Source organism: Ictalurus furcatus, chromosome 28, assembly GCF_023375685.1.
Source record: "Ictalurus furcatus strain D&B chromosome 28, Billie_1.0, whole genome shotgun sequence".
Taxonomy (NCBI): Eukaryota; Metazoa; Chordata; class Actinopteri; order Siluriformes; family Ictaluridae; genus Ictalurus; species Ictalurus furcatus.
This window is the reverse complement of record NC_071282.1, coordinates 15,282,850-15,561,427: the sequence shown is the minus strand read 5'-3', so window position 1 is coordinate 15,561,427 and position 278,578 is coordinate 15,282,850. Positions and strand designations below refer to the sequence as shown.

The 278,578-nt window shown below is 38.7% G+C and overlaps 16 protein-coding genes across 28 annotated transcripts; 9 read left to right on the top strand and 7 right to left on the bottom strand.

Moving 5' to 3' along the window:
• Positions 1–12,876: 12,876 nt before the first annotated feature.
• Positions 12,877–14,788, bottom strand: pmchl (pro-melanin-concentrating hormone, like). The gene has a single exon (XM_053618313.1). It carries the CDS (start codon positions 13,352–13,354, stop codon positions 12,995–12,997), a length of 360 nt encoding a protein of 119 aa, XP_053474288.1. The 5' UTR covers positions 13,355–14,788; the 3' UTR covers positions 12,877–12,994.
• Positions 14,789–30,857: 16,069 nt separating this feature from the next.
• On the top strand, positions 30,858–38,010 carry spag8 (sperm associated antigen 8). Of its 2 annotated transcripts, none has more exons than XM_053618723.1 (6): positions 30,858–31,091; positions 33,263–33,416; positions 33,663–33,708; positions 35,312–35,426; positions 35,584–35,646; positions 36,473–36,553. In XM_053618723.1, exons 1-6 carry the CDS (start codon positions 31,020–31,022, stop codon positions 36,518–36,520), a joined length of 498 nt encoding a protein of 165 aa, XP_053474698.1. In that variant the 5' UTR covers positions 30,858–31,019; the 3' UTR covers positions 36,521–36,553. The 2 variants fall into 2 exon arrangements, with proteins under 2 accessions (XP_053474698.1, XP_053474697.1); XM_053618722.1 differs by lacking the exon at positions 36,473–36,553 and adding an exon at positions 37,818–38,010 and having other exon boundaries at positions 30,859–31,091.
• Positions 38,011–41,501: 3,491 nt separating this feature from the next.
• On the bottom strand, positions 41,502–89,832 carry npr2 (natriuretic peptide receptor 2). Its single transcript, XM_053617777.1, has 22 exons — positions 88,770–89,832; positions 78,615–78,802; positions 77,259–77,372; positions 76,505–76,640; positions 75,426–75,517; positions 72,051–72,168; positions 70,718–70,802; positions 66,444–66,564; positions 64,179–64,253; positions 59,789–59,863; positions 58,306–58,410; positions 57,082–57,153; positions 56,142–56,301; positions 55,835–55,990; positions 54,895–55,063; positions 52,248–52,394; positions 51,351–51,474; positions 48,806–48,874; positions 48,454–48,628; positions 47,228–47,326; positions 44,151–44,242; positions 41,502–42,078 (listed from the first exon to the last, which is right to left on the bottom strand). The coding sequence occupies exons 1-22, from the start codon at positions 89,464–89,466 to the stop codon at positions 42,016–42,018; spliced, it is 3,132 nt and encodes a 1,043-aa protein (XP_053473752.1). The 5' UTR covers positions 89,467–89,832; the 3' UTR covers positions 41,502–42,015.
• Positions 89,833–91,829: 1,997 nt separating this feature from the next.
• On the bottom strand, positions 91,830–102,377 carry anapc2 (anaphase promoting complex subunit 2). Of its 2 annotated transcripts, none has more exons than XM_053618046.1 (14): positions 102,203–102,377; positions 99,908–100,163; positions 98,981–99,305; positions 98,698–98,830; positions 97,306–97,507; positions 97,026–97,145; positions 96,801–96,918; positions 95,744–95,922; positions 95,482–95,626; positions 95,258–95,333; positions 93,216–93,419; positions 92,855–92,987; positions 92,519–92,760; positions 91,830–92,109 (listed from the first exon to the last, which is right to left on the bottom strand). In XM_053618046.1, exons 1-14 carry the CDS (start codon positions 102,272–102,274, stop codon positions 91,897–91,899), a joined length of 2,418 nt encoding a protein of 805 aa, XP_053474021.1. In that variant the 5' UTR covers positions 102,275–102,377; the 3' UTR covers positions 91,830–91,896. The 2 variants fall into 2 exon arrangements, with proteins under 2 accessions (XP_053474021.1, XP_053474022.1); XM_053618047.1 differs by having other exon boundaries at positions 95,482–95,623.
• A 47-nt stretch (positions 102,378–102,424) lies between these two features.
• ssna1 (Sjogren syndrome nuclear autoantigen 1) lies at positions 102,425–106,973 on the top strand. Its single transcript, XM_053618048.1, has 3 exons — positions 102,425–102,687; positions 105,201–105,400; positions 106,719–106,973. The coding sequence occupies exons 1-3, from the start codon at positions 102,636–102,638 to the stop codon at positions 106,821–106,823; spliced, it is 357 nt and encodes a 118-aa protein (XP_053474023.1). The 5' UTR covers positions 102,425–102,635; the 3' UTR covers positions 106,824–106,973.
• A 2,950-nt stretch (positions 106,974–109,923) lies between these two features.
• On the bottom strand, positions 109,924–136,117 carry tprn (taperin). The gene is made up of 4 exons (XM_053618045.1): positions 133,931–136,117; positions 113,312–113,522; positions 112,349–112,473; positions 109,924–110,210 (listed from the first exon to the last, which is right to left on the bottom strand). The coding sequence occupies exons 1-4, from the start codon at positions 135,959–135,961 to the stop codon at positions 110,148–110,150; spliced, it is 2,430 nt and encodes an 809-aa protein (XP_053474020.1). The 5' UTR covers positions 135,962–136,117; the 3' UTR covers positions 109,924–110,147.
• A 2,231-nt stretch (positions 136,118–138,348) lies between these two features.
• tmem203 (transmembrane protein 203) lies at positions 138,349–141,353 on the bottom strand. Of its 3 annotated transcripts, XM_053617662.1 has the most exons (3): positions 141,201–141,353; positions 139,672–139,760; positions 138,349–139,235 (listed from the first exon to the last, which is right to left on the bottom strand). In XM_053617662.1, exon 3 carries the CDS (start codon positions 139,151–139,153, stop codon positions 138,746–138,748), a length of 408 nt encoding a protein of 135 aa, XP_053473637.1. In that variant the 5' UTR covers positions 139,154–139,235; positions 139,672–139,760; positions 141,201–141,353; the 3' UTR covers positions 138,349–138,745. The 3 variants fall into 3 exon arrangements, with proteins under 3 accessions (XP_053473637.1, XP_053473636.1, XP_053473638.1); XM_053617661.1 differs by lacking the exon at positions 139,672–139,760 and having other exon boundaries at positions 141,201–141,349; XM_053617663.1 differs by lacking the exons at positions 139,672–139,760; positions 141,201–141,353 and adding an exon at positions 141,055–141,112.
• A 61-nt stretch (positions 141,354–141,414) lies between these two features.
• Positions 141,415–150,039, top strand: alad (aminolevulinate dehydratase). The gene is made up of 12 exons (XM_053617654.1): positions 141,415–141,507; positions 142,596–142,718; positions 143,112–143,162; positions 145,118–145,214; positions 145,304–145,439; positions 145,537–145,620; positions 145,703–145,791; positions 146,538–146,593; positions 147,534–147,621; positions 147,732–147,818; positions 148,706–148,835; positions 149,596–150,039. Exons 2-12 carry the CDS (start codon positions 142,600–142,602, stop codon positions 149,652–149,654), a joined length of 996 nt encoding a protein of 331 aa, XP_053473629.1. The 5' UTR covers positions 141,415–141,507; positions 142,596–142,599; the 3' UTR covers positions 149,655–150,039.
• Positions 150,040–150,521: 482 nt separating this feature from the next.
• Positions 150,522–162,749, top strand: fbxw5 (F-box and WD repeat domain containing 5). 2 transcript variants are annotated; one of them, XM_053617648.1, is made up of 10 exons: positions 150,522–151,757; positions 154,185–154,534; positions 154,906–155,063; positions 155,832–156,015; positions 156,971–157,119; positions 157,724–158,062; positions 158,229–158,412; positions 158,582–158,729; positions 159,010–159,222; positions 160,577–162,749. In XM_053617648.1, the coding sequence occupies exons 2-10, from the start codon at positions 154,321–154,323 to the stop codon at positions 160,860–160,862; spliced, it is 1,875 nt and encodes a 624-aa protein (XP_053473623.1). In that variant the 5' UTR covers positions 150,522–151,757; positions 154,185–154,320; the 3' UTR covers positions 160,863–162,749. The 2 variants fall into 2 exon arrangements, with proteins under 2 accessions (XP_053473623.1, XP_053473624.1); XM_053617649.1 differs by having other exon boundaries at positions 150,523–151,757; positions 154,336–154,534.
• A 210-nt stretch (positions 162,750–162,959) lies between these two features.
• On the bottom strand, positions 162,960–182,517 carry traf2b (Tnf receptor-associated factor 2b). 3 transcript variants are annotated; one of them, XM_053617650.1, is made up of 12 exons: positions 182,431–182,504; positions 177,527–177,635; positions 177,164–177,375; positions 176,133–176,211; positions 175,834–175,932; positions 171,696–171,857; positions 171,278–171,352; positions 170,898–170,972; positions 169,672–170,013; positions 167,672–167,849; positions 166,885–167,033; positions 162,960–165,550 (listed from the first exon to the last, which is right to left on the bottom strand). In XM_053617650.1, the coding sequence occupies exons 3-12, from the start codon at positions 177,373–177,375 to the stop codon at positions 165,332–165,334; spliced, it is 1,590 nt and encodes a 529-aa protein (XP_053473625.1). In that variant the 5' UTR covers positions 177,527–177,635; positions 182,431–182,504; the 3' UTR covers positions 162,960–165,331. The 3 variants fall into 3 exon arrangements, with proteins under 3 accessions (XP_053473625.1, XP_053473627.1, XP_053473628.1); XM_053617652.1 differs by lacking the exon at positions 177,527–177,635 and having other exon boundaries at positions 182,431–182,517; XM_053617653.1 differs by lacking the exons at positions 177,527–177,635; positions 182,431–182,504 and having other exon boundaries at positions 177,164–177,468.
• Positions 175,945–190,746, top strand: coq4 (coenzyme Q4 homolog (S. cerevisiae)). 5 transcript variants are annotated; one of them, XM_053617657.1, is made up of 8 exons: positions 175,945–176,306; positions 177,094–177,166; positions 184,488–184,631; positions 185,643–185,739; positions 186,718–186,820; positions 186,913–187,042; positions 187,186–187,279; positions 189,753–190,746. In XM_053617657.1, the coding sequence occupies exons 1-8, from the start codon at positions 176,304–176,306 to the stop codon at positions 189,934–189,936; spliced, it is 828 nt and encodes a 275-aa protein (XP_053473632.1). In that variant the 5' UTR covers positions 175,945–176,303; the 3' UTR covers positions 189,937–190,746. The 5 variants fall into 5 exon arrangements, with proteins under 5 accessions (XP_053473632.1, XP_053473630.1, XP_053473633.1 ...); XM_053617655.1 differs by having other exon boundaries at positions 175,945–177,166; XM_053617658.1 differs by lacking the exons at positions 175,945–176,306; positions 177,094–177,166 and adding an exon at positions 182,397–182,527.
• A 6,218-nt stretch (positions 190,747–196,964) lies between these two features.
• On the bottom strand, positions 196,965–207,978 carry bspry (B-box and SPRY domain containing). The gene is made up of 6 exons (XM_053618630.1): positions 207,362–207,978; positions 204,898–204,996; positions 201,977–202,207; positions 200,644–200,669; positions 200,422–200,546; positions 196,965–199,104 (listed from the first exon to the last, which is right to left on the bottom strand). The coding sequence occupies exons 1-6, from the start codon at positions 207,710–207,712 to the stop codon at positions 198,572–198,574; spliced, it is 1,365 nt and encodes a 454-aa protein (XP_053474605.1). The 5' UTR covers positions 207,713–207,978; the 3' UTR covers positions 196,965–198,571.
• Positions 207,979–214,427: 6,449 nt separating this feature from the next.
• On the top strand, positions 214,428–226,853 carry zmynd19 (zinc finger, MYND-type containing 19). Of its 2 annotated transcripts, none has more exons than XM_053618539.1 (6): positions 214,428–214,912; positions 217,451–217,510; positions 219,641–219,747; positions 219,853–219,993; positions 220,127–220,307; positions 222,045–226,853. In XM_053618539.1, the coding sequence occupies exons 1-6, from the start codon at positions 214,862–214,864 to the stop codon at positions 222,186–222,188; spliced, it is 684 nt and encodes a 227-aa protein (XP_053474514.1). In that variant the 5' UTR covers positions 214,428–214,861; the 3' UTR covers positions 222,189–226,853. The 2 variants fall into 2 exon arrangements, with proteins under 2 accessions (XP_053474514.1, XP_053474515.1); XM_053618540.1 differs by lacking the exon at positions 214,428–214,912 and adding an exon at positions 215,189–215,668.
• Positions 226,854–236,625: 9,772 nt separating this feature from the next.
• tmem141 (transmembrane protein 141) lies at positions 236,626–240,240 on the top strand. The gene is made up of 5 exons (XM_053618241.1): positions 236,626–236,847; positions 236,953–237,019; positions 238,654–238,737; positions 239,276–239,383; positions 240,023–240,240. Exons 1-5 carry the CDS (start codon positions 236,794–236,796, stop codon positions 240,082–240,084), a joined length of 375 nt encoding a protein of 124 aa, XP_053474216.1. The 5' UTR covers positions 236,626–236,793; the 3' UTR covers positions 240,085–240,240.
• A 4,652-nt stretch (positions 240,241–244,892) lies between these two features.
• Positions 244,893–260,155, top strand: sapcd2 (suppressor APC domain containing 2). The gene is made up of 6 exons (XM_053618240.1): positions 244,893–246,591; positions 250,358–250,497; positions 254,157–254,303; positions 254,649–254,750; positions 255,093–255,206; positions 257,578–260,155. Exons 1-6 carry the CDS (start codon positions 245,808–245,810, stop codon positions 257,704–257,706), a joined length of 1,416 nt encoding a protein of 471 aa, XP_053474215.1. The 5' UTR covers positions 244,893–245,807; the 3' UTR covers positions 257,707–260,155.
• Positions 260,156–274,894: 14,739 nt separating this feature from the next.
• LOC128603311 (proteinase-activated receptor 3-like) lies at positions 274,895–275,779 on the top strand. Its single transcript, XM_053617617.1, has one exon. The coding sequence runs from the start codon at positions 274,928–274,930 to the stop codon at positions 275,777–275,779; it is 852 nt and encodes a 283-aa protein (XP_053473592.1). The 5' UTR covers positions 274,895–274,927.
• Positions 275,780–278,578: the final 2,799 nt, after the last annotated feature.

Genomic DNA, 278,578 nt, shown 5'->3' with positions numbered 1-278,578 from the left:
CTCTACAATAAATACATGATATATTAAGCCAGTCTCTCACCCCAGGATGTCCTCCATGTGAAAAGACTGATTTCAACATAGTCTCTGTTGGAAAGGGGTCAAATATGCAGGAGATGCTGGAAAAGCAAAGAATGTGCAGGACCTGGAGGGTTTTTCTGAAGAACAGTGGGCGGTTTAACCGCTCAGGACAAACAAGGGACTCATGAACAACTCTCACAAAACATAAACACAGTCGCTGATCATCCAGGTAACGACACACGGGATTAAGAATCGAACGTGTAAACTTTTGATCCGGTCCATTTGGGTAAATTCAGTTATTGTGTCTTCTGGACTATATGTAAATATCTGTTATGTGAAATAGCTTATTTGGGACTGTACTAAATGACAGCAATTTTTATAATCCCTCTTTTTTTTTTTTTTTTTTTTTGCATTCTGCAAGACCTATATGTAAATTTATGACCTCAACTGTAGTTGCTTAATTTTTTCCCCCCCAGGAAGACATGACATTGAATTCATTTCATCAGTTAAAAACATCACTTTTACTTTTTATTACTACAGAACATTTAAAAGAAGCATTCTTATTTATTTTACTTTCACTTGAGTACATTCTTTGGCTGGATAAAAGAAGCCAAATACTTCCTATACTTTCACTTAAGTAAAATTTTCTAGTAACTGCCAATACTTTTTTTTTTTTTTTTTTTTTTTTTTTTTTTTTTTTTTAATTAATTGTGGAGAGTACATAACTGAGTAATAATGGAAATTAAACTCTTAAACATAAATTATAGACAAAAAAAAATTGTTGCATTTTTTCCCAGGAACCTGAGTCATTTCCTGCATACCACATCTGGGATCAGTATTGTGTATTTAATTTAGTGTATCAGTTTATTTTGCCTCACGCAGATTTTTCTTGAGAACAGTTCTGTTGATGAAATATAAACCAGAAGTGGGTGGTTTAAATCTCATGCTGGTGGAAGGGGTGATTAGAACATGGCGGCTATGTTCATTAATATTTTACAATTCACTAATCTTCAGCAACTTTATCATGCTTCGTGTCTCTGCCTCATACATTACAATTAATTTTTTTATTTTTTTTTTACAAAAGTATTTGGGAATCTGAACCAAATAACTCTTTTATGGTTCTTATTTGGTTAATTTCCATTAACCATCCAACAGATGGCGCTCTAGTACCATTTTAATCTTTCTCACACTAGCCCTTGTTCTGTAAAAAAAAAAAAAAAAAAACCCAACTGCATTTCCAACTGGTTTATCAATATCAGAGTCATCTTTATTTTATAGCATTACCAACATTACATATACACTAAGTAAACAAGACTAAACAATGCAAAGCTGTCAAACCAAAAAATTTGCCCATGTTTACTGAGTCATTTAGTTCTTTATGCTTTCTATCAGTGAATAAATGTTTTGTTTCCTGATGTTACAACCTTGTTCAACATTGAATCTGAGCCAAGTAACCTCCCATTGTGTTTACCTGGAATTTTTCTGGTTAATTTGATGTGCTCTATTTGTCCCTCTAGTGCACATCACTTGATGTATTGCTCTGTCCCATTATTCTTAACCTTGTTGCTATATTTATAAATGTTGCGCAAACCAGGCCCAGGCTGTAACCTCTTAACCTTGTTTGCAACTATATTTATACATGTAGCATAAAGCAGACCTTTCTAATCTTGGCTCATAACCCAACGGTCACAGAGAGCAGACTATACGTCGCACTCATGAAAAACCTGGGCCTCTGCTTTAGTATTCACTATTTTAAGCATATGGCCAGATGTACCACCGGAAAAACGTAAGAACTGTAGTATTCCTGCTAGTTTTTCACACAAAATAGACAGGGGTTGGTTTCATATACCCAAAGCAAAGTCTGAACTAAACTGAAGTGCTTTAAGTAGTAAGAAAAAGTATTTTTTAGCTTTAATTAATGGTAAAGAATTATAAAGAAAGAGTCTAAAAATGATGTTTATAAGTGAATTGAATGTCTTGGCTTAAACTACTGTCACAAAGAAGGTTATTAGCATGAGTAGATGCTTAAATATCATCAGTAACATCCAAACCAACTCTTTAATACATGCTGTTTACACTTGCAGATATCATTATTTCAGGTGCTTTTTTTTAAAAAAAAAGAAAAAAAAGAGAAAAGAAATATAAGCTTCAAATCACCTCCAAAACCCTTAGTGGAGAATCATGAGTCCACCCAATCCCCTCCCCCAACTGTAATATAAACCAGAATCCTGATTTCTGTTGCTCCTTTGATTATTATTCCTCTCAGTCCAAGATGGCTGACAGTGACTCAAAAGCAGCATGTGCTTCAAGTACATCGGTCTGAACTTTCTACACAGGAAGGACTAATCAATAGGATAATTTAAACATGGACACGATTGGCTTATTTAAAAAGTAGATAGCCATTCAAGTTTGCTTGCTCCAAAACCAACTGTCCACCCATGTAGATGGTATCAAACTGCTTAAAATATGCTTTATATGCTGTATGCATGAGATTAAATGATGATATTTGTTTAAAAATGTTATTTTCTATAGTTTTAGTCAGCAAAGTTCAAATAAAGTACAATATGAGATTCTTTTCCAGTACATTATTGTTAAACTTTCTAAACCAGGCATAAATAAGCCATAGAGAGCACTTTATAATGGATTTTTGTGATTTCTTATAAAGGGTTTTTTTTGTATTACAGTTGTTAAAACTTGTTATTTAGTAAAGATAATAATAATAATAATAATAAGAAGAAGAAGAAGAAGAAGAAGAAGAAAAGCCACAACAACAATAATAATTATGATGATGATGATGATGATTATTATTAACACTTGTTCATATTTTCGGTCTAACTGTCTAAACATATTCAGAAACTAACTGCACATAATTTTAAATAAATTAAAAAAAAACCAACAATTTAAATAATGTTTTGCTTCACCAGCTTTACTATACTTTGGTGTTTTTCATGCAATAACTTGGTAAATGTGATATAAATAAGTTTGAATTCACATCACTGTTTCACATTTTCAGCAATACAGACATCTAAGATATATGTGTCTTAATAATTTATGCACATCTTCAGATAATAAATTCGGTCCATTCACAGTGTTCAAAGGTATGTCCGGGGAAAACATTTTTTTTTGTTTGTTCTCAGCTTGTGAAATTTATTTGTGCAGATTTAGTTGATGCTTTTCTGAACAAGTTTAAACCATTTACAGAGAGAAAACCCAACATTGCAAGACATGGTTTCTCCTGTAATGATTTCATGAATGTGGGCTTCTTGTAATGGGCGGCGCTTAGCTCCATATCTCCACCCCAGACAGCGGTGATAATGAAGCTCGGTTCTTCTGAAAGACCTGAACTGTCGAGAGTCTCTTTAATTCCTTCCGGCTGAGGTCACCGCTGGCCAGTGAGATCATCTTACACTGCCAGTGCTTTCCAGAAGAGGAAGAGCGAGCTGTGATTCTGGGTTCAAGTTTTTTATGGATGGCTATTGCCGGTTATACTGGTGGTGATGTGGGTGACTAACAGACTGTAAAGTGTTTATTATAGTAATAACATTACTAACTCACGTTGCTGGACTGTAAATGCAGTAAACAAGCAGTAAACAGTTCTTGTGTATAATGATTTCAAAACACATGAAACTTTTTATTACAGTTTGTTATCATGATATTGTCGTCTACTAGATCAATTTAACCCAAACCTGCCAACATTCATGGTGTGAAAAAGACCCCTAAATAAGACCTTATCCTGTCAGTTCAAAAGACAAAACATTGAAGAGGTTCTTTGAAGTATGTTTCTTCAACCTTTTCAGAGAGACACGTTCAAACATCCCTACAGTGGACATTCCTCAGTTCTTAACACTCCGCTAGGTTACATTCTGTACCGTATCTGTAAACTATTCTCCAGCCATTTCTGTTGAGAATTAGCTTCCCAGCTTAGTCGTGTAGATTAAGTGGAAATGTGTTAAATAGACTATGAATTTACTAATACGTGTAATTTAGGTAACTTGTGCCATGTCAGTTGAATATAGGATACCTGCAAACATTAGCTGGTTAACTTATCTTGCTACTGGCTATGGGTAGCTACTAATTTGTTAGCTAGTTACCTCAAGTGGGCTTGATCCCTCTTTTATTTGTAAATAAGCTAGTTTTGTGCTTGTTTAATGTCAATTTCTTACCACATCTATTACTGCCATTAGTAAACTATGTAAACTATGTAACATAGTATCAGTTCACTATGTATTTGTATTAGATGGTTAACTTATCTTGCTACTAGCTAGCCACTACGGGGATGGCTAGCTACCTCAAATGTGATTGATTTGTAGCTAAACTGCTTTTGTGTCTATTTTATGTCCAATTTTTTTCACATCTGTTTTTGCCATAGTAAAAGCACAACCACTTCTCAATGCACTAGGGTATTAGTTAGCTAAGGTTGATCCCTCCTTCATTTGTTAGCTAATTTTGTGCTCATTAAGCTCTTACTGTTTTATCTGTAAAACTCTTAAAATGTAAAAGTGTAGTGCTTCCTATTTGTAAGAGTTAGCTTGCTAGAATTGTACTAATTACAAAAGGGGAAGCATTCCTGATAGCTGGTTTACATATTAAACTCCATGACATGTAATTGTATCGTTTGCACTCTGCCCATATTACCGCACTATGCCTTTTTACACGCGTACTTGTGAGCATAGTCAAGCCACAGTTAAAACCCCATTAGTCAAGAATCTCTCCAGAACATGTGTTCCTCAGTTTGTTCAAATTGCCTTACACCAAACCTCCACATGGTGCTAAGGAGCGAAGCTGGCAGTCGGAGAGAACCTTCCTGCTGCCTGGAGCCCCCATGCATAAATAAATACAGAGGCCTTCGTTTTCAGAATTTATAGATTTTCAAATAAATGCTCAATGCGCTTGCTGAACTTTACAGACCTCGGCTGTTCAATGGCACATGAAGGAAAGAAAGGCCTCTATTGTGCCCCAGTGTGGTGTTGAGTTTCACCAGGTGTGAACAGGACCTTCAGAGAGGCTAATCAGTTCAGGCCTGAGGGAAATATAATCCGAGACTACCTGGATACCAAGTTTGGCGTACACTAGGGTTTAATTTATTTATAAATAAATATTTCTTATTGTTTGTTTATTCTGATACTGATACCAAAATGAGTAACCCTCTTAGTATTCATCAGTCGGGAGCATCATGGAGCATTTTCTTTAGCTTTGGTTATGTTGGTTGCTGCAGTGTGCTGCTAGCATCTAACTCCTTATGCTAAGTTTTATGTCAATGTTTAATCTGTTATGGTGTTAGTTTAATCTGGCATGGTGGCTTAGTGTTTAGCCTGTTTGCCTCGCACGTCCGGGGTTGGGGGTTTGATTCCTGCTTCCGCCTTGTGTTTGCAGAGCTTTCATGGTCATCCTGTGCTTCGGTGGTTTCCTCCGGTTACTCCGGTTTCCTCCCCGAGTCCAAAGACATGCGTTGTAGCTGATTGGCATCTCTAAATTGTTTGTAGTGTGTGATTGTACCCTGCGATGGGTTGGCATACCGTCCAGGGTGTCCCCCGCCTTGTGCCCCTAGTTCCCTGGGATAGGCTCCAAGCTCCCTGTAATACTGTGTAGGATAAGTGGTACAGAAAATGGATGGATGGATAGATGTTATGGTGTTAATCAGTGCCTTTAATTGAGAGTTCGTATTGTGTCACTGCTATATATCATGGCATATTTACAGCTCGCTTGTTTGGAGTCAGACTGTTGCCTCATTGTTTTGGCGGTTTTTTGGCGGGGGCGGGGGGTAAATCTGCTTTGTACACAACATGAACTCCATCGGTTTTGGCACCCATATGAAATCAATTAGGAGAAGGAACCAGATTTGGAGACGAGCACAAATCCAATTCAGATACCCCCCATTAACTTCATTTTCTACAAGGCTTCATCTCCCAAAGCCAGAAACGTATTGTGCGTATTGATTTGTCGGTAGTTTCCACCCAGCTTATCCTAATGCACTTATGGAGAAGGTCCCAGTCTGAACAGCTGCCCAGGTCACAATCTGCAGCATGCAAGGCTCCTAAATTATTCAGGACGTCTCCCCCTCCCCCAGCCAGATCTCCATTAATGATGTCACCCAGCCCTGCGGAGCCAGACGCTTTCCCATGGGATGGCAGGATGGAGACTGGGCGCTGCTTCACACTACAGACCACTCCATTGCTGTAATAATTTAGAGCTGTGCTGGTTCTAAAATACATTCACGTATAGTAGAGTGTCCTGAAGGCACACTTACACTGAAATGCATACGGTTGATTAAAATGTAGAGACCTAGATAGCAAATTAGAGCAAATGATATTGCTAGCTGTTCCCAAGTAGATTATTCATTATACGAAGTCTGTAGAATGACAGCAGGGTATACAATTCTATTGTAGGTAAATAGTGCTTTTATCACCTTATCACAGAGCAGCTTTACATACATCCCTAATGAGCAAGGCAGAGGTGATCCAGTGGTAAGGAAAAACCTCCTGAGAAGACATGAGGAAGAAAGCTCGAGAGACCCCTTCTTTTCAGGTTGATGGATAGTAGGATTATAAATCATTACACTATACAAGTGTAGAAGAGTAAAGAATAACAGTATTAAGTATGTTGTAAAGATGTTCAGGACAATCAGATTGTGAATAAGAGTCTTGGGATGAACATAAGACAGTCTTTATGATTACAGCAGCAGCTCTTAGAAGGTAACTCACTGTAGAAGTAGTGACACAAGTATTCAAATGAATGCACTCGAGTATTAAAAAAGTAAAGGATTTTAGCTAAAATGAGAAGACATTGTCTGAGAAGGTTAAGATTGCAAAAGGTTGCAAAGGTTAAGATTAAGGTTATGGGCAGGTTTAGGGTTCGTAACCTTTTCCAAACAAATCCAATTCATTTTATTTGTATAGCACTTTTTACAATAGACATTGTCACAAAGCAGCTTTACAGAAATATATAAAATTCCGCTTATAAATTTTAAAGTTATAGATTTTTCCATAATGAGCAAATATGAGGAAGAAACCTTGAGAGGAACCAGACTCAAAAAAAGGAACCTTATCTGGGTGACACCGGATAGTGCGATTGTAAATAATTCCCTTCTATAACTGTGTTAGTGCAATTGTGAAACCAGGAAATCCATTATAGTTTTCACATGAAGTCTATTTTGTTGAAGTTATCAGCTGTATCTTTAGGCTGTCCATATGGGGGCCATGCTCAGCAGCACTGAGTGGTTTCCAAGTGATGAGAACTTCAACCAGAGGTAGGGCATCAGGGTGGATCAGGCAGGTCCGGAGAGCAGAATGGGTCAGGATCGCTGGTATCTCAGGAGTAGCATGTGTAGCTCGACACAGAGAGAGAGAAAGAGAGAGCCTCAAAGATCATAGCCTTATGTAGCATTTGTGTAGCGATATAATGTCCATGTTACCACAATATTATTATAATTTAATAATTATAATATAAATGAAGTTTGTACATGTACATAGTTCTATTTAATGAGTTTAGCATAAACCTGCCATTATTGACCTATTTGCTTTTTTTGAATGTACATATATTTCTTTTGTACAGTTCTACTTTAAACATTTAAGGGTTTCTCCACAAGAACCGAATCGAAGAACCTTTAGACGGTTTAAATTTGAGAAGACTTACGACATTTCATTCTTGATTGTACATCATTCCATTATCTCTGTATGGAAATGGGACAGGATCGACGTAGTTATGATACTGAAGGAACTGTTGCTTTAATTTTGTGTATTCAGAAACCACGATCATGAACTCATAGCTTTAGATCTTAGTCTCCTTCACAGAGTCTCAATGTTCTGCCTTCAAACAATAATAAGAACCTGCACTATACTATATTTTCACTTATTGCTCGTGAAACATGAATCGCCAGAGTGTTCCCAGAGCAGACTTTTTACCCACTGCTGTGGAAAATGAGCATACCAACACTTTTCAGAAAATTCCAAGAAAACGGTGGAAGCGGAGCCAAGTTCTCTCGCTAGCTGGAAATATATTCAGCGTTCGATGTGTTTAAATTATTGGCTTCGGCTCAAATCGAAGAGCCGCATGGAAATCCTGGAAACCTTCCGGAGAATTTGGTTTCATGAGTTAGCCGTCATGTAAGGAGAGGTCTGTTTGTTATGAATTCTAATAACTTCTTCGCATGGATAGTAGAGAGATTGTGGAGCATGACGTAGACGTAGCGCGACGCCATATGCGAGCATGTGTTTGTTCATGATACTGGTTAATGGATTCTGAATGACACCAGCAGCGATGGTTATATTAATGATCGGATACTGTTACACACTAATTCGATACGAGGAAATGATGATCACATTGATTTTCGACTCAAATGCATGTGAATGGTCCCATTCAGTTGAGCAGTGAACACAAGGGCAATCCCTATAATGTAAAATTGTGTGGGTTATCCTTTAGATGGATTTTTTAAAAACTCTTTCAGTGGCTCAGATTGTAGCTTTTTAAAACTAAGATGTCGTTTATGTATTAATACTGCAACTGCAGTTACATTTTGTGAGTTGAAATTTTTATATACAATTTCCCTTGTGATCTGCGCACTACATGTACATTTACATTTACAAATCTCTCACGTCTTGTCCTTTAAAAAAAATAATAATGGCGTAAGAGATAAAAACATTGACCTCAGATATAAGCTTACTAACTAGCTAGCAAAGTAAATGGTACATTATGCAGAATTTCATTGCTTCTAAGAAACTTCTAAACTATTTAATTAGCCATTTGTTTCATAACTGGAAAAGCAGCAGATTGCAAGGATTTCTGGGTGATTTCTGCTCCTGAAGTCTACATCTAGAGTATTCTGACTTGTTCCCTCACCCTACCAAGATGACATCTAAGAAACTTTACTTGTGCTAATAGAGTAAAGATGACATCTGGGATTCTCCCAAGGGGAAATGGTGAGGACAAGTTAAAAAGATTATTGAAACGAGGTACTGGAAAGCAGGGCATTTTGGGGTGAAATGTGACGGAAGGTGTCTAATATTTCCACTTTAAACTGTGAAAAAAAAAAAAAAATCAATCATGTAATTACTTTGTGTAGCTTCTTTACCGGGGCAATTTTCATAAATTGTTTAAACAAGTAATGTTTAGATGATACAAACTGTATTTCCTGGTTGTATTTTTGTCTCTTTTTGAATTATAATAACAAAACTATTAATAATAATAATAATAATAATAATAATATAAGATTCAATTTTAAGGTGCACGGTGGCTTAGTGGTTAGCACGTTTGCCTCACACCTCCAGGGTCGGGGGTTCGATTCCCGCCGTGGCCCTGTGTGTGTGGAGTTTGCATGTTCTCCCCGTGCTGCGGGGGTTTCCTCCGGGTACTCCGGTTTCCTCCCCCAGTCCAAAGACATGCATGGTAGGCTGATTGGCGTGTCCGAAGTGTCCGTAGTGTATGAATGGGTGTGTGAATGTGTATGTGATTGTGCCCTGCGATGGACTGGCACCCTGTCCAGGGTGTACCCTGCCCTGTGCCCCATGCTCCCTGGGATAGGCTCCAGGTTTCCCCGTGACCCTGAAAAGGATAAAGCGGTATAGAAGATGGATGGACTCAATTTTACTGAACGTTTGCATAACAAAGCTTTGACGTCTTGCTTTCAGTATAATCTTTTCCCATTAAATCTGCTGTATGTATTAAACTGGTGTCTTGCAACAGAACTCCAACATTTCAATTTGAACTTTTTTAGTAATTTTTATTAGTAAACTGTATAGCAACGAAAAAAATACATTTTTTTCATTCACTTTTTCCTTCATGGGGGGATGCACACTTTTGCACTCACCTGATCCTTCAAGCTGTTCAATGATGTTGGACCATTATTGGTTTAATTGGTTTAATGCAATAAGAGAATTAGCCAGTACCGTTTCTAACTCTTCTAACATTTCCAACACAACCGTTTCTATGAGCTTTAATGATTAAAAAAGGAAAAGAAAAAAGGCAGAGCTTTGTTCAGAGGTCATTTTGTTCCAAGATGGATTTCCGAACTAGAAAAAAAATGCAAAGCTATATGAAGGAAAGCAACGACACACGTTGTGTTAGAAATGACATGGAAGGTGCTAAAAACTACACACTGCGTTTTTATTCTACACTGAACAGACGACACTGCAATTCCAATAGTAGTGAGACAGAAAAATTCCTCAGCTACTTCAATGGAATTAAAATTACGGCCACAAATCTTCCAATTATGTCAAAATGTTCACAAAATGACGAGAATGTTTTGGCAGATTTGCATTAAATATTTATCTAAAAGTGATATTGTGAATTTTCATTCTGATGTGGTTTGTTATTCAGAAATGAAGACGCCCACAATGCAAATTAAGATGGATGCGAGGGGAAAATATCTCATTTCGGTTCCACTAATGGGAGGACGGCACAGGCTGCGTCCTTGTTGTTTTCCTTTTGTGTTTCAGGCCCATGGATTTTCCCGTCTGCGGCAGTTTTGTAAGCTGTCCTGATTAAGAGCATCCTACAGATCAATAACAAACAGAAGTGCTCAGCGCCATGAGCGACCTCAAGAATGCTCATATAACGCTGACTTGGAGAACAGCAGTGTTCAATAAGAGCGCTTTGCATCTCATAGCTCGAGACTGAAATAATGATAGAAAATGTCATGCAAAAGGTTATGTCTTACATATTAGTTAATAATAACTCATTTAAATATATCCATCCATCCATCCATCTATACCGCTTATCCTCTTCAGGGTCATGGGGAACCTGGAGCCTATCCCAGGGAGCATGGGGCACAAGGCGGGGTACACCCTGGACAGGGTGCCAATCCATTGCAGGGCACAATCACATACACATTCACACACCCATTCATACACTACAGACACGCCAATCAGTCTACCATGCATGTCTTTGGACTGGGGGAGGAAACCGGAGTACCCGGAGGAAACCCCCGCAGCACAGGGAGAACATGCAAACTCCACACACACAGGGCCACGGCGGGAATCGAACCCCCGACCGTGGAGGTGTGAGGCGAACGTGCTAACCTTGACCAAACATACTGTATCTTTACCAATCATAATTTGGGTCACGTGCAACAGGTTTATGTGCGTCATCGACTATACTGTACTGTACTGTAAAGAATTTTATAAAACACTGCATATCTATTTGACATATGTATGGGCAATTAAAAGCAAAGACCTCTATTGGTTAAAGCCTTTTTTTAACACAAAAAAAATTATGTTAAATATAAGAGTGGAGGAAATAAATAGTCTCAAACGTGGTGTTCCTTTGCTGATGCAAGTCCCGAATGGCGGAAGGCAGCGCGTCGGCTCTTTTTTAATGTAAGTGCTATAGGTATTAAACGTTGTTCCTTGTGGTTAAACCCTACGTCTTTAACAACACCCTGAGTAAATTGTTAACAGTTGCGGTGCAGGTGCTCTAATCTAGTGGGCTCTTAGGCTCTGAACTCGTGGGTCACATGACAGTGCCAACATGGCAGATGTAGTATGTTCGGATTGTGTTAATGCTACACACATATACCGACCAGTACATTACATTACATTACAGCATTTGGCAGACGCCCTTATCCAGAGCGACTTACAACGATCTCATTTATACAACTGAGCAGTTGAGGGTTAAAGGCCTTGCTCCAGGGCCCAACAGTGGCAGCTTGGCAGTGCTGGGATTTAAACTCATGACCTTCTGATCAGTCCAACGTCTTAACCTCTGAGCTACCACTTTCCTAGTACATACCATATCACCGGCCGAGCAGCAAGTACTGAATCGAATGCAGTTGGTACTGAATCGAATGCAATAGGTACTGAATCGAATGCAGTAGGTAATCAATCGAATGCAGTAGGTAATGAATCGAATGCAGTAGATACTGAATCGAATGCAGTAGGTACTGAATCGAATGCAGTAGGTAATGAATCGAATGCAGTAGGTAATGAATCGAATGCACCTGAATCGAATGCAGTAGGTAATGAATCGAATGCAGTAGGTACTGAATCGAATGCAGTAGGTAATGAATTGAATGCAGTAGGTACTGAATCGAATGCAGTAGGTAATGAATCGAATGCAGTAGGTACTGAATCGAATGTAGTAGGTAATGAATCGAATGCAGTAGGTACTGCCACAGCACACGATTTCGGACGCACAGTATGACTATTATTAAAAAAGATTTTAAAACATTCTGTAATGAGGTGGTTATTTAACATTTTTGGAAGGAGTCTCCAGTGTCAGCTCTTTGTAACAGTCATAGGTAAAGTCAACATTGAGTTTTGCTGTTTCTCGGTAACAAGCTGCATTAAACAAAAAAAAAAAAGAAGTCTTATTCACTTCAGGAAAAAGTGATGGAGCAATGTTAATCGCTGTAATAGCGTAAGTGATAAGACGTTTATGTTTATAGAGTATATAACTTAAGATATAACAGGACTTAACTTGTTTTGAGGGCATTCTACAACAATACAAAAAATGTCATGTGTTGTTCTTTAATAAAAAAAAATTGTAATCATTGGTAAATCGTTGTGGTTTAAGAAAAAGAAAACACTCAGGGATGTGCTGTTATAGAAAAATAGTGGTGGGAACCCCATCACTGATTATTATTGTTTTCCTCTTACAGTCATGTTTTATTCCTTACGTATCGCATATGAAGAAGTGCCAACAACGGTAGAAGTAGTTTGAACTAGTCGCACAGTAAGAGAAGGTAGATGTGTCATTTACTTATAGATATAATTGTTGATATGAGTGATAAAGAGCTTTAAAGTTAAACGATATAAACCGGAATGTTCATCTTCTCCTCACAGATTTTTAGCTACACAAATGCAATCAGTTAGACTCTAAAGCAAGAATGACAGTTAATTAAATAAACATGAAAGACCCAAGACGAAATAGTATTTCTCTAATTTAATTGCAGATCTTATGATACAGATAAATAGCATGTACTGCACAGAATCAGAAGGTGCGAGCTGGATTTTCTCGCTGTCTTCACTGGACTCCTCCACAGGAACTAGACTTCCCAGCATGGTCGGTACACCCTTCCCACCATGCACCTCTTGGTTTCCCTCCTGATGATGGAGATGCTGTGGCCGAGGTCTGGGCTTCCATCTCTGCCTTCAGGACTCGGGATCCTTTCAGGCATGTTCCTTTCCAGAGCCTTCAGCATTCTCAGTAGGTCGACGTCTGCCACCATGATGATCTTAGAAACGCCTGGCCCGGAACCCACTTTGTTTTCAGTCAGTCTTTCTCCAGTAGAGTCTTGGAGAAGGTCTATGTCTTCGATGTTATCCAGTGGAAGGGCCTCTGATTTCACGTTGCCACCAGACAAGAAGGCGATGGCGATGAGCACGGAGAAGACGGCGAGCTTCATTCTGCGGATGCTCTTCGTTTTGGTCGTGGTTGTTCTGCTGCTTTCTGTTGATTCTCCAACAAATTGCTCCGGCTACGATAGCTTCCTTGAGTCTTTATATATATCCGCAAGTGCCACGTTATCCCAGGATGAAGTGATTCATCCTTTGCCTTTTGTTGTCTTTAAGGATAATGAACAAAATCTTTTAAGAGAAAGCTGACAAGACCACAAACGGTGTTGTGGTTTGTTTGGTGGCACATTAATTAAAGATTACCTGCAACATCGCAATATAATCCATTGGCAAACAGTAGGGTGGCATTGTAAGGGGAGATGTAATTCAAAAATCCCTGGTCTTAGAGAAACAATATGGGGGATTATGGACCTGTTGCTGTTTCAAATGATTCTAAAAAAAAAAAAAAAAAAAAAGTTTTGTCATTTTTAAATAGACTGGCTGGGTAAAATACATCTTAAATTACACAATATAGAACGATCATTACGGCGACTAAACTGGTATTGTAACTGTGTCTAGGTTTCAAGGACATGGATTTGACCAACTGATTTCTACATATTTCTACAAAGCTAAGCTTTTCTCTCCACCAGCCAGACAGATGCACTCAGGGTCGGACTTGAACCGTTTACAGATAAAAGGACGCATGCATTCATTGCTGAAAAATGACTACAACTTTGCTTGTGATCACTGAGTTGTCCATAATGAGAAAAAGGGCATCAAAAAATGAGCAGACTGATTATTCTATCTACGAAATTACCCTGTATCACAAACTTGGTAAAGCGACATCAGGCACAAACCTCGGCTTTACTCTCCAATTAAGACTCCAAGACACTGCTTCCTTAAGCATAATTGAATGTTTCACACAGCTTACACAATCAAAAACCAGTCTGCATTTAAGAAAAAAAAATGTACCAAAGAATAACAGAATTTAAAACTTGAAATTACTATGAACAGAAGGGTTATTCTTTTGATTATGTAACAGCCACTTTAACTGCATGTGATAGTTTCTTGGAAAAGATTTCTTTTAAAAACCCAGAGTGGATAGTTTGCATAAAGACATCCTTTTAAGGGATAGGAACAGGATGTGATACATATTTGATGCTTTTAACAGTCATTCTTGAATGGCGCAACTTGAATATAAACAATATTTAACTATAACAGGAAGAAGAAAATCAAAGGTTTAATGAATGGATGAACGAATGAATGGATGGATGAATAATATTAGATGTAGAGCACCTCTTTATGTAAATGTGATGCATGTTTGTGGCACCAAAAAAGGAACACCACACACCAATTCCTCCAATAATGCCAGTTATATTTACCCAAACATAAAAGCTTCTTTCCAGTACTTCACCATAAATCCAATTTCGCTTGCAATTACAGTAATCAGTATGCACGTTTTCTATCTAGCAAGGTGAATTCTTCTCACCGTATTCGAGATATCAAACATTTCTGCCTTTCATGTTCACTCTTTTTTTGGGGGGGAGGGAGAAAAGAAATGAAATGAAAAGAAAAAGGAAACAGAAAGACTTGAGAGATTGTGCTGTCTCTTGACTGCGAGTGGAAAAACTAATCAGGACAACAAACATCTGTGAGCGAGCGGAACCGACACGAGATGACAGAACCCTTACGGCATATGAAAGCTTCACCTAAATGAAATATTAAAGATGAGAACTAGGAAAATGAAATCTTCCTGCTTCTCATGCGGCTTACAAAGGCGTGTGTTCTGGGTTTAAAAAATGCTTGTATCGTAGTCCGCATCTTCAGACAGTGTAGCTGTGTATAACGAAAATGGAAGCAAGAGAACAGTGTTTTCAAAAGGAACATGTTTGGCTATTTTATAGCAGAATGTGCTGTGCTGAAGAAGAAGAAAAAAAGACGTCTTTCTGTCTGTATTTGTCTGTGGACGGATTCAGCTCCTAAGAGATCAGATTTGCAACAGCGTTACGTCATGTCTAATAGCAGGAGAAGTTACAGACTTGGACTTTCCTGTCGATGAGTAACCGATCACATCAATAATGTAGGCTGTCTGGCTTTTACCTGCAGAAAGAGAAGCAAGTGCCAAAGTCTGTAGAAGAACTGGGGCAGGGTTTGCAAGATTCCAGAAAAAAACTACCAGCTGATTTCATTATAAAACTACGCAAAAGTCGACCTGAGAGATCTGATACACATGTGGTCAGGTCAGATATTTATTTGGTTTAGTTTTTACAGTTGATGTGCCTTTTGCACAATACCGTAGCTGTCCATAAAGTTAGGAGCACGATGTTCTTGCAGATGTTCTTTAGTGGTAGATCCATAGTTTTGTAGCTCACAGAGCTTCTGAGACATTTTGTACACATGCCTACAACGCATGTCTTCGGACTGGAGGAGGAAACGGAAGTACCCGGAGAAAACCCTCAACCCTGGAGGTGTGAGGTAAACACGCTGACCACTAAGCCACCGTGCTCACTGAGATAAACAGCAATTTGCAAATGGACTAAAGTAGCAATACTTCACTAGTGACTCAGGATAGAAAAAATCCAATGACGCAAAAAGTAACGCATTGTAGCATTTAGTATAAAACCATTAAGGTTCCCTGAAACGTTTGTGCAAATTTTATTGACTGAACCATCAATCACAAGACTACTGGACTGTGTGACAAGTTCCTCTTCGGTAAAATATAGCACAAGCGCCAACGATGTGACCTCAAGCTAAGCATTATTTATTTTTCTATCTCGTTGTATATTTACCATTATCACTATTGACGTCACTCAACACTGGTTCCAATTCCATCCAAGTCCATTTATTCACAGGCTTTATACTCTTTGGTTGGAAGATATGGACTGGCTAAAGTAAAGACCTCCTTGTATGTCCAGTCCTGCTTTAGTTACCGTTGTCACAACAGCCCAGTGTGTTTGGATGTGTGTGTGGCTCGTGCATGACCGTCGGACAGGTGTCTGCAGCCAGCATTTGAAGGTGGAGGACAGCTGTTGGCCATATGCTCATAACGGTGCTGTTTCTACAACCATAAACCGGGAATGGGACGGTAAAGGAATCCGAACCATGCTTGCTTTGTCCTGCACCAAGTCTGTGTGGCTAGACGAAAGCAAAACACTCTTTTCTGCTGAACATATTATATTATACGTTCCTGGAAGTGACCGTATTATCCGCCCAGTCCTTTTCCAGTTAGGTAAAATTCTAAATCATTGAAAATATGCAACCAATTATCAGGTTTATTTTTTTTTATTATTATAAAGAACTGGTAATGTCTAGAGCTCTTTCTACAGGATATCAGCCGTGAAAAGCATGCTGATTAGAGATGAACCATGTCATCAGCACGTCATTAATGCTTCATCGTTGAGACCATCAAAGACCTGTGATGATAATATTAAGTAATCATAATCAGATGTATTATAAAGTGTAACTTTTTTTTTTATTATTCTGTAAACGTCTATTGCTGGTAGGTATGTTAAGTAACGAAGAAGAAGAAGTTGTCTCGTTAAAGCTGTGGAAAGCAATTTTCCAAAAGGACACTTCAGGTAAAATACTTGTGTCTACTGATGGCTATCATTAAATTGGATGCTCTGCAAAAAAAAAAAAATAATAAAAAATAATAATAATAAAAAAAATATATTTTGCTGTGATTGTCCTGGGCTCTGCAATCAATAACTAAAACATTCAACACATTCCAGTTGTTCCAGTAATGACAATTCAAGAAACTCTACAAGAGCATGGTCTTTTTCTGTGGCTTATCTGCCCATATAAGGGCAAGAAATGATGCTAGGATTATGGTGGAGTTGTTGATATTATATATTTTTGGAAAGGACAGAGAAGGCAAATGGTTGTGCCTTCTGAAAATGAAAAAAGAAACCTTAGCAAGCTTGGAGACAACAACATCTAGCATTATCAATTGCAGAAACATCACTCATTAGCTACAGTATATTAGGTGACTATATTCGTTGCTCACAGTTAATAATTATGATGAATTGACATATTTTTTACTGGATAGTGCCAATCTACATTCTGTGTTTCTCTTCCCTTATAAATGAATGCATTATTATTCTGATTAATCAGATCATTCTAAGTGGATACAAATACAGATATGACTAGGAAGCGCAGCATTGGTTTGTTTGTTTGAGAAAGCTTGCCAGAAAGGTTCTCTAAACATCTGGTTGAGAATAAAGGTAAGGGGAAGAGCAAGTTGTCAGATATGATGCTCAAATAAAGCCCGTGAACATGCAGCAATCCTTAGTAACCGCCGGATCAGGGTTACTGTGGTGTAAATTAAGCTATTAGTTTGTGCTTTGGGAAACAGAACCAATTGAATGGGATTAAAGAATGAGTGTGACACCCATGATGTAGCTGAAGTTGAGGAACTGTCAGAGCTAGAATTCACAGACGGTGCTGACATTTCAACATCTGTTTTTTTTCTTCATGTTTCCAGGGGCATATGCGTTGCTTACTTAGGGAAGAGACGTGCACCAGGATGTGCATATGGGAAAAAGGCAAGCCGGTGGAGGAAGTGTGATGCTGGGAAACGTTGGGTCCTGGCTTTCATGTGGATGTTAGTTTGACATGTACTACCTACTTAAAGCCTGTTGCAGACTGAGTACACCCCTTCATGGTAACAGTACTCCATAATGGCAGTGGTCTCTTTCAGCAGGATAATGCACCCTGCCACACTGCAAACATTGTTCAGGAACGGTTTGAGGAGTTCAAGATGTTGACTCGGCCTCCAAATTCCCCAGATCTCAATCCGATCAAGCATCTGTGGGATGTCCTGGACAAACTAGTCCGATCCATGGAGGCTCCACTTCGCAACTTACAGGACTTAAAGGATCTGTTGCTAACGTCTTGGTGCCAGCTACCACAGAACACCTTCAGAGGTCTTCTGGAGTCCGTGCCTCGACAGGTCAGAGCTGTTTTAGCAGCACAAGGTGGACCTACACAATATTAGGCAGGTGGTTTTAAAGTTATGACAGATCAGTGTAGTGGCATTGTGTAACACCCCAAATGCAAGTCTTCAGAGAGCGGGATTTTGGAGAGAAGTTTGGATGGAAAGCAGGGGATTGAGGAAAAAGCCAGTAATTCTACTCCTAGGTCTTGTGGAAATGAGCAAAACCTGATAACTTTACTCATGTATGAGCACTTTATTTAACATACTTGAAATTTACAGATACCAAAAATCATAATACATTATAGAAAAAAATATATCCAAATTATTTTATATATTTGATTTGGCATACAGCACAAATCTGTATGACGAGCAACACATTGGATGATGCTTTTATGTTTTCATTAAAAGGAAGGCCTCTTTCCCTGCTAAGTGCCAGCTACCGCTACAGCTAAAGGTGTTTGCGTGTTACAGTGTCCCACCCCATACAGCCCTCTTCCCTTAGGTGAAAAAAAAGAGCTTTAACACTGTTGACTCCACTTTCCAAAACATGCAGACCAGCTGACTACGCCCCCGGCTGCCAAGAAAAACACAAGGCCTTGGTTTGGGGGCTCAGCAGCCTCATCTATGTAGGAGACAGTGGCTCTCACATAACCCGAGCCTCCGCTCAAGCTGCGGCAGCAGACCTTGCTAAAACAACACACGGAGGTAGGCCACTTGGTTCAAGCTGTCCAGCTAGATAAATAGAGAAAGCCCCCCATCTCCCCCTGATGAATAGCACTTATTAACTGGCACAAATTGGATTATACTGTTAAGAAGGTAAAGTGCTCCTACACGACTCAAGTCTGTCCTCTTCGTCTTCTTGATATTCCACGGCATGAAAAGTAATGTCTTTTATATGAGTAGTATATTGAAACTCCTTTTGAATGAATGATTGCACTTTTATAGATTGGTGTCAAAACAATTTTTATTTAAAACAAAGATGTTCTCAGTAGTCCTGTATAAAAACTGATTGGTTTCAGGGTTTAACATGCCTTCAGTAAGTGACACAAGCAGAATGACTTTAGATATATCAGTCCGTACAGGATTTCAGTGAGGTTTTTTTTGTGATTGTCGCTGCCAAAATTGCTCGATTTTTTTTAGTTTTGTTTGTGCTTTTTTTTTTTTTTTTGCTGGAAACTACATGAATTGGATGAATTGGTGGAATTGCAATGGCACGAAATTGTTTTGCACGGTCTTTCACAGTGATGTTTGTTGGTAAATGAGACCTTTTAGCTGTACTCGTGTTCGATGCATGTGGATCGAAGAGGGCTTTGACTGAACGCGCGCTGTGATGATGTCACGCGACACGTCTTCGACCCAAATCTGTGGAAAATCTGTGGAATTTTGAAAAGTTGCACGCTCCTTCAAATATTGCGGAGTTTGCTTGATTTTTCACTAATTTCTGTGATCGTAAAAAAAAAAAAAAAAAAAAAAAGAAGAAGCTAAATACTGGACGGACTGAATTTTCATGTAGAAAGTTAGATGCCGTGATACTTGGATGAGCTTAGCTAAAGAATCCTGTGCTCTAAGCTACCTAGCTGACTTAGCTAATGTTAGCAACAACAACGTTTAATTGTTACGTTAATGTTTGTTGATTTTTGGCAATCCATATTGTCCATTTTTGCAATCCATATTGTCTAATTTGCTTTTAACAAATGGCTTATTTTAGACTTTTGTTGAACCAAGAATTTCTGTACCAGCAGTTGTAAAAAACAACAACAACAACAACAACAACAACAACAAAACATGTTACGTAGAGGACACTTTGCCTAATCAAAGTACCCAAAGGGACATATAACTAGAACTGTAAATTTTGTTATCTAATAGCAAGCACGACTTTTCTGTTTCCCATGCCTGCTATTCAGACACACAACATTATGGATTGAAACACTTTTGGACAATATGGATAGAAAATTGGCAACGCAAATGGTTCTGCCCATCTGTCTTTTAATAAATATGTGTTAATTTTATGACTACATTGAGACCCTGTGCTAAAAAGCTCAACCATAATGGTTTCCTAACAGTAATGCTGTCTTACTAGAATTTCAATATTCTGACCATCTGTCACTGTTAAATGAATAGATATGAACCTGAAGATTTCAAGTTCCAGAAGTTATACTTGGGTTTATCTGTGACAAATACAAGGCTAGTTTGCTAGCAGTTAGCTAGCTAGTTAGCTATTATGATGGCAGGAGGAAGAATATTAAATGCAAAAATATTACATTTCTTTAGTAAAATGGTTTTAAGGTTGCAACCGCACTTCAAATCCTTCCTTCATCAGAGCTAATGACCAGTTCCTGGCTCACCAGTTTGTCATGCTAAAGTCACAAAATTTTTTATATTTTTGCTCGTTCAGTCACTGATTCTGTTGTGGGGTTGTTGTTTTTTTCCTGTTATTAGTTCGACATGAATGCGGACATTGTTGTCTTATTTCAGAGTCTGTGAAGAAGAGCTCCATCTGCTATAAAAATCCATACGTTTTTTGTTTTTTTTTTTACGTAAATTATTCCGAATGTGATTTCCAACACCAGGTGTGTGGACTACACTTTTAAAAACCATCATTTCATGTTTATTCAAGACTGTCAGTGGCAAAGTTAAAGATCTAAAAAAAGGTACTCTGTAACACCTCATTTCTCTATATTCAGCAGGACCAAATAAACAGTTAAACATGCACAGCCACATTTGGGTTTTCAGAGCCATACATACCTCACAGGCCACAGAAAAGACGAGGCAAGCGATGAACGAGGAGCAGAAATACCTCCGAGCCTCAGACTCCTCTCTCCGGGAAGCCAGATGAAAATGAATTGAGGATGCAAAAAAATAAAAAAAATAAAAAATCAATTCCCCCTCCAAATGCACAGAGTAAACACGGAGAGGGGAAATGTTATTTCAAGCCGCTGGAGTAGCACACTTTAGGGATGGTGCATATTTAGAGCTAATGGAAGTAATGATATGCATAAAGTTTATAGTGCATGCATTGGTCTGAAGAAAGCTAATTAGCCTGAAAGGTCAGAAACAAGGCCGAATCTTGGGTCATCTAGAAAAATGAGACACTTCAGGCAAGATTTTTACAAAAATTCATCCATGAATGCTTGGGTTGCAAATACGTCTACTTTCTTCTACCAGTGACACATTAGCGTCAGATTTCCTGGTTTGGGGAAAAAACCCATCTGCGTTACTAGCTAATCCATTGTACAGAAAATTACTGTCAGGAAACTGACGTTGAAGAAAACTTTCTTCAACTAAACTGTTACTTTTGGTAAAACAACAACAAAAAAAACAATCTGTGTTGCGACACATTTTTTTCCCTGAATTTCACACCTCCATCCATCCATCCATTCTATACCGCTCATCCTACACAAGGTCATGTGGAGCCTGGAGCCTATACCTGTTAGGGAAATACCGGAAAGAAGGGGACTAGAGACTACATTTCCCATCCTGCACGGCGGCCTACAAACATGGCCGCCATGGACAGCAATTCTCAGAACACTCTCACCTTCAGTCTATCACGCACACCTGCATCCAATTCACAGCACAATCACAGCCACAGTTTAAAAGGACTTTCCATTCACTCACTCTTGGCAAAGTATATGCTCAGTTACCTTATGGTCTGTCGTTACCAAGCCTTGAATCGCTTGTGTTCGTCGAACCCGGTTTTTGAACCCTGTTTCTGCCCTTTGATTCTGTTTTGTACCTTGCCTAGTTTAGCCTGATTGTTCATCACCTGTTCTTTGTTTATAAGTCTGGATTGTTCTGCCTGGATTATTTAATTAACACTGCTTTTAGGACACACACCTGCATTTGCATCCATCTAGATCACCACCTGACAGAATACTTCAACTCTACAATGGATGCTGCAGGAGAGCGAGAGGAGCTTTACACCAGGATCACCATGCCGGTGTTTGATTCCGTTCACTTCCCCCAGTGGACTTTCGTGTATTCCTCAGACCTCTTCGATGGCTCGGAAGACCTGAAAGGATTCTTTCTTCAGAGCCAAATCTATTCTGAGAGTCTGTTAAACCCCAAGTCTGAAATGAAGCAGTGGTTGGGGTTCATGCTGTCCGGGTTCACGGGGGAGTGTGGCTGAGTTCATGTGCCTCATGAGGGGGATTTTTGATAACACAGACTCTTAGTTTGATTTGGAGGAATTTTTGGGGAGAGTCAGCCTGATGAACCTGCGAGGCTGTTTACCACCTACTATGAGGTAGGCTCTCCAGAGCTCCAGCCTGAGAACCTCAAGGTGGTCTCCCCCTGCCGAGCTCCAGCCAGAGGTCAATGTGGTGACCTCGTCTCCAGAGCTCCATCAGTGAGACTTGGGCACCCATGACCCTGTCACCACTTCACCGGTTATCCTTCCTTGGTCCACTTTTGGTAGGTATTACCCACTGCATACTGGGAACACTACACAAGACCTGCTGTTTTGGAGATGCTCTGACCCAGTCGTCTAGCCATCACAATTTGGTCATTGTAAAAAGTTGCTCAAATCCTTACACTTGTCCATTTTATAAAAACAAACAAACAAAAACCCTTTTTCCATGTTTCCAACACTTCAACTTTGAGAACAGAATGTTATTCACATCCCCTTTCAGTGGTTTTAATGTTATGGCTGATCAGTGTAGATGATCCATCCATCCATCTTCTATACCGCTTATCCTTGAGCCTGGAGCCTATACCAGGGAGCATGGGGCACAAGGCGGGGTACACCCTGGACAGGCTGCCAATAGTGTAGATGATTCAATGTTGAAATGGTGAGGTCTTCTGTAAGATGTTTATTTAACATTCATGGAAGGAGTCTCCACTGTCAGTACTTTATTAGGCTCAGTTTTTCATCATGGCCTTCTTCAGGACAGAGGAGCTGTTGCTGTTTTTGTTTTTTCCCCTTTTTTTTTTTTTTCTCTCCCCTTATACACCACCCCATCATGTTTTTATTCTTTATATAATACATGCTGGGTCTTGTTCTGTCAAAACACTGAGGTTGAGGATTCAGTACTGTACTACAGGTACTTCCTGTCGTTACAGTTCCCTTTAACGATCAATAGATTCATTAAAATGTGTATTAGTCTGGATATGGTTCTGACTAGATGGATGTTTTTAAAAGATTGGAGTTAAACAAAGATGGGCAGAAGGGACAAAGCATTAAGAGTCAAGATTATTGCAAGTCAAAATATTGTCCTGCATTTTTTTTTTTTGAGGCCAGAGACATATTTATTAAAAATCTTATTAAACAGTCGGTTGTTGGAAGAGCTGTTAAACACTAATGATAGGACTATACACATCTGATAACAAAGAAGATACCGAGTCACAGGGTTAATTTAAATGAGATAGATTAAAATGCAAATCGGTGTGGTTCAGGGAGCAATGTGTAGTTGATAGGATGGTGAGTCATATCGTTAAGTCTTGTATTGTATAAAGCTTGTCCATTTTTGAGTAATAGAGGAGAAGGAAGGAGAGACAGGGAGGCTTCAGGGAGGACTGGTTCATGTGTCTCCTGCTAGCTAAAGGTCAGCTGAGGCCATGCAGTGTTGTTGCGTTTTTTTTTTTTTTACTCCTGATAAGCAGAACAGAGAAAGAGAGCAGGTCTGAGAGAAAAGGTTTTAAATATTCTGAGGTATTTTTTTTTTAAAGCATTTTTGTGGATCAATGCATCATTAAAACTGACTCAAGTATGTACGAGTCATTCATACATTACATAAATTACATAAGTTCATGTGAATTTATATTTAAAGCTAGTACTAAAATAATGATTACATACTCTAAGTAAAGACTGATACACAACAAAGCATGGTGATGTATGAAAATCAACAATGGGATGGTGTGATGTGGCCTCATGCAAAGCGGAGTTGATTATTTTCCAGTAACAGCACATCCCGAAATGTTTTGTTTGCGTATGTTCTAGCAATTTGCCAATTCTCACAATATATTTTTCAAATTAAAAAAATGACACATTGTACTTTTTATCAGTGTAATCTGTTTTGCCCGTTATGTTTAACGTTGTAGAAACATCAGCAAAAGCACAAAGTGCTAAATCCTCCATCCATGGTGGAAAACTTCCAGCACTATCGCTGGAGAGTCCTTACAAAATACAAACAATGTGTTACTAATTCAATAGTTTATTATATAATTCAGGAAATAGTAATAGTTAATCAGTCTCTCCAGGCCTCTCGCAGAAATGAACACCAAATCAAGCAAACGCCGCAATATTTGGAGGAGCTTCAATTTTTCTAAATTACCGCAGATTTGCGCCGAGACGTGTCATGTGACGTCATCACAACGCGCATTCAGCCAACGCCCTCTTCGATTCACTCGTGTCGAACATGAGTACAGCTAAAAGGTCTCATTTAACGACAAACATCACTGTGAAAGAATGATTTGCAGCTGCAGCTGATTAATTGTCCTGATTGAAAATATCCACACACACGCCCATGTAGGAGCATTTTCAGAACCTATTCTTGAAACACTTGGTGTTAATATAAAAAAAAAAAACAACAACAATGGTGGCTTTGTGAGAATTTTTTTTTTTTTGTGTGTATCTTCTGTGGAAGGAGTGGGTTTGTTCATTCTACTATTATTTATAGCTATTTGACAAGATAGTGATATAAATGATTATAAATGGCTAATTCCGTCATGTTTGGCAAGAGAAACTCAGTCAATCTGTTACATCTGCTAAAACGCAACTCTGGCTTGCTTGGAGAGCATGTCAAGAATTTAACCACATTCATTACACGCTCATGGGAGACTTCTTTAAAAATGCACATGCTGAATTGCCTGGCGAAACACACATGCACAAGATTCAAGACAAACAAATTTCTCAACACAGGCACAAAAAGTCCTACTATCTATTCCTAACTGCACCTAGGGGAGAACATGGAGTTTTCAGCATTAAGTGCGCACAAACGTGGATTAAATCTTCATTTTTCATGTTTTTAAATAGGTTGAGGATTTGGGAATTTGCTAATGCTGCATTTCACGTGTTCTGCATGAATAATGAAGTATTGGTGGGCAAGAAAATCCCAGAAAATGCACAAGGAATATGATTTCCTCAGGCTGTTCTCAGTTTGTTAAATGGCTGCTTAATGCGCTATTCGAGTATTGTAAGACAGATTCGGGTAATGTGCCGAGACCAGAGGTAACGTCCTTATATTGTTAATGGATGTCTGATTTTTGTGGAAATATTGGACGTTCTGGTAACTTGATGAATATTAGAAACAAATCCTGTATATGTTTTTTTTTTTTTAAACAATTAATATCACAAGCAGTGTTTGCTAGTTGACTGATATTCTTCTTCTTCTTTTTTTTTTTTGTATTGGAACTTGTATAAATAAATGCTCATTTATTTCTGCCAATGAGGCTTTGTCTAAATAAATATGAGTAAATTGGTACACTTACTTAAAAAATAACAGTAATCTAGCCTTGTTTAAGAATTACAATGTTAATTTTACGGAGAAGATGCTCTCTAGAGAAAGCCTTTTACGGAAAGTTTCTTGTAAAATCTGTTCTTTATTGTTTAATCAAGAAAATACCATGCACTGTTATTCATTTCTTTCTGCATAAAATCTAACATAAATCCAACAATAATTAAGATATTATTGGAAATTTATTTGTAATATCCTTCTAATTAGGGATAGGGATGAATATGTAGAATTTCATGAATAGATAGCAACATTTTGTTTTTTTATTAAGTAGTGACACCATGTGATCAAAACTACATCAAGGAAGTGATGTCACTATTGAAGACGGAGCTGACCAAGAGCAAAATAAAATGGGACATATGACATCATAAAACATAGAAGTGTCCATCTGAGCATCGATAACCTGTAACCTGTAGATGAAGGTATGAATTTGGTCAGTCATGATGTTTCAGAGACTCTGTGCCAGATGTTCTTCACTGTTGGAAAACATCACCCACACCATCACACTTCCACCACTGACCTGCACCTTCACACCAAATACGAAGCTTCATGGATGTGTATTGTTTCTACCAAATGCTGATACTTCCACTAGCAAAATGATTCAGGTAGATTCGGCAGAACAGGAAACTTTTTTCCAGTTCTGAAATGTTCATTTTTGATGCTCCTGCTTGAGACACTTTCCTGTTCTTCGATGTCAAACTTGATGATGATTCTGTTTGGTTTGTCATTAAGAATTCCCAATATGTCCATGGCGACATGGTATGTAAATCTTAAATATGGATTGAATTAGCAGTAGGGCTGCACTGTGGTACACTGGGTAGTGTTCCTGCCTCACAGTTCCAAGATTTGATCCAGAGCTCAGCCTATGAGTAGCCACGCATGTTTTCCCACATGTCCTTGTGTGTTTCCTACAGATTCTCCATTTTCCTCCAAGCTCATGCTAAAAACATGCTAGGAGGTAGATTAGCTATACTAAATTGCCCATGTGTATGAATATGTATGTCCATGGTGTCCTGTAAAACACTGGCGTCTCATCTAGGGTATATTCCTGCCTTACGCCCAGTATTCTTGGCATAGGCTCCACATCCACCTGGAGCCTAACAAGAGACAAAGCTTTTTTCTTCCATTCTGGTGTGGCCATGGTATTTCGGCCTCCCAACTCCAACCCTGCACCCAGCATGGGCTTCGGTTTGGTAGCTCATAAGTGTTGCTTTCTGATACAAAATTCTGCACTGCGATGTTGCTGCCTGTCTGTTTTTTTGCACAGTTCTCTCCATTCTCCCTTCATCCCTCTGATCCACAAGCTGTTTTAATCCATGTAACTGGCAATCTCTGGCAGCTTTTTGGGTTTTACACTATTTTTTGTAAACAATTAGGTGTGAAATGTGCAGAATTTGTGAGATGGTAGAACTGGTATATCTAGTGCCAGGTATCAAGCTGTGGTAAATAAATATTAATTAAGACTGTTGGTTTTGTCCATTACAACACTAAATCTAATGCAAACTTATGCTCTAAACTCCATATGTATCACATATTGGAATGTGTAGTTTGTGTGAAAGTTGAGGGTGTAGCTAATAAACTGGCAACTTAGTGTAACTTTCTAATAAGTGTTATTTAAAAAGGAGTATATAGGTAAGCCCTGGAGAATGAATACAATGGACTTAAAAGATTAACATTACAATACGTACAATTTACATCTTAGGATCAAGATCATAAATAGACAAAGAAAACTAAGTATAAGCATGGTGCCTGAATGCAATCTCTACACCTTCACCTTCTCCTCCTCATGGGAATACACTTTCTTGCACTACCCAGGAACTACCCAGTGCTTGAAAACCTCTTCATCCTCATCACTCTCACGTTGGCACCCCAGAGTGAAATGTCATTTGGCTTCTCACGGGTGATTTGGGAGATCACCTACACATTCTATTGAGCAGGAACTGATAGGAAGCAAAGGTTCCATTTTTGTCCAATCCCCTGACAGTTTGTGTGGAGAGGCAGTTCTGTCCTCTGTGCCCATTCCCAATCATCTTAGAGTTCCCCAGGGAGAAACTTACAGAGCGGTTTCTTTGTATCTCCTCACTATACTGGGCTATACTGGGAAATGATCTTTCAAGTCCTTTTAGCAAATGGTTGGCTAAGACACACACAATTGTTGACATGGATTAAGGTCAATGAGTGTGGACAGGCAGACCTGACTAAAATGTTGTGGAAAAAAATGTTACATTACAACCAAGTATTACAACTGAGATGCTCTAAAAGCTGCTTACAAAATATGCAAGCAGTTATGCAAGCAAAGAGTGGGTTTGAAAGTCATTTATACCACAGTATTGTCGAATTCTCAATTCTGATTGGTCAGGAGGTGTGTTTTATAACATTAGCTCTGACAGTAGTTCTGGTTTTAATTCAAATCACAGGTTTATATAAACGTGCTCATTCTAATACGTTGCCATTTCTATAGCAACAGCTCATTCACAGTGACCCATAAGGTGGACGGTCCACATAATTACTTAATAATAATAATAAACGGATTTGAAATGATTTAATAAAGAATCATGTAGAATCGTTTATATTGTAAAGTTTTCTGCAAGGAGATGTTTATTTAACATTTATGGAAGGAGTCTGTGCAAGAACCGAGGACATGTGCTTTACAATTTCTTAGTAAGTAGCTATAATTTTTTTGTCTCGCTAACTGAAATAAGGAAACAACTCTATAGCTGCTATAACTTAACCGACAAAAAACATAACACAGTTGTTTCGTGGGCGTTCCACAACATTAAATGTAACTATGAATTGATTTTTAAAAGATTATGATGTGTAGCTCTTTAATTAATAAAACAATAATAATTCTTGGCAACATCTTGCTGTGGTATAATTATTTATAGCACATTCAGAAGACAGAAAGTGTTACCATTTAGTTTTTTTCCACACATAATTTATATCCTAACACAGATTATTTGAACATTTTTGTTACTAGAAACCACACTGAATCTCCATCCATCCCTCCATCCATCCATTTTCCATAACGCTTATCCTACACAGGGTGGCAGGGAGTTTAATCCAGAGGACTCGGGGCATAAGGGTGGTGACACCCTGGACAGGGTGCCAGCCCATCGCAGGACACAATCACACACACCCATTCAGACATCCATTCACACACTATGGACAATTTGGAAATGCCAGTCAGCCTACAACGCTTGTCTTTGGATTGCTGGAGGAAACCGGAGTACCCAGAGGAAACCCCTGAAGCACGGGGAGAACATGCTAACTCCGTGCACAAAGGCAGAATTCGAGCCCCCAACCCCAGAGGTGTGAGGCAAACGTGCCCCCCACTGACTATCCAGTTGATATGATTCGTCATTTTCTTCGAAGTGTTTGCAAACTTCTGCACTCGACTACATTTCCCAACAACATGTAAACTTCCCATTTTGTTGTAACTTATAAAAAACCTCAATGCTGGACTCAAATCCTTCAGTCATTGATTTCACACACAAACACACACAAAGAGCTCACACAGCAATTAATAACACAACCTATGTCTGATTACACAAAGAATCAATTGATATGTTTGGTGGAAAGGAAGCTCTGTGCCTGTTCCCAATCACCTCTCCATCCTCCAAGGAGAACCTTTCAGAGTGGTTTCTTATTTCTCTGTGATCCATCAAGTCCCTTTTGCAAATGCTAACATTACGTATGACTTGTTTAATAATATTAAATTAGCATCTTGTATAACCTAGATCTGCCGTTATGCTAGGCTAAAAACAACTATAAACATTGTTTGCTGAGGAAATAGACTTACATAGATTACATGCAAGTCTATTTAATAGATTACAGATGACTGATTATACAAAGGCCTGTTGTTTTCCATGTGAATAGTGATTACACAGGTCACTCCCTGTTTAATAAACAGTGATGGCGTGTCTGCCATTTTGTAATGCTGTTTGAGTTCTTAAAGAGGCACTTCAACCCAAATAAAAATGTAGCCATTGATATATCTGTTATAAAAAGTAAAAACTAGCCAACTCTCAGTCTTGCCACAGTAATCATAGAAAACAAACACAGTTTATAAAGCAGTTGGGACTCACAGCGGTAGTGATATTTTGTATTCCATTTTGTACTGTTTTGTTTGAATTCCCAAAGAAACAATTTTTTAAAAATTATCTATATATCTGTTTTTAAATCTGTGTTTATTTATTTATTTATTCATTTTTGCTAGCTGGTGCTAATTCAGACTAAGATGGCAGAAAAGCACATAATAATAATAAGCAGGCACAGCTTTTGCATCAAAATACATTTAAGAAACAATCATGTTCCATGCAAATAACTATCTGCATAGATCAATTTTGATGTTTTTCTATACATTTTGCTACACTCCTGGGGGCAAAAAAAGGGACCAAAATGCCCTAAATGGCAAAATATTAAGTTTTTAATGGTTTTAACAATGAATCATTGGTCAGAATATTAGCAAGAATTAAACAAATGCACTCCTGAGACCTCCTGGGCCTCCATTTACTCGTTTACTTTTGCTGCAGTGAACTGTTTGGGGGAAAAGCTAGAAACAGGAAAGTTCACTTATATAGTCTTCTTCTACGCAAATGTAAAATCATGATAATGATTAAAATGTGTGATGTAAAATTCAAACTAACACATGACCGGGTGTACAAAAATAAAATGGCCCATTTTTAATTATTTTTTTTGCCCAGAAGTGTATGTACATATATATATAATAACCGTACGGTAGGTAAAAGAAAAAAAGAATTAATAACCTAATTTATGTGAATTAAAATCTAACTAAAATAATAACAATAATAATAATAATAATAATAATAATAATAATAATAATAATAATCTTGCCAAGAAAAATAAGGAGATACATTTATTGGATAATATCTGAATAAGATCAATAAAAATAAGCTAAATAAGAACAAAAAAACTAGTAAGAACTTTTATTTATTTATTTAGCCTATTTAATTTCTAATTGATGCAAAGTATTCAGTATAAACTTTAATACTTACTATATAAACTACAAGCAAAGTAGGTAAAAAAAAGTATTAATAACGTAAATATGTACATTATAAATGAAATACAATAAAAAGGAATAAAAAAATAACCAATAATATTTCCTAAAATAAGGCGATACATTTAATAGATTTTACAACTCCAATGACGTCACGTCCGTTTTGTTTACGGTTACCATAGCAACCGCAAGGATACTTCCGTATATCAAGAGCCAGTTTTTCCACGTAAAGTTTCACAGCGTTTTAAACGTTAGAGGGAAGAAAAGTCATTTTACAGCGCTATATATAAATACAAATAGGTTTATACAAAATAAAAATATAAATACATTTAATAATGAGTTCCTCGGAGGTGGAGGTGGGAAACAGAGCAGCTGGAGGTTGTTTACTGGGGAACTGGGTGGAGGAGGTGAGTGCAGATCATCAGCTGAATATAGAAGCTGTGTTAGGAATATTTATTTATTTTTTTGTCTAATTAACAGGTGTAACGTTAAAGTAAACAGAGGCCAGTTTTTTTCCCCACAGTCTTGGTAATACAACAGGGGATCACAAACTTTTAGCAGCAGTGACCCCTCTCTACAGCGCAGGTTTATTGATCCTATGATTATAATCCAACTAGTTAAATATTAGTCACATTAGACAAACATATTCCCTCATATTAAGTTATTTATTGGAGGAAATACAGATTTTTATTCCTGAACTTTACACCCATTTAACCCAAACCTGTTGGGTTTGAAACATTTTCTATCATATTAACTGCATATTCTTTCCTCCTTTTAAAAGTACTCCTATTCCTAGTTTTATTACAGTTATGGTTAGCTGATGTAAATTGAGATGATTTCACTTGTTTTTAAGTTTAAGTTTTAAGCTTTTAAGTGGAATAAACCCTTCAATTAAAAATGACTTGTCAGTTCGGTTACTATAGCACTTACAGCAACTTTAACTTTAAGTGTGTTAATCATGATCTCCATGTAAATGTAATGTAAAATATTAATAATAATAACAATAATAATAGTCACAGCTTCCATGGCTATATCTCATGGTAGTTCACAGACCCGACTTTGAGAATTATGGGCCTAATATTTTGTTATAACTGATGAAAAGTTTAGTCTGAGAGACATTAGTTTAGCATAGTACAGTATACTGCAGTGTAGTATTTGTACAGAAGAATATTGGGTACAAGCAATTAGATAATTGCAACTGATGTCCTGCACTTATATCACTTTCACCAGCTGTAGTTGGTACAGTTAGCTGAGTTTAGATGACTTACTGACTACACTGTAAATCTGATAAAGCTAAATCATGCTCATTTAAAGTTTTCTGACCTTAGCTACAAACAACATTCATCTGTGTCCGAAAACTAATTCTAATGTAAAAACATATTGAGTGAATTATGTAGGTAAGTGAAAAAATACTCAAGACACTGGTTAATTTCTTTATTTGGGATTAATAAAGGACATCCAACCATTCCATTAATCAAGCATGCCAATCATCCATTCATCCATACATCCATCCATTAATTGCACGCAACCACCCATCCATCCATCCATCCATCCATCAATCCATTAATTTCACACATCCATCCATCCATCCATCCATCAATCCATTAATTTCACACATCCATCCATCCATCCATCAATCCATCAATCCATTAATTTCACACATCCATCCATCCATCCATCCATCAATCCATTAATTTCACACATCCATCCATCCATCCATCAATCCATTAATTTCACACATCCATCCATCCATCCATCCATCCATCAATCCATTAATTTCACACATCCATCCATCCATCCATCCATCCATCAATCCATTAATTTCACACATCCATCCATCCATCCATCAATCCATTAATTTCACACATCCATCCATCCATCCATCCATCCATCAATCCATTAATTTCACACATCCATCCATCCATCCATCCATCCATCAATCCATTAATTTCACACATCCATCCATTCCATCCATCCATCAGTCCATTAATTTCTTAATTTCACACATCCATCCATCTATCCAGTCAGCCAGTCATCCATCAATCATGCCAATCATACATCCATCCATTAATTCCATTTATTCATCCAACCCATCCATCCATTCATCCATCCATCCATCCATTAATTTCACACATCCATCCATTCCATCCATCCTACCAGCCAGCCATCCATCAATTTCACCCACCCACCCACCCACCCACCGATCCATCCATCAATTTATTTCACACATCCATCCAATTATCCATCCAATTATCCATCCATTAATTTCACCCACCCATCCTTCCATCAATCCATCCATTAATTCCAATCATCCATTCAACCCATATATCCATCCATTAATTTCACCCATCCACCCATCCATCCATCCATCCATCTATCCATCCATCCATTTATCTATCACATCACAAAATTGGGAAACTGCAACATGATTGAGAAATGCCCTCTTTTGTTGCACAGAAATCCCTCACTCCAAACATTCCGGAGCATTCCATGTGTGAATTATTACTAATTCTTATTTTTAGCAATACAATAATGTGACCTTGTTGCATGCATGATAAACTCTTTCCTGTGAATTAAGAGGGCCACTGCATCACTGGACAATACTGGACCAACATCTGTCATCCATAAAACTGGACACAGGGGCATCCTCACAGTGGACTCTAAATTGCATGGTGTCAGTACACTGAAATCTGCTTTCACCAGCCCTAAGGGCACACAGGTACGACAGAAAGGTAAGCACAAATGCCTCTATATCTAATTTGTATAGTATTTTATTTTTTTCATTTGTGTCATTTTTATTTCCTGCTATGGTGTTAAACATCCCTTAATCTCTGTCCAAACTAGTCATAAAGGTTTTTGTTGGCAAACACAAATTAAATCCACACATTTCACCAGCAATGCTTTTAAATGTTTATATCGCCATCTGTAACAGAACTTTTGTTTCATTACTTTTATTAAACCATGTCGTTTCCTTCTAGGATTACGAACTGAGCTGCTGGAGAAGCACCTCATCAAAAGCATAAGGTAACCATTCCGAGCAAGACTGTTGAACTTCACATTTTCAGATGAAACAAGACAGATGACCTCATCTTGTCTGAGGCTTCAGCGACACTAAAGCAGCCTCCCACACTTCCTGTTCCAGCCAGGAGAACAGAGGAAACAGTGGGAAGACTGTGTCGAAGGAGTGTTTGTGTCTCGGTCAGCTTTCATACTTCAATTAAAAGCTTTCAATTAATCTTTATCACTGCATTGGAGATTTGTTGCCATGGGGATCACTTGATGTATCCCTGACAACTATCCTCTGCTAAAAGAGACAAAACAAATGTGAGCCTAAAGCGAGACAGTATCTCATAGCCACAGACCAGTATATGAACCCTGAATCAAAGGCCAGTTCGGACAGCGACTGACCACATCTACAGAACAACTGCTGTGTGAGGACTTTATTAAAAGAACTAGAGCAGACTCTGCCTTAAGTGAGAAACAGGATGTGGATGCTAATAAAAAAATATTCCCCAGAACTTTAGATAAACTCAGTAGATGGATAAAAACATACACAAAGTTAGTTATAGCTTATACCAGAGGGCTATTGAATTCATGAATATGATTGGTCAGAAGGTGATAGGGGAGTAACCTAACATGAATACGTTATAATAACGAGACAAAAAATAGGTGGAGTATTTGTAATTTTTTTCGCTTGTTGTTATTTAACAAAGAAAAATGCATAATTGTTGATATGCTGAAGGTAAGGAGACATTTAATTATGGGAGGAGTCTCCCGTGTCAGCGCTTTATAATGGTTGGTAGGTTTTCTGACTTTGCTCTCATTTTTTTTTCTTATTAACTTCAAGAGAGTGGGGGCATGGTGGTTCAGTGGTTAGCATGTTTGCCTCGCACCTTTGGGGTTGGATTTGGGGGTTCGAATCCCGCCATGCTCCTCCTGTGCTTCTGGGTACTCTGGTTTCCTCCCCCATTACAAAGACATTCGTTGTAGGCTGATTGGCATTCCCAAATTGTCTGGAGTGTGTGATTGTGCCCTGCGATGGGTTGGCACCCCGTCCAGGGTGTCCCACGCCTTGTTCCCTAAGACTCCGCGACCCTGTTAATAGGATAAATAAAATGGATGGATGGAACTTCAAGCGAGAAAAAAAAGAGGCTGGTGAGGGAACAGTTTTTTTGTAGCTGCTTTAACGTAAGTGATAACAGGAACTACCTCCCTAACTTTCCTGGACGTTCCTCAACATTAAATGTAACTATAAATGAACAAAAAGTGATGTTCTTTAATTACGAAAAATTTAATTGTTGGCAAATTGATGTATTATAAGAGGAATAAAGCACTTTGGGGTGATATCATACCAGCTTGATTCGTCACTGATTATTTTCCTATAACATAATGCCCAGTGGTATTTTATTCCTTACTTAATCTCAACTATATGATTGATTCTTCATTCAAAGGCTTTCCCATTGGACCCCATGCCCAAGAGTGAACTACGAGTCAATTTTAGTCCAGGATGCCAACCAAGTATCAGTATTTTACTGTGACTCTGTGCTTTAAAGAGTTTCATTTTACTGAACATTGTTTTAGAGCGAGTAAATCAACTCACACTGTGATGATCTGATCTGTATTACAGTGATCAGGTACATGCAGAGCTCACACCTCAGCTTCCAGCCCCTGAACTGTACTCCGTAACCAGAACTGATTACACAGTGGAAGACTTCCGGTGTGACCGACCGACCCCATCCACGGTCAGTCACTACACTGCTGTGGATTTATCGAATGATCTTATTTTACAGTCAAACTCTAAAAGTTTTGGCACCCTTTAAAAAAAAAAAAAAAAAACTACTTGAATGAGTGGACGTCATTACTGTGAAAGAATATTGATATTTAACTGTGTGCTTTCAGGATCATGACTACAGGGTCGACGAGGCCATCACATTTTGGAGGGAAAACTTTGACAAGATTCAGGTACAGTAAGAAAAATAGAAATAGAATTATTTATAAGCTTATGTAATATGGAAGCCCTGAACTGCAAAATATTGAGGTGCTCTGTATTTATTTTGAGTTAATATCTCATTATTTTCACTTAATATTTAATACCTAAAGCTCTATCAATAAAACAAATATATTGAATATTAGCGTTTAATTCTTATTCTGTATGATGTTTCCCCAGATAAGATAAGATATGATAAGATATACCTTTTTTGATCCCCTGTATGGGAAAATCAAATTAATTAGTAAACCAGATTTTATTTTGTTTTGTTTTGTGAAATTCAGTTGACACATGCCAAATGTCCATTCAAATAAAATGGGACAGTGGTGGCTCAGTGGTTAAGAGTGCGGGTTAATGATTAGAAGGTCCAAGCTGCCACTGTTGGGCCCTTGAGCAAGGCCCTCAACCGTCTCTGCTCCACGGGCGCCGTATCATGGCTGACCCTGCGCTCTGACCCCATCTTCCTAACAATCTGGGATTTGTGAAGAAAAGAATTTCACTGTGCTCTAATTTATATGTGACAAATGAAGGCTTCTTCTTAAATGTCAAATTCGAACAGTCAAAATGAACACTGTGACAAATATATAATTCATACATGTTGAGTCACAAAAAATTGTCAAAACAATACGATAATAACTCAAAATAAGGAGTTATTAACTCAAAATAACGAGTTATTAAATCAACATAATATTTTAAAAACAATGAGTTATTAAGTAAAAATAATTCAATATAATTTATGTAGCCCTTTTAACAATGGACATATATAAAATTTCGATTTTAAATGTATCCCTAATGAGCAAGCCAGAGGCAACTATGGCAAGGTGGCAAAAACTCCCTGAGGTGACATGAGCGGAACCAGACTCAGAAAGGAACCCATCCTCCTCTGGTTGACAGCGGACAGTGCGATTATAAATCATTTCTCTTCTATAAATGTAGTGATAATTGTGTCAAGTGTGTCAACCTGAGTATGAGCATTGTTAGAGTTTTATCATATAAAACTGACCTTATCACCTGTTTGATGTTTGAGACGAGTTTAAACTGTTCTTAGCAGTTGCAGTGTGATCTAGTGAAATAATGACAGCACATCACATTTACTGATTTATTATTATTATTTAGTTGCAGTTCAGGGCTTTTGTATGGTATAGTTTCGTATAGTTTTACATGCAATCATTCTAAAAAATAGATACACAAAACCTACAAAAACCAGGCATTTTGAACCTTTTTATGACATATATAATCTCATTAATAAAAATATGTGACTAAAATAATTTGATAAATTATTTATCTAACAGATTTATACTGGTATATTCAATATTAAATAGAAATAGTCATTTCAGCATAATTTCAATGGGTTTCTGTGAGCTGAAAACAGAACAAAAGGCTTACAAGCAACTGCAGAATTATTGCCATCCTTTACGGGGAGAGAATTTCATCAAATAAACATAGTATTATGATGATTATTATTATTATCATCATTTTCCACTCAAACAATTGTAGAAGCTACAGCCTTTTATATTTATGGCCAAAAGTATGTGGACACCTGACCGTCACACTTAAACTGTTGTCACAAAGTTGATAGCACACAATTGTATAGAATGTGTTTGTATGCTGTAGCATAACAATTTCCCTTCACTGGAACTACAAGACCCAAACAGCATGACGATGCCCCTGTGCACAAAGCGAGCTCCATGAAGACATGGTTTGCCAAGGTTGGAGTGGAAGAACTCAAGTGTCCTGCACAGAACCCTGACCTCAACCCCACTGAACACCTTTGGGATGAACTGTAAAACCAACTGCATCCCCAAACCTCCTGGTCCGACATCAGTGCCAGTAATGTTCTTGTGGCTGAACTCCCCACAGCCACGCTCCATAATCTAGTGGAAAGCCTTCCCAGAAGAACGGATGTTATTATAACAGCCAAGAGGAGACGAAATCTGGAACGGGATGTTCAACAAGCACATACTGTGCACATACTTTTAGCCATATAGTGTACGTTTAAGTTTAAAATATCACTCATGCCATGTGCTATCAATTTTTGGTCATTTTCAAGAAGGGTGCCAGTAATTTTGGAGTTGATTGTAAAACGTATAAACACTGTGTTTGTTCTCAGTCCTGAGGTAAAGTCACTGTTTTTTTTATTTAACAGGGTGTGACAGCAGTGAGAAATAGAAATGGTCCTTTTAAGAAGAACGCCAATTTCTCCACACCAATCAATGAGTGCTTGGACCCCAATCCTGAGAACTATATTGATTTAGAAGAAGTGTAATTTCATGCTGTTAGTACGAGCAATTTTCTTTCCAAAAGGGAATCGGAAAATAAATAGCAGTTTTATAAACTCACTCTAACCTCTTTTTTTTGTTGATGTTTTTGTTTCCTAATATACGGATGTTCAAGAATCATTACAAAACGTGATCATTATGTACCGCAGACCTTAGTTCTCATCGAAGTCTAAAACCAAACCGTCAAAGGCCGTATTGTTCTTTTTCATGTTTTCCGTTTATACCGAATACTTTTCCAACAACACTTATCATCTGGCAAATAAACTCAGTAAGCTCCTTCCTGTCAGTGAATCCTTTAAGTGAAACTTTGCAGGCTGTGCTCGAGCAGTGACAACATTTATTTAGGTTTGTAGCTAGACACAAAGCATCTGCCTTCTCACTATATGCAGGAACCCGTGTTATATTGATGACACACCAAGTGTTGCTCTCGCTGGCTTCCTTTTGAATCCAGTGGCTTACTTCCAGCACCAATGCACTAACCTTTCATGCTTTGAGCAGGGTAGCTATGGCAACAAGTCATTTTTAGAACATGTTCATGCAGATTCACCCCCTGGTTTTTTTTTTGGGAAGTATTTGTCATCTGGTAGAACCTACATGAAGACTTAATGTTAAAAACACAAACTTTAGATGTTAATTATTGCCAGTTGTGTGTAGTTAATAGAACGCTCCACCCTGAAGCACATTAAATAAGTTGATCTTGAATATATATATATATATATATATATATATATATATATATATATATATATATATATATATATATATATTTGTGATGTGTTTAGCGATTCTTTGTTGGTTGATGCTGTAGGTTGAGGCTAGTGGATGTCTGTGACGCTGATGTTGCATTGTTATTGCTAGTGCTAGTTACAGTTACAGTGGAGTTAGGGTTAGGAAAAGGGAAAAGGGCTTCTTTTTTCGTTTTCATTTCTCGTCCAATGTCACATTAATGAGAACTCCCAACATAGAAATGATGCAAAAATGCTGGACTTAAAGTTCCAGAATACAATGCAGCTATATATCAGAGGCTCAGTTCAGCTAGTTAGCGATCTACGAGAGTGTGATGGCATTATATTACACGAAATCTTTGGAAGCTGAAGAGTTCGAGCAGATGTGTACAGATGAGGAGGTTTAGATCTGTAGTTGAATGACACTCTTTAAGGTCAGATTGTAATTTCTGCAGTCTCAGGGTATGACATTTACTGTATCCTGTTCATCCTCCATCTTTCATGTGTTAACCATCCAATGTTCAACTGTATTATTGGACTGGCTTATATCTCACTTATAAATCCCTGGATAAATGAATAAATGTTAATGTAGAAATAAACACAAGCACATCAGAATGGAAACCTTGGTGTGAAGAGGCGTATTCAATAGATTCTCTCTGCATGTATTCTCTGGTGCAAATTTGTATTTTATTGACTTTCAAAAAAATCCTCTTTGTTAGTGTTTTGACAAACTCGCATCGTTTTTCTTGGGGAAAAAAAAACCAACCCTAGACTGATTGTTCACAGTACTAGACGATGCAGTTGTAAGGTCGACTGAAAAGCAGAGACAAAAATCGTGGATTTGTTAAAGGAATTGCTTGAAGGAATTTCAGCTTGAAATCAGTATTCCCCTGAGCACAAAAGTAGATGATCACACAAGATCTAAACCATGATCGCGAATGAGTAATGGTCCAGTGATGGCCCGCACTTACCACTTCATCTGGCCAACATAACACTGTTAAAATGACAGCGATGATTCTTCCAAATTTGTCTGGAAGAACAACTCAGCCTTGAAGAAACTGCGTGCTTATAGCTGGGTCCAAAATTCAAAAACTGCAAAAGCATTCGTGGCACTTGGGCCGTTTTTGTCCGACATTCCAATTGCTAGTAAAAACTTTAAATGTGGCTGATTAACATTTCCCAATATGTACCATTTCTGTACCTGGCGATGTCTAAACGCGTCTTTCTTCGGCACAGATTTCTTTTGTTTTGCACTGAACCTGTGAGGCTAGCTTAGCTAACAAGTAAGGGAAGCTTAAATCAATTTTTCACCTCCATTCAAATAGACTTGCTTCAGTAGACGCTGTATGACATTTTGAATCCTTTGTGTTTATGTCACAGCGAAACAGTGGTACTGTAACACACAACACCGATGCCTTTAACGAAATGCACAACTACACTATTAGTTACGTGCTCAGTGCTAGTAAATTATAGACGATGTTTAACCCTCTAATGCATGAATTAGTACATTTACATAAAAAAGTTTCAATTAGTTCAAGCAATAAAAATATAAAAATTTTTTAATGTTTGGTCAAAATGTACGAGATTACAATTCCAATTACTGCATTTTCCAGACTATAAGTTGTTTTTTTTGTTTGTTTGTTTTTTTTTTTGCCACCTAGTAAAAGTTATATCTTCTAGAAAGGAATTACAGTTGTAAATGATATGTGGATGGATTTACTCACTCAAAATGCACAGAAAAATTAAATCCAAACATATTGGGTGAAGTATTTTTTTTTTTTAACTCTTTCTCTTGAATTCTTCATTCTTTCTGCTCAAACATAAAATTTTGAAAATAATGTCTAAAATGAGTATTGTAGTCAAATCAATATATGTGATGTAAAGTATTTATGTAAAGAAAAATGTATGTACTGTAAATAAGTAAAATAGTAATTTTGTGTTATCAATTAATTGTTGTTATTATATATAAATTAATTGTTGCCAAGTGGCAATACCATGCAGTAAAGGGTTAACAGACTGAATACAGAATTAAACCTGATAACATACTCCTACTTAAACTAGCAGTGATGTATGTTTATAACGTGTCTTATACTGTCAGGATCATTTTTAGTAGTATATATGGGTTCTGTGGAGACCCATAAAAAAAAAAAAACCTTGTAATTTCCACAATTTTTCACATAAACACACTATAAAGATTAGATTCATATATTTCAAATGTAACTTAATTTTCAGCAAACGAAATTTCAACTAACACGGTGTTGAATTCGTGAATTTGATTGGTCAGAAGGCGTTGCTTTGCTTAGCCGGACAGAGCTGTTCAATTTGTGTGTGAGAATTTCGGGGCCTGTTCTTTAAAACTTAAAACCGAAGAATATGCATAAATACGTAAAGCTGAGCACTGTAACAAAGAAGCTGGCTCGTTATCGAGTGCGGCGCAGTTGCGCTCTGCAGTACGACCTCTTCGCAACAGCAGCCGCAGTGACAGAGCAGAGTGTAGGAGGCAATTCACAATCGAGTAGGTGGGATGCTGCTGTGAACATGAGCACACATATACACACACACACACACACACTCAAACAGATGGTAAAAGACCTAATGGACTCTAAATAATTGTTGACATCATTCCTTCCATATACATACATTTTTTGTCAAAATTGTTTTGTTTTTGTAACATGATACGACTCACGGAGATTGTAGGAGGATCGAGGATGAGGTACTCAAGTGATATCAAAATTCCTCTTATGAGAGCTTATGAGAGGCAAACCATTCCTACACCGCACAGAGGAAGGACATTTCTATCGCAAAATCTGTGCAAACACTCAGAAATAAATTTTCAGATTGTTTATTGAACAAAATATCTTACATTGTCTTGGATATACATATATACAAATATTAACCTGTATAGTACCAGGGCGAAATATCACTTCTGACGCCAGCACTAAGTTCAGTACATTGTACTTTTGCCCTTTTTCATGTGCTGTTTGGAAATACACATCGATTTTCAAATCACGTACAAATCTGGATATAGAAAGCACAAAAATAAGTAAAATCATTGAGGGGAAAAAAGTCCTCAGCTATCAACACTGGAAGTTGCATCATCGTAAAAAAAAACCCAACAACACCACCTTTACAGTTTCTTTTGCAGTTGGAGGAGGTATGAAACATACCTACATTATAATTCCTCATAAGGTATTAGGAGTAATGATGTGAACATGGGGCTGGTTTGTGCATCCTTTCAATCCAAGAGCAAAATCCAGGGGGGGTGCAGGATAAAAAAAAAAACAAGGATTGTGCTGAAGAGGTCTTGTCCCAGCACTTTCTTTCCCTCCATCAGCAGCACTCAGATAACATAGACATCTGTCTTCTCCCCTAGAAGCCAATACGTTCTCATTTTGCCTTTGCCCTGAAAGAAGGGAAGGTAGAGATCAATATGGCACATCGACAAGCTCCCGGGATGCACGCTGGCGCAAATAATCAACACTCAGTGCCTGCTCGAGGACAGCAGAGTGGCTTGAGTCTGCAAAAACGAATGACTAATACCCCGATGAGAAGCTGTCGAGCATCCCCTGCCCCTAATCTTTAAATACAATTACATATAAGGGACTGCAAAAGCAGTCTCAGATTAGCTTAACTGGAAAAAGTAGCTTCATCAGGAGTGAACAGCATTTGTTTTCCATTTCAACAGGGACACAATGTGCATGCGGACTCTCTGTCTCTGCTAGAGCTTGAAATCCGAGAAGCACAGAGAATACCATCCATAACACAGAGTCCGGAGAGATAACGTGTGGTTAAAAATGTCAAATACATCGGAGCGTACCGGTGCTGGTTTATATAGTACCAGAATAAAAGCACTGCTTATTTCTTCAATCTGACTGGTCAGAAGGATAGTTGTTTATTTTTATTTTTTTTAACAGCTGATCTGAGTAGTTCTGTCTGCAAAGCAAAGCACATTTTGAAATGGAAGCTCTCATTCTAATACATTTCCATAGTAACGACTCACTAAGAGATTTTGTATGGCGGACCTACCAGAAAAAAGTGTGTAATTGTTGATATGGTGAAGGTTTCTGTAAGAAGACATTTATTTAACATTTATGATTTTGACGAGTGCCGGTGCTTTGTAACAGTCGGCGCTAAAGCTGCAACTTTACGTTTTCCTACATGAGAAAAAGTCTTCAGGACAGAGGACTTTGTTGTTTCTCAGTGACTATCTAAAAAAGAAAAGAAAAAAGAAAACAGAGGCTACTGAGGGAATGACTGTTAATGGGTGCTGTAGTGTAAGTGATAACAGGAACTAACTTATTTTGCAGAGGTTCGACAACATTAAATGTAACTATAAATGGATAAAAAGTACTACATGTCAGTCTTTAATAAATACAAAAAAAAAATATTGGCTGTGGTATTGCTGTGGTGTAAGAGGAATAAAACACTTTCTCAACTTTGGGGTGGTATACATAACTCCGCTTTGTATTGACCCATATCACAATACTGTCTTTGATTGTTTTCCTATAACAGCGCACGTCATTATGGTTTAGTCCTGTAATATGAATATTGAGATAAATATGTAATAAATATGTCACATTTCACAATTCTGAGATATTTTTTGTTTTAACAATACTATTAAGTAACGATGAGCAACTCTCGTTACTCATGTTTCATGTACATATTTGAAGATTAAGGCACTAAATGTTTTAACTTCCCATTTTTTTCTTGTTAATTTACTTTTCGTATTTGTTTATCATACAAAATTCCTTCAAGTACCAGGATATTTGTTCTATATCTCCCATATATACCAAATACACATCGATTTCCAAATCATGTACAAGTTCTAAGAATAGGCATCCAAAAATACATAAATCAAATAAATCAAAACATTTCATTTTTCAACTGAAGCAAAAAAGGACATATCCCTGAAGAGTGGTCAAACTGGGAACATTTTTCAGGTTTAATTGTGGGTTCAAATGACACATGTTGGCGATAATGCTACATTTAAGTGCTAACTCTTTACCTCAAAAAAATAAATAAATTGTTGTTAACTTAGATGGTACGTTTTTTGGACCCCAAAGTCATAATTGCTCTAGAAATCTTTCCAAAATGAGAAGAAGGCTAAAAGTCATCTTATCCTGGCAGATAGGCAGCAAAAAACTCCACACACACAAAAAAAAATCAAACCCTACATGAGCTAGCTAAAGCTAGCTCTCTAACTAGCCACGCTAGTTACTAGCGTGTAGTACTAGCCTAGGAGCAGTCAAGAACTCATCCTGTAGTGTTCACTTGGTCCTTTTTAAACGTTATTGATAATAGATCATGTTAAATGATATTAGATAATGGGATTAAAAAAAAAAAAAAAAAAAGATTTTTGTCTTTATTTTAACCAGAGGATTACCTCAAATGTACTACGCTGTGGTAACGACTGAACAACAAATCTAACTCATTCCCAGGCACTGACATGTTTTATGACGTACTTGAGTACTTTACCTTAATTTCTATATCCCCTCGTAGCTGGAGGTCGAAGTAGCCAAACTCGTCAAGCACCTCTTTGGTGGCCGAGGACACGTGTATCCGCAGGGCTGCGAAAAGGGGAACATGTCAATACAGCCAATCAGAGTAAGTGCACATCTGTGAGTGACAGCTGGACCCTGATGACCTCAGACTTATGGAAAACCCCAGGCCTAGCGTGTAATAAGTAACGTATGTATGCATGTAGTCTCTAGTGGTTTGGACGGATTTGATGGGAAATGCACACTCCATATGGGCTGTGAGATTTTATGCTCTGAATGGATACTGAGGCTTACTTAGAAGTGTGCTATAAATCACACAGGATAGAAGGGCAGTGACTCCTGCATTCATTATTAATGGTTATTAAGTACAAGGAAGCCCAGTACAGGAAGTCAGGCAGAAAGTCAATACAAACAATGAGCCCAATGGATGGTGCATGGTGCATATATATATATATATATCTTGTACTGGTGTGTGCTGCTAAGTGCTCATTCACAACACCATTGAACCAATCCATTGTGGAATACGCTGCACCATGAGAAATGCTGGAAATGTTCACTTATCAGTCAGGATGCTATTGACAGACGACTACACAAGATAGCAGGTTGGTAAATTAATTGATTGAGACGATTATAAATGAACTGTTCCAATAAGACAAAGGCCAATAAATGCCTGCACCACTTACTCATCACTAATCAAGATGGAAAACATAAATTGCACATTTATTATCACATTTATTTTCAACCCCTATTCCAAAAAAGTTGGTACGTTGTGTAAAATGTAAATAATTGTCATAAACCCATATGTTATTCAGAATAGAACGTAGAAAACATATCAAAAGTTCCACTTGAGGAAATGTACTATTTTAAGGAAAAAATAAGGTCATTTTTTTAAATATGATGGCCGCAACATGTCTCAAAATAAAAAAGGGGGCAACAAAAGGCTGGAAAAGTAAGTGCAGATTACTCTTACTTTTCAAATTCAAACTTGGCTTTTTTTTCTTTTTTCTTACTCAGTTGAAACATTTGATATGTTTTCTATGTTCTGTTGTGAATAGCATATGGGTTTATGAGATTTGTAAATCATTGCATTCTGTTTTTATTTACATTTATTTACATTTTACACAGCGTCCCAACTTTTTTGGAATTGGGGTTGTTGTAACTACAGTGTCCCTGTTCTTCCCACATAGTCACAGGACATTCATAGATGGGTAATAATTTATGTTTAATCAATTTACATCTACTAATTAATTATATTTATTCAATAGTAATTGTTGACCTGGCACAGACACTATGCAGTTCACTATATGTCCATGATGCTATTTGAGATTCAGCCACAGAAACTGTTGGAAACTGTCCCAAAACTAATTCAATCCAAAATGTAATATCACTTTGAGAATATTTTTGCTTATTTATGTATCTCAGAAATGAATGCAAAATCAAGGAAACTCCACAATATTCGGAGGAGTTTGCAATTTTTTTTTTTAAAAAATTATTGCAGATTTTCTGCAGATTAGGGCCAAGACGCATCATGTGACATCATCACAATGCGCATTCAGCCAAAACGCTCTTCGATTCACGTGCGTCGGACATGCTTACAGCTAAAAAGTCTCGTTTCCCAACAAACATCACTGTAAAATAGCGTGCAAAACAATTTTATACAATTTGACCAATTCAAGCAGTTTTCCGCAAAAAAAACACAGCAAATTTCATTCCAAATTTTGGTGAAAAAAAAGACGCAGCAAAGCAACCAAGCATTTTTTGGCGCAACAATCACAAAAAAAAAAAAAAAAAAAAAACGCAGCAAAATCCTGTTCGGTGTCACGTTTCAAAGGTAGATGCGGAAGCAATTGCAGATTTTCAACGTTTTATTATATAAACCAACAACACACAAAAGATACTACGACAAATGCAAAACACTGTGGCAAGGACTAAACAAAAACTAACAGGACCAAAACACGGTAACATGGAACAACGGTAGTCTAAGATAAACGTAAGACAGGGAAGCAGTGCAAACAATGGCTATATATAAGCATGCTCATTAACAGAAATGTGATTCAGGTGCAGGTGGTCATGTGACATTGTAGTACAGTGCAGTGGCTGATGGGAACTGAAGTTCAGAATTACCTCCTTGATATATGACATACGGACTGAAAAATACATTTGAATTCTTAAGAGCTTGTGTTTCACCTGTAGTTATCTAACACTAAGTCTATTAAAACCTCTAAACTCAAAATAATGTATAAGATTCCTGATTAAATCTACAAATCTACATTTACGTAATTCCAACATCCAACTACCATGTATTAGTGTTGCTCCTTTTTGTGTGTGTGTGTGTGTGTGTGTGTGTGTGTCTGAATCTCAAATGAGGTACTACTGGGAATATAGTGCACTAGATCAAGGCTTTACAATGCCATTATATTATACCCTATGTAGAAGTGAATACGATTTGTGATTTGGCATCATTGTGTGTTGAAGGGGTTTATATAAATGTATTTCTGCGTCAAGATGAATTGAAGAAGACGGATTATTGAGGTCAAATAAAATGAGAAACGAATACGAAAGGTTTAAACTGTCATATTGCGTCCTAGAGACACCTTTTTCACCTTCTGTGGTTCACTGGGTGCGAACGCATAGTGTAGCACTACTTTACCAGTATATTATTATAAACTGATTCAAATTGAAATGCATTCCAGTAGTAAATATTTTAAGCAATTAAAATCATACTAACTGCGGATATTACCTATGACATCTAGCAAGCCAGAAGAGAACGCTGTAAACACTGTTACGTTTCTTTCACAGATGAGACGTGTGCTTACTGTACGATGTATAAAAAAACCCAAAACACTCTCAATGATTTTTCTCTCCTCGGATTGTAAATCTGAACCTGCGTATCGACTAGTGCGCTACTTGAGCTGTCTCTCAGCAAATACTTTCTTGCTCTTACTCAAGGACACTTATTTTTATTCGCGCTTGAGTCATTACTTTTACTAAAGTGAAGATTTTAGCTTCTCTAACCACCTCAGTGTGTTCTAGAAATTTGTTTTTGTCACCCACCTTCCCCGGTGGACTCCATCCTTGACGCCGTGTTGACCGTGTCTCCAAATAAACAGTACCTGGGCATTTTGAGTCCTACTACACCTGCACAGACAGGCCCTGTACACACACACATACACAGAGTGAAAGAAGTGTGAGATTCATTGCCGGAAGACACCATACACAACCCTCTGATCAAAAGTATCCTCTGACAGGTTGAGGGTTCACACTGAGGACGTTGATCCCTGCAGTCGTACCAGGCTTAATCTCATTACAACAGCCACTGCGGTCTGCATATACACAAGCTGACAGAGATTGACAGAGATCTGTGAGAGCATGCTGGGGGATTTACTCTAAAGTAGGCGTAAGAGGATTACTGCTTGGCGATGTGGCTGAGAATAAGAGAAAACATTAATTAAGTACTAATACTGTGACTCAGCCCTTGCAAGTTGGGGTAACTGATCATGATACAGACTTGCCTCAGTGTGTGGCCTAAAAGAAATACGTTTTATTCATGACAACATGTGTGAATTTGTAGTGTGTTTACATGCGCACTATAAATCAGATCAGTATCTGTTTAGATCATTTAAGCAGGCATAAACCACATACTATGAGCTTAAACATACATTTTCATTAGATTTAAAGAAATTCGATCAAGAGTTATTGTGGCCAATAATCAGATCGTGCATGTAGACCATTAATCACATAGATATTGTTCTGCACGTGTTCACACACCAAACCGGAAGAAGGAAAACAAAAAAAAGCCGGTTCCTGTCTTTGGATCAAAAATAGTGAGAGCTTAAAGAAGGACGATGTGATGTGCAATTTTCAAACATATAAACTCCAAAATAAATATTTACCACTGAAGTGACCTAGAGGCCGATTCATAAAAGCCGTTATAGTAACATAACATAACGGATTAAAAATACAGATTGTAAATGCTAACAAATGCTGCTCTGCTTTTATAATTCCATGTTGAAAACGTGACTTGAAAATTGCCAATGCTATTACCATGTTACTGTAAAACGCAATTACTAGCTGATAGCTGGAGTTATCTGATTATCAGATTACTTAAATGCACGTAAACATGGTGCTGAAATTGATCCCAAAATCTGTTTTTGTTTTTTTTTTGCAGTTAATCTGATTAGTTTGTACGTGTAAACACACTCAGTGGCAATTTGCAAGCTGAGGTAATAACACAAATTTGTACTCGACCCAAACGTCCAACAGCAGAAAAAAACACGTACCCGTGTGGATTCCGACGCGTAGCCACAGCTGATCATTCGGTCTGTGTCTGATTTTAAAGCTTTTGACCTGCTCCAGTAAAGCTAACGACATTCCGGCAATCTCCCGCGCGTGGAGTTTGCCGTTACGTACAGGGAGACCTGACACCACCATATAGGCATCACCGATGGTCTCCACCTAGAATGAAGAAGGCAGATGTCTTCATCCATGCTTTGTTGAGTTATTATTTAGGCTTTAAAGCTCATGGGTGAAAATTCAAGAATGAATCAAAAGAGTTTAAAAGGACAATTTTTGCTTAAAAGCAAAATCCCATCAATGTCCCTTTGAGAGGGATTTATAGAGAGTTCTACTCACCTTGTAAACATCGAAATTATCAATGATGGCATCGAAACATGTGTATAAGTCATTCAGCAATGTTACAACCTGCAGAGAGGACAGGGACAAGTTTTCGGTCACAGTTTGTTACCAGGAAGCATTATAAAGAGTATTATTTTGGTGTACCTAATTCAGATTTTCTGCAGTATGAACATAAAAACACATTCAGTATGATTTTTTTCTTTCAAATTGAATTTGATGTTTGACATATCACATCATCAACATGTACCACACCAGAAAATCAGTTCTCATGATGTTCTAACGTAAGTTAGTCAGAAAAGCTGGTCTGACGCATGTTAGTAGTGAGTACGATTTGTGATTTGTGTCAGTGCCAGTATATTATTATAAACTAATTAAAACTGAAATGTATTCCAGTACTAAATGTTTTAAGCAATTAAAATTGTACTATAGTACTAACTGCGAAGATTACCCATAACATCTACTGTAGCAAGCCAACAGAGAACGTTGTACACATTGTTGTTTCTTTGACAGATGAGACGTGTGCTTACTGTGTGATGTAATAAAACATGACTTTGAATGATTTTTTTCTCTCCTTTCATTGTAAATCTAGTGTACTACATGAGGGTTTTTTTTTAACCACATATTTTTACTTCAGCTTGAGTCATTACTTTTATTAAAGTGACGTCTTTAGCTTCTCTTACCCGTCAGAAAAGTGTCAGAAAAAATTTATGTCAGCAAAAATCAGTCATCAGAATTGACCAAAATATAAGACAAAAGTTTGACTCCTTTTGGAATAAGCCTTTGTAAATACTTAGGTATATTGTACAATATATTGTTTTTAATGAAATTTATAAATAAAAGTATTGTTGGGAAATTTAGCTAACTACCCTGTAAAAAAAAAAAAAAAAAAAAAAAAAAAGGTGGTTTAATTCAATAAAGCTGTACAGCAAGTTGCCTTGAAATGTTAAGTTACGTCAACTTTTCTTTTTCTACAATGTACGAATTTTCTGTTACAGCTCACAGTCTGTTTTAATTAGTTTGGGGTTCTGGCATGCCATTTCCAGTAGGTTCTCTCAGGAATTAATTGGTGCCAACCAACCAAGTATGCAGTTGTTGCCTCACGAATCTCCCTAGCGGTCAGTCACCTTTTCAGTTGGCAAGTAGAACACGTCTGAAGATATTTCCTGCAAACTTGTGTTGCCTCAGAATATGCGAAAACACACCCATTGTACCTTCTGTACTATTATTTTCCACAAAGGTTCCAGGACGAAAAGAAAAGAAAAAGAACTGCTTTGATTGTGATGCATTTCTATATGGACTGCTTGAGCGTCCCTCAAATGAAAATAGTTTCTTCCTCCTCTTTTGGATGCAAGACCAAACACAGACCTTACCGAGAAATAGATTTGCATGAATAATGAATACAACAATGAATACAACACAATGAGAGCATGGTGCGTGCAGCATAACAGTGTGAGTATAAAATTAAGCACACTGATGCTGGGAGATCATGGGAGATTATATAAAGACAGTGCAGAAAAGGTGAAATGTATATTTGGTTATATTAAGTAAGGAATAAACCCTGATGAGGGTTTATAATCAATGATGACTGATGGGCTGATGCAAAGCAGAGTTTCCATCATGTAGTTGATTATTTTCCAGCAAGCAACAACTAGTCCAGAAGTGTTTTATTCCTCTTATACTACAGTGATTGGCCAATTCTTAAAAAAAAATTATTTATGAATTAATGACATGCTCTACGTTTATTCTAATAAATAATACATCCCCTAGACAAGTTAGTTTCTGTTGTGTTTCACTTATGTTACAGCAGCTATAAATCGGCATCTGTTTTTCTCTCTAATGAAGTTAATAAGGCAAAAAGAACCAGTGGAGACTCCTTCCATAAATGTTAAATAAATGTCTCCATATAGAAAACGTTGCCATATCAACAATTATCATTTTTTGTTATTGGTACAGTAAATAACAACACTTTTTTAGCCATTTATCATTAGCCTTAGATTATAGGAAGTGTCTAACATACACGTTACTTTTCTCATGAGATCTGCTTATATCTGTCATTTCTTCTTTCTTCTATTTTCACACCCAATCAATACTTCTGTCACAACAAAGAGTCTTCACTATGCCGAAAGCTTGAAAATGTACTGGCACTTTAACAGCTGTGACTTAAGTTAAACAGAGACTTCTGTTTGCTGTCTAATTCGTTAGATATGATTTGAGATTCATACACACATAACCAATCCTTCCCTCTATAACGAATGGAATTTTCCTGGCAGGAGATATAACGAACTCAAGACCATATTGGGCCACCAGAGTTTAAGCCTTCTTCCTCAAAAGGTGCTCGTATTTTAAGAAGACATTTACTCGAGGGAAAGCCAAGGATATGAGAACGCATTCATCTTCTTAAGTATCCTTGTATTCCTTAGGCTCAGCTTCAGTCGAATGGTTGATGCTGTAAAGTCACCATTTCTACTGGACATGTAATTATAGCCTGTAATAATATCATAATATATATACATTTTTTAAAATTTCATACACGTATACATACCTCTAACGGTGTGCTTTCAGCGGACATTGAAGTGAAGCCCACTATGTCACTGAAATAGATGGTGACGCTGTCAAAAGCCTCCGCCTGCACCGTTTCTCCTCTCTTCAGCTGCTCTGCTACTGAACTGAGAGCAAATATATACACACACATATATATATATATATATATATATATATATGTATATATATATATATATATATATATATATATATATATATATATTAAAAAAAGGTCAAGAAGCTGAACAGCAAAATCACTGCACGGTTCCAGCATAATTCTAACACTAATACATTTGGACCAAAAATAATAACCACGGACAGCCATGAGCAATTTACCAGGCCCCAAAATTTCAGAACTGTGACAGGCCTACTAAGGAGTTGTAGTATGTCTCAGGCAAACGCATGTACAAGGGATAAAATTAAACATACGTTTCAAATAGTGTACTACATGGCAGCCAAACTCAACTCTGGTTCTTAGCCTTTCCCGATATAACAACAGAAATCCTTCTTTCCACAAGGGAAAAAAGATCAATTAATGATAGAGCCAGAGACGTGGATTTTCCTGCTTCTCGCAAAGAGGGCTTAAAATTCTCAGCCGTTCCCACAGTCCTCAGCAGTCACTTCAGCTGGCTTTAATGTTCCTCCCTGCTTACATAATTATGTCTAAAATAGAGGACAATGCCAGGACAATCAGCTATTTTCAGCATACAAGGGAAAAAAACTGTTAGTGAAAGTACATCATAAGGAGTTTGTGTATATGTGTGTGTGTGTGTGTGTGTGTGTGTAGGGAAGGGGCTTAATAACCTTTCATTCATCAAGTTGTGGTTAAGAGCTTGGCAGCAGTTAGGAAACTCGGATGTGCACGATACAAAATAACACACAAAAAAAGGTTTCTCACTGTGGCAAGATTTGGTAAAGAAGATTTTCAGCTCTTCTCTTCTCCTCCAAGTAGGCCTGCGTTCGCTCCTCTACCAGGTTCTCCAGGTTGTTGGCGTACTGCTCCATTCGGGACAGCAGGTTATTGAGGATGCTGGTGCTCCCTTCTCTGCCACAAACACAAGGAGCAATCAGAATCCCAGAAACCCAGAAACACAATCATTTCATATGTAATACATCATGGACAAAAAGAAGAAGATTCTTAGTTGAAAAACAGGCTTTTTGAAAGGATGAATTGTCTCAAGGATTAAGGCGTGGGTTTGTCTTGATTATTGGTTATTAATTAATAGCAGGAATTCACTGGTATTCCTATATGTGCATACTACAATACATATTGTGTTAGCCAGCTAGCTAACATGAGTGAAACTGACAGGATTTCTGTCAGAACTTTTAACACATACTTATAACATGTTAATAATGTTCACGGTTAATGCTAGCAGGTTAGCTTACATGACAGGATTTGTGTCAGAATTTTTAATATATATTAATACTGTCAACACTAGCAAGAGAACATATGTAACAAGCTAACTGACATGATTTTTGACAGAAGATTTAATACATACAGTACATACTGTAGAAATGTTACCACTCACTGTTAATGCTAGCATGCTAGTTAATCTGTGCTAACCTGATAGAATTTCTGACAGAATTGTTTAATGCATACATATAAATGCTAATATGTACACTGTTAACTTTAGCAAGCTAGCCATTGTGTACTAACATGACAAGATTTCTGACAGAATCTTAAAGATATATTTATAAATGTTAATAATGTTTACTGTTAATGCTAGCAGGCTAGCTAATGTCTGATAAACTGACAGGATTTCTGAAAGGATTGAATCAAGGATTGACAGATCAGAATGGATGATTTGTCTTTTTTTCCCCCACACAGATTATTAATTTTAATTTCCACTGAATTATTGAGTAATCATTTGCTTGTGGCTGATTAATGACCACTAACAGAAGGATGCTGTACCTCTACTGTGTGAAGTGATCATGATCTCAGTCCACTCTGGTTCCTCTTAACATGGCAGTTTGCAGACTTGTGCTACAAATGTAGGGTTGAGAATCTATGCGAGACATCTAGATGTGGGTTGAATCATCCTCAGTTGGTGCCCTAACTGAGAGCACTGAATGATTCAGATCTATTCTGGGTCAGAACTCACACACCTACATGCACTATTACAAAACTATGAGTCTGAAAAAAGCTGAACTCTGGAATAAGCCTTGCTAAATGCCTTTTTTTTTTGGTGATAATTCCTATTTACATTTATAACAACGATGGAGGATGAATAAAAGATCTTTTAAAAGTCTTTTAACCTGGACTGCGTGAAATACATGTAGTGAAATACATAGAGGATAAGGAAAGCCTTTTAGGAGGTAAATGACATTAATCATGATGTATGGTATGCAAACTTACAGCAGCTTTTAGTGATTAGAAATAGCCAAAGAGTGTAATTGTTCATTTATTCAATTCTTTTGCATACCGAAAATATCCCCATTACCCACCGCCGCATTTCATTATGAAGAGAGGTCCCTTTTTAAATTAATTAACGATGCCTGGAAAACGTTTTAGCAAAACGTTTTAACATGTCAAGTTGTCCTAGTACATCAATCACATTTTTTTTAATCCATATTGGAAACAATTTATCAATCAAATGCCAAAGTGCCAAGCAGTGGAGGTACAAAAAAAATATCTCACAGATCTCTATTTATACAGATAGAAAACAGTGATCTTATTAACCAATAAGATCTTCAATGTATGTAATAACTATCAAGTTAAAAGAAGACAAAGCACACATGCAAAGCTTTTCTATATATAGTTTTAGAGTTGTAGATATAGCACACAGCAAATTTAAATGAGAAATTTATGATTCTATTCAGAACGACAAAATTAATTTTGCACATTTATTTGGCATTTGAAATAACACATCCTTGAAAGATTATGATATAGGCAACAACTGATGAATTCATTTCTACGTACTCATTAGAAAGCTTGTTGTTTCAAAAAAGGAAAAAAAGGAAAACTGGCATTTAGAAAATGTACTAGCAGCGTATTGGGTTTTTATATCAGGGTAGAATGGTTTACAGTTTATATGATGAGTGAAAATGCATTTATATGAATAATGCATTTTCCATAAACACTCATACGGTATTCATGAATGTTTAGATCAGCATTCATAATGTATTCATATGACAATAATATGCACTACTATGCCCCCTTGGGGTCCGCCAGGGGGCGCCCGGGGGGCCTCAACAATTTGGTGTGAAAAATAAATTCTCACTCTCAGACAACCACACACACACACACACACACACACACACACACACACACGATCAATTCCTAATGTAATGTAATGTAAAGATGTAAGATGTAATTATTAATAAAAATGGGGGATATATTCAGAAGTCTGTATTTTTAACGTGTTTTAAAGACATCTTGCAAAAGGGGGGCCTCGGTCAAATGTTAATGCCATTTGGGGGGCCTTGCCCTGGAAAAGTTTGGGAACCCCTGCGTTATCTCCTTTGTAGACATGAAAAACCCGAATCATGCCAAAGCTTCAGGCTGTCAGGCCAGTTTGGCAATGCACATTAGCAGCAGCACTCACTTGTTGAGTTTGGTGATGAAGATCTTGATGTGGCTGAAATCTGGGCGCTCGGTGGGATCCTCTGCCCAGCAGTTCTCCATCAGGGTAGTCAGCTCCTCGCAGTGGCGTGAGTTATCCGTCGTGGGACGAAAATAGGGCTTCTGGCCATTCCGCACTTTCTGGATTATCTCTGAAACACAGAACATCTGCATGAGCATAAATAAACGCACATGCACAGCTTGGTAAATGAACCACAGTTCCATATTTTGTTATTGTTTCTGCTTCCAAAAATGGTTATCAAGGATTAGCCAAAAAGTCGTCACAGAATATTCCTGATTAATGTCTTTTCTACTGGAAACAACAGCACTGTGATTCAGGAGTAGTGTAGTGACTGTATAAAGTTTTTTGTTTTTGCCAATGTCTCACATATAATACAGTTTAATGTTTGAGATTCATTTTTATTTAAAATGTACCCAACTTTTCATGTAAAACCCACCATTTTCAGGTTAGGCCAAATTAAAAACGGCTTCTTATTCACTGTGTGCGCTCACTACATAGGGAATAATAATAATGCACTCAAAGTCTAAACAAACAGTATTTCAGAATTACCCACAGAAATTGTGTGTTTGGTGTTTTTGTTGTATTTTATTGTCATCTGACGAATAATACATTCAAACATTCTCTCTATTTTCACTACGCTGTGAAGGGAAAAGTAGCAACAATGCCACATATATAACATTAAATAAGCTATATGCTTATTGTGTATTGTTTTTTTTCCCCTGTGAATTTCACACAGCATTTTATTGAGCATAACTAGCCATCCTAAAAACTCCTCCTACTTTTGGGCTTGGCTCAACATGTGCGATGTGAACATGCTATTAGGCTATTAGGCTTGAATTAATATGAGCACACATATGGAGTGTATTCTATCCAACGATATGAAAGAGTAAATATAACTTACCTTTCGGGCTCAGATCCATGCCGTCCACATAGAACGGCCCATATCTCAAAGCTATCTCCTGCAAGATGATACCAAAACTGTACACGTCTCCTTTCTGGGTTCCCTGTGGTGGAGGTCTGTCATATATCAGTAACTCTGGAGCTGTCCATAGTTTTCCTGAAATATAAAAGCATTAACAGACAATAATCCTTTTGATTCATTCTTCTCTTTTCTGGATTTCGAGCGAATAAACCAAAATTTTGAAATATTTCACAGATGTTAATTACTAACACTGAACGTCTATATTTTTAGCTTAGCATTTGCTTACTTGCATAAAGTTCATGCGAGTCTTCATTCTCATTGGGTGACCGAAAACTTGCCAGACCGTAATCTGTAATTTTCAGGACAAAGCGACTGTCCACCACGCAGTTCGACGATTTCAAATTTCCATGGGAACCAATGTAGCTGTTATGCAGATAGTTCATTCCCTGCCAGCAAAAGACATAACGCAGTGTTACGAGTTTTGCCAAATTTGACTTGCCTTCGTTTATTCTCATATTTTTTTTTGGCTAAATGTAGCAGAGAATACAATACATCAGCAGTGTTCTTGAGCTAAATAAAAACAAATTACATGTAAAAAGCATGTTTAAATCATGAAATTGTTCGTGTTTTTAGCATGTTTTTTAGCTTAAAGCTTGAAATTTAAAGCATGAAAATAATATGGAAAGAACAGACCATAAACAGGTCACTCAAAAAACTATTATCTGCAATATTTTCTCCATTAAAAGACTTTCTAAACTAAAAGGTAAGTAAAGATTACCCTAATTTATGTGATTTTGTCTGTCACACAAAAATAAAAGCCAAAGTACAATCCTCTCCCCTCCCCCCCAGTATTCTCCCTATGTTGGCTGATTACTTAAGTCATCTATATGCAAACCACCGTTTTCACTGAAAGCCTGGGTTTTTGTGTGTCTCGGCTTCAAAAAAGAAGGGATGAATTTGCACTAAAATTACTTTTCGACCCGACTTTCAAAAGTACCATTATTCGATCTCTTTTCGATCAATAATGGGGCTCCTTTGACACACGTAAATCACCAAGGCAACACAAAGCCAATGGCTAGTCTGGGTATTACGACTATTAAAATCCTTTCAGCTTAACCAATTATTTACTGCATGAATTCGGTTTCTTCGGGGAATATGTGTTGTTGAGAAAGCTATTAAGTAGTGCATCGTTTTGATAAGGGTGAATGCATTGGCAAATTGCAAACCTTGACAATGTCATTGATCAGTGAGAAGCGGAACATCCAGTCCAGATTGATGCTCTCATTTTCCAAAATGTCCTGCAAGAACAAAACTGAAATCAACGGTGTGGACATCCAAACAAAGACCTTTGAGTCATTTATGTCCTTAATGAGAATCTGAATTGGATTACGGTGGTTCATTGTGGAATGAAGGTGTATGCAAGTAATGAAATTGTATGCAAGCAATGAAAAGTATTTGCTAAACCAATAAGGTCTATCTGCACGGCTTTAAGACCATACATGGAAGTCTTCAAGTAGCAAGAAGAAAGTCACTAGTATTCATAATCGTACATACTTTCTACAGATTATATTATTACCCTGACAGGATTTCAGACAGGATTTTAAGCCATAATCACAAATGTTATCATTTACTGCTAATGCTAGACATCTAGCTAACACTTGCTAACCTGACAGGATTTTGAAATCATATTCCTAAATGTTAACAACTCTTACTGCTAATATTGGCGGTTACTGCTAATTACAGCTCATATAAACTTAGCTGACATAATCTCTAACAGGATTCTAGGTCATATCAATAAATGTAAGAATTTTCAATGCTACCCAAGCTAGGTAACATTTGCTAACCCGACAGGATTTCTGACAGGATGTTAGGTCATATTCATAAATGTTAATAACCTTCAGCACTAACGTTAGTCAGTTAGCTAACACAAGACAGGATTTCTAGGTCATGTTAGAAAATGGTATCATTTTTACTGCCAATGTTAGCCACAACAAATATTAGCTAGCTGTCTGGCTAAGCTGTAAAAGTGCTAACATTGAATATGATCTAACGATCCTGTCAGAAATCCTGATAGTCACCTGGCTAATATTAGTAGTTATTAACATTTATTTGTCATAAAACTTAGTCAATTACATTCACAAACTGCTATAGCTAACATGAGCTAACCTCACAGGATTAAATACTACATGAGAGCCAAAAAAGCAGCACAACACCCGAAGACAGAAGTCTTTAACCAGTTATTTAATTAAAAAATGATCAAATTCAAAATCATTTAAAGTACCACACAAATGAAAGGCTAAAAATACAACACATTGAAATGTTTTCCATATAGTTATACAGTCACATATTCTAGCATCTTGTGAATGACGTGAAAATTGATATACAAATATCTCAAATTTAGCAAACAGACAAGAAATGTGTACAATAGTGTCAAGAAAGCAGTTATTTACCTGTAGGCTACCCCTAGGGCAATACTCAGTCACGATGCAGACGTTTGGAGGATCAATACAAGCACCAATAAACCTGGTGAGGTGGTTGAACTGGACGTCTCTCATCTACAACCAACATCGTACAAGCACTTTCAGTGATTTGTTTTTCAGGGATAATTCTACATAGAGCCCAGTACACAAATTAGGACAAGACAAATGGGAATAAATACAGGTTACTAAAATATTGTTTTGTTCTCAGCTGATACGATCTCAGCAACCTCGAAACCCTGTGTTTTCAAAGGTGCACTGACGAAAAGCATCTCTTCATCGTCCCCAGGCTAAGGCCAGTTAGCATAGCCTTTGACCTACATAATCACCTCCCTGTTGAGGAGCTACATAATATTCCCCCTGCTGAAACTTTACTACTTCTTCCCTATCGTGTTTTCGCCAATCAAACCTGTGCATTCCTGCACACACCGCTATTAAATCCTGGAGGTGCATAGTGCAGAGAGCAGTATGAAATAAAGTTCTTGGACCCCTTATGATTGCTGCACTGATTTAGTTTAAAACCACCGTCCAGCTTTTCAAATATTAGGCCCAAACATGTACGCTTGTAGTTATTTATTTTAATAATGGAACAGTTTCCATTATTAATGAAATATTATAAACATCATCGTTTGTATAATTTATATCAATAATAATTTTCTGAAGAAGCCTTGAGGAACCTTTTTGTTTTGTAATACTCTAAGCAGTATCGCAGATGACATGACTCACCACTGTTGTGTCACAAAAATAAATAATAAAATTGCAGGCTCCCACAGATGGGGGTCACTATACCCTACTTTGAGAGACGTGTGTAGAACATATTGCTTAGTGCCTGCCATTAGCTGCAGTCTTCTTTTGGCTCGTTCAATTTTGAGAGAAAAAACAACAACAACGGGGCTGTTATCTATGTTTGCACTGCAGCAACGATGATGTGTCTGAATTATGAAAGTGTTAGATCATATACAGATGGTGGACAGTATAGGACATTCAGTACGCGCGTGAATTTCTTGATTTGGGAGGTTCGGGTACTGACGTAGTCGTGTGCTGTTTCTGGAGCAGATTGCTGGGAAATTTCTTTTTAATTTTTTTTTTTTTTTTTTTTTAAATATTTTTACTTAAGGCCTTTTTCCAGTACTTTCACAGAGACTGCTGGCTATTTTTCAGCTCTTTGAAACACAGTGTCCAGCATTTCTCCCTCTTTTTCCACGGCCTCAGGCTGTTCTCCACCCCCTTCCCCAACAACTTCCCCCACCACACACACACACACACACACACACACACACACCTTATAATGTGGATGTGAAAGGGGAATATGTTTTTTTACCACACAGGGCAATGAGGTTACTGAGTGGTCGTAAACAGCAAGATAACACACACTTTACCCATACACACACACATTCACGCGCATGCTCTCACACACACATACTCACACACCGAATAAACAAACCTCTTGCCTTACATGCTTCAGTTCAAACAGCACTTGTCTTGTCAACTCGATCCTCTTGTTCACGTGCTTGATTGCCACCAGGTTTCCCTGTGAGAGGTCAAAAAAAATAAATCAGAAACGTGTTAGTGTTCATGTGGGTTGAGAAAGAAACTCAAGCGGTATTATTCATTATTCATTCAAGAAAGCATCATGGAATCCTCAAGAAAATATATAGATTTTTTCACAATTTTTAGTCCCACTCCAAAGCTAATTTAATGCAGCATTCAGTGGAAATAGTAAGGCATGCCAAGTGTAAAACCTGTTTTTAGTCAGCAGCAAAAAATACGTACATTTTTTTGGCTGTACAAATTCAAGCGTCTTCGAGAAAAGTCACCGCTTTGGAGTCATTGTCAAACACATTTGCAATCAAATATGAGTGTGTCGCAACTACAGATAGCTAACAGTAGGTTTGTGACTAACCGCCCACCCCCCCGAACCCCCCATACAGTGAGGGAAAAAAGTATTTGATCCCCTGCTGATTTTGTACGCTTGCCCACTGACAAAGAAATGATCAGTCTATAATTTTAATGGTAGATTTATTTGAACAGTGAGAGACAGAATAACAACAAGAAAATCCAGAAAAACGCATGTCAAAAATGTTATAAATTGATTTGCATTTTAATGAGGGAAATAAGTATTTGACCCCCTCTCAATCAGAAAGATTTCTGGCTCCCAGGTGTCTTTTATACAGGTAATGAGCTGAGATTAGCAGCACACTCTTAAAGGGAGTGCTCCTAATCTCAGCTTGTTAACTGTATAAAAGACACCTGTCCACAGAAGCAATCAATCAATCAGATTCCAAACTCTCCACCATGGCCAAGACCAAAGAGCTCTCCAAGGATGTCAGGGACAAGATTGTAGACCTACACAAGTCTGGAATGGGCTACAAGACCATTGCCAAGCAGCTTGGTGAGAAGGTGACAACAGTTGGTGCGATTATTCGCAAATGGAAGAAACACAAAAGAACTGTCAATCTCCCTCGGCCTGGGGCTCCATGCAAGATCTCGCCTCATGGAGTTGGAACGATCATGTGGCGAGGAATCAGTCCAGAACTACACGGGAGGATCTTGTCAATGATCTCAAGGCAGCTGGGACCATAGTCACCAAGAAAACAATTGGTAACACACTACGCCGTGAAGGACTGAAATCCTGCAGCACAAGCAAGGTCCCCCTGCTCAAGAAAGCACATATACATGGCCGTCTGAAGTTTGCCAATGAACATCTGAATGACTCAGAGGACAACTGGGTGAAAGTGTTGTGGTCAGATGAGACCATAATGGAGCTCTTCGGCATCAACTCAACTCGCCGTGTTTGGAGGAGGAGGAATGCTGCCTATGACCCCAAGAACACCATCCCCACCGTCAAACATGGAGGTGGAAACATCATGCTTTGGGGGTGTTTTTCTGTGAAGGGGACAGGACAACTTCACCGCATCAAAGGGACGATGGACGGGGCCATGTACCGTCAAATCTTGGGTGAGAACCTTCTTCCCTCAGCCAGGGCATTGAAAATGGGTCGTGGATGGGTTTCCAGCATGACAATGACCCAAAACACACGGCCAAGGCAACAAAGGAGTGGCTCAAGAAGAAGCACATTAAGGTCCTGGAGTGGCCTAGCCAGTCTCCAGACCTTAATCCCATAGAAAATCTGTGGAGGGAGCTGAAGGTTCGAGTTGCCAAACGTCAGCCTCGAAACCTTAATGACTTGGAGAAGATCTGCAAAGAGGAGTGGGACAAAATCCCGCCTGAGATGTGTGCAAACCTGGTGGCCAACTACAAGAAACGTCTGACCTCTGTGACTGCCAACAAGGGTTTTGCCACCAAGTACTAAGTCATGTTTTGCAGAGGGGTCAAATACATATTTCCCTCATTAAAATGCAAATCAATTTATAACATTTTTGACATGCGTTTTTCTGGATTTTTTTTGTTGTTATTTTGTCTCTCACTGTTCAAATAAATCTACCATTAAAATTATAGAATGATCATTTCTTTGTCAGTGGGCAAACATACAAAATCAGCAGGGGATCAAATACTTTTTTCCCTCACTGTATATTACCCAGTGAGTGCAATAGTTTGCATCCCAAATAGAACAAAGGACTGAAAATGAAGCACTTTGTGCAGTGGTGGCTCAACGCTTAATGGGTTACTGAACAGATGGTCGAGGTCAAGCATCGCCAATCTGCCACTGTTGGGCCCTTGAGCAAGCCCCTTAACCCTATCTGCTCCAGGGGCGCTGTATCATGACCCCAACTTCCTAACAAGCTGGGATATGCGAAAGAAAGAATTTCACTGTTCTTTAATGTGACAAATAAATGCTTCTTCATCTAATGTGAAAAGATAGTTTGAATAGAGCCAAAACCATGAAGTCAGAGTTTTGCTATCAACCTCTCACTCTCTAGCCCTGATAGATTTAGTTACAAAGTTAGCAATAAAATATAATAATATAGGTACAGAATACAAATAATTACATATTAATATTAATTCATAAGGAAAATCTAGAATGCAATTAAAAGAAAACACTTTTAACCTCACATTAACCTCGACATATCTGTCGCTTTGTGTTACATGCGATAATGAAGGAACAACTGTGTAACGCGACATACTCGTTTTTTAAATGGCTATAAATGATACTTTATTTCAGAGTGTGAACAGGTTGACATTTAAGTCCATGTAAATTTGAATTTAAGATTCAGTGTAATTTCAGACAAATGAAGATTTTTTTTTTTTTTTTCAAGGACAAGCAGAAATTCTGGTTAAGGAAAAATGCTTGTATATAGATACGAGTGGAAAAAATACGAGAAGTCAAAATAAACTCCATTTTTTTTTGGCTGAAAGACAATTTGTCTGGCAAAGACGCAAGGTTTCTGGAAATATTACAGCTCTATCCTCGATCACTCTGTAAAATGAGTTTGTCTAAAGAGTTTATACAATGGCTGAATTATCCTTACATGTCATTTAAGCTGCACTTTTCCTTAATGAGCCTCTGTGAGATGTGTGAGCTTTCAGAGCGCTGGACGTTCATTAGGGTTAAGGTGTGCAACTCTTACGTACCGTTTATTGTATGCATGATGTAACTGGAATGAACAGAACTGTTAACAGAAGGGCAATTGTTCCACCTCTGAAAATGGTCTCAAATTGCTTCTGAGTAAATACACATTCACCTCCAGGGCTCTTTGCTGTTATTGCTGGTGTACTGACATCACTAATCCGTTCATTTAGCACAACAAACACAGAGCAGTTAGCAGTCGTGCCAACACACAGCAATGGTGCAATATAATGCGATCACAGAGTAATATAGTGACTGTCTGTCTGGATCTCTCTCTCTCTCTCTCTCTCTCTCTCTCTCTATATATATATATATATATACACACATATATCAGGATGGGGGCTAAGGAATCAGGATATATATGTCCTGATTTCTTAGCCCCCATCCTGATTTCTTTTCCTTCTGTGTATATCTCATACTAAATCATTTAAATCTTCAAACAAAATACAACATAAAACAAATTCAACCTGAGTAAACACACAATACCTAAAACTTAAACCTTAAACTTAAAATCTGGTTGTGCCACCTTTAGCAGCAATAACTGCAACCAAACGCTTCCAATAACTGGAGATTAGTCTTTCACTTACTTCTAGGACTAGGATTTACTCCTATGCTATCACTGTTTTGCTACATAATCCAGTTGCGCTTGATTTTCAACTTACAGACTGAAGACTAGACATTCTCCTTTAGGATTTTCTGGTAGAGAGCAGAATTCATGTTTCCCTCAATTATTGCAAGTTGCCCAGACCCTGAAGCAGCGACACATCCCCACACCATCACACTGCCACCACCAGACTTCCCAGACTGATATATTTCAATCAGCTTCTTCCTCATCATTTCTGGAATTTCTTAAGACTTTTTAACCAACTTCATGCTGTTGAAAAAGTTCTATTGAATTGTTGATTTGATTGAACCGGGTTTGCAGTAGTCTGGCCCGGTTGCTGGTTGCGTGTAGTCCAGGTGAACCCCATTATGAATGCAGTTTCATAGATTTGGGGAATTAGTCACTATGGGGTATTGGATTTTGTATTGGATAACTTTTTTGCTTGTGTTTACTCAGGTTGCCTTCATTTTATCTTAGATTTTGTTTTAATTTGTGAAATATACATAAGAAAAAAACAGAAGAAAAATACTTTTTCACAGCACTGTATATATATATATATATATATATATATATATATATATATATATATATACCTACCTCCTCCTCCTCCACTCTCTCTCTCTCTCTCTCTCTCTCTCTCCTGTGAGTATGTATGTGTGTGTGGGTGTGTAGAAAAGCGGAGGTAAGGAAAATGTCAGAAGAACTCAGTCTCACCTTAAAATAGCCTGTTTTTGCAAACAGCTGATGTTTTCCATGCGCTGTGATCAAGGAGCCATAGCTGGAACCCCTCTGTAAAGAGCACAGAGGACACAACGTTAGCAGCCGTTCAAATCAATGCTGCCGTCTGTAACACGTAAACACGCAGAACTGATTCAGCTTCAGATAAACCAGCATAGTGTGGGATTACAACGTTATATTTAGCAAGACCAATTTGTGGGATTGGTCTGTTACTGGGTCTGTAAGGGTTGGTCAAGGTATACAGAGTGTATTGTGTTGTGAAGAAGGGTTATATACACCTGACCATCACACCCATATGTGTTTCTTCTCCAAACTGGTATCACACAGTTTGAAGTACACAATTTTCTAGGATGTTTTGTATGATGTAACATTGGGAATTCCCCTTTACTGGAACTAAGGAGCCTAAACATGCATGACAATGTCCCTGTGCATAAAGCGAGCTCCATGAAGACACAGTTTGCGAAGTTTGGAGTGGAAGAACTTGAGTGGCTCCTGCTGATCACATAGCCTGATTATTAGACACGCCATTGTATCAATGGTTTTATTTTAACCTTGAAAACTAGTCAAGACTTTACACCTACCTTTGACTAGGTATAAGATTTAGTCTCAGACGTAGCACTACGCCTAGATGGTGCAACAGGTATTAATTCCACAGAAGACTTAAGACGCGTTTTTACGTCCAGCCTAGTCTTTCAACCAGGTGTATGTCCACCTGGTGCAACCAGCCTCAGGTCTGTAAGGGTTCGTCTGATAATTGAGGATTCCTAAAAGGTTTCTACTTGGAACCCTTTTTGACAGGAAAACCCTCTGTTGTAGGGCTCAACATGGAAACTTTAAAGGTTTCACCCAGAGGGACAATAAAAGAAATTTTGAAATGTTTTAATTTTCAAATTAGGTATGGATGCACTAACACTTCGGCCACCAAAAAACGTGTCATTTTTGGAAATTTTGTGGGCAGAAAGAGTAAAGATGCAAACATTTTGACACAAAAATGTTTACTGTTACAGGTTACAACCTGAAAGCATGACATCTTGGTCAAGAAGCAGATCATATGTCTATACTTATATTTTTATTTGTATAATATTATAATATCATATTATGTTTTATTATTTGGTTTTGTGGAGTAATGTCCTACTTAAAGGACATATCTGGCAAATAATTCGATTCCATTTTTTCAGTGAAGCACTGACTTTTCATTTTAAAGCATTAAGAAAACGAAATTTAACTACTCAAATTTATGCACCAGTAAAATGAGCTCATTAATAAACTTTTTTTTTTTTTTAAATCCTACACGAGGTTAGAGCTGTGAATTTGAATTCAGGTGCATCACTCCTTCCAGTGCTTCACATTAATTGTACGTTATACAACCACATTATTTTCATGCATACACTGATCCACATTCGAACACAAAATATGTCACATGGAGCAAATTTCCAGCTGAAATGAAACAGAATGAATAAAATGACACTTAAACCTAACATGGACTGGCTCATACTTTCAGTAAAATGAGGTAGGACAGATTGGAAAGCAGTGCCAATATCAGTATTACAGCTTGGAAAATTCATTAAAAACATATGCACCATATATATATATATATATATATATATATATATATATATATATATATATATATATATATATATATGCCCAACAACTGTAATGAAGCCCCCACTGTGTGTGAGTGTGTGTGTGAGTGTGTGTGTGTGCTACGACACAGCAAAGTAGACATTAAGCGTTTCCGAATCCTACAGAGAGTTTAGAAAGCATTAAAGCTATTTTGGATCATTAAGCAATCATACTAATGTCAGAATCAGTGAGTCATTTTAGCGTACAACAAAACTATTGAGAACGAGACAGCCAGTCATGACTCAGGCGTCTCAGGAGTTTTAAAAATGACCGTGTGTACAGTAGAGCCTGTCAAGTGTGGATGTTAGCTGCTAAATTGGCTGGCACTTTCACTAAAATAAGCTATGTTTATAATTTTAAACGGCGGTTGTAAATCCCCAAAAATGGGGCTTTTAAGTAGTTCTAACAGCAGCCAAGTTCTAAAAAAACAACAACCAAGTGTCGTGTGGACAAACTTGGAGTAAGATGTTAGCCCTACTTATTGTAGTTATAAAACCAGGACTAAGAAAGTTGTCAAAATGGACGGCATGGGATACAGGCTGAGTCCAGCTGGGAAAGGAATCAGCGCTAAATCGCCCACCAGATATGAGGATAAAGGAGTGGAATGAAAGATACCTGGGAAAGAGTGAGGCGGCTGCCAGCGCGCCTGTGGTATTTGTTGGGGCTTTCAAACTGCAGATCCTCCCATCGAATTCTCCACAGCATTCCAGCCAGCTCCTTCTCCAACTTCAGCTTCCTGAAGAGTGCAACACAGTGACAAAAACCTTCTGCTGTTATTGTATTGACAGATGATTTTATCCAAACGACTCATAACTGAGGAAGCTGAAAAGTAACAGGCTTGCTCCCAGATCCAACTATGTCTCTTATGGAACTTGAAGTCACAACCAGAGGTGCCAGGTTTGCGGTTTTCCCACAGAACTGGGCCAGTTTAGGTAATATAGAGGGTTATTTTTTTGTTTTTTTTTTAAAGGAAACAATAAATACAAAGTACTGTTATGTGTAAATGAGGTTATGATGGATTAGCACAGGGATCTTCAACAGGCAGAAGATATTTTAACGGTCCATACCCGAGTACATACCGAGCTGAAAAACATATGAGACAAATAGCAAATAAACACGAACCAGCTCGGCTTCTGCAGCCGAACCTCTGATGCAGCCAATCATTTATTATTTATTTGAAGGCAGATCATCAGAGTCATTAGGTCAGGAGGACAGAGTTTTAACAGACTTTCATAGATTTTTTTTTTCCACTTTAAGTACCCTCTCTGGTCCGGCTAGCGAACTGACAGCATGGCTTGTTTAAACAAAATCCGACGACAAAAACAGGATGTTTAAAGTCTAACAGACACAAAAGTATGTTGAATCAACTTCAAAATAGATGGGTCTCATCTGTTCCGAGTCTGTAGCGGTAGTCAAACCTGGTCACATGAAACACCATTATATTGCCTTATTTATAGCCATCAACGAATCATTAATGGTTAAGTATTAAAAGATAGCTGATGTTGCCATTCAGTCATATTAGAAGCTTATGATTCTTCGCAAATATGAGTTGAGCATGCCTGGATTAACAGAGCTTCGCATTAGATTTCAGCGAAAGGACTGTTTAGGAAAACGGCTTGTTTTTAATAACGACTAGATAAAATGTACTTTATATTACGATATACATTAACCGGAATCTGAGGCTACACTGGGCACTGAACGTGAGCAGGTGAAGATTAGACAAACATTCATCCATCCACTTTCCATTCCACTTATCCTACCCAGGGACCTTGGGGTACAAGGCAGGGGACACACCGGATTGGGTGCCAAAACATCACAGGGCACAAACACATTCACATACTGCGGACAATTTGGGAATGCCAATCAGCCTACAGCGCATGTCTTTGGACTGGGGGAGGAAACCGGAGTACCCGGATGAGTGCTATGGCACCAGCAACCATAGCACAATCACCGATGTCACATTTTTTCTGATTTTCGATGTGAACATTAACTGAAGTTCTGATTAATCGTCAGAGCCATTGCAGGGTCACGGCTTTTCTCTCCTGTTATTTTTGACCATGAGTAAACTTGGATGTCCACTCCGCCATGTGCATAAACACGTGGACACTTCCCAAATGGATCAACACAGCTGGAGCTGCTCTCTCCGGACCTGCTTTTTCCCCAGCAAGCTCGGACGAACCGAAATCGCTCATCCTGACATTAACACGGACATCGCCTTGGTAGGATTTCAAAACGAGACGGTTTGTTGTTCAGCCAGAGAAAGAGAGAGAATGAGCGAAAGAGAGATGGAGAGAAAAGAGCAAAGCTCACACATTCCAATCTAAAAGGTGCAAAACACTTCCAGATGTCGAGGCTGGGATACTGCAGCGTTTGCATTTCAACTGGGGTTTTTTTAACTCCCCTTTGTAGCCACCCTGGTCTGCCCCAAAAGACCCACCGTTATTTGTTTTTCTAGGCTGGAACAAGGGAAAAACCTTGGCAGGGGTTTAATAGTAAAAAAAAAAAAAAAAGAGATTCCAAATAGAATTTATTTAGGGGTTCATCAAATTAAAATGCCCTCATTATTATTATTATTAGTAGTAGTAGTATTATTGAGACAGTAAAACTGTCAGCTCTTTCATTAACATAGATCACATGGGTGCTGAGAGCTGTATTTATCTCAGTAGGAACTAAAAATACTTCATGCATAGTATACAATTCCCTCCTTAAATCCCCAGCTTATTATTTAGTAACTACAGCGAAACAAATAGGAAGTGTCTGTAGTTATGACACTAAATCATAACTTGGGTGATTCAAATTTGTTGAAAATAAAATGCAAAATCAAGCCAATGTTTTGGGCAGCGAGTCTCCATAAGGCTTATCCTTGATTCAGACACCCACATAGATAGACACATGCTCTTTTTTCTATTTAAAGGTACTCCTTTTACTGCTATTAGCAGGTCTGGGTGCAAAGTGAAGCATTCCACACTCGACTTATTGTTTCATGAATCCCATATGTGAATACCTTCAGTACCCCCCGACTCCTCCTTCCCAAATAGCCCACTCTCGCACCATTAAACCGCTCACATTGCCTTCCTGCAAAACTTCACCTCACACCATTGACTTATCAGCATGATCTTATTCCTAATTATACATCTTTAACGTAATGGATTTTGTCTGGACAAAACAACAAACACACGCTGTAAGCATTTTTTTTTTTTTTTGAGTAAAAGAGAAGACGAGCGATGGCGAAACTGAGAAGGATAGGAATGCGAACACTGAAGCACACAACGGTGAGGTTTAAAACAACACTGAATGTATAAAAGAAATCAATCGGTCCACAGATAATACAAATCAATATCGTATCATATGATAAAATAACTGTACAACAATTGTCACAGAGACAAATTACTCAACGATATACCACTCATAGTATAAGTAATATAATCATGTACAGCCATACACAGACTTTTAGACTATAAGCAAAGGGTAAACGTTACGCAAATTTTGGCCCCCAAAAGTCATCTGCAACAGGTTTTAGCAAGAACAGCCAGGTTACAACTCCACAAAATAGCACGGTTATACAACAACACAAAGAAATTTCATTATAAAGTTGAACTCATTGAGCACTAACCTTTATATGTATATGTGTGTATAACCTTTATATGTATATATGTGTGTGTATAACCTTTATATGTATATGTGTGTGTGTATAACCTTTATATGCATATGTGTGTATAACCTTTATATGTATATGTATGTGTGTATAACCTTTATATGTATATGTGTGTATAACTTTTATATGTATATGTGTGTATAACCTTTATATGTATATGTGTGTGTATAACCTTTATATGTATATGTGTGTGTATAATCTTTATATGTATGTGTGTATAACCTTTATATGTATATGTATATGTGTGTATAACCTTTATGTATATGTATGTGTATAACTTTTATATGTATATGTGTGTATAACCTTTATATGTATATGTGTGTGTATAACCTTTATATGTATATGTATATGTGTGTATAACCTTCATATGTATATGTATACGTGTGTATAACCTTTATATATATATGTATGTGTATAACCTTTATATGTATATGTGTGTGTATACCCTTTATATGTATATGTATATATGTGTGTGTATAACCTTTATATGTATATGTATATGTGTGTATAACCTTTATATGTATTTGTATATATGTGTGTGTATAACCTTTATATGTTGTGTGATGAACCATTATCAGCTCATATAATTAAAGCAACTAAGCAATAACTGTGACAGACTTAACTCCTGAAAGCAGGTGTGTGTGTGTGTGTGTGTGTGTGTGTGTGTGTGTGTGTGTGTGTGTAGTAGTGCATTCTAACTTCTTAAAAACCCTAATGATAGAATTATAAGAAGTTCAGGAAAGGCTTTCCCAACCTAAAATTACAATATTTAGAGTATTATCCATGAACATAAATATTTATCTCACAGTGACAACACTTAAATGCATTTAAATGTAATCCATCAGTCCACAGTAATGCTTCTTGTTTAGTTTTCACTGATACTTTCCCAGCTACTTGTTTCAGAGAACACAACTTATTTATGGATCATGATCAGAAGAAAAAAAAAAAACAACCTTGTCCACATATAAATGCTAAGGCTGGGTAGTTCTGATGTGAAATTGATGCAGATTAGATGTATTTTCTCTACGCCAGAATGCTGTTAGTGTTTATACATTCCAGCCCTGAACTATTTAGACTCTCCACATCTCCACATAAATTTTGTAAATCCTATAAATCCTGGGATCTACAGGACCTCTGAATAAAATCTTTCCTAGGATTCCCATTTTTAAAAAAAAAAATTTTTATTAATGAAAAGAAACCTGCAAAATCGACCAATTCAGAGCTATAAACGTACCTGTAAATGAGAAAGCTTGACATTCCAAAAATGATGAGGGCGAGACCAGAGCCCACAGCAACAATTCCGAGGACAGGAATCTGGTCTGGAAAATGAAAGCAATATTTACACTTCAATCTATCTATCAAACATAATAAAGTGAAGAATGTTAAACAGCCACGGGCAAAAGAATTTACATTTGAAACCTCAGTGGAAACCTGTGTGAGACGATTCAGTCTGAATCTTTCGTTTGTGATTCAATTTGAATCGTTGTATCGATTCAGTTCAATTAAATCATACAGATGCAATTATAAATTAAATAAAATTATTTCCTTTGGATTTCTATAGCCTAATGTATGAGGTTTTCTTTTTTTTTTACTCCGTATGACCATTTGTTGCTTTTGAAACATAATAGTATTATACATCATGAAAAAAGTGGCATGTATTTACAAATTTTTACTGTTTTTATTTTTTTGCTCATATTTATTTTTTATACCATTTACATATATTTACCTTTCACTCTTAATCATTTAAGCCTATCAAAAAATGTGTTTGCTTAACCGTTTTGACTAAATGTCACAGATCAGTAAATAAAAATGAATTTAAAATATTAAAATATGAGATAAACGTATGCAATTACTTCTGATATTTTGATAACGCTTCTGCTAATACTTAGACTGTCCATAGTTGTGTAAGATTATGGGCTCATGTTTAAATACATTCACATACTTTTCAAATTGAAGCAATTAAAAGCTGAATGCAATGTTTTTAAAGTGAAATGTTCTAAAAGTTTTAAAGTACTGATAACATTTTTTGAAAGAACAAACTTTTTCCCCCCTCCCCAGCCCTAACTAGTACTAATGTAGCTGAATAAAAATCTCTTACATGCCTGATACTCTGTTCACAGTTTAAGATTTTCTCAAATAGTCAGGTATGAATTTGCTGCCACGGCGGTTTCAGTGACTCACACACATCAGACTACACAACTGCCAAAAATCTGGTGAATTGGGAACACGCTCAATCACTTGCAAAATTCCTCTAAACAAAAAGTCAAAACGACAAATTAAAACCATGGCAATTTAAATAATGTTATGCCTGGTCCAAAAGTTTATTAACAAAAGTTGAAAGGGCCCACCCTGTCGAGGTACTGCACAAGAACAGCTGAACCGTGAGGTGATTCGTATCTAAAAAAAAAAAATTATACACACCTGGAAATCTTCTGTTTTGTGATGTTTTTAACTATACCCATATAGGATACCATTAACTGTATGTCTACTTCCTAGGAGACATGCTTATGCTGCAAATCACTAAAAGAAAATGTGGGGTTTTTTTTAAATTATGCATTTCGCCTTACCTTCACACGAGACCAGACATCGAGGCTCATCGAGTGGTGGGCAGCCCTTTGGCCACTGAATCCTCTCTGTAGCCGACCACATAATTTCCTTATTGGTTCCGTTATAGTGACCAACAATCTATGTAGAAAAAGAGTTTATTCTAGTATGTAAGGCAACCGTTAAATTCAAATATGGCTGACATATTCTCTTACTTAATGTATGCTCTATAAATATATATCAGTTCAATGCAAGATCAATACACACTGCTTTTGATCAAGCTGAAGTTGGAGGAAAGCTTTCAGTCCTTCGAAACGGTAGTACGCACGGAATATTTCAAAGAGACTTCGTTCAAAGAAAGTTGGATTAGAAATATATTTATGGTCATGACTGTTCATTCAATACAATACAATAAACGCTTTCACACCTTTTTTGCATAGCTAATCCACTGACGGGCATGTTTTTGGGAGGTCAGAACCCTGAGGAAATCAACTCTGACACTGAGATGCATGTGAAACTCCACACAGACAGCCAAGCCCAAGCTAAGGGTAAAAAATCTGGAACCCAGGAACTGAGAGGCAAAAAACAACTACTGAAACTTCCCATGGGAATCATATTGGCATCCCTGAGTTATTGTATACAGCCTGTTCTATATAGCCTGCCATGAAAGATACCCAGATTCACATGAAGCACCCAGAGCACCCAAATAAAATTCCAATAAAACCAATTAAATAATAATAATAATACAATCAAATAAAGTCCATACGAGACTCCCACTGCATATAACTCACATAAGAGATTAGAATGTAATCTACATATCACATAATGACTAAGACATAAAACCCCAGAGAAATAAAGCCATAGTCTAATGGGTAGTCCATAAATATCCAATAAGGACTCTAGAGAAATAGATCATATTCCAGTCGCTAATCCATAAATATCCAATAAGGACTCTATAGAAATACATATTCCGATGAATAACCCATTTGATTACCCAATGTACTATGAACTCACATTGAATCCCATTTCATACATGGAACTACAATTGAATACCCAATTTAAAAGGAAAATCATAAGAATCCTATTGGAATTTTGAATAAGGGATTATTTGCCACCATTTAAAATCTGGCATTAGAGAGTTTAATAGCTGATCTGTTGCACTGAAAACTGAAGAGTTTTTAGATCTGCATCTTCAGTGGCAAATGCACTTGTGGATGATTATTCTTGAAATGATAATATAAAACAAGTGTAATGTTCAAGGTATATGGAGTAACTATGGTAACAGGGTACAGAGGTGGGAAAAAACTCTAACAATATAGCCAGTTGCAATACCTGTGTTTCAGGTTGGAAACTCAGTGTGCAGCAGGTCTGTTAAAGGGATTCAGTCTAGACCGCTACAGTCCTTGTCCAAGAACATAAATCAAGCATTCTTGACCCACCTAACCTGTTGTTTTTCTATGAAGGTTCTCTTGGATTTTCTTCCCTGCCTATACAGACATGTCTTTCACAGCCTTACCAATTAATTTACTGAAGAACTGGATTGAGCAAAAAATAATTATCAATGTCTGCAATCAACATTACTAATAGGTCACAGATGCTTTTTATTTATCCTGTTTATCTTCAAGGAAACACCCATAAAAAGGAACACCTACACATTTAGCTGAAGTTTAATCACCAACGGTGTAAATAAACTCCACCGTTTATTCGAGCTGCACTAAAAGACAAACACGAACCGTATGAGCTGCTTAACACCCGCTGCAAAAGAAAAGCGTTCAGTCTAAAAGAATTTTCTTTTAGAAAAATGTCTACACAATTCATCAAAATCGTAACTACACAATTCATCCAAGGTTAGGTGTGCTGCAAATGGTCACATGGTGTGTGATGTAGCCCAAGTTACTCTTATTTAACTCATTTAACTAAACATATTTTATACCCTCACTACTGATATTCACTATTGTTGTGTTTCATAGGCAGGAAAAACAAGAAGAAATCAGACCATGTTTTATGGTGGTTCGTATGGAGAACACATTCACAAACCAAAGACAGAGCAGCAACTTCAAAAACACAACAGCAAAGCCAAAACGATGACATCAAATTCGGGAACACGGCAGCAAAACCAAAACACAACAGCAAAACCAAAGACAGAGCAGCAAACTAAAAACAAAACAGTGAAAAGACACAACAGAAATGCCAAAGACAAAACAGCAACACCAAAGACACAACAGAAATGCCAAAGACAAAACAGCTAACTAAAAACAAAAGAGCAAACGACTTACTCGTTGCTGATTGGCTGCAACACGTGTACGAAATATGAGCCTAAATTAATCTACTGACACTTTTATTTGTGCTTATTTTTATCAAGGTCATTCATATCATGTTATTTTAGATACGCGGTCAAATCTGAACGGCATTAATATGAGAATGTGAAAGCTGAAAAGCTGCCTAAAGGAAGCCGGGTTATTCCTCGCTATAATAACATCAGTGCCAGACTAACTACATAAAAGACTGAAAAAGTGCAGTTCTTTTTTTTGTTAATTTTTCCGCCCCTCATTCTCCAACTCCAATTTCTGTTTTGAGTTCATTTTTATGCGTTTTTGGTTTTTGCTCTTGCATTTCAAAATTTCCTACTGTGTTTTTTCGGTTTGTGTTTTGCACTTTTTGTAATATTCCAACGAGCAACTATAAAAAAACAAAACAAATGGATTGTACTAAGAACTCCCGTTAAACTCCCAAGTACTCCATAGAAGTCCAATTGGATATGCGATGAAAATTTTATGGGACTTTTTATAAGGCATTATTCCACGCCACTTTATATGCTCGTTTTTTTGCGATATACTTTATAACAACAAGAATTCACATTGTTGATTATTGTCATAGCTGTTACATGAAAAGTGAATCAAATCTATAGTTGAGTGGAGAAATTTGTGCGCCCTTACAACACAATGAAAAATACCAGGACGTTTAGTGTGCGTGTCCTTATAGCATAAATGCTAAGCTATCAATAGTAAAAAGGAAAAAAGTTCAAATGTTTACATCTTCTTTTCTGAATGGGAAATAAATATGCACTAATGACTTCTATGCCCAGCATTTTCCTTCACAAACACAATTTTGGAATTCTGTTTTTTTTTGTTTTTTTGTTTTGTTTTTTTTGTGAAGGAAAATACAGGTACATTTCCACTTTTTTCCATTCAAAAGCCGACGGGGATGTAAACTCTTGCATGCGACTGTATTAACTGGAACCACATACTGTGTAATTCCAGTCGTCTCGTTAAACTAATGCTGAAAATACGCAACGTGATCTTTTACCCAAATGCACTGCTGATGTTTATCCAAAAAAGGTCTGTGCTTGCTTTTATCAATATTAACGATAGGGACATGGATTTATTTGCTGAACTTACCCCATACTGTCCAGTTTCCTGCTTGGTCATGGCCCAGAGGGTGAAGTCTGTGAACCTGGCGTTTTTATCTGTACTAATGAGGCCTGTCACTCCTGAAACACAGATTACATAAAATCATGAGGTAAATTTAGCAATTTAGTCTGGCAATGCCATATTCACGCTCTATGGACAATCTGGAAATGCCAATCAGCCTAAAACACATGTGTTTGGACTGGCGGATGAAACCAGAGTAGCCAGAGGAAACCCCCGGAGCAGGGGGAGAACATGCAGACCCCCAACCCCAGAGGTGCGAAACAAACGTGCTAACCACTAAACCACCATGTCCCACTATTCTGAGCAATTATTTATTTATTTTTTAAACTCCGATGGGACTGTTTTACATTTCAATCCAAACTTTTTAATCCAAACAATAGCTAAAACCCCGTAAAGAAGGTATCTCATTATTTTGTTATCAATTTTTAAAGCTATTATTCAGGAACTGCAGTAAAACTAATAGAAAAGAAATGCGGTTACATATTAAGAGTTAAGAGTTAAGAGGGAGAAATGGAAACCTGGGAGATTAAAAAGTTGTAAATGAATAATCTTTTGAGTATTGATGTACGTTTCACAACAGTCAAAAGGGCATGTCGGTTTACATTCTGTTCTGTTAAGCCTTCATCTGTCCAAATAAGCTGGCAAAACGCATCAGTAACTAGCACATGAACGTTGAATTGTTCCTTTAATGGACTTTTTCTGCTCTGAGATGCTGATTCTTGACAGGAAATACAACCACTAAGCTATCTCTCCAGCCTGACCCTGTACTCTGTGTTGTGCCTGGCTCGGTACGCTTTTGGCACGAAGCAAGTCGGAGAAAGTTCATGTCTCAACTCTGTTCCTATGACAAGTTTCGGCAGATGGGCTGCGAATTAGAAACACATTTTCGGCACGTTTGTTGATGCTGGCCGGGACGGGCTCTCACATCTCAATCACAGTCCTCTCTACATAGAGCCTCTCTCTACACTTGTTTGCATCTAGAGAGCAATCGCTCAGTTAAAACATGACATTTCAAGTCTGTGCAGAGTAATCGAAGCCGGACGTACCCCAGATCCTGCGGTTCTGCATCCTCGCGATGACACCGACACCATCGTTCTGAGACACTCCATCTGCTAAAGCCTCACTCAGGGCCTTCGCATAGAGCGTAAAGCCGTCATGGAAACACCCGGCAATGAAATCCATCTGAAACAGGGAGGAAAAAACATCAACAACAACAAAAATCAGTCTTACATTCCGATTTTGCATGCCATGTCAATATTATAAGTATAAAGTAATGATTTGAAGGATGGTGTCAAGTTATAAAGATATCCTGAATAGCTTCATTCTCAAATGCAAGGTTGGATGGGTTTTTTTTTTTTTTTGGTATTTGCATGCCTTGAGGCCATATTTTCAGTATGAACAGTTCTTGGGTTTCAGCCGCTTTGTCTGCTATATTTATCCCTGAGCACAGCTGATTCCGGAAAATGAGCCTGACACGAGGAAGCCAGACTCTTGTTTCCACGGTTTGTAGGTGTCATATCTGATCAGCAACTGCATGCGGCGGCTGGATAAAGAGCAGCACGCTTCACTGAGAGCTACAGAAAACACGCCGGACCTCCAACGGCCTTCACATGACTAGACTTGGACTGAACTTCTCATTGATTCTGTTTATCCTGAATGGCTTCCTGGCAATTTCAAGGTCACCGAGTGACCTTGAAACCATGAAAAGTGAAACGACATGAAACGGCGCTCATATTTGTTTCATTGTTTATTTAGTGCTGTTCCGATTAACCAGGGAATTGAAAGATCAAGCGTGCTTACCAAAGACGGTTCCAACTGAATGTTAAAGTCCTGCGTTGTTCTCTTGTGGAGTTCGGTGCGGAAAGCTGTGTACTCTGGATTGTCTGGCTCCCGGTACGTTATAACGAATACCGACTAGAAAAGGAAAGACAGCTGAAGTTAAATAAAAAAACGAACACCAGCGATATGAACTTTGGGAACGTTCCAGAAGAGTCAAAAATACATTAGTATTGTAGAAACAGATACAAAAAGCACTACTTTAAACAGTTTATACCACGTTGCTGTGGAATTGTCCGATCCGATTAGTCAGAGCAGTGACAGCGGGAACTAACTTGGCTCAAGGACTTTCCACAACATTAAATATAACTATGAATGGTTAAAAAAACACGAGGTGTAATAAATTTTAAACTGTAATTGTTTCTTTCTAAGCGTCCTCCTTTCTTTTCCTCAGTCTCCTCCTTTCTCCTGTTTTCTCTATCCTTATTTCTCTGCCTTGTTTGATCTTTCTTTCTTTTCCTGATTGTCTTTCTCCTTTACTTTATTCATTCTTTTTTATTTTTCCTGAATTTGTTTGTTTGTTCTTGCTAACTAGCCTTTTCTTTCTTTCTCTTCATCGTTTCTTTCTCTCTCTCTCCGTATTTTTCTTTCTTTCTTCCTTCCTTTGCTTTTTCTCATTCGTTTTCTCCTCCTTTTTTCTTCTTTTCTCAATGTACTGTATTTGTTTACTTTTCTTGCTGACTACCCTTTTCTTTTTCTCTCCATCCTGTCTTTCTCGCTCTCTTCATTTTTCTTTCTTTCCCTCTATCTTCGTCATTTCCACGTTCTCTTTCCCTCTTTGCGTCTGCCTTCCTTTTTCTTTTCCTTTTTTTTTTCAATTTTCCGTCCGCTTCTCTCGTCCTTTCTTTCTCTTGCATGATCAGTCTTCCTCTATCGTTCCTTCTCATTCATCTTCCCACCTTCCTTTTGTCGGTTTGATTCGTCCGTTCTCGTTTTCCCCGCGCTTTTCCTTTCTCTTCCTCTTCATTTCGCTTCCTTTCTCTTTTTCTTTTCTCGCTTTCGCTGTTCTTGTATTTGTGTACTCTCGCGTTCCCGCTTTCTTTCTTTCTCTTTACTTTTCATTTCCTTCCCTCTTTCTTAATACCACCAACACACACACACACACACACACACACAGTGAAATAGTTTAGCATATTATGAAATTTGACACATATTTGAGTACGCTGAGCTACATTTTCCAGAAGTTCGCTTTCCATTTTGTATGACTTGAGCAAGGCAGTCAAGCTAAAAAGAAATTTAACTGTACATCCGCCGATAAGTTATTATATTATATGAATTATTCTATAAGTTAAATGTATATTAAGATCTCTGCAGGTTTACCTGAAAGAGCTTGACTGGATCCTTCCACTGCACAGCTGAGCTTTGCCACGGCTGGTGCACATCATCACTGATGCTTTCACCAAACGCATCCAGGTAGAAGATGGCATAGTCTTCTGGGTTCTTCACCTCCTCCTCAAAACTGTGCATGATTTTAAAGAACGTCTGAAGAGGTCCGCAGATGTACACGACTGGGGGAAGACGAGAAGCGTTGTACAGAGAGGACACAGAACTCTAGCACTACCTACGGCAGTTTTTTTTTTTTACTTACATTTCTTTTTAGTAACTATTTCAAAATGTAATGTTAGTATGTGTAGTACTTGAACTTAGTCTGTGTTTATAGATATTAAAATGTGGATAGCTTTGGACATATTCAGTTTAACATTTTAAAGAATTGAGACACAGATTGTTCATCAGGTGTTCGATCCCTACATAGTACAAGTGCCCTACATAGGCTTCATAACAGAATGGAACGTAGCCTTTACGCCTTTTGGAAAATGTCACTGCACACATTTGGCTTTTAAACGGAATGATAGGAAATCATCGATAGCATATGGATATCGAAACAGTTCACCTAAGCGCACTACGTGATATTGTATTCATTCAAACACACCCGTTTTGAACATTCTCACCACTATGCACCACCTGCAAAAGTATTTAGGATCACAACCCTACGCCTTCGTCTGTTTTCCCCGCCGTATCTCATTTAAGATTTGAAGTACGACCCTAATGTGGATTATCACCATCCAGCTAAGACTCTTTAAAGTTACATACAGAGCTCAAAATGGGTTTCTGGGTCAAAATCAACTCAAAACGAAGAAGCAGGTCACATATGCATGCCTACACTGTTTTTCCCCCTGCTGTCGGATTTATAGGCATTATTTCCATTAGTGGGCTGGACTCCCAGTTTGCAGCCATTTCTTCAAATGTTAGCGCAAAAAAGTCGGGCCCCAGTCCACCACTCAAACCCGAAAGCCTCCAGTCTATGCAGGCTGACTCATGCCAAGACGTCCCGCTGTCTCCTGGACGTCCACCAACATAAATTCACAAAGAAAGGCAAGGTAAACCTTCGCAAGAATGAATGGAGATGGTTCACTTATTGTCAATTAAACACACATGCCCACAGCGCCATTCAGGCTTAAAAGCTGAGGTTCACTGTTTGTGCGTGTGTATGTGTGTGTGTGTGTGTGTGTGTCTGTTGTGTGAGAGAGAGAGTGAAAGAGAGAGAGACTCTTTCCTAATGGAATTCTTGGACTGTGCAGTTGGACTCACATGCAGACATGCACGCAGACACATACACACCCACTGAAACTAAAAAACACAGCTACACTTCACACCTTCTCTTATTCAACTACTTGACATTTGCTTTCAAAATGTTTCCAATTCTCTCTAAGGCAAACCATTCAAACAGTGTTGCCTCTCGAGAGTTTGCCTTCTGTTATAATTTGAATACAGTGTTGACATCGCATGATCTTTGGGGCGGGTTTAATTCAATACAATGATGAGAAATTCCATTATAAATTACATTGCTGTAATTTTCAGTTTAAATACGGCAAAAAAAAAAAAACCCCACAAAAAAAAAAAACCAGAATAACACAAAATGGCCATAAATATCTGGAAGCATTACCATTCCAGTGAGTCATTGGTCCTCAAAGGTAAACCAGCAGGCGAGAAAAAACAGCTGTGACAATATGTGCTTCAGGGTCAAGCCGGTTTTCGGAAGACAGAAATGAATGGAATGCCAAGACCAGAAAAGCTGAACAAGCCCTGACAGTCATTACCTCGCCGTGACCCAGAAACATTACAACAACATTAAGTATTACTCTATACGCAACATTACAATGGGATTTGTGTGAGAAAAGTTCAGCTCTCTGAGGTTTTTAATAAAAATGGCAAGTTAGGGTTCGATTTTTTTTTTTTAAACCAGAGGTCCAGCATTTAATCTATTTATGATGTTACACTCCACAGTGGTGGTTAATGGCTCACATGAAAGTAGACACTCAGAGCTTTGCCATTTTCCCTGAGATTTTCCTTTTTTTTACGTAGCCTACTAGGTTTAAATGTTATACGTTTATTGTGGCAGTTGTATACGGTGTTTTGTGCTGTCCGTTTTGATCTCTGTACCAAAGTTATTGAGGGATGTGTCACACCCCTCCCGTTTCCCATCGCCCTGCTCACCAGGGCACAGAGTCACGATACTCTACACACAGAAACCCAACAGTGTCCTGACTAACCTTATAACAGACTTGCAGTGATCAAATAATTCATTTATTTATACTGATTGAAAACGTCCGATACGTCAATTTCCATTCCGCCGGCGAATGCTTGTGTACTGCTAGAAAGGATTAAATCATTCAAGACTCTGGATGACCAGATGCTGAGTGAGTTTAAACACAAAAGTACCATTGTAGACCTCCAGAGCGAAACCCTTAACCCCCGAACCGCTCAGCTATATAGTTTCAAAAATATTTGTGCCATGACCATGACCATTTCTATCTCTAAACAAATGGGCCAAAGGTCAGTTAGAACACAGATCTCAGTAGTAATGGATAAATATTGCAGCTAAGAGGATCCAAAAGTCATTCAGAGGTGTTCATTTCAGGGTGTTTATGTAGAGAGCAAACTTCTGAACACTATTTTTTTTTTTCTTCTACTATCTGGTTATTTTTTTGCTACTGAAGGAATCTCTGGGACAACGAACACACTATATGCCTTGTTGCTAAAAATGAAATGTGTTTGTTTTTCATTTTCTCTGAAGGGGGCACAAACTTTCTCACAAAAGTCTCACTTTTGTTTTAAATCGTTTTGACTACCCTGGTTAATAAACTGTATTCAAGCTAATAAAGTTTCACTTCAATTCAGCTAGCTTTATATCAACTTACACACACACACACACACACACTAAATACTTTTAACCATTTTCTATATGAGACATGGAAGAAATGGTAGTTAGTAATTGCCACAGGATTTGTTATGCTAATCGGTGCTATGAAGTGAGCAGAAAGTGACCTTAGCATTACAACAACTGCAAGCAATTAGCCATAAAAAATTTTTAAAAAACCCTTTAAAATGTTCATGTTTCTGAAATGGACTAGTTAAAAGCCAGAATAATCATGGCACAATAGGGCTGTTATGAAACACAGCTCAGCGCTTGACTAAATATTATCAGACCACCACTTTGTGGTGATGCTATCATTGCTCTCGCTGCTGTGCTAATTGCGTATGTTTTGGCATTTAAACAGGCTACAAGGAACAGACTGAGAGATACAATAGGTTCCTTACTTCAGAGCTTCTCTGGGAGTAAAAATAGAGAGAGAGAGAGAGAGAGAGAGAGAGAGAGAGAGAGAGAAAGAAAAGATGTCCTATTTCTCCTTTGTTTTGTTTGTCATCATATCAGAATGTTTGGCCTAAAATTAATGAACAATCTTGAACGACCAAGCAGCAAGTACTGGCTAACTACTAGCATGAAGAGCGTTCATTTTTAATTAGAATAAAGCAAAATATCTACAAAACTCTCTTTGAAAAAAGATACCTTATGTATACACCTTCTATAGCGACAAGAAACACACAAAAAGCTCTAAAAATATTTGGATTTTATTGGGATTTCCTGTAAGTGCTTGCTGTACTGCTAATACGCATCACCACATGTTTTTGTTTTTAATAGCAAGTTGGAGGCTATAAAAAATCTCAAAGAACTGAATTTCTGCCATATGTCTTATGAAAATGTTATTTTATCGAATGGACCCTAAGGGAATTTTGTGATCTGAAAGGCTGCAATCTGGGAAATACCTATAAATGTTAAGAAAAAAAAAATAAATCATGTGAAATGGTACAATAACCAGTGAATACAGTGCATGTTGGCTCTCACTGTCAAAATAAATAAATAAATAAATACATACATACATCACTGCAATAATAGACTATGATCTTTTTCTAAGCGGACACATGAAGAGACGCTGGCCTTTGCACTGATAATAATGAGCACACTGCAGCAGGACCAGTAGAAGATTTCTCAGGTTAAAAATAGACATATCAGTGTAGGCTTTTGAAAAACATGCCGCTGCTTTCCCCCCTCCAACAATCACAGAAACGCATGTATTTCTGTAAGACTTCCAAGAAAAATGACCATGAGATGGTGCAGTAATAAAGATGAGAGACAGCCGGACATGCCGTACCGATCTTACGTTAAACGAGGACGCTATAAGAGGTTGACATGGATGCACGTTGCCATGGTAGTGAGAACAGCTCGTGCCTACATGCTGGATTGGAATTGCTGTGAAAGATTTTTTAAGTGTTGTATATAATGAAGTGAATCCCAGAGCATTATTAACCTGTCGGATCAAACGCTTGTGCTACTGAGAGCAGGATTATACAGCATCATTCAAATTTTGACATTGGATCCTGGACAAAGAGCATTCATCTTCAAGAATATTATACCACAGCGCTGTTGAGTTCTCGATTGGTCAGGTGTTGATGAATTTTCTGCGACAGCAACTCTGACAGTAATTATAGCTGTAATTCATAATCGCCGGTTTATATCAATGCACTCGTTCTAATAGGTTCTCGTTTCTACAGTAACAACTCATCCACAGAGGAAAAAAATACCTGTTGATAGAAAAGTTTTCTGTTTAAGGAAAAACGTTTAAGGAAGGAGTCTCCAGCGTCAGCACTTTCTAACAGTCCGGGTTAAAGCTTTTCGACAAGTCTTCATAACAGAGGACGTTGTGATTTCTCAGTAATTTCACAAGTTGTGTTTTTTTGTTTTTTTTTTCTTTTGTCTTATTAAGTTCAAGAGAAGAAAAAGATAGTCTGGTTAGGGTTAGGGTTAGACAATGTAAGTGATAACAGAAATGAACTAATCTCGTGTACATTCAACATAACATGTAACTATGAATGGATAAAAAGTATGCCGCATTGTTTTTGTAATAAATTAAAAAACGCTGCTGTGTAAGAGGAATAAAACACTATGGGGTGATAACGGTGACTCAGCGTGTTTCATCACACCATCATGCCGCTGATTATTTTACTATACCTGCATGCTCTGTTGTGTTTTATTTCTTTCGCATTCTTGAATCGCAGTATAAATATTAGCAAAAGTGTGCAGTAATGGCAATGTAATTTAAAACCCTGTGATGTTTCCTGGGAGTTTACGAGGTTGAAATGCTCTGTACTTAAAGCTAAGTCAGCACGGTCTCATAAATACATATTTGTAAGAATTTACAATGTATAGCTTTTCTTACGAATTTCATTGCTATGAAATTGGACAAAATTTCTGATTTCTGATAGCACTAGTAGAAACATTAGTAGGTTCTTCAACGGTTCTTCAGATAGATCGATGCTCTTAGCTTCCTAAAGAGGTTCTACTTGGAACCCTCCCTGATTTAGGCTTGTGCATAGAACCTCGAATGGTTTCTAAGTGTAGTATCAACCAGTTTCGAATGAGATCAGGGGAGTTTGATGAATTTCTGGTGTCCTTCATCAAAAAAAGACGATTTTTTTTTTTTATTGCATTTTCTCCAAAAAGTAACGTTTCTGTCTAGAAGGTAGAGAGTTTTGTTTCCTATGTCCAGTCTTTCATGCAAGTGATTATGGAAGTATTCCTTACTTATTGTAATTTATGGTGTTATCAAAAATGTTACACTTTTGAATGGATTCTGTCTCACTTATGGATAAAAAAAAAACAATCTATCAAATGAATAAATGTAAAAGTAAAAAAAAAAAAAAAGAGTCCTCTTTAATACTAAAGATATATGAATACATTATTCAAAATGAACAATATGTTCTAAACGGATACAAATAGGAGGTGGAATATTTGTTGTTTTGTTTCAGAAAGTTTCACAGGGCATCTGGCTGAGACTAGAACTAGAGGTGCGCATCAGGACTGGGATCACAGGGATGACAAAAAGCCAAAACGTTGCACAAGCATGAGTTTCTCACTTCCATGAGGTCGCAAGCAAAAGCTGTCAGATATGAAGCTCAAATAAAGACTATGTTGATTAACATGAACCTGTGGTGATCCTTAGTACATGCCTGGTCAGGGTTTATATGATGAGGCTATTAGTTTGATTCTACAAACAAAAATAATAACTGCATGAGCAGAAATATAAAAACCTCTACTTAAGACCAATTATGAACTCGAGTGATGGAGATGATGCCGAGGAACATCATGAGAACACCACGCTGACAGGTTTAAATCCAAATACAGATAGAGATAAGAATATTTGGGGTACTAAACAGATACCGATACAGATTAGTATCTTGCATTGTGTTATGCTCCTATTTATTACTAAACGTGTACGAACGTGGCATCAAAAAGTTTTTATTTAGGACCTCCGGTCTCCGGTGATAATAAGCGTTTAAGCTATGCTTTAAAATATAGCTAAGCTAATAATCTGGTTTAATAAACCATTATGCTTTAGGGTGTTTTTGTACCTCCTATTCGTTCTCACATATACAACGGCAAGTTGTTTCTTGCATGTCTGCGTAATTAAGGTTTGACTTTGGCCCAAAAAAGTGATAACCATCTAAAAATGTGCTATTACTGAGCTGTGCATTTTAAATCCATGGAAAGAAAGTTCAAAAGGTGACGAAAATCTGTTTTGGAATGAAAAATAACTTCTGCAAAATCACACCAATAATAACTGGGAACTAAGACAGGACTTAATAAGCCTGCACCTTCTGATCAACTTATCTTTTGATCTGAAGGTGTGGGATTAAATGTCTGAAATCTGTGTCGTAGACAAAAAATATAATCGTGCCGACGTGTTCGTTTCTTTCATTAGAAAACTAACATTTTATTGACAAAAATAGATTTGTTTTAAACGGATGACTCGGAGCGGAATATTCCGAAAAGCAGCCGATAAGTGTCCGGCGTAGGTGGATACCGTTTAAAAAGCATCTCAGGGGGATTCCTCAAGAATTCGGTTGAGAAAACGCCAAGAATTCATTTCTGGAAATTCTACACAAAAAGCGCGTCTACATTGAAGATGCTAAAATACTAAATTATTTTGATTTATTTTGGATTTTTTTTTTTATCACAACATAATACCCATAGATCCATTTGTGTTCCTCCAGAGTTTTGTTGACTTGATTATTATTCTAAAATGGGGAGGGAAATAAAACTTTTTTTGTCTGTTTAAACTTTTCTATTTCATTTCATCGAAAATAATTAACCAGTTCTATCCCACACTGAGCATGTCATCTCCTGAGAAACTCATATCTGTAAAGCGCTCCCAAAAATACACTCCTGCGGGACGCAGAGGGTGGAACGCAGCCAAAATTCTGGTGGCCCCTAAACAATGCCCCATTGTGGTCTAATTGAATGTAATTGAGTGGAGAGATGTGGATAGCGAGTGGGAGAAACATAAGCAGTAATATGTCAGTATGAGTAATACGCTTAAAAATATCACTTTAAACAAACTAAAGGTACTAGATTTTACAGTTGACTCTCAAGCGTATGTGTTTTGTAGCTTTAGTATTACACGTTTCACCTGGGAAAGTGAATACAGCATCTATGAAGTTTATTTAAGGTACTAATTCGACCTTTAGGACCACTGTTGTATCTTAAATTTTTTTTTTTAAAGTTTTAACAGCTCATTACATTCACGTTCCCAGGAAACGAAAGTATTACAGACGTACTTGAGCAGAGGTTAAGTTCTAGTATTAAAATTTGATGGAAAGGTACATTTTAAAACGGCATAATGATTGTACTAATGATGATGTAATGCACTTACCGCTTTATAGAAATGACTGTAAAATATATTGCTTCAGTCGTGCCATTTTTAACTGCATTTGAGCTACATTTGATCATAAAAGCAAAATGTGTTTGTGTTTCTTAGCAAGAAGAAAATAAGACGTGGCATAAGATATTTTAATGCCAAAACGAGAAAAAAAAAAAAAAAGAAATACTGAAAACACAAGCCCTTAGGGTGCACTCTCAGAAAAAAAGCCTTGAAGTACTCCTCTTCACTGGGGTGGTACCATCAAGCATACCTTCAAGCAAGGTGGTACGTTTTGTACCTTTAAAATTAATTCATTAACAGCATTCTTCCCAAATGAAAGCAGCTCCTATCTTCTACATACTAAGGTCCAATACTCTCAAAAAAAGGGTACTAAACTGTACCTTTACTTGTCAATGGAGTGGTACAATTAAGGGTTTACAGTTACAAACATTAGTACAGTTCAGTACCCTTTCTTCTGAGAGTGCACATCAGTTCAGTACCCTTTCTTCTGAGAGTGCACCTCAGTGACAAGCATTAGTACAGTTCAGTACCCTTGCTTCTGAGAGTGCACATCAGTTAAGTACCCTTTCTTCTGACAGTGCACCTCAGTGACAAGCATTAGTACAGTTCAGTACCCTTGCTTCTGAGAGTGCACCTCAGTGACAAGCATTAGTACAGTTCAGTACCCTTTATTCTGAGAGTGCACCTCAGTTCAGTACCCTTACTTCTGAGAGTGCACCTCAGTTCAGTACCCTTTCTTCTGAGAGTGCACATCAGTTACAAACATTAGTACAGTTCAGTACCCTTTCTTCTGAGAGTGCACATCAGTTCAGTACCCTTTATTCTGAGAGTGCACCTCAGTGACAAGCATTAGTACAATTCAGTACCCTTTCTTTTGAGAGTGCACCTCAGTTCAGTACCCTTTCTTCTGAGAGTGCACCTCAGTTACAAACATTAGTACAGTTCAGTACCCTTTCTTCTGAGAGTGCACATCAGTTCAGTACCCTTTCTTCTGAGAGTGCACCTCAGTGACAAGCATTAGTACAATTCAGTACCCTTTCTTCTGAGAGTGCACCTCAGTTCAGTACCCTTTCTTCTGAGAGTGCACCTCAGTTACAAACATTAGTACAGTTCAGTACCCTTTCTTCTGAGAGTGCACCTCAATTACAAGCATTAGTACAGTTCAGTACCCTTTCTTCTGAGAGTGCACATCAGTTCAGTACCCTTTCTTCTGAGAGTGCACCTCAGTGACAAGCATTAGTACAGTTCAGTACCCTTGCTTCTGAGAGTGCACATCAGTTAAGTACCCTTTCTTCTGACAGTGCACCTCAGTGACAAGCATTAGTACAGTTCAGTACCCTTGCTTCTGAGAGTGCACCTCAGTGACAAGCATTAGTACAGTTCAGTACCCTTTATTCTGAGAGTGCACCTCAGTTCAGTACCCTTACTTCTGAGAGTGCACCTCAGTTCAGTACCCTTTCTTCTGAGAGTGCACATCAGTTACAAACATTAGTACAGTTCAGTACCCTTTCTTCTGAGAGTGCACATCAGTTCAGTACCCTTTATTCTGAGAGTGCACCTCAGTGACAAGCATTAGTACAATTCAGTACCCTTTCTTTTGAGAGTGCACCTCAGTTACAAACATTAGTACAGTTCAGTACCCTTTCTTCTGAGAGTGCACATCAGTTCAGTACCCTTTCTTCTGAGAGTGCACCTCAGTGACAAGCATTAGTACAATTCAGTACCCTTTCTTCTGAGAGTGCACCTCAGTTCAGTACCCTTTCTTCTGAGAGTGCACCTCAGTTACAAACATTAGTACAGTTCAGTACCCTTTCTTCTGAGAGTGCACCTCAATTACAAGCATTAGTACAGTTCAGTACCCTTTCTTCTGAGAGTGCACCTCAGTGACAAGCATTAGTACAGTTCAGTACCCTTTATTCTGAGAGTGCACCTCAGTTCAGTACCCTTTCTTCTGAGAGTGCACCTCAGTTACAAACATTAGTACAGTTCAGTACCCTTTCTTCTGAGAGTGCACCTCAGTGACAAGCATTAGTACAGTTCAGTACCCTTTATTCTGAGAGTGCACCTCAGTTCAGTACCCTTTCTTCTGAGAGTGCACCTCAGTTCAGTACCCTTTCTTCTGAGAGTGCACATCAGTTACAAACATTAGTACAGTTCAGTACCCTTTCTTCTGAGAGTGCACCTCAGTTCAGTACCCTTTCTTCTGAGAGTGCACATCAGTTCAGTACCCTTTCTTCTGAGAGTGCACCTCAGTTCAGTACCCTTTCTTCTGAGAGTGCACATCAGTTCAGTACCCTTTCTTCTGACAGTACACCTCAGTTCAGTACCCTTTCTTCTGAGCCTTGGTACAGGTTAGTAGGTTTTGGATGAGAGCTAAAGAGTCAATTAAACGCAATAAAACAGGGATGAAACTTACTTCTTCCGTTCTCCTTGACAGAAGTGACGATGTCTTTATAATTAGAGTGGTCCTCCTCGTAGGGAAAAGCTTCCACGGTGATGTTTTCTTTGCGCAGGTTGAGGAAAATGCCCTCGGAGAGGAAGAAGTGCGGCCGATCGTCCTGCTTTAAGTCGTGGAAGATCATCACCGCGCGCCGCGTCCAGTTAAACTGCGCGTGCAGCGCGTTGACGAAGTCTCCCAGCTTGGTGGTGGTGGGTCCGGTTCGGAAGATCGTCCCGAACTCGCCTTCGTTATCGAACCCGAAGGCGAGTCCTCCGGCGGTGATGAGCGGCAGCTTCCAGTGGGACGCGAACCTCCCGACTGACGCCACGGAGTACACGCAGCCCGGTCCGATGAAAGCGTCCGGTTTGTGGTAGAGTTTCGTATCCACGGCGATGATCTGCGCTTTGTTTTCGGAGCACGAGCCCGTGGAGTCTTCCACGCTGAAGTTCAGCAGGTCTATCCCGCGCGCTCCGAGCACTCCGCTTTTCAGGATGTTCTCTTGCGCCATGCGTATCGCAGGCAGCACGCGCGGAGATGCCCACGGGTATTTAATGTTGTCCGGGAGCAACACGGCCACCGTGATGTTATTCCCTGCATCTGTTCTGCACCAAGTCAGGACGCAGCAAATAAATATGACAAGGAAACAATGCACGAGATGCGTTTTATGTCCCATTCGGGCTCTGGGAAGAAAAATAACGACAGCACAAATCCAACCAGAAGTTTAAAAAGAAAAAAAAAATTCCAAGGTGTTCTAAAAAAAAAATCCCAAGTGAAAGGTTTATACGTTTCTTTACGAAATCATATGCAATCAGAAATCTTGTACACAGCTGAGATGATGATCCATTTGAGGAGTCCTTAAAAAAAGTTGGTATGTGAAGTTGGTTGTGGTTTTGACGCTTGCTGCTTTGCTCCTTCCTCTTGACTCCTCCGTTCTCTGTGATGATATTCATCCAAGTGGCCAAGTTGAAATGAGTGCAGTCCTCCTCTCACTCAGCTCGGCCCCTACACGTCATGTAAATAACCTGTTATAGCCACTACAACAGCTCCCTCTGGCGGTCAGGTGAAGTTTAAAGCCTTTACTACATTCAACAAAAATGGCAATGAACAGAGGTTTTAGTATACTCTAGTAAACGAAATGCACTACAGCTTCACCATGTCTTAAAAACAAATGTATAAATTCTCCTGAAAATTTCCATCCGTCTTCTCAGGGTCACAGGGAGCCTGGAGCCTATCCCAGGGAGCATCGGGCAGAAGGCAGGGTACACCCTGGACAGGGTGCCAATTCATCACAGGGCACAATCACACACACACTTACACACCCATTCATACTCTATGGATACTTTAGAAATGCCAATCAACCTACCATGCATGTCTTTGGACTGGGGGAGGAAATCCCCGCAGCACGGGGAGAACATGCAAACTCTGCACACACAGAGCCACAGGGATCAAACCCCTGACCCTGCGGGTGTGAGGCAAACGTGCTAACCACTAAGCCACCGTGCGCCCCTCCTGAAAATTTGATTGGTTCAAAAAAATGCTGTAGTAGCACCCGAGGCGTCATTTTAACCTATAGAGCTCCAAAGTCGGCTAAAGTGCTTGTCTTCTGAGGTCTCTACGGTTCTCAAGCACTGTAGGTTACCGCGGTCACACAACTGTTGTCGTTTGAAAGCTACTGATTAGGTCTTTTTAACATCTATAATGTGGCTGTTTAACATCATAACATAAAATCAGTCACTTCAGAAGTGCAGAAGATTCCCGGTTACGGCGCAGACGCTCCATGCAAGAACCTGGTCATGTGACAAGTGTGCTCTCTATATATTTGAGCTGTATGGGTTGAGCAGATTGGGACGTCTGGTGTTCAAACAGTGCAACTGCATTACATGTATAATTAACAGAATGCAGATTTACACATTAAAACAAACTGTCTTGTATGTAATGGTTCATACTTTGAGGGACTCACATGGCGGAGTCACACAGATCAACGTTAAATTGCTATTACACTTTTGTTAGAACAAAACACTCATGTATTTGTATAAATTTCCCTACACCAGTGAAGTACGGTTTCAGTGCCCTCCACTAATATTGGCACCCTTGGTAAATATGAGCAAAGGCGGCTGTGAAAAATTGTCTATTATTTAACCTTTTGTTAAAAAAATTCACCAAAATACCCTGCGCTCATGGACATCAAGTAGTTCCAGTAGTGTCTGGCAAACTGAAGACGCCGAGTTTGTTTTTGGATGAGAGTAGAGGCTTTTTTCTTGAAACCATTCCAAACAACTTGTGGTGATGTAGGTGACTACAGATTGTAGTTTTGGAGACTTTCTGACCCCAAGATGCAACTCACTTCTGCAATTCTCCAGCTTTGATCCTTGAAGATTTTTTGGCAACTCGAACCGTCCTCTTCACAGTGCGTTGAGACGATATAGACACACGTCCAATTCCAGGTTGATCCATAACATTTCCAGTTGACTGGAATGTCTTAATTATTGCCCCGATGGTGGAAATGCGCATTTCCAATGCTTGTGCTATTTTCTTATAGACACGTCCCAATTTGTGAAGCTCAACAACCTTTTGCCGCACATCACAGCTATATTCCTCGGTCTTACCCATTGTTATGAAGGACTAAGGGAATTTGGCCTGTTTATTTATACTCCTGTGAAACAGGAAGTCAAGGTTGAACAATTTCCTGTTCCTAGTCATGCAGGTGTACTAAAAAAAAAAAAAAAATCAATGAGAATATACTTCAAATATATTTTTCTCATATGAATTCATACAGGTGCCAATAATTGTTGCACACCTGTACTTAAAGATTTTTTTTTGGATAAACCTGTGTTTTGTTTGCAATTGTTTGATATCCATGAGAGCAGAGTATTTTTGTGAATTGTTTTAACAAAAGGTTCAACAATAAAAGACAATTCTCCACAGCCTTCTTTGCTCATATTTACCAAGGGTGCCAATATTAGTGGAGGGAACAGTATATTTTTGTAGAAGGCAAAATGATGAACGTGAGTGCAGTGGTAAGCAAAACACTCCACGCTAAACAACTCAGCATTTTATTATTTGTGAAAAACGATCCAAGCAGATGAACTTTGTCTGTCCGGCTTTACTGAGTAGTTTTGGGAAGTCTGTACACTCCGGCTGAGACGATCAGCTGGTGATCTCGCACTTTTTTCTGCAGGAAAGCCTGCAGCTCGTTGACGTCCATCTCGGTGACGCCGGGCCCTGTAGCCACAAACATGCGCAGCATGGAGTGAATCCTCTCCAGGGTCATGCTCTCCAGATTGGTCAGCATGGCCTGAATGTAGGCCCAGAACAACTGCAGTAGAACAGAGTGAAGGACAAGTCAGTGGCTGTAAAAAGAGCCACATGTGTTTATTCTTTTTGTACCGATACTGACACAATAATAATGATATGCAAGGAATAAAACGTGCATCCTGACAGGAAAATAATCAGTCACCATGTGGTGTAACGCGACCCGACATCCCATAGTTGATTAATTTCCAGCACATTCCCAAGTATTTCACTTCTCTTATGCCACAGCAATTTGCCAACACTAAGAATGTTCAGATCTACTTTTATAAAAGATTATTCAACACTTTCTACAGCTCTGTGATATAATGTTGAATAAGGATACCACAGAAAACTAGTATGACCAGGACTGCAGGTGTACAATGACTGACAGTGTAGGTTTTTCTGTGCATGCAGGTATGCTGAACTCCACCCACCTGCAGCTTCTCCTCCCTCTGCTCCGACTGAGTGGTGGTGTTGGAGTCTCCCTCTTCGTCGCTGTCTATGAGCATGATGCCTCGGTCAGGCCGTTCGCGGCTGGAGGCCTTCTCGAGGACGCTGTATCGGCCTGGTGACTCCTCCTGGAGCACGCCGTGCTGCTGCCATAGCGCTAGCTTTCTGCGCAAAAGCTCCTGGGGCACACCCAGAACTCCGCTCAGCTCTTCCAGGGCCCATGTGCCTGAGAAAAACCACATTATTTACAGAACACATGCTTGCTTCCAGAGTTGCATAGTAGCATTCAGTCTGAGTCTGAGCCATGTTTATACCCTCACCCTTTTCCTGGAAGTGTAGGATGATGGCAGCGTGGATGGGAGACACGGAGAGGTTGGTAAGCGTGCGGTCCTCCAGCTCCACGTCCAGAGTTACCGATCCCAAGTGAGGCTTCCAGCTCAGAGTCCTCATAGCCTACACACACACACACACACACACACACACACACACACACACACGTGTCTTTGTGAGGATATTCCATTGACTTAATGATTAGTGTAGCAAATTAATTCCATGTCTACACTTCTACGTAAACCTTAACCTCAGCAACCTCAAGGAAAATATTTGGCAGGTTTAGTTTTTCAAACTAAAAAAAAAAGGGGGGGGGGGGCGTTAAAAATAAAGAGTGAGAGGAAGAGAGACCTTGAGCTTTTCAAAGCGGTGTGTGTAGGTCTCCATCGATTTGGAGATGGCAGCAGGCAGTTCCAACTTCTCCTCTTTGAGCTGAGGCCAGAACTCTGAGGACAGGATCATGGCCGAAAGAGGAACAGAAGGCTGCTCTTCCTCGGGCAAACGAGCCTCTTCTTCGTGAATGTTAGTGTTAATCCGCCGGGAATCCGCCACATCCTACAGAGAGACAGACAGAAAGAGAGAAGAGCAGAACATTCTTCAGTTTGAATGATTTTGGCATTCCTCATTGTTATCAGTGCAGATTTTCACTTGAGCTGCATCTTAAAATGCTGTGCTTCCTGACTTTTTGGTGCGAGTAGTGTGTTATACTGGGAAATTGAACAAAATAAACTATTACTACAACTGGAATTTTATGTAGTGAACAGTGAAATGTACCAGTGCTGTTAAACTAAATATCAGCACTCACGGAACACTGCTTGTACAAACATTAGTGGACCGGAACAAACTATTTTTTTCTTTATACAGGTGCATCTCAAAAAATTTGAATATCGTGGAAAAGTATTTTTTTCCCCTGTAATTAAATTCAAAAAGTGGAACGTTCATATATTCTAGATTCATTATACATGAAGTGAAATATTTCAAGCCTTTTTTTGTTTTAATCTCGATCATTATGGCTTACAGCTCATGGAAATCAAAAATCCAGTATCTCAAAATAAAGAATTTATAACACAGAACTGTCGACCTGAGAAGACTCTAATCAGCAAACAAACTCAAAACATCTGCAAAGGTTTCCTGAGGCTTTAATCTCTCAGTCTGGTTCAGTAGACACATCCACAATCACGGAGAAGATGGAAGTAAATGTTGCATTTCATTTGGAAATCAAGGTTCCAGAGTCTGGAGGAAGAGTGGAGAGGAATAGAATCCAAGCTGCTTGAAGTCCAGTGTGAAGTTTCCACAGTCAGTGATGATTTGGGTGGCCATGTCATCTGCTGGTGTTGGTCCAGTGTGTTTTCTCAAGTCGAGAGTCGATGCAGCGTCTACCAGGAGATTTTAGAGAACTTCATGTTTCCATCTGCTGACGAGCTTTATGGAGATGCTGATTTCCTTTTCCAGCAGGACTTGGTACCTGCCCACAGTGACAAAACTACTAGTAACTGGTTTACTGACCGTGGTATTACTGTGCTTGATTAACCAGCCGACTCACCTGACCTGAACCCCATAGAGAATCTACGAGAGACACCAGACCCGACAATACAGACGAGCTGAAGGCAGCTATCAAAGCAACCTGGGCTTCCAGAACACCTCAGCAGTGCTACAAGCTGATCGCCTCCATGCCACGTCGCATTCATGCAGTAAATCCAGCAAAAGGATTAAAGCCCAGATCGAGTATCAGTGCATAAATTAACAAACTTTTCAGAAGGTCGACATTTCTGTATTATAAATCTTTTATTTGAATATTTTGAGATACTGGATTTTTGATTTCCATGAGCTGTAAGCCATAATCATCAAGATTAAAATAAAAAAAAGGCTTGAAATACTTCTTTATGTATTAATACACATTATGTGTAATGAATCTAGAACATTTGAAAGTTCCACTTTTTGAATTAAATTACGAAAAAAAAAAGAACTTTTCCACGATATTTTCTGAGATGCACCTGTAAATTATGTTTTTAAACGGTTCGATAAAGTCAAAAATCATTTATGGCTCATTTTTAGATAAAATTTCTATTACAAAAAAAAAATTATATACTGTGCTATATCTAGTTACCAAAGATTTGGACGAATTGATAATGATTTGATAATGAAATATTTTGTGTGGATCAATTTTACAGCTCGAGTGGAAACCTACCAGCCAGTAATATTTAGAATGCCCTCTAGTGGACATTGATTTTAATCCTTCAGATGCAAAAAAGCTCACATTGCGTGAACAAAACAGTGTTTAGTAGCCAAGTGCACACTTGCGTGTACTTATGCAGCAATAACAACAACAGAAAATAAAGAGACAGAAATTATATAACTAGAATTAAACGTCAGTTTAAAGAGACAGCTCTGACCTTCAGCATGACCTCACAGTAATGCATATGGGACTCTCCAAACCTCAGCTTCAGCAACTCCACATTCCGAATCTCCCTACACACACACACACACACCCACACCATTTATTTATAAAAACACAAACTAAATGGGCTCACAAATTAAATTGTGTGTCATGTCACATTTATAACAGTGTGATTACTCAGTAAGAAGTGTGTATAGTGTGTGTGGTGAGTGAAAACACCTGGCTGTGTTGTAGTTGAGCTGGTGCAGCAGCCTGTCTGCCAGCACAGTTTTGTACTCATCAATGAAGATCTCCTTACTGCCAAAGATGCTCACCAGAAGACTGATGATGTCTGAGGAGCGCCGCTTAGAGCCTGTCTTATCTACTGAGACAAAAATCGAGCGAAGCTTAAAGTCAAAGAAAGCTAAGTTAGGAATGTATAGTGTCTATCAGGAATACAAGGTTTTATGACAGGAATGTATAGCGTGTGTGGGCCTATAACCTGTTAGGGCATCAGTAGGGTCAGGGGTCCACTCCTCTGGATCACTTCCCTCATCCTCACTATCCTGTGTTTCCAGGGTAACAGGGTCAGCCCGAGAGAGCTCACTGGCTAACTCGCTACAGCCCTCAGTGTCACCCGTTAGACTTGCGACAATCTGACGCACCGTGTCCTCACGTGTTCTGTCCAAGAAGAGATAAAACAGCTCAATCCTATTTTACCCAACCAGAGTATTAAATTAATTTTTACATGGTCTAATCCATTGTTAACAAACCAGAGTCCAGTCCAATTTTCACCCAAGAGCCTAATCCAACTATCAAACCAGAGTCCAATATTTATTTTTTGTTCTGCCAGAGCCCAATCCGATCTCACCCAGCCAAAGCCCAATCCGATCTCACCCAGCCAGAGCCCAATCCGATCTCACCCAGCCAGAGCCCAATCCGATCTCACCCAGCCAGAGCCCAATCCGATCTCACCCAGCCAGAGCCCAATCCGATCTCACCCAACCAGAGCGCAATCCGATCTCACCCAACCAGAGCCCAATCCGATCTCACCCAACCAGAGCCCAATCCGATTTTACCCAACCAGATCCCAATCCAATCTTACCCAACCAGATCCCAATCCAATTTTATCTATTCAGAGCCCAATCCGATTGTGCCCAACAAGAGCCCTGTCATATTTATCTAAGCACAGCCCAATTCAATTTTATCCTTTCAGAGCCCAATCCAAATGATGAAAATGGATTCAAACAGTGGACTTTCTCTCTGGCTTTCAGCTTTGAGCAAGAGCACAGGACATGATATGGCACAGAGCACTAGCTGCTAGCAACCGTAAGGTGAGCAAATATGATAATTGTCATAATGCAATTGGAGTTGAAGCCTTTAAGTAACGTCATTAAACCTCAACTGCTCCAGAACTGCCTTAATGGCAGACCCTGCACTCTGACCTCTGATATCTACAAAGTTTCTACAAGAATGCTCTGTAAGGATAAATAACACTAGTAACATGAAACTTTGTTTGTGTTTACAGAGTGTGCTACAGATACAGAGTCTTGCCTAACCTTAGGTATTTGCGAATGGGTTGGCAGGCCACCTGAAGAATGACCATGGAGGGGTCAAGTTCCCGTAAAGCTTTAATGGCTGAGATGTAGACAGTTATTATGTCAGATGTATGAACTCCTGCAATGGAGAGAGGGATCTTTAAGTTAACCATTTTTTTTTATTACTTTTTTTTTTTTTTTTTTAGAGAAAGTGCATTACTTTTTTGCCAGAAATTTTCTGCTGACCTGGGTGCAACAGACGCGTCTCAAAAGCAGATTTGAGAGAGGTAAGGAGTTGCTGTCTTTGATTGGTCCGCTCCAGACAGAACTTCAGATCTTCAACAGCAGGGGTGGATTCTGGGAAATCTACACAGGCAAAGGAACATATACATATTCAACAGTTTCAAATAGCAGAGCATGTAAAACATGCAAATTATGCACATCAATCAAATTCATCTTCAAATGAATGGCATGGTATCACCACATCACAATGGTGACTCACTCATCTTTTTTTTTTTTTTTTTACCTCGAATGATGCTGAAAAGCTCCTCAATCCTCATGTTGACATAGATGCGGCAGAAGAACTGCTGCATATGACAGCGCCAGCGCTGGAGGATGGTACTACCAACGTAATCTAACATCCCATCTGTTGGCAAAGTGTTGCTTCCGGCCTCGCCTACCTCGCTCGCAAAGACCCTACTGAGCCAACCAAGGACCTGCTCTAACCACTGCAGAATGGAAATAAAGAAACAAACAATCAGGAACTGGGATGTGGAGAAAGATGGCTACTGTCATAATTATTCCAGCATAGCCATCAATAAAAATGCCAGAACGCCTTAACAGCTGAAAAACTGTATGGAAACTGTTTGGATTTACACACGCGCACACACACGCGCACACACACGCGCACGCACACACACGCACGCACACGCACGCACACGCACGCACACGCACGCACACGCACGCACACACACGCACACACACACTCAGTTCGACCGATTGATCGGTTTTGCCAATTAACCGGCACCGCTAACCGATTGTTTTTCCCGGTTGCATCTGTTGCATGAGCGGCTAAGAAGGGTCTGCCATCATTATACAGTACAAGAGCAGCCTCTAGAGGTGGAAAAAAAAAAAAAAACTATGGCGGGCAAATTTTGTTGTGTTATTTAAAATGTTTTTGATTTTGTGGTTCAGTTTGGCCGTATATCTTTTATTCACTTTAATATTTATTAATAGTGAAGATATGTTCATATTTTTATACTTATTTCATTTAAAAATAGTACAGTACATTTTCATGTACATTAAACAGTACTGTATATTTTTGTAATAAAGTTCAGCAATATTTTACTTTGAGTTTTATGTTTTTATTCAGTATCAATTTTAAAAACGGTTAATCGGTTATCGGCAGGTACCGCCCGACTTAGTTATCGCTATCGATAAAATCCACTATAGGGCGGCCTCTAATAATCTTACACTTAAATAGTATTTGAGTGCATTTAAAAGTTATTTGACAGCCCTAGTAGACAAGATAAGGGCTAGTTAAGTACTCTACAATTAGTATACAACAAGTATGAAATACACACACACATCTCTAGATCGAAACAGAGATTAGACAATTAGACTCTTGAGCACACAGCATTACAAACACTTTCTAATATTCACTGTATGACAAATCTCGGCTTATAGTAATTTACAGTAACTGCTTCACCAAACCATTGTGCTTGTCTTTAATAAAGCTCTCATTTAGATTCCTATTAAAATGAGCAAGTCCTTAAATACAGGAGTCTAAATTAGACTTCTTCAGGTAACTTTGTATTAGTCATAAACAGCAACAAACTACTACAATAACGTGCAACTGTAATCTGGTCTTATGTGAGAAATCTATGCGAACAAAGCCTTAAAGAAAACTCTGACATACCTCATTGAAGTCTGAAAGGAAGGATCTTTCGTATTCGCCTCTGCAGCGCTGCTCCATCCTCTGCTCGATCAGGCGGTGCAAAATGTTGGTCACAGCCTCAGAGCTCACTCTTTCCAATAGCTGCAGTCTGGAGCTGCAACACATAACACACACACATGACCTGTTTACCCAGAGGATACACAAGAGAGAAGAACTACCTAAATAAACTTTTGTAATAGTTTTTAATAAAGAAATAAATAAATAAACAAACAGTTCTTCAAGATGCATGCACTCATGCACTTACAGGATGTGACTAAACTCTTGCAGCTGCTCCAGAGCATCTTGGCACCAGCAGACCTGTTGTGCGGCGGCGCAACCAGTGCACGTATCATTCCCAACGCTCTCTGCTGCCACGTCATCAGCCTCGATCTGCTCTTCCATCTGGCTCATGTACACGGAGAAGGTGCGGCTGTAGAACTCCAGGACGCGCTGCTGTAACACTGGAGGTGGAGAAAACAGGAGGATGGCACGGATGATGGAGAACGCCCTCTCTCGCAGGCCGTGGGCTCCGGGTCCAAGCAGACCTGCTCGACCCTCGTCCTGCCACGTACCGAGTCGCTCAAGACCACCTGAGACCAGAAAATATAGAGCGCATTCTTACTTAGGGAACGAGATCCGACATATTAGGGGAGACATATATCCATTTAGAGCTAAATCAAATGAAATAGCACATAGATACCTAAATTATTCAACACTTTCCCCAGCTATACATTTAACAATATAATAATAATAAACCCTTCACAAAGTCACTTCGATATTGACTTTGAATATTCAACTCTGATCAACCATTCAGGTACGACGTGCCCAATAATTTCTTACGGAACCGATATTATTGTGGTTGCATGTTGGTCCGGCCCCCGTTCGCAAGAGTTTCCTCTCATATTCTTATTGCCTGTCGCTTTTCTTGCCAAAATAACTAGAAGATTAATCGCTGAGGATTTCAAACACGCTTGAAAATATCGGAGAATCTGCAACAGTATACAGAAGTCACCGAAATGAGTTTTCTGTATTGCTTCAGAGTTGGAAAGTCGGATAAAATTAGTCCATAGGGACAAATGATTTCATATTGCAAAATACTGGAGTACTCCTTTAACTTTTAGGGTAAATGTATACAACTTATGAATTTACCATCAACATAAAAAAAGGCACAAAAGAGGAGAACCCAGCATACAGAGAAAAGGTTGGAGCCGCCGCAGCAGGGTCCTAAAGGCTTCCAAAAGTGCTACGGCTCGGGCTCTCTCTTGCGTTTCGGCCTCCGGCTGCTGAAGTCCAGCCCAGAACTCCGGAGCCACGTGGGACGCCAAAGAAACCTGCAGTGTCTCCAGCAGCCAACCTTCCACATACTGACCCAGGCCTTTCTTACACAGCAGGGTCAGAGCCTCAGAAACAGACTCATCAGTAACAGGAGGGGGTGTGGATGGAGATACCTACAGGACAAAATGCACGCTTAATACACATGAGAATCGTATTTAAAAATCATACATCATACAATGGTGTGACCTTTTGGGATGGTGCTTTACGTTTTTAAATACGGTGTCGCCCGTAGAGCGCACAGAAGATCCATCTGCGAATGCTACGGAGTTCGAAGAAGCATAAATGCAGTCGTTATTCTGCTATTGATGCCTGAGTCTACAGACTATTAAGATTAATTATTATTATTTTTTTTTTTACAGGTCCTTCAATAGACTACATTACAGTGCCTGTGCAGATTTACACCTGTTTCTGCACAAATACACCAATGGATATGTACTGTATGCAATCCCCTCTAAAAGTATTGGAACAGCAAGGCCAATTGTTTTTGCTATACAATGAAGACATTTGGATTTGAGACCAAAAGATGGATATAAAACGATAGATCAGAATTTCAGCTTTCGTTTCCTGATATTTACATATAGATGTGTTAAACAACTTAAAACATAGCAGACCACCCAACGTTTAGGTGAGCAACAGCATAGGAACAGATAAGTCTTGAAGTAAATTAAAGTAAATAACACTTAATATTTGGTTGCATATCCCTTGCTTGCAAGAACTGTATCAGGCCTATATCTTATTGACATCACCAAATTGTTGGTTTCTTCTTTTGTGATGCTTTTCCAGACTTTTAACGCAGCCTCTTTCAAGTGTGGTTTCTTTCAGGGGGGTTTCTCCCTTCAGGAGGTGAAATGCTGCTCAGCTGGGTTAAGGTCTGGTGATTGACTTGGCCAGTTTAAAACCTTCCATTTTTCCCCCTTGATAAAGTCCTTTGTTGAGTTGGCAGTGTGTCTTAGATCGCTGTTTTGCTGCGTGATGAAGTTCCTTCCGATTAATTTGGATACATTTCTGGCTGCCAGAATGTCCATGTAAACTTCTGTATTCATTCTCCTGCTTCCATCATGAGTTCAATCATCAATAAAGATTAGTGAGAATGTTTCAGAAGCAGCCATGCAAGCCCAAGCCATGATGCTACCGCCACCATGTTTCACAGATCAGCTTGTATGTTTTGGATCATGAGCAGGTTCTTTCTTTCTCCACACTTTGGACTTTCCATCACTTTCGTAGAGGTTCATCTTGGTTCCAGAACCTTTGTGGCTCGTCTCTGTATTTCTTTGCGAATTCCAATTAGGCTTTCTGATTCTTACTGCTCATGAGTGATTTGCATCTTGCGGTATGGCCTCTATATTTCTGCTCTCGACGTCTTCTTCACACTGTGGATTGTGATACCTTCACACCTGCACATGGATTCCGATATTCATATGCGTCTGCCATGTACGCAGAAAGATTGGATATTCCACGGTCAATGCGAGTCGTACGTCATTGAAAAAGCGACTGTGGCGAATGGCGTCAACTCAGATGGACAACAACCGTGAACACACAACTCTCAACAAGGGCTCTCTTCTTTTTTTCTCCACCTTAAGAAGCGGGTGTTTTGCTCACCTTTACATATGGTGCGGAAAGCATAAGCTTGTATTATATTTTCGTCTGCATCCATAGCAAATTGCGTTTTTTACTTCCTTTTTGAGCTAAGCTGCCGGTGACGTCTACATTTGGTTGTTTCACGAGGTGTCGCGTGTAAATATAGATATGGGTCACTTTTAAACGAAGATGTAAGCAGGTCATCCAAAAAAATCGGATATAGTCAACAAATCGGATATAGTCAACAAATCGGATATAGTCAACAAATCGGAATTGGGCATCAGGACCTGCAGTGTAAATGCAGCCTAAGGTGATCCGTAGAGTGTCAATAAAATGACTAACAGACGCATCCAAACACAAACAAATTTTCCGGACCGGAAGTAAATTTTCCAAATCGGCGTTCTGTGACTTTATAAGCTTTTGCAAAATCCATGGCTTAATGCATTGATTTGTTTTCATTTTCTACATTTCTTCCAGGTTATTTGTACATGTGAGGATTATTTTTTTTAAATCGTCTATCGAACCTTCAACTGTAACGTTATGTTTTATTTATTTCTTTTGAAATTTCTCTCACCAGTGCTGCAGTCACAGTGTCCCAAGCCGCCGGAAGCCCCTGCGGCATTAAAACCGCCGAGTTATCGTTCATGTTCGGACCACCACGGTTTCCTTAAAACGCATTCTTTTAATCGCAGTTTCCAAACAGCGCCGTTTTCATGCCTCGAATCGAATTTTATCGCGCTCTTCTCTCTCAAGCGTCGGTCGCGTATTGATGACGTCGACGCTCCCGGAAGTTGATAGAACGACTTGAGGGGGGAGTTCTTATTTGTAAATCGCTCTGGAAACAGAAACAGGGAGGACTGACGCGTGGGTCTGATACAGAGACACTGTGGAGCGAATTGCAGACAGGATTTTAAGCAAGATAGTTAACGAGCTTCAATATATGAGCATTAAAAGTAGAAGTTTAGTGTAAAGCAGGTGGACTTGGGGCGAATTAAAGATAATCAGCAATGACCCAACAAGGAGCTGCACTGCAGACATACAACAACGAGCTGGTCAAGTGTAAGTCCATATTGTAAGCTCCATATTTCTGTGATTTATTTTGTTGTTGTTGTTGTTGTTGTTTTAAAATAACTTAATTTATTCTCTCTGCTAGGAGGACTAATGTGGATTTAAAGTCTAAGTAGTTAAGTAGCTGCCATAAAGCAAGGCCAGCAGTTTTCCTGTTTTCAGTATCTGCTGAAAATGTTCTTTTATTGAATTATTTTAAAGCAGGAAACTTTATCTTAGCCTATCTAATTTGGAATAAAGGTGGTGTGTTCAGATTTAATACGTTTTAAGATATGGAGAGACACCATGGAAGAAATGATCATAATCTGATCACAGTATTGGCTTAAAAAAATAATAAATAAATAAAGTAGTCAAAGACCCCCTCAGTGCAAATGTATTTTAAATTATTTTTTTTAAATAAACAAACTAATAAAAACAAGAACTTTATTTACATTTGTACAATCATGTTTTGTTTGGAGCCAGTGTGTGTGTGTGTGTGTGTGTGTGTGTGTGTGTGTGTGTGTGTTTGTTTATTAATTGTTTTTATTAAATTTATGAACTTTCCACCCATTTTTATTATTAAACATGTCATTAGATTGCAGTTGACAATATTTATAGGCATAATAGCTTTAATAATGGAGTCGTCTGGAAGCAAGTTAGAAAATCACAGACCCATGTAGTTATACTTCCTGGATCCATTTTAAGTACTACAGTTCTATATTTCCTCACACTCAGCTGATTTGGTCAACATAAACTATCAATAATATCAATAAAACTATCACTAATATCAATAATACCTTAAAATTAGGACTGGGCAAACAGATGATATATTGATGTTGTGATCATTTATGTCACAATACACATTGTACTTGTATCTTGGTATCATGATGCATTTTTCAAACTTTTTTGTTTGTTTGTTTGTTTGTTGGTTTAAAGAACAATTACAAACTCTGATTGGAAGGTGCTGATTTGATGTAAACATTCGGTACATTTTAAAATTATTTTTAAAAAACATTTAATTATGATGTATTACAATTTATCAAATTTTTCTCCTTTTCAGTTGTAATTTATTTAAGATGTTAAATAGAACTATAAAATATAATACATATGTTTATGAAAAATGATTGAAAAGAATCCAGATTTGGCATAGTTTGTGTATATGTTTTTAAAGTTTATTTATTTTGAGTTCTACATAGTGTGGGTGATATGACAGAAGTATAGAACAATTTCTAAAGATAATAGTAATAATAATTCAATGATGCATTAACCCTCTACAGCATGAATTATTACATTTACATTTAAAAAAAAATGTTGTTATGGATTTTTATTACTTGAATTAGTTCAAGCTATAAAAATATATTTACGAGTTTGGAAAATTTTTGGAATGGTGGAAAGTATCATAGTCAAAAAATTATTATATAATATAATTATACAATGATATAAAAATAAAGTGCAACTGCAGAATGTCTGAAATGAGTTATATAGTAAAATGAATGTAAATAAGTAAAACAGCAATTTTGTTTTAAAAAAATAATTAATTAATTGTTGCCATATGGCAACACGATACAGTAAAGGGTTAATATCTGTTTAATATTTATTTAATGTCTACATTGTCTAACATTGAAAAGGAGAATCTGTAAAAATTGTAACATTTTACAATTTAAAAGATTAAGTACAAAATCAGCTCATAAAAAAAAATCACAATTTCCAGGATATTTTAGAAAAAGTAGATAGGATTAAGCTAGAATTATTAAACCTGCATGAATAAAACAGGAGTAAAAGATCTCCCATTAATGTGATACGAGTTTAGTAGAGTTGCAGCGTGACTTTGCACACCTCTGTCTACTAATAACATCTCTAATGTAAGTCAGATTTTGGAGCTTATTTTGGAAAAAAGTTGCACTCGAGGCATTCTTTGGTTGTTGGTTTAGTCCATGATAAACACGCGTGGTCCTCCTTCATTAATTAGTTTTGTATGATTCAGCGAAAATTCTGCTGAACAAAGGTTTTTTTTTGTACCTATAGAAAGTCCCACTTACTTTTCATTACCATGAACAAATGTACAGGACTTTGCAGTATACATTATTTATACTGCACTTTATATTGCAGTTCACATTAAAGTGTGTTCAGAGGTAATTGTGTGAAAAACAAATGCTGTGTAATGTTAAAGTTGCTCATCTAGATTGTAGCGAACAGCTCTACAAATGGAAAAGATTATGACGTGTTGTATTTTAATAAATAAAAAATACAACATGTACAAAATCTGACAATGTAATTGTTGTGGTATAAGAGGAAATAATACATTTGAGGACATGCTGTAATAAAAATCTTACTATCTTTGGGGTGGCAACAGTAAGTCTGCTGTCATTGATTATTTACCTATAACAGCATGCCCTGTTATATTGTATTCCTTAAACCCAAATTCAAATGATGGCAAATTTATATTTTAAAAAAATCCTTCCGAAGCTAAAACGCAGCGAGAGTGTTCCAGAAATTTCCAAATGTAATTGGTTCTCCTTCCTCAGGTATAGAGGAGCTGTTCTTGAAGAGGGACGAGCTGAATAAGCAGATCCAGCAGGAAGAAGAGGAGAAGACTCGTCTCCAGCATGACATCCGTGTGCTCACGGAGAAGTTAAACCGCGTGTCCGAGAGTCTGGACCACCGCCTCACTACCCGCAGCGAACTAGACCGAACCATCGCTGAGACGGAAGCTGCATACATGAAGGTACGGATCAAGATCTTATTTCGTGAATTATTTTTTTTTCCTTCCTGTAATGTAATTTATTAAGCTAATCCTTTGGTGATTATTTCACATTGTAAATAATGAACAACAATTCTGCTTTGTGCTTTCAAACAAAAATCAGAACAGAATTAATAGTTTTAACGTGAACGTAATCAGTCAACCGCTGACCGGTTTCAGTGGTATTACCTCTGGGTAACGCAAAGCATCTCAACTAATGAAGTGGACACACTCTCCCACATGTGGCTGATTAAAAACCAACACAGTGATGGGAGGTGGGACGGAAGACTGCATGTGTCTCATCCACTTGGCGCTACATTTTAAAATGAATGAATCAGAGGTGGGAATATCTACAGCTTAGCCATAGCATTTACGATTATTTTTCACCACTTGCTACAGCCATATGGGAGACAAACACGAATAAAATTCACCGGCAGAACAGCCAGTTCACCGAAGGGGAAAGGACGCAGGACGTCTGTTAGTGGTCATTTCCCTGTCTGGGTGAACTTGTGAGCAGTAGATTGCGGGACTGTGGCCTCTTGGCTTATAATTGGCTTATATCTTATACAACAATTTTATCATCTCTACTCGATATTGTACGTTCGGTAGCTATTCAGACTACACTTGTACGAGTTTAAGAAAAAAATGCACCAAACGAGCATCTTTTTTCTAACAGTCGACATACGAATCTGGAACTCTGATATATAACTCGCCTAGAAGCCACACCCCCTTCCCATATCTCACATGCTTTGGACTAGGCTCACAGGGTGCCCTTACATTCTAGCAAGGTAAATGGAGAATGTTTTGAGTTCATTTGTATGAAATAACGTAAGTTGGACTTGGCTAACATTAGGCAAGTATATATTTAACATCAGGTATGTATATTTATTAAGCATGGCAGATCTTTTACGTCCAGATATGGTAAAAAATGACACGTGGCATTCAAGGCAAAAAAAATATTACCTAGACATGATTAAATATGCCTGCAAGGAAAGGTCAGATCTAACAGTTGAATAAGTCAGATAAGTCCGATAACAGGATTTTGCAGAGTTTTTTTGTGTGTGTGTGTGTGTGTGTGTGTGTGATTGTTACAGCCAAAAATGCTTTTTTTTTTTTTTTTTTTGCATTAGGGGTTTTGTCTTGAATAATTTAGTTTTTTCTTTCTACCAGCTAGGAGTTTCTTGTTAGCAGTGTGAGCACCTCTCTAAGCATAACCAAGACATGAAGCAGTTACTTGATTCATTTGCTTGCTGTGTATAAAAACCTAATTCTTTTTTTTTTTCCCTCTCTCGCTCTCTCCCAGATTCTAGAAAGTTCTCAGACCCTGTTAAGTGTTTTGAAGAAGGAGACTGGGAACCTCAGCAAAGCCACAGATCCCAGGCGCAGCAAAGACCGTTTACCTCTATAGTCGTTTCCTTTAATTTCATGTTGAAATGCCCCGATACCATGCAGCATTTAACCCTTTCATATCTTGATATTTTAATATTGAATTCACTTCCTACTATGGCGATGCACTGTATTTAAATGGGACGTTTTTAATAAAGGTTATTTCTAGGGATTTGTTTTTTTGTTTCATGACCATCAAAATTGTCACAACCGACCCCATTAACCGCCTTCACTTTATTGAACATCAGTTTGCATGTTTAACAGTAGGTTGTTGTTTTTTTCTCTCCAAATCTTCTTCAAAATCAATGACACAAATTGTACATGTAAATTTAGCCAAGGACAGAAATACAAGAAAATAAAATTAAATGTACAGTACAAACAGCAACCTGTTTCCACTATGAAAATAAACAGGGAGGTGTGGAAGAGTGGATGGACGGTTTTATTCAACTTTTTACCTCATACGTAAATGCACAGGGTCCTAACCTTTTCTCTGAAGACTCCTAAGCTATCTACTCTTAACATTTTAGCTAATGTTTTTCAGACTTGCTAGTTTATTTTATTTTTTTACTTACTAATCAAGCTGTTATTGGAATGAAGCATCGATGCAAAATATCTGACACCTATAGCAAATTTTTTCCCTGTGGGTAGTAGAGGAATATTACTACTTAACTGTTACAGTATCTCTGCCATTTCGGTGTTCATTACAGCTGTCATTTCCCAAAATTAGTCCATCCATGACTGCGACACTTCCCCAACCATCTCAACGTTTTAAGCAAGACTACAAAAGGTGCAAAATAAAGCGAAGAAGAAAAAAAAAACCCAGTGCAAAGGAATGAAAGTAAAAGTCAAGCTTTTCCTTTTCTTCATCCTCTTTTAAAAAAATTTTTGTTAAAAATAAAGCACCTTAATGCTACGGCAGATGTGTAGAACTTCTCGCTAAAATTCCTAAAAAGATACTAAAAGATCTAAACTAAGAAAATTTCTTGTTTATGAAATAAATTATGAAAGCGTGTAGAATACTGGCCAAAGAAGCATATCGAGACTAATGAAAATCCCTCTTACACATCCACATACGCTCCCACACACACTAGGGTCACTTGGCATTGTGTGTCCAGTCAGTCTTTTTGTCTTCACACACACACACACACACACACATCGTGACTGAAGTAACCGTTCCTTTTTTGCTCACTGGAATGTGAAAGAATTTCGAGTTCAGAAAGTCACGTAGTGCGTGAGCAGGACAAAGAAAATGAAATCCGAACCTGCTTATATAACCTTATATAGTGATGTCACTACACGTAAAAATGACGACTTAACACCAGAGGAAATGTCTGTTGGCATCGATGAACAATACTGCGGTGTTCGATATGCCGTTACATCACTGACACAGTGTTATATCTCATTCAAGACAGTGTTATAAATATATCAGAGCTGGTTGTTTACATAATAATAGCTGCATATTTAAAGTGTTGCATTGTGTTCGTTGAAACCATCAGTGATGTTACGTTTTAACTTTTGGTTGTACATAAACGTCCGAGTTATGCTTCCATCTGAATACAGGGTTGAGCATGGCGGTTTGTAAAAAGTGCACGTCCACCTCAGCAAAACAGTGGGAGCTACGCCTCTGACACCTATCTCATAAAACGCCTCTTTCACCAGTAATATTAAGTTCAATTTACTGAGTCGATTCTTTCGAACTCCTGTTTGACTGATTCAATTTTGCCTTTGGGGGACGACAAGGACATAAAACCTTCAGATTGCGCGACATAATGTTCCAGCTTCTTTGTTTAAACAACAATCTAGCTAAACAACTGCCACTGTTGTAACGGATTATGGGATCAGCTCATTTTGTTGGATTTCAAGTCAAACATGACAGAAAGTGACTCGACAACTGATTCCCCACCGACTCGATGAGTCAAGTGATTGAGTTCATCATACGTCGCAGTGGATCTTGGGAGCTGCACGTTTCTTTGTGGTTCCTATATTGAAACATTGCTGATGGCAAAGTTATTGGTTCATAGAGTCGATCATCTGACTCGATTTGGCTCATTTTGATTCGCTTGTTAGAGTTCAGTGCACGGAGCCACTACATGGACTGACATGGCATAAAAATGAAGTGAAAATAGTTGTTTTTAGGATGTCGTATGGTGTTTCGGTTTATTCTTAAACTAGTCTTTTTTTTATTATTTTGAAAAGTGGTTCAACTGATTCAATAAAAAGAGTCGGTTCAGACCATGAGCTGTTTCAATGAGTCAAGTCAGGCACCACTATTTATCACAGTGCAGTGTCAGGTATGAGACCAGGGTTGCTAAAATTGACTCTTTTTTTTATCATTTTTTTTAAATCTAAAGTGACCAGATGCAACTAAGTAGTTTAGCGATTGCTGAAAGAGCCAACAGTGGCAGCTTGGTAATGCTGGGATTTGAACCCATAACCTACTGATCAGATTAAGCCCAATGCCTTAACTACTGCCCAGAGAATCTATCATTTATCCACATTTCCCAAACATTACATCACAAGCGTTCCACTTTAATCAATCTCTGAGGCTGCGGTGAAATCGGCACGGCCCTGATCTCTACGTGCCCACGTGTTATTTTCATGGACAACGATAAAAACCGTGCACTTTCGCATATCACATCCTGTTGTTTACGTCCCGCCCTGCCTGTTCATATTAAAGCATAACTCGGTCTTTAAGAGCCGCTTGCTGTAAACGGCGTCAAACGCAATGCAAATCCGACTCGCGTGAGCAAACTAGATGTGCGAGGTCACTGAAGAGGAGCTTCATATTGGACAAGTTGCACAACACAGGCATCCAGGAAACATGAAACATACACAGGACAGTAAAAGTGGTGGAACAAGAACAAAAAGAACAAGAATTGTGGCACCCTTTCGTTTGTTATGTACTGCTATATGTACTGTCTCTTTTTATTTCCTTTTTTTTCCTCTCTCTTTATATCTTGGGCAGAGTCTTATTATTTACATCAGCTGAGTCCAAGCGTCTTTCTCCGTGTTTAGGAAATTTGGTCACTTTCATGAGGTGAACAGAGCTACACAGATACAGAGGGCGAGAGACAGAAAGGCGACGTTTGAGCCTTTAAAAGGTTTTTTTCTTTCTTTCTTTTTCTCTCGCAGTACATAAAGCACATGGAGACAGGAAGTCAAGAGCAAATCAAATCAACCGTACAGGTTGGCTGGTAACACCTCAGCAGAGATGGAATGGAAAGACAGCTTGTTTGTGTGAATGCTACTGGTTCTTGTGTCTATGTGTGTGTGTGTGTGTGTGTGTGGGGTTGTGAGTTGTCCCGGCTGGTGGTTGGTCCAGTGTGCTCCAGGGTTCTGGGGAAATTTAGAAGTATAGAGCTGGTTCACTGCTGAAGTCGGAGAGAGAGGAGCTGTCTGCTGGCGTCAACTTGATGGGGGAAAAAAAAAGAAAAAGACGAGTCATTTTCATTGGTTGTATTAACAATTAGATTTGAATACATTTTTGAATCAGAAAAATGACAGGGGTTTGGCTTTTCCCTGTTAAATAACGTCTAGAAATTCTTTAAGGACGACCATGTAGATGGAACTGAATACTTGTGCCAGTTTTATGACGTAGAAATTGTTTGTGCTGGTCCGGTTTTCCGGTCTATGGCTGACATTTAAACGACTCGTTAATATCTTTATAATGCAAGCACGTAACCTACATACGTTTTTATAATCTGTACACATGTTATACAAGGGTGTCCCAAAAGTGTTCATTGGGGAAATGAACACTTCTTAGTAAAATATCTTCCAAAATTTTTCATACTTCATAATGTTTTTTTTTCTTTAGATAACCTTTAGGAACACTTTTGACCAAGAAGAACGTTTCGAAATCGTTCTCATGGCTGGATCAGGAAGCTGTCGTAAGGTTGCGATGGACTTGAACAGGGAACATGGCAAGCATGGAACACACACACACCACACACACACACACACACACACGACACTGATGCTAAACTTATTAACAAATTCAAAAAGACTGGAAGTGTTGCGGACCGACCGAGACGTGGACGTCCACTGATGGAGGCACAACCGACGTTACATAGTCCCATATGTATGGAGACCTTCGGGACACCCTGTATTCTTTCAAATAAATGACTGTTTACTGATGGAAATGGAACACGTTATGTGTATATTCTTCTGTATAATGAAACACAGGACTAACAGGTGGGAGAATGGAAATACTGAGGCACTGTATGCAAACTTCATCATTGTGGTACAGTAACAGCTGCCCTTGACCTCGAGTTTTAAAAATTGCTTTATACCACAGTACAGTTGAATTCTCCATTCTGATTAGTCAGGGTTAAAAAAAAAAAAAAAAAAAAGACGGATCATAAAAACTGCATTTTTTAAATTTAGTCCTGCCCTGAATAAGCGATTTCACATAACAGATGTTTACAAAAAGACACAATATTAACTGAATGTACACAATAACCCAGTTTAAAAGTTTACTTACGCTTGATATCACAGGGTGATCGGTGTAAATTGTTATTATTTTGTTTAAAGATATTACTTTTTTCATTTAATACCGCCCTTCAAGAGCTACAGCATATTTACATGTTTCCCAGAAGACAAAATAATAACAATTTACACTAATCATCCTGTTCAAAAGTTTACACCCCGCTGGCTCTTAATGCATCGTGTTGCCTTCTTGAGCATCAGTGAATGTTTGCACCTTTTGTAATAGTCGTGTATGAGTCCCTCGGTTGTCCTCAGTGTGAAAAGATGGATCTGAACATCATATAGTCTGTTGGAAAGGGGTCAAATATGCAGGAGATGCTGAAAAAGCAAAGAATGTGCAGGACCTGGAGGAATTTTCTGAAGAACAGTGGGCAGTTTAACTGCTTAGGACAAACAAGGGACTCATGAACAACTCTCACAGAACATATAAACAGTCGCTGATCATCCAGGTAACGACACACGGGATTAAGAATCGAGCGTGTGTGAACTTTTGAACTGGTTCATTTGGGTAAATTCAGTTATTATTGTGTCTTGTGGATTATATGTAAACATCTGTTATGTGAAATAGCTTATTCAGGGCAGGAAGAAATAACAAACAACATGCGATTTTTATGATCCCTCTTATATAAAAAAATAAATACATTTTTAACATTTTGCAGATTCGGCAAGGCGTACATAAATGACCTCAACTGCAGACTGTCATAAGGATAAAACATGAAGTTAAGGAAGTTGAAACACATATTGATGAAGATTTACATTACAGTACTGTATAATGGTACAATATCTCACAAACCCAAACCAGCACAAATACCTACTGCATTTCATTTAAGTGCCAATGGCTTTACTTAATTTTGTTTTACACAGGTGAGGGCAACTTCACAAAAGGTCTTTTTCTTGCATGAGAAAGGAAAATGTCAAATGTAATATGCATCAGAAAATAGATTTATATCCTTCGTGTTTTGTGAATACATTACTTTCACACACATACAAGAAAAAAAAATCCTTTAAAAAAAAAGAAAAAAAAAACACTTTTCCAGAACGCTGAATAAACAGGTGACTCACCATCACCTCATCTGACATGTCAGTACGCTGGGAATTTGCATCGCCCGGGTCTGTAGAGTCACTGAGCTTCTTCTCCTGCCACGCAGTGAACTCCACAGAGTGCTTTGGAGTGTAGCTGGATAGATCTGACGACAGAAAAATGACATTAATGGAATTAACATCCTAATAAATATTGCTTCGAATGATTCCCCCCTCCCCATTTAACATGAGCTGGCACGTTCTGAGTAGAAACAGTAAGTTTTGGCGCCGCAATCCCAACGTAACGATACTGAACAGTTGTGCCAGATGATTACACAGCGTGACACTCTTCCCAGACTTGCTCTCCATTTGGGATGATATTTTTTCAGACACATCCATAATACTTCATTAGCAGTGACTGAGCAGGCGAACGTCAAATACGGTTGCGCATAATGATTGAGAACAAGGTTGATTATTTAATCGAGCGAAAGAACGAATTACACAAAGTACAGACGACAGAACCGGACGCTTGTGATACGATTTCATTATGCAGCTAATAAATATTCATAGATATTAGCTTTTTTCTCCCTCATCTAATATCACAACAATAAATGTAACCACACTAACTAGATCACCAATGATTGTTGTTAAAAGAAAGCAATATTTTCTTCTCCTGGCCCTTTCCTTTGGAATGTATGAACCTGTATTGCACTAAAATAGATGAACTTTTCACAAATAGTTTTATTTCCTCACCACATTTGACCAGCGGGTGTCAGGACTGAGCAGAGAGAGTATTTCATTACACTCAGCATGCTGCATCTAAATTTAGCTGACATGAACACCGCTGCTGAACTGGCCCTGAATCAGTGAGTGTTTCCTCAAACAGAAATTCCTTCCAAGCCGCAAGAGTAGAAAGCGTATCATTGACCCAGTCTGAATACATTTCCTGGCCTGCTCATCCCTCTCTCTCTTCCTCTAATTCTGTTCGTTTCCTCGCTGTCTCACCAGTACTGTTGGGGCTGTGAGCGGTCGGGCTGGAGGTGTAACTCGGCCGGGGGATGCGGATCCTTTCCACGCTGACGGCTCCGTCTTCCTCTCCTCCTCCTCCTGCCACTGCTCCTCCATCTTCTTCCTCATCGCCGCTGTCCCAGAAGCTGCTCTCGGATGGGTACTCGAAGGTGCTCTGCAGGCTCGACTCGTTAAAAGAGATCTTCAGCTGTGGAGGACAGAGTAATGAATTAGGTATTAAGTAAGGGGGGGGGGGGACAACACTTCAGCATGTACATTTATAGGAAAATAATCGACGACAGGTGGTGTGACGCTTTTATTCGTGATCCATTACAATATATCTGACCTATATGGACTGGAACACCAGTGGACTGGTAAAAAGGGTTAAGCGGCTCAGTCCCCGACATCACTGACTGTGTCTGGATTATTTAAAACACTAGAACTATTCTTTCTAGATTTTTCGCCTTCAAAAAACATCGTTAATATCTTGTGTCATTTTTTCACCAGTACGTTTTACTTCAAATCTGTGACGACGCTTGCTACACATCTTAAATTCTAATGCACGGTTTTTGCATTCGAATGTGCATTTTTATCTGAAATTCGACGAACATTCGAAGTTGAAATTTGAATTTGACAGCCCTAGAGCAGATGAGAAGCCAGAACCAGCGTGAATGGCTAAAATGTTGGTGATTTTTTTTTTCCCAGTAAAATAAAGTCAGACATTTCTCTCAGTCCTCTTAAATGTATTCTTTACTGAAACATTTTCATTTTAGTTACACTGCTGAAATGTTAGGTGTTAAATTTTTCCTAGCAATGTATATTAAAAGATTATATTCAATCAAAACAAATATTTTTTTTAAATAATTTTTTAATTTGAATTTTAATAACAGTTATTTAGTTAAATATGTATTTTAATATTTATTGACATTTTTTAAAAAAATATGTCTTTACATATTTATTTGGGTTTTTTTGTGGTTAGACACAAAATTCCACAGCATTTTCAAAACCTAGTTGATATTTAATAATTGTCAAAACCTTTCTAGGTCAGGAAAATGAAAATGAATTTTTAATGACTTTTCCAGGACAGCATTTCCAAGGTACAGGCTGCATGTGTCAGTTTAGTCCGTTATAAAATGCTGCAGCTGTCGCTAAAGAAACTTGTTTGGTAATTCTTTGGAAAATTACATTTTTAAAAAAATAAATACAATGCAAATCTTGTTTAGTACAGCTGGCACACAACACAACACACATACACACACACATACATATATAACTACCACTTCTGTACAATCACAATCCTACACAGGGTTGCGGGGAGCCTGGAGCCTATCCCAGGGGACTCGGGGCACAAGGCAGGGGACAGCCTGGACTGGGTGCCAACCCATTGAAAGGCACAATAATACACACACACACAATCACACACTACTGACAATATGGAAACGCCAATCAGCCTACAGCGCAGCCTACAGTCTTTGCACACAGGGAGGAGGCAGGAATCAAATCTTACCATTAAGCCACAGTGCCCTCCACTAATATTGGCACCCTTGGTAAAAATGAGCAAAGGCTGTGGCGAATTGTCTTTATTGCTTAACCTTTTGAAATTTTCTAGGAAAATTCACAAAAATACTCTGCTCTCATGGATATCAAACAATTACAAACAAAACAGGTTCATCCAAAAAAAAAAAAAGAAACATTGTTAAATATAGGTGTGCAACAATTATTGGCACCCATATGAATTCATAGGAGAAAAATCTATAGTTAAAAGTATATTTCCATTGATATTTTACTTTTTTTTTTTTTTTTTTAGTACAGCTGGTTGACTAGGAACAGGAGATTTTTCAACCATGACTTCCTGTTTCACAGGGGTATAAATATGAGGTAACACATAGGCCAAATTCCCATTCATAACAATGAGTAAGACAAAGGAATATAGCTGTGATGTGCGGCAAAAAGTTATTCAGCTTCACAAAATGGGACGTGACTATAAGAAAACAGCACAAGCACTGAAACCATCAGGGCAATAATTAAGACGTTCCAGTCAACTCGAAATGTTATGAATCAACCTGGAATTGGACGTGTGTCTATATCGTCTCAACACACTGTGAAGAGGATGGTTTGAGTGGTTAAAAAATCTCCAAGGATCACAGCTGGAGAATCGCAGAAGTTAGTTGCATCTTGGGATCAGAAATTCTCCAAAACTACAATCCGAAGTCACCTACATCACCACAAGTTGTTTGGAAGGGTTTCAAGAAAAAAAAAGCCTCTACTCTCATCCAAAAACAAACGCAAGCGTCTTCAGTTTGCCAGACACTTCTGGAACTTCAAATGGGATCGGGTTCTATGGTCAGATGAAACCAAAATAGAGCTTTTTGGTAATAAACACCAGAGGTGGTTTTGGTGCACAGAGAGGTAGCCATATGGAAAAGTACCTCATGCCCACGGTTAAATATGGTGGTGGCTCTTTAATGTTTTGGGGCTGTTTTTCTGCCAGAGGACCTGGACATTTTGTTAGTATACATGACATCATGGACTCCATCAAATATCAACAGATATTAAATGAAAACCTGACTGCCTCTGCCAGAAAGCTTAAAATGGGCCATGGTTGGATCTTCCAGCAGGACAATGATCAAAAGCATACATCAAAATCAACACAAAAATGGTTTACTGACCACAAAATCAAGGTCCTGCCATGGCCATCCCAGTCCCCTGACCTGAACCCCATAGAAAACCTGAAGAGGAGAGTCCACCAGCGTGGACCTTGAAGTCTGAAGGAACTGGAGAGATTCTGTATGGAGGAATGATCTCAGATCCCTCACCATGTATCCTCCAACCTCATCAGGCATTACAGGAGAAGACTCAGAGCTGTTATCTTGGCAAAGGGATGTAGCACAAAGTATTGACTAAAAGCGTGCCAATAATTGTTGCACACCTATATTTAACAAAGATATTTTTTTTGATAAACCTGTGTTGTGTTTGCAATTGTCTGATATCCATGAGAGCAAAGTATTTTTGTGAATTTTTTTAAAAACAAAAAGATCAAAAGGTTAAACAATAAAGACAATTTCTCACAGCCTTCATTCTACTCGCAGAATGACAACAAAGACGAAGGCTTTATTGGTAAATTCTTTATTTTCCCACATATCCCAGCTTGTTAGGAAGTTGTGGTCAGAGCGCAGGGTCAGCCATGATACAGTGCCCCTGGAGCAGAGAGGGTTAAGGGCCTTGCAATGGCAGAACATTTCAATATTATTCAAATGATGCCCTGAGAAATGTAAACAGTAGTTGGACTCTAAATGCTGAACCCTAGTGTATATATACTTTATCTCAGAACATACAGGAAAAGTAATCATTAGTGTGATAACCTCGGGAACAAATGGGTTAAAGCGCACAAGTCAGGAAATGACCTCTAAACACACACAATGCAAAATTTCAATGGCCAGCCATTTACATAAAGACACTGAGTCTTTACATCAAGAGATTTTAGTGCTGCAGGACGGTATTAATAACGACACAGCTTCAAATAATGACGTGCAAACAAACTTGTGTAACGAAAAAAGAGTTTGTAACAAATATTTCTTTTCAATTAATTCCATGAAATTATGACACTTTTATTCTAGGTTATCATGCTGTGAAAATTTCAAACCATAGCACCCCGACTATGGAGGAGACCTAAAAAAAAATAAATAACCTCAAAGCAGGTTGGTAAAAACCAAAAGCAGGCCTCGGGCTCACCACATGTCCCAAAATATGGCATATTATATAATCAGCCACTGAGATGACATGTTTGGACTACTTTGCATCTCTTCAAGAGCATTTTATTCCTCTAATCTATGATCTTCCTTCCTTAAGCACCGATAACTATTTACTTGACATAAATAGTTCTATCTAAACGTTCTATTCTGTGTTATTTAGAGTCGTAATGAGTCGTGTAAGCCTTTAAAAACCTCTAAAAACTATAAATGAAACTAACTCAGGGATTGGACAGAAATCCAATCAGATGTAAAATCCCCAAATTTATCAAGAGCAGGATTATTTTGTGCTTCCTTATTGCTGTAATTAGTGTTACAGTTCATAGATTTTGAATAGTATCAGTTTCGGATGCGCCTAATACTTGCACGTTGACATTATCAAAACAGTAATAGGCTTGTTTTGCCCCATATACTGACTTCACAAACTTCCTTACCTGAACTATGCCTCCTTTATCTATACTGCCACCAATTCCAACTGTACAGCCTACCTCCTTACTGGATTTGTCCATAAAATAATTAGAGAACAACATACAATATAAAGTATATTAAGGAAATATACATTTCCTTAAGCTACATCCAGTATAAGGTAAGTCAAGTTAAGGTAAATCACATGACCATCCTGTTACAAGTGTGTGTGTGTGTGTGTGTGTGTGTGTGTGTGTGTGTGTGTTACACATCCTGAGCCCTGCTGTTGTTCTCAGTATGCATGTCCTGTCCTAAATCTGCTCTAATCTCCACGAGGCTCCAACTGTAAACACACGTGGAAAGCACTTGGAGGCTACAGTAAGAGCTGCAACGAAGCTAGCACACCAGCTGTTCTTACTAAAGGCAAGGATGTGTTAAGAATAATGACAAAAGATCCTTTAAAAGCTAATGTACAATCGCACTTCAAGTGATCTTGTACACTTTTATGCACATTTCTTTGAGTAGGTTTTGTAATAGACAACTATGGAACGTACACTTAAGTCTAAATCAAACGGCAACATTATTACGTTACTACATTATCATTAGCAATGTTTCCATCCAAGTTTGTGAATTTAAGTTATGAATATCACGTAAAACATTCGTGAATAAAGCACCAGTTTCCATCCCATGTGTTCAAGAGGAGAAGAAGAAGAAGAAGAAAAAAAACCACTTCCTGGGGAAACTGGCACATCTTGCGTGCCGCTATTTTTACTTTACAAATGATGATAGTCTGTAAAATGAAGGAAGCTGTGTGGAGCCACTATGCTATTGCTGAACTGTCATCGACCTGCAGCACAAGGACTGGGCGTGTAAGCAAATGCGCTTCTTTCACTGTCGTCACAAGGCCCACACGGCACGAAACTGTACGGTCACGAACACCTAAAACTACAGACGAATCGAAGTTGTCAAGTTACAAGCCAAAACTCAAAAAAGCATTTCAACTGAACTCTTTATAATAACTCGTATATTATTATATTATTTCACAGCAAGCAACTACAACTCTCCCACTGAAATCACACTATCAATATTCGAAAGGTTTTACCTTATAACGTGCCCTGACCTTCAGAGTTCACACGTTTTAACCAGTGAAATTATTTTCTTACACATTTGCCTGAATTCACATTTCTGTCATGTTGATTGTTTTTTTTTGTTTTGTTTTTTTTGTAGCACATTAGCTCAACAGCAGGTCGCTAAGTGAGCATCTGCCTCGTTAATTGAAATGGTTTCTGATTGAAATCGCACAATAACAAAACAAAAACGAAATGAAGAGTTGCATAAATAGTAGGCTTTCATTTGTAAAGACTTTGAAAGACTTCAACAATTCGTGCTGGTATAAGAAAATAATCGTGCTGTTACAGGAGTATAATCAGGATGGTAACAGTAACTCTGCATCGCACCACCCCATCGTTGATTATTTTCCTATAACAGCATGTCCCCTGTACTGCATGGTGTTGCCGTATGGCAACAATTAATTTATCTCCAATTTTCTGATAGGCAATAATACAAAACTACTATTGTACTTACTTACATGAAGTTTTCTTTACATTAATACTTTACATTAATTTGACTATATTACTAATTTCAGACATTTCGCAATTGCACCTTATTTTCTAAATGTTACGTTTCAAGAGAAAGAATGAAGAATTCAAGAGAAAGAATTAAAAAGATACTTCGCCCAAGACATGTCTGGATTGTAATTCCTTTCTTGAAGATAGAACTTTTACATGTTACTAAGTGGCAAATAAAATCGGCAACTTATAGTCTGGAAAATGCAGTAATTGGAAATGCTCTCTCATCCATTTGGTGTGACTATATGATACTTTCCACCATTGCACATTGCCATGGAGCAATAATTTACCATCTACCCACCCCAAATCATTTTTTTTTTTTTAAAGATTAAAAAAATTATTTTATTGCTAACTCTAGTAATAAAAATCCATAAAAAAACATTTTTAAATGTACATGTAATAAATCATGCAGTAGAGGGTTAATAAAATATAATCTTTATATTTTCTTATACAACATTTATGATATAATAAACGCTTCAAGCTGTTAATAACTACTCAGTTTGAACATTGATTAGGAGGAAGTTTATTTGGGGCACAGATGCTTTGCAGATGTGTTTGCTAATTCCACAGGCATTGTATCAGTAATGGCAGCATTAGCGGTACAGAACATTTGCCTCTTTATTATTATTATTATTATTATTGTTATTATTATTATTCCTTAAGCTCTTTGTACTAGCTCACAAGGCCAGAGTCAGGTTAGTCAGATTGAAAGCTGTTGTTTGTATCGTGGCTTATGTGCAAAAGATGGCTGTTGCATCAAAAATCACCATCTTTAATCTCTTACAGACTTTGGTAGTCATGGAGAACGTGTGTTGTGATGTAGTGGTTTGGGAGTTTTGGTTGTCAAATGTGGCTTAGGTTTAGACGTTCCGCTTCAGTAAGGTGTCCCGTTTCTGTGAAAACAGAAGGTTCTTGGTTATGTTTACAAAAAGTGGCAGGCTCTCAAGGGAAAGCTGGAGCTCTGGCTCGCTGAGTGGCTGAATGTGGCCACAGTCACTCACCTCGCTTGTGAGAATGCAAATGTATACACTTTACTGTAAAATGTATACACGGAACCACATTATCTTTGTTTACAATGTATTTTGCACATTAGTTAAACTACGTCTCGACGTCATATAGTCGCTGTTGGAAAGGGGTCAGATATGCAGAAGATGCTGGAAAAGTAAAGAATGTGCAGGACCTGGAGGATTTTTCTGAAGCACAGTGGGCAGTTTAACTGCTCAGGACAAACAAGGGACTCATGAACAACTCTCACAGAACATATAAACAGTCGCTGATCATCCAGGTAACGACGCGCGGGATTAAGAATCGAGCGTGTGTGAACTTTTGAACTGGTTCATTTGGGTAAATTCAGTTATTATTGTGTCTTGTGAATTATACAGGTGCATCTCAAAAAATTTGAATATCGTGGAAATGTTATATATATTTTGAGATACTGGATTTTTGATTTCCGTGAGCTGTAAGCCGTAATCATTGAAATTAAAACAACAACAAAAAAAGGCTTCGAATATTTCACTTTATGTGTAATGAATATAGAATCAATGAAAGTTCCACATTTTTAAAATTAAATGACGGGGAAAAACGAACTTTTCCACAATATAATTTTTTTTTTTTTTAGATGCATCTGTACGTACAAATCTGTTATGTGAAATAGCTTATTCAGGGCAGTACTAAATAAAAAAACAAAATGCAATTTTTATGATCCCGCTTATTTATCTGCATGGTTTTATGCATTGCGCTGCTGCCACCTGATTGGCTGACTGGATAACTGCCCGAATGAGCGTGTGTACAGATGTTCCTAATAAAGTGGCCGGCATGTATATCATGCAGAGAGTGCTAATTGGTGCACCACATGGTACAGGATACCCATAATGCACTTTGCTGTTTGTAGTGAATAAGGAGTAGGACACCCTTTTGGAGACAGGGAGCCAGATAGGGCAGGCTTACTCCATTGCTCTGCCCTAATTAGAGGACTTGGACAAGGCTGAGACTGTGTCTTCATGCACTTCCCCCTACACACGCGCACACACACACACACACACACACACACACATACACACACACACACACACACATGCGAAGGGGGGGCACCTCCCTGAATTATGGCCTCCACTTGGCAGTACACTGTGATGCGGAAGCTGGCAAGTGAACACAAGATTCGAGGTCAGTCTGGAGTGCGTGTGTGTGTGTGTGTGAGAGGCTGGGAAAGCTTGTTAAAAGAGTTATTTGTGATAGATAGATAGATAGATAGATAGATAGATAGACAGATAGACAGACCGACAGATTGATAGATAGACAGATAGACAGACCGACAGATAAATAGACAGATAGACTGACAGATAGATAGATAGATAGATAGACAGATAGATATAGATAGAGATAGATAGATAGATAGATAGACAGACAGATAGGTAGATAGATCGACAGACAGATAGACAGACTGACAGACAGATAGATAGATAGACAGATAGACAGACCAAAAGATAGACAGATAGACACAGACCGACAGATAGATAGATAGACCAACCGACAGATAGATAGATAGACCGACAGATAGATAGAGATAGATGGATAGATAGATAGATAGATAGACAGATAGACAGATAGATAGACCTACAGATAAATAGAGATACACAGATAGACAGATAGACAGATAGATAGACCTACAGATAAATAGAGATAGATAGATAGACAGATAGACAGACCGACAGATAGATAGATAGATAGATAGACCGACAGATAGATAGATAGATAGATACATAGACAGAGAGACCGACAGATAGATAGACAGATAGACCGACAGATAGATAGATAGATAGATAGACAGATAGACAGATAGATAGACCGACAGATAGATAGACAGATAGACCGACAGATAGATAGAGATAGATGGATAGATATATAGATAGACAGATAGACAGATAGATAGACCTATAGATAAATAGAGATAGATAGATAGATAGACAGACAGATAGATAGACCGACAGATAGATATATAGATAGATAGACAGATAGACAGACCGACAGATAGATAGATAGATAGATAGATAGACAGATAGACAGACCGACAGATAGATATATAGATAGATAGACAGATAGACAGACCGACAGATAGATAGATAGATAGACAGACCGACAGATAGACCGACAGATAGATAGACAGATAGACCGACAGATAGAGATAGATGGATAGATAGATAGACAGATAGATAGACCTACAGATAAATAGAGATAGATAGATAGATAGATAGATAGACAGATAGACAGACCGACAGATAGATAGATAGATAGACCGACAGATAGATAGACAGATAGACCGACAGATAGATAGAGATAGATGGATAGATAGACAGACAGATAGACAGATAGATAGACCTACAGATAAATAGAGACAGATAGATAGATAGATAGATAGACAGATAGATAGACCGACAGATAGATAGACAGATAGACCGACAGATAGACAGACAGATAGACCGACAGATAGACAGACAGATAGACCGATAGATAGATAGAGATAGATAGATAGATAGATAGATAGACAGACAGACAGATAGGCAGACAGACAGACAGACAGATAATCATGATGATTCAGTGGCCCAGACTGACTCTGTTTTACAAAATGGCTGTTGCTGTGTTTAGAAGTCTGGGTTTATGTAGCATCACGATGCGTCAGTAAAACCCAGAAGTGCCGAGACAGAAATAACCATTTCACTAAATCTGCTTTAGTGTGAAATACGACTCCTTGTAGGGAAACACCGCCAGGGTGTTTTATATAAGGATGTCAGCAACGAACACACGTGTGGAGTTAAATAATAACTAGAGACACACAGTAAGTCCATTATACATAGAGGAACAAGAGGCCTGTATGTAAAGTAGCGTGAGGTGGCGAGGGTGATACTGGTCCTTAGTTTTCCAAGTAGTTGTATGTTGTTACTGTAAGCAGGTACGCAAAAATATCATTTATGATCCATCGAATATGATCCATCATATTCCAGCTACGAATCAAAACAGAGATTCATTTGCAGGTTTGAACTGTAAATAATTAATATACATGCATAGAATAAATGGTTGATTCGAGACATTTTCCTATGAAACAGGAAATATTTCATCTTTTCTCTGCCGAGATTTTCAAAAATGCAAGTTTAACCCCCACCATGTTCTCCTGCCATTCATAATATCTAGCAAGATAGCTTAACGCTCGCAAACTAGCTAGGCAGACACTAGCTAGGGATTTTAGGGAAAAACTCTACAAGTCTCGATTTGCACTGTTACATAACAGTTCATACTAAAATATTCTTTTAAAAAATTCTAATTTATTTTGTTCATCACTAACATTACCTATGTAGATGCTAAAAGTTTCCTATTTGTGACATCACAAACTGAACTCATAACCCCGCCCTTTAATCGGTTTTATATGAATGAGAGTTAAATCCATCCATCCATTTACTTTACCGCTTATCCTACACAGGGTCATGGGGAGTCTGGAGCCTATCTCAGGGGACTTGTGGCACAAGGTGTGGGACACCCTGGACAGGGTGTCAACCCATCGCTGGGCACGATCACACACACAGACACACACATGCTCGCATACCCATTCACACACTACGGACAATTTGGAAACGCCAACCAGCCTACAATGCGTATCTTTGGACTGGCGGAGGAAACTGCAGTACCCGGAAGAAACCCCTGAAGCACAGGGAGAGCATGCAAACTCCACGTACGCAGATCAGAGGCGGGAATCGAACCCCCAACCCCAGAGGTGCGAGGCTAACCACTAAAACAACCACTAAACAAACACCAAAATATATATTCAGAACCATCCATCATAGAGAACTTACCCAATACAGGATGCGCCGAATAAACTACTGAATAAAACCAATTCAGATTTTATTGGTCACATACACAACCATACACAGTACACCAGTGCAGTGAAATGCATGCTTTTTACATTTTACACGTCTGATATTGTGCTAAACGTGTCCACATGACCTCCAAAGCATCTGTAACCTACATAACACCTTAAAACTGCTCCAATTATCTATTTCACACTTGTGTAACCATGAGGCCTGTGGCAATTAAACCGAGCAAACAAAAGAAGGTTTACACTCGAGCCCAGACACTTGAGGCAATAATCACATCAGTTACCTCAGGGTGTGTCTGACAAATTCTGCCTAGAAGCAACATCAACAATTCCGCCCATGCTGTGTGTCAGTCTTAAGAACGTACTGTAATTGTAGTGTGTTATGCAGAAATCTGTGTACACCTGTTATGTTGACTGACATGACCCAGATCATGCACATGAATTCAGGACATGAACTGGTTTGAAACATTCCTCCTATTTTGCCTCAATAAGGTTTGTAGTACATCATGTTTGTGCCGCCCCCCCCCCCCTCCCCCACACACATTTTCTCCCAAGTTTGGTCTTTAGCTAGCACTAGCCATCTAGCAACCATGAAGACTGAGGGCTAGCAAGTGCTACTTTCAAGACACAAGAAGCCAGCCAACCACTGTCAATCCCTCCAGGATTTTGTGATCTTGCGAACGCAGAAGTATCGTGTACTTTTGGTGGTATCGGTACCGACTACTAGATTTTTGGTATCGTGACATGCCTAAGTCATAATAACCACTTACAGCACAAATTCTTCTTTCTCAGTAACCACTAAAGTTCAGTGACTTAAAATGACCTCAGATTTTTGATGCTGTCAACGTGCACTTGGATAAGGGCTTAAAAAAAGCAAAAATCTGTCTTGTGGCGTTTCCCCTGTCTCACACACGGTTATACTCAAACAGAAAATGTTGAGTCAGCTTGTGCTGACACCAGTGCACTGACAGTGCAAGAAGTATGTAGTCCTCCATTACTGACTCAAATCACATCCCAAAGAGTGACATTTTACATTCTTCCCACCCAAATATACCATCTGACTCAAAAGAATGAGTCATGTGTTTTGTTTGGAGGAAGCTGGTGACTTCGTTACAGTTACTGGGCAAAATGTGTGCGGTCTGACCAACATCCTCACCTCAAGGATGGATTTAAAGGCAGGGAAGTTTCAGTCACACAAGGTGACGAAGACAAAACTGAAGTAGGGGTGGGGTCTCTAGGGTCCTCATGATTCAATTCAGTTTCAATTCAAGGTGCCAGGATGTGATTGTTACTTGCTAAAAAAATTTTTGGTCCTATAGTAAAAATCTTCTCACCTAAACAATTTTTTTTTAAACATAATAGAAGTTGACATTTTATAAATTTCATAAATTTAAACAAAACATATTAAGATTAAACCTATATAAAAAGTCCAATTATGACATTTTGCGCATCGAGAAACAAGTTTTTTTTTTTCCCATGTTTATTAATAAGTGTTTACACTAGTTTAGAAGAGAGAGAGAAAGAGAGAGAGAATTTCTAATTACGGGATGGAATGGCTGTTGACCTCGGTTGCTCAGCAACAGGCACCATGGATATATGAAAGAGAGAGTGAGCATGGGTGTAGAGTGGGGGAGGGATGAGAGACATTAGAAAGAAAGAAAGAGAGAGAGAAAGAGAGAGAGCAGGACACTATGAAAAGACAAGAACTGGAGAGAACACTGGCCTTCACAAGAGAGAGAGAGAGAGAGAGAGAGATGGCAGAGAAACGAGATACAAATAGTTGGAGTGAGAGAGGCAGAGACACACAGACAGCAAGAAAGTCAGACAGAAAGAGAGACAGAGAGAGACACAGAGACAGCAAGAGAGAGTATGAGACAGACAGACAGAGGGATAGAGAGACATAGAGGAACAGAGAGAGGGAAACAAACCCTGACCAAGACAAAGAGGGAGAGAAAGAGAGAGAGAGAGAGACAGGCAGAGGGAATGAGACACAGACACAGAAAGAGAGAGAGTGAGAGAGAGAACACAGGATTTGAACCCCCAACCCTGGAGGTATGACACAAACGTGCTAACGACGAAGCCACCATGTCGCCGAGGCTCAAAATCACAAGTTCAAAATCTCCAAATGATTTTTTTCACGATCGTTATCTTAATGTTTGAAATCATACGATTCAGTCGCACAAATGTAAGCTTCGCACTCAATACTGGAGGCTTTACACATAAAATCATGAGCTTAGCGATCAGAATAGTAAGCGGTAAGCTTAACACTCAAAATCATCAAAAACTGCATTCACTGAATGCTCAAAATCAAATACTCAAACTAGAGGTTAAAATCTAAAGCTTCAAAGTAATAAAACACACCTTTTTTTGGGGGGGGGGGGTGACACACACACACACACACACACACACACACACACACACACACACACACACAAAGTTACACATACACACAGAGTCATGATTCACCACAGCATGTGACTAGAGCAAATTGTTTCTCCTTGAATATGACGCACACGGGAAGCAGCGTTTATTTGAATACGGTTTGCATTTTATTTTAAATGCACCTACAAAACAAATTTCCCTAGAGACCAGGCAGGCACAGTCGATACTGCGACAGTGAAACTCCGGCGCGAAACCTTTCCATTCTGAGGTCCGAATTGTCCTTTATTGTTTTTCCCTGAAAAGTTATACACACTCAAAGATCAGCGTCTAGACGTTACACACTCCATCACGTTCACTGCTCGCAACGTTTTCTTCTCCTGCTCTCTATACTGTAACTCATGATGTTTCACACACACACACACACACACACACACTTCGTGAATTAAACATGACAATGATAGTGGCACTGTAGAGGCTGAATTCTAATTACATTGACTCCTTTGTGGAAGCCATGCAGGCGTGCGGGACATGACAGACACACACACACAACGCTGACATGGACTCATACAATAGCAGGCACGTAAGACATAAGATCACTTTCAGCTCGAAATCTGTGTCACAATGCCAGATACAACAAAGAGAAGACAAAGAAAACACACACACACCCACACACCAGCAGTACCAGCATACGTGTGTGTCTAAGTCTGCCCTTCCTGTAAGCTTGGTGCTACACTAGAGGTCAGGAGCAGACCGAGAGAGGAGGAAGAGGAAGTGATGTAAGACAGGAGCAAAAGTCGAGGATGTCTATTTAGGGGACAGTATCATTAGGATGGTGGGATCAGGGCGGAGACAAGCTAATAATTGGGTGGTGAATTATTAAAGAGGATGCACTTTCACACCTGGGAAAAAGTCAAACCTTCAGTCCCTCCAGGATTTCACCATTTTGCGATCGAAGAAACGAACGCAAACTCAAGCGAAATTTTCAACATTTACCACAGACTTCCTCAAATTTGGGCCGAGACGTGTCCTGTGACATCACTACAACGCACATTGCGTCAAAGCCCTCTTCGATTCACATGCGGCGAACATGAGTGCAGCTTAAAAGGTCACCAACATTTACCAACAAACATCACCACTAAAGGGCGTGCAAAACAACTCCGCCAAATGCGATTTGGTCAATTCGAGTAGTTTTCCACAAAAAACATAGTTGCATCGCAGATTTTGAGGGAAAAAAAAGCCGCAATATATATATCATTTTTGGCCGCAACGATCACCAAAAAAACTCTCACGAAGTCCTGTACGGACTGGACAAACAGACAGGAAGCTGGCTGCAGGAGCATCCAGGCCAACTTCCTGTGTGTGGCTAACTGTCCTACGTCCTCTGGTGGGAAAGTGTGGGATGGAACTACGATAGATTTTGAATGACTCTTCATCAACACACGCAACAGGCCTCAGGCATCGGTCTGTTACTAAAGCTGTGTGTAAACGTTTTTGTTTTTTTTTGTAGACGCTGATTTTATTTCGTACTCGTGCACGCGTGCGTGTTGATAAAACGCCAGTCAGTCGTAGCTTACCGAGCGCGTTTACATGCTAGCTGACTTGCGTTCGGTGACGCCCACAAAACTCCAGAAAAGGCGATGCTCACGGTGAGCTGAAAACGACAAACATGAAACATCCGAGTCTCACAAAATTCTCAGAACATGTGTGTTACATTTTTCTGTTTAAACATGACACCGCAAGTCGTGTATAAAATTGCAATAACTCGTGACAATTATATGATCTGAAGGCGATCGATCGAGGTTTACGTTAACGCGTTTCCTTCTACGTGAATTTTACGCAAACTCGGGAGCTCTCACAGGATGCGAACTTTTTTCCTAACTAACCTGAACACCGCATTTCGTACGGGAACGATCGTACGAACAATTTACGAATAAATTTGTTCGTATCTACTTTGGGCCCTACTAACAATCCTAATGAAATATCTCCATCTACGGCTGTTAAATTCATTTACGAACGGCTTTCAATAAATTGCATTTTATTAATCAACCTAGGATTCTATAATGCCAGACAGGGAGACAGCATTACGAGTAGTGCTTTGATTTCTTAAGCAACAAAAAGTTGTTTATCCTAAGGAATGTTTTCCTGCTGATGATATTTACCTCGAAGTGCGCACATCCCCTAACTATAACTCACTAAAGATGCTCACTACACAGGGTCACAATGGTTCTATAGACCATGCTGTCCACTATGCCTAATAGGACACCATTTTAAATTCAGCCATGGAAACAGTGAGGCTCATTTTTCATCCCTTTTTAAAAAAATATTTGATTAGAAAGTTAAGACATAATTCGGAGACATGTTTAACAGACTTACTTTACGTGAATAAAGTCAAACATGAGTGTTTTTTCATGATGGGTAAACGTTATGCTATAAAAGCAATAAAGGGGTTATAGAAAAAAAAAAAGACAGTAATGAATGCTATGAAAAGCAAGATCAAACAGTGGAGATCAAGTTCAAACACACACACACACACACACACACACATTCTAAGCACATTGCCTACGACTGATGTGATGAGATGCTACATCAGAGCCACACCTAATCCATCGCTGTAAGCAAACAGACAGTCAAAGAGAACAGTCACGGACACGTCACTGCTCACCTCACGTCTGAATCTACAAAACGTGACACGTTTATTATTATTTCTTCATGATCTCAGGTTCAAAAGTCCTTCAGCATTCCAACACAGTACTATAAAGCAATTAGTAGCACTGAGTACCGCACTGTATTACTCATTAAAAGCATTCGATTAAAACGTGGGCGTCTAATTATAGCTCAAAAGCATCATCTGAACACTTAACGCTAATTACTGAGTGCTCAAATGAAGCACTTATAAATATCACAGGCTGACAGGACAGTATGTGCTACTGAGATGAAACGTTTAGAAGCACACATTCTTTATTTTTATTTCTCACCCCACACATTTTAGAATAATAATCAAGTCATCAAAACTCTGGAGTAACACAAATGGAACTATGTGAATTTTGTGAAAAGAAAAAAAAAAATCAAAATAAATCAAAATAATTTAGTTTTTAGCATCTTCAAAGTAGATTTTGGTGTGCCCTTTTACAAAAAAAGTTTTTTGTGCTTTTTTGCGGAAAACTACTTGAATCGTCGAAATCGCAATGGCCCGAAATTGTTTTGCGTAGTCTTTCACAGTGATGTTTGTTAGTAAATGAGACCTTTTAGCTGTACTCATGTTAGGTGCACATGATCCCATGAATCCTTTAAATGAATCATCTTTACATTAGGCTCAATGGCAATCCATTAACTATACATGCTCACTACACAGGGTATAATATAGTAGCACCCAAGAACGAATGTAGTGCACTATAAAAGTAAAAAGATATATAAACTCACTGTCAACTTCATTAAGAACAAACACCTGCACACCTGCTCATTCGTGCAATTATGTGCCCAATGTAGCCTCAGATTCCTGTTCTTGATTGACAGGAGTGGAACCTGATGTGGTCTTCTGCTGTTGTAGCCCACCTGCCTCAATGTTCTCAAATGCTTTTCGGCTCACCACGGTTGTAAAGAGTAGTTATTTGAGCTACCACAGCCTTCCTGTCAGCTTGAATCAGTCTGGCCATTCTCCTCCGCCCTCTCTCGTCGACAAGGCATGTCTGCCCACAGAATTACCGCTCACTGGATGTTTTCTGATTTTTTTCCCCCTAGCACCATCCTGTGTAAACTCTAAAGACTTTTGTGTGTGAAAATCCCAGGAGGTCAGCAGTTTCTGAATTATTCAAACCAGCCCCTCTAGCACCAACAACCACGCCACAATCAAAGTCACTGAGATCACACACCCCTCCCCCTTCTGTTACTTGATAGAAAGTGAATGTTAATACATGATCCTCTTGACATGTATCTGCATGGGTTTATATATTGCACTGATGCCACATGATTGATTGATTGGATAATTGCATGAATGAGCAGGTGTACAGATGTTAATGATAAAGTGGATGGTGAGTGGCATTCCAGCTTGTCCAAACCAAGGTAGTGAATTCACATTTATAGTGCATTCCTGAAAGCGCATACAGTGTCATGTCAATGTCGGTGACATTTTGCTTTAAAATGACAACAGACTCCAAACTTATAGAATCAATTTCTCCTTAACCAGAACAGACCAGAAAATGTAAATAACCAATACGAATGCATTATTGGGCTTGTATACTGTGTCCAGCTCATTTTAATAACCCTTGCTTAATAATAATAGTATAATAGTGTAAGAGCACAAACAGAGATGGTCTCTGTTTGTCTCAGAACATCTGGAGCTTCCAACAGGCCTTTCCTACTTTCCTTTTTTGGCACCTTTTCATTTCGACTCAGTGTCTATCCAAATCTTTCCCCTCCAACATTTTTTCATGGAACAGTTGAACTTTTTCCACCCACAAATCATAAAATGTATAAGCAGGAGCTGCAAAGTCCAACCTAAACTCCTGAAAGCAAATAGCATGTGAAGTAATCAGGCCATAAACTTACAGAAGAAGGAAAGCGTGGAAGATCGGCCTCTTAAACCACTCTAGGAAACAACTTGAAAAACACAACTAGTCTACAAAAAGAAAGAAAGAATGAAAGAAAAGAAGAAAAAAAACCCACATGGCCTCCATTCCCAGATTCCACACAAATTGCATGTTGTTAAAGTTGCCACAATTTCCCAGTTCCAGCCAAAAGCTTCAAAGCGGAGAAGTGATCTTGGCAGAATGAGAAGAAAAGACCTAATTCCAGCTGAGTCTAGGGACAAGAAGCCAGGCTGCTGTGGTCAGACTTCAGAGAGAGACATGTTGTACCTGTCTAGGCGTGACACACACCACGGAGAGGTAAAGAGAAAAGAGGTCATGGGAATTTATGGCTAACTGGGATTTAAAAAGGAAGCCGTCTAAATCTGTCACGGTGTGAAACAAGATCCGCTCTGTTGCGACACTTGATCTTGATATGTATAAAAGCCAATACAAGTGTACTGTAAGGAGGGACAGTCATAGTAAAATCACGTGCGTTCATCTTATAAGCCTATAAAAAGTACGGACGTTTCATAATTTTGACATTCAAGACTGCGTTGTAGTTAATCGCGTATACATTTTACTGCAACTGCAGCCAATCAACGGCCATTTAAAAGTGTTAACTGTGTAAAATAGATGCTTTTTGGCTGTGTTCTGAGCTGCAACTCGAACCCAAATCTCTTATTTTGCACAAGATTTTACATTTGAATAGAATTAGATTTATGATTAAGGGTTCTCTAGATATCCCCTCAGGTTAGCCAGCTAGGATTATAACATGGTTATGAATATGACATAAACATTCTCTCAAGAACTGTCAGGATAGCTCACCTGGCTAGTTTACCAGTGAAGACTCACCATGTATACCATTTTAGAAATAAAATCCTGTCAGAATGCTGTCGGGTTAGCTTAATGTTGGCTAGCTAAATAGTTTAAGCAGTAAAGATGGTCAATATCGATGAATAGGACTTAAAATTCCTCTCAGAAACCTGTCAGTTTAGCTTGGTAGTTAGCTGGATGGTGTTAGCAGTAGAAGTTAGGAACATTTATAATATTTATAAGTCTTAAATTAGATTCAAATCCCATTCTGGATATGTTTAATGAGTCAAAGTTATTTAACAACAAATACAACAACATGGGAGTAAAACCCGCATAATGAAGGGTTAGAGAAGAACCTCTGCTAACCGTAGTACCCACAGTTACAGCAAAAACAAACATGGCATACACAAAACTCAAGGTTTATTGTTGTACTGAATCTTCAGAACTGTGACTTTGTGCTTATTTAAAACATAATCCATTTTACTAGCTAGCTAAGTGGCTAACTTTTACCTGCCACAAACAACTGTATTTATACAAGCATACAAACGGAAAACTACATGTGACTAGTCTGAACCAATAGCTTGGATCTACTCACTTATAATTCACAACAACATGGATTCAATTAGATTTACAATGTGTGAACCTATAAAACATCTAGCAGTCAATTAGTAGATTTGTTTTGCCCTTGCAGAACTGCAACACTTCATAGCACATGACTTCTCACCTGACTCCACAGAGCAAGACCTTTCTTTTCTGTTCAAGTAGAAATAACCTGAACAGCATATGAGCCTCCATGATGACTACTACTAAGTCAGCAATAACTCTCTGATCCATGTTGATGACCACAGCTTTACCATCATGGCTGCATCACCCATCTTAATCTACCGCCCAGAGGAATGTAGTTCCAGTCTGAATCTGACACCTTAATCCAGGTAATCAAGGCCTTCAGTGCCATCTGATTATTAGAGCCAAGTAGGCTGAACTACAGCAACAAACTCTGTCTCTAGTCTACTTTTAGAGACTTAATATGTAACACTAGTAAGAAAATAAGTTTTAGTTTTATTTAGGTTTTTATCCAAGTCAGCTTTTGGAAATTCTGTAGGTTTCTAAAGCAATGTTTATTTCTAGCTATCTGTCTTAAAGCTCTATTTTAATGTTTTTTTTTTTTGTTTTTTTTTTTAACGTTTCGGTCTTAATGCTAGGTTCGGTCTAAATAAGTTGCCTAATATTATGAACTACTAGCCAGTTAGCATGCTCTCAGTTTATTAAGTGTTTGTATTACGTATTATTTATTGCATTATGGCATTCTTCTTGTGATTATGGGAAAAATATCATAGAAGCCAAATTTCTATAAGTTTGCTAACAGAGCTAAACTAGCAAAGCATTCAGTAGTTATATCAATTAAAGACGAATACATTTAAGTTGGAGAAAAAGGGGGAAATGTAACATTTGGGACAAAAATGGTTCCCAGTCAGCTACATTTAACAGTGAGTAACAAAGATAGGAGTCAATGTTATTAAAAGTAATGAAGATACACTTTTATGGAGATGCTGTGGGGATTACAATGTCCATATTATATCATATCAAATAATTAGATAGTTCTTATCATTGTATAATACATGGTTGAGAGATATTAAATCGATAGAGTATTTTAAAATGGAGATGTTTAATAGTTGCATCCCTTAGCAGGGTGGTAGACCTCGAGGAATGAGACTGGGCAACCTGGTTTAAAAAAAAACAACATTAGCTACTGGCAAACGACAAACAACAAGAACAAACAAATTCCTCAGACTCTGAGAAAACACAGATTGAGTCAAGGTTTCCAAACTAAATACCAGGACTTGAGTAAATCTCTGATGAGACTGTCAGGACAATAGGCCTCATGTTCCAGCTAACCTAAGAATAATACTATACCCGAGTGAGGCAGCAGTCTATACAAATAACCTAATATGGTATACGAACGCATGGCAAACCCTCAGTAGGGGTTACTATGTTTGGAAACATATAGAGATTTATGTGGAATTGTGATCTACTTGAGCTGAAGCCCACACATCTCATGTTCATCTATGACTAATATACAGTAAAATAATACAAAAATAAAATCACTGAGATGCATAGTCTGTATGATTTAATTACGAGGTGACAGACATGCTTGTGTTGCCTTAAAGCCTTGATAAATGCATGCAAGCTTTCTAAAATAATATTTTTACCTTCTTTCCTGTGGAGCCAGTCTTGGACAAACAGGATCGGCCCAGTGAAAGGTATCCACCGATCACCTCGATGTCCTCAACTGCCGGGTAACGCTTTTTCAGTAGCGTTCCTAGCTGGGCATAAGGAGCCTCCGTAGAGGACGGCGACCCCTGTGGCACTGCGGCAGGCTCCTGGACAGGCTCCTGAACAGGCTCCTGGACAGCAGGAGTGCTAGGCTGGGGCTCAGTCCTGCGTTTTGGGACGACTGTAAATGTGTTTCCTTTCCTCCTCTGCACCACAGGGCTGGGAAAGGGCGGTGAGGGCTCCACTACTAAGTCGTCAATATTAGTAACGGGCAGCTTCTCGAGAGCCGGCTCGGGAATAGGGAGCGATGTCGTTTTTTTGAGTGAATCAGGCGAAAGGATTGATAAGTCACAGGATGAGGTGGGCAAGCTGGGCCTTTCGGGACGCGTCAGTTCTGTTTTGTCTGGCACAGGTGGCACTGGGGCAACAACAATTTTTTCTGGAGATGGGGAAGCTGGAATGGGTAGGGCAGGCGTTGGCACTGAGGGCACTGAAAGCTCAACGTGTGGGCAAGCAGGAGACAGAACGGGGCTGGAGGGCGCGGTGTTGCCAGGCGCCGATGGGACCCCGAGCCGCTTGGGGATGACGGTGAAGGAATTGCGGGACTGGAGGCGCAGGTTGGCGAGGGCACGAGCCTGGACGTCACTGGCAGGCAACGCAGACAGATCCGGGCGCGGCGAAGGCCGGATCTCAAATCTGGGTGAAATAAGGGGCAGCGTGGGGCTTGCCAAGGACTCGGCACGGGCACAGTGGCTCTCCGGAGAGCATGGCACCTTGGCTTTGGACACCCCATCAGCGCTGTCCCAGTCCCGCTCCCTCACAAGCTTGGAATGGTTCCTCTCGGTCTCCTCTCTAGGGTTGACGGTGACACTGCGCGACACTCCACCTACAACCTCAAAGTGACGCCGGAAGGAAGACACTGACTGAGGGGATCCTGGAACAGGGCTGCTACTTTCAGAACCGTTAGGAGACTCGTGATATTTCCGCTCGGAAGACTGGCTACCATGGAAGACTGAATGGCTATAGCACGCTGGGCTGTGAACAGGAGAGCCAGGTTGTGGGCACGGCGCACATTTTGGCACCACATCTGGATGATGGAATCTGGCTCGTGGACCTGACAGGACAGGACTCGTGTCTAAGTCGAGGAGGTTCTCCGAGCTGCGAGACTTCACGTGCAACTTGCCGTACTTCCGGTCGAATTTCTGCAGCATGCGACTCACCGTGCCCTGCGCCAGGTCGGAGAGCTCACAGCTCGTGCGACCCAGCGTGCTCAGGTTCTCCTCGCTTTTACTGAGCGCCGTATCGTAGATCACCACTTCCTTCGCGCGGATCTCAGTAACCGGACTACCTCTGCGGTCCAGCAGGTCACTGAGAGAGCTGTATCCGCTAACGGTGCCGTTCTGCTGCGTTCCGGATGCAGGAAAGTATTCTGGGTCGGACTCGATGATGATGATGTTCTCGGCGCGGATGGTCCGTATCCCGGGCACGGAGCCGTACATTTCTAAAATATGCTGCAGCGGCCGAGAGGCGCTCTCTCGCTCCCGTCGTTTCTTGCGCTCTTTCTCCAGTTTAATAAACGGGTTCTCCTTTATGGGACCCAAGCTCTCTTGAAGCACGCCGTTGTCCGTTATTGTTTTCTCCGCTGATGTCGCTCTGTCGTTAGGGTCCATGGCCGACCAAGGGTCTTTTGTTTTCACCGGTGACATGTCCGGGGATGCGGCGGTGGCTCCGCTACGTTTTCCCGCAGGGGTAATGGTGTACGTCCGGTTAGAATGCGCTCCGGTAACCTCATCGCTGCCACTTCCCGTTAGCTCGCCATTAACCCGAGAAGAGACAGAGTCGACACCTGGCCCAGACCCGCCGCCCTTCGCTTTCCTCCGCTCGAGCAGCTCTCGTTTCCAGGCCGGCATTCTCGAGCCCTCCTTGCCGGCCTCTTGGCGGAGCACACCGACGTCCCCGGCCGACATGACGAGTGTTAAACAACGAGGGATAACCGATAGCAGGGGACTCGGAGCCACGAAAGCGTTCAGCGCTGAAAAGAAGCGACCAGCGGCGCTGTTATTCGCACATCTTTCTCGTCCCTTTGCTGATTCTCGCGTGATGCTGCTGCCTGCCTGTAAAGCCTGGCCCCGCCCCCTGCACCTGTAATCACTGACGTCATTCTTTAGTCTCCAAAGCTGGTCCTTGTTTCGTCTTGGCGCTTTGAGACACGCCTAATATTTACATATCGCCACGCCCACTTTATTAATCTCTTTCATTCTCTATTATAAATAACAACGCGAGGCCAGTCCGGCACATCCCCCCTCAGCCACACCCTCTTCAGTAAATGCGGTTTTTTTATTTACAAACAAAATAACACAAAAAGATCAATAAAACCGAGGCGATTTATAGGCCTATGTTTTAGCAGTGTGTAACGCAAAGCACATAAAGAACCAGTGAGTGATCAAACACATTGAGCTTTGTAAATAAAATAGTCTAAACCTCTTGTAAATGAGAACATTTCATTGTCTGTCCAACGGAATAGCCCAAAGAGCTGGTGGGAGGAAAAAAAACGTCTCACATGATCCAGCTGTAATAAGATTAATTAAGGCAAGGTAAATACAGATACGCTATTAGGAACTGGCTTATGCTTTAGCTTGACATACGTCTAGTAGCATTTCTAACGACATAAAATGATTTAAATAGGCTTTTAAACCTGACTAATGTCAGGAAATGAGAGAGAGAGAGAGTGAGAGAGAGAGAGAGAGAGAGAGAGAGAGAGAGAGAGAGAGAGTCTATTCTATGTTGTGGGTGTGGTAAAGTGGATTTATACAGCTGTGGGTTTTACACAATGGGCTGTAGGTCTACAACATGACCATGACCATAAATAGAGCCTAGCCAAAGTTCAGTTACAATAAAATGTGAGGCACCTCAGAGTCCTTAATGATTGTGTAACACCAAACACAGGAAATTGTTCATGGAAATTTCTGTAATAGCCTACACTGGGTCTGTGTTTAATGTCAGAATCTCAGGATTATTCAGATCTGGAAAACATTTACACTAAAACATAAATAAATAAAAAAGCTGACAATTGACACGTGATGTCTCATACAAATAAACACTGATGACGTTAAATAAATGTGAATATTTGTTGAATAAATCAGATCAGGTCATCATTGTGAATTTGTTTTGGTGTGTTGTGATGTTTTACAGTGTCCTTTTACTCTTGTAAAGTATAAAGCCCTTTGGCATGTTAAAGGTGTGCTATAACTGTTTATTTTATATCATTACAACAATAACAACAATGTCAACAAAAACAACAGTAACTGTTATTATTATGATTATGATTATGATTATTGCTGTAGGTGTTGTGTTTTTGTCATTGTCCTGGTTGTTATTGTTTTATAATGATTAAAAATAAACTGTTATAGCACACCCCTTACATATAATAATAATAATAATTTTTTACAAAAAGTAATAATAATAGTTATTATTATTATCATTATTAATTATTAATTATTATTATTATTATTATTATTATTATTATTATATGCGTTGTGCTACCAGCTGGTCATAATTGAATTTTGATCAGCTTCAACGTACTTTGTAATAATAATAATAATAATAATAATAATGTTTTGCGCTGGTCATAACTGGATTTTAAGCAGTCTCAATGTGCTTTTAAATCCTTTCTGTCGTCGTTTGTGTGTGTGTGTCTGTGTGTGTTAGGGGACGTACATACATTTATGACTGTAAGAATCAGCAACGAACTGATTTTGTAATACTGATGGATAAATAGACGTTTCAAAGAACCGAATCAACTGCAGATGATTCATAAAATAGTGAATCTTTTGAGTCATTTGTTATGTTGCACAGCAGCGCCATCTCGCGGTCAGCACAAGCTCACAACATATGCGGATTGTTTGGTGACCCGACACGACAGGCCTTTTCTAGATCATATTGTATGTGTATTTAACCTTCTACCTCAGACTGACTAACTAATTACTATACTCAGTGTTTTTTTTTGTTTGTTTCCAAAATCTGAAACGGCTTAATTCAAGTTAAATATTTTCTATAATGAATTACATATTAACTAACTTCTAGCTACAATCCCAAATTCACTAAAATAAACTACATTTAGATCACATTTTTGCTCCAAATCGATGTAATTTTAGGCAGCATTTAACCATATTCATTTAAGCAAGTATCGGCAGTATTTACTCTAAAGAAGATGCAGGATTTAAGATCAGTCCATGTGTCTGATTGGATCACATTCAAAAGACAAAGTCAAGTATGAATTAAATCACTAGAACAAAGTTGCATAGAGTCACTGAAGACACAGAATTTATAAGAGATAACACAGGACAAATTAAAGTGTATGTATGTTGGTTTATTTACAATATGTACAAACAAAGTGTTGTCATTACACAGGCAGAATAGGATTAACATCATTCTGAGAAACAGAAATGAAAGCTAATGTCATTCAGCATTTAGGACATCAGAAATACATAAATAAAAACACACACACACACACACACACACACACACAGATTTTGCTTTAATGGTTACAACGACACCATGTTTATACACTTGAGCCAAGACCATTAAAAAAAACATATGGATGTCATTTACTCTGCAACTCTGAATTGTAAGCAAATCTCTCTCTGATTGAAACAATGTACATGTGAGCAAATAACTGCTCGGAAATGTTCGTTCGAGTTCACGTGGGTGGAGCCAAACAGTTAAAATGGCAACGATCCGTCATGGTCTCGTTAATTAACACGGCATGCGCGGATCATGAGCAGCTGCAGGAGGACGAAAAGTGGCGAGACTATGAGGCCGAAAAGCGGGTCACGCGTCTGCTCGGCTAGTTTCTGGCAAAGCAGCACCTCACACACCAGCTTGAGGCTGAGCACGGTGAGCACCCAGAGCAGACGCAGCACGGCCAGCCGTTCCTCGCCTTCCTGATACAGCCGGATGGAGACGATGGCCGTAAAGTAGGTGCTGAGGCCGTCCGCGGCGAACAGCGGCACGAACACCAGCCACCAGCTCACGGTGGTCAGCAGGTCCACACGGAGAGCCACAAACACGCTGAATGCGAGCAGCGCGGCAAGATGGAGGAAGAGCTCGAAGGTGGCAAAGCCGAGCCATTGGACCAGCTCACGCAGAGAGAAAAGCATGGTGTGATGGGACTTGTACTGCTTTAGGGGATGTTAGGCCAGCAGGTCATGAAGACTGGATCATTATTTTGCTTTTTGCATTCTGAAATGATAAAAGGACAGAAGAAATCATTTATAACGGGTTAGTTAAAGACACCACGTTCAGGTCCACAATGGATGTATTGTCTATTACTATTAAGAAGATTCCATGCCAGATAAAAAAGCAATAATGTGGTCTCATTTTGTTGATAAATGTTGATCCTTCTCCTCACTGAAAGGAAGACTAAAAATTTTGATAAGTCCTGTTGTGAGTTGTTTTTTTATTTTTATTATCATATTAAAATGTTCATGTTTTAATAGTAATTCTGAAAGGCTTAATGATTAAGCACTCAACAATCAATTGAGCAGGAATGATGAAACAATAGGCCTCATTTATCAATCTTTTAATGCTAAAAGTTGTGTGTAAATACTTGCATAAGCCAAAGTGAACTAAAATTTGCCATTTACAAATGTTTCGAAAACTCTGATTTTTGTTGTACCTGCGTGTGTATGTTTATCGTTCCTGACACAGCTCATTTGCATTTGGTGACGCCCACAAAACTCCATAAAAGGTCAAACACACAGACAGCTGGGAGCAAAAAATGAACGATGAGGATAAAAGGCAAAAAGAAGTTATTTTGACTCACTTCTATGCCAATAACAATATTTAGTAATAATAATAATAATAAAAGAGTACTAAATAATAAGTGACTCCAAAGCACTTCAATAGGACGCTCTGGATAAGGGCGATTGCTAAATACTGTAAACATAATAAAAATAAGCGCAGACGTATATTCCAGATATAAACGTGCAGTAATCCAAGTAAATGATATGATTTGACGTCGATCAAGGCGAGGTTTACATTAGTTGGTCTTCATGCTTAAATTTACACGCATTCAGGAGCACGAGTAGGATACAAACATTTTTCAGAATTTACAGGATTTTCATGAACACCAAATTTCTTGTCTAACGCTCAGACTAACAAATTACAAATAAATCTGTTCATATCCAGCTTGATCAACGAGGACTAATGAGCCTGTAAAGTGCATTCCTTAATATGAAAAGCAATCCCTCCTGTAAAAGAGCAATTGCAGGCCCTTATTTGATTACAAGCCCAGCCATGAGTGTGAGTTCCAGCTATGATTGGACAGCGACTGCATTTCAGTGCCTCATGACTGCAACACACTGATGAAAGTGAAATTCAACGTGACGGGGAACTGCAAAGTCAGCATTTAATTCTTAACAGCTTGTTTTTCACTGAAAACGGATTTGCTTTTGCTTTTCAGTGCGGCACGTTGTCCTCATGTCACATATACAAACAGAAATACTGTCTGTTTACGTTTTTTTCCTGATGTGCTCGCTTTGGTCTCTGGCACAGAATCTTCTCCTTATAATACACTACATCTCGAACCTGGGACCCTGAAGCTATGAAGCAGGAACACAACCTTCTGCCACTCTGAAATCCAATTCATTTTTATCTTATTAACATTACCATAGTCTTTTTATTCTAGCAAAGTTTTTCAAAACTATTTTTAAAGACTGTTTTTTCTTAAACCTACTAGATTTTCTGCATCCAGTATGCTTTGAAAAAAAAAAGAAAAAAAAGAAAGAAAAAAAAAGACATTTTAAATCACTAACTGTATAAGGACAAGAGAAATCCTGATATTAAATAAAGACAACACATTTACAACCTTGGTGTCCTCAGTAATTAACAATAATCTTGATTATCTTTTTATCCAGCGTAAGGTATATCGACTTTAGCTAAATGTGGCCCCTCCGTTCAGCCTTTGTCTTAGTATTAAATTCATTTTATGGCATTTTTAAAAAAAAAAAAATCCTCAATAACCAAAACGCTATAAAACCTCCCAGGCTGTAACACATACCCTGCACATCTGGGCGCTTTTCTTTAATAACACAGCTGTATCTATGCTACTTTAATGCACATATATTGGAATTAGTGAAGCTAAGCTAGCTATAGCAGCGGAAATCGCCCATAAAAGCGACCACGTTAGCAATAAGACAGTCTTACCTAACGAGGTAGTGCATCCTAAAAAACGCGAACGATATTTTTATTTTTTATTTTTTTACATTTTCGATCAATGCGTCAACGTAGATACATGAGATATGAAAAAAAACCAGGTAGAATAATCACTATAGCGTTGTGACTAATTATTACGCGCCGTCGCGGAGAGATGACGTTTTACGGTAGCCGACGTGACCATAAACCTTAAATCTAAAAGTTAACCCCGCCTACTGGCACAATTCACGCGAGCTTGCTGCTTGCACGAGTGCACACTTTTGAGAAAAGACCACAGAAGACAAGACCAGACGCTAGAGTAAGGCCACATTTCAGTGTTATTTATTTATCTATTATTTATGTTTCATTGACACAGGAATAATATGTGTTACTGTTTCGTGCAGTTTTGTTTTGTTTGGCGTTTCGCAAAATCAGCGCCATTACTAGAAGACTTCAGCTAGAAAAATTAGGTCAAGTATTAACGTTAATAGATATAAAGTTTTGGGTTATATGTTAAACCCATAAAATCATACTCTACAGTAAGTCTTTTGCACTGGACTGTACTTTTATTTATTTATTTATGTTTGTTTGTTTGTTTGTTTGTTTGTTTTACTGAAAATGTCAACAGTCCCAAATATTTCTGATGAAAAATCAATAAAAACAGGAAGTGTTAACACTAGAGGTATTGTCATCCATCATGGAAAACGCTTTTTTTTTTTAAATAGTGTAATTATTTTTCATCAGTAATGTTATGTAGGATATATTGTATGGAGTTGCTGTATTATTATTATTATTATTATTATTATTATTATTATTATTATTATTAAACATTGTGGTGTGTTGGATTGAAATCGAGAGAAAGCCTTACCCCTAGGAAGTTGTTTATTTCCAAATATAAATATATCTATCAATATTTTCCAAGTTGAATCAATCTACAAAACTAGTAAAGAATGCATTAAATCTACATTTTAAAAGAACCGCTTTGGTTTCTGATATATAAATATGATGGTACTTTTATGGCTAATGTGCCAATTTTTAAAAACTATTTTTTCGTAATTTCTAGAATTATTCTGTGCTGCCATTATTAAAAGGGGTTGTGAATGTTTGTACAATGAAAGGGGTGTAAAAAATGTGAGAAGGTTTGCTTTAAGGCTCAGTGAGCAAATGTGTGATGGGAGGAATGCTTGATTAGTAAAGCCGTCTCGCATGCATGCACATGGAATTTGAAAGAACAGATACAACTCCGTTCTGGGCTTAAGGATCTTTTACAAGTAGGATTTATAGTTTTGGTGGAGGAAAAAAAAAAGATTTCGGTGTCGGTTATAAGCATTTATTTTGACAAATTTTTGCTGAGAAGGTTTTTGCAGGATGTTTAGTAAACGATAACTCTCCTGTTTTTATCTTCAGGACAATGGCGCAGGCGGCGGACTCCATCCTGCACAGCGGCTACTTCCACCCCACTCTCAGATATTGGCAGACGTGTGCATCAGATCTCAGGCCTGACAATCTCATCTACCCCATCTTCATAACGTAACACAGTCCTGCTTCTATATGTGTGCATAGTATATATGTTCTCAGAAGCTGCATTTTTTTTTTTGTCTTAAAAAGCGTCTCGTGTGCAAACCACTGTTTATATCTGCTATAACGTAAGTGATAACAAGAACTAACCTGTCTGACGTTCCATAATATTAAATATAACATAACTGCTTTAATGGCGTGGTTTAATATTCTTTAAGAAGTTGTAATAGTTGATCAGTTGCTGAGGTATAAGAGGAATAAATCACCTTCAGGGTGGTAAGAATAAGTCTGCTGTGCATTGGGCCACATCACACGACCTCCTTGGCGATTATTTCCTATAACAGCATGCCGCTTACACGCTACATTAAAACGCATTTGTGCTAAACGAGTGTTGTCTTTACACAGTGACAGTCCTGATGCAGTGGAACCTATTGCAAGCCTGCCAGGTCAAGCAAGGTAACGTTCGTCGTCGCTGAAAATACTAGTTATTTCCTCGTATTGTCTTTTTTTATTTATTGTCACGTCCTGATGACTTTAGTTTGATAGAACATTTTAAAAAGTGCGAACCACTGATTAGAATTTGTAGCATAGTAAAGTTTGTTGGTTGTCATTCAGAAATAAAATTTATCGTGCACAAATGTGTTTTTTTTGTTGTTGTTGTTGTTTATCTTTATTAATGCGTTATAGATGTTATAGTTGTAGAGTAGGTTAAGGTTGAGTATAGGTCCAGGCTGGAGAGTGTAGATAAGCTGGACGCTGGGTGGATCCCGTGCCAGCCCTTGTGAGACGAAGATAATAAAAAAAAATAAAAGAGATTCTTTTTGTTCTTCGTTTTTAAAGAACACACCCTGTTTATTACATCCACGTTTCAACAGCCAAACTAAATCCATTCTGTCATTCCAATAATATGAGTACGAGAGAGATGATATTTATAGTCATGTGACTCCCTGTCAGTCCAATGGCTTCTCTTCCTTCGTAATTCTAGAAAGTAGACTGCTTTATAGTGAGTTTGAGATTTGTGTTTGTTTTTACTAGACAGGAGTTTAATCAAACGCCAGAAAGTAAAGTTTTTTAGTAAAGTTGTATGTAAATGTTGAAGCCAAACTGAACTCAAATGTTTCGCCGGATTTCCAAACGTTTCAGAAACGCCGATTTCCACTGTACTTGCGTACGTGTGTTGATCAGCTATAACGTTCCAAGCGTGTTCCTGACACAGCTCAATTGCATGTAGTGGCATCTACAAAACTCCATACAAGGTGAAGTGCACAGCCAGCTGGGAGCACGAAATGAGCAATGAGCGTAAAGACTGAAAAACAGAAGTGGAAGTTATTTTGACTCACTTCTATACCAATAACAATATTTAATAATGTATCGTATTAAATAATAATAAGAGATCCTTCATCAGCTGAGGCATTTGTTTATGGTTTACGACTACGCGCAGACTAGGGCTGGGCGATATATCGATATTGATAAATGATTACGTGATACACTTTTCTAAGATATCGTCGGTATGGTGATGTATGTTTTTTTTTACGTTGTTAATAATTACAAATTAAACGCTACTCAATGGATGCCGTTGATTTGACGTGATTTACAAAAAAAAATCAACATACTCTCCTTTGTTTTTGAAGGTATTGAAGAAAACTATCGTCAACCTCCATTTAATGTTTTTTGTTTCTTTACTGCTGTTTTGCAGACAGATTGTTAGCTAAATTATATATCGTGATACTCATCGTGTATCGTAGAAATGTCCTCAAATATCGCGATATTGTCATATCGCCCAGCCCTAGCACATACAGACCCGCCCGTCCTCCGTCTATACGGAATGATTTGTTTTATTCGTCTTAATTTATGGTTTTGTGTCGGCTCACTTTCTTTCTTTCTTTTTTTAAAAAAATATATCCTTTATTAATGCCAATAATATGAAATGACTGGTTGTCACAAAATAATCTCACTGGTGTTCTTAGTTCCTGACCGAGTGAACTAGCATGAGTATGTGTTTTTGACCGAGACAAAGCTTCTATAAGTCACTCTGGATAAGGGCGTCTGCTAAATGCTGTAAACAGCATAAAAATACGCGATTTAAACTCGACAGTATATTCCAAATATAAAAGTGCGGTCTTCTAATGCGTTAATTTACGCACACTAAATAGCACGAGTAGGATATTGAACTTTTTTTGGTAATACCGGATTTCTTGTGTAAACGCTCATATGAACAATTTACGAATAAATCTGTACGTATCCGACTTGATAAAGGAGGCCTATTGAATGTATATTTTTTATTATATTTTATTTCAGGATATAGTTTTCTACTGTAGGTAAAAGGCAGTGTGCCTGAGCAGGGAATAAATGAAATTATGAAGCATTATGATTTCTAGTGATAACCCTGTGTTACATGTCACCGCTTGCAGATACGGTATTAATAAGCTAGAAGGTATGCTGCGTCCGCTTGTGGAAAAAGGCTTGAAATGCGTGCTGATTTTTGGAGTTCCTGCCAAAATCGCAAAGGTGCGTAAAGTAAGACTTTTCCATTGCACTAGCAGGATTTTATACCATTTCTAAAGATCCTGATACATCTGATCTGTTTTTTCTTTCAGGATGAGCGAGGCTCTGGGGCTGACACCGACGACACTCCTGCTGTTCAAGCTGTGAAGAAACTTCGAGCTCTGTTCCCTAATCTGCTGCTGGCTTGTGACGTGTGTCTCTGTCCTTACACGTCACACGGTCATTGTGGTCAGCGTGCTTTTCTTCATCGTGTGAACAGTGTGATGGACTGTCCCTGTGTTGCAATTGTAGAAGATCTGATCTCTCTCTCATTTTTCCTCTAAAGGGATCCTACGTGACGATGGCACCCTGGATAACGCAGCGAGTTGTATGAGGCTGGCAGAGGTGGCGTTGGCGTACGCACGTGCTGGTTAGTTTTCAAAGCGTTGGAACTGTTATACCTGGAACTCTACTATTATTCTTACTACATCCGTACCTCTCTGTCTATCCAGGTTGCCACATTATCGCTCCGTCTGACATGATGGACGGACGGATTGCAGCCATTAAGCAAGCACTCATATCCAACGATCTTGGCAACAAGGTAGCTGTTCTAGAGATCTAGTTACCAGATCCACCCTTTACATATTTTGTCTCTAGTGATCTATTTCTGTTTTGACTAAAAATCTTGGAATGCTTTGCATAAAAGTAAAAAAAAATTATACTAAGAATAAAACAATAACTACTATGTACACACAATAACTACTATGATATAATATCGATATTGTAATAAATTGTGTCACGAGTTATCGTGGAAATCTTTTTAAAATAACCGATTAGAAGCTGCTGATGTAACTTACTGTAAATTTTATTTATTTATTTATTTTAAATAGATTTTCTTCTTATGAGTGTTAAATATTTTTTATTTAGTTTTTTGTAAATACGTTTACATTTTTTATTTTTTTAATATAAAAATGAATAACATTTTTGTAGACATTAATTAAAAGTATCATTGAACAGATCTCATTTATTTATTTTATATTTTATTTTGCTTTTAATTACTGGCCGTTTTGTGAGCAAAACTACATATCGTGATACCGTAGAAATTCCTTTTGAGAATTATGATATGATATTTTTGTGACGTCGCCTGCCCTTCGGTTGAAGAAGTTAAAAAGATAATGGATCAAAACAAACTTGATTAAAGGTGTTAGTACAACAGTTAATAAATAATATTAATAAAACAATCCACAATACTATAGCCAGTGTACAGGTGTTAAAGAACTCGCACGAATATTTTATTAGTTGCACGCATGGCAAAATGCAGCTGATGAAATCGCATCTCCTCCGTAGGTTTCGGTGCTGAGCTACAGTGCAAAGTTTGCTTCCTGTTATTACGGCCCTTTCAGGTATCTCACGTATTCTACCTCTAATTTTGCGCTCTGATTCTGTATCATCAACTAACTCTTTCCACACTTCCCAGTTTTGTGAGATCTCATGCTCCTCCAGCAAGTCTTAACACTTATACACCGATCAGCCATAACATTAAAACCACAGAAGGGAAAAACATTGATTATATTGCTACAGTGGCACCTTTCGAGCAGTGGGATATATTCAGCAGCAAGTGAAGAGTCCGTTCTCAAAGTTGATGTGTTGGAAGCAGGAAAAGTGGGCAAGAGTACTGATCTAAGCGACTTTGACAATGCACATGCTGACCTCTCGCCACTAATGAAAGAGCCTACAATGGGCATGTGAGCATCTGAACAGGATCATGGAGCAATGCAAGAAGGTGGCCTGGTCTGATGGATCCCTTTCTCTTTTGAGGGGAAGAGATGGCACCAGGATGCACTATAGGAAGAAGGCAAGCCGGTGGAGGCAGTGTGATGCTCTGGGGAATGTTCTGCTTGGAAATCTTGGGTCCTGGCATTCATGTGGATGTTACTTTGAGACGTACCACCTACCTAAACATTGCTGCAGAACAAGTACACCCCTTCATGGTAACAGTGTTCCCTAACGACAGTGGCTTCTTTCAGCAGGATAATGCACCCTGTCACACTGCAAACATTGTTCAGGAACGGTTTGAGGAACATGACACAGAGTTCAAGGTGTTGACCTACACATGTTAAGCAGGTGGTTTTAATGTTATGGCTGATCTTTAATGTTTAGCAGGTCTGAAATGCTCATTTCAGTATTTTTATTGGTCAATCTCACACACACACACACACACACACACACATGCCCCTTCAATTTCATTTCTTCCCCACAGCTTGAATACCTCTGATCTAACTGAATGTTTCAACTGTTTTTGTGTGATATAGTTTATTTAGAAATCAAATATAATTGTTACAGGGATGCCGCTCAGTCCAAGCCAGCTTTCGGAGACAGGCGATGCTATCAGCTGCCCCCTGGTGCCCGAGGGCTTGCTCTGCGAGCCTGTGTACGTAAAATTTGATAAAAAATAAAACGTCTTTGAATAGGTTTAGGATGATCAAGTATGCAATGTGCAAATACTATGTAACTAGACTCACTGTTTTCATGATTCTCTAGGAGCGAGACGTAAAAGAGGGAGCCGATATGCTGATGGTGAAACCTGGACTGCCTTATCTTGATATTCTGAGGGAGGTTAAGGATAAGGTGTGTATTTCTGGCAGACACTAATCACAAGCATGAAGACTATTTATGGATAATTCTTCAGCTGAAGTTGTTTTCAGTTTCATTTTTATATCGATCTCGAATTGAATTCTGGAAGTTATGTTACAAAGTGATTAAAGGGGAACTCTAGTGTTTTTCAATTCAGCCTGTATCTACTGCATCCCCTGTATTGTGGGGGGAAAAAACAAAACGCTTACTACAATCTCACTTGTAATAGAAATCTAAGGGCAGTTGTCGAAATGTGTCAATAAACAGTTAATATATGAATATGTACCAAATTCAAATCTAAACGTCTTACACTCTAACACTGAAAAGATTAGGAATTAGGAAAATATCTTGCCAAATCTGTTTTTGTGGGGTTGTTTTTTTTCTCCTGGAGAATTATAGTAAATAAATTCTAATTAGTCATGTTTTTCCAAAGGTTTTGCAGCATCAGATGCACACAACAATGTAACCACTCATTCTTCTCTCTGGAAAAAGTGACTTAGTGTACAGATTTCTTTCTTTTTTTTTTTTTTAATTCAACAAAAATATATTTTAAATAAATGTTTGACACAATTTAACGACTGCCCTTAGACTTCCATTATAAGGTAAGCTCGGAGTAAACGGGTTTCTGTTCTTTTCTTAATACAGAGAAATATGTCGGTTCTTATCTGTAGTAATCACGCGTACCTTACAGGTGTGATCAAGTTGAATAACTTTGGAGTATTCCTTTAATAAGTGCAATATGCAGAGTATGAGTTTCTTTGGTTTCATTGGTTAAGAAAGGATGTAGAGTTTACATTTTAGACTTGCAGGGCACATGTTTCCATTCACGTTGCACTAAAGAATTTTCTGACATTTATTTATATTGCGGTCCTCCTGTCCAGCACCCTACACACCCGCTGGCGGTGTACAACGTGTCCGGAGAGTTTGCGATGCTGTGGCATGGAGCACAGGCCGGCGCTTTTGACCTGCGTACGGCCGTCCTGGAATCCATGACCGCTTTCCGTCGGGCAGGTGAGACTAAGAGCTACACTTTTACACTGTTCAGTCTATGTGATAGAATGAACACAGAGCCTAAAACATTTGTGATCTGTCCGGACTTCACCAAATATTACAGGAACCCTGACTGGAAGAGCTGTATTCATTTCAATGTATCAGAATGGTTCAGATCATCTAATTTCCTCCATAACCACAGATTACTACTTCGTCTGATTTGTTTCGGCTACATGCTGCCAAGAAGAACACCATCTCACGTTGTATGAAACCCCATGTAGGGAACAAAACGCCTGAGGTGTCAGATCTCACCAGTTTAATTCTCAGATTTAGCTGATGCGAGTGTTACGTGTTTATTTACATGAAATTCCCTGCTTTAATGGATTTTATACCACAGCGAGGTTGAATTCTTGATTGTGATTGGTCAGAAGGGTGCGAGGCAAATCAAAGGGTTATATCACTGCACTCGTTTTAAGATGTTGTTTCTATAGCAACAGCTTACATGTAAACTTCTATGCAGGACCATGTACAAGCAGGCGTTTTATGGGAGTCATGGGTGTCCGAGATAAAGCTTAGTTCAGCACTTATTTACAGTATGTGTCACTCAGCAATGGAAATAACGACAAAATGTCGGATGGTTGATTTGTTACTATGCCGTACCTCGCTGTCTGGAGGTAATTTGTTAAGATGACCACAGTCATGTTGTATCTGTGTACAAAATAGCCAAATGCTTTTCTTAAATTTGAATACTTCTGGTTTTTATTTATTTATTTATTTCCAGGAGCGGACATCATCATCACTTACTACACTCCTCAGCTGCTCACGTGGCTTACAGAGTGACGTGCCGCCCGGCTCTCGTGGATTGGTTCTGATTTATTCCAAAGGGCATTAAGAGTCGATGATGCAGAGAGATGATTATTTTTACATTCTAGTACTTTGAAGGAAAAACATACAATGTAAATCCTGTGTATCATCATTTAGCCACGTCGATTAAAAAAACGTAAATATAGCAAATGAACTCATTCAGCTATGACAGCTCGCTATCGTAACACTGATGATACTTATTTGATGCTTTTGCCGATTTCTTTCTTTTTCTTTTTATGAGTACTTTCCGCTTTCTAAAATCTATATACAGTTCACAAATTATATTTAAATGTGAAATTACGGGTTCGGTTGCTTTCATGTCAGTTCTGTCACTGGAATAAACACTGTTTTGTTTTGTAATGTGATAAAGTAGCATGGGATATTCATAGATACATCTACAAGTTTGGATCCAGTATGGATTATACACTCGGTAGCACTTTTATTATGGACAGCTACTTTGTAGCTACACACTTTAACCATTCTTTTGGGTAAACTTACCATATATGCATGCAGTAACTGTAGTCCATGTGTTGCTGTACACAATTTAACACAGAACGTCAGTTCACACGGCTGCCATTGTTTTACTCTTCGTCTCTATTTTTTTCTTTGCCCAAATAAGGCATAAACCCAATAGAGATCAATGGAAATCCCACAATTACACCACAAAGACTCTATTCTATATTGTAAATGATAATCTACAAATATATCATATTCGTAGACACTTGCAAATGTTTGTATGGTAGTCATACTCATGGAAAACAAGAAAAAAAAGGCAAATAGGCTGTTTATTCACTGTCTTACTGCCTCGTGTCACATTTTATTGATCTATGTTGTAATTATAGATATAGGGCATTCGTTTTCTTGGTCAGATGAAACTGGCAGCATGTACAGAACAAGTTAACATTACTTATGCTTGTTTTTAACTTAGTTAAAAATTAGTGAGACTACCATTCAAATTCAAATGACCAATTAAGCTTACAATGGATATAAAAAGTCTACACACCCCTGTTAAAATGGCAGGTTTTTGTGATGTAAAAAAAAAAAATGAAACCAAGGTAAAGAACTTTTTCCACCCTCAATGTGCAATTACAATGCATAAAAATTAACTGAAAAACAATCAAATATTTCAGGGAAAAAATAGTTGGGAAACAGTTACAATAGCCTGGTTGCGTAAGTATGCACACCCCTTTGTTGAAGTACCTTTTGATTTTATTACACCACTCAGTCTTTTTGGGTAAGAATCTATCAGTGTGGCACATCTTTGACGTGCCAGTATTTTTCCACTCTTATTTGCGAAAACATTCCAGATCTGTCAAATTGTGGGAGCATTTGTTGGATTCAAGTCTGGGTTCTGGCTAGGTCAAAACATTGACATTTTGGTTTAGCCATTCTTTTGTTGATTTGGATGTATGCTTTGGGTCATGCTCATGCTGAAAGGTGAAATTTATTTTTATCTTCAGCTTATTAGCGGACACCTGAATGTTGTGCTCTAAAACAGCTATTCATGATTCCTTCCACCTTGATAAAAGCTCCAGTTCTGGAAAGAAAAGAAAAGCAGCCCTAACACATGATGCTGCCACCACCATGCTTCACTGTGGGTATGGTGTTACTTTTGGTGGTGCTTTTTTTTTTTTTTTTTTGGACCCTATTCAGTTTGCAAGCATAAAAGTGCAAAGTAAAAGCATTAACTTTTCAATCTTGCCTTTTCCATTTAGTTATAACCATGATCAAGCAGGAAATAAATATGTAATAATGTGATTTGGCAATTTTCTTTACTTCCATAATCACAGATTGTGTTTGTGTGGAAAACAAAATTATAAATGAAGTAAATCCATCATCATCTTTTTTTTTTAAGTTCGTGCAGGACCTTTGCGGAGAGATATGGTAAAAATTTGCACTTTATATTTTAATTATGAAGCATTTTTAATGAATAAAGTGAGCTCTGTTTGATGAGTCGTCGGTAGATTAGACCATCCTGAATATAACATTAGCAGGTTTCCATGTTCGACTTGTTTGGCCTGGGAGCGGCGGAGTAAAGAGATATTACACATTATTGGTACAGTAACCGGCGTTTGACAGGTAAGACAGTAACATTATTGACAGACTATCTGACCAATCAATACGTTAATATGTATATATCTTAAATATGGTTATTGTGTACTACCTAATAAACTAACTACCTAGCGTAATATTGTAGCGGGTTAGCGGTGTTTTTAGCATGTAGCTAACATGATAGTTTTGGCTGTGAGAAAACGCGGCGCTAAATAGGATGAATTGGGCGTTTGTATGCGTGTTGTAGATTTGGTTCTTTAAAATATGTTGATATTTTATGCACTTTTTCAAAAATTTGTATACAGTGTGTTGTTTTAGCTAGTTAGGTGGTGTCGCTAGCTAACGGTACACAGCAACCTTAAAGTGGTGAGCCTATATACGAGATTTTACGGTAACAGGGAAGGGGAAAAGTCTCACTCGTCTACTATAATACTTGCATATATTTTCTTATTCAGTACTGTATGTAACTTTTTTCCTCCCGTAGAATGAAATGCCTATTTTGCACTATGATGTTAGTATGCGAGTTTAGTCAACGCGCACAAACTATTGCAAAGCCATATAAGGCATGCTATGCACTCAATGAATCAAATCGATCAATGAATCAATGACGGACTCGATGAATTAATGAATCAAACAATGAATGAATCGATCACGGACTCGATGAATTAATGAATCAAACAATGAATGAATCGATCACGGACTCGATGAATTAATGAATCAAACAATGAGTGAATCGATCACGGATTCGATGAATTAATGAATGAAACAATGAGTGAATCAATCACGGACTCAAAAGTATCAATGAACGATTATTTTTTTTGCTTGTCCTCTCTTAATATGTGCTTCTTAATATAATATCAACTCATCATATGGAAGTAAATCTCAGATATTAAACACTGAGGTCAATAAAAAACAAATAACGTTAAGTAGAAATAATAAATTGTATGTTAAGGAAAAGGAAGTCACTTTGTAATTTTATAAAAAAGCAAACTTAAGGAAATGCAAAATACAGTGTTTTCTTGCATTTAATGTTCATTAAAAACTTATAATTTCTTCATTATTAATTTGGGATTCTTGTTTACATTAGAGTCGGTGTTTGTTACGATAAAACCCAAGCTTCCGGTTTATTAAATGACGTTTTAAACGCATCCCAAATGGCCATTAATTTCGACCCCTACAAAGTGACTCTCGTAGTTCTCTTTATGAAGGCTGTATAGGCTTTGAAGGGAGTAGGGAGTAGGGATGATCATGTCAAAATGAAACACAGTCACCGACCACAGGTTCTGGTTTTTCTCCTGTACCGTAAAAATCCATATATACGCGCACATGATTTGGACCGCTGTAGCCTTAACTGGTTATGCTAGCTAGTTGCTCCTATCTAATGTGATAGGAGCCTCGTTATTTATAACACGTCTTTTATTTATCTAGTATAAACGAAGTACACAACAAAGTATTGTGCTGTCTAGATTACTGTATAACTAGTTAGCATGTCGCTCAAGTTCTTTTTCCACCATGTTTTTTAATGAGTGCCATTACTAGCTGCACCCCCCCCCAAAACTTTGTTTTATAATAAACACTGAGATATTGCTGATTCAATTCTTCAGCAGTGTTGCCAGGTCTGCTAAAGAAGCCCAGAATAAAAATAATTAATTATTAGTATTCCCTTCCAAAGCAACATGACTACAAGGGTTGGAAAACTTGATGTTTTATTCTAATTGAGTATGATTCTAAGCAAAAATAATGTTTCATGTATGAGTAGATCTCATAAACAAACAAACAAAAAGCTGTGGGTTGATGCTGGATTTACGTTACAGGCCACAATGTGACCATGAGCTATGGCAAGGTCAATTTGCTCAACAAGCTGTTAAAAGGCATCTTTGTGCTTGTCTATCAGTATCCAGTCCACAGGCGCAAACATTCACTGATGCTCAAGAAGGCAACACGATACATTAAGAGCCAGGGGGTGTAAACTTTTGAACAGGATGATCGGTGTATATTGTTATTTACATGTTTTCCAGAAGACAATCTAATATCTTATGTAGCTTCTGAAGGGCAGAACTAAATGAAAAAAATAACATCTTTAAACAAAATAATAACAATTTACACCGATCATCCTGTTCAAAAGTTTACACCCCCCTGGCTCTTAATATATCGTGTTGCCTTCTTGAGCATCAGTGAATGTCTGCACCTTTTGTAATAGTCATGTACGTGTCCCTCGGTTGTCCTCAGTGTGAAACGATGGATCTCAACATTATATAGCCACGGATGGAAAGCAGTCAAATGTGTAGAAAATGCTGGAAAAGCAAACAATGTGCAGGACCTGGAGGATTTTTCTGAAGAACAGTGGGCAGTTTAACTGAATCCATATGGATATTATGTAGTCAGTGTAATTTTATTCAAGTCTGTGTTTTTGTCAATGTGTAACCATCTATGTGGATGTTTTTATGGATATAGGTATGATACCAACAAATTTCCGCCCTGTGACAAACAGAATGGACAATAAAGTTAAGCTATATTAATGTAACATTTCAATTCGATAACCGGCACAGCACCTTTTATTAAATCCTAGTGGAGCATAACGAATGGTGGCATGCTGCTGTTTCAGGATGTCAGGATGGCGAGCGTTGCCGGACACCTGCCGGACAGCCTGGTGCTGGAGATCTTCCTGCGTCTCCCCCATGCGACGGTGCTGAACGCCGGCCTGACGTGTCGCCAGTGGTTCGCTGTCTCTAGAGACGAGTTCCTGTGGAGGGAGCTGTTCTATAGCTACTACCGTATCCCACGCGCTGTACCTCGCCACCCAGGTACTGCAGCCAGGCAGAGTATGCCAAATGAGCATTCAAACAAACTGCATCCTTCATTTGGGCCTATTGGTCATTGAGACCATTTTTATTATCATAACAAGCATATTAACAAATACAGTCAGATTCTACGACCCTGGTGCAGTATACAAGAAAAAAAAGAAAAAATGTACACATTTTGGAGCACAATGTACAAAACTATTCACATACATGGATATCTTCATTAAGATCATATATACAGATTGTCCCAAAAGTCACCACTATATTAAGGGTTTCATAGCAATACGGGATGAATACTTATATACGCAATAACAGGTATTACGTCCGTTTCAGTTCAAGGTCGTAACGCTATGAAATGTATTTGTGCTCGGCAGCGGCCGTGTCTTGGTACAGGGAGTTTAAACGGCTCTATGACTGCATTCCCTGTGTGGAGGTACAGACTCTGAGGGAGCACCATGACCAGGTTCTGCATTTGGCCTTCTCTCATAGCGGACATCGCTTCTCGTCCTGCTCCAAAGATTGCACCGTCAAGGTGAGATTCAATCTCTGCGACAGAAAATACACTACATGACAGAAAATAAATTATAAATCATTACATGGGGGTACACACTCATTTTTAATGCACAGTCGATATTCTGAGCATGGGCCGATGCTGATCCGATAATGACAGTGGTGTAGCCAGGAATGAATTTCAGTAGGGAAGAGGAAATATGCTAAATAAAATTACTGCTTGATGTAATACTGTGTGACACAGTCATCCGTTTTGGAAGGATGCCCTATGGCTGTAGAGGCAGTGGTGGAATTCAGAAATTAAATCAGTCGTTTAATGACTTATCTACCCTTTACCGATTTCACCATATCGGTAACATTATTGTGCATTCATACCTTTGTGACATTTTCACTGTAAAATGGTTAAAATAACATGGTAGTAATAGGGGAAAATGACGTCTTACTTTACAAAAGCTACCCCTCTTTATACCGATCTCCTCAGTAGATCTGCTTTACGCAAATATTGACTCCAAGTACCGATAGACCGTGTTGGATTAGTTTATCGCTAAAGTAAAAGCCAGAAAACTTTGCCGACTTGGCTAAGAAATAATAAAAGTTATTCCACACCAAATATTTAGACTCATTTTGAGAACTTACTAGTTTCATAAGGAAATTAACATCCGGCTCCATTCTGTTTTAAAATGCAGGAGGGAAAGAAGCACACCTCACAGATTTTCCTAGCTTCTTGTGACACTTACTAGGCAACAGGGCATTAATATTTATACACAGTTCTTTCCCTTTGCTGTGCTAGCTTTGGGACACCGAGCGCCCCGATGGCACCATCTCTCTGGTGCACAGCTCCAGCATGCGTAAGTTTAACTGGGGCTACACGCAGTTCTCCCAGTTCAACAGCGATGACACTCTGCTGCTGGTTTCGGGGGTCTACCTGGGACCACACCACTCCTCCTCTGGAGAGATCGCAGTCATCAGTTTAGGTGAGAAACCCTCAACGCTCAACACACTCTTTAATCTAATGCTAGTTAACTATTAACAGCTGTTCTTCTATTAAACCCTGGTCTTAACCCAACACGGTCCCTACCAAAAAAAAATATCCAACTCTTGGGAACGGAGAAAGTATTGGCTAGTAATTATCGCTCAGAACAGTGTGTAAAACGAAGACGTGTAAATAATGAGTATATTTTAACGACCTCAAGAATCATCTCAACCAGCGCTTTCTCTCAAATGCTTTCTGTACTATACACCGATCAGCCATAACATTAAAACCACCTGACGGATATTGTGTAGGCCCTCCTTGTGCCTCCAAATCAGCTCTGATCAGTCGAGGCTTGGACTCCACAAGACCTCTGAAGGTGTGCTGCGGTATATGGATGATAACAAGATGTTAGCAACAGAGGTTTAGCTTTGAGAGGTGAGGCCTCCATGGATCCGACTTGTTTGTCCATGACATTCCACATATGAATGATCGGATTGAGATCTGTTGAATTTGGAGGCCGAGTCAACACCTTGAACTCTTTGTCTTGTTCCTCAAACCGTCCCTGGACAATATTTAGCAGTGTAGTAGGGCGCATTATCCTGCTGAAAGAGCCCACTGTCATTAGGGAACACCGTTGCCAGGAAGGGGTGTACTTGATCTGCAACAGTGTTTAGGTAGGTGGTACGTGTCAAAGTAACATCCACATGAATGCCAAGACTCAGAGTTTCCCAGCAGAACATTACCCAGATCATCACACTGCCTCCGCCGGCTTGCCTTCTTCCCATAGTGCATCCTGGTGCCGTCCACATGACGTAAACAAAACATCATTCATCAGACCTGGTCACATGTTTAACATTCAGGCCACATCACACGTCGGTGGTTTTAATGTTCCGGCTAATCGATGTATGTATTTTCACCCTTTATTAATGCACCTGATGTTATGTTTGATTCTGTAGAGAACTACACGTTGCTCTCGCGAGTGAGGAACAAGCCCTATGATGTTTTTGGGTGCTGGCTAAACGAGACTCATCTGATTTCTGGCAACCTGCATTGGATCGGCAACATGACCTCGTGCACCGTGCTTTGGCTCAACAAAGCTTTCCAGGTCTGACCTTCAAATCTTGTACTGTATGTGTACTTTCACAATGTCAAGCACATTTTCACCAAGGTTATGATCTACTGAAGAGAGTAAAGCTGCGGTGCTAATCGGAATGAGTAGATTTTTCATGCCCAGGCTATTTGTTTTTTTTTTTTTGTTTGAGGGACAAGTAAGATTAACATTGTTTAACAATGGAAAATAAAAAAAAAAATCTACTCTTTATTGGCTTGTGCAATACAATCATGTGTCCAGCATGTGATACCTAAATGGTAAATGGTGTGCACTTACATAGCGCTTTTATCCAAAGCGCTTTACACTGTGTCTCATTCACCCATTCACACACACACTCACACACCAATGGTAGCAGAGCTGCCATGCAAGGCACTAACTTGCCATTGGGAGCAACTTGGGGTTCAGTGTCTTGCCCAAGGACACTTTGGCATGTGGAGTCATGTGGGCCGGGAATCGAACCGCCAACCCTACGATTAGTGGATAACCCGCTCTACCACCTGAGCCACAGCCGCCCCTGTTCCATATCTGCTTATTATGTACGTAGGTTAAATGTTGATTTATAAATAAAATATAGACAGTTTGCTGTCTGTCTCTCCAGGACATCGAGTCTGAAAACGTCAACGTGGTCAAGCGACTCTTCAAGATCCAGAACGTCAACGCCAGCACCATTCGCACGGTGATGGTGGCCCACTGCCGACGGCACGACACGCCCGACCTGCTGCTCGACTACGAGGCGCAATCTCAGGCCCAAGCGCGAGCCCAGCAACAACACAACGGAGAATCCCAACACCACCAGCCACTGCTTTTCAACTTGGGAGCGTCGGACAGCGAGGAAGATGACTACGAGAGAGACGAAGAAGGCGAAGAGCATGCTGAAACGAGGCACTCTGTCCACGTGCCCCATGTCAACCCATCCAGACCGGAGCACATCAGACATGTGGGTATTGAGTTTTTCTCCCGTTGTAACTGGGAATAACAGTGAGGGCAATGATTATATATTATTCGGTTTGGGGAAACTTCTAGAATCTGTGCTGCAGATTCTGCCTTCGAGTATAAACACGTTCATTGCGTTCTTTTGTTGTTTTCATGTTGTTTTTCCCCAGAGTCTTCAGAGTGGAAGTGCTCACGAGCGTGAACTGGAGGCGCGAGTGGCTCGGCTCATGGGTAGCCGTCGCACCAAAGCGTCCGATCCTAGCCTGGTAGCACCTTCTGCCCCTGGGGAGGGAGAGGACAAGACATACTTACTGTTTACCACAGGCAGCCTAACATACTCACCTCATCAGATAGGTGTGTGGGGGGGGGTTTCTTTTTTCTCTTTGTGTGTTTTTGTCTTTTTATTTTTGGGTGCATTTTCAGACGTGAGTGTGTGTGTTTGTGTATCTGCATGCACGTGTGTCGGATAATTAGCCATGGTTACTTCTTTTAAGTTTACATGCACTGTGTGTGTGTGTTTCAGGTATTAAACGGATCATGCCTGATCAGATGACCACGTGTGGACCTGTACTAGGGGAAGAGCGCAGCGCTGAGGAATTTTTTGATTCGCTAGATCATGTGATTGATATTCACGGCCACATTATTGGCATGGGCTTGTCACCTGACCACAGGTGCGTCCTGAGGCCACAGAGCGCACATTGATTATTTAATTGATCTCAGTTCAGTTGTTTTGTTTTGTTTTCTTTGCAACAAGAATATAATATATATATAATAATGTATAATATATAAAAATAACAGTTCTTTTGTTTGTTTGTTTTTTTACTGCTGTATCTATTGACACAATAAAGCCACTAGGGTGCATCTTGAACATATTTTAGCCTTAAAACCTAGTATAAACACAATACAGACGTGTATGTAAACGTGCCGTGTACGTATTTTGGTTTTTATCAGGTACCTGTACGTGAACAGTCGTGCATGGCCAACGGGCTGCGTGATTTCAGACCCCATGTCTCCTCCGCCCATAGCTGAAGAGATTGACATGCACGTGATCGATCTGAAGAGCCTGCGAGAGGAGCGGCGCAGCCTCCGTGCACACCGAGCCTTCACCCCCAACGACGAATGCTTCTTTATTTTCCTCGACGTCAGCCGTGACTTTGTGGCCAGGTAAATGAGCTTTATTTGTCCTCTCAAAGCAAACCTCACTTCTGATTCTCATTAGAGAAACTTCTAATGTATTACCACAATACTGTTGAAGTCTCAATTCTTGAAGGCCGGGGTGTCAAAACATACGGGCGGGACCAGGTTGATAAAGGATTTAATCCGTTGTGCTGATGCGCTAAATAATAGAAAAAATCTCTGTTCTAAATTCAAATCGTCTTCAAGCCAGAATTGAATTGGTTCAAAAGAAGAGCAAATCTCTGTTATTCCACTAGGGGGCCAAATAGAGCAACATTAAACATGTTTATTTCTTACATCACTCATACAAAGTACTGTTTACTGTGTACAATGACAACTTTTACATTTCTCTGTGTGTATTATTGTCATATTTCAGACAAGTAACGGGAGAGTTGATGTATGTAATTAGCACTCATGTGAGCGTACACATGAAATACATAATCTCAAGAGTTGCAGGTCCGAACATTTGTTGTGTATTATTAATTCCAGAATAAACACAATGCTGTCAAGTAAGCTGTTGGGAAATATATCCTGGCCTTTTTGGCTGTTTGTTACCAAACCTATATGAACGTGTATCATAGAAATGTCTTCAAATGTATTGTGATGTTGTTATTTTATATTGCCCACCACTAGAGGGCAACTGATAGCGGATTTCACCGATACTGATTACTAAGTTGTGCGGTACCTGCCAGTAACCGATTAATCAACCAATTATAGTTTTTAAAATTGATGCTGAATGAAAACACAACATTCAAAGTAAAAATATTGCTGAACTTTATCACGAAAATAAACAGTACTGACTGTACTATGAAAATGTACTGACTTTTTCGAATGAAATATATATATATATATATATATATATATATATATATATATATATATATATATATATATATAACAATAGATATAAATAAATATACATCCAAACTGAACCAAAAAGCAACACTCACAAATAACAAATAAAAATCGAGAGATCCGAAAGAAATCACAAAAAATACTTCAAATAACGCAACAAAATTTGTCAGCGATAGTTTTTATTTCACCTCTAGAGGTCGCTCTCGTACTGTATAACGACAGTGGACCCTTCTCTGCTGCTCACGCAAGGGACACAACCGGTGTGGATTGTTTGCTGATTAATCTGCAAAACTGATCAATCGCTTGACCTCTATCCACCAGTGCAATCTTGGCAGTGATTGGTGCATAGCGGTTAATTTGTGACATCACAAACTATGCCCATATGTAGCTCCACCCCCACATACTGTTTCAAAAAACTTTTTTCAAATATTCAAAAATATCTTAACCTCGTATTCGCCCCTCTTCTTCCACCTCTCTTCTTCTGCAGCGGTGCTGAAGACAAGCACGGCTACATCTGGGACCGCCATTACAACATCTGTCTGGCCCGCCTGCAGCATGACGACGTGGTGAACTCCGTGGCCTTCAGCCCCACTGATCAGGAGCTCCTGCTCTCGGCCAGCGATGACTCCACCATCAAAGTGTGGCGCTCTCCACGCATGGTGCGGCTGGCACGGCGCCCGACTCGAGCCCGTGACCTTCTCGCTTCCCTTCGAGCCCGCCGGAATGCTAACGCTAATTTGAATGGCAAACTCCGAACAGGAAAATCACCTTGAGAACGCGCACGGAGAGCAGGGACACGGTGAAAAACACTCCAGCTTCTAAGATCACGATTGCTTGGTCTCACTTTCACAAAAACGACCACGTTTCTAATACCGTTACGAGTTGGCATGTCTCGGGCGTGACGAGAGGGTCTTTGTGAAAGGAAAGACGCACTCTAGGGGCACAAAAAGAACCTCCAGTAGACGACTTCATAGGAAAATCAGCTCTTGTGCTGCCATTTTTGTTAAACAAATTAAAAAAGGAAAATGTGTCTGCATTTAAAAAACAAAACAAAAAAAAAAGCTCACCAGTGTGTCGTATTTGCTGTGGGTTGGTCCTCTGTAAGCATGTTTTGTTGGAAACCAGACCTTTTTTAAAAAATTTTTTTTAACATGTAACAAAATGATATAAAATATGTCCATTCAGCTCCAGAAGTATTGGCACCCTCCATGAAAACGAGTGCAAAAGTATCCGGATAATGTATTGTTATCCAAACATAAACGTGTCCGTTTTAATGCAGAATTATCGGCACCCCTACGTTTACTGTATGGAAACGTTAACATACTCTTCTTGTAATGTCCATTTAAGCGTCTTTTATTCTTTACTTTGTGTATGGCTGCCATCTTTGTTTCAGGATGAAAGTTGTCAGTAGGGTTCAAATCCAAAGATCGAGATGATGGGATGACTGATGTTATGCTCCCGTGTTGATCTAGATGTATGTTTGTGGAAATTATCTTATTAAGGTCAAGTCAGAACCTCCCGGCGGAGGCAAGCGGGTTTTGCGTTAGCGAATACATGTACTTGGCAGAATTCAGGATGCCATCAGTTTAACTTTTGAGTGGGTTCGGCTGCTTTTTTCTTTTCCGTTTTCCCCAAACATACTGATGGCGTTCATGGCTAAAGACGTAACTCTGAATACAGTGCACAATTGCAGTTCCAGTTAAATTTGGAAAGGGTCAGGAAAGCAGCTTTTGTTATTGAGGTGGCATTCTTCTTTGACTTCCTCAGCTGTTGTGTACAATTGTAAGCAAATCTTAGTACGCATGTCAACGTTTGCACGTTTTCCAATCTACTTCCTGACTTGTACATATGAACAATCATCTCTCTGTCTCTTGTACTGAGCTTAAATGTTACATGTGTGCAATCTCTTATTGTTCAAAGACAGAAGTAGAATCTCTGCAGACTCTGAACATTTTATTTATAGAACTTTTGGAATGACGTTTATTTAAAATAGTTTCGAAGTCAATTTCGGCACGTATGGGTCAACAAAAAAAAAAAGAGAGATTTTCCCTAGAGCAGAGGAATCGTATGTAATATTTTAGACATTCATTTTTGCTGTCCTCATGATGGGCGCCAGTATTTCTGGAGTTGACTGTAGGTGCAGAATGAAGCTATATACATTGAATCCCTTTATTGTCTTTTTAATTAAAGAAACGTCGTATCCAGTGTATGGTGCAATCGCCTTATTTTGAGTTGTACATGTTGAGCAGCAGAAATATCCTGCAGAAATTTAAAAACACCTTAAAAACACATTCTTTTTAAAAAAATAAATAAATAATTTTCTTAATTGCTTAAAAGAAGCATTTACAAATGTGGATTTTAAAACATGTTGGTGGATGTTTTATTCAGGGTGCTTATGTATCTTGAAGTCGTAACCTCAGGTTCCAGTGAACTTTGTAGTTTTAATAAAGAATGCCACTGTGGTGTCGTGTAGACTTCAGGTGGTGTTTTGAACAGTAATATGACCTAATAGTACACTGTATTTGCTGATCCAGATTGAGTTTTATGCCCTCTAGTGCTGCTTGTTCGTCATGGATTTGTCATGTTCTCTAGAATGAGTTCTCCACAATGTCTGAGTGAGTTGAGTGTGTGTACAATGTGACATTTAACCCATTAAAAGTTTTCCCATCACAAGCCATGCAGTTTAACATTTCGTATTTGTGCATATTACCTTTGTCTTACAGTCCTAGCCTTTTCCCAGTCATTCATTTCATTGGAAATTCAGCACACCACATGGACGCCATTCGCCATTCGTTTTCCATTCAACGACAAACGTCGAGTCCGTATCACACCTTCATTTACTTTAATAAATGTCACAGAAACAAGGAACATGTGAATATCTACGTTTAATAATTAATCAGTCATTCACCTAGTAAAAGGTGAGTCAGCGGCTTTAGCACATCATACATCGATCTTTCCTTCTTATTATTACAGTCTTTGATAGGTCAGTGATTAACATTAAATCTGACATGGCATCAAAATTTAACAAAAAAAAAAACAAAAACTACCAATCTAGGGTCACTGAAATATTATATATTCATATTTTTTTTTCCACTTTCACTGACTTGGATTTTGTTTTTTTTTTTACCAGCATCATAACTACCAAACCTTCAAAGTGCAGTAACCTTCTTTGACTCGTATGGGATTTGTGATTCCCAGTACAAAATCATTTCTGTCTTTCAAACTGTTCACACACACAAAATTCACTACACATATACAAACCACAACTGATATCCATACAAACACACTAATATCACTAAAGGGTTTAAAGCCTTACACAAGGGTGGTGCTGGGGATTGGACATTTAAGCCAGCACCGCCCCATTTAATCCTTTGAGTCTTTGTTTCCATATACAGTAGAGCACTATGAAATTGTTTTCTTCGCATACCCCAGCCTGTCAGTGAATATGCACCTATAATGTCTGACGTTTCCTTTAAATATACCTGTATACGGCAAACTCGAACGATCTACTATCATGGTATCATACTACGACAAGAAATCATAAAACATCTCAAAAAAATTTGAACATCGTGGAAAGCTTCATTTTTCCCGTAATTTAATTCAAAAAGTGGAACTTTCATACATTCTAAATTCATTACACATAAAGTGTAATATTCCAAGCCTGTTTGTTTGTTTGTTTGTTTGAATCTCGATTACAGCTTACAGGTCATACAAATCAAATCAATCCAGTATCTCAAAATATTATAAATTTCTTTATTCTAGCCACAGTCGCCAAAATAAAAGTGCGACAACACAACACATTCACAGCTACGAGTAACGTCATTATAATATTACTAGCCTGTAAATCCAGTAATATAAAATCAATGTGTGCAATATTTCATTCTTTTTTGTGCTCACAAGGGGTATGGAGAGTCCTGAAGTTGACCGTAACGCAAGTTCATCTGTAACTAGATGGATGAAAAGTAAGATTATGTAAAATACAAATTAATAGCCTTGCTTATAGGTTATTTTACCCAATACATATTGCCTACTCAGCAGTTAAATAAGAAGCGGAGTTAATTAAACTACATTATAGTAGCCACTCAACCATTCTGATCATGCTACGGTCACCATGTTCAGTGAACATTCCCACACCCTATGCACTTTAACAATGAGAACATAGGATTAGATGTTAGTATAAATCATCCCAATCATGCAGATTTATTTTCTACAGGTTTGGGAGACATTAACAGCTCTGCAATTCTCATAATTGTGCATTCCTGCAATGCCCAAGCCTGTATTAAATAAAAATCACTTTTGAATATAAAAAAAAGTACAATACAAGCATGTTGGATTGATAAGATTTTCCATCTTCCCTCTTTTTAAAAAAAAAAAAAAAAAAATCTATTTTATTAATTCGTATTTTATTCATCCGTTTTAGGTGTATAAGTATACAGCATATATAAAAAGCAGTCCTTACAGGTTTTTGCAGAGGGTTTTTTTTGGGGGGGGGATTTTTGCAACCAAGAGTGGGTTTTTTTTTTTTTGGTCCTTTCACAGTGATGTTTGTCAGTAAATGAGACCTTTTAAGTGCACTGATGTTCGACGCACGCGAATCTTCTGAATGTGACCATGTCACATGATGCGTCTTTGCCCAGATCGGCGGAAAATCTGCTGTAAATGTGAAAAATTGCCAGCTCCTCTGAATATTTTGTGCTCGATTTTGTGTTCATTTCCACGATCGTGTAGGGACTGGAAAAGTCAGGAACCGACGGGAATATGTTGAGCGAAACCTGTACAGTGCATGTTGTAAATAATAACCACAAAACTAAAGTGTATGTTGTTTTATTTCACACTGCAGATCTATGATCATTTTTCTACAGTGCTATTTTATATATAGTTATATAATCTATTAATAATAGTTTGCTGTATTAACGTATTTTAAATTATATATAATATATTAATTATTTTTATATATAAAAAAATTACATATGCATGACCAATTACATCAAATCGTCTTTCACAGACAGACCTAGTAATTGTCATATTAAATAAAAATAATTATTAATACAGCTATCTTCTTGTGATTTATGCTATTGATGTTCTCATATAGATTGATTAGTGCTCATATAGATAGACTAGATAAACTAGATATATAAGATAAGCTGGGAGAAAGAGCCCAAGACTCAAAGCAGGACCTGGTTAGTATACAGGTCTACTATAATCACAAAGCTGTAGCCTGGCTTATATATTTTATGCGTGTTTAAAGCCCAGTGAGATCTACGATCGCTTTAATAAAAATTGTATCATCTCTGACGTAGGAGCTCTTTCCTGCCAGCTTGGCCAGGGGGCAGAAGAGTGGGCAGCCGCTGGCGATGTTCATCTCACTGATGGGTCTTTGGAAAGACGTGGAGCTGATGTCAGGTCTGAAAGCGTCGATGATGTGCTCCCGGTTATTCTGGTCCAAAAGCATCAGAGTTACCTGAGAGAAAGAAGAACAAAAAAAAAAAAAAAAAAAATGTTCATTACCTGCTCAAAATGGTGGAATATGTAGAAGTTGCCTTAAATAGCACAGTTTATATTTTGTAAAAATCTCAAGATATATATATTTTTTTTTTCTTTCATGCAAGCCAGGGCCACCAGAGCAACGAGGGCGAGCTGGCTTTTGACCGGGTGCTTTACAAATTACTGGGGTGGTGACCCAACACATCAGGCAATAACAGACAGGTCAGACGCTTGAAAAACCCAATGAAAACCTCCAGTTTAGCTGTGGGTGGGGTGGGGCGGCATTCCTCCTAAACGGGATCTCCTTCGAGCGATACAGAGTTAACCCCACGTTAGCGAGTGCTGACTCAGTATCGCTAACGTTTCGTTATTTTAAGTGTCATATGCACATATTCTGTATTCTGAATGGATTACAGGAACATTCCTCAAATGACCGTCTTTAAATAAAGTAAGTAAGGCTTGGTTGGAAACAGTGTTTAGCGAAACAGACAGTTACTACGGTGACAGACAGCCTACTGCGGAACGTGAACACGTTTTCGATCTTTTAAACATATTTTGGAAGGACACTGGAGACTCCTTCCATCAATGCTACATAAAAGTCTGCTCACAGAAAAACGTCACCATATCAACTATTTTTAATGACATGTTTTTGCTTTGTTAAACAGCAACATTTTTTTTTAAATCCATTTATTATTAGCCATAGGTTATGCGCAGCTTCCGTCATACAAGTCCCTATGAATGAGTTTTGAAACAATAATAATTCTGCGGTTCCAAAACTTCAGATGAATCAGAATATACGCTTCTGGAAACATGTCTGAATAGTAAATGATTTATGGAGGAAATGATTCATAAAATGTTTTTTTGTTTTTTTTAAAAACTACAACACAACCCATACACCTTTACTTAATTACATACAAGTGTGTGCATGCTATAAGGACTCCATTTGACTCTTTTAACCAGGGCTGGGAATGTTCTTATGCCCTCAGCTTTAATAAAATAAAAATGAAATTAATTTCTAAACTAGCAAGTTCATAAGCCAATTATATGGGCGACTACGTTACTCCCGTAGTTTTGGGAATTCAAAGTTGCTTTAACAACATAATGACAGTAATTACTCACTATATGTGCTGATGATTCAGTTAATAACTCATTTCATCGTGTACTTAAATTATAATTGAGTGAGAATGGAGTAAGTGCAGGTGGTGTCTGCTCTGAGTGAAGGACGGTGACGAGGGAGACGATTTCGGGTGAACGTGAAAGAAAGACGTGAGCGGTGAGAATGCAGGTGAAAGGAAAAGAACACATGCTCACCTTCTGGCTGAAGGGCCACTTGAGCAGAGCGTCATATTTCCCTCTCATCACCACAAAGAACAGGGAGAGGTGAGTGCCTCTGCCCGAACCGTCACCGTTCAGGTACAGCCTCAAACACATCTTATAGCCGTACTTACTGGAGTAGAACGCTGGAACGCACACAGACACAGAGAGAAATCATAAATGATTAAAAAGATATCAAGCTCGTCTGATTAAACAGGTGGAATCAGGTGTGGCTCGTACTGTCTGGAATGAAAACCTGCACCCACGCCGGCCCTTTGCGGACAAGTCTGGTCACCCCTGATCTAGATCGATGTGGTTTAAAGGGCAATTTAAATCTGCTGGAAGAAGATTCCTCTGTGCATTTAAGTAAACTGGCTTTTTTTGGCATGGAAGTTTTATTCACAAATCAGTCTGCGTCCAAAACAAAGCCTAAATGCTGCCACTGAAATCGAACCGGGTTTTCCATTACGGTTCATATTTTGGGGGCATGGACTTCAAGGAGTTCAATCGAATCTTTTCCAGGCAGTTTCAAATAAATAACTGCAGAAGCAGCACAGCAAAAGGTCTACTTCAGGCCAAGACATGATGGGGTCATTTGATGACAAAACACTGGCATTTTGAAAGAGAAAGTGCTATGTTGGGAATGACGAGTAATTTACCTTGCAGTTAAAACGAAAGTAAAAGTAAAAACTAGACAAAAATGTTTATTTTAAGAATCGGGGGGGACGATGACAAAAACCCCCAACAACCTCGTGTGGTTAATTCAATAAAACGATGCATGTACCTGGTGAGAACATGGCAGGCGCTCGACCAGCCAGCGCATCTTGCCTGCGGCGTGAGAAGTCCGAAATTTTCCAAATGAACACTCCGTCGTAAGTGCAAAACTGCAGCTCTCGTAAATTCTGTTCCGATTCGGCCAGTTGTAGATCTCGCATGTTTAACGTCCGCTCCAACATGCGCACCTGCACACCATTACACACACACACAAAATATATATAATCACTATAATACATTATAATCTTAGACAAAAGGCTTCCCTAAAGGGTTTGTAGCTTCCTTAAAAAATAAATAAATAAATTCCTACTTGGACCCTTGGAACCTGTCCATCATTTTGCATGATTCTTTGCAAAATTGCTTAAATCATCTATAAATGAATCGATAGGTAATATAAGTAAGATGTATAGATTTACACAACGTTGTTCTGTAATACATAAAGTAAACCGGGTAATATGTTCAAGCCTTTCTGCACCAGGTTTAAGGCTTTACATGGTTTATTAGTTTTTTTGGATCCTGGTATACACTTTATAAACTGTTTAGAATAGTGTAGATCAGTGTTTCCCAACCTTTTTCAGACACGGCACCCTTTGGAAATTAAAAAAAATTAAAAATCTGTTGCACCCTACACAAAGACTAATACTAGAGAGCATTAAGCTCGGTTTATATTCGACGCGTCCGCAATAGCGCGAGGGAGCGCGCGGCATAAATGACGTCAACGCGGAGTGGTTGAGCGTGATGAGTGCGCGAGGCTTCATTCCACGTGGTGTTCTTTGTAACTTGCTGCATATATGATTCTTTGATCTTTTTTCATACTGTGGGTTTTAGGGAAGTGTACCGAAAAAAAAAAACATCGTCAACAACAAACCATACAAACAGCAACTCTACACGAGACGCCTTGTTTGTAAGCGCTGCTATGGTTGTTCCGACAAACTACTTCCTCCCTCAGCCACTTCCTGTTGGTTTATAGGACGATTACTCAGAGTCGCCCCCTTTCGTTTCTAAGAATATTACAACCGTGAGCGTGTCAAGTATAAACGCCTCGTCCGTTTGGGGAGGTGTGCACGCAGTCAGTGGAGGCTCCCGCTGCAAAGCCAGGCGGAAGTATAAACAAGGCTCTAGCTACATGAGGGTGGAGTTGATGGTCCAGAAGTATCTGGAGCGTTTCTTTTAAGAAATCTGTCCATATTCTTTTGTACGACACACGCATCGTCACACGCTAATGATTAGAATAAAACCCACGCATACGTTACGCATACTGATGTTGACGTGCTGCTGACAGGTCACTCGGGGGGGGGGGGGGGATTATTTATTTATTTATTTATTTATTATGCTTGTGTGTATTTCTGTGTTATAATTTCAGACATCATGTACTGATCATATATATTAAAATGTTTTATACACATTTTTAGCATTTTAGAAATGTTTGAAGGATTTTTACACGTCACCCCGGCTGGGAAACACTGGTGTAGATAATATTCCTTTGCAGAGAACATGGAACACAGCAACAATAACAAAAAAATAGAAACACCTGTTAAGGATGAAGAAGATGGGGTGGAAGAAATGTTTGGCAGAGACAGCACTGGCTCTTCTGCCGATCATGAAAGCGCCTCGCATCAACATGCCGGATTTCTAAGAATGTCACGACGTGTCGGAAACTAAACTCCACCCAAAAAGGATCTGCGCTTAGACCGAAAGCCAAACGCTAGAGCTGTTGATGGCGCTGAAAAGGGCCTACTGGTGTTTCGATTTTTTTTTATTACCTGCCCGTTGTTGCTATCTAAAATGTAGTGAAGCATTTCAACCAATTCTTAGTTTTCATTAAATGTCGTCTCGAGTGTTACCTATAGAAAGACCCGTCAGGAGCGGCCAAAAGACACGAGGAACACGAGGGAAAAATCATCTCAGCTGCACGAAAAGAAAAGTCAAACTTAACGAGCCGGCTTAGCAAAACCGTCTTAGATTTGTCTGCTGTGTACGGCCCTTTCTGCCCTCGTGGAAAGTCTGTACCTTGTTGGATAAGTTTTCGATCTTCTCCTGGTCGAGCCGGTGCTGGCGTCCGAGAGCTTCGAGCGTGAGAGCCGTGCGCTCCACCTCTCTGTTCAGCACACACACAATGTTCTCGAGCGCCGTCATTTTCTGCTGCATTCCGGGGGCTCCAGCGGCGGCCTGGGCGCCGCCGGGAAGAGCGGCGTCTTCGGGGCCACGATACAGGCCGAAACCTGAGTCCTCCTGCCATTCTCCTGCGGCCGCATCAGAGCGCACGCGCACCGACGAGAGCACGGCCAGCATGAGACGCAAGTGCTCCATCACGCTGTTCTGTTCATGCTCCTGCTGTTTTCCGTTGTCCACCTGCAGTGTTAAAACAGTGTTTCGATGAAGTGCGGGTAATTTTATTTACCTCGTTAATGATCTTCAAGTCTTGAACTCGAGCTGCACTTATAGTACAGTCTTGTTGCAGTTCTTATGCATTTCTAAGGTCTCAAGTTGTGCATTTGTGAAGGACAAAGTTAATGAACACACATCATCCTCCTCCTCCTCATGTTTTGCAGGATCTATATTCTGCATAACTTCACCATCGTTAATTTCAAATTGATTAGGTCACCACAGATTTTTGTTCATTAAATACATTAAAACAGGGGTGCTATCCTTTCAATGAGCACAAGTTGGGGTTTCACAGAAAGGAGAAGAAGGAAAAGAAAAAAAAAGGAAGTAGGCCATGCGGATTCTCGAGATCAACACGTACAGCATGTGCTTCTTGTTTCCTGATCGCTATTTACTGAGATGTACGGAGATGACGGTTTCCCCCGTCGTTTTGGGGAAACCGTCATCTCCGTACGTCTCAGTAAATACATAGGAAAATATTCAAAACATGCGTCAGTCTTAATATATTTTAAACATGGCATGTGTTAATGAAAGATTAGGCGGGGGACTTTTCCAGCTCAGTTTAGGAAGTGGGTGAGTGTAATAATCTACACCTCTAAATTTAACTATGCACTCTGGTTATGATTAATGTGCTAAGTATTCAAATACTACTAGTACTTTCCAGAGCAGGCTTAATGTTCAGATGCTTTTAACCCACAAAAAATTAGATAAGAATGACATGAATACACGCTAGTTGGCCGAGTGCTTTGACTACGAGATGAACATCAGTGATTTTATCAGACTGTTATCTTCTGCCATGAACTTTCTGTCGCTTGAAAATTTCCATGGACTGCATGAATGTGCATACATACCACGACTCTGCAGCCAATTTCACTGAACTGGCAGGCCGACTTGGACTTTGCACATGATTTGCTATGCTCTTGAAACTGTAATGAAAGAAAAATATATACATGTACAGGAGGTCTTAAACAACAACAACAACAATAAAAACCTACGCTACAAAAGGGTGTGGAAAGATTATGGATGCAGGTAAAGTGTTAAGTATACCAGTGTATCACGTAACAAAGCATGCTTGGTTTATGAAATTTGATTATAATACAGCCCTGAACATTTTGTTCCTACACATGTGGTTATCTTAAGCACACAATGTGGTGGGAACATGTGACAGTTTCAAAAGTGCACCAAAAAAAAAAAAACCAGAACAAAACTGATGTTTGAAAGTAATACTAACCTTTTCTCTAGGGATCTTCTTTTTACCACAGTCTTTGCACTGCATTGGGAATTTTTGGCAGATTTCATCATGCGCCTGAAACAGATACCGTTAAGTTACCACATACTTGTGAACCAAAGAACTCTTGCATCATTTTTTCTTGAGAAACCCTTTGGCCAACTTCATACTCGGAAAACACGCTGATGATAAGCTTTACTGCACTACCAAGAATTTTACAAGAGGTCTAGCAGATAAGAGTTAAACGTTGTAATAGGGTCATGCTTTCTGTGAGATACCGACATTAATGGATCATTTTTAATGGAAGGAATCTCCAGTGTCGGCACTTTGTCACCACAGGACAGCGTTCAGGTTTTTATATTGACTTCGAATTAACAAACGTATGCATCATTTTGGACTTCATTTGAAGTGCGCTGCTCACCTTAATATCTTTGAAGCTGAAGGAGACTTTGCAGTATTTGCAGTTAAGGGTTCTGGCTTCACACTCTCTCTCGTTGTGGCGGTCTTTCTCGCTGAGAAGGATGAGGAGTTGACACGCTTCACACGTTACACGCTCAAATTCACAACGGCCTTCGTGTTGCCCCTGAGGAAGCGCGACAAGAATAGTGGAGATTACTATTTATTGATACCTGTTCGCGGAAATTTCAGGCTTGGCAAAGTTTAGCATCAGGACTGAAAAAGGTTGAATAAGGTGCAAGTTTTGAACTTAAACACGGGTAAGTGCTCTTTATAGAAACTCTGTTACAGAAAGACCATTGTGCATGAAAATCCCAGGAGATCAACCGTTTCTGAGATACTCAAACCAGTCCAACTGGAACAACAAGAAGAACCGTGCTACGGTTAAAGTCACAGAGATCACATTTCCCCCCCCATTCTGAGGTCTTATGTCAACATTACCTGAAGCTCTTGACCTGTATCTGCATGATTTTATCACAGGTCAGCATAATACATTCTAAGAAGAAGTGCTATCTACCCTCTTCCACCTACACGTACTCACAGATGCCTGCGATTTTACAGTCTTGGACTCGATGCCACGAATGGCTTTACTTCCGCAGAGGAATTGCAGTAGACGCGTGTTTTGAGGACTTCATTCCGTATTAAAAACAATTCTAAAAGAAACTGAACGTGGCCTCAATACTGTGTCCCTTCCCACTCATTTGTCTGCTGCCTGAATAAAATGCATGATAGGACAAGCCCACATCATCACATAAACACATAAATACAAACATTTTAACTAAATATTTCATAGGCTCCTACACCATCACAATATGGCCCTTGTCAAAGTCACTCAGATCCTTACGTGTGCCCATTTTCCCTGCTTCCAACACATCAACTTTCAGAACGGAATGTTCACTTGCCTAATATAACCCACCCCTTGACAGGTGCCATTGTCACGAGATAATCAAATGTTGTTCACTTCACCGGTCAGTGGTTTTAATGTTATGGCTGATCGGAGTACATAAATTACTGATATCGTGACAAATTATATCAAAATGACACTTTTCTGAATTCACTGTGTGCACGCTGATATTCTTTTTATAACTTATAACTTAGAGGTTTTATGTTCATCAATATCACCTTTATACACACACACACACACACACACACACACACACACACACACACATACACACCAGCAAACCTCTAACATCACAAGCTTTTAATGGTCCACTGACTTGTTTATATGCAGATTATGTTGTTTTCACAGAAAAGTTCCAACTTGAAATCCCCCACCTACAACTGGTTTCAAAAAATAAATAAATAAAACCACCGAAGACACCCCTTCAACTTGCAGTTTCAACTAGTCAACTTGGTAGTTGTCTTCGACTACCAGTTCCTCCCCGGTTTTCAAACCAACATGGCTGTGCACGGTGTTTATAACAGTATTGGCTTTAGATCAGTTCGTATATAAACGGAGTACTTGGTTAAATCTATAAAACTGACCAAACTAATCGCTGTTTTGAGAAGGTAAATATCAATATTAAAGTTATCACTATGATTAACTGGGTAGCTTGTTACTAATGCTGCTCGTTATTGTTCTCTGTTGTATGCATGTTTGGAGTTCATCGAACATGCCGAGGTGTGGAATGACGATATTACAACTTACCGCTTACAAGGCACAATGGACGCAGCATTAATTACACATGATCTCCAGGATGCATGCAGTAATGAGACCAAACCCCAGAAAAACTAGCGTGGAAAACTGAGTAATGGTGCACTTCATGGGCCTAACACTATGCAGTATAGAAAAAATAAATAAGTACATCAAGAATCAACCTAGACTGCTGGTCATCCGATTGGTTGCTTTACTTCAGGAATTCATGCACACAATGGTCTCCAAATCCACCCTTACATCATTGTGGGAACCTGTCCTGAACAAGCTATCCAGAGCCAAAAGCAGCACGTAAACATGTTATTAGCTGACAAAGCGTGTAGCAGGGGTTAGCGAGAGAGAACATTTTGTGTACACGGCAAAACACATCTCATGACCGACATCCGGAAGTCTGCAATCTGGAAGTGCTTCAGTTTCTCAGCTGTCTGCCCTTTTCAAGTTTTATAGGTCAGTAGTTTCAACCCCTTTGCTGGGAATTCAGTAAACCTGTACTTTTTAAGAAATTAAATGACACAGAGGGCTTGAATGAAGGTGTAATGCTAACTTCTCATGAAAATCGTCATAGACAAAAATCAGACGTTAATTTGCTTACATGTCAAATCGCTCGGAGTGTCGAACTAATAAACTTTAAAGTTTAATGAACTACTAAAGTTTGGCTTGCAGCCTACTCCTTAGAGCAACTGCCAAAAAACCCCAAAAACAACCAAAGAAAACAGGAAGGGCAGCATCCAGATGAAAGTTCGTTGTGTTTGACGTTAAAATTTAAAGCGATGCAAATTTTTTAAAAAAAGTACTTGAATCAACAAAAGTTCTTGAACTCAATTTAAAACCGCTGAAACAGGACAAGAGAGATGATGGGAACACAGAACAATTGAATGTGCTTCCTCTTTCAAAGTGTTTCATACGGGTGTGTGTGTAATAAAGGTTAATGTTTTGCAAGAACTCTGTTGAAAGAGCAATCTACAATTTCACCGTATACATGCTGGATCATGCTCACCTACAAGCATGAAAAGACAAGGAAAAAGAATTTCCCTACTCAAAAGCTCATATACATTAGACCCACATAAGCAAATCTGACTGAGCCCACACAGTGAACTGGCACAGGGGGCTTAGCTAGCTTATCAACTTTATTCGTGGTCAACACGGCTGTAGGAAAGTACAAAACCTTTTTTTCTTAACCTTTGAGGTCAGTGAAAATATTCCTCCTTATCAGTTGATTACTGACTAATAAAGATTTACACAGTACATACAGTGGGGGAAATAAGTATTGGACGAGTCAACATTGGAAATATATTTACTGAAAACAATGAGTCTATTCATGTGAAATTTTTCCCCGGCTTTGGTATTAACTCAAGAAATCCACACATTAAAGTCCATAAATAAAGTTGTGTGTAATAAAGCAGAATGACACAGGAAAAAAAGTATTGAACATGCTAACCGAAATTTATTTAATACTTCGTGGAGAAGCCTTTGTTTTGTAATGACAGCTTCAAGACGCTTCCTGTATGAAGAAATTCCTGCATGAACTGTATACAACTATATTTATGGACTTTAATGTTATGAATTCTTTATATTTCCAGCTTTCTTGAGTTAATACTGATGTCTGGTGAAAATTTCATGTGAATCGAATCATTGGAAATATATTTACTGAAACAAAATGTTGACTCGTTCAATACTTATTTCCCCCACTGTATGTATCTGGTCAATATGTAAAGCATATGGGGGCATTTTAAATTCAGAAAAGAAAATGATTCATTTATCACTACCGGAGTCATTTACCACTACCCAAAATAGTCATTCAATTAATCCTGTTAGTCACTGAACCACATCATAGCTCGTGGAATTGCTTTGGCGTCTTTATTTGTATGAAGTCAGCATGATTAATCTTAAGCAAGCAGACACAAAGTCATTCATATTTCCTCCTTATGGGCAGCACGCACGCACACACGCACGCACACACGCACGCACACACGCACGCACACACGCACGCACACACGCACGCACGCGCACACACGCACGCACACGCACGCACAAGTCCTTGTCCTGGTTTTGTCTTGTAATTTACTCTCATTTACTCTCTCTTGTAATTTAACTTGACCGATTTCTTTTAGCTTTATCCACAAGAAGAACACTAAATCTAGTCATGAATCTAGACGATTTAGACCATCAAGAATGTGAGGGTATGAGTGTGTGTGTGCGTAGAAGGTACTTTCCAACCCTGTTGTCAAAGCGAAGAGTTCGGTACTTTCCACCCTCCCCCAAAGGCTTAAATTACGCCTCACATCCTCCATGTGTTTTTATAAACACAAAACCAAAACCTTTAGAGGCTGACTGACAAACCGCTTTCAGTCCTATACTTATATCTTTCCTTTGCATTCACAAACTTTTAAGCAAGGACGAGAGAAATATTTGTAAAAAAATTACATTTAAAAATATTTATATCTACCTCATAATCTTTCAATGTTCCTGACCAGGTGCAGCCATCGTTCGGGCATTTCGCAGGCAGACCATCGATTTCTCTTCGCGCCGCATTGTCTGGAAAAGCCTACAGGGGAAAAACAAACTGATAGGACTTCCTGACACTTGATAAAAGTCTCCTTTCCCATTACCATTTTTTTGCGTGCGTGTGCATTTCCTGCTTCATTCATTTCATTGACGCATTCACAGGCAGGGAATTTCATGGGATTATATGCGAACAGAAAGCTTTTCATTCAAACACAAGGACTCGTTCAGAGATTCACTTACCACAGCAAAGTCGAGTATCGAGTGCTCTTCTTCAAATATTCCCTCGTCACGGCAGGCTTCACAAGGGATGGGCCCGGAGCTGGGAGCGATAAAAGAGAAGCATTTAAACTGCTCTGAACGATGCAACGTCTGCCATGGAAGAGAATCTGATCACAACCGTTCATGTCTTAAATGGTAACAAATACAAAATTAATACACAGTTAAAAACACTAAAATTTAAGGCTCTGTTTTTGTGTTGTCATGCACATGCAGATTTTGCCATTGTGTTGCTAAATTAGTTGGGCGAAACTGTTTTTGTTTACGCCCAGTATTATGGTCAGAAACAATAACAGTTACTCAGTAGTACTGCATGCAGCAGTGTTCTCAACACACACACGAACATGTTGTGACAATACAGTCATTTGAAGGATTTCGAAGGATACCTTCTAATAAAAACGACGACGCTACTGAATTACTTTCGCGGAAATTCGAGGATCAATTTAACCAAGCCCCTTTTTATATTCGCACTTCACTTAGTCAGATTACTGCTTGTGCCGACGGTCCTGAAAGTTCCAAAGAGATATAACCTTAAGTTTTATATTTCTGCTTGCACCACGATCACAAAAACAGTAGCCTCTAATAGGAACCGGTCTAATCAAACTATTTCAACTTTAGTATTTAAAATGATCACACCCTGCAGTAAAGCAGAAGCTAACATCATTTTACAGAAATAGAAGTTAAAGCTGGCCCCGAAACATCCCATTTTTCAACAGATGCTTTCATGCCCAGTTTCGGTTGTGCTCGGTTCAACCAATTACAACAACCATAAGAAAACAGAAGCAACAAATCTAACAGTTTTGTTCCGTTTCTCAGGCAACTGTAATGGGAAGTGTCCAAAGTTACAGTTCATCAAAGAACAATAGAGAGTCATGACATGTTCAGTTACAACCCAAGGATGAGGAGATTTTTTTTTTCCCCCAAGCAGGTGGAGGAAAAGTGGATGGGAAATGGAGGGGGAAAGTCCAAAAGGAGGCCAGGAGCACCTCGAGTACCTGGTGAGTTGTTTAAAACAGTACACGCAAAAGCGATGTCCGCATTGCGCCTGGAAAGGCTTCCTCAGAACTTCTTTACACTTCTGGCACTGATATTTATGTTCCATGGACACGGACAGGACCTGCCGGGATATTCCTGGTAAAGTGGAGTCCATCGACGAGGGCAAAGATGGACGTGCCATTCCCTTCCATTTATCCTCAATGCTGATCATCTTTGAGAAAGAGAAAACAGGAACAATACAAATGAGTGATTTCCTTGCTTACTTCCGCATACAAAATTAACAAATAGGAGAATTGCCCTTAATAAGAAAAAAAACCCCCTCTCAAATCTCAGAAAAAGCCAAATAATTAGAAGTAAAGTGCCTTTAAAGATGCCCAATAGAGTTTTTTTCCCCTCAGTGGTGGTGCTATTGTAAAAACTCAAGCGGTCGCTGGAAACATGAACGTGCACTCATCGAGTTCCCTTGATGACCTGGAAGTACACAAGGAAACAAATTTTTATAGATAGTTCACCCCTCTAACTAGCTAGTGTTGTAGCTAGCTAGTGTGAAAATGAGCTAGCTTGCTAGCTAGCGAAAGATGGAGCAGATGACGACATTAAAATTAAAAACACAGCAAATCAAATGTAACCTTCCCCCAACCCCCAAATGTCTATATGTTTTATTACTTCTGTAAATATTTAGAAACACATCAGATTACAATGCCTTCTGGGAAAAGTCATACCCCCAGGCCTCCATGGCTTTTCTCACAAAAACTTGTGTGTTCTGGTAAGGGTTTAGATAACCGTATTTTCATTGGGATTTCCCCCCAAAGGGAAAACGGCCAGGTGAGGTCGACATTAGAATGTAAAACAATATTAGATACCAGCCAAACATCTGCTAAAATTGAGGCCATCCTACGCCAAGGTAGCAGACGAGGAAATGTTTTTAGGGTGAGAAATGATAAGGAAACACCTGGTCTTTCGCTTGCACTTCTGCTATCAGGGAAATGAAAAGCCAAGGTTATTGTAGAAGTGGTACGTAAGGTAAGAAACATCACAAGGTGTTCCATTACATGAAAATAATTAACAAAGGGTGGGTGGGAATGATGCATGGTGTCCTGATGCATTTGATTAATTCATTTTATATCACAGCAATTTGCTAATAATAAATTTTAAACACTTCTGGGAAGAATGACACGTTGTACATTTTTCATGTCCATTTATTGTTAGGGAACTTCCATGAAACTAGTCGGTTTCTGTTATCAATTCTTTTACAACAGCTATAAACTTTCTCTTCAAGCTCAAATAAATGAATGAATAAACAAACATAAAAACGCAGCCTGTTAAAGAAATCACAAAGCGGTTCGTCCGTAGACCTTACAGAGGAGTAAAAACGAAAGGAATCGTTTTACTGTTAAAAAGTACCGACACTGGAGACTCCTTCTGAAAATGCCATATGATCATACTTTTTTCTTTGTTAAATAAATGGCACGTTGATTGTTTTCTCCAGCCATCCAGCTCTCCGCTTTCATACGACAGCTACCAACCGGGGAGGGGAAAGGCTAACACGTGCTTCCTACGAAACATGTGAAGCCAGCCAATCGCTTCTTTTCATACTGCTGCTCGTGCCGTGTCACAGAGCAGAGTAACACCATTGGAGAAATGCTCTATCTGCCCTCTTCTGCATACACGATCTGACAGATGCCCGCGATTGGCTAGTGTCGCTGTGACTGATAGGAGAGAGAGTATGCCATTCCTCCCTCCCAGATCTCTTGGGGTCCCAGCCATGGATGGCTGCTAACATATTTTTTTTTAGCCTTATGTTATGCAGAGAAACGTGTACAATTTGTTACTATAGAAACAATAACAGATTAGAACAAGTGCATTAACATACATCCTCTTTCTCAGGCACCGTAGATCACAGTGGCACGGGGCTGGTGTAATGTGAAACCTACTGATGAGCTCTAACTATTATAATGTGATAGTGTAACCTTATAACGTACAATGCATGTTGGCTCATTATATTTTAACTCCGAGTTGCACAGAATGGGACCTTTGGTGTTGAAACAATGCAATGGCATTAGATGGATAATTAACAGACTGCTGATTCCCATGATTCGAATCGCACATTCCAACTATGATGCATATTTCATTTGTATTTGTATGTTCATTTCACTGTGGATTTTAAATCATTTACATATGACGAAGGTCACAAACTCACATTGCTATGCAAACAACCCTAAATTTCCCTAACCTCTCTGCATGCTATAGAACAGGGGTGTCCAATCTTATCCAGAAAGATCTGGTGTGGGTGCAGGTTTTCATTGCAACCAAGCAGGAACCACACCTGATTCCACCTGTTTAATCAGTTGATCTTGGCTTTCAATAGACTCAGGTGTGGCTTCTGCATGGTTGGAATGAAAACCTCCACGCACATCAGCCCTTTCCGGATAAGATTGCACACTCCCGCTCTAGAAGAAACCCTCCTAATCTCTGAGCATTACTAAGATGTTCCTGTGTGAATAAACTGTGTGGTGTCTGCATTTTTAGTCATATTGCAAGTTATTAGGTCTATGGTTTTTCTTACTGTGGTTTTCTTAAGCTTGTAAACCTGTCACATTCAGGTGCAATATGTGTGAAGACGGAGAACGAAACTTCTGTCGCATTTGAGTAATGATAAACCCAATGGGGTTTAGGAGTTTCAGGTTTATTGTACTATAGCGACAGGACTTAACATACATGAATGTATACATCATTTTTTTGTAGTGACCACCCATTGTTCTCCGGACCTCCCGCAATCCTTTGCAAGCATTTGACATACAAGCCCCTGATTACAATGACACTACCTCCACCATGCTTGAATGATGAGATTTGGTAGAGGTTAATCTTGGTTGCAGAACTTTTGTGGCTCATCTCTGCATTTCTTTTTGCAAATTTCAATCTGGCCTTCTGATTATACTGCTCATGAGTGGTTTGCATCTTCTTGTATGGCCTCTACATTTCTGCACATGAAGTCTTCTTCAAACTGTGCATTGCGATACTTTCACCCCTGCCTTGTGAAGGTTGTTGGCGATATCATGAACTCTTGGGTTTTTTCCTCACAGCTCTCACAATGTTTCAGTCATCAACTGCTGTAGTTTTCCTTGGTTTTATCTGTTCCACATTTGGTTGTTACTACACCAGTGATTTCTTTTTCAGGATATCCCAAATTGTTGTATTGGCTATGCCCAATGCTTGTGCAGTGGCTCGGACCGATTTTCTCTCTTTTGTCAGCTTCATAATGGCTGGCTTTTCTCCCATAGACAGCTTTCTGGTCTTCATGTTGGTTTATCCTTTTTAACAAATGCAGTCTTTACAAGCAAAACCTAAGGCTCAAACCAAGAGTAGACCAACATACCTAAGCAATTATTTTACATTTTCCTTGTTAGCATTTAAAGAATGACTCAGCACCACACCCTTATTTGAAGGTGTAAGGTGAGAATGTCAAAGTAAACCCTAATGATGAGAACACAGTCCCTTTGTTCTTGCTCTGAAAAGTGTTGCGGTAGCTGGGTAGCTTAACAAAGCTTAGCTACTTTTTAAAATCAATCTATTTCAGTGTTAGCAATAAATATAATGAAATATATAATAAATAAATAACAGTATTAGCAATAAATATTTTTATCCAACACATTATGAAGCTGCTTGCCTGTTGATTTGAAACCCGTCAAATGAAGCAGTCAACTATCAGCTAACAAGTCCAAAAGTTTTATGAGACGAAACTGCTGGCCTGCTTCTTTTCCCTAGCTATTATTCGTAATTATACCACAGGACTGTTGAATGGTCGATTTTCGGTAACATAAGCTGCATTTTGAGAGACACTGTAGAAGGAACAACCTTTTTTTTTTTTTTTTTAAAGCTGCTATAACACAAGTGTTAACAGGAACCAACATGTTTCGCCCAACATCAAACATAACTATAAACTGATCAAACATATGACTGCTGGTAAACTGCTGTGATATGAGAGTAATAAAGCACATTGGGACATACTATTATTGGAAAGGATCGATATCACACCACCTAGTCATTGATTAATTTCCTAGAAAATCACACATTGTCATGTATCTTACATAACAAAAGAGGTGATTAACTCTTGATGTAGGTTAGTTTAGCTACTTTTGCCAGGTCACTTAGTGAAGCTGGCTTGTGGTGTAACTCCAGGAAACAAAAACTAAACGTTCCAGTGTAACCTAGACTGATCATCAGTTAGCAGTTAGACTTGTAAGACCTGTTTAATTGGTTTCCACAGAGACATGTATTCAAATCAAGTACATTTATCACTACAACAGCAGCTGATCCAACCACAGCAGCTGTACAAACATTCAAATTCATCACATTATAACAAAAGAATAAAAATAACTGCTTTTTTTTGTACAAAATGTACAGCATGTTCTAATGTACTGGGACATAGTTAAGTGTTTTATAATGACATTTAGAGGAGAAAATGTTCCTGAAGGACTGCTACTACTTATAAAAGAGAAATCAAGCTGTATTTTAGGCCAGAGAGATTCAGAGAAATATAAAAGCACAACATGGTCTGAAAATGTTTCTCTAAGTGTAATTTATTAGTCAGGTAACAGGATTAAAAGATTGCTTAGTAAACAACAGTCAGAAAATGATCAATCCAAACAGTATTATCATTATTATGCAGTCTAAAGTGTCCAGTTTAGAGGGAATTAAAAGTGTAGGCCTTGCTCGAGTTGCTGCAAGCTGCAATGTCACCCTGACACAAACATATCATTACAACCACAAAAAGGTCTCGAATAATAATGTTTCGCGAAAACATTTTCCTGCCTATAAAAACACAACATATGCACAAACGACTAATGGAGACAGACATAAACACGGCTAGGTGAGAAACTGCCTCTTTATATCCGCTTTAAAAAAATGAACCAGTGTTGTTGTTGTTAGCGTATAAACTTAAAACCTCCTTACAGAAAGCACTAAATGCTAAAATAATCCCATCCCATCATTAAGTATGTTCTACAGCAAACGATACGACACTACAATGTGAAAAAAACCCCACACTAGAACTGCTGTAAAATTAGTAAAAAACTAAAATAAAACAACAAAGCGTTGTAAGGCAAGCTAGTGAGCTAATAACCTTGCAGAGCCGCGCGCGCGAGGAACATTGCGTGATAGCCATGTTAGCAACAACAAAATTTGCTCAGAAACTCTGGACTGGACGTGTTCACAGACACTGGTGGTAAAAAAGGAATCTGCTAAGAAGCTCTTCTGAAAGACTCACCCAGTTCTGCAAGCAATCCTCAGTGAAACAGACTTTATATGAGTCAGGATGTGCTCAGTTTTAAACATGCCCCGCTGTAGATGGGCGTTGTGTAGAGGTAAGGTGTATATATATACACACACAGCCTTTCATTTGCTTCGCGGTATTGGCATGTGAACATAAGTAATGGTTCGGTTTTCCATACTAATTTCAGAACACGAATATATATATATATATATATTTTATACGAGTCTGGTTTAATAAATCCGTGGAGTAATATCTAGCCCCAACAATGCCACACGACATGAGGCGAGTTTTACTCGAGGTGTGTTTAGCTAATGCTACACAAATACGTCGTTTTTGTAGGTGGGGAATTAAATAATCTCTATAATTTATATTCTGATGTTTTTTTTAATACATTATGTCTCCTCAGTCAAATAATCTGTTTATTTTTTATAAAATGTGTTTTAATGTCTACTTAAGCTTCATATACACGAAGGTGTAGCTATACGCCGTTAAAACTCTTGAAATGGTCAATGTCTTACTTTCAGAACATGTTTCCTTAAACATTTGTGGCATATATTTTAATACCAGTAGGTAATGTTTTTAATCATTTAAAACCGAGTAAACACTGTTTAAAGGATGTTTTACAGTATTTTTTTTGCGAACATTGTAGATGGGATTATATAGGGCTAATGTTGAAACTATCTAGGAGTTCTAACGTTATTAAAAGATGTATGGTGCAAAAAAAAATGTTTTAAATAATACACGCATACATTTAATCATTTATAAGACATTAATGCATATATGATCGTAGAACGATGTTTCAAAAGGTTTGTGTACATTAAAGTATCTTAAAAATAAGCTATAGTACATTGCAGTGTTTTATGATGTGTATTGCTTTAGAATGTTTCAGGTAGGTTGTGTGTGAGCACTTATTTATTTGTGGTTGTTGAATAAAATAAGAATAATAAAAAAATAATAATACAGAATAGTGCAATGTACATAAATGTACAAATTAAGCACAAAATAAATTTACTATATACAGAATAATTGACAAGAAGAAGGATAAAATGTGTAAAATTACAGGATAAAAGTGAATTTACTAATAAAGGTAAGAAATAATAATAATAATAAAGTAGAGCGATCACAACAATTACATGAAACAGAAGAGTGACACAGATTACTCTGTCCCTAATATTTTGGCAGGCTGGCACGTATTGTGCTGCTATTACACAGCAGTCTTTATATTCTCCTAGTAGTTCAGTTGTGTTTTGGTTAAAATGTAGGTGTGACCTTTCTTCCTGTGGGAGCCATGTTTTCCTGTGTCTGCCTGTTTCTATAGCTATGGCGTGTCTACTGAGTCTGTATCTTGTCAGGGTCCTTCTCATTTTATTATTTTTTTAATCTAACTGTGAACAGATGTTGTACATCTGCCATGTTGTACTGTCTTTTCAGGACCAAATAGCATTGCATTTTACTCTGTTGTTGTGTTTGGGTTTCCCAATTGTTGATGATGTTTTGTTTCATTTGTTTTGTGATTTGGTCTAATTTGACGTGTTTGACTGGGTTGTTCTGGTCTGGCGTGTCAGTGTGGTGGGCATTAGTAGGTGATGGTGATCCTTCAGGGCAAGAGCTTTGGACCAGCTGAGAGAGAGGGCTGTTTGCTTTGATCAGCTCTTGGTGTTGCAGGGCTTTGTAATGATATGATTGGGGGTCACTGAGTTTTAGGTGTTCCCAGAATTTGATTGCCTGTTTCTGTATTTTCAGCTAAATTCTAACAGTAATCTCTAAACGACATTGTCTTTTGATGGCATAAAACGCCCTGCAGGCTTTATCGCTCAGTTCATTCACTGCAGAATTGAAGTTGCCTGTGGAACACATTTTTTTAACCTCACACTTGAGTGGGTTCAAATAAACCGCCAGACTCGAATGACTAATCTTGCACACAATCTTGTAATTGGTTTCCTTACTTCCTGTCAAATTTTTTTGACCAAAAATGGGTATCATCAATGGGTTAAGTATTCAGTCAGCTCTGAGCCTAGTTTGGTTTTTGACATGTTCTCTCCTTGTTGCAGTGTTGATCAGGAAGCAGCACACGTTCACGGATTCGGTGCTCTATGGCCAATTATATCCCAGTCATATTCGGACGAACCCCGTTCAAAAAGCCCTGCTGGCTGTGGGGTCAGGAGTCGCTGCTCTGCAGAATCCCTATAGACATGGTGAGGCTCCAAATCAGTGACGGTTTTAGACATTTCATTTAAACAGCTGGCGTTTTAATAACTAATTTTTTTAAAAATAAATCTAATGCGGCTTGTGGGTGGAAGCACAAATGAACTCCCATGGATGAAATAACTCTGGTATGAAAGGTTCAATTGAACCCCAAGACAACAGCAAGGCACCTGGTGAAGGATTTGGAGGCATCAGGTAGCAAAGTACTTACATCCGCCATTAAGAGAGTCCTACATCAGGAATAGTCCAAGACCGGCGTAAAAAAATCCACACTGAAGTTTGCAGGTGATCACAATCACCATGACAAAGAGCTAGTCCTTTGGAGGAGTGTTCTCTGGTCTCTCTGTTGGGCCACAGTGATCATTAATGATGTATGAACAAGAAATGGTGAGGGGTTTTATCCCAAGGAAGTACACCATGCAAACTGTAAAGCATGGGGGTGGCAGCATCATGTTATGAGGGGCTTTTGCTTGAAAAGGAGTTGGTGCACTTTAGAAAATAGATGTCATCATGAAGAAAGAGGATTTGAAATTACACCCATGGAAAATTTTTTGGACTGAACTAAGAAGACGTGTCTGAGCAAAGCCCACAAACCTGACTGAGTTCTGTATGGAAGAATGGGCAAAAATTCCAGCAAAGTTTTGTGAGAAGCTTTTGGAAGTATTTGATTCAAATTGAGCAAATAAAAGGAACTGTTTCAGTCATTTCAAAATGAAAGCCTCTAATATGGATATGTGGATAAGTGAAATACAGTATGATTTTAAAAAATGTTTACACTGTAATGGTAACTTTATGACAGGAGGAGGTTAGGGTAATTGGGGGTAATTACTGTATGGACCTTTCTTTTTTCGCCATCTGGTAGCCATTTAACCAAAAAAACAAAACAAAACAACAACAGACTTGAAAGTGACATTAAATGTTCTTTTGAATCACGTTATATGTAAATAATGGAACTTTCTCATCATACCACATAGCTGATAGACTTTATATTATTCACACAGACATGGTTGCCGTGCTGGGGGAGACTACAGGGCACCTCGCCTTGTTAAAACTAAAGCACAGAATGAGCAATTACCCTGAAGGTTACACCGTTCTCACGTAGGAAAACTTTTTGCCTTCTCTTTCACTGATATTCCCTGTCCTTTCAGTTAACCGTGGCCATCATTCATCAAGCTGGATACGAACAGTTTTCTGTGTAAATTGTTCCTATGAGCATTTACAGAAAAAATAATTGTATTCATGAAAATCCCGCAAATTCTGAAAGACTAACTAATGTAAACCTTGTTACTAAACATATATATAAACTATATATTTATATATAATATAGATTACTCTATCAAGTTCAAATCACTTATTTATTTCAAATACACAAACATTAAATCGTTTCACACAAGTCTAACTGTCAATTTTACTAATGTTAATTCAGTTGAGATGAAATGTCTGTGTAGTCTGTGCAGATGGTGGCCATAAGCCAGGGCGGTGCAAATTACTGGAAGAGTTATCACATGAAGCCTTTAGGAGGCAACGGATATTTAGAGACATGGTATGATTTTCTTTTTTCTTTCAGAACGTAAAAGCTGGCTTATAAATCACTTATATTGTGCTGGTTGGACGACACCGAATAATTTCTCTAAATATTTTGGTCTTTTAAGGCGCTGTGACTCTGCAGCATATGCTGCTAAATATAATTTTTTTTTAGTCTCATAGATATAAAAGTACTTCAACCTCTGCTTTAGGGAAATTCTTCTCCTTTTTTGGCTATTTAGCACTTTCTACTCTGAATTTGATCTTTTATGGAGTTTTGTGGGCGTCGCCAAAAGCAAAGGGATTGGTGGTAACTTAGACATATATCAACTTACACACACAAATGTGAAGAAAAACAGTGTTTGTGAAACCCCAAACATTTTAATTTAAAAAAATTAATAAAATTTTTATATACCAACATTTACACACAACTTTACTCAAAGTTTGATGAATGAGGCCCAGAATCTCTAATTCTCATATCCACACATATAGCCATTCAAATTGGAATTAGTTCTTTATTTATTATTGTATCATTGGTTACAATGTCCTCAGAGAGCGTCCGAGGATACGCCTGTCCACACTGGACCTTTCCCAGATGTCAACACTTCCGGAAGGCTCCTTAGGGAGGGAATATCTGCGTTTTCTGGAAGACAATGTAAATGACCTAATGTTAAGACATTGACTTTTTTTTTATGTATTTTGGATGCATTTCGGGATCCTGAAATATATTTCTTGCTTCTTTTACAGAAAGTGACACCAGACACACGTGCAGACGTTAAATTCGTTGACGACGAAGAGCTAGCGTATGTCATGCAGCGCTATAGAGAAGTGCATGATTTAATACATACAATACTAGGAATGCCTACTAATATGCTTGGTGAGTTAGCCGGTCTTTTAGATGGTTCTTGTAATTGTTTATTGTTTAATATTAATATTATAAGACTCTTGAGTAATTAACTACTGTGCTTTTTAAATCTACATCGATTATTCTTAAAGCCTAATAGGAGTCCTCTGTTGTAGGAGAAGTAGCTGTTAAATGGTTTGAGGCTGCTCAGACAGGTCTGCCCATGTGCATTATGGGAGCGGTCCTTGGTCCACTCCGGCTATCAAAGAGGTGAGATTCCCCTATATCAGTTTACTCAATATGAAAAGCACAAAAATTTAACGGTACACAAAATTGTAAACACCAAAAAGTCCCTGTAATCTTGAGGTCATGTGAGATGGCGGAAGGGGGCGGGGTTTCCAGATTGTAACAGTTAATATCGGAGAGCACAAAACGAGAGCAAATGATTCATCTTTTTTTTTTGTTATTAATGAGAAATTAATAATAAAAAAAAGTATTTATTAATGATCAACATGACAAGCATTTTAATGGTTTATAATTTGATTTAATGTTGTGGAACGTCCAGAAACTGTCCTGCAGAGTTTACTTCTAGTCTCAAACTCACTCATTACAGCTGAATGGTACTATAGAGGACTTATTTATGTGAAAATGTCATGTGCATATCTGGTCCCCCACCAGAGATATTCAACCTGAAAGTGAGGGGAATTTTAAAAAATTGCACTTTCTCACCCCCATGAACAAAAGAGAAGTCTCAAAACTGAAATGTTCTGCATCCACATTATACTTGCCTGAATACCCCCTAAAAAATTAAGCCTTGAGACTCGATCCTTTCCCATTATAATTTGACCCTAAAAGTGGAACTGTGAGCAATCTTGAATCTTAAATTTGGACTTAAGTTCTAAGTCTAACGAACACGAATGTGCAAAATGTTCTTGTACCTTGTAACGTGCTCTAGAGATCAGCCTGAGCCATCCTGAGCCGAGATGTTGAGGTTTCCATAAACAACTGTATAACCAAAATTTGTTGTGTGCCATGACACAAAGATGGCTGTTGTAGTTAAACGTAGTAAAACCTTTTTTTAAATGGTGGTTTTGCAATACAAATACATAGAGGTATTCTCTCTTTTTTTTTTCTAAATTAAAAACGGTCAAGAAAGCAACTTTGCACTTACTGGACCACTTGAGATGGAATGACCCAGAGTTGAATAACTGAATTTAGGAATTGAAGTTTCAATCAACATTTAAAGAGAAAGGATAGGAGGAACGGTTGCACTGATTTAAAGATAAGGAAATTACTTAATTGAGATTTACTGTAAATCACCAATCACGTCCTTGCATTGTTGTCTGGCTGTGCTTCCTCTGGAATTTTCACTGTAGGTTTTTATATATATCACAACCACATTAGTCATTGTTTCATTAGTCATTACAATAGACTTTACCCTGTGATATTTTTGGTTTTGCGTGAGCAACATTGTTCACACATTCACGTGAGAAACATTTTGTGCAACTATTCTGGAACACATTTGTATCTACAAAGACCATATATTTTGAACTGTATACTATTTATACCTGTGATGTCGAATTCTCCATTCTGATTGATCAGAAGATTTGTTTTCTATAACAGCAGCTCTGACAATAATGCCATAATTCAAATCACAGGTTTATATTAATGTGCTCGTTCTAATGGGTTATCGTTCCTATACTAACAGCTCGCACACAGGGACCGGTGTGGCAGAAGTTCCACAATCATCTCAGGCTAATAATAAACAGATTTTTAAAAACGTGTTGTTATTGAACAAAGAAACTAGTATTGTTGTTGGTATGGTGAAGTTTTCTGTAAGATTTAACAATTATGGAATGATTTTTATCATATTATTAACTTAAAGAGAAAAAAAGATAGGCTGGTGAGGGAAAAGCTGTCTATAGCTGCTCTAATATCAGTGATATGAGAGATCTATTAGTTCCTATTAAGTTCCTCAACAATAAATTTCACTATAAACTGAAAGAATACAATGTGTCATTTATAAATAATTTGAAACATTTTAATTGTTGCCAAATTGCTGGACTATAAGGGGAATAAACATATCATGAAACACTGTTATTAGGAAATAATTAACTTTCGGGTGATAACATCATTACACCACCCCATCTTTGAATATTTTTTTCTATAGCAACACATCTCTTTGTGTTTTACTTGTTACCTAGTCTAGTAATCTAGAATATTACTATGTAGAACCTACTTTTAGGGTTCACACGTAAGATTGTTCAATTGAAACACTTAAAATGCATAGGATGTAAATCAAACTCGAGTACTACATGAGTATTTGGTTTAAGAGAGCTAATGTTTGTTTAGTCTGCTGCTGACATAGCACTAACTTCTGAGGCCGAGTGCAGGATACGCATGGGGCACAAGGCGGGGTACACCCTGGACAGGGTGCCAATCCATTGCAGGGCACAATCACATACACATACACACACCCATTCACAAATTACGGACACTTTGGACATGCCAATCAGCCTACCATGCATGTCTTTGGACTGGGGGACTTTGGACTTTCCAGAGGGAACCCCAGCGTGCAAACTCCACCCACACAGGGCGTGGCGGGAATCGAGCCCCCAACCCTGGAGGTGTGAGGTGAACATGCTAACCACTAAGCCACCGTGTGTCCATCGTGTATATGTGTAGATAAATAAATTGACATTAACCTTAATCCAGACATTTTTTTTTTTTGTCTCTGCTTCAGACGTATGCAGAAGCTGGCGATGTCTCTCGGGCCGTGGGCTTTGCGGAGCGGCAGTCGCGCACGCTGCATTTTGAGTGTTTTCTACGAGCGCCGCTGGGACCAGAACCTGGAGGAGCTCCGAGAAGAGCTGAACATCGAGCCTCCACCTCTCATCATGCCTACAAAGAGCAAGAAAACAGCCTGAGAATCCTAGCAGACTTTCATACTTGCCCTTTTAATGGCGGAAAGATTACTGTCTGAGGAGAGGATATCCGTGTAGCAACTTGAATGTGTGAATTTTGTAATTATATTATCTAACTTTTGATGGTCATTCATTCTGAGAAGTGGGATTAAAGTTATTGGAGGAAATCTTGGGTCTAATAATGCGACAATTTTGTGTACAAAAGGGGACAAAATATTCTAATGTTGTCCTTTCACAGACACTTTCAGGTGGAAGAGGGAAAATGAGAACCTTTGGTTGGGTAAGGAGCATACTTGTGTCATAGACTGTAAATAGGGTCTGTGGGCTGTGTGATGGATTCCACATACTGTATTGCCTCATTGTTGGAAAGTTGGATAAAAGTCCATAAGAGCTGCTTTATCTTGAGATTTTTCAATATGTAGATTTATAGTTGTGTCATATATTTACACATTTCCTGTTGATACACACCATGTGTACTCTTCTCTGTGGAATGTTCTAGGCATTTCCTGCTTCTGTGTATAATTATACAGTCATGCTTTCACATGATCAACAGTCACGCTCAGAAAATGTTGACTATCCTTGTGAACTAGTTTTCTCAAGACACATGTTGAAATACTTGAATAAAACACAGTCAATAGAGATTTTATTGTGCAGGGACAAACAACCATTTAATCATGGTGGAGTCAGCAGTATTGTCAACTATGCATCAGGTCCTAGATTGACAACGTGGGAAATTTATAATCAATTGTTCTTGGATATTTTCGTAGAATTTTACAGAGTATTTTTGGACAATAAATACAATTTAAATGCTTAGTCACAGTTCTCATTATTATTATTATTATTATTATTATTATTATTATTAATAATAATCGTAGCAGCAGTAGTAGTAGTAGATTTGAAGAGGGGGGAAATGTCTCTAATAGTTAAATGGATGGAGTTGAAGAAGATTTAAATGCTTTATAAACTCATTGAGCCAGCCCCATTTTCACACAAACCATCCATCCATCCATCCATTTTCTGTACCTCTTAGGGGTCATGGGGAACCTGGAGCCTATCCCAGGGAACTTGTGGCACAAGGCAGGGGTCACAATCACACACACATTTACACACTCCCTCGATTGGGGGGGAAACCTGAGTACCAGGAGGAGAGCATGCAAACTCCGCACACACAGGGCGGAGGCAGTATTCAGAGGTGCTAACCACTAAGCCACTAAGCCACCTCGTATACAAACCTCCACCCCAAAATTTGTTTCAACAAGAGCTAAACCACCGCATGCTAACTAGAATTGCCATTAGCAAAGGCTGTCATGACATCGCTTTCAAGAGCACTCTGACATTCAATTTCTTGACACCCAAGTTACAATTCTATAAAACATGTGACTTCGCCACATAAAGATTTATGAGGATGCGAAGGGGCTTTGGGGGTGTGGCGATAAAATGACTGACAATAGGTCCCCAAAGGCAGGTCTGGGGACCTGTTCCACCCCCCTCCCCCAGCAATATAATATACTTGATCTGAGACAATGGCGTAAACTATTTCTTGATAAGTTCTACATAATTTATCACCTGATTTGTATTAGTATGAAATGAAAAATATTGTCTATAGCACCTTTAATTGTTAAAGACTTGAGAATACAGAGATTTGTTTTGTGTGAAATCTAGCTGCTCTTTAACTTTCTAACTTATAACTACTCGTTTTTTGGTTTTTTAAAAAAGGGTATATTGCTTATTTATTTATTTGTTTGTGTATTTTATTTTTTTTAGCCCTGGACTAAAAGAAGTTTTTACACAGTAAACATCGCTATTGACTGTGCTTTATTCCAGTATCACAGCTTAATTATGTATACTTATAATTACGTATACTATGTATATTTATTTACTATGCATGAGCATTGTCAATGGTATTTAAGGAAAGGCTGTGAAAATGGTTCATTTAAATCGAACTTATCAGCAAACCAGCTTTTCCTGTCAACCCTCCTTTGACTTTTATTCTTGTATTTTCAAAAGACGCGCTCCCGGCTTTAACTGCATCAATAACCAGTAAACCGCCTCTCACTGCTACTTCCGTAAATGAGTAAGAGACTGTCGTAAAAGTGCATATTATTACAAACCTGTTACTGCAGTAATCTATCTACAAAGGTTGCAAAATAACTTAGAAGGATATACAGTTCTCTGAGATTAAAAAAAAGTTTGCATTTTTATGTGTTTTTTCCTCAAACAAAATTTTATGAGGTTTTAACTATAGGATCAAAACATGTAAAACCAGATGATTATTGGGACTTAGAACTTAGACAATAAAATCTGAATCACTTCACTGACTATGGAATTGTCTTCAGTTTGGTGTCAGTGTGTAACAGTATACAATACATCAAAACATACAGTATAGCAACTACAACAGACAATGCAACAATACCATAATCAGACAATACACACAACATCAAAGAGTAGACAGTTTAATGAAGTATGACTCTCATGCAAACTGAAACATTCAAAAAAGGTTTTGAGGTCAACTCAGTCTTGTGCTGGAAGTTGCTATGGACTAGGGAGCTACAACAAATCTAATTGTTGTATTGCAATATGAGGGCTTTCTGCAGTGTATTTTATTTAACACGTGTAGCACCATCACTTTAAAAACATATCAATTTTGATTTTGGTCACCGTTATCATTAAGAATTAACAAAACAAAATATAGTTGTAGTTACCTGCAAAAAAAAAGAAAAGAAAATCTGTCCTACAATGCCTTTGGTTTAATATATACAGTATATACCTCCTAAAGTTCATTTATTCTCTGCTGAAAAACCCCCAATGGAAACCATCACAGAAATTCTAATGGTTTCTACTACAAATACCATTATAAACCAACAGCTAACCATTAAAACCATTACCATAATTGGTCCTTAATGGTAGACATAACATGCCACCAATAGAAGGCAACATATTACCAGTACAGACCCACGGGGACATTACAGTTTCCAATAAAAACCGATACAATTCAAATTATAACCATTAAAACCATAACAAATTTTCAGCAGGGTTGTTAAAGGGTCTTCAACAAATACTTCATATTTGTTGTAAATTGAATGAAAAGTTCCTGGAAGGTGCTTGTTTCAACATGTATATATTCTAAAGTTAAGAATCTTTTGGAATGATTGCATTAAAAACTAAACACTTTTTTAAAGATTAATCTCTCGTTTAAGGCTTTTGCAGCAGATCTGCCAATATAGAGAAACTGCTTTGGCGTTTAATGATGCGCACTTTTACGACAGTCCCTTACTCGTCACCCTATCTGTAGCGCGCATGCGTACACAACGTTAATAATATCAATGGTATGGTGGTCTAACCGTCCTAGACTTTGCTTTATTGAAAAAAAATCTGATTAACTGATAAAAAAAATAAATAATTTTTGCCTCTTAGGCTACTAAAATAGAATTTGTGGTAAAAAATAATAATAATAATAATAAAAAAATAATTTAAAAAATGATATGTGCGGTAGAGATTAGCGATTGCCATGAAGAAAGGTGCGCATGCGCGGAGCAAATCAGGCAGAAACAGGTGGACTCCCTTTTACTGTAACCCCTTTCGTCCCATAGACTTTTTTCCGTAAGGAAGCCCTTCAACTGTAACAGAAATTCTCCCCCTGAGTAATTATTTATTTTATGAACTTTGTCAAATTTCCCTTTTAAAAAATACTCTAGTTTCTTTTTTAAAGGAAACTCCTTGATACTCCCTGATTTGCATACTGATTTGATAATGGTTCAAAATGAAAGTCTAAGCCATACTATGCCTGAAGTCACTCACCCGACATGTTTTTCCCTTAAATTCCCTTAAGTGTTTCTTCTTCATAAATTGAAGGTCTGTAAAGTACCAGTCCATGGTCGTTGATCATCTTGACCTTGGGCAGTTGCTAAATGTTAACCCCAAAATTTGTATGCACTGCTCCATAACTTATTAGGCCTAGCTCTTATATTTCTTTTGGATCTCTTTCTGTCTCCAATATATACTGGAATATGAAGGAGCACCGTGCTGTCTGTATATTACTATATGAGAAATAAATAATAATAATAAATGTGTCTACAAGTGACAAGATGTTTGTACTGTGGCTCCCTCTACTGAAATGATGGTATAAGTATAATTGGGCAGGGATGCCTTTACTTGGCCCAAACCTCCATGTGCGTTCACACATCCATCTACCCATCCATCCAATTCTTCATCTTCAGTAACTGCTTTATCCTGATCAGGGTCATTGTGAATCCAGATCCTATCTCAGGAACCTTGGGAGCGAGGTTGGAATGGTGTATGTGAACTGTATTGGTTTTAATGGAAACTGTAATGGTCCCTATGGGTCTGTACTGGTAATTTTTTGCCTTCTGTTGGTATCATGTTATTTCTAGTGGATACCATCAAGAACCAACAATGGTGATGGTTTTAATGGTTAGCTGATGGTTTATAATGGTATTTGTAGTAGAATCCATTAGAATTTCTGTGGTTTCTATTGTTTTTATTTTTTTATTTTATTTTGTTTTCAGTGGGGGTGAAAGGCATCTGATTCATAGTGACCCTGACCAGGATGAACTGGTTACTGAAGATTTATGATGAACTCAAATTCTTTTATTTTCTGTTATTTGACTGCTTTTGTACCCATCATTAAACATTTTTTTTTCTGAGAAATAATGGAACATTAAAAAAAAAAACTCTTATCCTGAATGTTTGCGAGCAGCTTGTGAACCCTTTCTTTCTTTCGATTTCAGTATATTATCAAAGAATGCAAATATTTCCGTTCCTGTGGTGAGGCTGCACAATTGGAGGACTGGAGATCAGTACAGCTTGGTTCATCTGATCAAAGACACTGTAATCAGCATATAATTAATTAGCAGGTTTAGGAAAAAATTGTGTCTAATCCTGAACTCCAGGACTAGAACTGTGCACTAGAGATTAGTAGCTTAACATACCAGGGGCGTGTCCCTTGGTGTGAATGTATCCAGTCTTTGGTTGTTATTTTTTTGCCAAAAACCCTGATGGTGTGCATCAAAGAGTAAAAACTAAACATCTTCGCTCTTCAACATTTTATTACTGCCCTAATTAGCCCTCTTGGTATTTTTTTTTAAACTGCTCGTGTGGGTATATCTTCTGCAGGTTTCCTGTTTGAGTTCAAATTCATTTTGAAGGAAGAAAAGAGGCTTTCAAATGTGTGTAACCTCAGGTTTTTACTGTAGGGAAACAGGAAATGACCAAAGGCAACAACAGAGCTCTTGAAGACTGAAAGTTGTGTAAAGAATTTTTCATGGATGATGATTTGCATTTATTGTAAATACTTTTTACAAGTGCCAATAATTTTGCCACATACATTTTTTGTATTAGATGTTGGTTCTACAGCCAGCCTCCTTGCACTCAACGATGAAATCTGAGTACTTCAGCCTGTTCCTCTGAAAGGTAGCTACTACTCACTCCTCCCATGTCACAGTTAGCTCGATGAGGAGCACCTTCTTGTTGGCGCTGGACCACATCACTATATCAGGGCGGAGACTTGTGTTGGTGATCTCACTAGGGAACTGGAGCTTCCTGCCAAGATCTACTCTCATTCTCCAGTCCTGGGTGTAAGGAACTAACCTTGATGGAACTCTTGGCATGGCACTTGTGTTTCTCCCACCTTCTCTGAAGAATTGGATGATGACCTCTACTCATGACCTGTCTATGCCCCTCCAGCACCTTGGCCAATATGCATAGGACTTTATCATGTGACCACCTGTAGTGCCCTTGGGAGAGAACAATCTTGCAACCTGACACGATGTGCTGCAGACTTGTGTTTGGACTGCTGCACAGGGGACAACATTCTTCCTGGCCAAACCACTGGTGCAGCTTCAGTGGGCAGTGTTATACAGTGCTGTGAAAATGTATTTTAAAAGTATTCCTGATTTCTTCTGTTTTTGTGTATATCTCATAATAAATTGTTTCCGAATGTAAAACAAAATCTAAGATAAAACCAAGGCAACCTGAGTAAACACAAAATACAGCTTTTAAAGGATAATGTTATTTATTGAAGCAAAAAAGTTATGAAACTGGGCAACTTACAGTAATTGAGGGAAACATGAATTCTGCTCTCTGCCAGAAAATCCTAAAGGAGAATGTCCGGTCTTCACTCTGTAAGTTGAAACTCAAGCACAACTGGATTATGCAGCAAGACAACGATCCAAAGCATAGGAGTAAGTCCTAGTCCTAGAAGTAAGTGAAAGACTGATCTCCAGTTATCAGAAGCGTTTGGTTGTAGTTATTGCTGCTAAAGTTGGCACAACCAGGTTTTAAGTTTAAGGGGGCAATTAGTTTTTCACACTGATGATAGGTGTTGGAAAACTTTTTAAAAAAAGCTGTAATATCCATCCATCTATTTTCTGTACCGCTTATCCCACACAGGGTCCTGGAAAGCCTGGAGTTTATCTCAGGGGACTTGGGGCACAAGGTAGGGGACACCCTGGAAGGGGTGCCAACCCATCACAGGGCACAATCTCACACACACTCGCACACCCATTCACCCACTACGGACAATTTAGAGATGCCAATCAGCCTACAACGCATGTCTTTGGACCTGGAGGAGGTCTTTGGAACCGGAGTACCTGGAGGAAACACGTAAGCTCGGAACACACAGTGAACCCCCAACCCTGGAGGTGTGAGGCAAGCATGCTAATCACTAAGCCACCGTGCCTCCCAGCTGTAAGATGTTCTCACCAAAGAGACCAGTTTCAGGCAAGCCCAGCCACATTCAGATGAAAGAGTTGGATTTCCCATCCATCTTGCTTACCTTGAATAATGGAATTTCCCGTAATTTCAACGGTCACATTATCCTCTAATACAGTGTGTAGTGTGTACAGTAGCACCAAACCTTGTACTTTCCTGGAAGCTGGCTTTTGGTTGATCCTTGCCAGACCATCAGAAAGCACTTTTAGTACGCGCTTCCCTATGTGCTTGTCAGAGAGCTCGGCCTTGTATTTTCTCCCAAGGCTTTAATGGGCAAAAAAATTATTTTTGCTCGGCTTCTCGAAGGTTGCCAATAGTTCTAGAGTTGAATGTGCACATCTACGTAATGGCATTTTGTCTATCTTGTTAAAAGACTAATATTTGATAGATGATAAAGACGATAAAGGTGAATTAATGAAATAATCATGGGTGTATCAAAATAAATGTAAAGCTAGATTGTACAAATATATTTAATGGAAAATTTGCAATTGTCATAATGTGAGCATGTTCACTGGAAGTAATTGCAGGAATGTATAACCAGCTCACACACCCATCAGACACCAGTAAACAAAAGCTATAGAGAGGTGGAACCGTGGCAGTTAAAACAATAAGAGACACATGAGTCAAATAGCTCAGGGAAGGAGATGTGCTGATATTAAATTTAATTTTACTTTATTAATTAATTTATTTAACAAGGACAATACATATTCATCGACATCAGGATTTATGATATTTCGGATTTAGCCAAATGGCTCATTTTCATCTACTGTCCCTGGGCAGCAGAAGAAAACCCCATAACACATAAAACAAACACATATATACACAATGCAATCTATGATACAATCCTGACACTAATTTATTTGAGCATTATGAACATGCTATATAACTAAACATCATGATGGCATTTTTCAGAATTGTCTCTTAAGTCTGCTAGAATTTGATGAGAATCATGTGACGCACGAAAGGAAAATGCAGAATCCTTAATGGTATTGCACAATCACCTCTTGTAAGGTTTTATTACCTTATTTTAGAGCTAGAATGACTGTATTCATTTATAAAAAAGTTGACAGAAATAATTTTGGATAGAAAATAAACGTAATGCATGCTTAGTAAGCTTTCCTTGTAATCATGTGCAATGTTGATGCAATAAAAATATATCTTAAGATATATACTGTATCATATCATAAAAATGTCCACATACCAGCAACAAAATTCAGCAAATAATACAATCAATTCATTTATGTTTGTTAAAACAATACAGAAGACTACAATCATTACCTGTCTACATTCAAATAAGGCAATAAATAGGAAAAAATTGTGCATTTTACACTTTTTGACCAGCTTTATGTTAAAATCAAGAACAAACATAAACGACATCAGGCACAAATATTTTATCGCTTCATTTTGGGTCACTTTGGTAAATTTCCCAAAACTGATACATCTCAATCGTTTCATAAGTTGTTTTTTTATATATATATATAATTACATAATTATCATGACTGAGAACTATTTATTCAAATCTGTACTAATACAGACAATTCTTCAAAGTAACTGTTTCCAAAAAATATCCAAAATATTTCCGTTGAAATATTACACTGGCACAATATACTTCATACCCAATTAGAACATATGTAAGATTTTTTAGACATTTTAATACCTTCGAAAGTTACACCAAATTCTCCTTTAGTCTTTATCCCAGTCACTCACACAAGTTTTGTTTGAATATATTTCTGTTTCTATTTCTATGTACTAATGCTACATATTCAAATCTCATCCTTTAAATATTTTTACACACCAGCACTGCCACACTTGCACTGCAGAGAGAGACCCTGGTGATGGCAGAACCAGGTAATGTTTGTCTTCATATAAAATTTCTGACAGGAATCAGTAAACAGGAATTACATACATATTAGCTGTGCACAATAGACACTCTTTGATCAGCCACAGCACAAGCAGGCAGCAGTGGTTCGGTAAAAGTGTGTCTTACAGCGTGCAACACACACTTTGAGTCTGGATCGTAGAACAGCAGTGTTTGTGTGGTCCAGTCCAGCAGCACGCCCACTTTCTTGGGACTCTTCACTACGACCACGTTGACGACCTGCGCGTTGTGGCAGTAGGAAAAGTTTCCTTCATAGTGCGAGAGCACCCAGGATTTGGCATTGAAGCCTAGACGGGATTCGTTTGTCGAGCCTTTGCGCTCCATGCTGCGGTAGCAGACGCCCACTTTAAAGGCGGCGCTGTCACCCACGTACAGCACCCAGGCATGCGTGCCCGAACTGATGGGATCGAGGCAGAGGGCATTGGGCCAGTTGTCAAAACGCGCCGGGTCATATGGAAGACCCTTCTTCTGGCGTTTCGGGCGGTAAGTGAGGGTGAGCTGGTCAGAGGAGAGCAGAAGGAGATGGCTGACGGTGCGTTCATCAAAGTACATCCGAGCTGTAGCTGGAGAGGGAGGAGAGAAAACACGTCAATGAGAGAACAGAGGAAAAATAAACGTAGCCCATCCTCACTACTTTATATCGATCTGCGTATTTTTATTATGACCATTATTAGTGCTGTTGCTTTAGAGTCCACATATAATCTTAAGGCCCTTAATCCACCTTACACCTTGTTAGCTGCAAAATAATTTGATGTGGGTGCCACAAATGTAACATAATGTTAATAATTTTTAATCTTTGAAAGACAGAGGGAGGTTAGCCCCGCCAGCCCATTTATACCAGCCGTTCTTGTGAGACGTAATACAAACTGCGGAGGCAGATGAACCTGTAATAAACAGGCTAAACAGGCTATCTTGCAGCATGGTCCTGAAAGCATAAAATACTCCATGATTAAGATTTGGAAAAAGGGTGGAGCAGCAACATACATACAGCACCCACTTTATCATGTATTGTAGATTGTACAAGTATTAAGTATTTGTAGCTACACTCATTGGCCATTTGATTAAGCTAACCAACAATATAAGTCATTTTGTTAGTGTAAATACAGTATATAAATACTGACTGCACTACTAAACATTGTGTCAACATTTTACCCCATCCATCACTGGAAAGGGACCTCCAGATGACCACAAATGACCAGATACTATCTGGTTGGTGGATCGTTCTCAGCAAAGGTAGTACGAGTGCATCCTTTTTAAACAATGTATTCCGTTTATTAGCCACGCCATGTTACGAGTGAGCTTGGTATTTGTACAGTAAAGACCATAGCTCACGTTTTCCATGTACAGTGTGTGTTAATTATACATAAAACTATATCACATTATTAACACATCATATCATATCATATATTCTGGCCACAGGATTGCTACTGGTTGTACATTTGTGGTTAGTACACCTTAATTAAACATCCCAGAAACATTTGGATTGGCAAGTGAGTGTAAATTCACATGCAGAAAAAAACCCCATACTGTTCCAATTTAATTAAATAGTTATTGTTATCCCATCAATATACCCATAATGAGGGTGGGTTGGACACTAAAACAGCTCTGTATTAAATAGTAGATTGGTAGCTAAAAGGCACCACCTGCTGGTAATGATTAGAACTCAAACAGCTAATTGAATAATCATGCTTCAGGTGTAGCATCTAATTTAGTCAGTAGTTCCTTGTGAATAGTAATCTCATATACACTAAAATGTGTTAGATAGAGATTTGACTTATCTACAGGTCTGGTCTTTCTAATACAATTTCTCAGAATATCTCAGATCTGGGTACTATTCAGAATAAAGCTGTATTGTGTAGTGATGTGTGATGTGGACTCACCGGTCGGTCCTAGCAGCAGCGCACTAGCCCACATGCCCAGCATGAGTTTACTGTCACCGCAGTCCCTATTCAGGTTCAGGTGCTCTGAGTCTTTGGGCTCCCCAACACCTTCTGCCTCCTCAATCCTGACACAAACACACAAACACGCAATTTCAATACTGCCTCTCAGACACCATCCATTTTGTACTTTGTGTTGTCTTAGATGTAAATCTGAGGAATTACCTGTCTGATATTTCTGAGTTTGAACTCTGCAAAGTGAGAATTAGAAACACAATGGTCAGTACAATTTGTTAATGTTACCACTATCAAAATATATCACAATCAAACACGAGCTTGGTTATACCAAGAGCTGGTCCATCCATTAGGCTATTTAGGCGACTGCTTACAGCGTTAACGTTGGCCTTTTTGAACAATATTTATTGCTAATTCTCTAAGATTTGGACTGAGTTAAGAATATTGATGTCTTATTTTGATCATGTCTGAACCTAGGAAAAAATGCAATGCTCCTTAGACAACGTCTCTCCCAAAAATGGACATTAGACTTACAGTAAATCATGTGACATGACACCACAATGAACAATTACCACAGCTTTTAAAAACTGGCTTATTTAACTGTCAATTTGCTTGTTTATCCACACAAATACATGTGCAGGTGCACAAATGACCAAAGAGAGAAACCAGAGAGAGAAAAAAGACCCTAATCTCTGTTTTAGGATCAACAAAGATGGCTAGTATGTGCAACTTATAAGTTGCACTGTGAAAACTCCCAGATAAATATTGACCGGTAATTAGACTCAGGAGCTAATAACCTTGAGTCAACCGTGCTTCCAAACAACAGATGAAATGATAGATTACATGATAGATTAAATATAAATTGTGCAATGATTAATTAAGTACGTACAGATAAACTGAATTAACTTCATCCACAAGTAAGGAATTATTTTCCTGTGGCAGCACATCCTCAAGTGTACGAGAATCCAGTATCACTGTAGTATGAAGCTACTTGATTTAAAAAGTAGAGATGCTACAATCTGACTACTGAAAAATATAACAATACTCACAACATCAGTACTTGTAACAACTATACTTAAAGAAATATTAATATCAATCATTAGTGTTGGTCTCTAAAACACAGTTCGGTGTGGTTTAAGTGTTAGCTTAATGTGACAGTGTCCTAGGAAGCTAGCTTAGCTACCTTTTTTTAGTGCTTGCTACAGTAGCACTATTTGTAAACTTGTACTAGGTCTAGGATTTGACAAAGAGAGGGCATATCTTTCATATTTCTTTCTAAATGCAGCATTCAAATTATCTGGGATTTCATACCTTATAGTGACTAGTTAATGTTAGGTCATGAGCTAGTTGCACAGTTGCTAGCACAATAATTACACTCTATACTTATTAGCTGGCTGGCAAATGAATAAAATGCAATTATTCATCATGTCATAGATTCTGTGAGTGTTTTAGTAGGGAAATTATTTCAGACACCACCCAGGCCAGCCCTGGTTGTTTCCCCCAACTCCAAACCCCCCCCCCCCTTTTTTCCTTCAGTCCTCACCACAATTATGGTGTCTGTCGCGTGTGTGAGCTTGTGCACCAGGCTGGTGCGGGCATGTGTGAGGGTGTTCAGTGACTTGGACCAGTGTGCCCGCTGTGTGAGGAGACACTGCTCGATTCGCTCTTCCTCCCTCTGTACAGCCTCCAGAAGACGCTGCTCCTCTTCATCCAGAGCTTCACGCACGGCGTTCACCTGAGCCACGACTCGCTCACGGGCACTACTCGCGTCCACCTACACACCGATATTAGAGTGTTATAAATATAATATTATTATATAGACGATTCCTCTGTAATGATTAATAAGCATTCAAACATTTCATGGAGCACTGCTATAGGAAAATAATCAATAATCAGTGGTGATTTGATGGGTGGCCCAACACAAAGGGGAGTTATTGTTACTACCTGAAATGTTTAATTCCTCTTATATCACAGCAATATGTCAGACATATTTATCAGTGAGATGCATTGTTGTGGAATGTCTGCCAAAAAAGGTAGTTCCTGTTATCCTTTAAATTATAGCCGCTATAAACTGTTGTTCCCTAACCAGCCTCTCTTTTTCTTTGGTTAGCCAAGTTTTGCTCATTCCTCTTCACAAAAAAAAATCATACAATGCCTTTTTCCAGACAATAAAATAAAAACCCACTTGACTTTAACTTGAACATTTTGAAATTCTTTTTTCGTGTACATTCACTGTAATTCAGAAGTACATTTTCCTTATTTCACTGAGAAGCCATGAGGTATGACCTATGCACTCAACTGTATGTACTGTATATACATTCAATTCAAAAAACACTAAGCATGCAGATAACATTAACCCTTTACTGCATGGTGTTGCCATATGGCAACAATTCATTTATCTCCAATTTTTTATAGGTAATAATACAAAACTACTAATTTCCTATGTAACTGGAAAAAAGGGGGCTTTAACTTTGACATAACAAAAAATGCCATGTCAGATGACCAGGATGTGCTGTTTGCACTTACTTTACTGCAATCACATGGCATGGCATAAAGGTCGTCATCGGAGGGCTCTCAAAATTTTATACATTTCTCAATATTTAGGCAAAACTACTTAAAGAAATTTTTTTTAAACACTATCTGAGGTAATCTAACATTAATTTTTTTGTCATTTAAACAAATTTATATATTTAGAGTATTTTGTTAAATGGTAAAATTCTATTGTTGCCATATGGCAACAACATGCGATAATAGAATTGTGGTATATGCATTCATGAATTGAAACAGGCTTACATAGCAAAAAAGACACTAGGCTTCTCTAATTGTATATTTACATCTTTTCACATTCAAACTAAGAAGAACTTTTAAATTCAGACATTTTGCAATTGCACCTTATTTTCTAAATTTTATGATTCAAGATTTAAAAATGTAAAAGTTATACCTTCTAGAAAAGAATTACAGTTGTAAAAAGTATATGTATGGATTTACTCACTCAAAATACATGCAAAAATTAGATCCAAACACGTCTTATATTTTTATGTAAATGCAATAATTCATGCAGTAGACTTTTAAATCTAATTCCAGTAACACAAATACTCTGTACATGCACTCTTAGAAGAAGAAAAAAACCTTTCTTCATCTGAAGGGCTCTACATATAACCTTTGAGGTCTTTCCCGACGGGACAAGCCCTTAAGGGTGGAGCATTTATTCTAAGAGTGTATTGTTTACAATCAGTGCAATGATCCCTCAGATTTGATGGTCCATTGAGTAGCCAGATCTTTGTGTATTGTGTACACACTGATAGGGAAACACTCAGTTGTACAGTTCTACATACATAGAACAAAAAGGTTCCCCCAGTAGGACAACTGAAATGAAAATGTACAATCTGTCAAAAGAACTGTTGAACAATTCATTTTTTAAGTGTATGATTTATGTAAAAAATGGATAATGACAAATGCTTCAAACTAAAAATTTCTTCTTTTTTTGCACCAACAAAATCCTTGATTGAGTGTCAGGCTGTATATGATTTAGAAGTGTAGAAATAGTAATATGTTGGCTTCCTAGAGGTGCAACAGCAAAGTGTTTCTCTATTGTCTGGAAATCACAAGTTCGAATCCTGATGATGTCATAGCCAAGAAAGCAAACTTGGCCATACTATATTGGTGGGAGTGATGGCATACTTTCTCTCCCCTGTCAATCACAGTGACACTAGCCAATCGTGGGCATCTGTGAGCTTGTGTATGTAGAAGAGGGCAGATAGCGCTTTCCTCTAAGAACTAAGAATGTTATGCTGCCCTGTGAGAAGATGCATATGTTATGTGATAGTAGAGAGTTAGTGGTAGTATTTGACAAGACCAAATCAGGGAGAACATTGGAAAAAAATTTTTTCAATAAATCTTGAGCATGTAACACTTCTTGAGTATTAACCATCACACATTCTGCGTATCAAATAACCCTTAGGGCTGTGATTAGCTGAATAAATACAATGTTTTGTTTATAAGCTAAACAAAAATATCCTTGGGACAAGGATAGTTAGCACAGGCTACTATAGGTTACTACAGGGTGTCGCAAAAGTCTTACCAAAATGTCTTCCAAAATTTTTCATACTTTTATATTATAGATTTTTTTGTCCAGATAGCCTTTAAGAATACCTTTGACAAAAGAAGAACATATTGAAATCCTTCTCATGGCTGGATCGGGAAGCTTTCGCAAGGTTGCGATGGACTTTAACAGGAAACATGGTGGGCACATCACACATGACAGTGTCGCCAAACTTATTAACAAATTCGAAAAGACTGGAAGTGTTGCGGACCGACCGAGAAGTGGACGCCCAGGAACAACCACTGACGAAGGCACAACCGATGTGGTGCTGCCAAACATAGTCCCCTATGTATGGAGACTTTTGGGACAAACTGTATGTTTCTGTGTATGTGTGTGTGCATGTATTTAAGCTCACTAATCACCTGCAAGGCCTTCTCTTTTGCAGTCAGCGTGTTGTTTATGAAGCGCTCTATCTGTAGGGCTTGCAGCTGCATTTTCTCACAGATGTCCACCAGCTGATTCTGAAAGAGATCACATATGCAGTGACTCACCTGTTTGTGTGAGCTGGATAATTTTGTTAAAAGGAAGCGCATTTATTTGAGAACACACTATAAAACTATAGTTTAACTTAAATGATGAAGAAGGCTGTCCCATGTCACTGTTTTGAAATGTCATTAAAGGAAAAATTCATCCTGAACCCCTGAATTAAACGTGATAATTAACATGATCGTCACTAGTCCAAGATTTATTTTGTAATGAAAATCTAAGTCGATGCTTTTATTTTAAAATTCTTTCCTCGGCATGTTGGTCAATTTCACTTTGGTTAACAGCTTCCTACTGACAATGCTGCTTGAGTGGCACAAATGAGAATTCATGCGTACCTATAGAGAGTGATGCAGCAGTGCTTTAGTCCTTTAGTCTGTCCAGCTCTCTCAACTTCTCATCTGTACAAACTGCTCAAACAGATCAGCTTCCAAAGCTTCAATGTTCATGCTAATACCACCATCTCTGCTGTAACTCAGTGCAACTACTCTGTATAGCTGCATTGCTTTTTAAAACTTTGAGTCCACTTTAAGTGCTGTCACCACTACCTCTACACTGTATTTCTCATTAATTGGACGCTGACCACTGTATATAACTTCTCACTGGAATTACGATACAGAACCAACCAACAAATTAGCACCAGAAATGCTAAGCACAGATATTTCAATATAAATATACCTAATGTGTTTCAGGGTGGAGGTTTCCTTGAAATGTCAACATACTGAACAACGTGTTGTTCAAATGTCAACATATGACTCCAACACACTTGAAAGGAATTTGAAAGACAACATAAGATATAGGCTAAAGAAAAACTAGCCTACATGTGAACATTTACCCTGAGTAAATGTTACGACTGCTCCTATAACATCTCGGCAAACACAGACTGTTTCCCGGACAGAAGCATTTGGTTCTAACGTTCTGGGAACAGTGCTGTTAATCTGGCAAACTTCCTGTTTTGACACCATGAAAGAATGTTACACGATCATTGTAATGGCAAAAAATAGCACTTTAAAGCAACCTTTCCAGAATGTTCCTTGTCAGCTCTCCTATAACCATAAGAGAATGATGTGTTTAACTCCTTTGTGCACAATGTGCATCCACACTTATGGATAGTCAATTTAAGGCAGTTTCATGTCATTATGTGTTCATATCATTCTGTAACATACTGTAAACAGAGTCCTGTTTATTTCTGTTTCCTCAGACCCTACATGTACACATTTACACTTCTTCATCTTTTGGTTACTTTCACAATGGCTTCTTTATAGAACATTGTTAATAGTCTGTGCAGTTGTCTGGTCAGTTTATCATGTCACGTGTCATACACGTGATATTTCTATTTTCCAATAGAAATGTTTCCAATAGAATTCCAAATAGAATTTTCCAATAGAAATGTTGTGGAAGGACCTGAAGCCAGCAGTTCACTGAGGAAACCCCCCAAAATCCTAGAGTTGAAGCTGACTGCACTGAGGAATGGGCTAAAATTCCTCCATGCTGATATGCAGGACTGATCAACAGTTACTAAAAACATTTAGCTGCAGTTATCGATGCACAAGGGGGTCACACCAGATACTGAAAGCAATGGTTCACATACTTTTGCCAGTGAAAGATGTGTAATATTGGACCATTTCCTAAATAAATAAATGACAGAGTATAATATTTTAGTCTTATTTGTTGAACTGGGTTCTCACTGTCTGATTTTTGGACTTCTGATGATGTTTGTGTCATGTGTCATGTGTCATGTTTATATATATATATATATATATATATATATATATATATATATATATACACGCCTCCACTGTGTATTCACAGAGATGTTCTCCCTGTGCTTTGAGGGTTTCCTCCTGGTACTACGCTTTCCTCCCCCAGTCTAAAGACATGCATTGTAGACTTATTGGCATTTGCAAATTGTCCCCAGTGTGTGAATGGGTGTGCGACAGGGCCCTGTGATGGCCCGCCCAGGGTGTCCCCCGCCTTGAGATTGGCTCCAGGCTCCCCCTGCAACGCATTCCTCCTACACCTGGACAATCCAGACAAAATACATACCTCATACATCTGTGTTTTCAAATAGTTTCGTTTATGCATGGCAGAAAAGTTCCCAGAAGGTTTGGCTACAATGCGAACTAAAATACAACGTTCCCTGAACGTTATGAAACCTTTATTTATTAAATAAATAAAGCAAACAGGAACCAAATGTTAACACTGTGCAACCCTTATGCACTTATTGGGAGGTTGTGACGCTTATGAAGGCAGCATAATAACACCTACACTGTGTAGTAGTGGCTATATAGGCTACATAAGAAAGACTGAGTTCCTGTAAGCTCTGAGGGTTTCATGACTCACCCTTACAGCAGTCGCTCGTAAACGCAGCTGTATCACTGTATGATTTCGACAAGCTCCTTGGCTAACGCACTTCTGGCACACCGGTCTCCCTTCCGTCCTACAGTACCGGTCCACCTCTAGCTCATGCGCCGGGCACACAGTCAGCTCACCCGTACTGGACGCTTCTACGTTAGACCCCATATTCGCTGTGCCATTCGTGCTACGAAATGTGCTCTCGACAGTGGGTTTTGAGCTCAAGTCCATGGTGTTTGTGTGTCCATCTTGAGTGAGCTGAATTCCATAATCCGGTTCATGCTCGTTGTCCCGTAACGACACCACGGCCAATTCACAAAGTCCATAATCCTCACTCATGACTGCCCTTTTCCAGGCCAGACAAGCCGCTTTTCAGCACTTTAGACTAGAAAAGAACTCCTGAGCTTTCTTCGAGGTGGAGACGGTCGGCTCTGGTCTCGCGCTCTGCGCTGCAGGTGCATCCAGTTCTGAGGCCGAGCCCTACCTGCTGCAGGTGTGTAACGCGGAAGTGTTGCGCCGAGTCGCACAGCCAGTTTTCAGCCGTTGTGACAACAGTTTGTTTCACCGAGAGAGTGAGAGAGAGTGTGTGTGTGTGTGTGTGTGTGTGAGTGAGAGAGAGAGAGAGATTAACGCAGAATGAAAGACAATGACTCTCGATGTGTCAGTGTCTCAGCAAGGTCCAGTTAATCAGGTCTTGAAACGACTCACCAGCCTGATCCCTGTCCCAATTCCTACTTGGAATAGGAGTACAATGACTTCTATAGCATTACTTTGTAGGTCCAAATTTTGCCTATTACCTGAAGACACTTAACATAGAAACAGATACTCACATATTCAACTGGAGAAAGAAAAATAAGACACCAGCCGTGAGTGAGAAGAAGCAAGGGTCCAGGTTTATTCGTTCCGTTCCACCACACGAGATCCACACAGTTTGAGACGTCCCAAAATGCGATCTAAAAAAAACCCAGAGCTGAAGCTCTTCTATTTATACAGTTTTCTTAGGGTCAGGATGACCCAGACATCAATATGTTTTAGAAAGAGCCTTCCCACAATACCATTATGTTTTAGAAAGAGCCTTCCCCGAACACCATTAGGTTTTCGAAAGGACCTTCCCATAATACCAATAGGTACGAGACTCAACATTTTGGAGAGACCTTGGTCTCACGGGGTCCATTGTTCCCATCGACGGTTATCTTGCGGCCCTAGCCATTCCCATCGACGGTTATCTCGCAGCCCTAGCCGTTCCCATCGACGGTTATCTCACAGGTGCAACTTGGCTCAACTACCCTTATAAACGGCCCGTCTGGGTTCTCTCTTAAAAATTAAGGCCTTCGTCTGTGTTACTCCTGACTTTTTCTCGTGAGAAAAGAATCCTCCACACCTTCAAGTGCATTATGAGTAAGTTTATTTCACATTTTTCTGTATTTCTGTTTTATAATGCTTTTTTCTTTTCATGTTTGCTCTACATTTCTGTTTTATATCTGGTTATACTGCTTGCAAGTATTTTACCCCCTTTTCTGTACTCCATACTTCACAATATCATTATAATATCCTTATAATCCTTATATTATCCTTATAATATCCTAATACTCCTTTTATTATTCTTATAATGTTCTGTTTTCCTTCTGTATGTGTGTGCGTGGCGGCATAGGCCTCTGTGTGTGTGTGTGTGTGTCTCTTAGTTGACCGTCCACCTACGCTCTGAGGCCTGCTTATCTGTGTGTGTTGTGTCTTAGGTGAACGCCAGCCCAGTGAATTTTCAATAAAATTACACACTACTCATACTAGGTCTCCCTCGTGTTTATTTCATGTATATTTTATATACAACAACTTACTACCAATCCAATAACAGGTTAAAGCGAACCCTATAAGGCTCTTTGTGGGACTGGAACTGGAAAAGTTTCTCCTGGTATCACTATTAAGAATCTTATTTTGGTTCCTTACAGTGATCTAAGGCAGTGGTTTTCAAAGTGGGGGCCGTCAGGGGGCGCCCGGGGGGCCTCAACGATTTGGTGTGAAAAATAAATAAATGTATGTTTTTTCTTTCTCACTCTCAGACACACACACACACACACACAATCAATTCCTAATGTAATGTAAAGATGTAAGATGTAATTATTAAAAAAAAAAAAAAAAGGGAGATATATTCAGAAGTCTGTATTTTTAATGTGTTTTAAAGATATCGTGCAAAAGGGGGGCCCCGGTCAAATTTTGATGCCATTTGGGGGGCCTTGCCCTGGAAAAGTGTGGGAACCACTGATCTAAGGGTGTTTAAAGAACTTAAGCTGACATGGTTCCTTGTGGCACTGCTGTGAAGAACTGTTTTTTAAAGCACCCGTAAATAGATGGTTTTTTAAATAACTTGAGAGTAAAATGTTCTCTGTACAACTTAAAAGGGTTCTCCTATGGCATCCTATGGCTGAAAAAGCCTTTTTGGTTCTAATTGGGAGCCTTTATTTTTAAGCGTGTATATGGTACGGTTTTAAACTATCAAGCTTCCCCTGACTTACTGTGGGTGTCTGGCCTGGCAGTAAGTAATGTTATACAAGTAGCCATTGTGCTCGCATTAATGAATGTCATGGGAACGTTCCTGGAAGTTTAGTTTGTAGTTAATAAAAATAAAACTTTTAAGCAACTTTTGGCAAACGTTCCTTGTTATATAACCATAAGAGAACCTTGTGCTTGAAAGTTCCCAGAACATTAGTTTGTAATTACAAATATAGTACACAGGTTAATCAGGTCTTGAAATGATTCACCAACCTGATCCCTATACTAGTTAAGGGATGATACCTTGAAGAACCAATACACTGCTCTATAATGAAATATAAAGAACTACTTTAATCTCCAAAGAACCATATAGTGCAACTCAAGAACCCTATACAATGAAAATTTGTTCTTGACAAGAAGAAGTTTCCTTTTTGCAGAACCCATGGTGCTGTAAAGAACCATTTAAGAACCTTTATTTTTAAGAGTGTAGGCTAACCTTTGCCAAACTGTTTAATTCTTACTGGTATGTTTTGGATGTTGCAGTCCAATACAGGAAACACAACATTTGCCTAATGATACCATTAGTACCATTAGTAATTTCCTTATTTCTTTGGAAGCTATTTCATAATGTTCTGGGAACATTCTATTTTGGTTCACAAAGTCAGAATTGTTCCCAAAATGTTCTGGAAACTTCAAAACAACGTTCTCTGACAAGGAGCGTTTGCCAAAGATAATTTATAAGTACTATTTTTTCTGCAACTACAAATAAACCTTTCAGGAATGTTCCCATAATGTTCTTTCACGTTCTGATAACAGGACATTTACCAAATGTGTTGTATATTTGTAATTACAAACAAATTTTTTGGGACCTTTAAAGTAAAATATTCTCTTATGTTTATATGACAAGTGACAAAGAACGTTTGACAAAAGTTGCTTATAGTTTTTATTTTTTGTAACTACAAACTAACCTTCCAGGAATGTTCGCATAACATTCTTTAATGGTCTCATAACTGGAAGTTTACCAGTGTGTAGTATATTTGCAACTACTACAGACTAACCTACTTACTAACCTCCCGTGAATGTTCCAGTAACGTTCTTTCACATTTTCATAACTGGAAGTTTGCCAAATTGTAATGTATCCTGTAACTGTTTTTATAGTGTGTGTATATATATATATATATATATATATATATATATATATATATATATATATATATATATAAGGAATGTTATGGGAACATTCCTGTAATGTTCTTTCATGGTCTCATAACAGGAAGTTTGCCAAATGTGTATCAGCTTTGTGGCTACAAACTAACATTCAGGGAACTTTCCTGTAACGTCCAGTTCTTGAAGTGCCCCAAGGGTTTTAATTTAGATAAACATTTAAATAGAATTTACAATAGACAGGCTACTGTTTAGATAAAAATGGAATGTGGATCAATAAATGTATTTATTACTAAATAATACGCAGGTTCTCAACCTTGGTGTACCCCCTGTCCTGCACACTTTAGTGTATAGAAATATACAATACCTCAATATTATGCCTTATTTTTGAGCATGTACCGTGTGTGTCATTAGCATGGTTAGCAGTTTATTATCAGGGGAGGAGCTTCAGTCTTTTGTGTTGGGACCACCAGCTGTTCCAGTACTGGTAGGCCAAAGTCCTTTGGTAGTTTGCTTGAAGTATCCACTAGTGGCCCTGTTTGTAGTGCTGTTTGGCCTCTATATCACTGTACTGCAATAAGAAGCCCACTGTGAAGCTTGGAGTGAACAGTCTGTCTTATTCTCATTGCTGTGAATTATACTGTTTAATTTGGAGATGTATGTTTGGGCTCGCTAGGTCCACTAGTCAATAACAGTCTGTAAAATGATTTAGATTTTGCTCACTTATGCTTTCATGTGATTTGGCCGTGTTTATTTCTTTTGTTTATTGAATGTGTATGGTCAGTGTTGATCATTCCCTCTAGTGTTCTTGTTGAATATGCATTTCATTTGTTTTGTCTCCCTGTTGAGTTACTTTTCTTTGTTCTCCTGTGAGTGGTGTTCTTTTGGTTTTGTTTGGCTTTGCCCTCTGTAATATATGTGTCAGTTGCACTGCAATTTTATTTGTTCCTCCTTGCCCCTGGCCAAGTTGGCTAAGGCATATCCTTTCCAGTGTATCGAGCTTGAATGCCTCTCAGTGCACAGACTAGTCTACTGCATGTAGATGTAATTTCAGTGTGTGTTATCTATCTATCTATCTATCTATCTATATATACTCAGCAAGAAAAGAAACGTCCTCTCACATTCAACTGCTTTTATTTCCAGCAAATTTCTTAACATGTGTATATATTTGTATTAACATAAAAACACACATCAACTGAGACATAAACTGAACGTGTTTCACAGACATCCAACGAACAGAAATGGAATAATGAGTCCCTGAACAAAGCGGGAGTCAATATTAAAAAGAACAGTCAGTGTCTGGTGGCCTCCAGCTGCTTTAAGTACTACAGTGCATCTCATCCTCATGGACTGCACCAGATTTGTCCGTTCTTGCTGTGAGATGTTACCCCCACTCTTCTACCAAGGCATTTGTTAGTTCTCGATCACATTTGGAGGGGGGACATATGGTTATATGTAATTTTCCTCTGCAAGTATGATCAGCTGTCCTTCCTGTCTCCCTGTAGCACCATCTTAAGCGTCTTACATTACAGACATTGCAGTTTATTGCTCTGGCCACATCTGCAGTCCTCATGTCTCCCTGCAGTAGGCCTATGGTATGTTCACGCAGGTGAGCAGGCACCCAAGGCATCTTTCTTCTGGTGTTTTTCAGAGTCAGTAGAAAGGTCTCTTTAGTGTCCTAAGTTATTGTAACTGTGACCTTAATCACATACCGCCTGTAAACTGTTAGAGTCTTAAGGACTGTTCCACAAGTGCATGTGCAATAATTATTAATGGTTCACTGAACAAGCATGGAAAACATCGTTTAAACCCTTTCCAATAAAGTCTGTAAAGGGCATTTGGATTTTTCAAAATTATTTTTGTGACTTTGTTGGTTTTGTGAGGGAGAAGGTAAAGGGAGACGTAGTTCTTATTAGTATGCATACTTATAAACAAGTATGCAAAATGAGTACACAATAAAAAAACAAGCATGTGACAACAAATGTGTATAAGTATGCACAATAAAGTTGTCCATATTTCAAAGATGCTTATAAGTTTTTTCAGCATGAATAGACAGACATTATTAGAGACTGCTACTAGATAATCATTTCTTTAAATGCAGAATCATAAGCATTTGTGGACTTGAAGTGTGATGGTATTAAGGGTTGCAAGTACAAAGTGAGCTATGACTGGCTATGCCAGAATATCGTGCAATGGTATCACGTTAAGAGCTGCAACAATAGACTGAGTTTGTTACTACAGCACCTTGAGACTTTCACCCAGGGAAATATTAAATAATTACTACCAACTTATTTAAGACACCCAGGATTGTTATAACAAGATGCATAGGATGTGGTTCCCATAAAAAGGGAATTGGAAATAACTGTTGAACTGCAGGCAACCACCAGTCATCAAAACAGACATGAAACACAATATACACACTGAGCAGATTATGGCAAGATCAAGCACAAAAGAACAAAACCAAAAGAACAAACTCATTTGTAAATTGCTTTGGATGTAAATGTAAAAAGAACAAACAAATGCAAGGAGCCAGAAGACACTACCAAGCAGGGCTGCAGACTGCCACGGGGACACAGAAATGTCTGGAGCATACCACATAAACCACACCACAACACACTCCTCTACTGTACACACAGCAAGCCAATGACAAGTTTCACACAGGGAAGAAGAAGTAGGTGGGTGCTACATGCAGTAAACTATGCTATGCACTAGGAGGCACTAAAGCTCCATACAATGCAATGGATATGCCAACTTGGACAGGGGTAAGTAGGGACAAATAAATAAGAAGATTTAAGATGGGACTACATTTGAGTACAATGTAAAAATAAATAAATAAAATAAAATAAAAATTCACCTCCACAGTGAGTTAGAGGAGGGAAAATATGAGCAAGGTGTGTGTTACTTCAGTGGGTTCAGAGAGTGGATTCACTACAGATTGCACTGCACATGTCTTTGGACCGGGGAGGAAACCTGGAGGAAACCGCTAAAGCTCGGGTAGAACATGCAAACTCTGGGAATCGAACTCACAACCCTGGAGTTCCAAAAACACATACAAACACTATATACAATCCCAGGAAAAGATAATCGCACACTCGCCCTGACCCTAAGCCATCTATGAAAATATTAATCAAATGCTATCCAAAGTGTGTCTTGGAATCCCAAACAGAAAACCAAGTTTTTGGCAAGATATAACACGTGATTATTAAAATACAATATTTTTTTAACCCCAAAAGATTTATTTGGCTTGATTTTTATTACGTATAAGTATAAACACATACATTGTTTTTTATCACAAACATCTGCACTAAATGCACTGTACACAGATTTTGGTATCTTAACTCTGACTGATCCATCAGGTTCGCGCTAAAATGACACGAGATAACTACGTCACGACAAGAACCGTCCAATGGCGCTGTGTGGAGAAGTGAGTAGGCGGGACTTGTAGTTGAACTCCGCGTTCTGATTGGCCGTGCTGATTAAATACCACGACGCAAACGGTTTGTGTTGTAACGTTCTAGTATCCGTAAGGCGCAACGTCAGTCACTGTCAAATATCTCATGCTCCTATTGGACGAGAGCGGCTAGCCCTCTTCACTGATTGGTTAATCCTCGCTCCGAAAACTGGCAGATTTTCCAGCGCCACTTAGCGGCGTTTCGCATCGCGGTGGTTTGGTAGCGGCGGGCGGGGAAGAGTTGGGCAACGGCTGACCCTAATATCCAGGAAAAAAAAAAACTTGGATTAAACTCGGGGTTAGGGGTTGCCCGAGCTAGCCTCCTACACCTGTACACCGCCGCGGCCGCTCATTCCGTGTCAGTCCGTGCTGGACAAGCTCGTCTAATGTCGGATTTCAAGCTCGGGATTGTTCGCCTGGGCCGTGTGGCCGGGAAGGTGAGCCTCGGGACTGCCATGTGCGACGCCGAGGGGAGGGTCACAAAAAAAACATTAGATAGCTTAGTTTTTCTAAACAGAGGACGTTTTCTGAAGACGGTGACTTATTACACTGCAGCGCGTGTCTGTTTTGTTGTTTAAATTAAATTAGCACTTTGCTAGTGTGTTTTTGGGTTTCCTTTAAATAAAGAAATCCGGACTCGTTCTGGTGCGCGAGCCGCCTGCTTTGCCGTGCTAGCTAACATGCTAACAAGGCTAGCGTTTTAAACGAAATAGATGAGCGACGTCTAAAACGGACCCGGCAAGAGGATACGTTCCGGTTTAAAACGTTTTAAAGCGGGTTTGGTATACTCGTAGTCGTCCGTTTTCGAAGAAACCGGTTTAATTCGAAGATTAGGAGTAAGAAATAAAAAACAGCAACATTTGCGGCGTGACTCCAACCGGCATGTCGGCGGTGCTGAGGAATAATACTAGCTAGCTAACTAACCAGCTCACTAACGCGATTATCCTGAGCATTAGAATACAAAGAAGAGCTAACTAAGATGAGGGTTATTTGCTTGAATGCGGTATGTGTTGTGTTGACAGTGTACTGTGTTTAAATGGGCGAAACTGGGTTTGTTTGTGTTCACCAGCATCCATCCAGCTGTACACCTCTTTAGAAGCAGATCTTCTGTGTGTGTGCGCGTGCGCGCGCGTGCCAGGCCGCTTCATGGCGGAACACTAGAGGGCATCCGGTAAACGCAGCTCAGAGACAAGGTGTGGGCCTGGGACTCATCCCCTGGGCTTGTTTATGACTGAAGATAAGCGTGGGGAATAATAATAATAAAAAGGAAATACGTTTTTTAGTATATATTTCATATTGTCATGGAAGTGGAGCAGGGGCATGTTGAGGGGTGTGTACACTCTTTGGGGGGGGGGTTGGGTATGGTATACTGGTATGGGATAGCAAGTTACAAGATACAAGACTTTTCCCCGAACAGTTCACTCCAGTGAAAGTAAACGAGAAAATGGAGGAGGTCTCGAGTGCATTTGTTTGTCTTGCTAATTTTCTGACTGGAAATTTGTTGTTGAGACAATTAAAAGCTTAATATTCTGCCGTTTTTTGGTCAGGAGCGCAGGATAAAGTTTCCGATCATCTTTGTTTTTTCCCTCCCATCAATGCAAAATAGTCACATCCTAACTCCTTTTACAGTTCTGTAGTAAACCAGAAATGTCATGTGAGGTCAGATTTGTCGTGAGGTTTATTTCCGGAGTAAGGGTGTTTGAAATGTCCGCAGGATGATAGTGTTGTCTAAAAATATCATTGTTTCGCAGTACTAATATGCCATTTAAAAACGTTCAAAGCAAGCCAGTGGTGAAAATGAAACACTTTATTATGAAATCTTTGCACGAAAGCCTCAAATCCTTGCACATCCTTGGGTGTGAACCAAAAACCCAAAGCGAATCTCATTCAAATCTTTTTTTTTTTTTTTTTTTATAAAAATTTTTTCTTGTTCTTTTTAAAAAAGTTATTATTATTTTGTAAACAACTTTGTGTATATAAAATCTTGCAACAGCTTTACTTATAATGTTATAAGCTGAGCTGGACACAAAAGTGATGAATCACTGGATTAAGTGACTTTAAAAAAATTATTTATTTATTTATTTAAATTTTATTATTTTTTTTACTGAGCAGATGGATGGAAATGCATTTAAATCTGTATTATGAAAAGTTAATGTTCAGGTAGTCAACCGATCATACACCATAACACTCTTCAGGAGTGGCACGCCTACACTCAATAAGAGAGGTGTTGAGAGAAAGGAGAGCTAGTCCGGTCCCGTCTCAATACGTCTTTCATTACGTTTGTAATTTATTTCCTGTTTGTATAACGTACAAATTGTAATGTCGTCAGTCTACTTTTTGCTTCATGATGTGTTGCACGTCAATAAGAGTAACAGTGTAAGGCCTGTAACCACGGATTTAAATTGTCAAGTTTTTTTCCACCCTTTGTGCCTCTTATATTTTGTATATTGTATTGCGTTGTGTATTTTTAATAACATTCTAAATCTTTGCCGCAAAATAGCATACATTTTTATATTGGAACGTTTCAGTCAAACCTAAGCCAGTTACACTGTTACAATGTAGACATGAAATCGTTTCTATCATATTAGCAACTTGTTGTAGTTTTATTACAACTCCAAAGGAATTCATGTTAATAACAAATAATATTAACTTACACCTTAACCCCTTAATAATAAGTTATTATGGTTTGGATCAAATCCTTTAAATTCAATTAAGTTAGATGAATAAGTCTAATGATTTAGTAATGGCTAGAACAGCCATAGTAATGGTTAATAATGGGTTTAATCTCTGTACCATCATTCTAAAAAAACAAAATTAGATAGATATAGATAGATAGATAGATAGGGGTCCCTGGAACTTTGGGATGATTGTATTTGCTGTTGAGTGAGAAATTAGTTGTGTGTTTTGTGGTAAAGAATGCGGTCAGTCATATGTGTTTACATGTAGGTTTTTAATTAAATTTTCTTTTTTTGTAGACAAAATACACCCTCATTGATGAGCAGGATATACCTCTGGTGGAGAACTATGCCTTTGAGGTAAGAACATTTGACTTTGATTGGCTGACTGCTTTAAGATGCTTTTCTGACTTTTCAGCCAACTTAATTTTCTCAATGAGCACGTTTATGTGTATTGGAGCTAATATTCAACATGTGGTAACAAGTTGTAGAAACTTATGGAAGTGAATAAATTACATTAATACATAATACACAAGGCAAATGTTTGATGTATAGTTAATTTGGAGTCTGCATTTCAGCTAGGGCTGCACAATTAATTGAATATTGATTGCGATTACGATTTTGACTGCCCACGATTAAATGAACATGATCGACTGTGACATTGACGTTTAAAGTTCGTCCTCCGCTCATAGAAAACTCCGCTGCAGGTCAAATCAAGCGCTTCCTAAACTTACAGCCAATCACATAGAGCGGCGCAGGGATGATGTCATTTTGTAATGCCAAACCCGGAAATGGGGTTAGCATTTCAGCGCTCGAGAAGCCAGTTTCGCTGCGAGCTCCAGTGTTTGCGCGAGGGGAAATCATGATGCTAAATGGCACTACAGAGGTTGTCGGGGACATTAAACCTCATCACACCGAACAGAAAAAAACTTTGCAGATAAACTCAGGGCTCTACAGTGCGACCATTTCACTCGCGTTTGCGACTGAACAGTACTTTGTGCGACTGAATGAATATTTATTCACACCGGTGCGAGTGACCTGTTCGGAGTTGTATAATACAATCAGAATAAAACTACAGGAAGTCCAAAATGCATCTACAAATATAGATAAAAAATAGATATTACAATAACTTCATAAAATATAAATAAAATTCGAAATGAAATAATGTTTAATTACTATGGGCTGCATTTAATATCAATTTGACATTAAGCCTAGTTCGCTATTTCCTTAGAAAGCTATTAGCCTTTTTCCTAATATGGATCATGCCTGTGTTAGTCTACTTTTAATTAGGACTCTTTATTGTTTAAGGTATTTAAAAATAAATATTTTATGCTTGTTTATTGATCAATTAACCAAGAGTATTTCTCATTGCTTTTATTTTAATTCAATTAAGAGTGACCATGAGCAGAGAGCTTACATTTAACTGTTTATGATAGACCTCCTGATTAAAGTTTAAACAAAAAAAGATTGGTATCTGGATCGGTTTCAGTCGTAAAAATCCTGATCGGTGCATCCCTAATGAACACCATTAAACTAAAGCGCTTTTGATCTGGTGGGTAAATGAACTCACCCAATCACATCCTATATGATATTATTCAGATATATACACGATATACACAGAGCGGGTCAAGAACTGACTCCAACCCAGAACCATGACAGTGGAAAATGTCTAATAGTGTAGCTTTAAATATATTTAAGAGGAGCAGACTTCAAACACTGAACATTGATGTTTATTGTATTTGTTTACAAGGTGGAACAGGTTAACGGTTGTTTTTTGCATACAGTCTGTAAAATTAACTGAAAATATTACATTTAGTTTATCAGAAGGTAAATTAATTTGTCATGGCTCACACAATGTTCCTAAATTTTGTCATAATTGACCAGCTCAAGTTTTCTCATGCCTACTTGTGTGTTATATTGTGGCACATTAATGTTACCATCTCTAAAAAAAAAAAAAAATAATAATAATAAGATAAAAAAACTTAGGTTCACAAGTGCTCCTAAAAGAAACTGTCTTGCGTCTCTCGTCCTGTAAACACTGTTATTGCCTTTTCTGCATAGGCCTGAATTGTTTTCATTTGGTTGCATATTGTTATATTTGATACATTTTTTCATTTGGTTGATGGCATTTTTATTTTTACTTATTCTATATTTTGGATACTATTTTATTTATATTTTGCTTCTACGAGATGATGCACTTTAAGGATCAGTCTAATTTGATGCAAAGATTTCTACATTAGCAGGAATGTAGCAAAACATGGAGGTGAAAGCAGCGGTCTGTTTTTTTTAAAAGTGAAAGTGCAATAAAAATGTTGTCCCTAAGATCAATGAATAATCGTGATTAAATAATTGAGATCTCGATATTGATCAAAATAATCTAGCTTATCATTTTGGATATAATCGTGCAGCCCTAATTTCAGCTAATGATTGTGTATTGCAAGGCGATTTGTCCTTTGTTAAATTTTCTGAAATTCTCTTACTGACTTCCAGGCACGCATGGAGGTTGACGCTGACGGCAACGGAGCAAAGATCTTTGCATACGCCTTTGATATAAGCAAAGGCCGGTGGGCAGGTCGACCTCTGCACGAGTTACTCTGGTTAGTGGCGCGTTCTCAACAAGCACCATCTTACTCTTTTTATAAGAGTTAATACATCTCCGTTACATTTAGTTTTTGTGTTTCATTTTGAATGTGTGTGAGCAGGGAGAAGCACAGAGGCGGCATTGCTCCTAGCTTCCAAGTTGTCCACATAAACTCGGTCACGGTGGACAACCGTCTAGACAATTTGCGCCTCGTTCCTGTTGGCTGGACTCCCAAACCGGAGGAGCTGTCTAGCAAACAAAGGTAAACTTTACACGGCTCTGTGCTATAGTCTTGATGCGCCATATCAATCACATGTAAGCCTTGTTCATGCTGTTCTTGTCTGCTCATGTCTATACTTTGAGACTTAGTGTACCTGTGATACTTACTTCTGCAGGGAGCAGTCACTTTATTGGCTGGCCATCCAGCAGGTACCAGCTGATCCGGTGGAGGAGCAGTACCTGGAGCTGGGCCGCACACGTTACTACAACGCCAATGGAGAGCTGGTGGAGGAGGAGGAGTGTTCCTGCACTTACTACGAGTGTCACTATCCCCCTTGCTCACTCATTGAGAGGAGGGTCAGTACTGTCATGTTGGTCTTGTGTATTGTACAAGTTTCTAGAAAATGTCAAATCAGCTCCATACAGGGAGCAGGCATACTCGTTCCCACTCTGTCCATATCCACCGTCGTGCTGGTTTTATGAGACATAAACATGCTCATGAGAGAACACTGAAAAACAGGTCTACTAAATATTTGGTTTTAGAGGTCAGGTAGTGGTGAGAAATTTAGGAGAAGCCTTGTAAAGTGACCAGGTCTTCAGCTACATTTAGATGCTTTCTCACTTTAGGGTTTTTCACACTTGAAATAGTTAACCCTGGGTCATTCTAAACCCCGGGTGAAAGGAATCCTGGGTTATCTTGTTTGCTCATACTTTACCCGGGGTTAACTATAAATCCTGGGTATTCATAATCTGATGTTTCACACTGTACATTTCCTAAACCCTGGGTTAACGGTCGTATTTGCATATTTGCGGTAGCAACAACCATGATTGGATACGTACAGTTTAAATAACTGCTTGCCTCGCGCTTTTGTATCAGTGAGGGGAAAAAAGTTGCCACATAAAGCCTCTTCGGTTGTTTTAAGCCTCCTGAGACGCACAAGGCAAGAAAACGAAGACAAAAGAATTCCTTTTGCGCCTGGAGAGACTTGTTTTCTGTTACAATTTGACATACTTTATTTATTTATTTTATTTATTTTCCCCCCTCAAATGCTGCAACTGCTGTTTACACAACACACAGGGTTTCTGTGACCTGTACAAAGCACTTGATATGAGGCATGCACTGTTCAGTTTCTGAGTAGGTGTCTGTTGTTAAGGATCTAGCCTTAACATTTTAATACTGTATCGTTTCACACTACAAAGTAAAAATATTGCTAGTTTTTATTTTTATTTTGTTTATGTTGGGTTTCTGTTCCGTTTCAGTTAGTTGTAATGCTGCGTAAATAGTTTTGATTCCGTTTTAATCTTTAGAAAATCGTTACTTTTAGTTTGCATTTAGTTTCAGTATCGCTTGAGTTTTTAATATCATGGTAATCGTAACTGGAAAGAAAAACAAAAATCCCAAATCGGGCTTTTTTTTTTTTTTTTTTACTACCTAGAACACTGGGGGTGGGGGTTTGAATTGAAGTGTGAATGGGTATGCTTCCTGATTTATTTATTTATTTATTTATTTATTTATTTTTAATTAAATTTTTAAAAAATACATTGGAAGGGGGAAAAAAATCAGCTGTTGTATCTGCAGTGTCATTACATCACTTCTCTCTGCTTATCTATCTTATTGACCCAAGCAAAGCCAAGTGTGAACGCACTTGAACTAGATCTTGAACGAGGTTACTTTGTCCTTAAAACATTCTCCAACACGTTTTTCTAGATTTTTGTATGGATATGGTGTTCCTAAGAATAGTAACATCAAGTTCTTTATGACATGGACAGTTTTCCCCAGTCATCTTTCCTGGGATTAAGATTAGTAAAATCATATACTCCTTGACGTTCAAATGCATTCAAATACTAAAGTTATCCAGTCAGCTGCTAAATCTTTTCAACATAGAAACATTTCTTGTTTTAGTCTGATTAAAAAAAAACCCCCAGACATATTCACACATTCATTTTACTTGTTTTTCAATACTGGCATACAAAAGCCCCCTAAATCCCATCACTAAAAGACATTTGGACAGTTGTATATATTATTGCTTGTTTTTATTGTATGCATTTGTGTACTTTTCTGATTTTTTTATTATTTATTTATCCCCGCTCCAGCTGCGAGAGTTCAACATCTGTGGTCGCTGTCAGGTGGCACGCTACTGTGGCTCACAGTGTCAGCAGAGGGATTGGCCGGCCCATAAGAAGCAGTGCCGCGAACGCAAGAGGGTCCTGGCCTTGGAGTCTGAGCCTGAGCGGTGATCCCCTGAGCCCCCATCACTCACAAATGGGGTCAGAGGGGGGACTGTGGGACGGGACTTGCAAAGAAATGCAAAAATGACAATGGGGGAAAAAAAAAATCTACTGACTGACTAACCGAATGGGCGATTATGTTGGTAGGTGAGGCAGGCCTGTTGAGTGCAGGGTGGGAGGGGCATGAAAAACCTTTTTTTTCTTCCCAAACTTTGGCATTTCCTTGGCTTGTTATGGGGGGATTTTTCTTTTAGAGGGAGATCATTAAAAGGCTGCTGCTATGGATGTGTGTTTTGTGAAGAAAAACACCACCCCATCATGACTTCTTCGGTATGGACATTTTCGAGAGTTCATTAGCTCACTCCTTCCTTCCATTCTCACGCCCGTCGTGAAGTGTTAGCCGCTGGTCTCGAGGAACACGCCTGCTGTAGAAAGAGACGGAATAACGGACCTCTTCACTGTACTTTTCCTCTCCCAGTCGGACTTCCTGTACACACAAACGTGCACACGCCTGCTTACCTGCCGTATCCTTCCCCGGGTGTGCAGCAAAGGACTTTGCAAATTCACACTACCAGTATTGTGTGTGTGTGTGTGTGTGTGTGTGTGTGTGTGTATGTGCGTGCGTGCCATGCCATTATCGACTGAAGTAATAGAATTTTTCTCTATTCCAAGCATGGGTGGATGGACTGGGTAGGAAAGTTATTCTTGAATCTAGGGATGTTGTCACTTTTTTTTTTTTTTTTTTTTTTGTTCTCCTGTGGCGAGTTTCTGAAATTGCTCTCAGTGCTGCATTAAAAAAAAATTCCAGTCGCCTTCCATTAAATAATGTTCAAGCTCAATCACTAGCATTTGGATTCAACGGATGTCCTGGGCTAAAGAAAAAAACTTGAAAATGCACACAAAGTTGTCCATGTTCAACATCCGCAGTCATCTTTCTGCAAGTTGATGCTTGGGTTATTTCGTTTGTCAATCCTTCTTGTCCAGTGTAACATCTGTACCTTTTCTCTCTTTGTGTTTCGTATAAACCCAAACCTTTTTAAAAAAAAGAAAAAGGAAAAAAAAAAAAAAGGACACAGGCATACCTGCACACATGTTTAAAGTGTGTCTTCCTCTTAAATGTAAGGCAACTTTACCGAACTGTAATGTGGTATGTAATGATGCGCACGGACATGCACACAAATCTTGCATGTATTGCAGGTATACATGCTATTTGTTGACAGTTGTGTACCAATGTGTTTATTTATCCAGATAGGGTTGAACACTGTGCACTGAATATCCTCACTTTCATCTTTGTCCGGGAGATTACAGAATGATTGCGTTTGGGGCAGGTTTTTTTTTTTGTCTTATTTTTTAATTTTATTAAATATATGAATTTCAATATGCTTTAAAATATGTAAAATAAATAAATCTACATGAGGGGACATAATGTTCGCCATATTCTATTGTCACTGTAAAATAAATAAAGTATGATGTGCGAAAAGTATGTTTACACCAGAGAAGTGTGTCCAAAAGGGTGGAATTTTTATTAGATATACAACCTCTGGGGGATAAAATGGGATGTTTACCTGGCTCTTTTACTTCGTAGCAAATAACCAAATCACATATGACGCAAAACAATTTTTGTTTAATAGGTGAACATTCTGGCTTCATGAAACATGCCTACTTTCTATCGATGGATTGAAAAGTGGCAAACTTTTGAATGTACACCTGTGCATTATCTGTTGAGGTCTCCCCTGGTCCTTTACCTCGCATGTCATAAATGATTGTTTTCTTCAGGCAGTCATCTTTATATGTTTCATTACAACAGCACCAGTCAAAAGTTCCTGCATCATCTCCTTTGGCCAATGCAGATTCATGATTCATCACTGAATATCACTTTCATTCAATCATCCACTCTCCATGACTGTTTCTCTTTAGCCCACTGTAACCTTGTTTTCTTCTGTTTAGGTGTTAGTGCTGGTTTCATTTGGCTTTTCTATACGTAAATCCCATTTCATTCAGCCGATTTCTTATAGTTCAGTCACAAATGTTGACTCCTGTTTCCGCCCATTTGTTTTTAATTTGTTTTGTTGTGCATTTTCTATTGTCAAGGCATATTGCTTTGTGTTTTCTATCCTGATGTTTGCCATCTTCCTTTGTAAACCTGTATTTTTTTTTTTCCTTTTATAACCTTCCCATTTTGTTTATTTATTTATTTGGACACAGCTGACTGTGAACAACCAACATCTTTCGCCACAATTTTGCTGTGTTGCATTTGCTTCTTGAAGGAGTTTTATAATCCTTTCCATTGTTTCAATTGACAGCTCATGTTGGGGCTACGTTTGCTTTCAAATAGCCAAGTCCAACAGCTTGTTACATTCTGTAAGCACTCTCTTTTAACTGCAGACTCATTTGCATTTTTAGACTGGTGCTGGTATTTGTTTTAGAAACGCAAATTACGAAATGATTCCATATGGGGTTTTTTTCACTTCTTGATTTAGAAAAAAAATATGCCATTAATTAAAAAATTTAATTTAATTAGTTTTAGGTATGTTTCATGAAGCCGGAATGTTCAGCTATTAAACAAAAATAGTTTTGTTTCATATCTGTGCTTTGTTTATTTGCTCTAAAGTAAATAAAAATCCAGGTGAGCATCCTCTAAGTGTGGTGATTCATAAGTTTTGACAGGTGTTGCATAAAAATCTTGATTTGAATAAAAGCAGCATCATATGCACACACAATTTCTTTTAACCTAAATTCACAACAGTTTTAAAATTTAAAATAATTGCAAACGTCTCTTTAATGTATTAATTTTTTTGTGGAAAATGGACAGGGTGTCGTCTCAACGCTTTTGATGTTTGATCTGCATCATATGGTTTAGTGGCAATGATTAGCGCACTGATTGAGGTTCTGTGTTAATGGTTAGAAGGTTGAGAGTTAAATCCCCAGGATGCCACAGCAGCAAATCTGAACAAGGCACTTAAACTTATTAGACTGGATTCTCCTTCATTTACAAGTCCAAAGTAAATAAGCGTTGCTCCAAATGAGAATTATGAAACTTTAGCTAATGAGTTTAATCCGCTGTCTTAAATAAAAGTCTGACACTGATCTACAGTTAAAGGTTTAAGCCCCTGTCTTATCTTAATATGTTTGTGCCTTACATCTTTGAACCTGTACATTTGCTTTATATTATATTTGCATACTATAAGTAAGTGAACGGTGGGAAAAATGACGGCAATGCAATGCACTATGGGTAACTTGAAATATAGCTATGGTGATTAAAGCTCCAGCTTGGCTCACGTCTCCCCTACCGTACGACAGCTATCCCTATTGTGTGCTCTATAGACTCCTGGGCCTTGGATCACTGTGGCATCGTCAGTATTTCAACTTGCAATCTTAGGGTGAACACTTTTCTGTTTCACCAGTTGGGAGCCCTGTAGGATTTCTTATACAAACCCAATTCCAAAAAAGTTGGGACGCTGTGTAAACTAAATAAAAACAGAATGCAATGATTTGCAAATCTCAAAAAACCCATGTTATTCACAATAGAACATACAAAACATCAAACGTTTAAACGGAGGAAATGTACCATTTTAAGGAAAATATAAGGTAATTTTTAATTTGATGGCCGCAACACCTCTCACAATTTGGGAGGGTGGCAACAGCTGGAGGTTAATTGGCAAAAGGTCAGTAACATGATTGGGTATAAACAGAGAATCGATGAGAGGCAGATATGATATATGTTATGTTTTCTATGTTCTATTGTGAATAGCATGTTTTTTTGTTTTTTTTTGAGATTTGCAAATCAATGCATTCTGTTTTTATTTACATTTTACACAGCATCCCAACTTTTTGGGAATTGGGGTTGTACACCACTCCTTGTGTGATGGAATTTTTTTTAAAATAGTAAATGTTACAGAGTGCAGCCTATTACAATACACTATGGCCAAAATTTTGTGGACACCTGACCACCACACCCTTACAGTATGTGGTCTGTCACCGAACTGTTGCCGCAAATTTGTAAGCACACAATTGTATAAGATGTTTATGTATGTTGTAGCGTTACAATGTCTCTTCACTGGAATTAAAGAGCCCAAACCTGTGTATAGCCTCAGATTCCTATTTGTAGCTGACAGACATGAAACCTGATGTGGTCTCCTGCCGTTGTAGCCCATCCACCTCAAGGTTTGATGTCTTGTGCATGCTGAGATGCTTTTCTGCTCACCACGGTTATAAAGAGTGATTATTTGAGTTACTATATCCTTCCTGGCAGTTCAAACCAATCTGCCCATTCTCCTCTGGTCTCTCTTATCAATAAGAACTGTTGCTCACTTAATGTTTTTTGTTCTTCCACACCATTCTCTGTAAACTCATACTGTCAAACATACTGTTTTGTGTGAAATTCCCAGGAGATCAGCAATTTATGAAAGACTCAATCCAGCCCTTCTGGTACCAACATCCATACCACAGTCAAAGCCACAGCCACACTTTCTCTTTATTCTATTGTTTGATGTGAACATTAACAGAAGCTCTTGACCTGTATCTGCATGATGTTTTTGCACTGGCTGATTAGACAACTGAATGAATATGCAGTTTTGTCTACAGGTGTTCCTAATAAAGTGGATGGTAAGTATATATGCATATACATAACCATTCAGTTTTGCTTACTCTTTGTCCATTTATTGTTTAACCCACTCCAGCACTTATATGAAACAGCATTAACCTATGACGCTTTGGTTTATAAATCCTTACAGATACGCGAAGTACTCTATAATATGTCATCAGCTGTTAGATACAAGTGTGTTAAATGGCAATGTAAACATTAAAGAAAGCCAAGTATAAGCAAATGAATAAATTATTACATATAACTCTCATTTGTGGTCTATACATAATGATAATTCAGATGCAAACTTGTGGAAGAGATTTCATTGCTTTAGTGGTGACCATTGCATTGCTCCACCAGTGTGACAATGAAAATATCAAATGTACGGCAAGTTTAAGTTCATGACAAAAATTCAACCTTTGTGTTTAATTACGAGGTTCATTCTGCTGCACAGCACGACCATAGATGAACATAGAGAAGCCTGCTCACAATGAAAGTTATCTCTCCCAGCAGTGAGCTGTAAAGGCTTTCAAGGCACTGGCTTTTGTTTTTTTACAATCTCACGGTGTCCTGCAGTTGAACTCCAGCTAGCACAAAAAATACTGCCCATAAAACTGTCAGCTACGACAAGTAGGGTAGTCTTTTATTGCCTTTGACCAGGCACAGAGACTCTGTGGGGGGATGCAGGGTTGATAAGCAAACCTTTCTGAGTGTGGTGTGTGCTGAGTCCACTCTGTGACTTTCTCTGTGGCTGTCGCTTCAGCCGTTTACATCTTTGCGATGCTGTCTGAGAATGAAGCTGTGCTGCAGAAACTTCAGGAGTGGACTAAGGGGGACGGCGAACTTTGCCAGGCAATAGGACAACTCCTGTCAAAAGATGAGCCTGACGTTGTATTGAATGCTGCTGGAGCCGTGGCATCACTGGTAACAATTACACATCCTGAAATGTATCACACTGATTTAGCGTTTAGAGATGAGAGCCTGCATGCTGCTTCGGTGGTTCATCTAAAGGGTTAGAAAGGAATAACCAAGGTTTTTAAACCAGCTCCCTTTTTAGAAGGTGTATATGGGGTACCTTTAATCACTGGAACTTTAAGTCTGAGTTTTAAAGGTATTACTATTTATATGTTTGTTCAGATGGTCGATGAAAGATACATACAGAAAAGTACAGTACGTACCTAGCAACAAGGAAAAGTACTGTTTGGTACATTTATTTCTGAGAGTGTAATGTGGGGAGTTATTTTGTTGTATGCTGTCAGCTCTCATCTTCAAGGTATGTGATTGAGTGCAACTATTGGGGCAATAGTTTTTGATTGACTAGAGCTTCACCATAGTGTGTTTGGTGTGTCATCAGTTTTCTGGTCTTACACCCAGATATAAGCTACTCCAAAGTAATCCTGAATTCTGTGTGTTTTCTACCTACAATAGGTTGAGACCCCATCAGGACTCCAGTGGCTGCTTCAGGACCATGCCATGTTCAGTCAAGTCCTTGAAAGAGTCACCTGTCTTCTGAACCATGAGCGCGAGAGAGTGGTTAATGTGGCTGCTCTTATTCTAGCACGGCTCTCTCTGTATGAACCGGCCTGCCAAAGGCTTCTATGTCACCCTTCAGCCTCAATGATTTTTGGGCGTTTAGTTCAGTGCCTGACCCACAGCCGAACAGGTTAGTCCCAATCATGAAGAATCTCAGCTCATAGAAACAACAAGTGAGGATTCTGTAATACATGTGAGTGCAGGAGAGGGGTGCAGGACAGTTTGACATACTTATAAAGGGGAGAGGGTGCTTGAAGACTTACATTACAAAAGTTATCATCATACTTGCTTTAAAACTATGTGAACAGACTTCCTCCATACAAGCTGGTGTCATATCTCGGGTGTATACTCACTCAGTGTTCCCAGCATAGGCTCTGTATTCACAAAGACCTTGATCAGAGTCAAGAGAGAGTCCAAAAGTGTAATAAATAAATAAATAAATAAACCCCCAAACATCCATATTTCATAATATTGGGATCATTGTAACACTTTTAAGCATTACATAAAGTTGATTTAAGTTACAAACTTAAAGTAAGTTAGCATAATGTTAGCTAATTTGCCGAATTGTTTTAAGATGTTCAGAATTCTATAAATTACAAACTGAAACCAAATATTAAGCAACTTGAAAGTATTATCACAGTGTTTAGAATGATATAAATTACAAACTCACAGTTAGCATAAAGTTCGCTAACTAGCCAGCAGAATCAGAATGATATAAATTACAAACTGATAATTATCATAATGTTAGCTCTCTAGCTAGTATTGTTTCAATGTGTTCAAAACGATATAAATTACACACTGACATTCAGCATAACGTTAGCTAACTAGCTAGGATTGTTTAGAGGCGCTTTCAGAACAAGGTCATTATTTAATGCCTTTCAGTTCGAAATTTAGCTACTACCTTTTCCTCAAAAATGCTTCTATTTGTACCAAATCCATGTGATGCACAATGAGTTTAAATATTAATTTATGACCACCTTGAAAGTGCTGGAAATATTATTGATGTACAAAGCTGCATACTATATACATATGTACTGGGGGATGAAATATTGTGCCCCTAGGAACATGGCAGAAAAACTCAAGCGATTTCAGGTGCTAATGTTAATGGGAATAAACTGTAAACAGTGGATCAGGTATAAGACAGGCCTTAAACAAAGCTACAATTTCAGTATGAACAAAATCATTTACTGCAGTTTGAGAACCAGGCTCTAAGCCGAGTCATGCCTTTAGATGTATTGTGGGCTTTTTTTAAATTCTGTTTATTGTACGATGTGCTTTTAGACACTGCTATGAATGCATCCTTCACTATTGGCTGCTTGTGTGGGAGTGAGCAAAGCAGATGCCTCATCCTGGCTGAAGCCAAAGAGCAAAAGCTGGTGAGAGAGCAATATTTTTTGCCACTTGACATCGCTAAGGAATACATGCTTATGCTTATGTCAGGCTCAGAGAAGTAGAGTGTAAAACTTAAAGCTGCAGTATGTAACATTTTTGTCCAAAATTAAAGAAGTATTATGTCAATAGAGGTCATTTTTTGTTGTTTCAAAAACATAAAAGCTATGATATTCATTTAAATTCAGAGCTGTTCTGTTAGATCCGGTGTGTGTTTAGTTCATACGTCACATAACATCACAACAACCTTCATAATGACAGAAGGTATGAATAAGTAACAGCATAGGGATAACATTGATAAACCATAGACATTATTAGAGAAAGTGGGCATTAGCAGTGGTCAGTTAAAAAAAAAAAACAACCTCTAAGAAGCCGGCTAACAGAAAGAGAGTGCGATAGGCGGACAAGGAGGAAGCTGTAGTAGATTAAAAGCAGCAGATACATAATTACATCATTAGAAGACATGTAATTCTACAAACTTTCAATAGTCTTTGCATGTGAATTGATTTGTGACTAAAAACCACATGTTTATAAATAACAAATAACAAAGTTACGTACTGCTGCTTCAACTCCTACAGTGTATTTGATCTCAGTATTCAATCATTGAGTTTATATCATTTACCCCCAGGTGAGTGGTCTGGAAACGCTATTGTCCAATGGGGCGCAGTCGGAGCCGGGGCAAACGGCTTGCTTTGCATTGAGCTGTCTGGCATCTAAGGATGATGGACATGCCTTGTTAATGGAGAGCCCGTCCTTACCTGGTTTGTTGGATGGTCTAGTAAGGTTGCTGAAAAGTGGAGACCCAGACAGCACTTGGTTTGCTGCAATGTGAGTTCCTTTGGAATACTTGATTCATTTAGTTTGTGTGCCTCAAGATCTGATTCTGTGCTGTGAAGTAGACCTGGTCTTACAAGTCATTTCCACATTGTTATTTTGGCTTTTCACCGTTGCTTTCTCTCAGGACAGTGAGAGTGTTTGTGTCTCGACCAAATGGAGTAACTCGAGTTAGAGAGCACAGCGCTTTGGAGGAACAACTTAAGGTGTTTTTTTTTTTTTTATTAAACTCATGTGCCATAATACATATCTATTGGTAATTTTTTATTTTTTGATGACACACCTTACTAAATTTTTTAACATATTCGTATGTTCTTAATATAATGCCGATCCTAAGTGAAACTCACATTTGTGACTCATCCAAGTTCCAGCTAACTTTTTTTTTTTTTAAATCTGTTATATATTGTGACCAAGGTCATCAATCTCCCTTCAAGACTTTATTGCCACTTTTACAAGCTAAATTCTTCATCAAATCAGGTGCGTTCAAACTTTTCAGTTTTAAAGCCAAGTTCACTCTTCTCGATCTTTTACATTCATCTCCAGCGTCTCTCTGTCTCGCCATCAACGGGCTCGGAGCTGCAGGAGGAGCTTAGTGCATGCCTGAGGAAGCTGAAGCGCCTGCCTAAACCATCCCCTGTTAATGTCCAACACCGATCAATGGCCTGCATTGCATCATGGGAGAGATTGGAGCCTGAAAGTGGCCTGGAAGTTACCTATAAGTAAGACTACTTTGTTGAAGGATGGATCATCGTATATGCTTCAGAAAAGCTTGTGACAATTCTGATCATTATTATTGCTGATGATGCCTTTCCCCTACTTTTTTGTCTTTGCTAGCCTCTTTGATGGAGATACCCTGATATACCGTGGCCCACGGTGTGAAATCACTTTACCTCATTCCCATTTCCAGCACAAACCATCGCTGTCTCTACGGCTTAATCTCTCTACGTCAGATGGTGACACGAGTCCCTTTAGCGAACACGTGGAGATAAGAGTGGAGGGGGTGGAGCTTAGGCCGAGGCCTCCAAAGGACTTGCGTTTTATCTCCTGCACAGCTACTGAGGTGCGACTGAAATGGGCAGGGCCAGAGGGGGACGTCAAGCCCCTATCATTCCAGGTTTACTGTGATGATGTGCTCCTGGAGACCACCAGAGAGCTGGGGTATGTTCAAACATAGCCGAGTAATATTAATATACTGAGATTTACGTATGTTTTTTTTTCTGGCACTTTTTAACATGACTGCTTTTGTTCACATTTTAAAAGATCGGGTCGGCTGTAGGATGAGCATCCTTGTAATATTTTAGATGTTCTTACACTTGTTATTACACATGTGAGCTGTCTTATGACAGGTTTGAAGAACTTTTCATGCTGGAACCAGTGATTGATAACACATCCTCAGGACTCTTCACTCTTCACTCTCCATCAGGGCTACAGTGAGCTCGCTGTCTCCCGGCACTACGTACACGATAAGCATTTGTGCACTGGGCCCAGGACACACAAGCAGTTCTCGGTGTAGTGTTCTTATTCACACTGCAGATGGTCACGATCATGCTCCCAGTGGCCTGGAGGTTTCTGTACTGGGATGCCATAAGCTCCAAATCATCTGGGATGCTCCAGCGGTGCCAATCGGCCGCCTCTTCTCATACGAGCTACGTCTGAACGGGTGTGTGGTGTACTTGGGCAGAAAGCGCATGCACACAGCATGCCATCTTACCGCCAACACACCATACATCTGCACGGTGACAGCCGTCACCTCCAGGGGGCGCTATCAGAGCCGGGCTGTCACCAAACGCACGACCAAGGATGAATACCTGAACACAAACAGGCGAGTTAAGAAATTATGTAATATTTCAGAATGAATTTCCGAATTTTGGAGAGAGAAATAACATTTACTTGAATCTGAGAACTCTGATAGATTTTTGTCCTGTTCAGGCCATTTGAAAATATCCAGCAGTTGTAAGTTAAGGTGATTAAGGCTTTATTAAAAGTACACAATATAAGGCCAGCTCAATTTCAGCTAAATTCTTTAGGTTTCCAAAATGAACCTATTTATGCTTAATCAGAAAAATTGAAATGTCTGAAATCTCTTTGTATGTTTTTTTTTTTTTTTTTTTTTTTTTTTTTACAAAAAAGTAGGAGTATCCTGTCTTATTTTAAGGTGCTGATCAAACAAGGGGGCGGGTAATAAACAGAAAACAGTCTACGTTGTCTGTTCAAATAAAATGATGATCTTCAACAGGTATTAGTTTTGATGGGCATAATTCAGTTTCACCTCATCTGAGGAGAATGATACAGAACTGCATCATCATGATAGATAATGTTAGACAAGTTACCAAATAAATCACAAACTATTAAACAACTACATTCTTCAAACAGAACTGTGGAACTGTGGAAGTTGACAGATTTTTTTTGCTTCGAAAAGCTCACAGAGTAACAGTATTCAGTTATACTTCCTGTCAAAATTCTGAACACTGTAGCCAGGCAAGCGTGGAATAAGTATGAGATTTAGTGGGTGGAGTGTCTGAAGTGGTTACTAATAACTAAAGTATATGGTCAAAAGTGGACACCTGACCATCACACCCATATTTGGTTCTTCCCAAACTGTTGGCATAAACTTGGAAGCGCACGTTTGACTCGAATGTCCTTGGATGCTGTAGCATTAAGATTTCACTTTACTGGAACTAATAGATCCAAACCTATGCATAATGATGTGCATAAAGTGAGCTCCATGAAGACATGGTTTGCTGAGGTTGGAATGGAGGAACTCAAGTGTCCTGCACAGATCCCTGACCTCAACCCTACTGAACACCTTTGGGATGAACTGGAACGCCGACGGCACCCCAGACCTCCTCGCCCGACGTCGGTTCCTGACCTCACTAATGCTCTTGTAGCTGAATGAACACAAATCTCCACAGCCAACGCTCCAAAACCTAGTGGAAGTTATTATAAGAGCAGAAGGGGAACCGCATCTGGAACGAGATGTTCAAAAAGCACATATAGGTGTGATGGTCAGGTGTTCAAATACTTTTGGCTTGGCCATATAGTGTATATGGTACCTGCATGTAAGACTCTCAGACAAGATTCCACAAGTATATGAGCTCCAATATACATTTGAGATGAAAAACATAACTTGACATTTGATTTTAATGCTCTTTCCTCACATTTGCAGGGGTTTCTGTTCTCCTAAACGTCAGGATTTAGCACCTCTTCCAGCAAGGGAAAAGAGCGACGTCAAAAACAGGACCAGGAAGCTGTTATCCACACCGACCTCTGACTCTGACCTCAGAAAAAACAAGAACAGGTCCTAATTGAATTCAAATATTTGGGCTTCATTGGCTTACAAAATGTTTTTTTTTTTTCTTCATTTATTTCTTCTTTGTTTCTATGAGTTTTTGCAGAAAAATAGTCTTATTGTTGGTTTTGTTTAACAGGTTGCCATCTGTGATGGTGCAATCACATGTTCCTGGGAAAAACAAATCTTCCAGAGTGACATCTGAGGAGGTACACCTATTACAATATAATATCTCATTCTGAAATATTATACCAAAGATTATAATCTAAGTTAAATGATCAACTAATTGTTCATCTAAATACATGAACAAATAATTGTTGATATGGTATTATGGCGTTCTTTGATATTTAAAAATTGGCAATCATTAGCAAATTGGCAACTTGCTGTAGTATAAGAACACACTTTAGGATGTGCTTTTATAGGAAAATAATTGCACCAACCCCTTGTTGATTATCTTCCCAAAGCAGAATGCCCGGTTATGATTTATTCCCTCCTTAATGTAGTACGTCAAGGAATGTCAGCTACTGCAAATATTTGCTGTGAACCTTGAGATTTAATTCTTACTACCTTGAAATATCTGATATTATATTAAATATTATACATGATTGTTGAGTGATTTTAATGTGAAATGCCTCTTCTTTTTTTTTTTTTTTTTAGAAGTCAGTGGGCCTTGTTTCTGAGTTGGATGCTGATGTACAATTAAGCAATATGAAAGGAAGTTCAGATGTGGGTATGGTTCCATCTGAGCGCCTCATCATGCAGCGACGAGGCTGTAACGAACACACACTTCGGTCATCTTCACACCCCATACATCCCAGACCAAAGATCAACCCAGGTACAACTTTCTCTATGTTAAAGCAATGATTTCGAACATTTGCTGTCAATAAACTATGTGCATTAAGGCTGTAAAAGTCTGTGAGTCCTTTTTAAAAATATATATATTTTATATTTTTAGATCTAATATATATATATATATTTTCAATGCTGAAGTTGTATTGTTAGACTGTCGAGCTGAAAAAACAACATCAGACAAAGGGAGGCTTCCCCTCATCAACCAACAGATAAGTAAGTTAATGTTGATTAAGTTTCTATAACAGCAGCTCTGAAAGTAGTTCCAGCTACAAAATCAGCTGCGGTATAAGTAAAATAAAACACGTTGTGATGTGATGTTATTCGAAAATAATTAACTTTGGGATGGTAATATTAACTCCGTTTTGTGTCACTTTGATTATTTTCCTATAACAGCATTACTTTTTATTCATTACAAACTCATCACTTGTATTTATACACATGCACATATACAGCTAGAGGAATATTTGGAAATAATATTAAAAGTGCAAACAGTAATTGTTTTGTTCTTTGTTGTTCTTGGTTAAGCTGAGAATGTCCGACTCCTCCAGCCAGTTTCTTATAACTGGTCTGATCTTAATAGTACAGATCATCACCATAACATACACAGAAAAAGGTATGGCTTAAATCAGGGCTGCACATTTTCAGTCCTGGAGAACTAAAGTACATCTTAAATATCTGACGTTGAATTCAGTTTTGGATTGGAATGACCTGTTCTGCATGTTCTAACTTGTGTGTTTTTATCCCCCCTCTCCATTGTTAGGCTCGTGATGGGGTCAAGAGTGAACAGTCGGAGAAAAGGAGGACTTTGACTGAGCATTTCACAGTGTGGAACAAAGTTTTCCTAAAGACTTTATAATTTACTCTGTAATTTTGCCATAAAATATTCCTTTTCAGACGCAATGAAAGGGATTTTTATGTCTTGGGGCAAAATGTTTTGTCATTTAAAAGGATCATAGGAAAAGAAAAAAATAATCTCAATGCGACTATAACACCTTTTATTAGTTCAAGTGTGCTGGTTCTTGGTTTTTGTTAGGATGCGTCTTCTGCTTCATTTTCTTCTTCTTTTTCTTATTTTTCTGATCTAAAATGCAATGCAGGATGGAAATCGTAATACAAAAAAGAGCAAAAGGGAGATGCGTTGGTTTGACAGTGGCATTAATGCATAGTGTTTCTTGTTTTGATATTTGGCTTCAGCCCTGAGGCTCTCTGTGCAACCTTTTTAATCAGGTAATATTCAGTGGGAGTGGCTAAGCCTCAGTGGGAGGGGCTACATGACAGGAGAGGAGCTAAAATATACAGGAGGAGCCAAGAAGCTGAAGAAAGGTCCATGATTAGCACAGAAAAAGAAGCTAGGATTCAGAGGAAATGCGAAGGCTGTGAAACAGAGAGATGGACTAAAACACAGGGGAGGGGCTAATGCTTAAGTGGGAGTGGCTAAAATGTGAGTAAGGTAAGCAAGGAAGCAAGATTAAGGATTCTTCAGAAATGTAGAAGCATTTAGAATAAAATCAGAATAAAAAAATAACTAAAGCTATATACAGTATGTAAAGTATGTGACACATCGTATACAAATAATAACTAAGAAAAAATTAAGTTTAAGAAAAAATTAAGAAAAATTCTCTCTTCTTGGATCTACTCAGTGTATATAGATATCAAGTTGAATCTCGAATTGGATAGGAGTTAATTTATGAATATGAAATCTTATTACAATGGGTAATAAAAAAATTAAAGACGCAACAATTAAATAATTAGGTTTATGATCCAGATTTCCGACATAATACAAAATATACTTTCTTTCACCTCTGGTTTTTGATATTCAGAAACATTATGTTGTACAGAAATATATATATATTTTTAAAAAGCAATCAAAGAAATGAGACGTAAAAAAAGACCATGCTTTATAATTAAAAAGGGTTCATCCAAGTTTGGGCCAATATGAATGCAGTAACGACTCCAGGTCGCTAGAGGGCGCAGTGGACACGTAAGAAGAAAAATAATACCGTTTCTGAGTCGTCTTTTGAGTTTCCTTCGCTGTTTCACGGAAGTAAACAAGAACAAAGTCAGACCAGCTGTCAGTTGCACTTTATTCATGTATAAAGTTAAAGAGTTTTAGCCCAGGATTAAATCTAAACGCGATGGTCAACATCGGACTCAGGAAGGTCGATGACGCGCTCGTGGAGAAACATCCGGTACGCTGCTTTAGTTTTATTCTGTAATATATCGTTTACAAACATACAAATGACCTAATAATGCATCATTTAATAACATAATTACTGAAAACTCCTTTTACACAGGGGTTGCAGCAGTATGCTGCCTGCCAGTCCCGTGCATTTATGAAAGGAACAGGAAGCTTCATAATTGGTTGGTATCTGAGCAATAATATTTTAAATATAATATATTTTAAAAAAGTTTATTAAAATTCATGGACATTCTTGTTATTGGAATTCAGGTCTATTTTATGATCACAATCCACATATCTAATTAAAACAAGATCATATATCACATTATTATGCCACAGCGCAGCATAGATTCTGATTGGTCTACAACAGCGGCTTGGACAGTAGCTCTGGCTCTGAGGCAAATCACTGGCTTATATTAATGCGCTCAGTTTGATATGTTATCATTTCTATAGTAACAACTTATGTAGGGAATGACATGGCGGTCACTCCAGATTTGAAAACTTGTGGTTGTTAAGATGGTGACGTTTTCTGTCAGGAGACTGTTAATATTTTTGGAAGGAGTCTCCAGTGTCAGAGGTAAAGCTGTAACTTAAATCTTTCCAACAGGACAGAGGCCTTTAAGGTTTGCAGCTTGTTGGTAACATGAAAAGCTGTGTGGTTTTGTTTTTTGTCTTATTAAATTCAAGAGAGAAAAAAGGCTGGTGAGGGAATGACTGTTTATAGGTGCCATAACTTATGTGATAACAGGAACTAAGTTGTTTCAAGGATGTTCCATTGCATTAAATGTAGTACTGTAGTAGTATGTAGTAAATGAAATGTAATACAAAGTACAACTTATTGTGCTTTAATTAGTAAATAAAAAAATGCAATCGTTCAGAAAATCTTGCGGGATAAGAGGATATTTTATGTTGAGGTATACAATACTAAGGGCTGTGCTATAGTATAATAGAAAAATAATCAACATTGGGGTGGTAACAGTAACTCACACCACCCTGTCGTTGATTATTCTCCTATAACAGCATGCCCTCAAGTGGTTTATTCCATATTTCATGGACCTCATGGCTATACCACATAAACCCTTGGGAATCCCCAGACCACACTTTGAGCACCATTAAAATAGTCCACTGGTATAAGTTAGAACGACACACATTATATATAAGTGTTGTGTGGATCATGAAATATATAGGAGTATGAAAATACATAGGCCTTATATTAATTTTCCCATGAGATCAATGTTAATTTAAAAATATTCTAGCATATTCCATTATAAACATGTTTCAGTCTTACCCTATTGCTGCAGTGTTATATAGCAGGGGTCCACAAACTTTTAACAGCCTGGGCCTTTAACTGTAAAAAAAAAAAAAAAAAATATATATATATATATATATATATTGCAAGGAGCCCCTCATTATAGATTATTTTACTATTTGTATATCAGGCCCATTACTTAAGTGTCTACAATAATATTTTGGTTTGTATTAGAGTTTAACACATTAGTAGTTGAACACATTACTGTTTTTAAAAATTCCACCAAAAAAAAAATCTGATATTCTTAACAGACTATACCTTTAATGTCATTCTCTTTGAAAATTGATATTGTGATATTTTGAAAACCATGCTATTGGATTGTTTGTATTAATACAGTGATTAAAATAAAATACTGTTTCACCCCTAATCACAACTCATTTTACAGCTGCTGTAATAAGACTCCTACAGCTCGACTAAGAATTGATTAGTGCATGATCTGTGAAACACTCAACAATTTGGAGATTTTATTGTATTTCCTTTCTCATGTTGCTTCTGTCTATTAACCAGGTACAATAAGCATGTTCTTAGCACAGCAAGCACTACAGAAAAGACTGAAATATCCGCTCCAGTGGAACCTTCTAGTGTCTATTGGTAAGGTATTGTTCCCTATTACATGTTAATGTCTTGTTCCTCCATGTATGCAAAAATCACCTTTTGTGCCAATTGTTCTGAATGTAATGTTTTAAACAGAACATGCATAAAGGAAGCTTTTTGAGCAAAGCTTACTGTAGTATAGTTCCATTTCTGCTTTAATCACAGTGTGTACTCTAGCTGACAGACTACACACGTTTGCGTAAAACCTGATGATCCAGTTTAAATCAAATCCAACAGAAGAGATGAGACTCACTGACAATCTGACCTTTCGTACAAAGGAGTGAACATGGTCAATATCACACGTTTGCTTACATTTAAATAGTGACCTAGAAACAGTGCAACATCTTCAGTATTGAATAGTTACAATGTTGCCCATTTCATTTTTTTATGTTGTTGTATTTTTTGAAATTCTAAAACTGTTTATTTCCAGTTTTAAATACATAAATAAAAATCCAGATTTTCAATATGGTCTCAGACTTTTGGACCCGCTATATAAGGTGAATGTCTGTCCTTTTTCTGGAACTTTCTCTGGCAGTGGCGTCCTCAGTGTTCAGCTACACAGTAACACGTTGGGAGACGATGAAGTGCACAGAGCTGTGGGTTTTCTTGGAAAAAGGAGAAGTACCTGATTCCAGTCCACCAAGTAAGTCTTCATCTGTTCACTTCATCTGTTCCCTTAAACAAAACAGTGAGACTCTGAACAAGATGCCATTTCAAAGAATATTCATTCCGTACAAGATTCCGCTGAGTTTTTTTGTGATTGTTGCAGCCACAAATGCTTGATTTTGCTGCGGCTTTTTTTCAAAATTTGTGATGCGACTTTTTTGTGGGTATTCTTTTTTTTTTTTTTTGCAGAAAACTACTTGACTTGGCGAAACTGTTTTGCACGGTCTTTCGCAGTGATGTTTGTTGGGAAATTCAACATTTAAGCTGTACTCATGTTTCACGCATATGAATTGAAAAGGACTGACTGGTTTCACAATAACTCCACATGTTATATCATTTTAATCCAAAGTCTGTTTTAATTTATGGTTCATTACTTTGAACAGCAGATTTGAAATCGTGTCTCTACACTTCCTGGTTATGTTACTTTGTGAAAATGGCATGATTTGATATCACATGAATACACAACTCATGTATACATAACATAACATAATAATGTTGTTGTTGTTATTTTTTTTAATGAGTTTCTATTCCTATTTTTTTTTTTACAACTCTTTACAGCTCTGTTTTGCTAGTAATGATTTTTCACGAACCCTAACTATGTAATTTTCTATTTCAGAGGGTGAGCTTCTAACATCTGCAGCTCCCAAAGTCACAAAATACGGAGATGCAATGGAGTAAGTGGTAACTGTCAGTATTGCTGCAAGTTCAGCGAACAGAATGTGTGTTTTAGGAATTTTGAATTGAGTCCATGTTGGAGGGTATTCGAACTGTATATTGTTTATTTTTTACTTTCTTCTGATCAAAAATGTTAATAAATGTACAAACCTGGACATATGATGGGTTTTCATTTGCACTTTCTTTAATATTGTTATTTATACACATTGTTTGTCTGGGATTGGGGTTAGAGCATGCACTGATTAAGAAAATGTTGGAAAGTAGAAAATGTCAGGGTATGACCCGAGATGTCAAGGTTGTCGTGTGTAATTTATGGATCGTAGAATTTTGTGGTACAAATTGTAGGTTTTAAACTTAAACATGTTAAATGCAGAGTATTGTAGAAACAAATTTGACTTATTGTACTTATACATTTCCAAATATTGTTCATATTTCTAAAATTTGTCCAAATAGTTATGTTATGTAACATAAGGTAATATTTTAAGACTAATCTATGTATTAAACGAATGTTTGGCTGTGAGCTTAGAGCTGTGAGAAAACTCGAGGCTGAAGACATCTAAATCTTTACATCAAAAAAAACCTAATAGTAATTTGTTGAATACAATTCGAAATCAAATGAATTTGTTGAATCAAATCAAATGCACAAGAGTTTCGATGTGACCTTTTGAGATTTTCTTGAGCACAGTGAGTGGAAGATAAAGGACAGACATGCACACTAAGATAATTTATTGTTATTATTTTTAAATAAAATGATCCTTTTTGCAGAAATATACTCACCACTTAGCAATATCCATCATACTGTATTTAAACATTTATTTTGTTGACCTTGCAGTAGAGATGCAGTTTGTAATGTGTTTGTAGACCTGTAATAATCATATCATTATTACTCAGTAGTTAAAATGTGTTTGTAAAACATATTGTTAATTACTTGTAAGAGTTATTCAGTAATTACAGTGACTCTATAGGTGTGCAGTTATAAGGTGAGGAATGTAAGTATGAAAGATAGGTATGTTGTATATAAAATATACATGAAATAAACACGAGGGAGACCTAGTATGAGTAGTATGTAATTTTATTGAAAATTCACTGGGCTGACGTTCACCTAAGACACAACACACACAGATAAGCAAGGCGCAAACCATACATGTATTTGATTAGTGCGGCAGGCCTCAGAGCGTAGGTGGACGGTCAACTAAGAGAGAGACACACACACACAGAGGCCTATGCTGCCACGCACACGCATACAGAAGGAAAATAGAACATAAGAATAATAAAAGGAGTATTAGGATATTATAAGGATAATATAAGGATTATAAGGATATTATAATGATATTGTGAAGTATGGAGTACAGAAAAGGGGGTAAAATACTTGCAAGCAGTATAACCAGATATAAAACAGAAATGTAGAGCAAATATGAAAAGAAAAAAGCATTATAAAACAGAAATACAGAAAAATGTGAAAGAAACTTACTCATAATGCACTTGAAGGTGTGGAGGATTCTTTTCTCACGAGAAAAAGTCAGGAGTAACACAGACGAAGGCCTTAATTTTTAAGAGAGAACCCAGACGGGCCGTTTATAAGGGTAGTTGAGCCAAGTTGCACCTGTGAGATAACCGTCGATGGGAACGGCTAGGGCTGCGAGATAACCGTCGATGGGAATGGCTAGGGCCGCAAGATAACCGTCGATGGGAACAACGGACCCCGTGAGACCAAGGTCTCTCCAAAATGTTGAGTCTCGTACCTATTGGTATTATGGGAAGGTCCTTTCGAAAACCTAATGGTGTTCGGGGAAGGCTCTTTCTAAAACATAATGGTATTGTGGGAAGGCTCTTTCTAAAACATATTGATGTCTGGGTCATCCTGACCCTAAGAAAACTGTATAAATAGAAGAGCTTCAGCTCTGGGTTTTTTTTAGATCGCATTTTGGGACGTCTCAAACTGTGTGGATCTCGTGTGGTGGAACGGAACGAATAAACCTGGACCCTTGCTTCTTCTCACTCGCGGCTGGTGTCTTATTTTTCTTTCTCCAATTGAATATGTGAGGATCTGTTTCTATGTTAAGTGTCTTCAGGTAATAGGCTAAATTTGGACCTACAGGTACTGCGTTTAAGAGGTTAAAATATGCGCTAGAATTTCATTTTATGGTCAAGTTAGGAAAGGAAATAAACAGTCATGTGGAGAACCCACTCATTTAGTACTAATGGAAAATACACTTTAATCTAGCCTACGTAGAGTAATCCAGATGAATCCTGACTGTCAGTACAGAGTCTGAAAAATCCACCATCGGTTCAAATCCAAACAAGTATCTATCTTGACCTAATTTCACAGTAAGTCTGATATCTGTGAGCTTAGTGCAAGGTGGTTGAATGAAAAGATTTGGGAAAACAAAGGCTGTAATTCAGTCTGGTTAAGCAGAGAGACCAAAGTTCAGTCTGTAACAGTGATTAGAAACCTTTTACAGGTGTGGCCTGTTTCATCATTATTTCATAACAAATTAAGGAGATAAAACGTCTGGAGATGGTTCCAAGCGTTGAATTTGGTAGCTGTTCATGGGAACCCTCAATATGCACTCCAAAGAGGTCATCATGAGACTGAAAAATTCAAAACAGGCCTATCAGAGAGATAGCTAACTTTAGGAGTGGCCAAATCAACAATTCGGTACATTCTTAAAAAGAAGGAATGCACTGGTGAGCTCAGCAACACCAAAAGGCCTGGAAGGCCATGGAAGACAACTAAAGTGGATGATCACAGAAGTATTTCCTTGATTTCAGGCAGTCACTGTAAAGGATTTGCATCCAAGTATTAAAAATAACCCTACTATTTATGATTATGTTCGTTTACGTTTACGTCCAATTACGTTTGAGCCTGTGAAACTGGAGAGAAAAAATGGCTGTAATTGCTAATGCAATAATTTTTTCATTTTTGCTAAAACCTTTGAATTAAATCTCACCATCGACACTTCAATCACATCTTGATTGCACCATTTCAAATCCATTGTGGTGGTGTACAGAGGCAAAAATATGAAAATTGTGTCACTTTCCAAATACTTACAGACCTGACTGTAAAACTAATAAGTAAATATTAAAATAGGATTTTGATGGGTTAATGCCAAACAAACTTAAAGTTAAGTCTGGGGACATAATTTGTAAAATAATTTCAGACATTTCATGTAACTTGTTTTGTCAGCCCTAATATATACACTAATCCAGAGTAATTCATATTATACAAAAGCTTTGAAACATTTCTTTTAAAATAAAACTTAGTGGCCCAGTATCAGTGTATTTTGAACCTCGAAAGATCTAAAAAGGAAAGACAACTGAGGTTAGAATATGAATACTTATGCATGATTTAGCATTGTAGGTAGTTCAGAACTTCAATTAAAAAGTGTATGTTTGATTGCATGATTGTGAAACATACAGTGAGAGGACCTCAACATACAAGAAGAGTGATCATGCATGAGGACTATTTAATGGTCAGCCTTTTTTCTCCTGAGGAACTTAAGTCCTACAACTAAAACACTAGTGCAACACTTACTGGACTCTTTCTAGTCTTGTGTCTTTGTTCATTTGTTAATTTGTTTTTTAGGAACTGCTTTATCCTGGTCAGGTCACGATGGATCCACAGCTCAGGATCGAACTCCAGACCCTGGAGCTGTGTGCTAGAATCATTACCCTACGTCATCCTACAGTGTTTGTTTCCAGCATCAAATCTGCCATCATGACAGTGAATTTCATTTCTAATACACTATTCAAAATGGAGTGGGTCAAGTAGGGAATTTTGCCCTGCTGTTCTTTCTATATTGGAAAATTAAAAACATCCTCTGTCGATGTTTGCTATTCCTTCATGTTTTGTGCCTCTAATGAGTGTACATGAATATTTGTTGTTATATCTTTTATGACCATCATCATTTCTTTGAATCAACAGACCTTTTTTTTTTTTTTTTTTTGCTTCCAGACTGTTTAACTTAAACCTTATTTTCCTTTGCAAAATTTTAGAGTGTATGCACAAGCGCTTAGAGGTTTGGCTCTGATTTGGTTCTGGATAAGCTGAGCCAAGCATAGCTGAAAGGGACAAGGAGCTTTTCCTTTCAGCTACAGTACAAAAAGACAGAGTCTAGGCTATTATTTCTGATTTCAGGATATTAATTTAGGTTTATATTTTGAAAGTAAATAGCATGTTGTGCAGCGGTGTATTGTTGACACCTCACAGCTCCAGTGCCTCCAGTTCAATCCTGAGCTCAGGTTGCTGTCTGTGTGGAGTTCCTTTGCATGTTCTCCCTGTGTATGAGTGGGTTTCCTCAGGGTTTTCCAGTGTGTGAATGTGTGTGGATGGTGCACTGGTGTCCCATCCATGATGTATTCCTGCTTCACACCTAGTGTTCCTGGGACAGGCTGTGGATCCACTGCGTCCCTGACCAGGATGAGGCGGTTAGGGAAAGCCAGCACAACTGTAAAGTGGCACAATTCTAACACGTTTGTTTTCTCTAAATCCATGCATGTAACTGTAACAGCATGTATGATGCTGTGTGGGAAATATGAAGTCTGTAATTCATGTTTCCTTCAAGTCCTCCTTTGAAGATTGTACGTACGAGTTCAGAACTCATGATTATGACATGGTGTGTGTTCAAGTGCTTTTTGTAGAAAAAATTTAATTGTGTAAGAAAACTTTTTTTTTATTACCATTTTGGATCATCAATGACAAGGAATTTATTTTAACATTGCAGAATTATCACCTAATTTGTACCTTAATTCGGAAAGACATGCATGCACCTCATGCATTGGGGGGGGGGGGGGCACAGTGGCTTAGAGGTTATCATGTTTGTCTCCTCCTCTAGGTTTGGGGCTTTGAATCCCACCCCTGTGTGTGCAGAACCTGCATGTTCTCCTCGTGCTTCAGGGGTTTCCTCTGGGTACTCCCCCAGTCCAAAAACGTGCTGTAGGGTGATTGGCGTTTCCAAATTGTCCGTAGTGTATGAATGGGTGTGCGATGAGTTGGCACCCCGTCTAGGGTATCCCTTGCCTTGTGTCGTGCTTCTAACAGCACTTGCAGGCAGCATTAAATCATCATTGAATAAGAAAAAAGTTACAGTTGTCTGCTACAACTGTCACTATAGAATTGTTAAAGTAGATCTCCTGTACTTGAATGAATTAATGAATCCACTGAAAGTAATTAATGGTCAGTTGATGTCCAACAGATTGCATGATGAAGTGGCAATTTCTCTATATACTCTTACTGCAGGAACTCCTGCTTGGATCACACTCCATTAGTAGGCTAAAATAGTGTAAAATGTGTTTCTTTGAAGAAAAAAGAAAAAAAAAAAGAGGAGAGAACTATTATGTTTCATAGCCATCTGGAGACTATAGAACTAAACAACCTCCTGGCAAACTGCTATTCAAATCTCTAAAGAACAAAACTCAAACCCTGTTGCTTTTGTAGCAGCCAATCAGCGTGGAGCAGTGCAGCGAGCAGCCAATGAGAGCGTCGATAAGCAACCGTTCGAAGGGCGGATCTGTTGGAAAGAAAAAAAAAGAAAAATGAAATGTGGTGGAGAAAGTTGTGCGGGTTTAGAGGGAATTTCTGGAAGGGAGAGAGAGAGAGAGAGAGAGAGAGAGAGAACTGGGTGGGAAGAAAAGTATCCAGATGATGCGTTTGATTTAATTCCTGGATGGATCACAATTATAGTGATTTATACAATTTATACATCGTGATCTGTTTTTAGAGCCTCATGGCTTTGATCGCAACAGATCCCAGCTGCATACAGACCGGACTAACCAGCACCGCTGTCAGAAAGGAGTGCACTGACAATAAAACAAAAGCTTTAAAAAACTCCAGCATGCAAGCACAAGGCGCAGAGTTTAACACCGAGGGTTTACCCAAAGCTTTTCTGCACAGCCTGCGGACTTTGTTCGATATTTTAGACGACGGAAAGCGAGGCTACGTGCACATCTCGGAGATCGAAAGTCGGTGGCAGGGCGCGGAAACGCAGGATCTCCCCGGCGGTGTGTTGGAGAGTCTGAGGCGCGTCACACCACCGCACGGCTGCCTCACCTTCGAGCGCTTCGTCTCGGGACTTCGATCTTCCGTCCTGAATCCTGACAAAGCACAAGCTTCAAACCACACTCAAAAGCAACACTTCCAGCATCCGAACGGCTTCAAAGCGCAACCGCATAATAAAGTGCGACCTCTCGGACCGAGCAACGGGACTAATGTTCAGCACAGCCGCGCGAGCGCAACGCTACAGAACCGCGCGCGACAGCAGTACGACAGCAGGGGCTGTGCGTGCACCAATTCAAGCAAATACTGCGCGAGCGGTTCCTCGTCGTACCCGAATCCCAGTGCTCAGCCATGCACGAGGAGCGGCAGGAGCCTGGAGCGCGTTCCCGTGGCGCCCGAGCGCGCGCCTAACCGGTCTGATTCGAATCGCGTGGGGAAAAAGGTGCAGCAGCAGCAGCAGCCCACCCGCGTGCAGTCAGTCGAATCAATCCCGGTGGAGTCTTTTCACAAGACAAGTAAGTTCTTTGCAGTTGCCTACACACCTAAACTACTTAATTATATGCATTCATTAATTCATTTCCTATACCTGTTGTTCTTTGGCCCTGGGACCGCAAGGGGTCTGTGATTTTTTATTTATTTATGAGAGATCAAAAGGAACTTCGTTATCAAGATCCTCCTGATGAGGGTCATTGTGGATCTGGAGCCTATCCTGGGAACACTGGGTATGAGGGTGAATGGGATGTCAGTCCCAGGTGGCACAGTGGATTAGTTTAATTTGCCTTGTACCTCTGGGGTTTGGGTTCGAGTCCTGTCTCCGCTCTGTGTGCACAGAATTTGCATGTTCTCCCTGTGGTTCAGGTACTCTGGTTTCCTCCCCCAGTCCATTGTCATGCACTGTAGGCTTTAGAGATTGGCATCTCAAAATTGTCCGTATGGGATGTCAGTCCATCTCAAGGCATCATGCATGCTGTAAAAATAATGGCTGGAAAAGAACTATAAAATTGACAGCAAAAACAACTGTAAAACATATTTACAGTAAAGTCCTGTAATATCTTACATAGTATAAAAGAACACATAATCCAGAACATTTGCATATTTGTCTGATGCTTTTAAAAACAAGCAACTTACAATTGATGCAGCATACTGAGTTGAAGGTTAATAGTCTTGCTCAAGGACCCAACCACAGCAGTTTGGTGGTGCTGGGATTTGAACACATGACCTTCTGAGCTGTAACCACCGAGCCACTACAACTAGCTCAGATTGAGTCAGCCACCTCCAGCACTGAATTAACTCACACTAAATAGGATAGTTAGGACAAAAAATTATGCTAATCATACCAGGCCACCAGAACCAACATACTTGGCAGTATCACATGATCAGTTAGTCTTCTAGCAAAAGTCTGACTGGATTTGATTTGAATCCTCGTTCCAGATCACTGCTTGTGAGTGCTTCGTGTTTTGACTTACAGGCTACATTTTTTCACTTCTGCGATTTTCTCTCTCCTCCTCAAATATTTGGAAATATGAGCATGACATTGCCAGGGGCGGTGTACAGTAATACCATGCCTTGGCCCTTACATCACAAGCAGGGAGGCTGCAGATCAGGTCTGGAGTGATGTCATTTTTTTCTTGCTTGAACTGGTGAATTGAAACCTGTCCAACCCCTGGTAGACTAGGGGTCATTTTCAAAATACTTTTCAAGACAGGAGAAATGACAGCAGAATGGAATGCTATGTATGTGAATGGAAAAAAAACAGAGAATCTTCAGCTGTATTATTTGGCAAATCAACAAATATGCATTCAGGAACAATGAACTCATGAACTTCCATTCCAGAAAGTTATTTTCCTCCAAACTTCCCCCAAACACCATGCTCCTACATTTCATCTCTATCTTGATTTGACACACAAGGGGCTGGGCATTGGAGCTTGTTGGCACTTGTCTTGTACAAATGATATCATCCGGTGAGAACCTTAGAGCCTGATCCGGAGTACCCTGAACAATCTTGTAATAGACATTTGAAAAGTCTTTGTAAGTCAAGTTGTTTTTTCCTGAAGAGTCACACCCTGAACTCCCCCGGCTTGAGCCATTTGTCATTGGAGATTAACATTTGCGCTGTTAAGCATTTGGTATGTGTAATTATCGTAGGAAGAGACTTCCCAGGCCTGAGGTGTTAACTGTTCAGAGAAATGATGAGGGAAGGTGGTGCTAAAGCTTTGGATCCAAGTGGATGAAAGATGTTACAATACATGTTGAGAATGTTACTGTACAAGGCTTGTTAAAGATAATTAATAATGAATAATTTATTAACAACACATTTCATTTCTTCATAATTATGGAAAAACTCATCTTAAAATGAGCAACCTAAATCTACCACCTATGAGGAAATATTAGACAGATTTGTCTTGCACTTATGACTTTATATCACTTGAATAAATATCGCACGGTTGCAAGTTTTTATCTCGCGCTTCCGAGATAATATCACTCAACTGCGCCTTTTATATCTTGCCATTTATTAATTCATTAATTTTTTGTAAGTTATTTTCACGCAACTCGCAGTTGCAGGATGAAAAGTCGCAGTTGAGTGATATTATATTCTCTCCCTCAGCTCAAAAGTAAACAGAAGTGTTGTCTCTCACTGCCTTTTGGTTAAAATAACATTCTTTTTTTTTTGCCCCTGGTGTGACTTGATGTTGTCATATTGCACATAGATTTAAATTCCCTATTGCCACAACAGATTTCCATCATGCTGATCATATACAGGTTATTTTTGAGATTTGCAGTCAGCTCCAGAATTATTGGCACCTCCACCTGTATTGAGGTCTCAGATTGCATGCTCAGTATTCCTCTATGTTAAATATTTTAAGAGAAGACTCAGTGCTGTTATGTTGGCACACCAAACTAAATGTAGGGTTGACAATAAACATGGTTTTGTTCAGGATTGAAACATTTTTCTTTCTTAAATTTTGCTTAAAAAGCTTAAATTGAGCAATTAACCGTACATTTTTTACTCATCTTTACCAAGGGTGGCAATAATTCTGGAGCTGACTCTATTTTTTTTTCTTTTTCACCGTGTGCCTGATTCTAAAAAGATTGTGTGTACATGTCTTCTCCCTTCTCTGGCCTTCTGAACATACTTTATTGTAATTCCAACCAGAAAATACTAGCTCAGGCGCAAAATCTGCTTGTCCTGAGTATCGGGGCTACTGCTGTGTAATTAAATAAAAAATGTAACATAGATTTTACTGTAAATTACAGTGAGTTTGGGCAACAGTTGCTACTAAACTACTTTTGTCATTGCACAATAAATTTATAGTACTGTACCGTCAGATGCTTTTCATGAAGTGGGTGTGGCTAATATATTTTGGATTTGTTCATGAACATTGTTGCAGAGCATGTTTGTCTCACACCTCGAGGGTTGGGGGTTCAAATCCCGCCTTCACTCTGTGTGCGTGGAGTTTGCATGTTCTCCCTGTGCTTTGAGGTTTACTCCGGGTGCTCTCGTTTCCTCCCTCAGTCCAAAGACATGTGTTGTAGGCTGATTGGCATCTCTAAATTGTCCGTAGTGTGTGAGTGTGAGTGTGATTATCCTGCGATGGGTTGGCACCCTGTCCGCCTTATGCCCCAAGATCCCTGGGATAGGCTCCAGGCTCCCCGCGACCCTGTGTAGGATAAGCCGTATGTGGAATGGATGGGATGACATTGTTACAGGTCTAAACATGACGAAAATAAGTAATTATAAAAAGGGTCAGGTTTTGAATGAATACGTTAGCAATAGGTGTGGTTAGATGCTATTTAATCAGCTCCTCTCATTCACTTTTACAACTAAACGTCCTTTAGCGGCTCAGTTGAAAGCCATTTGGTAGCTATGTACAGTTGCGTTTTAATTCGATTTTACAGAGGAAGAGCCTGAGGATACGACAGGTTGCTTGTATGAGTAATCAATACTTAATACAATGTATTAAGGACTCATTGTAATTACAATGAGTAATTAACCTGCTCTTTTCCGCACAGGATTGTACACTTGTACATGTGAATTCAGGATGTGTATTTTGTAAAATAAGAATCATACCTCTGCTTACATTTTCCCTAAAACAAGTTTAAAAAAAAAAAAAAAGCCATACGTCTTAATTCAAGACTAGCTCCATCTTGTGGTACTGAGTGCTAGAAGCGTTATTATGATGTGTATCAACACCCCATCCAGAAGCTGTTTATTAAATTCAAATTCCAAAATAAATCTTCTCGTCTTCTCCTTATCGTCTTCCTTTTTTTCCTCAATCTCAGGTCAGCAGCAGGGTGAACGTGTTGGTCTGCCTCGGTCACAGAGTGAGACTACTACAGGGTTCACGGCGACCAGGCGGCACAGCAGGAGCCGGGAAGAGCCGAGACGACACACCATCACTAACGGGCTCGACTATGGAATGGTATGAAACGAACAAAGCCAAACTCGTCCAGGTGCCATTGTAGCCTTCAGCAGGAATAAATGGTGCACTTTGGGTTTGAATAGAACCGGTTTGGTTGTGTAGAACAGTATATAATAAATCAGTCAACAGTAATTGCTGCATGTCAAATCTTTGCTTTTCTTGACTTCGATGTGTTTGAAACGCAACTGTTCCCTCCCTAAAATTGCTCTAAGCTGCTCTTTGATACAGCTTAAATCTATGTTTAATGACTTAAACTCCCACAAGTCATCTGTGGGTCGAGAATTATACTCCTGTAGAATATAGTAAAACAGTAGTTACTGAATAATATGAATAACTTTATTAAGCTGAGACTTTAAATGATTAATTGATTGATTGATAGATATTTAACATAGTAGTTATTCATAATTTTGCAGTGTAAAAACATAGATATTTTTCATTTGAAGCCGTATAGTGCTCCCTCCCCCAAGTATAATCCTTTGAGTTTAGGGGTCCAAGCACCAATTGTGCAGACCAAACTGGAAATCTTGGGGACATGAAGCTTAGTAAGTATTATGCCCTCCCCTACTCAGGCAAGCGTGATCAACCTGTGGCATTATAAGAGAGTATTTTCACTCACATCTTAGAAACCATGAGGTGTCTTTCTTATTCCTTAACTCATACAACACAAAAAGTCTATTACGCTCAGTCTACTTGGATTTTGAGTTCATTTGCATAATACGCAAGATTGTTTTACTCTTCTTTGGTCACCAATTTGATCAAATCTTCACAAACATTGGCTTAAAGCATCTTCAGACTTTGTCTCACAGAGATTGCAGAGGGATAATGGATTATGATCTATAGATATGGTCTATGAATATTATTGTGGAGATACCAATTTTTGACGTTGGTATAATGTGGGTGCTATAACATTCAAGTAACTGTTTCTCTGAAAATTGTTGAAATTATGTTGAAATAATGTAAACTATGCCATCTTTTAGTCTATAATTGGCTTGCCCTGGCTGCCATTGGCCAGTCACTTTTAGGAAGCATTTGACACGTTTAGAATTGGCTGATTATCATGACACTTGAATGGTATGTCCATCTACTTATCCTCTAGTTTTCCATGTTTACCTTACACAAATTAGCTACAGGGGTACTACTTGCAAAGAAGTGCTTGGACCCAAGTAGTTTTCTTGTGCTTGGCTTATGTAACTGTCAAGAATTGTGTGTTTTTCTTTTTTTTTTTTCTTCTTCTTTTCTTTCAAAAACAACAAACATAAGTGAGGGCTTTCATTTGGGAAGTTTTTGTTTATTTAGAAAACCCATATGGTTTCCATCTGTACTCTTCCTTAACTTTTGGGTCTTTTATAGTTTACTTGAGTTACACCTGAATATTAATAATCCTGCCATTACACTGTAACGAACGCAGGATGGTTAGGGTGACGGTGTGCAAAGTGTTAACTGTTTTTCTAAAAGGACAAAAAAGACTAGAGCTGTGTGCTGCATTATCCATGACCACCACTTACCACTCCCCCTCTTCACACCAATCGCCCCTCCCCTTGTTCCCCCTTTTTGTCCCACCCCTGGTGTGTGCTGCTCCCCCTCTGCTAACTTTCATTTCTGTCCTTTTGCCCTTCTCTGTCTCTGCCTCTCTCTTTTCTCTCTCTATCTTTCTGTGTTTGCTTTTCTTTACTTATCTGTCCGTCTTACTCTCTGACACTCGACTCTTGCGTCTTCTGTTGTCTCCAGTCCTTCTTCCCCCTCCTTCCTTCTCTTCCTTTTCTCTCTCCATCCCCATGGTGGTGAGCCGGCTCGGGCCCCCGGGCCTGGGAGCTGGTGCAGTTTGGGCTGCCTACACCACTGTCTTCATCCCCCTCAGCAGCAGCCTGTACTCCAGCAAAGCCTTGCACTTTTTCTACTGGGTGAGTGAACGAGTGAGGGAGCGAGTGGGTGAAATAGATGCAGAATGGTGCGGTATATGGAGTCGGTGCTGTGGTGGGAGCACTCTGGAACGGTTAAACTGACAGCCATGAGGTGTGTCAGCATGTTGATGATTAACTGGTGTGAAGGATTAAGGAGGTGCTGCGTTCCATCGTACTTGAAAGTGGAACATTTCTGGATCAATACTCCTGTCTTCTTACTTGGGAAAAACATGGACGTCTGCTGCAAACTTGTGTGTTGTATGGCAAACTGTGGAATTTGACAGGACATATTACAGCGCCTTGAGTGATATTTGGCAGTTCCCATGCCCTTTAAACATTTTATCTGTCCACCTAGACTGCATCGAGTGCTAGAAAAGTCATTCACTGATGCAGTACCTTTTTCCATCTTGAAATTCTTGGAATAATGACGTTAGCAAGAGGGCTAGTAGATCCCTGCATTTTAGTATTATTAGACACAAATTACCTGGAAATGTTGAATGGCAACTAAAACATTGTTTTAAAAAAGTCTTAAAAAGTATGCAAAACGAATGTTTACAGTACAACGTTAGGTGTGTTTATTTCATGAGCTTGGGAAATATTGCATTAGTTTCCAATTTGGTATTCCCTTTTTATTGACGGCATATTTCCAAGTTCAAGGTTGTACAATGGAACAAACCAAACCTGTTTCTCTTTTCCACCCACCCACATACACATTTAACGTCCCTTTAAATCATGGCAAGCTTTGCAGCCTTAGCAATTTCTCTATGTAAACTAACTCTGAAGTTTTTTTTAAATTATCCTGCTTTGTTAATGCAGAACCAGAGTCACTTCATGTCTGTCTTTCTCTCTGTCAGGTGATGTCATGGTCTGTCATACCGTATCACTTTAACTCTGCGATTGGCTCATGTTGTCTGTCTGTATTGTTTGTAATGTTGCCTGCACAGCTCCCCCTGCTCTGTTTCTCTTTTACAAAGAGGATTTAGACCACACACAAACACATGGTCTGACCCACACCTCTCCCCTTGAGCTCTCTCTCTCTCTCTCTCTCTCTCTCGCTCGTGCTTCATGACATCCCTTTGCTCCAATTCAAGTGAGGGGTTGGCTGTTAAAAGGGAACTGCACTTTGTATGCATTTGTGCAGCAAATTCAGACTTGCTGTTTTCTACTAAAACAGCAAAATCTTTAACCTACTAAAGGTAACTGAAGATTTCTTTGAGATTGCACTGTGAGCAAAATAGCACATGTTGTGCAGTTTTACATGATTGCTTTTGAGTGAATATCCAGTGTGGGGCGTTTATATCTAAAAATGCGAAATACAGAGTGGTGTCTATGCAAAGGCAACCTGAAAGTGACTTTGAGAATGGCTATTGTGTGTGCACAAATTAATACGACTGAAGAGCAGGTACTAAATTTGCAGAAGCCAGTTTAAGACAAAATTATATCGCTTAGCAAGTCTTAATGATGAGAACGTTTATTAGGATGATGCTTTTGTATCTAAAAAAAATGATCAAAATGTTTCTTTGTCACAGTAAGGATTCATATCAGATATTTTCCTCCAATACCAACTGCAGTTAAAGAGAGCCTGGTACCAGGTTTAAGGGATTGTATTTTTGACTTACAGAATAAATCCATTCAGGGTTGTCATCATCCTGCTGTTATTTTATTATGAAGGATTCATTTATGAAACCCGTAGCTAATTGGTGAAATGCTTTGCCTGGTAACCACATGGTCATACAGCGAAATATACATGATCTACAGCTAAAGCAGATGAAGGAGCTGGAACAGGAGAAGGACTCACTGCTGTCTGGACTGGATGTGGTGGAGAGAGCGAGAGAGTGGTACCAGAGCCAAATCCACAGCGTGAACGAGAGACAGAGGCTCGTCGGGCAGAGTGGCCACCTCACTGTGCGTAACACACACACACACACACACACACACACTGTAGAACATCAATGGGCCAATGAATATATATATATTTGAAAATATACAGCAGAATTATTAATCTCTTACCACCATCAAGTGAAAGGGCTTTTTGTGCTGGTTTCCATAAATATTGTAAATATTTTCAATTACTGAGATTTATAAAAATTATTGCTATATTGGTATAAAACTGAATTTATGTAATAAATAGAATTAGGGTTAATAATAGTAATTAATAATATAAATACAGTGTACACTATAAATCCAGCATTTCCATATAACAGATGTCTAATGGTGGCTTAATTTGTATCCATGTCTTTCTGTCATTAGGATTTTCTGACAGAATCCAATCAATGTCGCCTGAATGTCCTCCTGCCCAAACTACAGGAAGTGAACCGCTGCCTTAATGAGCTCATTTCCTGCTCTGGAATGGTTAGTTTATTGTCTTTATCTCACTATATTCAAATTATTGGGACAGTTTGGTGAACGAGTTGGATGGGCCGTATTCAGAGTTGAGTTTATCAGTGAGGAGTCACGTGTGCCATTTTGTCGCAGTTTTTTCACACTTAAGCAGTTAATCCAGAGACACTGTCTGGTTATTATTTCTAACTGTAATATTGCATTCTGACATTAGCTTTTTGTAAGTGTTTTTTAAATACTAGTGATGAACTAAAATGAAAATTCCTGGCTGAAATTGCATTCAATATCCAATGCCATGACATTTATTGTATGTAAATGAATGAAAAATATGTAATCTTTTCTCTTCTTTGGCAGTCATTCCCCTCTCCGAACGGACAGTCTTCTATCTTCTCCCCCAGTGTCCCGCCTGTTCCTGCTCCTCCACAGGCCATCCAGAGACTGAAGGACCAGAACCACCTTCTCACACAGGTTTAAACCCTTAACATGTTTCACCATGTCGTAGAAAATTATTGGCTTAAGTCTCAGCCGGACAAATCAGGCTTGATAGATATGAAAGTAGGAATTCAGACAAGATTTACATTCACATTCATGCAGTTATTTGCCAGTATTTATTCAAAGCAATTCACTATGAAGCCAGTTCAAAGCAGAGTTTTTAAGAGTATTAAAGTCAACTAAGATGAATGAATTAGTTTGCTAAGATGAATTGTACTTGCAAATCACAACTTTATATTAATAAATTTCTTCTTCTAGTATGTTATTATTTTGTATAGTAACAGTTGTATAGTAACAACTCAGGAGAGAGGACTGTGTTTTTTTCTTATTAATGCCACGTTAATTGTAATAACAGGAACTAACTTGTTTCATGGACATCCAACAACAGTAAATGTAACTATAAATGGATGTAAAGTATGAATTTGATAATAAATATATAAAAAATTTTAATAGTTGGACACATTGCTGTGGTATAAGAGGAATAAAACACTTCAGAACATGCTGTTATAAGAAAATGATCAACTCTGGGTGGTAACAGTAACTACACCACTGATTATTTTCCTATAACAACATGCCTTTAAGAACTTTATTCCTTACATATTGAGTAATTAATTACGTGTGTTTTTCTTTTTCAAGTATCCAACTGTCCCTTAATAGTTGCTGCAAGTATTTGTGTTCAGTTTCGCTACAAACTCTAAACTCCAAGCAAGTGAAGCTATGAATGTTGCAAATAAATGATTAAATACAGTCCCCTCCAAAAGATTGAAACAAAATGGCCAATTCTTTTTTCTAGCTATACATTAAAGACATTTGGGTTTGAGATCAAAAAATGAATGAGACAATAGATCAGAATTTCAGCTTTCATTTCCTGATGTGACTGATGTGGTGTTTCTTTTTGCCCAGAGGTGCTCTGTTAAATCACTTGTTTACAAATTAAGAGCTCTGAATGTCTACCCTTGGTTTGAGCCCTAGGTTTTGCCTGTGAAGACTGCATTTGTTGTTAAAAAGGATAAACCAACATGAAGTCCAGAGAGCTGTCTATGGGAGAAAAGCAAGCCATTTTGAAGCTGAGGAAAGGGAAAATCTATCAGAGCCATTGCACAAACATTGGGCATAGCCAATACAACAATTTGGAATGTTCTGAAAAAGAAAGAAACCACTGGTGTACTAACAACACAGACATAGAACAGGTAAACCAAGGAAAACTACAGCAGTTGATGAAAGAAACATTGTGAGAGCTGTGAAGAAAAACCCAAAAACAACAGTTAGTGACTTCACCAACAACATTCACAGGGCAGGGGTGAAGTTTCACAATCCACCATTCAAAGAAGACTTCAAGTGCAGAAATATAGAGGCCGTACCACAGGATGCAAACCACTCATGAGCAGTAAGAATCAGAAAGCCTGATTGGAATTTGCAAAGAAATGCAGAGACGAGCCACAAAGGTTCTGCAACCAAGATTAACCTGTACCAAATTAATGGAAAGGCCAAATTGTGGAAAAAGAAAGGATTTGCTCATGATCCAAAGCGTAGAAACTCATCACTCAAGCATGGTGGAGGTAGTGTCATGGCTTGAGCTTGCATTTCTGCTTCTGGAACAGGCTCACTAATCTTTATTGATATTGTCATTCATGATGATAGCAGCAGAATGAATACAGAAGTCAAAATGCAGAAACAGCCAGTCTTCCAGCTTACAGAGAAATGCATCCAATCTGATTGGAAGCAACTTCATCATGCAGCAAGACAGTGACCCAAAAAGCACTGCCAACACAACAAAGTACTTCATCAGAAGGAAAAAGTGGAAGGTTCTAGACTGGCCAAGTCAATCACCAGACCTTAACCTGTTGAGCAGCATTTCACCTCCTGAAGAGGAAACTTAAGGGAGAAACCCCTCCAAACAAACAACAACTGAATGAAGCTGCAGTAAAAGCCTGGAAAAGCATCACAAAGGAATAATGCAGCAGTTCAGTGATGTCACTGGGTCAACGGCTTGATGCGGTTATTGCAAACAAGGGATATGCAACCAAATATTAAATGTTATTTGCTTTAATTCACTTCAAGACTTATCTGTTCCACTACTTTTGCTCACCTAAAAACTGTTCTAAAAAAAGTTAACACATCTAGATGTAAATATCAGGAAATGAAAGATGAAATTCGGATCTATCGTCTCATAGTCATATTTTGATTTTGAAAACCAAATTTCTTCAATGTATAGCGAAAACAATAGAATTGGCATTGCTGTTCCAATACTTCTGGAGGGGACTGTATGATCTGAGCACTGTGAGACTGTGAGTAATACAAAATGATTTGATCATGACTCATTTTCCCGTTCTTGTTCTTGTCTCAGGAGGTGACGGAGAAGAGTGAACGCATTACCCAGTTGGAGCAGGAGAAGTCGGCTCTGATTAAGCAACTATTTGAAGCCCGAGCTCGTAGCGCTCACGACAACAGTGTCCTCGACTCAACCTTCATATGAACAGACAGATCAGACCACAACCACAACCAAATCCCACTTTTACTCAGCCCAAGGACTGCAAACACTCCCTCAATACACCAGACTGAGATTTGATTGTGACTACTGCTTTCATGGTGTAATGATGAGATTTCATTTGACTGCATGCAAACACGCAAAGGTTAAATGTCACATATTTCTTCACACGCAAGAGCGACTCTATGTTTATGTATGACTTAAACCACTTTTGTGTGAATGCTGCCACGTTTTGTGCACTGACAGATGTTGACAGATCAGTGGCTTTTAGCCTGAGCTTGAATTGTACTTTAACCTTCAAGTTTTTTTTTCTTCTTCTTAAATTTTTTTTTATTTTTATGACTGGACCTGAATGTTATGGCTTAGCCACCTATCTTTACACTCCTGAACCCACCATATAACTAGTCAGACAAAGAAACATTTAGTGTTCTCAGATTATGAACTTTTGTCATACTGGGCCTCATTTATCAAACTGGCTACAAACATTGTTCACACAAGCGTTTACACAAGAAATTTAGTATACATGAAAATCCATTCAGTTCGGACGAAATGTTCGTAAACTATGAAAGTTTGAGTAAATGTACATCACTAATGTAAACCTTAATTATTCTGCTTCTAATCGCATAACTGGCATTTGCAAGTTTATATATGGGATTACACAGTCAAGTTTAAATTTATTTCCATTGAAATATTTGTGTAAATCATTAACTTGCTTGAAATTAATGACATGAAAGAACTCCAAAATTGAGTTCGCATCTTTGCCTGCTTATCTATGTACATCTGGAGGATTAAGTGACATCCACTAGATGGCATGTTGGATCCAAAAATCTGTATCCCATTAAAATAGTACACACGTTTGTGATTTGAGACACAACATTAGTGTGTTTAAGGGCGCACGTTGGCTTAGTCGTTAGCATGTTCGCCTCACACCACCAGGGTTGGAGGTTCGATTTAAGCCTGTGTGTGCGGAGTTTGCATGTTCTCCCCGTGCTGCGGGGGTTTCCTCTGGGTACTCCGGTTTCCTCCCCAGTCCAAAGCATGGTAGGCTAATTGGCATGTCCAAAGTGTCCATAGTGTGTGAATGTGTATATAATTGTGCCCTGCGACAAATTGGCACCCTGTCCAGGGTTGTGCCCGATGCTCCCTGGGATAGTTCCAGGTACCCCCGAGCGGTATAGAAGATGGATGAATGGATTAGTTTGTTTATTCAGTTGTAGATACAGTGTCACATGGTGCTATACTGCCCCCACTGTTTACACCGGTATTGCACCATGTGCCTGCATCGCCTTCATTTCTGAGGATGTGCGCAGTTGACACGCCAAACGGCCGCAGGATACATGTGACATCCATCTTGCACATGCATAATTAAAAGCAAGTATAATTGAGCCTTTAGTGCACAATGCCTTTAGGAGGCATTCTTTTAATATTTAGTCGTAATTTTGTCATTTTCAGCTTTCTGTGTCCTGTCTTTTATGGAATTTTGTGGGTGTCACTATATAAATCACCTGTACCTTGAATGCACTCAGTAATGGCCTACAAAAACATTTGCACACAATTTTACAAAACGATTGATAAATGAGGCCCATTCTTAGCATGATGAATGTTGCAAATGTCAGGACTCGCTTTCCCAAGCACTGAAAAGTAACGATCGGAACTGGGAGAGAGTGTTCATTGTGATGCCCGCTCTACCATTTAACAAAAAATCGTATGCTTCATTCGTTAAGAAACTCAGCCCTGATTAAGAATCATGGACTGACAATTTCAACAGATGCCAGGATTTGTTTGTCCGTTTCAAATATATCTTTAAAGTGCGTTTTGAATGAACAAATGAATCAAACATGCAAGTGTAAAACTGGAAAACACATTTTTGCTGAACACTCTTCTAACATGAAATTCCAAAATCCATGGATTAGTGCATCTTAGATTTTAGCCATTATATGAACTTTCCAGCTACTACTCTTGGAATGCAAAAATGACTCTTGAGAGCGCATTCACACCTGGCTTATTTGGTATGGAACGATTTTTCTTTTCGTTAGTTCGTCAGTCATCTCATGCGCTCCAAACAATTGAACCCTAGTCTGTCAAAAATAAGTTGTCTTGCTCCAGCTTGTCCAACAGAATGATAGTCCTCACCATATTAACCATAGTAACATTGATTTCATTTTCTGTATTGGCAATTTCAGATCTATTAACACAACGTAGTAGCCGATACAGGATTACATGTTTGCAACAGTACAATCAGACAGAATGATGGACATCCGCTGTTCTGCAGTTTCTGTGATATTTCAGCATGCATTAATGTATGTGTGAAATTGATAGTAACCTTAACCTATCTCTATTATTTCTAACACCTATGTGCTTGCATGACCTACAGAGGAGCAAATATGAAAGTGTTCATCAAAACACACTTTTTCCAGAACATCCCTCCCAAAAAAGATACATGAAGGATTTAACTCAACCGCAGACTTGCAGATGGATGAAAAATGGGACTGACCGTAAATCTCATCCCTTGCACAAACTCTTGCATATTAATATTATTTGCACAAACACTATCCCGTGTTCTGCATACTGTTAAAGGTGTCTTCCAAATGAACACACCTGGCACCTGGTGATCTTGTAGGTTTGACCTGGAGTACATATTTATTCAGTCCTCAGTAAGCTTTTCAGTCTAGTGCGATTTATTTGCAAAGACTGAACAGTCATGTCTTCCTCTGTGTCTACTTTCCTGAATGGGTTCAAGGCCTCATTGTAAACATTCATACTGTATTTCCTACTAGTTTCTCATTATCCTGCTTTTAATGTTATATTATCTCAGTCTTAAGAATCACATTGATGCTAGAACATTCTTTTCAGACATGGCAGTCCCAAAGTTAAGATGGAGAGGGAATTTAGAGGCAAGAGAAGGGAAGGTTATTTGCATGTGGAAAAGACTTTGAGCAAGTGCAACGCTTTGACAGTGAAAGATTTTCAAAGGAGGAAAGCGGTTTTATTTTCTCTGTATTTTCTGAATGTACATGAACAACTTGATGTGGTGTTTGGCATGCGAGAACCATGTAAGTTTGAAAAATAGCTTGAAGGACTATCACCTGTGTGAGGTGTGAATTGTGTTGGGTGGCATGAATTACTTCTTGATGGATTATAAGTAGTACAGACAAATGTTTCATCAAGAGGTTATAAGCCTTTGGAAATGAATCAATTCATTTATGTTCATGCAATAAATAAAATGATTAAATGGGAACTGATATACAATAAGTTGTTTACTAGGTCCAACTACCATGTAGCTACAAGTAGTAGCACGCACACACACACACACACACACACACACACCGTAGAACATCAATGGTCCATTGAATATTTACCTGTTATGTCAAAAATGTTCTTTTTTATTAAAATTCTAAAAATGCTCAGTTTTGCTACAAACTTGTCTCAAAGCAAGTGAAGCTATGAATGTTGCAAATACATGATTAAATATGATTTGAACACTGTGAGACTGTGAGTAATACAAAATTATTTTATCAAAATGATTTTATCATGACTCACTTTCCCGTTCTTGTTCTTGTCTCGGGAGGTGATGGAGAAGAGTGAACGCATTACCCAGTCGGAGCAGGAGAAGTCAGCTCCGATTAAGCAACTATTTGAAGCGTGAGCTCGTAGCGCTCACGACAGCAGTGTCCTTGACTCAACCTTCATATGAACAGACAGATCAGACCACAACCACAACCAAATCCCACTTTCACTCAGCCCAAGGACTGCAAACACTCCCTCAATACACCAGACTGGGATTTGATTGTGACTACTGCTTTCATGGTTTAATGATGAGATTTCATTTGACTGCATGCAAACATGCAAAGGTTAAGTGTCACATATTTCTTCACACACAAGAGCGACTCTATGTTTATGTATGACTTAAACCACTTTTGTGTGAATGTTGCCACCTTTTGTGTCAAAATGACACGATGGAAATCAATCCAAAACAAATCCAAAATTTGGTTCACATCCTTGCCTGCTTATCTACGTACATCTGGAGGATTAAGTGACATCAACTAGATGGCACGTCGGATCCAAAAATCTATATTTCACTAATGGTCTAGAATAGTACCGACTGTAACATCTCCAAAATATTAGAAATGTTGTTTTAGAGGAATCAGTGTGACACTGATATCTCAGTCTTAAGAATCACATTGATGCTAGAACATTCTTTTCAGACATGGCAGTCCCAAAGTTAAGACGGAGAGGGAATTTAGATGGACGAGGCAGGAAGGTTATTTGCATGTGGAAAAGACTTTGAGCAAGTGCAATGCTCTGATAGTGAAAGATCCTCAAAGGTGGAAAGCGGTTTTATTTTCTCTGTATTCTCTGAATGTACACGAACAACTTGATGTGGTGTTTGCCATGTGAGAAGCATGTAAGTTTGAAAAATAGCTTGAAGAACTATCATCTGTGCGAAGAATGAATTGTGTTGGGTGGCATGAATTACTTCTTCATGGATCACAAGTAGTACAGACAGTTGAAGATTAGAAAAAAGACCAGGTGAGCCTGTTAGCCTCTTACCTGACAGGAGTGGAACCCAATGTGGTCTTCTACTGTTGTAGCAGATCCACCTCAAGGTCTGACGTGTTGTGCTTTCTGAGATATTTTTCTGCTCATCATGGTCGGAAACAGTTGGTAGTTGAGTTACCGTAGCCTTCCTGTCAGCTTGAACCAGTCTGGTCATTCTCCTCTAGGAGATCACCTCATCAAGGTGTTTCCACCCAAAGAACTGGTGCTCACTGGATGTTTAGTTGGGTTTTTTTTTTTTGCACCATTCTGTGTAAACTCTACAGACTGTGTGTGTGAAAATCCAAGGAGGTCAGCAATACTCAAACCAGAGCATCTGACACCAACCACAACCATGCCACAGTCAAATTGACTGAGATCACACTGTTTCTGCATTCGGATGTTTGAAGTGAGCTTTAACTGAAGCTCTTGATCTGTCTCTGCATGATTTTATGCATTGTGCTGATCGAATACTTGCATGAATGAGCGAGTGTATAGGTGTTCTTAATAAAATAGCTGGTGAATGTATATTTGAGTATATTTTAGTTACTGGCCCTTTTCTTGTGTAACCTCATTAATTTACACTTTTAAACTTGACACCTGACAACTGGAACCAAACATTTGACAGCTGATACCTGACACCAGGTTGTCTTACATAAGATACAAATATAGATCCAAATCATACCTGATATTTGACACTTGATACCTGAAACCTGATGACTAATAAATTAATTAAATAAGTCAGGACATGGTTGGCAAAATACTTAAAAAAAAAAAAAAAGCTATGCTAAATTTAGTGAGCAGTGTGAAAGATTATTTGAAATCCTCTTTGAAATCCTGTTTTACATTTTCTAACTACATTATCCTAAGAAGTTACAAGTCTTTGGAAATGAATCAGTTCATTTATGGTTATACAATATATAAAATGATTAAATGTGAACTGATATCCAACTACTATGTAGCTACACATAGTAGAAATTTAGGTCAATATTCAGTCCACCAACTAAAAATATCCAATCAAGAGCAGTCCTATAGTCAGAAACTGACAAAAGCTATAGGACAAATTAAAAGAAATTGTGAGTGTAAAAGTGTCTCAAAAGTGTTGCTTGGGGTTAGGAGAGGAATAAAACACTTGGAGGTGTTATTATAGGAAAATAAATCACTGACTGGATGGTGTGATTAAGAAGAGGACATTTTCCTATAACCGCAAATCCTGAAGAGTTTTATTTCTCTTATATTACTGAAATTTTGCCACGGATTAAAAATTTAGAATTATTAAAGAAAGACACATTTGTAATATTAGTATACTTTTAATGATGTAGAACGTCCATGAAGCAAGTTCCTCTTATTGCTTACTTTATAACAGCTATAATCAGTCGTTTCCTTACCAGGCTTGTTCCCTCTCTCTTGTAGTTATTAAAATGAGAAAAAAAAACCCTGCAGTGTGTCATGATACCGAGAAACCTCAAAAGTCTTACCAGCCTATCTTAGTCTCTTCATAGAAATCAATCAAACAAAACAACAACAACAAAAAAAAAACAACAGAAAAAAACCCCCCACCCCACAGCCTATCATGTTATCAGGAAACTGCAAAGTGCAAAGCCCTATGTCCTGAAGATTTTCCCATAGTGGAAAACATGCAGTTATAGAAAATTAAAGAACACCTTCTGACCAATCAGAATCAAGAATTCAACAGTGCTGCATGGGGCAGAAAACTACCTTAAGACACAACAAAAAGTTCACAACAGAATTGCATTGCACAAAATAATGTATATGTTTCCTTATTTTTGCTACAAAACAAAAATTTTTAAGGTTGAAAATCATTCAATTGTTTGGGCATTTTTCAAATTGTCTGATTTATATTAAAATAGAGTAGAGACGTTTCAAGGTTATGGTTTATAAATATATACATCCTTTACTGTATACCTCATATATCCAGTATATAACATTTGCTTAAAAGATTTGCATAATTGCATAATTATCTGTAAATTACTGATTTATTTACATTAAACCCAGTTAAAGTTTGTCTCTTTTTTCAACATGCCAACACTATCACAGCACAAAGATCAATTTGTTTATTGTAAAAATGATTTCAGTAAAAATTTGTATTGACGTCATTTTATGACCTTTTCCCTCAGATGTCAGAATGACATTTAATGACATTTAAAATCGCATGTTTTTACAATGGGTTTTAAAATTAAGTTTATTTTTCTTTCAAAGAAATTGTTCAGCTTTCATTTAATCAACACCTGATTTTTCTTTTACTTTTTAATGCAGGAATCTGGTTAATTTCTTAATTAAACTTGACATGCAGAATTGTAGGCCACAGATGTGTTTTTTTTTAATAGAGCAGATGACAACTATGCCCTCTTTGCAGCATGTAAATGTAGAAACCAGGTGCTTTTCTTATCAGAAGAACAAATGTAAATTTCAGGAGAATATTCAGTCCTCAATTCAAGTATTCAAATATTCATGGAAATATTCTTTTTCTGAGCATGTGGTGAGAAATTGTAAATAAACAAAGTTATATTCACACTGCATCCCTGTACATTGTATAAAGTTTTATAGAACGCTTGCTTTCATTTTAGGGTATTTTGAAGTTGTTCTGAATCTGTTCTGATCAGCTGTCGTGCTCAGTAACTCAGTAACTCAGTAATCTCCATGAGTTTGTTAATAAGACCCAGGAAACTTGCAGTAAAGGTTCTTTGTAATTAACCTGCATCAGGAAGTTGTAATGTGACTATCATATCAATGATTCTCTCTCTTGCTGATTTGTGCAATATTTAAAATCCATGAAAGAAGAGTTGGTGACGATCCCTTTATCTAGAAGCAGCAGCTCATCACTTAATCTGGGGATTCAGGGAATCAAAATGTGCACTAGTGCACATGTGATGATAAAAAGAAATTGGACCAACCAAGCAGGACCAATCAAAGAACAACTTTTTTTCTAAGAGTGTAGTCATAAATTCATAAACATCATGCAAATACTGTATCTTTATTAGATTAAGACTAAGGTTCAACATGTACCAGGGATGATGAGCGGATTTTATTTTGTATTTGTATTCGGTAACAGGTATTGGGTTTTATGTTGGGCTACAATGCTTTAAGGGGGAAACTTTTAAGGGGAAACTTGTTAAAAAGAAGCAGCAGCATCTGCTCCATCATCAGCACCTTTGCTTTTGAAACTTGGAGTCAGGCAGCTGCCAGGCTTCGTTACATCCATGTAACAAATTATGCTTTGTTACACTGAATTTCACGAGTGAACCAATGGCAAATTGCATCATGGTCAATCGGTGTGATTGATGAGGACTTGCCAGAACGCGCTCTCTGTGACTGGATGCAAAATATCCCTGTGGTGCTGAATCATGGGTACTGGGCTGTGCTCTGTACCTGGGCCTGGCTCGTGTCAAACATCCTCAGATGAGTATGTTCTTTCTAGACTGTCAGCGTCGGATTCACATGCATGTGTGTGGACTTTGGAGAGGAAGGGAATAATTACCATTAGCATCGGTTATGTTGCAGATAATTAAGTTGGTTTGTCATTTTATATTTGCATGACATTTGACTATATACATATATATAACATGGCCAGGTACAGGCACTGCACACTGATACAACTTTGTATGACAATAACGATATAAGAAAATAGTATAGAAGAGCCTATAGGAAGCCTCAGAAGGATTCGGCTCCGGGAGTGAGCCCTTTGGTGGGGGGGGCTCTGTAACGTCGCAGCAAACTCGCAACTACAGTTCCCAGAATGTACTGCCAACCACAAACATGGCTGACGAGAACTACACTTCCCGGCCATGCACGTGCTCACGTTTGCCGGAGTACTGAGTGCTAACACCTGTGCTTCATCATAGGTTATAAAAGGCCTTGTTAACTTCAGCGCCTCACGAAGTAAACGCTCAGCAGCCTTACCTCTGACGTTCACCAAGCCTTTGTCTGAGTTTCGGAATTCTACGGTTTTTGGATTTATCGCCTGTATTTGGATTACGTTTCCCTGCCAAGCCCAGTCTGAATTGTTCGCCCAATCGCCTGACCTACTGCTGTCTTCCGTGTTTCGTCTTCCACCTGATCCTCGCACTCTAGTCCTGCTTGCCTCCAACAAGGTATCGTAACAGAGGACTTCGCCTACTATGGAGGCAGCAGATGCCCCAGAGTGGCAATGCCACATCCTACAGCAGAATCGAGCGATAACTGTACAGCAGGACCAGATATCGTCTGCGCCGAACCAACCGCCCCGCGCTGTGGGGTCCCCTGCCACCATAGCCAGCACCCCCAGCCAAGCCCATGCAGCTCGGCCAGACCCGGCTCTGCTAGGAGGAGAGGGAGAGGTGACGTCATGAGTCTCGCTGCTTTTATTGCGGCAAGGGCACCCACCTTGTCCGTCAGTGCCCCCACAAGATGCCACGACCAGCCGAGGGGAGTGCGGACCGCCAACCTCGTCGCCAAACGGGGAGTTCAATCCGAACACACACTCCACATATATTCATATTACCCATTAAAATAGAGCATTCTGGCCAGTCTTTTGTGCTTTCAGCGCTAATCGACTCAGGAGCGGCCGGGAACTTCATAGATCAGAAGATGGTGCAGAACCTCAGCCTCCCCGTACGTCCCCTGCTCCAGCCAAGTCAAATCCAGTCCATAGATGGGTCTCCCATGGGGGGGAGTCATATCCCACTGCACGCTGCCACTAAGACTGCAAGTTAGTGCCTTCCACCACGAAACCATTGTCCTGTACATCACGGTCTCCACCTGGCACCCTGTCATTCTAGGCTTACCTTGGCTGGAGCTTCACAACCCCCAGGTCTCTTGGACGGACAAGCAGGTTACCCAATGGTCCCCGTACTGCCTGAGCAAATGCCTAAATGGCCCCGCAGCCCCTTTGGCAGCTACGATAGTGGATAGCCCCATGTCTTGTGTTCTAGTCACGGTCCCTCCCGAATATCGCGACCTCAGTGAAGTGTTCAGCAAGGAGAAAGCACACCGACCCTACGACTGCGCCATTGACCTCCTTCCCGGAGCCAGTCCACCTCAGGGTCATGTATACTCTCTCTCCCAAGCTGAACACCGAGCCATGGAAGAATACATAAAGGAGGCCCTCCAACAAGGGTACATTAGACCCTCCACGTCCCCCACATCCGCCAGGTTCTTCTTTGTGGAAAAGAAAGGAGGGGGCCTACGACCATGTATTGACTACCGGGGCCTAAACCAAGTGACAGTCAAGTACCAGTAACCCCTGCCACTAGTTCCGGCAGCCCTTGAACAGTTAAGATCTGCGACCATCTTCACGAAGCTGGACCTGTGTAGTGCGTACAACCTGGTCCGCATCCGGGAGGGGGATGAGTGGAAGATGGCTTTTAGCACCACCTCAGGGCACTACGAATACTCGGTCATGCGGTGTGTGCTCTCTAACGCCCCCTCGGTGTTCCAGAGTCTAATTAATGATGTCCTGAGAAACATGTTGGGGAGGAGCATCATTGCATACATTGACAACATCCTGGTGTATTCGGCGTCCCTGGAAGAGCATATCGACCATGTCTGGCAGGTGTTGCAGCGCCTGTTGCAACATCAACTTTATGTAAAGTCCGAGAAGTGTGAGTTCCACCAACACACGATCTCCTTCCTAGGATACATCATTAGCCAGAAGGGGGTTACCATAGACCGGTGCAAGATACAAGCGGTGGTGGAATGGCCCACCCCCGAACCGTCAGGGAGTTGCAACGGTTCATTGGCTTTGCGAACCTTTACCGACGGTTCATTTGAGACTTCAGTAAGATAGCACAACCCCTGACGTCCCTCCTGCGTGGCAAGCCCAGGTGGCTCCTTTGGACCCCAACCGCCCATGAGGTGCTGGATAACCTCAAGCAGGCCTTCACCATGGCCCCCATCCTTATACACCCAGATCCCTCCAGACCCTTCGTCGTGGAGGTTAATGCCTCTGAGGCAGGGGTAGGGGCCATTCTCTCTCAGAGGCTCCGAGATAAACCCAAGCTGCACCCCATAGCGTTCTTCTCCCAGAAGTTGTCGACAGCGGAACACAATTATGATGTGGGGAACTGAGAACTCCTGGCAGTTAAACTGGCCCTGGAGGAGTGGAGGCACTGGTTGGAGGGTGCCACCCACCCGTTCCTTATCTATACAGGCCATAAAAACCTGGAGTACCTGAGGACGGCCAAACGTCTCACGCCCCACCAGGCCCACTGGTCCCTGTTCTTCTCCAGGTTCCAGTTTACCTTATCATATAGCCCAGGAGCAAAGAACACTAAGGCCGACGCTCTGTCACAAATCCACTGCCCTGAGAGCCGAGCGGACCATGGAGATTATATCCTGCCCCCCTCCTGTATTGTTAGCGCCATAGAGTGGACTCTGGACCAGGCCTTAGCACGCTTCCCCAGGTCACGAATCCCGGCAGCATGTCCTCCCGGCACGCAATTTGTTCCGAAGCGATACTGACTGGAGCTCATCACCTGGGCCCACACAGCACTAGCGATGGGCCACCCATGAATACATTGCACCCACCGACTACTGGCCTAGAAATACTGGTGGCCCCACATGTCTAGGGAAGTACAGTGCATCGTATCCTCATGCTCCACATGCGCCCAGGCTAAGGTACCGTGTACTCTACCAGCCAGTAAACTGGTGCCTCTATATATCCCCGTATGCCCGTGGTCCCACTTGGCGCTAGACTTCATCACGGACTTGCCGGAGTCACAGGGGAACACCGTGATACTAGTGATCATCGATCATTTTCCAAAATCCCTGCACCTCATTCCACTGCCCACCATCCCTTCTGCCTTTGCTATGGCCGAGCTGCTATTCCAACATGTGTTCAGATACTTTGGTATCCTGGAAGAGATCATGAGTGACAGGGGGCTGCAATTCACGTCTCGAGTCTGGGCCAGCTTCATGGAGAAGATGGTTGTCACTGTTAATCTCACCTCTGGTTACCACCCCCAGGCCAACGGACAGGTATAACGGGCTAACCAAGAAGTCGCTAGATTCCTCCGAACCTTTTGTGCCACCAACCCGGAGGACTGTGTCCAATTCCTCCCGTGGGCGGAGTATGCACAGAACTCCCTACGACACTCCGCAATGCAGCTCACCCCCTTCCAGTGTGTCTTGGGCTACCAGCTGCCTTTATTTCCCTGGAATGCCAACCCCACCAACTTGCCAGCGGTGGATGAATGGTTCCACCGGAGTGAGCAGGTCTGGGAACGCACACATCAACATTTGGTACAGATCTCCCACACTGCCAAACAAAAGGTGGACCATCGCCGGAGCGATCATCCCAACAACCAACCCGGGGACAGGGTGTGGCTTTCCACAAGAGACCTAAAACAGCCACTCCCAGGCAGGAAACTTACCCCCAGGTATATCGGCCCCTTTCGAATCCAGAAACAAATTAACGAGGTCACATACTGCCTGGACTTGCCCAAGCACAGCCGCATCGCCCCGTCATTCCAATGTCTCTCTCCTTAAGCCAGTGATACCGGGTCCCTTGGCCATGGCGGTGCCAGGTGACTCTCCACCGGAACTGCTAGAGATTGAAGGCCACCCAGCCTACCGTGTCCGCAACATCCTAAACTCCAGACATAGGAGAGGTAAACTCGAGTATCTGGTGGACTGGGAGGGCTATGGCTGAGAGGAGCAGTGCTGGATCCTGTCCCAGGACATTTTGGACCCAAACCTGTGCAGGGACTTCCATGCTGCTCACCCAGCTAAACCGAGACCACGGAGGAGAGGGAGGCCTCAGAAGGATTCGGAGTACTGAGTGCTAACACCTGTGCTTCATCATAGGTTATAAAAGGCCACGTTAACTTCCACGCCTCGTGAAGTAAATGCCCAGCAGCCTTACCTCTGACGTTCACCAAGCCTTTGTCTGTGTTTCGGAATTCTATGGTTTTTGGATTTATTGCCTGTATTTGTATTATGTTTCCCTGCCTAGCCCAGTCTGGATTATTCGCCCGATCGCCTGACCTACTGCTGTCTTCCGTGTTTTGTCTTCCGCCTGATCCTCGCACTCTAGTCCTGTTCGTCCGCACTTGCCTCTAACAAGGTATCGTAACATCTGGGGCACTTTGGGGATTCATCAGTTGTTCCAACTGGGGAGAGCTAGAGTGCCTATGTAGAATTCTACAACAGCGAGTTTTTCTACCACAAAAGGTTCCAAGTACATGTGTATATGAAGCTAAGAACCTTTAATTACTCAAAGAAGATGTGATTGAACATATTCATATTATCTACAGTGACACGAATTATAAAAAGTTGTGTACTTGTGAGAGAAGTACAATCTACACTCTTAGGGGTTCCTCAAGGGTTCTTCAATGATTCACTGGATAATTAAGGGTGCTTCATTCACAAAAGAGGCTTCTACTTGGAATCAAAGTTAGGAGGGAAACACTCAGAGATAAACAACTTTTTTCTAAGAGTGTAGACATAAATTCATAAACATCATGCAAATACTGTATCTTCGTTAGATTAAGACTAAGGTTCAACATGTACCAGGAAAAGTCACAGATTTTAAGATAAGTATGAGTGGATTTTATTGAAAACAATGAATTGTGAGTGAAATTTATTAAAGCATTTGGTAACAGGTATCGGGTTTTACATTTGGCTGCAATACTGTAAGGGGAAACTTGTTAAAAAGAAGATGTGTGAAAACAGCAGCAGAAGCAGCAGCATCTGCTCCATCATCAGCACCTTTCTTTTTGAAACTTGGAGTCAGGCAGCTGCCAGGCTTCGTTACATCCATGTAACAAATTACACTTTGTTACACTGAATTTCACGAGTGAACCAATGGACTGTTGCATCAGTTGTTTACTTCAAAATTTCCGTCAGGCTCCAATGGCAAATTGCATCATTGTCAATCGGTGTGAATGATGAGGACTTGCCAGAACGCGCTCCCTGTGACTGGATGCAAAATATCCCTGTGGTGTTGAATCATGGGTACTGGGCTGTGCTCTGTACCTGGGCCTGGCTCGTGTCAAACATCCTTAGATGAGCGTGTTCTTTCTAGACTGTCAGCGTCGGATTCACATGCATGTGTGTGGACTTTGGAGAGGAAGGGAATAATTATCAGTAACATCGGTAAGGTTGCAGATACTTCTGTTGGTTTGTCATTTCATATTTGCATGACATTTGACTATATACATATATATATATAACATGGCCAGGTACAGGCACTGCACACTGACACAACTTTGTATGACAATAATGATATAAGAAAATAGTACAGAAGATCAGGAATAATTATTCACAAGTGAAAACAGCTACAGTTGGGACGAATATATGTGAGTGTACTAAATTTTTTCTTATTTAAAGTGCTATTAAGTAGTTATTACTTAAAAAACTTTTTTTTTAAGTTACCCAAATATCTTTTAGCTGTTTAAATTTTTTTATATATGTATATTCTGTTTTTGCTTAAAATTTCCGCCCAATTTTTCTCAACAAGTTGTGACTCTCTCTATATTTCATTCAACAGTAAATCCGGTACACTTCTAACATACATCATTTCATAAACATCTGTTAACCAACTAAATGTTAGTAATTTTTTATGCTTAATCAAGAATTAATAACCGCGAATTTGACAAAAAAACTTCCTGCCATTCTTTTAATAGCTTTAACAGGAACTATCTCCTGAGATCTTTTTCCAATCGAGTTTCCACATAGGAACTTGTTGGCTGTTGTTTCTAAGTTGTTATATATAGATCTCATAGCTATAAAGATATACACTACATGTATATATTATATACATTTTGTCTTAGATGTTTGCTTTATGTCTTCTTTGTTAGTCTGTCTGTGGAAAAATGTTCAAAAGAGCAAATTTCAGGTTTCTGAAAATTCAATTTCCATAAAACTTAGCTGTTACAGAGAAATGTTGAATGTAATTAAAGAAAGTTACAAGTAACAGATCACTTGCTTCTTAAAAAAACAAACAAAAAACTTAAAATATGGTGTCTTGTATTGAAACAAGAAGCAAGTGCGCCAGCCGAAGTGCCCACAAGAATTGTGGCAGCTTCTCCCTGATGTACGGAAAAAAACTAACGAGCCATTAAAACTGTGTGAGACTGATGCAGTTTTAAAACCAAAGATTGCTTTCATGAAATATAAACATGCATTATTATTTTTGAACTGTTAACTGCTCCTTATAGTCCTATATATATATATATATATATATATATATATATATATATATATATATGTGTGTGTGTGTGTTTCATTTCTCTGTTTGAAGGACTTTCTTCACATATGCATATATATTTCCATATGGCTGTTCTTTATATGCATACCTTATATCTATATACAAATATAATATATTACAGATATATACACTGCAGTTATGATATGGATAATTAAAGAATGAAAATTAATTACATTTCTAAGTTATTATATGTGTATGATTATTTGTTCCTGCTTTCAGGGTATTAATGAAATGTAATAAAGAGTGTTTAGTAGAAAGCTATAATGAAATTTTTTTCTGCTCTACATTATGTAGACTCAATATTCTTGTTTAAAAAGTTACATTATTGTGTATCTTTTAACTAAGAGGGTACATGCGGGGTAGATTTTAAGGAACATCAGTGATCCTTAAAGTTCAATTATACAAACGCCTTACATTATTCTTTTAAAGCTATACTGTATTCATACGATTGTCAGATGTTTTTAGATACAAAATAACACATATTTGATAGTAGCACACCAGCAACAAGGGAATGTACAGTGCGATACCTTTCTGAGGGTGTAGGAGGGCATGGCACAAACACAATATTATTTTACTATATATATATATATATATATATATATATATATATATATATATATATATATATATATATATATATGAGTATGATTATACCATGTGTTGCTGCTTTCAAATAGACTGAGGCTTTTAATTAAATCTAGTAATGATTGGTTAGAAAAAAAATAAAGAAATAAAGAATGATTGATTATATAGTACAAACAATTGCTATAGAACTATAAATATTCCTTCAAAAATAATGAAATTAAATGATTCTACATTAAAAACAAATACTATAAAAAGCAGTAAACAGTATTAAATGAAACACATTCAGTATTTGGTGTGATGACCCTTTGCTTTCTCAGGTGTGCAGTTTTATAAGGAGATGAGCTGCAAGTTTTATTGAGCATCTTGCAGAACCAGACACGGTTCTTCTTCAGACTTTGACTGTCGCACTCACGTCTTATTTTTGTAGAAAAACCCAGCAGCCTTCATTATGTTTTTTTTGACTGGTCTCTTTCGTAATATGCTGCTTTCTTTACTGACATGCAAACATTTAATTTTGTGCTGGAAAAGTAATATTTTGGAATCTAAAATATTTTTGTACTGACTCAATGTAGAAGTCATAAAATAAAAATCTAAAACAAAGTTTGTACTAAAAAAATCGGTTACCTAAGACTTTTGCACAGTACTGTATACTAGAGCGTACAGGTTTTTGTTTTCTACCTTTAATATGCATCTTTCACCTGGAACCCTGACTATAATGTACTTTTATAAGTGATTTGAATGTACATTATATGAAACGTAATTTAAGTTTTTCGTGTAATGCTTCACAAGGTACAACTACATGCACCTTTCTGGGTAAAAGATACAAACTTCAAAAACACTCGTAATTTAACTTTATGTAGACAAAACATTCTCATAAACTGGACAGTGACTTGGGAGCCTTACGACCTAAACGCAATAATATTTTCCTGTATATGCCATATACTATATATGAGTATGATTATTCCATTTCTTGCTGCTGTCAGAAAGACAGAGGTTTTTAATGAAGTACAAATAATTTAGTAGGAAGAAAAAATTAAAGCCTTAAAGATACACTTCATGCATCTTTCTAAGTAAAAGAAACATACTAACGCTATAGAAAATATACACTTGAGAGAGCCTCACCATCGCCAAGGTGAAGTACAGTTTAGTAGATTTTTTCTGAGAGTGTGTTCTACACACCTTTCCTTGTCGCTGGGGTTGTACAATCAAGGGTACATTTTATGTGTATGGTGTCCTGCAATGGACTGGCGTCCCATCCAGGGTGTATTCCTGCCTCACGCCCAATGTTCCCGGGATAGGCTCTGGATCAACTGTGACCCTGATCAGAATAATGTGATTACTGAAAGCGAGTGAGTATGAGTATATGTGCCACATAGCATACATGAGTATGATTTTTCCATGTTGATATACATAAAAAAGAAATGTCTAATGAAATCTAGTCAATTTAGTAAAAAGTAAGAAAGATAGAAAGAAAGGTGACTTGACATTGTACTATTTCAGGAAACTGGAAAATGACCTATAGATGCTGTATAATTCATATACATTTTTATAATACATATGTATATCTTTCATTTCAGCTTGTTGTTTGTAGTTTCTTGTTTGGATCAGATGAGATGAGATGCGGTGCGTCTGTCAAGTTTAAAGAGTTAAATTTAATGTAGACTGTACAGTAGACTGTACAGTGATCTATAAATGGTGCACAACACAAATGCAATAATATTTTATATGCTTTTATAATACATATGTATATCTTTCATTTCAGTTTTGGAGTTTCTTGTTTGGATCAGCACCAGCTTTTGAGCGATGGAGATACATAATGACACCAGTAACACCCTGGTCTTTAACGGAAATGTCTCGGTGCCTGAAAAGACAGTGTATGAGATGTGCAGCCACATGCCTGAGATCATCCTCTTCTACCTGGGAATGCAGATTATTAACATGTTCATGGGCATCCCGACCAACCTCATAGTCCTGTGGCTAATCCACCGCAACAGGAGCGACTCGTCTACGTCGGACATCTTCATCTGGCACCTGGCTGTGCTGGACACCTTCTTCTGCCTCATCCCGCCACTGGAGCTGGCCAACCTGCTGTACCTGACCACCAGCAGCACCTGGTACATATTGCGCTTCTTTTACGGCATCAAGGACATGTCGCCGCTCTTCCTGGCATGCATCTGCATGGACCGCTACATGGCCGTGTGTCATCCCATCGTCTTCTCCAACTTGAAGGACCAGCGCCATCGTCCCGTGTGTGCCGTTGTCGTGTGGTTCATCACGCTAGTGTACGCCATACTGAAGTGCATGGGCAACATCCCCAACTTCGACAAAGTGTTCACGGTCATGATCCTGGCCACATTTGCATTCATGCTCTTCTGCAACATCTCCATCCTGTGGGCGCTGAGCCAATCGGGTCAAGGAAGGGATGACATGCACCCGGTCAAGAAAAGAGCTTTTAAGATGGTGCTCATTATTTTAGCCATCATAGTCTTTAACTACTTACCTCCTGTAGCTCTCTTCCCATTTCAGCCCTATTTCTCTCCCGATGTGTTTAAATGTTATATCCATTACATAGCTTTTGGCTTCATGGACATCAGCAGCAGCATTCAGCCTGTCCTGTACCTGTCCAATAAGAAGCTGCAATGTCCAGCGTGGTGCTGTAAGTGCTGCAGCAATAAAGACACAGAGACTGGAACAAGGCCTGAGTCATCCACGGTGTACACTACTAATGCATAGATGGGCCTTAAGGGGGGAAAAAAATCACATTTCACATATGATCAAAAGTTTTTCATATTTGAAAAACAAAAACTTGTGAAGGTGCATTGCACAATATTACACTTTAAAATGGAACATGTGAACTCAACATGTAAACACTATTTGATCACGTGAAAAAGAATGATTCATTTGATAAATAATAGAAAAAATCATATATTGAAGTGTAAATAAATGAATCACAGAGGAATAAAATCACCAAAACATTGACTCATTGAACTAAAGTAAATGTGTAACATCATGTATATAATGTTATCATATGGGCAAAAAATTGTTTATGTAAGATAAAATATGAATAAATATGTGCAAAATTAACATGAAAATAAACAAATCACGTAAATGATTCAAAGTCACATACAAAAGTGCATTTAAATACACGCCTTGGAACCGAACATCTGAACTCGGGTAAACATTTGACATTTGAACAACGTGATCATGTGAAAAAGAATTATTCATGTGAAAATCTATATGACTAAAATGAACATGTTTAAACAAAATTACTCGTGGAAAATAAAAGATGTGAATAAATCATGGAAATAAACGTGAAAAATGAACAAATCATGTGAAAAGAAATGGTGCAAAAAATAATGCGTAAGTAAAAGAAAAAAAAGTGTGTAAAAAAATCACGTGTGAAAAGAAATCAATCACTATTATACATGTAAAGTCCATGTGGCTTTTCTGTAAAGGGGTCTTTTATATAAAATGTTGGATTTTAATGGTTGCAAAACCATGCAAGGAGACTTTTCTTTCTCTTTCCTTCTTTGGTGGAAAGCTTTGCTATTTGAAGTCTCAAAAATTCAATTAGGCCAACATTTCTGAATGTACATATGTAATATTTTTCTTAGTTACTTAGACACTGAAAAAAACAACACAATTACTCGGATTAAAAAAACAATAACTCATTAGCAAGTAACCATTTTTAATTTCCAGAAGAACCTTGTGGTTCATGATTGTTGTTGTTGTTGCCATAACAGACTGAATAATTATTTGTACCACAAAGATTCTTCTTTTGATGGAAATATTTTTGTTCTTTGTGGCACCTACCAATGTTTGATATCCATCAGTCAAACCATCCTCTAGCTGAAAAAAAAAAAAAAAAAACAGTCTAAAGGACCTTTCGTAGGGGTGGGTGACATAAAATTATCCTATGATTCTTGAGGGCAATTCTATGATGCACGATATGTATTACGATACATAGGTTTTCTTACAAACTACCTGTAAAACAGTAGTGCTTCATTAAAAAAAGAGCACGGTCTACAAAAATACATTTAAATAAAAAAATGACATTCATATATGACATTATTTAAAATATATACAAGAGGAAAAAGGAGAAAAACGTTTAAATCTGAAAACATTTAACATTATCTCAGCGTCTTCTAATCAGAATTAATTTTTAAAAATCCCAATATCCACATTTCAGAAAAGTGTATTGTGGCATAATTCACCAATTACAGTCTAGAAATACATAAACATACATTACAAACAATTCTATGTTCACAAAATAATGTAAATGTTTTCTTATTTTTGCTACAAAACTAAATTGTTTTAGGGTTGAAAACCATTAAATTGTTTGGGCATTCTTTAACTTTTGAAATGGTCTGATTTATATTCAAATAAAGTAGAGACGTTTCAAGGTTATGGCTTATAAAGATATACATCTTTTATTGTATACCTCTGTGTATTCAGTATATAACATTTGTTTAAAAGATTTACATATTTACCTGTAAATTACTCATTTATTTACACGTTAAACCCAGTTAAAGGTTGTCTCTTTGTTCAACATGCCAACACTATCACAGCACAAAGATCAATTTGTTTATTGTAAAAATGATTTCAGTAAAAATTTGTATTGACGTTGTTTTATGACCTTTTTCCTCAGATGTCAGAATGACATTTAATGACATTTAAAATCACATGTTTTTACAATGGGTTTTAAAATTAAGTTTATTTTTCTTTGCAAAGAAACTTTCAATTAATCAACACCTGATTTTTTTTCCTTTTTAATGCAGAAATCTGGTTGATTTCTTAATTAAACTTGACATGCAGAATTGTAGGCCACAGATGACAACTATGCCCTCTTTGCAACATGTAAATGGAGAAACCAGGTGCTTTTCTTATCAGAAGGACGAATGTAAATTTCAGGACAATATTCATTTCTCAATTTAAGTATTCAAATATTCAGGGTCATGGCTTTTTCTGAGCATGTGGTGAGAAATTGTTAAAAAAAAAAAAAAGTTCCATTCATGCCGCATCCCAATACATTGTATAAAGTTTTATAGAACGTTTGCTTTCATTTTAGGGTATTTTGAAGTTGTTGTTAATCTGTACCAGCTGTCCTGCTCAGTAACTCAGTAACTCAGTAATCTCCATGAGTTTGTTAATAAAACCCAGGGAACCTGAAGTTAAGGTTCTCTGTAATTGACCGGGTGTCAATTACACCTGCAAATGACCTGATGTAATTGCATCAGGAGGTTGAAATGATTCTCTCTATTGCTGATTTGTGGAATATTTCAAATCCATGAAAGAAAAGTTGGTGACAATCCCTTTATCTAGAAGCAGCAGCTCATCATTTAATCTGGGGATTCAGGGAATCAAAATATGCACTGGCGCACATGTGATGATAAAAAGATATTGGAGTGGAATTTTATCCACACAGCTAATATTTACACTATTCATATTTCTGGATTAGATGTCAACCAACGCATATTACTTTAGAATACAGTTAGAGCTTAGCACAGAAAAAAAAAATTCTGAAGGTTTCTG

Bases quoted from the DNA above. Each gene is read 5' to 3' on its own strand.
- zmynd19 (XM_053618539.1), top strand. From the start codon at position 214,862: ATGTCGGATTTCAAGCTCGGGATTGTTCGCCTGGGCCGTGTGGCCGGG. The intron at 214,913-217,450 runs GTGAGCCTCGGG...CTTTTTTTGTAG, and splicing joins TGGGCCGTGTGGCCGGGAAG to ACAAAATACACCCTCATTGA. The intron at 217,511-219,640 runs GTAAGAACATTT...ACTGACTTCCAG, and splicing joins TGGAGAACTATGCCTTTGAG to GCACGCATGGAGGTTGACGC.
- pmchl (XM_053618313.1), bottom strand. From the start codon at position 13,354: ATGAAGCTCGCCGTCTTCTCCGTGCTCATCGCCATCGCCTTCTTGTCT.
- npr2 (XM_053617777.1), bottom strand. From the start codon at position 89,466: ATGGGACATAAAACGCATCTCGTGCATTGTTTCCTTGTCATATTTATT. The intron at 70,803-72,050 runs GTAAGGCGAAAT...TTCATTTTCCAG, and splicing joins ATGTCTGGTCTCGTGTGAAG to ACCAGATTCCTGTCCTCGGA. The intron at 42,079-44,150 runs GTAAAGTACTCA...CCCTTCTTTCAG, and splicing joins GAGGGGATATAGAAATTAAG to GGCAAAGGCAAAATGAGAAC.
- fbxw5 (XM_053617648.1), top strand. From the start codon at position 154,321: ATGCTGCTGTTTCAGGATGTCAGGATGGCGAGCGTTGCCGGACACCTG. The intron at 157,120-157,723 runs GTCTGACCTTCA...CTGTCTCTCCAG, and splicing joins GGCTCAACAAAGCTTTCCAG to GACATCGAGTCTGAAAACGT. The intron at 158,413-158,581 runs GTGTGTGGGGGG...TGTGTGTTTCAG, and splicing joins ATACTCACCTCATCAGATAG to GTATTAAACGGATCATGCCT.
- spag8 (XM_053618722.1), top strand. From the start codon at position 31,020: ATGAGTTCCTCGGAGGTGGAGGTGGGAAACAGAGCAGCTGGAGGTTGT. The intron at 31,092-33,262 runs GTGAGTGCAGAT...CTGTGAATTAAG, and splicing joins TGGGGAACTGGGTGGAGGAG to AGGGCCACTGCATCACTGGA. The intron at 33,709-35,311 runs GTAACCATTCCG...TCTGTATTACAG, and splicing joins CACCTCATCAAAAGCATAAG to TGATCAGGTACATGCAGAGC.
- tprn (XM_053618045.1), bottom strand. From the start codon at position 135,961: ATGTCGGCCGGGGACGTCGGTGTGCTCCGCCAAGAGGCCGGCAAGGAG. The intron at 113,523-133,930 runs GTAAAAATATTA...TGTCCTCCACAG, and splicing joins CTGGCTCCACAGGAAAGAAG to CTGAAGATCTCTTTTAACGA. The intron at 112,474-113,311 runs GTGAGACAGCGA...TTCTGTCGTCAG, and splicing joins TCACAGCCCCAACAGTACTG to ATCTATCCAGCTACACTCCA.
- tmem203 (XM_053617662.1), bottom strand. From the start codon at position 139,153: ATGCTTTTCTCTCTGCGTGAGCTGGTCCAATGGCTCGGCTTTGCCACC.
- LOC128603311 (XM_053617617.1), top strand. From the start codon at position 274,928: ATGTGCAGCCACATGCCTGAGATCATCCTCTTCTACCTGGGAATGCAG.
- alad (XM_053617654.1), top strand. From the start codon at position 142,600: ATGGCGCAGGCGGCGGACTCCATCCTGCACAGCGGCTACTTCCACCCC. The intron at 145,621-145,702 runs GTTAGTTTTCAA...CTGTCTATCCAG, and splicing joins GTTGGCGTACGCACGTGCTG to GTTGCCACATTATCGCTCCG. The intron at 147,819-148,705 runs GTGTGTATTTCT...CCTCCTGTCCAG, and splicing joins TGAGGGAGGTTAAGGATAAG to CACCCTACACACCCGCTGGC.
- anapc2 (XM_053618046.1), bottom strand. From the start codon at position 102,274: ATGAACGATAACTCGGCGGTTTTAATGCCGCAGGGGCTTCCGGCGGCT. The intron at 95,923-96,800 runs GTTAGGCAAGAC...CTTCTTGGACAG, and splicing joins CCCATTCGCAAATACCTAAG to AACACGTGAGGACACGGTGC. The intron at 95,334-95,481 runs GTGTTTTCACTC...GTGTGTGTGTAG, and splicing joins CTCAACTACAACACAGCCAG to GGAGATTCGGAATGTGGAGT.
- sapcd2 (XM_053618240.1), top strand. From the start codon at position 245,808: ATGGCTTTGATCGCAACAGATCCCAGCTGCATACAGACCGGACTAACC. The intron at 250,498-254,156 runs GTATGAAACGAA...CATGATCTACAG, and splicing joins ACGGGCTCGACTATGGAATG to CTAAAGCAGATGAAGGAGCT. The intron at 254,751-255,092 runs GTTAGTTTATTG...CTTCTTTGGCAG, and splicing joins TCATTTCCTGCTCTGGAATG to TCATTCCCCTCTCCGAACGG.
- tmem141 (XM_053618241.1), top strand. From the start codon at position 236,794: ATGGTCAACATCGGACTCAGGAAGGTCGATGACGCGCTCGTGGAGAAA. The intron at 238,738-239,275 runs GTAAGGTATTGT...TTTCTCTGGCAG, and splicing joins GAACCTTCTAGTGTCTATTG to TGGCGTCCTCAGTGTTCAGC. The intron at 239,384-240,022 runs GTAAGTCTTCAT...TTTCTATTTCAG, and splicing joins ACCTGATTCCAGTCCACCAA to AGGGTGAGCTTCTAACATCT.
- ssna1 (XM_053618048.1), top strand. From the start codon at position 102,636: ATGACCCAACAAGGAGCTGCACTGCAGACATACAACAACGAGCTGGTC. The intron at 102,688-105,200 runs GTAAGTCCATAT...CTCCTTCCTCAG, and splicing joins CAACAACGAGCTGGTCAAGT to GTATAGAGGAGCTGTTCTTG. The intron at 105,401-106,718 runs GTACGGATCAAG...GCTCTCTCCCAG, and splicing joins CGGAAGCTGCATACATGAAG to ATTCTAGAAAGTTCTCAGAC.
- bspry (XM_053618630.1), bottom strand. From the start codon at position 207,712: ATGAGTGAGGATTATGGACTTTGTGAATTGGCCGTGGTGTCGTTACGG. The intron at 202,208-204,897 runs GTGATTAGTGAG...ATCGGTGTGTAG, and splicing joins CAAAAGAGAAGGCCTTGCAG to GTGGACGCGAGTAGTGCCCG. The intron at 200,670-201,976 runs GTGAGGACTGAA...CTCACTTTGCAG, and splicing joins CGACAGACACCATAATTGTG to AGTTCAAACTCAGAAATATC.
- traf2b (XM_053617652.1), bottom strand. From the start codon at position 177,375: ATGATCAGCATTGAGGATAAATGGAAGGGAATGGCACGTCCATCTTTG. The intron at 171,858-175,833 runs GTAGATATAAAT...GCGCTTCCTCAG, and splicing joins GAACATTGAAAGATTATGAG to GGGCAACACGAAGGCCGTTG. The intron at 171,353-171,695 runs GTGAGCAGCGCA...TATCTGTTTCAG, and splicing joins TCAGCTTCAAAGATATTAAG to GCGCATGATGAAATCTGCCA.
- coq4 (XM_053617655.1), top strand. From the start codon at position 177,046: ATGTTCAGTTACAACCCAAGGATGAGGAGATTTTTTTTTTCCCCCAAG. The intron at 177,167-184,487 runs GTGAGTTGTTTA...TCCTTGTTGCAG, and splicing joins AGGAGCACCTCGAGTACCTG to TGTTGATCAGGAAGCAGCAC. The intron at 187,280-189,752 runs GTGAGATTCCCC...TCTCTGCTTCAG, and splicing joins CCACTCCGGCTATCAAAGAG to ACGTATGCAGAAGCTGGCGA.